The 213480-nt window shown below is 44.4% G+C and overlaps 2 protein-coding genes and 2 long non-coding RNA genes across 6 annotated transcripts; 1 reads left to right on the top strand and 3 right to left on the bottom strand.

Moving 5' to 3' along the window:
* Positions 1-17284: 17284 nt before the first annotated feature.
* LOC141098578 (cytochrome P450 2C5-like) lies at positions 17285-77373 on the bottom strand. Of its 2 annotated transcripts, XM_073586483.1 has the most exons (11): positions 77167-77373; positions 68760-68877; positions 61985-62183; positions 43860-44022; positions 40796-40945; positions 39726-39886; positions 36499-36675; positions 24552-24693; positions 21788-21972; positions 20737-20878; positions 17285-19773 (listed from the first exon to the last, which is right to left on the bottom strand). In XM_073586483.1, the coding sequence occupies exons 3-11, from the start codon at positions 62162-62164 to the stop codon at positions 19595-19597; spliced, it is 1479 nt and encodes a 492-aa protein (XP_073442584.1). In that variant the 5' UTR covers positions 62165-62183; positions 68760-68877; positions 77167-77373; the 3' UTR covers positions 17285-19594. The 2 variants fall into 2 exon arrangements, with proteins under 2 accessions (XP_073442584.1, XP_073442583.1); XM_073586482.1 differs by lacking the exon at positions 68760-68877 and having other exon boundaries at positions 77167-77371.
* Positions 77374-88863: 11490 nt separating this feature from the next.
* On the bottom strand, positions 88864-196492 carry LOC141098577 (cytochrome P450 2K1-like). The gene is made up of 10 exons (XM_073586481.1): positions 196434-196492; positions 175196-175392; positions 174695-174857; positions 173939-174088; positions 168389-168549; positions 102771-102947; positions 93815-93956; positions 93501-93685; positions 90185-90326; positions 88864-89316 (listed from the first exon to the last, which is right to left on the bottom strand). The coding sequence occupies exons 2-10, from the start codon at positions 175376-175378 to the stop codon at positions 89132-89134; spliced, it is 1488 nt and encodes a 495-aa protein (XP_073442582.1). The 5' UTR covers positions 175379-175392; positions 196434-196492; the 3' UTR covers positions 88864-89131.
* On the bottom strand, positions 115347-116176 carry LOC141098659 (uncharacterized). The gene is made up of 3 exons (XR_012234305.1): positions 116113-116176; positions 115965-116022; positions 115347-115567 (listed from the first exon to the last, which is right to left on the bottom strand). It is a non-coding gene; the product is annotated as an uncharacterized lncRNA (long non-coding RNA).
* LOC141098576 (uncharacterized) lies at positions 122117-128233 on the top strand. 2 transcript variants are annotated; one of them, XR_012234288.1, is made up of 6 exons: positions 122117-122532; positions 122623-122680; positions 123796-124211; positions 126661-126697; positions 127558-127615; positions 128013-128233. It is a non-coding gene; the product is annotated as an uncharacterized lncRNA (long non-coding RNA). The 2 variants fall into 2 exon arrangements; XR_012234287.1 differs by having other exon boundaries at positions 122117-122680.
* Positions 196493-213480: the final 16988 nt, after the last annotated feature.

Raw genomic sequence — 213480 nt, 5'->3', positions numbered from 1 at the left:
TGTTGTCGGACCAGCTGTTGAGCCACACCCACTATCTGCGGGGGCCGAACCATACTGGGAGCACTATGCTCTGAGCAGCCTACTGCTACTCACCAGCGCGCACGCCACATGACAACGTCTTTCAAATTGGGCTAGGTACACCCATATTCTCTCTATGGCGTGTACCTTCCCCTATTCTCTCCTACTGTCACCTTCCACTATTCGGTACGCCATGATCGAGGTCTCTTACCTTCCAGATCATTACCAGCGCCCGCCTTCCTCCTTCAGGGGTGTCCGTGGTGTTGGGGACCTGACCTAGGACGGCTGTCTTTCTCACGTCTTCCAACTCATTTTCCCTTCTTTCAATTACATGTCATGGTCGGCGTCCCGGTCTCCCAGACCTCCTCAACGCTTAGATCCCTACCGGATCTCACACTTTCCTTTGGTCCCGCAGACCTTCCCTTACCCAGACCTGTTGCATTTTACCTTGGCATATTATACATTAAACAACTTTATAATAGCACAAGTACCCATTTTTATATTTTTTTTTCGTTTTCTTTTGCGCATTTTAAAACCAACATATAACAAAATAACATTGCAGATCCCCTTTCGTCCTCCCCCCTTCCTTGGACCTGGACACTCCTCCATTTCTCCGTATCCCCGTTCTGTCAAGATTCAAATCAGCAAATAACATCCTGTAAGAGGAACATACTAAAAATAAACTCAGCACATCAAACATTTTTTTTTTTAAACTAGAACTGTTTTTCAGAACCTGCACTACAGTGCACCGAACTCTCGACAGTCTACTTCACTACGCAGTGGCTAGTAGTGAGGGAATCCATGCAAAGTGTCCATTAATAGGGTATTCAGCAAATTGAAAAAGTCTGAATAAATTATATAGAATCTGGATGTAGCCGCTTCTAATATGATTGATCAACAAGCTTATTGATACAATTGGGAGATAGTGGTAGAGAGCGTGACCAGATGAGGGATATGCAGCGTCGGGTTGCCGTGGACACTATGGGTCATGTGGGCGGTGTTGTGATGGCGCTGTATCTCCGAGACCGGATGTGATGTAGATGGCCGTAAGCCGAGCCCAGGAAGTGGGGCATGTAGACGGAGATGGGCCATTACATATGGTGGGACCGGAAATGAGGTACCCGGCATCCGGAAATGGATAGGATACAATGTGGTGCTCAGTTATATAAAAGAAAGGCGTTATTTGCGCGCCATGTGTCTAATTGAACTCCATAAACTCCCCTGATGAGTCCTGATTAGATGAAACGCGTTGGAAGAACGGTGTTGGACTAAGGCCGTCCAGATGAATGCAGACATGAAGTTCTGTTAAGACTGGGGGCCTTTCTCACAAGAGCGCATATACAGGCATCAGTGTATAGGACTAATACACATGAGATGAGTATAAGGACATATTAATAACGCATCATGAGAGTATTTATTATGCAGTATTTTTGTGGAATATAGGCACTGCACTATACTGGACTCCATAGGTGCTATATATTGTTCATTTTAGCCTGTAAAGTATGCCAATGTAATGGATATCTGATTTTGGAGAAATAGATATTTCTTTTTTTTTTGATTCGCTTTCTAATGATAATTGTTCACAATGATGGAAATGAGAACAGGAATTATAATAATGGTTTAGTTACCTAAGAAAGCCTCTAAAAAAAGTGTGTCGCTGCATATACTGAGATGTTCTATGGCTATTTTTTGGTAACATTAATACCTGGCCATATTTAGACACTAAAGAGGATAATAATCCGCTCATATTTGGACAATAGGAGGCGTCTCATTATAAATTGTTTTTATGGGCACGTTTGCACAGGCACTATCACTTTATGTTTTTTGGCACCTTAATTTGCAATATATAGTTTTTAATTCAAGATTAAAAGTTAATTTTTAATACAATTATACATTTATATCCATATCAATTTGCTATATACACTAGTGAGGGACCCCACAGCCGTGGAGCCCATGGGGATACTGAGGGTGTCCATTCAAGTCCTCTTCTTTTCCATGCCGGCCTCTCCTTGAGTGTGGAGCAGGTTCCACACTTCCTGCTCCCGGGCCTTCTCCTTCCTGATCACCTCCGCTACCCACACGGAGGGAACAGCACGGGCCCTGGAGTCCGGTGGGCGGGACTCCGCTGAAAAAGACCACAAGACAGAAACGGCCAAAGATTTCTGCGGCCCAGCAGCCGCTGGGGTCAGGTGGCAAATGGGGACAACCGGGTCCTCGGGGGCTGGAATTACAGGGCCCGCTAAGTCGGCCGCAGCCGACTCCAGCAGCGGCATAACCGCGGCCTCAGGACAGGCCGCATCCACTACTTCCAACAGAGCCGGAGTAACAGCCGATTTCAACGATGCAGCTGCTATTAGCAGGGGAAGCGCAGAAGCGTCTTCTTTGGGTGAGCTCTGCACTGGTGACTCCGGGCGGGGTAGTTCGGGGACATGAGCGGGGTCCTCGCTCAGCTCCGCATACACCACGGGGCCCGTGGTAACTAGGCCTTCCGGTGCGCAGGGGGCTGCGTGCTGCAGCAGAATGGTGGGGGCTGCTTGCGGAGGCACTGGTAGGGCCGGGGGTACTCTCACCTTCCCCGGCGCTGCGGCCTCCGTCCCATCATCACGCGGTTTCCCCCGCAGCCTCTGTTCCTTGCTCCACTGTCCTGCGGGCCTTCCCTCCGGACTCGGGGGCTCCGCTGAGAAGTCCTCTGCTAGTATTGGTGGCGGCCGTTCTCGCTGACTCTGCTCAGGCTCCGCTCCCCGGCTCAGCATCCCGCTGCCTGCCCGTGGTTCTGAAGATGACTTCTGGTGCAGCTCCATCTCTCGCCGCCATTGCCACTCTAGGCGGGCGATGCCCCAACACCCGCAGCGTCTCATACCGTCCGTTGGGCAGCACTCGAATGGTGTGAGACAGCCGCAGCCAAGTTTTTCTTCTGTGCCACTCCTCCTGCTGGGTGGGGCGTTGGCAGTCCTTTCCACCCATCTGCCAGGGTCCAGTACATGGGAGCGTCGGCCTCCGGGCACATACTGCTGTCCACGGGGGTACGTTGGAGGGGGCCCCAGTCCATTCAACACGACTGCAAACACTCGGACCTCTCCCCTGCGCTGTAGTAATGCCGCCATCTTGCGCAGCACCTGATGCCGCCCCGGATCTTCTGTCAGCACCACTGAGTCACCACAGCGCTCCCAATTTGTAATCCACAGGTAAGCCAATTGTATTCCACAGGTATTTATAATCCAAGCAGCACAGTCCAAGTCCTTCTCCATCCTTTAAGGCAGGCCTGCCGCAGAAGATAATGTATTAGCGGCGGCGATCCTGCCGACTACGCCAAATGTAGAGGTGGTGGGTCGAGCTAGGGGGTGGTCCCTCTTCTTACCGCGCAGAGACGAAACAGAGACAAGATGGAGGCAGATTCTGGGTGCAACAGGTCCAAGTTTATTTCACTTGCCGTCCGTCTGACGGCCTCACAGCACACCGCACTTTCTTTACCTCACGGCCCTCCGTTTCCAGGGCCACTTCTTACACACCGCACGTTACACTGGGGGACGTGTATGCACACACTGTCCCCTCTTCACTCGTCGACGCTCCTGACAGGTCCGTCACTGTGGCCGCCTTAGGCCCGTAAACCAACAGCGCTTCCACTGATCAGTCGTCGTGTCAAATATGGTGTCTCACACCCAGTGCCTCGTCCCTTCTGCTGTCCTTCCTGTCAGGACCACCCCCCTGACATTCTCTCTCCTCAGTCCCCCTGGTTTAGATTCTCCTCACAGCGCACAGACTGTCGCAGTCCTCCTGTCACTGGAGCTCCCCCTGGGGACTGGAACCTTCTGGAACCCTCCCTCAGTATTTATAGCACTCCCGGTCCCCTGTCACTGTAACCCCGCCCCCCATGACCAATGGTTTCTAAAGCCCTAAGCTGTTGTCAAGTCCTTTGCTCACACTCCTCCCTGCCATCTAATGGTCAACCCAAGGTACTGCACGTCCACTACACTTTCCTAGCTGTTTCCCCACTGTAATAACTGACACCTACCTACACTGTGCAAACCTTTCCTTCTTCACTCTGACTAGTCCGTCCGTCCGTCAGGTCACCTTCCCTACAATATCATTTGTTAATATGGTAAATAGACAGCCAGCCCTTTTAACTACAGGCATAGTTTCTGCAGACTGCGAAATACAGTTGTGTGAATCTGGCATAACAGCAGCAAACAGAACCAAGCCTACTGAAGGTGATGCCACCCTAAGAATACAGCAAGGAAGGACATGAGGCCAACAACATGGAGCAGACAGAAGACAGAACTCACAGCATGGCCCATAGTGGCGAGTAAGATGGGAGATGGGAAGCCATACAGTCATACCGGCATGGATGTTACAGTTGGTGAGCTTACTTTACCACTGGACACTACCAAAATGACATCAGCAGCAAGATCAACTGATCTGATCACTTGACTTGATTACGCTGACGTTGCCCTGATCCAGAAGTGCCATCAGTCAGGGCTTCAGTTGTACTTGTAAGATATGAGTACAATAGATTGCAGGGAAATAGCATTTTACAGGTTTCTCTGAAGGGCTGTCAGTTTGACAACAGCTCGTAGAATGTCCGAATCTGCTACCTGGGAGACATCTCTGACCATTGCATTAGATTCCCCCCCGGTAGCTGCGCCTGCAGCACATGCCTTTCCTGACCCCCCACCTTGATACAACATTGATGTCCACAGAAATATAAAAATTATGACGACTGGAAGAAGGGCAGCAAAAATGAAATCATAAAATGGATAATGGCTGCAAAGGGAAGGTGTTACATGAACTATTTTGAATTACTTTCCTTTTATCCTCTTATGGTGTATACAAATATTATTTTAAATTGCTTGCGTTTTACATCAGCTTACAAGATGACATTTCCTTTCCTGGTTCTAGTATTTGTTTCTGTAAGATCAGCTCACATGAATAATTTGCTGTATTACAGTACTTGTCTCACTACCTTCCCTTTACATGTAGTACATAATGTATCCTCCTGCACAAACACATGTACCTGCTTTTTTGTTACATACTGTAGTTAGAGGCTAAAACATGACAGTTATTCATGATTCATGATCACTAGATTAATTATATCTTTTGATTGCATTCGTTATTAGCTAATTATCCATCACCATTAAAGGCTGACGTAGTATATGTAGTTAGACTACAGACTTGGATAATCTCTCTTCTAGTTATCTCTGAGGGTATGGATGAGGCACTTCTGGGGTTACCCTGTCTGCATCTTCACTCCCCAAAAATTGATTGGGCGACAGGGAGCATGCAAAAATGGGGTAGCTTCTGTGTCTAAAAGCCACTTTACCCCAGGGCAAGTTCTCCGTACCATCTAGAACTTCAGCCAATCTGCAAAAACACTTCCATGCTTCCCAGCATATTGCACCTTCTGAGTGTGGCAAACTTCACTGAGGAGGGGGTGTTAGAGAGGGGGTAATGTTAGGCGCTAGAATTCTCCCACTGCACATGATGGATTGCAAGCCTTGTCTGGTGCTGTGGTCTCCCATTCAGGCCCAGCTGCTGGGATGACTGCTCAGCACAGACTTCAGTCACAGTGCCTTTCCCAGGCTCCAACTGCAGGGGTAGTTACTGCTGGCCTCCAGCTAAACCTATGGTGACTAGTAGTTTACACATGCAGCACTGTGCTTTGGAGCCTAAGTCCAGATTTCATCCTACTGAGCATGTCCATGATATGATGCCTTCTCATTGGTGCTTGGACGTCAGGTGCTTTGGTCATGTGACAGCTTCAGATTGGACCACAGGCAAGGTCCTGTCTGTCTTGACTTGACCAAGTTATAAAAATCTCTCAATGGCGTACGCCTGTGCACTAGTATCTTGTCTGTTTAGTGTGTTGGTGGCTACCTTACCACCCTGTGTGCTAATAGCACTGCGAGTGTTGGTCTAGACAGGTAGTGTAGGATGGGAGCTCCCGCTTAAACTTAGCATCTGCACCGGTCTTCCTCAGGCGCGCGTGCTAAAGCACACCATGTGCTTGAGCAGGCTCAACCACCAGCTAGTCTTCCCTGGGCGGTTACGGTATAGGGACCCCAATTAGTATTGGGTATTGTCCTCTGTTTGTTGCTTCGTAATACCGCTCTGTGGTGTAACATAGCTTGATACTTTGCTCTCTGTGTACACTGAGTTACATTTAACGCTACTTTCACATATCAGTTTTTTGCCGTCAGGCAGGATCCGGCTATTTTTAGAAAAAACGAATCCGGCATAAATTTTGGAGAACTGTAGGAACGGATCCGTTTTTTTGCTGGATCCGTCTAGCAGGTTATATCTGTTTCCTGGGGGCTGGCCAATTGGATCTGAGCATGCGCAGACTTAAAAAAACGGATCCGGTGGCTGGATCCGTCTTTTTCTGGGTCCGGCGCATTCCGGCGCCCATAGACTTTCATTGTAGCAAAAAGCTGGAAGCGCCGGATCCGGCGCTTCCGGGTTTTTCGCCGGAGACAAAAAACGTTACAGTAGCCGTTTTTTCCAGACGCCGGAATGAGATAAGTTGCCGGATCCGGCAAAAAACGGATGAAACGCAATGCCATCTGGCGCAATCCGGCGCTAATGCAAGTCAATGGGGAAAAACTGGATCCGGCATTGCATTTTGCCGGATCCGGTTTTACAAAAAAAATCCGGATCGCGCCTGACGGCAAAAAACTGATGTGTGAAAGAGGCCTAACTCAGTGTGCTTTAAGGGTTTTCTCTCAGCCTCTCTCCGCCATTGTGCTAGCTGCGGTTTCTCCCTCACCGCATGTGGACCCCAGGTTTCGAATGCACCTTATTATAATTTCTTATTTGATGCATTCCACCAACCCTAACAGCAAGCTTTTATCTTTCTCTAGTTATCCTGTCATGCATCCACCATAATCCAAACCTTGCTGCTCCGTATCCAAGACGTCACTTGTGCTGCACCACTTTACTGGAATGCACAACTCTGCCCTAAACATAGTAACATAGTAACATAATTTTGAAGGCTGAAGGAAGACCTTATGTCCATCTAGTTCAGCCTATTTTTAGTGCAGCTGTTCTGCATTGCTGATCCTGGGGAAGGCAAAAAACCCACAGAGTAGAAGCCAATTTTCTCCTTAGGGAAAAAAATTCCTTCCCCTAAGCTGGGTTAACCATCTACCTATAATATTCTGTTATTCATAACCTTCTACACTGTTACTCACAAGAAAAGCATCCATTCCTTTCTTAAATTCATTTAGTGAGTTGGCCATCACCAATACCTCAGGAAGAGAATTCCAGAGCCTGACTGCTCTTACCATGAAGAACCCTCTTCTATGCCGGTGCCGAAATTGTCTTTCCTCCAAACGAAGAGAATGCCCCCTTGTTCTTGTCACAGTCCTTGGTACAAACAGTTCATTGGAGAGATCTCTGTATTGCCCTTATATACTTGTACATATATATTATGTCTCCCCTAAGTCTTCTCTTTTCTAGAGTAAATAAACCTAATTTTGATAACCTTTCTGGGTATTGTAGTAAACCTGGGTCGCACTCGCACACCCAGGGCCGCGGGGTACTCCGCACCGGGCCGGTGTCAAGGCGGGAATGTGTCACAGCAGCGGTGACCCGGTCCATGGCCCTGGGCTCCCAATATCAATGGCGGTGTTGTTAATGGTGTTAAAGTTTATATGAATAGTTCGTGACACCACCCGTGGTGTCTGGCAAGTAAGATGGTAAGCCAACTAGCCAACGCTGCATACAGATCCGCTGGGACTGATGTTGTAGTGCAGCAGAGATGTTATAGCTCCCCACAGGTGGAGCTGTAGTCCCAGGGCAGTGTAGATGCAATGGGTGAGGAGAGGCGCAGAATGGCACAGATGTTGTTACCCAGATGTAGCGGTGCTGGAATAACTGGAGGACACCAGAGTATGCGGTTCCAAAGCTTTACTCAATGTTTGCAGTTCACACAACTGCCTGCCTCCGTACTGTTTTCTCCAGGTCAGGGCTCCAGCCAACCTCCAGGCAGGATAGAATTCTCCCTTCCACACTCCGCCAACATGTACCTTACTGAACGACTCCTCCAATACGCCTTTAGGTGTGAAGCACTCCAGTACTTAGTTACCCTGGAATGCCTCTCTCTAGGTGTTCCTAGTCTTTACTTGTATGACAGACAGCTGTAGCCTGCTTCGGGGACTCCTCACTGCGTCCCGGCTCTCTATTCAGTTGCTGTTATGTCCCAAGTCTATGATGGGAGCAAGGCGTTAGCGGCTCACTACTCCTCCGGTGTCTGTTGCCGGACATAAAGATCCAATCAACCTCGGGGACCGGGCCCCGGCCTTTGCGCTCTCTGGACTGGAAGGGTTCTCTATCTTTCTTCAACCAGCTTCCCACCGTCCTTCTATTCTCCTTCGTTCCGATCTGTTCTCTCTCTCTTATGGAAGGTTAGCTTATCAATCTTATCAGTCTCTTTCTCTGGTCTTTCTCTTGCCAGCAGCCCAGATCACTGGGACCTGCTGCAGCACGTCCCTCAGACACCCATCTTCTCTCTTCCCTCTCCTCTAACCAACTAACCTTTAACTCTCACTCTTCCCACTCTTTTATATCTAACTCCACCTGCCTCCCCAGCATCTCTCGTTTTACGAAGCCAGGGACCACAAAAGGCACCCTATGACCTTTCCAGCATAAAGCATGGATGGGTCCCTGCTGAACTATCCTGTGTGTGGGGTGCAGGTGTTGGAATGCGGAAAGGAGTTCCCAGCCTACCTGGATGGTGGGGCACTACACCTTAGGAGAAGGTGCAGTACCTCTGTGGCGACTGAAGCCTCAGGGGTGCCACATACCTCCCCCCGTTAAACACAGCACTTCCGCGGGCTGTAAGACAACAAAAGGTACAATACAGGAACACACAAAAATTTTTAAATGCTATTCAACAATACTTATCTAATCTTCCTAATGTAGGAGGCACATTTCTTAAACGTTACAAACAGGTTAACTTCCTATCTTAGTATCAAAAATTGACTTAAGTGCAATTCTTAATTCAAAGTGCTATACTCAACACATTTTCTTTAGTACATTTTCTATCAATTATTCTCTTTTTCTTTCTTTCTTCTACTGGTCGCAAGACACTGACCATCTACTCTTGGCCTGGCTGTCACCTGTCATTTTCAATTCTTCAGTCTTTATTCAATTCTCACATTCTATCTAAAAACTTTTCTAATTCTCTGTATCAAATATTCTATAAAAGACAATTACTTTTCACAAGACTCAACATTATCAAATACGTTATCATAAAACATTCAAAGATTCTTGCAAAGTGCTGAACACTGCTCCCAGCTGGGCTTTCTTGCAGTGTCCCTTGAGGTAGACATCATTCTTTGAAAAGTGTCCATGCAAAAACATTATCTTCGCAAAGTGTCTTTATATGTAAAACCAAGAAAGGGCACCTAAAGAGGTGCAACTATTTACAATAAAAGTTTTTGGATCAATCAACGTCTATGATCTCCACAGTTCCCTTTCAAAAAAAACAACGCTGCCAATCAAAAACTGGGCAACATGATGAATAAAAAGGCAAAGGCACAACTGGTGCAACAAACCCTCCTGGGTAACGAGATTTAGAAAATTATAATTCTTCTACTGGTGATCCCCTCCTGGGGTTCTGGAAGCTGAACTGGAACTGTTCTCAGAGGTGGTGTCTTCGTCCCGTTGACTACTTGCTAGCCGCATATACTCAGTCTCCCATAGAGAGGGATAGGGAATGGTGGGGCCCAGGGAAAGGGACATGGAGACTTCTACTGTCTGCGGGGATATGGGTCCCTCCAGTTCCATAGGAAGTTCAGGAGATGGTGCCGCAGCCCGAGGCCGCCAGCCGGGAACAACTTGATCATCCCCCTCCATAGGCACTGCAGCCGGGGATCGTCGGCGAAGGTCAGTGGGCCCGTTCCTATCTGTGGGTTCCGCTCCCACAACCAGGGTCAGACCGGGGGTAGCGATTGTACCTGGCGTTTCCAGCCGCGGTTCCGGCTCCGGTTCCTGGTGGTAGATGGCAGCAGCCGCAACTCCCGGAGTGACTGGTGGAGTAGGCTGCAGTTGGATCTGTGCCGGGACCAGGCTGGTCTCAGTAGGGGTTGATGGCAGAGGCCAGTGCCACCGCACCCTGTCCAGGCGGAGACGCGGTCCCGGTCCTCCATTCTGTTCCAGAGCCCTCATGTATCTCCTCCGGATGGGGCCACCCAATGACAGTATCGGTTGTGAGGCGGTGGCGGACACAGCTGAGGATGAATCAGCGGTCGCAGCCTCCGCAGGGGCATCCTAGAGGTGGGTGGCTTCTCCCCCCTTTGTTCTTCTGTCTTCTCATCTGCTTTCATCATGGCATTCTGGCGTTCTTCCTCTTGCTCTGCCCTTCTGCTCGCCACTGGCTTTCTCTGCCCCTCCTTCTGGGGGCCGCGTCCTCTTCCAGCGCCTCCACACCAAGCCAGCACACGAACCCCTCGGGGGCGGGCCATGCATCGGTCACATAGTAATTCAGGCAGGGACGGCCCAAGACTCTTCGTGGTCTTTTCCTAGGACCTCCCATCTCTCCACGCCCTTCTTCTCCACACCAGCGACCATTTCTAATGTCCATTTTACAGTCTATTACATTTGGTCTTCTGCATATTTTCAAAAGTTGTAAATCCAAGGCACACAGAACCCGATGGCATCGGGTCTCGTCATCCTGTTCGTGACGCCAAAATTGGGTTGCCCTCCCACACGCAAGGCAGTGGGGTACTCGGTACCGGGCCGGTGTCAAGGCGGGAGTATGTCACAGCAGCGGTGACCCGGTCCGCGGCCCTGGGCTCCCAATATCAATGGCGGTGTTGTTAATGGTGTTAAAGTTTATATGAATAGTTCGTGACGCCACCCGTGGTGTTTGCCAAGTAAGATGGTAAGCCAACGCTACATACAGATCCGCTGGGACTGATGGTGTGGTGCAGCAGAGATGTTATAGCTCCCCACAGGTGGAGCTGTAGTCCCAGGACAGTGTAGGTGCAATAGGTGAGGAGAGGTGCAGAATGGCACAGATGTTGTTACCCAGATGTAGCGGTGCTGGAATAAGTGGAGGACACCAGAGTATGTGGTTCCAAAGCTTTACTCACTGTTTGCAGTTCACGCAACTGCCTGCCTCCGTACTGTGTTCTCCAGGTCAGGGCTCCAGCCAACCTCCAGGCAGGATAGGATTCTTCCTTCCACACTCCACCAACATGTAACTTACTGAATGACTCCTCCAATACGCCTTTAGGTGTGAAGCACTCCAGTACTTAGTTACCCTGGAATGCCTCTCTCTAGGTGTTCCTAGTCTTTACTTGTATGACAGAAAGCTGTAGCCTGCTTCGGGGACTCCTCACTGCATCCCGGCTCTCTATTCAGTTGCTGTTGTGTCCCAAGTCTATGATGGGAGCAAGGCGTTAGCGGCTCACTACTCCTCCGGTGTCTGTGGCCGGACATAAAGATCCAATCAACCTTGGGGACCGGGCCCCGGCCTTTGCGCTCTCTGGACTGGAAGGGTTCTCTATCTTTCTTCAACCAGCTTCCCACCGTCCTTCTATTCTCCTTCGTTCCGATCTGTTCTCTCTCTCTTATGGAAGGTTAGCTTATCAATCTTATCAGTCTCTTTCTGTGGTCTTTCTCGTGCCAGCAGCCCAGATCACTGGGACCTGCTGCAGCACGTCCCTCAGACACCCATGTTCTCTCTTCTCTCTCCTCTAACCAACTAACCTCTAACTCTCACTCTTCCCACTATTTTATATCTAACTACACCCGCCTCCCCAGCACCTCTCATGTTACGAAGCCAGGGACCACAAAAGGCACCCTATGACCTTTCCAGCATAAAGCATGGATGGGTCCCTGCTGAACTATCCTGTGTGTGGGGTGCAGGTGTTGGAATGTGGAAAGGAGTTCCCAGCCTACCTTGATGGTGGGGCACTACACCTTAGGAGAAGGTGCAGTACCTCTGTGGCGCCTGAAGCCTCAGGGGCGCCACAAACCAACTCCTTTTATCATTTTCGTAGCCCGCCTTTGAACCCTTTCAAGTTCAGTAATGTCTTTCTTGAGCACCGGCGTCCAAAATTGCACACAATACTCCAAGTGTGGTCTGACGAGTGATTTGTACAGAGAGAAAATTATGTTTTCATCTCGTTTCCCCAGACCTCTTCTAATGCATCCCATGACCCTATTTGCTTTGGTGGCAGCTGCCTGACACTGGGCACTCCAATTTACCTTCTTATTGACTAAGATGCCTAAGTTTTTTTCCATGTCTGATTTCCCCAGACATGGAAAAAGACTTAAGCCCCCATTACACACTGCGATATTGCTAGCAATATCGCTGTAAAGTCACTGATTTTGTGACGTAGCAGCGATATTGCTAGCGATATCGCTACATGTGATACTTACCTCTGACCGGCTCCCCCGCTGGTTATCGCTGGTCGCGCGAGAAGGTCCTGGATCATTTTTCGTCGTCAGCTTCCTGCGGCGCTTCCTGCTGTGACGACGAGCGACGCATGGACGCGGGCGGGAGGACGTCAGGATCGCCGCGTCTGACAGGTAAGTAGCGACCCCCGACCCCTGCGATGTCGCTGGTGAGAGCTGCCTGTGTGGCAGCTCACTAGCGACCACATAGCGATGCACCAGCGATCCATATCGTTGTCGGGATCGCTGGTGCATCGCTATGTGTAACGGTACCCTTAGGCATCTTAGTCAATAAGAAGCTAAATTGGAGTGCCCAGTGTCAGGCAACGATCTTACTGATAAATAGCACCCATGTTTTTAAAATACAAGTCCTATTCCCTAAGTGGCTGAGAAAAAGCATTTTATCTCACATGCAAATGATGGTGCTTTGGTGCACCTTTGGCTTGCCCCCTCAATTTGCATTCTTAGAAAGTAGGTATCCAGGTGACAAGTGCTTCCAAGCAGAAAAGCAGCCCCCCCCCAAAAAAAAAAAGTTATTGAAAAAAGTTATAGGCATTTCAGTGAAACCTGAGGAAGGTTGGGGAGAGCCGAAACGCATTGTGGTTTTATCAATAAAATATTCTTGGTTTTTTTTCATATTTATTTTGTGCTATTTTTATTATTATTTTTCCTAGGGAGTGTCGGTCAACTAGATACCTACTTTCTAATCTCACTCTGTCAGAACTCTCCCTGGAGGATTTTCCTACAACAAAAAGGTCGACTGTGCCCATTTGCTTCTCACACCATGTCTACGTGGAGTTGGGCTTCACATGCACAACCCTAGCAGGTAACAGGTTTTTCTTTTAATGGTCAACCCATACCTATTTTCTACACTCAGAAAATCACTACTCTCTCTTTTTTCCAAAGGGGAAATCCAGGTATTATCAATTTCTACTCTGAACACTTCCCCTTATCCCTATTGATAGAGCTCGCCTTTCCACAGCAAGTGGTGCCTAAACTTAAATGACAACACAATGAAACAAAAGGAGCCCAGAAACACTCACACAGTGTCAGCGTGAGGAAGTTCTCATGCCTGGCTCATGTCTAAATCTATGCCAGTATGAGTGACAACAGCATATGTTTACAACAACGTTGTTGCACTTTGTGAGTGCCCTAGAAAGGAATGGTGTCCACATTTTAACCCTAGAAAGTAACAATATCCCTATTTGTCCACTTGACAGCATTAATACCCTGAGTTCCACTGTAATGTAATATTACTTCTTACAGAGGACTCTTTCATGTTGAGCTGGAAACATGATGTAATAATGACTGAAGAATAAAACTATCTTATTATTATTTCACTTTTTCATTGTGGATAGATTAGCATTCAATGCATTTGGCACCTAAAGAGTTAATTTTCAGTAAGTCCAAGTAAGTGGGTATTATGATATAGTTTTCACTGGGGGCATGTACATCTGCCTCCTGTATGACATTGCCCAATCATAAAGAGGTAGCGATAAGAGAAAGAAGAACATGCATCCAACAAAAACATTGAGCAGATTTCTCAGAATGTAAGGTCTATGACGGACAGCCACGATCTTCTGATCTAACCTCCTATATGATTAAAAAGTGCTAGGTATAGAACACAGATGACTAACACTTTTCAATTAAAGTCCAAGCTGTCATTTTGGGGGGAGGGGTTGAACAGCTGAGCTTAGCTGTGTCACATTACAAACCCTTCTGTCAGCTCTCCTATCATAGCAATGCCATCTGTCCTTTACTGCACCCCTCCCACATTGTTTATCCAGAGCTGAGACTTAAAGGTGTCTGTAAGCACACTGCATGTTGTGGTCAAGGCAACTGTCACTATCCATTTTTCGATTTGTGGCAGATCTGGATTCTCACATTAAAACTTTTTCCTTTCAGGCCATCGAGGGTTAATGTCTGTTTTTTTCCCCCTGGTGGCAGCTGGTGTAATTACATTGCTGCAGACTTTGCTATTGCAGGTGGTGACCACTCCCACCTTCCTTCAAAATGTCACCTCATGCAGCAGCTTCTGCTGGCAGAAGGAGCTTGCTGGGAGCAGTGGTGCCTCAGCTGTTTATGGTGAATCTGGTGTCGTTATCCTGCTGTGCGGTGTTTTATAGCAGAAAGCTAAGTGTTGTATTTTTGTTACCCTTTTCCTTATGCTGTCTGTCTATCCTTACCTTGTGTTGTCTTAGTGCAGTGGTGGGACCAGTGTCCTCACTTGCCAATTCCCTACTTAGGGATAGGTGCAGGGCAAGTGAGGGCTTAGTTATCCTACTCGGCAAAAGGTTGAAAGAACCTGTATAGGGACGTTAGTAAGATCAGGGCACTTCCTCAGGTGAGTGCAGTAGGTGTCCATTTCCCCATTCTCTACCAACGGGGCCCACCGATATTAAAGTTTCCTCTTTTGTCGCCTGGTGTGTTTTTTGTTTTGCTGTTTGGTGACCAACCAATCTTTGGTTAGTGTCGCACTGGTCAGTCACTTCGTGACAGCAACATATAATTGCTACAATCCTTCCATAAATGAGAAACTAGGTCTGAGCTGAAAAAGTAAATTAATGTGTATGCAAAATGTATATGCATATAAACACATGACCTTTACACAGAGAAAACCAAAATCAAAAAACAAATATCCTGAAATAAAAAAGTAAAAAATAAATTGCAAAAATTGCATGCAGGTAGTAATAATAATAAGGGTATTTAGGAAACATAATTTTGATCAAAAGATTGTACAAGCCATCCCGCCACGTCCTTGTTCACATTTACATCACTTGACAAATGGAAAGGTTATAACAACAAGAGTTAGGACTGTCCCACAAGGGTTGCCGTGACGTGGCGGGATGGCTTGTACATTCTTTTGATCAAAATTATGTTTACCCTTATTATTATTACTACCTTCATGCAATTTTTTGCAATTTATTTATTACTTTTTTATTCCAGGATATTTGTTTTTTGTTTTTGGAATCCTTCCAGAAAGACAACTTTTGGACAGAATTCACTGAACGAGAGATGTATGTAGCCGAGTCCAGCTGGTTGATGTCAGTTCTGAAATGAAGACACTGCTTGTCATCTACCAATTTCAAAGAGAAGTAAACATGGCATCATGGCATATGTGGAGACTTAGCATTGTATCATAATTAACCAGATGTCTACTTTTAGAAAACAAGGAATAATAGACTGTTATCTATATTTTACTTTTGAATTTATGTGTTTCTTTCTGGTTGTCAAGAAAACAGACTTTTGCTTGTGTAAACCTGTAATATTGACTTGTAAGTTGACATTTGATATAACTTATTGTGCTTTTATCCTTGATAACTAGTGATGTTTACTGATATGTTAATTATACATTGCCTATGCCTGCCAGTTTGTTGGCATTCAAAGCAGAGGATAAAAATCTATGCAAATAGATTACATAATCAAACAATGCAAATTGGTCTTATTAGCATTACCAGAATATACTGAATGAAGGATACTTGTTAAATATAAAAAGAGGTGATACATATCTGTAAGAGTAGTCAGAGACACAGACTGAGATTCAGCCAAGACATCCAGACATCCAGAGAGTCTCTACAGGACTACAGACAAGACATCATGGCTGCATCAGATTTATTATTCTACCGGATGCTAGCTTGGGGGATATTGGACGTATCTGGAAGGATACAGATCTGCTCCATTGACCATCGGTGAACTATGGATACATTTATGAAACCCATGTTGGGACATTCCGAGTCATCTGGAACCTATGGATACATTTGGAGAAACCAGGTTGGGACCAATCTGTCACCTGGCACTTATGGATACATTTTGAAAAAGCCAAGATTGAGACTCGTCTGTCGCCTGGCACCATGGAGATGTTTGGAGAAGCCAGGTTGTGACTCTTGTGTCAACTGGCCTTGTACTTGAGTGGACTGTCATCTTCATAAGCTTGTCACTACCTTCTCTCTGGGTTAATGAGTCCTTGAAGATGAAGCCATGTTGTGACCCTCCAGTCAGCTGGCCCTTGTACCTGAGTGGACTATCAGCTTCCTACGCTTGAATTACCTCCTATCTGTGTGCTTGCCACAGGTGGGGTAATCGACCCTGGATGACCTGAAGTAACAGCTGCTATTATCCCGGTGATTCAGCAAGAGGGTTAGACTCTGCAATGTACACCATCTTCGGTACTGTGCTGGGACTGTTCTGCATGTCATCTGCCTGTTTTGCGGTTCAATAAAGAGGTGCCACAATGTTTTACCCTCACCTTGTGTTGTCTGAGTAGCATTCTGCCAGTGGAGAAAGGAGGGTGGGCATTCGATGGGATGATCTCTTGTCAAAGCGGTTTCGGATAGCAGACTGGGGTGCCAGCCAACCCACCCGTGTCTCCACAATATGTGTCTGTACTGGAGTCCCTGAACATATCACATGAATCATAAAATCAGAGAATTTTCAAGAGATTTTGTAGCAAAATGCGCTACCCAGTAGAAGAAAACTTGGTGTAAGTCGAAGACAATGGTTCCTCCAACAAGACAATGACCCAAAGCACACATCCAAAAGTACACAGGAATGGTTGAAAAATTAAAAATGGACTGTATTGAAATGGCCAGCAATGAGTCCTGACCCCAATCTCATTGAAAATCTTTGGGGTGAGCTAAATTCTGCCTATGAGAAAAAGAACCCTGAAAACATTCAAAGCTTGAATAAACTGCAAAGGAAGAGTGGGAGAAAATACCAGCTGAGAAGAGCAAGAAGCTGATAGCTGATGGCTACAAGAAACTTTTGGAGGCTGTCGTCAATGCTAAAGGGTGTGCAACAAAATATTAATTACGGTTGACTATTGCCTGCACATGCTGTTTTTTCTGTTTCTTTTTTAAATTGCAACAAGTAAGTTAAAAAACAATGTTTTATTGTTGTATTGCTTTGGTCCACTGCTTAAAAAATCCTGAGGATATAACTTTGGTACACATACATTTATTTCTAGAAATATTGTACAGTTTATGGAGTACACTGACTTAGAAGACATTGGGTTAGAGACAATCAACTTCGTCAACATTGGAATGGAGATTATTGCCTTAAAAATTTGGTCTTAGAATACATTTGATTGTGATAGAAGAAAATTACTTGAAAGACATTGGTGTTGAGACTGGTAATGTGGTTGATGTTGATAAGTAGAATATTGAGTTGGTAAATTCTTGATTTAAAAAAATTTCTCTCTATGAAATATTTTAATATTGGATTCAGGTAAAATCACCTCAAACATTACTTAGAAATAATTTAGTCCAACAGACCAATCAGAAGTAGCATTTTTTCCAGTGTTCTGGGAACTATGCATGTAGCCCATCTCATGAGGTTGTAAATATTAAGACAAAAAATACACTTGACAATGTGGTGGCATCTTATTCAATGAAACAATCCTTAACACTTTTAAATTAAACAGGTCTGCCAAAAATACATTTCAAGAGCTTTGGATATTCCACAAAATCTTTATGTTTTTCTGGTGCGCTGAATCTGAAAATAACCTCCGTTTTTTCACTGGACATCACGTTTCCTGACAATTTAGGTAACTATGTTAAATAAGTCCAAACAGCAAAATAAAAGAAAATAGACTTATAAAATTAGTTTTTTTATCACAAAAATTTTAATGAGCTCGTTAACACTAAAATTGATTTTTTTTTTCCCTGTGAGGCTCCACTTGGTGCATTTACGCTTGTGAGCTGCATCTGAAATGTCTCTCTGAAGCATCCAACAATAGTCTGCCATTATTGTAATGCTTTATTTTCCCTGGTTTCTTCTTTGATTCTCTTTAATGTCCTGGTGGAATCGATTTTACAAATTGCTCCATCAAGCCCAATTTTATGTGAAGAGGTGGTAGAAGAACTTTATAGGGACTGTGAGAACCCTTGGCTGCCAATTTTTCTTGGTCCAGTGATTTTGTTGGTCTCGATTGTCCCACAGACACAAAAAACAAGGGTATTTGGTATACCCGGATTTTTGCCTGAGCAGCATGCACAAGACCTTCAAACCCCCACACACATGACAACCGTGGTTTTCATATTTAAGTTTACGCAAAACCAATTCCAAGATCTCAAGGGTTTCTTTCAAGTGTATGAAATGACCTGCAGGGATGGAAGCATAAAAACCACTTTTGTGGAGTAAATCTGCTTTTAGACTTCTTTTTGAAGAATCCATAAAAAGACGTCATTGCGCTGAATCATATTGGATTTTGAACTGACCCATGAAATCTTCAACATCGATGCAATAAACCATCTTATCTTCCTATAACTCAGCCGCATCTTTGGGAAGATTCACGTGTCTTACTAAATCCTTCATCTCCTCCTGGGAAAAAAATTTGGTCTTGTATCATCTTTAAATTCAGAACTTGATTCGTCATCTGGTTCAAGTATGATTCCACATTCATCGGAGCTATGTAGCAGGGGCCCTGGGTACTGGTATGTGTGTGCCATGGGTGATGGGACAAATTACTGAGTGAAGATTGGGGCATGAAATGGAATGCTTCCATTTGGAATTATACCCTTTCACATTGCGTGAATAAAAGTAACAGTCGTCACTATGGCTCTTTCGCTCTCGCCATACCACAGGAATCTCATAACGGAAAGCTTTTTTCTTACCCTTGAACCAATGTTAGAGGTCCTCAAACACACCGTTTGCAGATTTCATGAGGTGCCCAAACTGTATCTTGAACTCTAAGTTTTTTTCACAAAGTCTGTTATATTCAGCTGTTGATTCAACATTGTATATTCACCACAAATGAAAACGAAACGGTCAGGTGAATTAATACACTTCCGCAAAGCCATAAGGCTAATTTGGGGGAACACGATTGATGAAATTCCAATGCAAGTTTCTTGAAAGCATAAGAACCTTTCATTATGACACTAACCACCTGACTGCCACCAGCCAATAATGCAGTTCCCATTGATGGTAATGGGGAAAGGAAATAAGCTGCCTGCCGATGATTCACACCAGAGTTTGCAAAAGAACCTATAGGTTTGTGGCAAGTCCTGACATTTATGTTTATTTTCAATATTTTTTTTTTGTCATCAAAACACCAAATGCATGGAAATTATATGAAAATAATCAAACAGCTTTTTAGTCACAGATCTGTGCTATGTTTTACCAAAACTCTATCTATAGAATTACTACAGTTTTTTTTTTCAATATAATAGACACTCATAGGTTACACACGAGGTATTGCACATATCTTGTGAGTCAATGGGCCAGCTGTAAACCCAACTGCAGGAGTCAGGTCTAGTGTAGCCACAGGAGGAGCCTTGATGGTGAAGTTCTGCAGCAGTCTCGTGAAGAACATAAACAGCTCCATTTTGGCCAAGTTTTCTCCAGCACAGCTTCTCTTACCTATAGCAATAAAATATGTGTAAAGGATAAAAATCAAATATTTTATTGGAAAATTTTCATAGTCTCAACGTTTAATAGCTCATCACATACATGCTTCAAAAGGTACTTGAGACAGATTTACTCATCTTATTCCCATACTTATTAGGGTGTCTGCATTAGGCTAGTTTCACACTAGCATTTCCTGGAGCTGCGACAGGCTGCGCACAGCAGCCACTAAGCTCTGCCCATGGCCGCGCCTCCTCCAGTCAGCTCCGCCTATGGGCGCATGACGCTGCATGCAACCTGCGTACCCTATCTTTAGCATTGGGTATGCAGGCCATGCACAGGTGTACATTTGCCGGTGCATGCGTCCTTTTGACGGTGCGCCGACCTGCGCCAAACGCACCGTGTTGAGGCATGGGCCGGCAAACACATACCTGCGCACGGCCTGCGTACCCAATGCTAAAGATAGGGTACACAGGTCGCATGCAGTATCATGCGCCCATAGGCGGAGCTGACAGGAGGAGGCGCGGCCGTGGCAGAGCTTAGCGGTGGCCGTGCGCAGACCGACGCAGCTCCAGGAAACGCTAGTGTGAAACTAGCCTTAGATGCTTTTAGCTTGGACTCGCAGCCCTGCCACAAAATGTACATGTATCTAGGGATTAACTAATGTCAGCCACAGTGTAACCATAGCGGGTGGAGATGTTGCAGTTGTACCAAGGCCCTAGAACTTTGACCAAAATGCTCTCTTTGGCCCATGGGAGAAGATGAATAATATTTAAGACACATGATAGTTGGGGGCCCTCTTAGAGATTTTGTATTGGGTCCCAGTAGTTTCAAGTTATGTTATTGAACTAGTTGCTATCAAAGCTATTACCATTGTAATTTTCAAGTTCATATAGTATTTTACTGATCTCTGATGGCATAAAAGTTATCCCTTCTATAATATTACTTTAAGAGAAGACACCTGAGAGAATAACTCACCAGCTGAAAAAGGCATAAACGCTTCTTTCCGAACAAAATTTCCTCTGACATCCAGAAAGTGTTCTGGGTAGAACTCATCGGCTTTTATGAAATGATCCTTATCATAAAGTACGGAGGTCAGCAGAGGCATCACATGTGTCCCCTGAAAGTTTCAACATTTGCATAAGTCATATTTGCAGTGGATCATAATTCATTAGATTCATCATTAAGCTGATGTTTACAATGAAACTTCACGCCTCCATCAGCACTACATTCAGTATTGTTCTTCCTGTCAAAGAGACAGAATCAATGATGGAACACCATTGCTGGGGACATGACTGCTGGGGTTCTTTCCAGCCACTAAAATAAGGGTCCACAGTCTTTTCTTTGCTGTGTCTGTCAAATCCATAAATTTTGGAAAGAACAGTAGTGTGCATGTCTGACTATTGCCAATCTCCAGATAGGTGATATACAATCTTTGGGTAAAGTATGGGTGTGTGACCATATGGCTCAATCCTATCATATTATGCCTCCATGACTCATCATATAGTGATATCGGATCATAAATTATCTGACTGTCCACTTGACCAATGCTTTTGTGTTGCATACCCAACTTTGTCACATCACCACTATCTTCTTGAATTATCTGACCACCAGAACTGAAAAAACTATGATGTACCACCAGTGCTGCTCTTTTACAATTTTTACTACCAACTGGAGTAAGATTAGTGGAGAAGCGCACAATGAGGTGCACATTAATTCTCCAATGGTCCTGATTCATAAAAAATTATATATATCTTCATGATTTAGGATCATCTGAATCCAGTACACCTAATGATTAACATCGGCATGAACAACGCAGATCTTCATGAATTGGGGCCTACAATTTTAACGTTCCCAATCACCAGACTGATAGCAGTTAAGTCCCAGGTAAAGCCAAGGACTAGCGTAACCAAAAATCATTACACAAGGGTATGATATAGGTGATATTGATTCATTTAATATTTTTAGTTTGTGAAGCAAACCATTACAACTAATAAGTGATGCATATTGATAAATACTTCGTACTTACTTTAGGCAAGAAAAATCCCCTGAAGTTAACATCTTGAGTGGTAGCATGGGGCAGGTTGTTTGGAACAATGTTTCCAAAACGTTGAATCTCATGGATGACAGCATCGGTATACGGCATGTCTTTGCGATGACTGACTTGGGGTTTGGACAACCCAATAACTTTCTCAATTTCACTTTGGACCTTCTCTATTTACAGCACAAACACATAATCCCATATGATAGAAAGACAATTGGAAAAAGTTGTGTCATTAGTTTTGAATTTGGCTTCTGGGCCTTTGTTTACTTTGCTAGAATCATTGCTTTCTACAATTGAACTATCAAGAAACTTTTATGTCTCATGATGGTTGGAAATCTTGCCCTTGTTACAAATGACTCCCATATTTTTCTCCCAGCTTGTAGGAGAGTAACCTATGATTTTAACTACAATGGTCTTCAAGGAATAAGTGCTCTTTGGGCACATACTAATTCTATTTTTCAAATTTTCCCTCTTCAAATTGGACCTTTAAGCTAATATTGGTTAATAGACATAAGAATACCCTCTTTCTTCGAGAATGATGAAAGTTTACTTAAATAAGCGTTTCGGTACCCCTGAACCCGTAACCTATTATGACATAAGGATATTATAAATATATATTAAGAGACTCGGCACTCAACTTAAGTGCAATAACCACAATGTCCAAAACCTAATGAGAAGGGCACTTCACACAATTATATAACACAAATCCCATGAAAAAATAACATGGAACAAAGAAGAGATCCCAATAATAAAAAATCATTTTATTCAAAAATTATATTAAAATGACAAAAGCATAATGCCATATAGGGGACGCCAGGAACACTCAAAAAATCATCAGGAGGAGGAAATAATACATAACCCAGACTAGAACATGTGTGAACCAATCACATGACAATACATGTCAATTATCCAGATTTCATTCTATAAAAAACCATAAGTAATGTCCAAAATAGATAATATTCAAAAAATTATTATTATCCCTCCCCAATAAGTGCGAAAAGTCTCTCTGTGAACTCAAGGCATGAATACTGTAAGACCGTGTGTGAATGACACAGTCACCATGTGAGGCAATACCTAATCAAGAAAGCGCCACAGTGCACGGAGAAAATGATGTATAATTACCTCTGTAGAAGAGTGTAAACCAGCATCCCCTCACCCTGACGCGCGTTTCGCCGCCTGCTTCTTCCGGGGGCGTGACAATTAGGTATTGCCTCACATGGTGACTGTGTCATTCACACACGGTCTTACAGTATTCATGCCTTGAGTTCACAGAGATACTTTTCTCACTTATTGGGGAGGGATAATAATAATTTTTTGAATATTATCTATTTTGGACATTACTTATGGTTTTTTATAGAATGAAATCTGGATAATTGACATGTATTGTCATGTGATTGGTTCACACATGTTCTAGTCTGGATTATGTATTATTTCCTCCTCCTGATGATTTTTTGAGTGTTCATGGCGTCCCCTATATGGCATTATGCTTTTGTAATTTTAATATAATTTTTGAATAAGATGATTTTTTTATTATTGGGATCTCTTCTTTGTTCCATGTTATTTTTTCATGGGATTTGTGTTACTCAACTTAAGTGATCAGATAATTTAATGTTGTCCACAGGAGTAGTAAGCAAAACGCTTCAGTCTTACATCAGACCTTCATCAGTTGCAGAATAAAGTAAGGTTATTAGGTCAGGTGGACCAATAATCTTAGATCATTAAACATTCCGTGTCATGAAAAAGTAGGGCAAGGGTTGTTAGACCTGTGCACATATAGGGTTAAGTGTGCGGTGCCTCAGTGGCATGTGCAGACACAGTGTCCTCTGCTGGTCCGCCACCTGACCTAATAACCTTACTTTATTCTGCAACTGATGAAGGTCTGATGTAAGACCGAAACGTTTTGCTTACTACTAGTGTGGACAACATTAAATTATCTGATCACTTTAGTTGAGTGCCTAGTCTCGTAATATATTTTAATGGTGTGGGAACCTACTCTGGCACCTACTAATGCTGTGCACACACTTATCTATTCATAAGGATATGATAAAATGTTTTCACTTTCATGAGTCAGAATTTGGAGCTACTAAGATTAACAGCAAGATGGTCACACTCAAGATTACTGACAACTTTTGCATAAGCTTCTACCCCCTACCTTAGCTTGCTTCGCCTAGGTGTTCTGGTGGTTTTACACCAGCCTACTGTACAATATGTTAATGTCCTGTTTCCTACAGGGAAAATGAGAGACCTTTCTTTTTTCTGGAATCCCTCGTAACCAGCCACAGCTGCATACACACCGTCAATGCTTGTATTTCTATTGAGAGTGGCTCCTGATAACACAGTTTGAGACCAAGTAAGGTACAACTTGGAAAAGGAGGGATACTATGGATTCTAGCTTGGTTGCAATCACCCTTCTGCTGACACTTCTTTGTGAATGATGTTTCTGATATCATCAACTAATACAGAAATGGTGATATCATTGAGGCAAAAGTCCTACTATATACGCTGGGTGGTTTATGAAATATATGGGATTCAAGTCATAAAACAGTGCAATATAATAGTGAACGGTTCAATTGCCGTAAGAGCTAACAGGGCAACATTAGGACACTTACAGTTCACCATCCATACAAGCGTTAATTTAGAAAGGATAAGGCTTCTGGAAGACTGCTGCTCTAATATAGAAGACAAAACTCTGTGTAATGTAGCATATATACAGTTTACAATGGTAGAATACAACAAAAAGGTCTCTTACTTTGGACGTCTGGATATTTCATCATCAATAGGAGGCCCCATCTCAGGGTAGTTGATGTCGTCTCCATACCGGCAGCAAAGAGATCCGTAACCAGCACAGTTAGGTTTTCATCAGTAAAGTATAAATCAGGATTCGGTTTTTCCTAAAAAATAAAGAAAATCACATACATATTAAAGGGAACATATTAAGTACAAAATGTTATTTACCATCAGATATACTGTTAAAAACATTTTAAAGTTGCCTGACCGGCCATCAGAAAGCATATCTACTGGGAGAAAATTAACTTATGTGCTTAGGAGCTGGCTCAATTTCAGTCACTGGAGCATGCACTTATTTTACTACTAGATTATGGCCCGATGCTATCTCATCTGGAGGATGCGATAGCATCACACCTCTTGCCATGTTAACCCTCAACACACACACTCCTCAACACACACTCCTCTCACCTTTCACCATCTCCACTCACTCTTTCACTCCACATACGACCCCTTCTCTCACTCCGTCTCTCATACTCACGCCGTCATCGCCGCTGCTCCACGATCCCCGACATCTTCTTCCGCCGGCGCCATCCTGGATCCAGACGTTGTCCACGCCGGCGACATGTTCTTGCGGCGACGCCATCTTGAGTATCGTGAAATCCCACGATAGTCAAGATAGCGTCGCCGGAAGAACATGTCGCCGGCGTGGACGACGTCGGGATCCAAAATGGCGTCGGCGAAATCTCGCGAGTTTTCGCCGACGCCATTTTGGATCCCGACGTCGTCCTCGCCGGCGACATGTTCTTGCGGTGACGCCATCTTGACTATCGCGGGATTTCGCCGATCCAAAATGGCGTCGCCGCAAGAACATGTCGCCGGCGTGGATGACATCGGGATCCAAAATGGCGTCGGCGTAATCTCGCGAGATTTCGCCGACGCCATCTTTTTGGATCCCGAGTCGTCCACGCCAGCGACATGTTCTTGCGGCGACGCCATCTTGAATCTCGCGGGATTTCACGAAATCCAAGATGGCGTCGCCGCAAGAACATGTCGGCGGCCTGGAGAACGTCTGGATCCAGGATCGCGGCGGCGGAGGAAGATGTCGGGGCAGCGACGATGACGGTGTGAGTATGAGAAACTGAGTGAGAGAAAGGAACGTATGTGGAGTGAAAGAGTGAGTGGACGTGAGTGGAGGTGAAAGGTGAGAGGAGTGTGTGTTGAGGCGGTGTGGTGTGTTGAGGGTTAACGTGCGTGTGTGTGTGGTGACGTCACCGGTTACAACTGGACGGAAGTTGTTACAACCGGAAGCTGGTTAGGGCATTTATTATTATAGATGATGAGGAAGAAGCCGTCTGTTGTTGGCGGTGATGGCGTGTAGAGGCTTCTTCAGCCAATGTAATAGATTTAGAGTTAGGGGATTCGTGTGTGAGACGACGGCGTTTATAAGCCTTAATCTTGTCAAGTCGATGCTGTTTTTCCTCAGGAGTCTCATTAGCACGGCGTTGTTTTTGTTGTAGTGCTAAAGCTGCTTTCCTTTCACTGGCATTGGCATACTGTGCATCGGTATTGAATGGTGGTATTGATAGGGCAGAAACAGATTGCTGATTAGTTATGTCAGTGAATGGCATATGGGATGAAGTGTAGCAGTAAATTGTTCCACATGCTGATGTGGAAGCATCCTGTTGTGAGTCTAATAATAATGATGAGGAAGAGGCCGTCTGTTGTCGGCGGTGACGGCGTGCAGAGGCTTCTTCAGCCAATCTTATGGATTTAGAGTTAGGGGATTCATGTGTGAGGTGACGGCGTTTATAAACCTTAATCTTCTCAAGGCGGTGGTGTTTTTCCTCAGGAGTCTCATTAGCACGGCGTTGTTTTTGTCGTAGTGCTAAAGCTGCTTTCCTTTCACTGGCATTGGCATACTTTTTGTTATGACTCATGTTGGCACAGGTAAAGGAGTCTATTTGGCAGTTATCTGGCAGTGAAGAAGGCGTCCTGGAGTATTGTAGAGTAAACAGATACTAATTGACCCTGTAATTGCCCAGCAGTAGTTATGAAGTGGTAGTGGCAAATTGGCCCTGTAGTTAGACACCGGCAGAGGAGCAAGGCAGCAGTAGTTATGGCGGTAGAGGCAAATTGGCCCTGTAATTAGGCACCGGCAGAGGAGCAAGGCAGCAGTAGTTATGGCGGTAGAGGCAAATTGGCCCTGTAATTAGACACCGGCAGAGGAGCAAGGCAGCAGTAGTTATGGCGGTAGAGGCAAATTGGCCCTGTAATTAGACACAGGCAGTGAACAGTCAGAGGAGCAAGGCAGCAGTACTTATGGCGGTAGAGGCAAATTGGCCCTGTAATTAGACACTGGCAGAGGAGCAAGGCAGCAGTAGTTATGGCGGTATTGGCAAATTGGCCCTGTAATTAGACACCAGCAGAGGAGCAATGCAGCAGTAGTTATGGCGGTAGAGGCAAATTGGCCCTGTAATTAGACACCGGCAGAGGAGCAATGCAGCAGTAGTTATGGCGGTAGAGGCAAATTGATCCTGTAATTAGACACCGGCAGAGGAGCAAGGCAGCAGTAGTTATGGCGGTAGAGGCAAATTAGCCCTGTAATTAGACACCGGCAGAGGAGCAAGGCAGCAGTAGTTATGGCGGTAGAGGCAAATTAGCCCTGTAATTAGACACCGGCAGAGGAGCAAGGCAGCAGTAGTTATGGCGGTATTGGCAAATTGGCCCTGTAATTAGACACCAGCAGAGGAGCAATGCAGCAGTAGTTATGGTGGTAGAGGCAAATTGGCCCTGTAATTAGACACCGGCAGAGGAGCAATGCAGCAGTAGTTATGGCGGTAGAGGCAAATTGATCCTGTAATTAGACACCGGCAGAGGAGCAAGGCAGCAGTAGTTATGGCGGTAGAGGCAAATTAGCCCTGTAATTAGACACCGGCAGAGGAGCAAGGCAGCAGTAGTTATGGCAGTAGAGGCAAATTAGCCCTGTAATTAGACACCGGCAGAGGAGCAAGGCAGCAGTAGTTATGGCGGTAGAGGCAAATTGGCCCTGTAATTAGACACTGGCAGAGGACAAAGGCAGCAGTAGTTATGGCGGTAGAGGCAAATTGGTCCTGTAATTAGACACCGGCAGAGGAGCAAGGCAGCAGTAGTTATGGCGGTATAGGCAAATTGGTCCAGTAATTAGACACCGGCAGTAAACAGGCATAGGACCAAGGCAGCAGTAGTTATGGTGGTACAGGCAATGCCAAGTGTCCGCACAGCAAGTAGGCGTGAGGTAAATGACGCAATTTCACGAATGCAAGATGGCGTCGGCGATCGTCGTTAACACCTCTTGCCATGTTAACCCTCAACACACCACACCGCCTCAACACACACTCCTCTCACCTTTCACCTCCACTCTCTTTCACTCCACATAAGTTCCTTTCTCTCACTCCGTTTCTCATACTCACACCGTCATCGTCGCTGCCCCGACATCTTCCTCCGCCGCCGCGATCCAGGATCCAGACGTTCTCCAGGCCGTCGACATGTTCTTGCGGGACGCCATCTTGGATTTCGTGAAATCCCGCGATATTCAAGATAGCGTCGCCGCAACAACATGTTGCTGGCGTGGACGACATCGGGATCCAAAAAGATGGCGTCGGTGAAATCTCGCGAGATTACGCCGATGCCATTTTGGATCCCGATGTCGCCCACGCCAGCGACATATTCTTGCGGGACGCCATCTTGGATGTCGTGAAGTCCCGCGATATTCAAGATGGCGTCGCCGCAACAACATGTCGCTGGCATGGGCGACATCGGGATCCAAAATGGCGTCGGCGTAATCTCGCGAGATTTTGCCGACGCCATCTTTTTGGATCCCGATGTCGTCCACGCCAGCGACATATTGTTGCGGCGACACCATCTTGAATCTCGCGGGATTTCACGACATCCAAGATGGCGTCCCGCAAGAACATGTCGGCGGCCTGGAGAATGTCTGGATCGCGGCGGCGGAGGAAGATGTCGGGGCAGCGACGATGACGGTGTGAGTATGAGAAACGGAGTGAGAGAAAGGAACGTATGTGGAGTGAAAGAGTGAGTGGACATGAGTGGAGGTGAAAGGTGAGAGGAGTGTGTGTTGAGGCGGTGTGGTGTGTTGAGGGTTAATATGTGCGTGTGTGTGTGGTGACGTCACCGGTTACAACTGGACGGAAGTTGTTACAACCGGAAGCTGGTTAGGGCATTTATTATTATAGATGAGTAGTAACATTCTTTGACACTTTGATTGACAGTTCATCCTGCGGCATGTGTGTGATCATCATGTATGTTCAGAGCGAGCTGTCAATCAAACTTCCCGAGAGTGATTACACCTACCACTCACAGTTTAGTGATCAATGACCGTGGTTTACAGACAGTGAAATAATAATATAAGGTGTTTGCTAATTTTATAACCAGAACCTCACAACTAGAGATGGGTAGACACGAACGGTAAAGTTCAGAATCCGTACCGAACACCTATTGTTCGTGCACAGGCTCTGAACACAGACTTCTCCAGGAAGTGGATGCTACTGTTTGAAATCGGCACCCTGAATGCCAGGTGTTTCTCGTGATGTCATATGCTAAAAACACCGGCGGCTCTGATCGGCAGTATGATTATTCCCACTGCAGATCATCTGACAGCCAGCAGCTCTGGCTAAAGGTGAAAAGTTTACCTCCAGTCACAGGCATCGGCTGATGGGAGTACTACTCCCATCAGCCTATGCCTGCTATCACTGATAACAGCAAGAGCAGGTGCTGCTGATGGTTCCCTTGTATTTTTGACAACCAGCCAAGCAAAACTGACTGCTGCGAGTTGCAAACCTTAACACAAATACACAGCATTAATACCAAACAATGCAAAGTGCAAATCAAGAAAAATATAACAATTACAGGCAGAATAATAGCTGCAGTCAAGTACTTCTGCTGATTCCATTATTGTATTCACAAAGTTGCCCAAATAATTAGCAACATCCCTAATTTGGGAAATGTGCCTCAAATTAACTATAAACACCTTTTGTGGTAACCTATATTCCTTAAATCAAAGAAGGTTCCACACCATGGCACATAAAAAAGTTATCTTTATTTATAACAATACATTCCAATAATTAAAAAGAAGGTGCTAGACCATGAAGAGAGACAAAACAGTCATAGACGCATCATTGAACAGTACATTTCACTATGCTAATGCATTCCCATATATTGAACTTCAGCATAATTAACATGATTAGGGATTAGCACGATTTTGCTTACTTTAACACTTGTGAGCTGGATATCCACAGACATATCACGCTATATGGGGGTATCATACCCTCCTAAATTCCCTCAGTCAGAAATCCATGCTAAACCCAGCATAACCCAATATCATGCAATAAACGTGAGGCCTCCTTGATAAAGCACAGCGAAACGCGCGTCGGGGCATGAGGGACGTTCCAGGAAGCATTTTGAGTACATGGTATGCTATTATACTCACGTTTATTGCATGATATTGGGTTATGCTGGGTTTAGCATGGATTTCTGACTGAGGGAATTTAGGAGGGTATGATACCCCCATATAGCGTGATATGTCTGTGGATATCCAGCTCACAAGTGTTAAAGTAAGCAAAATCGTGCTAATCCCTAATCATGTTAATTATGCTGAAGCTCAATATATGGGAATGCATTAGCATAGTGAAATGTACTGTTCAATGATGCGTCTATGACTGTTTTGTCTCTCTTCCTGGTCTAGCACCTTCTTTTTAATTATTGGAATGTATTGTTATAAATAAAGATAACTTTTTTATGTGCCATGGTGTGGAACCTTCTTTGATTTAAGGACTATAGGTTACCACAAAAGGTGTTTATGATTCCATTATTGGAAAGATAAAGAATATGGGAACTTACTATAAACCGAAATAAGAACACCTATAATAAAAAAAAAATACAAGAAAGGGGTGTGGAATAGGAAGAAAAAAAAGAGGTGAAATGGGTTATGGAGAGGGGAGGGAAAGGGATGGGGGGGTGGAAATGTAAGCTGCTCATTAAGATCTTTAGATTGAATGGAACCAAAACGGAAGGTACAGATAATCACTTTTGTTAATATGGTGCCATTGCAATCTCTACCACTAGGAGAAGGGGTAACTACTTCAATAACATTAAAGGATGATCGGTGACGGTAACAGCTCTCTGCATGCTCCAGCACCTAAAAGCAGGCAGCTTTCTCTTGGATTTAAGCTAATTTTCTCTCATTTAGAGCAATATTTTAAATGGGTGGTCCATAGGCAAAGTCATTTTGTTCATAGCTCCCTATCTATTTGATGCTATAATCTGAGCCATTTTCTAATATACTTGCTTTACAAACTACTAGTGATGAGCGAGTACGCTCGTTGCTCGGGTTTTCCCGAGCATGCTTGGGTGATCTCGGAGTATTTGGATGTGCTCGGAGATTTAGTTTTTGTCAATACAGCTGCATGATTTGCGGCTGCTAGACAGCCTCAATACATGTGGGGATTCCCTGACAGGCAGTCCCCACATGTATTCAGGCTGTCAAGTAGCTGCAAATCATGCAGCTGCGAGGACAGAAACTAAATCTCCGAGCACTTCCAGGACTCTCAAGCATGCTCGGGGAAATCTGAGCAATGAGCTTACTTGCTCATCACTACAAACTACCTACCGCTCCCTAACTGCACAGTCTAACAGCTATTGCATTTTTTTCTCTACTTCCTGTCTGATGAAGATTCACTTGAGTATCCTCAGTGCAAAGTGGGATACTCCACCAAAGCATCATCAGAGCAGGAGGCAGAGGCTACAGTCACTGCCACAGTCTCTGCCCCTCCCTGAAACGATGGATCATCAGTCAGACTCTTTGCAGGGGTGGTGCTGTCCCCGCTGAGTCTCCTGTATGCCGACTCCTTGTAATTAACCCCTTACCTACAATGGACGTAATATTCCATCCATGTGACCTTGGACCTAATTTCCATGGACGGAATATTACGTCACAGCGATCAGCAGCGCCCACGTGGTGAGCGCCGCTGATCACTGCCGGGTGTCAGCTGATTATCACAGCTGACACCCGGCACAATGTGTCAGGGGCGGTCACGGACCGCCCCCGACACGTTAACCCCTTGCACACCACGATCAGACACGATCTCAGTGTACCGGGGGTTAAAGGGAAGCATCGGCAGGGAGGGGGCTCCCTCCATGCTTCCCTGAGCCCCCCACGGCAGCGCAATGTGCAGCGCTGCTGCGGGGGGCTCCTTTCGGCAATCTGTCACAGGACAGTTATGTCCCCCCTGGGACATTGTAATAAAGTAAAGTAAAAAAAAAAGTGTAAAAATAATTTTTAAAAAAATCGCTAAATAAATTAAAAAAAAATATATATATTCCCCAATAAATACAATTTTTGGAAATAAAAAAAAAAACAATAAAAGTACACATATTTGGTATCGCCGCGTCCGTAATGACCCGCCCTATAAAACTGTCCCAATAGTTAACCCCTTAAGCAAACCCCTTAAAAAATAAAAATAAAAAACGAAGAAAAAAATAATGATTTATTATCATACCACCGAACATAAAGTGCAATAACGCGCGATCAGAAAGACGCATATAAATATCCATGGTACCGCTGAAAACGTCATCTTGTCCCGCAAAAAACGAGCTGCCACACAGCATCATCAGCAAAAAAATAAAAAAGTTATAGCTCGCAGAATAAAGTGATGCAAAAATAATTATTTTTTATATAAAATTGTTTTCATAGCATAAAACCGACAAAACATAAAAAACGACCTAAATGAGGTATCGCTGTAACCGTACTGACCCGAAGAATTAAACCGCCATATAAATTTTACTGCACCCGGAACGGCGTAAACGCACCACCCAAAAGAAATTCATGAAACGCTGGTTTTTGTAAATTCTGCGTCACAAAAAACAAAATAAAAAGCGATCAAAAAATGTCACGTGCCCGAAAATGGTACCAATAAAAACATCAACTTGTCCCGCAAAAAATAAGACCTGACATGACTCGGTGGGTCAAAATATGGAAAAATTATAGCTCTCAATATGTGGTGATGCAAAAACTATTTTTACAATAAAAAGTGTCTTTTAGCGTGTGACAGCTGCCAAGAATAAAAACCGCCATAAATAGTAAATCAAACCCCCCGTTATCACCCCCTTAGTTAGGGAAAAATAATAAAATTAAAAGAAAATGTATTTATTTCCATTTTCCCATTAGGGCTAGGGTTAGGGCTAGGGTTAGGGTTAGGGTTAGGGCTAGGGTTAGGGCTAGGGTTAGGGCTATGGTAAGGATTAGGGCTAGGATTAGGGTTAGGGGTGTGTTGGGGTTAGGGTTGGAGTTAGAATTAGGGGTTTCCACTGTTTGGGCACATCAGGTGCTCTGCAAATGCAACATGGCGTCTGATCTCAATTCCGGCCAATTCTGCGTTGAAAAAGTCAAATGGTGCTCCTTCCAAACTCTGCCATGCGCCCAAACAGTGTTTTACCCCCACATATGGGGTATCAGCCTACTCAGGACAAATTGCAAAACAACTTTTGGGGTCCAATTTCTCCTGTTACCCTAAGGAAAATAAAAAATTGGGGGCAGAAATATCATTTTTGTGGAAAAAAATGATTTTTTTATTTTCACGCCCGGACGTTATAAACTTCTGTGAAGCACTTGGGGGATCAAAGTGCTCACCATACATCTAAATAAGTTCCTTAGGGGATCTAGTTTCCAAAATGTGGTCACTTGAGGGGGGTTTCCACTGTTTAGGTACACCAGGGGCTCTCCAAAAGCATCATGACACCCGAAGACCATTCCATGAAAGTCTGCATTCCAAGACGTCACTACTTCCCTTCTGAGCCCTGACGTGTGCCCATACAGTAGTTTTCTCCCACATTTGAGGTATCAGAGTACTCAGGACAAATTGGACAACAACTTTTGGGGTCCAATTTCTCCTGGTACCCTTGGGAAAATAAAAAAATTGGGGACTAATTGATCATGTTTGTGGAAAAAATACGATTTTTTTATTTTCATGCCCGGGCATTATAAACTTCTGTGAAGCCCTTGGGGGTTCAAAGTGGTCACCACACATCTAGATAAGTTCCTTACGGGGTCTACTTTCCAAAATGGGGTCACTTGTGGGGAGTTTCCACAGTTTAGGTACATCAGGGGCTCTCCAAAAGCAACATGACACCCGCAGATCATTCCATCAAAGTCTGCATTCCAAAATGTCACTACTTCCCTTCCGAGCCCCGACATGTGCCCATACAGTAGTTTTCTCCCACATATGGGGTGTCAGCGTACTCAGGACAAATTGGGCAACAACTTTTGGAGTTCAATTTCTCCTGTTACCCTTGGGAAAATAAAAAAGTTGGTGACTAAAAGATCATGTTTGTGGAAAAAATACGATTTTTTTATTTTCACGCCCAGGCATTATAAACTTCTGTGAAGCAATAGGGGGTTCAAAGTTCTCACCACACATCTAGATAAATTCCTTGGGGGGTCTCCAAAATGGTGTCATTTGTGGGGGGTTTCCACTGTTTTGGTACATCGGGGGCTTTCCAAATGCGACATGGTGTCCGATCTCAATTCCAGCCAAAAACGTCAAATGGCGCTGCTTCCCTTCCGAGCTCTGCCATGCGCCCAAATAGTGGTTTACCCCCCAAATGTGGGGTATCAGTCTACTCAGGACAAATTGCACAATAACTTTTAGGGTCCTGTTACCCTTGGTAAAATGAAAATTGGGGGTGAAAAGAACATTTTTGTGGAAAAAATATGATTTTTTAATTGTACCGCTGTACGTTATAAACTTCTGTGAAGCCCTTGTGGGTTCAAAGTTCTCACCACACATCTAGATAAGTTCCTTGGGGGGTCTAGTTTCCAAAATGGTGTCATTTGTGGGGGGTTTCCACTGTTTTGGTACATCAGGGGTTTTCCAATCGCGACATGGTGTCCGATCTCAATTCCAGGCAAAAACGTGAAATGGCGCTCCTTCCCTTCCGAGCTCTGTCATGCGCCCAAATAGTGGTTTACCCCCAAATGTGGGGTATCAGTGTACTCAGAACAAATTGCACAATAACTTTTAGGGTCCTGTTACCCTTGGGAAAATGAAAATTGGGGGTGAAAAGATCATTTTTGTGAAAAAAATATGATTTTTTAATTGTACCGCTGTACGTTATAAACTTCTGTGAAGCCCTTGGGGGTTCAAAGTTCTCACCACATATCTAGATAAGTTCCTTGGGGGGGTCTAGTTTCCAAAATGGGGTCACTTGTGGGGGGTTTCCACTGTTTAGGCACATCAGGGACTCTTCAAACGCGACATGGCGTCCGATCTGAATTCCAGCCACTTTTGCATTGAAAAAGTCAAACGGCGCTCCTTCCCTTCTGAGCTCTGCCATGCACCGAAACAGTGATTCCCCCCACATATCAGGTATCAGCGTACTCAAGACAAATTGCACAATAACTTTTGCAGTCCAATTTCTCCTGTTACCCTGGGTAAAATAAAAAAAATTGAACCTGAAGTATTTTTTTTGTGAAAAAAAGTTAAATGTTAATTTTTTTTAAATATTCAAAAAATTCATGTGACGCACCTAAAGGGTTAATAAACTTCTTGTATGTGGTTTTGAGCTCCTTAAGGGGTGCAGTTTTTACAATGGTGTCACTTTTGGGTATTTTCTATCATATACACCCCGCAAAGTGGCTTCAAATGTGATGTGGTCCGTAAAAATAAAATGGTGTTGCAAAAGTGAGAAATCGCTGGTCAATTTTTAACCCTTATAACTTCCTAACAAAAAAAAATTTTGGTTCCAAAATTGTGCTGATGTAAAGTAAACATGTGAGAAATGTTACTTATCAAGTTTTCTGTGTGCCGTATCTCTGTGATTTAAGGGCATAAAAAATCAAATTTGGAATATTGCAAAATTTTAAAAATTTTCGCCAAATTTCCATTTTTTTCACAAATAAACGCAAGTTATTTGAATTAAATTTTACCACTAACATTAAAGTACAATATGTCTCGAGAAAACAATGTCAGAATCACCGGGATCCATGGAAGCGTTTCAGAGTTATTACCTCATAAATGGACAGTGGTCAGAATTGTAAAAATTGGCCCGGGAGTTAACGTGCAAACCACCCTTGGTAGTGAAGGGGTTAAAGGATTATTCCCATTTTCTTAAATGAGAATGGTTGGATAATGCTTGTAAAAACAAACAGTTTTGTAATTTACTGCTTATTAACATTTTCATCCGTTTTTGAGATATTAACACTGTTTACAGCTCGTTACCTAGGAGACCGACCACTGCTGTACTCTAATTTGCAACCACCATGCTGAAGCTGGCAGGGATTAATAGGTGACAGTGCGCTCCAGCAATCATGAACAGCTTCAAAACAGTGCTTACAAGCTCAATAAAAAAAAAGCTTGCATTTGTTCTACTGTCTAGCTATGAAGGTCAGTCTCTAAGGCAACACACTATAATTATAAGAAAGAAGAAAGCATTACTTCGACAGTAACTGATGAAATATTTAATAAGCATTTAATTGTAAAATTGCATGCCTTTCAATCACCATATCCTAAGTCACGTGACAAGGCTCGTTAAAAGGTCGACATTGACTTTTAGAATTGCTACTTCCAATAGGTGGCACTAGAGTTCTAGTCCTCTTCCTATCTGAAGAGACAATTTGCATATTTCCCAGAGGAGCATTGCAGCTTTAAGTCTCCTCATGTCAGCAGGCTTAGCATGTCAATCTCTGCAAAGAGAAACAATACTTCTTGGATATCAAACACCATCTGAAAATACACATTTATGAATATAGGAATATCCCTTTAAGGAAATGATATTGGGGAATAGACATGAAAAAATGAGTAATTTTATTTCCAGTCACACCGTAAAATGAATAAGAATAAAAAGAACACTGTCAAAATGGCAACCGCCACCGTGAGATATGCTAAATTAGAAACCCAAGTCGTCTCACATTTCTTTACCTCCTTTTGTTTCACTAGGAACGAGTCGATAAGATTCCTTTGGTCATTGACATCCAGTTCTTTCTTCTGGTTGGTGAAGGTCTCTCGAATAAAAGCGTGCAATTCATCCACATTCCGCATCACTGTTTTGTGGACTGTGGAACACCAGGTCATCACTGTTGGAAATGCATTATATAGCTGCAGAGAGAAAAATTGATGAATTGATGAAAAATAATATAAAAGCTTAACAGAAATAGACACCTTTGCAGTTAATATATCTAGTGTTCAATTGTTTCTTAAACACAACATTCCGCAACTCTCAAAGGCTAGGTTCACAAGACCGATTTTCTCTCCAATTATGCTATTATGATATTCAAATTTCTCGGATGTAGAGAAAAAAAAGTTTCTCTAACTTCTACATGCAGCATGACCGTGAAAATCGGACCAAACTCTGATGTCATGTGCGACCTGATGTCTACAACAGACCCACAGGCCTGGCTGGTCGAGTGCCATCCAATTATCAGAGTCAACTCATTCATGCTGCAATTTTTTCCCTAAGAATGATTCAGTCTGATGAAAATAATCGGATGTGCACTGCCTCATTGAATATTATAGGCACAAGTGCTATCTGTCAAAACAATGGATAGTAAGCGTCTGATTATTATGGTCATCTACACGAGCCCTAGTGCTAGGGTCCCATGACCGATTTTTTCTCATCTGAGAAAATCTGTCCGATTATGCTAAGTTATGTTATGTTAATTTGAATAGAGTGTGCTCCAATTTTTTTTGAATGTGGAGAGAAAAAAATGTTTATCCATCTTCTACATGCACGTGAAGATCGGACCATGCTTTGATGTCATTCGAATGCTGTCTGATGTTTTAGATATGAATGGATGAGTGCCATCCGATTATTGGAGGAAACTTGTGCATTATCGGAGAAAACTTGTGCATACTACAACTTTTTTCCTCTGATCAATACAGAAAAACAGAGCAGGCATGTGCGCTGCCTCATTGAATAACATGAAGATGAGCTCTAGCCATCAAAGCGACAAATAGCACTCATCCGATTATTACGCTCATGTGCACGAGTCCTAAACCTGATTCTTTAAAATGTCCTACAACCTTGCTGATGTTCACCCTGTGCATTTCTTTTACATAGCTTTTTGCTCGGCTTTCTCTCTTTTCTCTTAGTGTTAGAGATAGCAGAAGGGAGGGAAAGAGACTGCAGACGGTATATCAAAGCATAAAGAGATTGCATCCAAGTCTTGAGGGAATACTGTTCCATAGGCTATAGATAATGAGGAAAATTCAGATAACACTATTTAGAGGTAGAAAAACAGAGGCTATATATTGTGTATGAGTATAAATAAATACAATAATCTTTAATAGTATGTAAGGGAAAGAGGGAGAAATCACAAAGGCTTTCTTTGTATATAAAGAAAAGATTGAACTTATGGCAGACCATGCAAGGATGAAGAATTAAATCGCAGCATCAGTGTGTTAGCACACATGAAAAAGATTCCATATTGACTGTAGATCAAAATCAGAGTAGAAATACATGTATGCTGATACATGAGAGACCTAGTGGAGGCAGTAGTATTCTGATCACACAACCACTTCTCCACTGTGTATGACATGCACATGAGAAAAATGTTAAATCAGGAGCAGACTGCACAGCAGAATATCATAACATTGTAAGGAGGTGGACCGGATGGTGGGCGCCTGCATGCCTGGTCAGGCAACTGAAGAGGCTGCGTCCTCTGTTTCCGCGGGGAAACCTGAGGGAGGCGGACCTTCCCCTGCTGCAGGAGGGAAGGAGAAAAGAGACAGAGTTTCCTGCTGAGAGGAGGTGGCGTGAAGAGCTGAGGAGAGCACGCTGACACAGGGGGAGAGGAAGCAAAAGCACACGCTGCAGGAGAGATTGGCGTCAAGTAAGTGGAACGTGTAGAGCAGAGGGCGCTCTATTTCTCCGACCCTAGTGTGCTGGTCCTGTGACAGGTTGTGCTGCTGCTGTCCAGAATAGAAGCTGTGGTGCTGGAGAGATTAGCCATGCCAGCAGTAGAGAGCGGAGAGTGCGGAGCCATCTCAGCAGAGTGGATCGTGTGGAGCTATCTCAGCAGAGCGGAGCCGTGTCAGCAGAATGGAGTGAGTGAAGTAAAGCCAGGTGCCGTACACTAAAGACAGTGAGTGCCGCACCTGCTCTGCTGAAGAGTGATTGCATACTCGAAAGAGCCCTCCGGCTGAGGACTGAGAAAGGCAGACAGTTCGCGATGAGCACCCTTTCTGTGAACGTGGACCCGCTAGCCTCCGTGACCGGAGGAGACTCCCCTGACAAGTCGGAGACAGACGCTAGTGCCTGCATTCCTGACGTGCACAGTGACAGACCTGAGCCCCTGAGAGTAGTAGCTGGACTGACCGTGGAGCGCGGCATCGTTCCTGTGCTGACACGCTCTGAGTGTGGACTTGTGACTAAGAGTGGTGAGAGCAGGATGCCCTTTCACTGCCCAGCATCCCCCGGAAGCCGTTTCTTTATCGTGGACAGAGACTTGAGAGATTGTATGTGCCGCTGTTGCCTGTGCCACCATTGGAACCCTGAACTTCCTCGCAACAGAAGACTACAGTCTGATAAGTTTAACTCTTTATTACTGAACTCTTGTTCATCCCTCACCTACCCTGCCATCCTTCCAGTTCTGCCCTATTCCTTACCGTCACCCTACAATCCCTCACTCCCTGCGTGGTGTACGTCCCCCTGTAAATAAACCTGTTTGATCCTTGCTCTGCCTTCCCGTGCGTGACTGCATCCCGCGTGCCTGCAGGTTATTACAACATCATGGGAGTGGACCAACGAAAACAGCACTCCAAAGGATCAAATACAGCAGTGGTTTATTTCACCCAAGCATTTGAAAAATTAGTTATGCTTCAGCCTTTCAATAAACCCATTATCAAGCTTGAGGTCAGAGTCATGTCCCAATTTCAACTGTATTTGAGTATACAGTAATCAGATAACGTTGAACTTCGCTAATAAATAGTGTTGAGCGGCAGTACCAGAAATTGAGCAGCATTGAGAGCACTTAATAAGGTTAATGCAATGCTTGACCCCTTCTTTCTGCTGATTGTTAGGTAGCCTGAAACTCAGACTTCGGCCAATCACATCTTAAAGTCCTATTAAAAAAAATAGTAATACAATGTCATTGTTCTATCCTTTGAAAGCCTATCCTTTGAAAGCAGTATGGAATTGAGCTGCTTACCATTGCCATCGGGGTTCCTATTAATTGCAAACTTTCATTAACAATCTTTAATAATTTTAGAAGTGTGGGATCTTCATAATCAAACCGATTACTCAGTAAGATGGAGACGATTATGTTGGCTACAGCAGCATTTATAATCTTGGTGTTATCGAAAGGTTCGCCTGGAAATACAATGAGAAGACAAAGGTCTTAATATTTTAGCTACATCATGTAAAGTATGGGATCTAGGAATGCTTCATGTTCTATTGCATGGCATAAGTGCCCACCAAATTCATAGGTCAACCCTGCAGCCTCTGAAAAATGTTTGTCGGGCTCCCAATTGTTAAAAGGATATCACTTTCTTTAGAGTGCGGATGTGTCTAAAAGGTATACAGAAGTACAGAAGCAGATTCATTCAAGCCCCTCTTTCTGAGAGCATGAAGACATCAACTATTATGACTAGCATCTGGTAGTTTGTGAAACTTGTTGGAGATGTTTACTTGGTGCCAAGGATCTCTTAATCTGATGCCTCTGAGCATTTGTCACAGTGATTGGACCTCTACTGACCAAAAATTGATGTTATAGTCTAGCTGTACCAACATCAGCTATGCCAATCTTCAGTGTGAATACTAAAGAATAAGGGTAAATCCAAGTTGGAGTATGTCAGAGATGACCAAATTGATTAAATGCATTTGAGATTAGGTTCAAATTTGAGTCGAATTTTATAAAATTCGCAGGTCCCGGTGAACTCAAGCAATTTGCAATACTTTTCTTAAACGGTATAGAAGCCAAAGTAAGCAATACAGTCAACAGATATTTTAAGGTGACTTGACTCTTACTTAAAGAGGTGGACAATGAGTAGAAAAAATATATTTTTTTTAGAACCGGTTCCCAACTAGGACAACATTTATCAGTAAGTCTACTCTGATATTTCGCAAACAGTAGATAAACTCAAAGACTTCAAGCAAGTTTTGTCTGGTAGACACAGAGCTATGAAGGTACATGAGTTGTATATGACAATATTTTTTTTCTTCAACTGAAATTTCAGATATTGAAACAAAACACAAAATAGGATGGAACCTCTCACCAACCTTTATAAGATCTGATCTTCTCTACCAAACAATCAGTTTCTTCAGAAATCTTGTGTTCGATGGCTCCTTTCCCCATTCCAAAATCACGAAGTGTTGACAGAGTAAACCGTCTCATCACTTTCCAGTTTTCATAGTGAGCGAAAATTACTCCTAAGGACATGTTACACAATAAACAAGGCAAAAATAACAGATACAGTCGATAAACAATACAGCAACTAACATTTCCTATTCAGAAATTTGAGATTCAAAAATACTTGTGAATGGAAAAATGATTTCATGTTTATATAATGTCTTCTCAGGTGGCCATTTATGAACCAATTGCTCAATTTCTGCTGCCACCTATTACAGAATTATCAATTTCTAATCAAAATAATATATTTTCTTTTTACCGATTTCAGGTGAAAGATGTAGTAGGTGTTGGTGAAATGGAGTAGAATGAAGATATCACAGTATCTTATTTAAAGCATGAAAAAACATATTTTTTGAACTACAAGACGCACTTTTTTCCTTTAGGAAAGTGGGAGTGAGTCTTATATTCCGAATGTACTTACCAGGAGTGTGGCGGCAGCAGGAGTCGGACGATTTTTCTGGCCCTGGGCTGGGAAGAGCTGCAGGGTGACGCTGCAGGGCGATGATCTGACCCACATCCCAGGCCGGTGCGGCAGGTTTGGGAGAAGAGATCTCAGTGCCAATATCTCAAACTGTGCATGTGCCACCTCTGGCGGTCATTTTCCCTGAGGCCAATGCATTGCAGCAATGGATGTGCGGGGGCACCAGACTTTCACAAAATGTTGGCAGAGCCTCCACACCACTGAGCTGCACCAGCCTGGGATGAGTGTCAAATCATCGCCATACCACTGAACATTGCCTGTGACTCCACTCCATCAGCACTGCCAATCCCCCCAGTAAACTGAATTCGGACTGTAAGACGGACCCTCATTTGACGCATTAATTTTTTTCCCTATTTTTTTCCCTATTCTCCTTCCCTATTCTCCTTCTCCTCCTCTTTGGTCAGACCTCATCTGGAATATTGTGTCCAGTTTTGGGCACCACATTTTAAAAAAGACATCAACAAACTGGAGCAAGTTCAGAAAAGAGCGACCAGAATGGTGACCGGTCTGCAAACCCTGTCTTATGAGGAAAGGTTGCAGGATTTGGGAATGTTTAGTTTGCAAAAGAGAAGACTGAGAGGAGACTTAATAGCTGTCTACAAATATCTAAAGGGCTGTCACATTGTAGAAGGATCAACTTTATTCTCATTTGCACAAGGAAAGACTAGAAGCAATGGGATGAAACTGAATGGGAGGAGACACAGATTAGATATTAGAAAAAACTTTTTGACAGTTAGAGTGATCAATGAGTGGAACAGGCTGCCACGAGAAGTGGTGAGTTCTCCTTCAATGGAAGTCTTCAAACAGAGGCTGGACAGACATCTGACTGGGATGATTTAGCGAATCCTGCTTTGAGCATGGGGTTGGACCAGATGGCCCAGGAGGTCCCTTCCAACTCTACGATTCTATGATTCTATGATTCTATGAAAATTTTGGCGTGCGTCTTATGGTCCGCTGCGTCTTCTAGTCCAAAAAATATGGTAAGTCCCTGTAACTTTACCCAATTATTTTACAAATCAATAATACACTGGAAAATACGCAACTTTATAATCTATTTTTTCCGAGAAATCTGCTCTTGGACTGATCATTTTCAATTCATGGGTAAAATCTGTAATCAGTGAAGACAGATGTTCATATAAGTAGGCCCCGTCTCACATAGCGAGATCGCTCGCGAAATCGCTGAAATATCACCGATTTTGTGACGCAACAGTGACCTTGCAAGCGATCTCGCTACATGTGACACATAGCGGCGACCGGCGATGTCGCTGATCGTGATCGAATGTCCCAAGTCATTTTTTGGTCATTGGTGTCCCGTTGGCCAGCATGCAGCGCTGTGTTTGACACCATTACAATGACGAGCGATCTCGTTAGCGACTCAGAACTCACGCTATCGAGGGCTGACTCGTCAGAATAGCTGCTGTGTGACAAGGTCCCAACGACACCGAGGTCGTTATATGGATCGCGGTATCATTGCTGCATCGCTGAGTAGATCTGCCTGTTGAGCAGCTTACTAGCGATCATGTAGCGACGCACCAGCGATCCTTAATAGGTAGTACCGTTGTCGGGATCGCTGGTGCGTCGCAATGTGTAACGGTACCCTGATATAAGTATATCAATTACAAATCACCAACTATGATCTCCTGCTGAGAGGGAAGACATTCTGCTGCAAGTTCTCCTTGGACAGTTACAATTCTCCACAAAACTCTATGATCACCAACTGTCATCTCCTACGTCAGTAATGGGGAAAGTCTGAAATCATTAAACATAGATTTTATCCATGAATTTAGAATTTTGAGAATGAAAGATTAGTTCTGGGGGAGAAAGAATCGAATTTATCTGATATATTACAAACCCTTCTTATCTTATTTTCACATGTACTATTGATTTATATTAAAAAAAAAAAAAAAAAAAAACCCGAAATGGTTATTCTTTAACCCTTTCCTGACATGGCCAATTTCCATTTTTTTATTTTTTCGTTTTTTGCTCCCCCTTCTTACAAGAGCCATAACTTTTTTAATTTTTCTGTCCACGTTGACGTATAAGGGCATGGTTATTTTGCAAAGCATATTGCAATTTTGAATGGTACCATTTATTTTTATCCCATACTGTACTGGAACACGAGAAAAAAAAAATACAAGTGTGATGATATTCTGAAAAAAAATGCAATTCTGACATTGTTTTTATGACATATATTGTGTGATAAAAATAAAAATCGCAATATGATTCTCCTCATCAGTACGGTTACAGAGATACCAAACTTGGCAAGCTATTTTTTTTTCCTTTTTGATTGAGAAAACAGATACGGGGTCCCTAGGTGAGGACCCAGACAAGCTTATTGGTTGGGGATTCACAATCAGAACGGAGATTTTTTAAAACAGACGTTTCTGAATTGAACTGAACAAGGCAAAGAAAAACTTCCTTCCACCCATCTGTATTTATCTTATGTCCATTACCGTGTCCTTTTGATATTTCGAGAAACATTGGCACATTTGGTCTTCCCAAAAATTCATCTGCATGATTGACCAGGGCGTCTTTTACAGCCTCATATCCGCACAGGACAACAACTTTCTCTACTCCTAATTGTATGGTATATATGGGCCCATACTTCTTAGAGAGCTGTAAATTTAAGAAGAGATAGCGTTATCTAAATTTCCAGAAATTCTAATAATCCGACATTTATTTTTGGAGCCAATAATCTGATTACCTAAAGATCTTTGTACCATCCCATCCTTTACTTATGCCCCAGCAATAGAGTCTACTCATGAAGTAAGACAATGCGAAAAAGCAGCTCCCACCTTGAAAACTGCTGTTGCCCTTAAGAGTACTTCAACATTTGTGTTGGTTAATTAGGACACGGAAGTCTTGCCCCCCAGGTCTACCTAAAAATTGGCAGAATTAAGATTGTGCTAATTCCTTAATAGGGTACTCTGATTTGGAAAATGCATGGTTACTTACAGTAACATTTACATTTTTGTCACAAAAATTTACTTTAGACTCAATTTTTTTTATTGTTTTTCCAAGGGCAACAGGAAAAAAGATCACAAAATTACCCCATATGTGAAGAAAAACCACTGCTTGGGCGCATGAGGGCTTGGAAGGGAAGGAGCACCAATTGACTTTTTAATACATGGCTTGCAGAAATAATTAGCGAACGCCATGTTGCGTTTGGAGAGCCCCTGATGTGCCTATACAGTAGAAACCCACCACAAGTTGTACCATCTTGGAAACTAGACCCCTCAGAAAACTTATCTAGATGTGTGATGAGCACCTTAAACCCCCAGGTGATTCACAGAAGTTTATAACATAAGACTTGTAAAAAAAAATCACATTTTTCCTACTAAAATTTTATTTAAGGCTACTTTCACACTAGAGTTTTTTTGCACTGAAGCGTTTCGTATGCATTTGCTTATTTTATGCGCATGCGTTTTATCCAGTTTGACTCTTAAAACGCATGCGTTTTTAAGCGCTGACGTGCGCATGTCCATGTGCATGCCAGCATTCTCATAGGCTGTAATGTGATTTTTTTTTGCACATTCCGTGCATTTGTTCGCACGTGTTTTTTTGACACAGGTTGGGCGTGCAAAAAATGCAACAGGTGCGTCCAGCGCGCATAGGCGCACACTGCAAAAAAACCGCATGCGCACAAACATGCATACAAACGCTAGACAATGCGCACCCATGTTAAACATAGGGGCGCATTGCGCATGTGCATGGTTGTGCACGCAGCGCAAAAAAACGCTAGTGTGAAACCAGCCTAAGCCTCAAATTTTGCATTTTCACAAGGATAGCAGGAAAAAATGGACCCCCAAATTTGTTGTGCAATTCTTCCTAAGTACAAAGATCTGCCGTATATGGGGGCTATTGTTTGGGCTCACGGAAGGGTGCAGAAAAGAAGGAATGACGTTTTAGAACGCAGTATTTGATGTAATGGTCTGCTGGTGTCATTTCTCATTTCAAGAGCCCTTGATATACCCAAAAAGTGGAAAACCCCCACAAGTGACACTATTTTGGAAGCTAGACCCCTCAAGGGATATATCTAAATTTGTGGTGAGCACCATAAATCCCCAGCTGCTTCACAGAAGTTTATAAAGTAGAGCCATGAAAAAAATTCACTCAAAAATGTTATTTTAATCCCAAATTTTTTTATTTTATATTTCTCCTGAGTACGCTGATTCCCAATATGTGGTCAAAAACTACTTTTGAGGAACAGTGCAAAGCTCAGAAGGGAAGAAGCGCCATAGTGGAGTGCACACTTTGCTGGACTAGTTTGAGGGTTCCATGTCATATTGGTAGAGCCCCTGAGGTGCCAGAACAGCAGAACGCCCAATTAGAGACCCCATTTTTCAAACTACACCTCTCAATGAAGTTATCTAGGGGTGAAGTGATCATGTTGACACTACATGTGGGTCACAAAATTACATTTTTACCACCAAAATTTAGTTTTAGTCCCAGATTTTAAGTCTTCACACAGGGAAATGGGTGAAAATAGCATAGAAATGTGCCCCATAATTTCTTCTGAATGTATATATACCCCATATGTGGCTGTACAGTACTGCTTAGCCACTCGGCAAAACTCAGGAGGGACTTCTCCTTCCAAACACGGCGAGTGGAGTTTATACCAAAAAATTCTATTTTGGTCTCATCTGACCACATGACCTTTTCCCATGCCACCTCTGGATTATCCAGATTGTCATTGGTGAATTTCAAATGGGCCTGGACATGTGCTTGTGTGAGCAGACAGGCCTTGCGTGCCCTGCAGGATTTTAATCCATGAAGGCGTAGTATGTTACTAATGGTAATATTTGAGACTGTGGTCTCAGCTCTTGTACCAGTCTGGTTCGTGACCTTTCTCAAAATAATCCTTACTTCACGAGGCGAGATCTTGCATAGAACCTCAGACTGAGGAAGATTGACAGTCATTTTGTGCTTATTCCACTTTCTAGTAATTGTGACAACAGTTGTTGCCTTCTTACCAAGCTACTTTCCTATTGTTCTGTAGCTCATCCCAGTCTTGTGCAGGCCTACAATTTTGTCACTGGTGTCTTAGACATCTCTTAAGTCTTGGCCAAGGTGAAACAGATTGGAGTGCGATTGATTGATTGATTGTGTGGATAAGTGACTTTTATACAGGCAATGAGTTCAAATAGATGCAATTAATACAGGTAACGATTACAGAATAGGAGAGCTTCACAAAGAAAAACTAACATGTTTGAGAGGCAGGATTCTTGCTGGTTTGTAGGTAATCAAATACTTATTTCATGAAATAAAATGCAATTTAATTATTGACAGCGGGTTAGGAAAGTATTCAGACCCCTTTAAATTTTTCAGTCTTTGTTTCATTGCAGCCATTTGGTAAATTCAAAAAGGTTCACTTTTTTCTCATTAATGTACACTCTGCACCCCATCTTGACTGAAAAAAACAAGAAATGTAGAAATGTTTGCAAATTTATTAAAAAAGAAAAACTGAAATATCACACGGTCATAAGTATTCAGACCCTTTGCTCAGACACACTTATTTAAGTCACATGCTCTCCATTTCCATGTGATCCTCCTTGAGATGGTTCTACTCCTTCATTGGAGTCCAGCTGTGTTTAATTAAACTGATAGGACTTGATTTGTAAAGGCGCACACCTGTCTATATAAAACCTCACAGCTCACAGTGCATGTCAGACCAAATGAGAATCATGAGGTCAAAGGAACTGGCCAAGGAGCTCAGAGACAGAATTGTGGCACGGCACACATCGGGCCAAGGTTACAAAAGAATTTCTGCAGTATTCAAGGTTCCTAAGAGCACAGTGACCCCCATAATCCTTAAATGGAAGATGATTGGGACCACCAGAAGTCTTCCCAGATCTGGCTGTCCTGCCAAACTGAGCAATCGTGGGAGAAGAGTCCTGGAGAGAGAGATAAAGAAGAACCACAAGATCACTGTGGCTGAGATCTACAGATGCAGTAGGGAGATGGGAGAAAGTTCCACAAAGTCAACTATCACTGCAGCCCTCCACCAGTCAGGCCTTTATGGCAGAGTGGCCCAAAGGAAGCCTCTCCTCAGTAGAAGACATATGAAAGCCTCCATAGAGTTTGCCAAAAAAACACATGAAGGACTTTCAGACTATGAGAAATAAGATTTTCTGGTCTGATGAGATGAAGATAGAACTTATTGGTGATAATTCTAAGCAGTATGTGTGGAGAAAACAAGACACTGCTCATCACCTGCCCAACACAATCCCAACAGTGAAACATGGTGGTGGCAGCATCATGCTATGGGGATATTTTTCAGCTGCAGGGACAGGACGCCTGGTTGTAATTGAAGGAAACATGAATGCGGCCAAGTGCAGAGATATCCTGGATGAAAACCTCTTCCTTCCAGAGTGCTCTGGATCTCAGACTTGCCGAAGGTTCAACTTTCAACAAGACAATAAACCAAAGCACACAGCTAAAATAACAAAGTAGTGGCTTCAGAACAACTCTGTGAACATTCTTGAATGGCCTAGCCAGAGCCCTGATCTAAACCCAATGGAGCATCTCTGGAAAGTCCTGAAAATGGTTGTCGACCAACATTCGCCATCCAACCTGACGGAATTGTGCCCAAAGAAGAATGCCAGGGGTCCCATAATCCAGGTGTGAAAGACTTGTTGCATCATTCCCAAGAAGACTCATGTCTGTACTAGCGCAAAAGGTGCTTCTACTCAATACTGAGCAAAGGGTCTGAATACTTATGACCATGTGATATTTCAGTTTTTCTTTTTTAATAAATTTGCAAAAATTGCTACATTTTTTTTCAGTCAAGATGGGGGGTGCAGAGTGTACATTAATGAGAAAAAAATGAATTTATACATTACGTACCCACTGTATGAAAAAATATTTTCTGTTTTTTATTTTTAGATTCTGTCTCTCACAGTTGAAGTGTTCCTGCGATAAAAATTAGAGACCTCTCCGTTCTTTGTAGGTGGGAAAACTTGCAAAATCGGCAGTGTATCAAATACTTATTTTTCCCACTGTAGGCGGCTTACTTTAAATAGCTGCTATATATACAGTATTAAGAACACATGGGACATGCACAAAAATGAACAGGTCAGTAGGACAATGTTCACACCACCCAAAGACTGAGACACAGAAAAAACACACAGTATGACAAACGTGCATGAATACTCTGTTGTAAAATATATGTCACAGTAAGCAGCAAGTGCTAGTAAAAGATGATAACAAAACAAGGTATTTAGTTGATACGTTTTTTGCAAAAAATGTATATGAAGCCACTCCTCCGTGTCATGGTATACCCTTCTTGGAGCAGTCCTATCTAATGTATTTAAACCTGATTATGTGAACAATACCTTCATGAGCAGGATTCAGAAAGGCACTGCCCGGTATGGGCACACTGTGCAAAATGGCTCTTTATGTGCATGTACCACAAGAGAGAGGCGGGAATCTCCCAAAAGCTTGCATGAGCAAGAAATTAATAAATTAAAAACACATGGGACATGCACAAAAATGAACAGGTCAGTAAGACAATGTTCACACCACCCAAAGACTGAGGCACAGAAAAAACACACAGTATGACAAACGTGCATGGACAGCCCATGGAAGAAGCCCACGTGAAGCACTCATAGGGGCGCATTGTGTGGTGGTCCTGACAGCAAATGGGTGAGCAATGACTTTGAGGTTATGACATGAGGAGGATTAGCAGGCGATTATTTTGCAATTCACACCCCACTGGGGGATTATTTCACCTATGCTGATTAGTATCCTGGGGCCTCTGGAGCATAATGGCACTGGCTTTAGATATGATAATTCTGTTTGCTGTTAGCAGCCCTGCACATAGTTGCACCTTAGTCTCTCTGTAACGCATTTGTCATATTCATGGTTGTTATGTCTACATATTTTATACAGTCTTTTGTGAATAACAATAAAATAATGAAGCAATTTTATGGGTGGATTTAGACTCCTTTTTTTTGGTTGTCTATATATGTATTGGAGTTTTCCATGGGCTAATGCCCGCGTGTGGTGTAGATTATCAAGCATTCACCACTATTTGTGATGATTTCTGCTGCTGGGATTTTGTATTTGAGGCTGAGTCAGAGACTAGCATCCGTGTCCACCGGTGGCTCTGCACGCCACGGTGTACGTGCTCAACACCCCTCCATGGTCAGTGTCTATAGTGGTGTCCGCAGGTGCGACACCACGTGCTCAGAAGGTCTAGAGGGACTCCGACCCCGTATCCTTGGGGCCGAGTTCCGTGACCACATTCTGAGCGCCCCCTTGACGAGCTCTGTGAGTGATAACAGACTCCGGCATTTAAGTTTCGCAGTACTGCGGCTCTGTGACGTAACAGAGTCCGCTCCTGATCACACCGGATGACATTATCCCGCGTGTGACCTTTTGTATACCGCCATATACATCCGCCATTACTAAGCAGCAATTTACCACTTCTGCACGGTGGACTCCGGGCTGTGAACGCACCTTACTATCATTATATTATTTGGTGCGTTCCGCCAGCCCGTAAAATTATACTAGCGCCAGGGTCTGTCTAGTAATGGCGGACGAACAGCGACTGCTGCAGTACATCCTACAGCTGCAGGGCAGGTTGGCGGCTCTCGAGCGTTCAGCCTCAGCTGCGGAAGTTACTGCAGTCGCTGTTCTGGCGGCCACGGAGGCTTTCTCCCGTGTGACCACTGCCATCCCTGCCCCGACTTTGTCCCGCCTCCCGAGAAGTTCTCAGGTGATAGTGCTTCTTGTAGGGGTTTAATGAGCCAGTGCTCTATACAGCTGGAGCTGCTGGCAGCATGATTCCCCTCCTAGCGGGCTAAAGTGGGATTTATAATTTCCCTCTTGTCGGGCAGGGCTTTGGAGTGGGCCACACCGCTGTGGGAGCGTGGTGATCATGTGGTACAGAGTGCCTCGCAGTTCTGGGGCACTCTGAAGCATTTCTTCCTGGGACCACGAGTCACCCATGACACCGCGCTCCGGCTGCTGGCATTGTCACAGGGCTCGTCCATGGTCAGCCACTTTGCCATCCAGTTCTGGATGCTGGTCTTGGAGCTAGAGTGGCCAGATAAAGTCCTCATACCGGTATTCTGGAGAGGTTTGGCTGACCATGTGAAGGACACTCTCGCCACCAGGGAGATTCCCGCTACAGTGGAGGAACTTATCACTGTCTCCACTGGTATAGACCTTCGCTTTGCAGAGCGAAGGTTGGAGCGGTCCAAGTGTAGGCAGAGGTTTAGGTTGGCACCCAGTTTTGCTAAACCTCTGCAATCTCCTGATCAGGCGTCCGAGCATCAGGGGGCTTCCCATGAGGGATCCAGGCCCCGGTCCACTCGAGCTCCTGTCATCTGTCATGGTTGCCGGCAGTCCGGTCACTTTGCCAACTGGTGCCCACAGCGGCTGGGAAAACGCTCGTCCCTAGTGGCCGTAGGAGGAGGCTCACTAGAATCCGCGGCATTTTCCTCCAAGTTGTCCTTTAAGGGGACTCTTCAGTTTGGTTCTTTCACTCTGGCGGTGGAGGTTTGTGTGGATTCCGGAGCCGAGGGCAATTTTATGTCATCTGCCTTCTCTCAACGGCACGCAATACCACTGGTTATGATGTACAAGCCAGTCACCGTCAGAGTAGTGAACGGGGCGACTCTGCCCTCACAGATTACCCACCAAACCACTCCACTGATACTCTCGGTGACTCCATCTCATCAGGAGACATAGACCAGGTCCTTCTCTGGGTTCCCTGGTTGTGGTATCACTCTCCCCATATAGAGTGGTCCTCTTGGTTGGAGTAAGTCATGTGAGGGTAGATGTCTGAGGGAGTGCGTCCAGGTTGCCTCTACCGAAGTCCCTGCAGATCTATCCACGCTCCCCATACACTATCGACAGTATGCAGATGTGTTCTCCAAAAAGGCGGCGGAGACACTTCCACCACACCGCCCCTAAGCCTGTCCAATTGACCTTTTGCCTGGTGCAGAGCCTCCCTGGGGTCGAGTCTATCCCCTATCTCTCCCGGAGACAGAGGCCATGTCTCAATACATCAGGGAGAATCTGGCAAGAGGGTTCATTAGAAAGTCAGTGTCACCAGCGGGGGCGGGATTCTTCTTGCCCAGAAGAAGAGTGGGGAACTACGTCCTTGCATCGATTACAGGGGTCTTAACGCCATCGCTGTAAAGAATAACTATCCTCTGCCCTTGATATCAGAGCTGTTTGGTAGGCTACGGGGAGCGAGAGTGTTTACCAAACTTGATCTGTGGGGGTCTTACAACCTAATTCGCATCCGTGATAGGGACGAATGGAAGATGGCATTTAACACCAGGGATGGGCACTATGAATACCTGGTGATGCCCTTCGGGTTCTGTAATGCCCTCGCCGTCTTCCAGGACTTTGTGAATGATATCTTCCGGGATATGCTTGCCACTTCAGTGGTAGTCTATCTGGATGATATCCTCATCTACTCTCCAGATATTGACTCCGACCAGAGAGATGTTTGCAAAGTTTTTGACCTCGTGCTGGCAAACTGCCTCTATGCCAAGTTGGAGAAGTGTGTGTTTGAGCAGGAGTCCTTGCCTTTCCTGGGGTGTATCATCTCCGCCTAGAGTTTGGCCATGGATCCTGCCAAGCTACAGGCAGTGATGGATTGGCAGGAACCCCATTCTCTCAAAGCAGTGCAGCCCTTTATGGGGTTCATAAATTACTATCGCCAATTCATGCCCCACTTCTCGACTTTGATAGCGCCCTTGGTAGTCCTCACCAAGAAGGGTGCAAACCCTAAGTTGTGGTCGGAACCTGTCTCCAAGGCCTTCTCCTCTATTAAATCCCATTTCGCTAGAGTTCCCATCCTACATCACCCTGATGTGGATAAACCCTTCATTCTGGAGGTAGATGCCTCTTCCGTCGGTGCTGGAGCAGTCCTGTTCCAGAAGGACTCGCAAGGTCGGAAGCACCCATGCTTCTTCTTCTCCAAGACCTTCACATCGGTGGAGAGGAATTATTCCATCGGGGACAGGGAGTTGCTGGCAATGAAGTTGGCCTTTTCAGAATGGAGACACCTCCTGGAGTGTGCTCGCCACCCTTTCCAGGTGTTCACCGATGACAAGAACTTGGTCTATTTACAAATAGCCCAGCAGCTGAATTCTCACCAGGCCAGATGGTCCTTGTTCTTCTCCCGATTCCACTTCACCCTGCATTTTCTCTTCGGGGAGAAGAACGTCCGGGCCGATGCTCTCTCCCGCTCCATGGACTCATCGGAGGAGGAGCCTCGGCTGATAGTCCCATCTGAGAGCCTGAGGACCGTGGCTCCGGTCGCTCTTGAGTCTGTACCCCCGGACAATACTTTTGTCCCTGCCCGTCTGCGACCGGAGGTCCTCTCTTGGGCTCATTCGTCCAGGGTGAGTGAACATTTTGGGACCAAACGGACCTCAGAGCTTCTGGCGAGGACGTACTGGTGGCCACATATGGCCCGTGATGTCAGGGACTATATTCTGGTGTGCGTCTCTTGCGCCCAGAATCGGTCCTCTCGGCAGCGGCCCGCTGGGCTACTCTACCCCATGCTGGTAGCGGACATGCCCTGGGAAATGTTCAGTATGGACTTTGTGGTGGGACTGTCCAAGTCGAGTGGCAGCAACATCATTTGGGTTGTCACCGATCATTTCTCCAAGATGGTGCATCTGGTACCACTCTCTCGGCTACCTTCTGCACGGGGCCTGGCAGCGTTGTTTATTAAGCACGATTTCCACCTGCATGGCATGCCAGACAAGATTGTCAGCAACCGGGGTCCTCAGCTTGCGTCTCGGTTCTGGAGAGAGTTATGTTCCCAGCTCAGCATTGAGCTAAATCTCTCCTTAGCCTATCATCCCGAGACAAACGGGTTGGTAGAGAGAGCCAACCAGTCCCTGGTCACATATCTACGACGTTTTGTCTCGGCCAGGCAGGATGACTGGGCATCCTTGCTGCCATGGGCAGAGTTCACTTTGAACAACGCTTTAGCCGACTCCACTGGTCAGACCCCATTCCTCCTAAATTATGGCCAGCATCTGCGCATCCCTGTGCCCATGCCTGTGTCATCCACTGACTCTAGGGTGGCAGACTGGGCGGTGGAGGCACGTGACATTTGGGATCGCAGTCAGGTTGCTATCCGGGCCTCCAAGGAGAGAATGAGGACCTCCGCTGACGCACACCGGCGCCCTGCTCCAACCCTTGCCCCTGATGATTTAGGGTGTGTGCACATGCTGCGGATTCTGCTGCGATTCCGCAGTGGATTTGGCCACGGCGGGTCTGCAGCAGTTTTTGCTGCGGTGTACAGTATCATTATTCCCTATGGGAATAAAAAACCGCAGTGTAGATGGTGCATTTTTTCCGCACGGTTTTTCTGCAGTTTTGAAACCGCAGAAAGAATTGACATGTCAATTCTTTCCGTGGAATCCGCAGCGGTTTGCCAACTCCAGGTAAAACCGCAGGTCTTTTGACCTGCAGATTTTACAAAATCCATGCGGCCAAATCTGCACCCCATTCCACAGCGTGTGCACATAGCCTATGTGTGGCTCTCTGCCCGAAACATCAGGTTGTGGGTTGAGTCCGCTAAGTACGCACCTCGCTACATTGGTCCCTTCAAGGTCCTTGAGCAGATCAACCCTGTGGTCTACAGTCTGGCCCTTCCACCACACTTGGCTACTCTGACACGTTCCACGTGTCCCTCCTTAAGCCTGTTCACATGTCCCGGTTCTCCGAGTCATCTGCCGGGACATCAGACCTGTCTTTGGACGAGTTTGAGGTCAATGCTATCGTGGGATGCAAGGTGATGTGGTGTAAAAAGTTTTATTTGGTGGATTGGAAGGGTCATGGTCCAGAGGCTCAGACCAGGGAGCCAGTGGGGAACATCCATGCTCTGCTCCTTACTGTGGCATTTGAGCATGGCGAGGCTCAGAGACGGGGAGGGGCCCTAGGGGGGGTGACGCTAGGCATCGTGTTCCGTTCGCTGCACAGCAGGAATCCCGAGACTTGCATTCGGCGGTCTCCCATTCCTCTCTGGCCGCACAGGAGGTTGCTCAGCAGACTTGTCGATCCAGGCGCTCTGCTCAGACCAGCTCTGTAGGGTTGGTTGCTGCTGCCACCTCTGGTCCAGCTATAGCAACACATGCTGGTCAGCAGCAAGCTACTCCAGGGACTAAGTCCTCCTTTCGGTCCACTGAGCATGCCCGTGGGACGATCTCTCATTGGAGATCGGAGGTCACATGCTCAGGTCCTTTTCCAGCTCGGATTGGACCATTAGAAAGGTCAGGAAGGTCCCAAAAGGACGCAGCTATAAAAGGTTCGCATGGCCGCTCGGCCATGCGCTAGTAAGTATAGACAAAGTTTAGACCATGTGGAGTAAGTGTTGTATGCAAGTATGAATGTCTCTGGTGAGCGACTCATTGGAAACCCCTACCCTTGGTACGCATGTGTTGTGCAGCCTAGCCTGTCAAGTGCCCAGGTCTAGGTGTAGGTAGAGGCTGAGTCAGAGACTAGCATCCGTGTCCACTGGTGGCTCTGCACGCCACGGTGCACGTGCTCGACACCCCTCCATGGACAGTGACGATAGTGGTGTCCTCAGGTCCGACGCCACATGCTCAGAAGATCTAGAGGGACTCTGACCCCGTGTCCTTGGGGCAGAGTTCCGTGACCACATTCTGAGCGCCCCCATGCCGAGCTCTGTGAGTGATAACAGACTCCGGCATTTAAGTTTCGTGGTACTGCGGCTCTGTGACAGGGCCGCAGCTATAATGAGGCAAGTTGAGCGAGGTGCTGAAGTGGAAGGCAGCAGGGGGCGGCATTATGTGTGCCTCTACCCACATTACCTACAATTTAGCCTCTGCGCGCTGGTGCTGCGGTCGTGCAAGAGGCTGTAATTGATGAGATCACAGGAGGGAAGGAGTAAGGGCCCCCTGATCATGTGACCCATGACTCCTCCCCTCCTGTGACCTCATCACAGGTCCTGTAGTCACTCCTCTCCTCATCTGTAGCGTCTTCAATCCGGATATCATGTGACCCTGACTCCTCCCCTCCTATGACCTCATCACAGGTCCTGTGCGCATCAGCCCTTGTTTTATGCAGGACTCTGCTGTCTGTGCTGGCTGTCATCGTCCTGGATGAGGGAAGATTATTTGTGGGGTCAGGGGGGTTTACAGGGTGTACGGAGCAGAGCTGCAAGTGTACGAGGTGTACGGAGCAGAGATGTGTACGAAGTGGAGCTGTGTGTGTGTACGAGGTGTACGGAGCAGAGATGTGTACAGAGTGGAGCTGTGTGTGTACGAGGTGTGCGGAGCAGAGCCACGAATGTGTGAGGTGTACCGAGCAGAGCTGAAAGTGTACGAGGTGTATGGAGCGGTGTGTGTACATGGAGTGGAGCTGTGTGTGTACGAGGTGTTCGGAGCAGAGCTGCAAGTGTGTGAGGTATACGGAGCGGAGCTGTGTGTGTACGAGGTGTAAGGAGCAGAGCCGCGTGTGTACGAGGTGTAAGGAGCAGAGCCGCATGTGTACGAGGTGTAAGAAGCAGAGCCACGTGTGTACGAGGTGTAAGGAGCAGAGCCGCGTGTGTACGAGGTGTAAGGAGCAGAGCCGCATGTGTACGAGGTGTAAGAAGCAGAGCCACGTGTGTACGAGGTGTAAGGAGCAGAGCCGCGTGTGTACGAGGTGTAAGGAGCAGAGCCGCATGTGTACGAGGTGTAAGAAGCAGAGCCACGTGTGTACGAGGTGTAAGGAGCAGAGCCATGTGTGTACGAGGTGTAAGGAGCAGAGCCGTGTGTGTATGAGGTGTAAGGACTAGAGCAGAGTGTGTACGATGGGTAAGGAGCAGAGCTGCGTGTGTACGAGGTGTAAGGAGCAGAGCCCCATGTGTACGAGGTGTAAGGAGCAGAGCTGCGTGTGTACGAGGTGTAAGGAGCAGAGCTGCGTGTGTACGAGGTGTAAGGAGCAGAGCCACGTGTGTATGAGGTGTAAGGAGCAGAGCCGCGTGTGTACGAGGTGTAAGGAGCAGAGCCCCATGTGTACGAGGTGTAAGGAGCAGAGCTGCGTGTGTACGAGGTGTAAGGAGCAGAGCCACGTGTGTATGAGGTGTAAGGAGCAGAGCCGCGTGTGTACGAGGTGTAAGGAGCAGAGCCGCGTGTGTACGAGGTGTAAGGAGCAGAGTCGCGTGTGTACAAGGTGTAAGGAGCAGAGCCGTGTGTGTACGAGGTGTAAGGAGCAGAGCCGCGTGTGTACGAGGTGAACAGAGCGAAGCCATGTGTGTACAAGGTGTAAGGAGCAGAGCCGCATGTGTACGTGGACCGAGGTGCACGGAGCAGAGCTGCACATGTATGAGGTGTACGGAGCAGAGCCGCACGTGTGTGAGGTGTACGCAGTGGAGCCGTGTGTGTGTACGAGGTGTAAGGAGCAGAATCTTGAGTGTGTGAAGTGTACCGAGCGGTGCCTCGAGTATATGAGTTGTACGGAGCGGAGCAGCGTGTGTACGAGGTGTAAGGAGCGGAGCCGCGTGTGTACGAGGTGTAAGGAGCAGAGCCGCGTGTGTACGAGGTGTAAGGACCGGAGCCGCGTGTGTACGAGGTGTAAGGAGCGGAGCCGCGTGTGTACGAGGTTTAAGGAGCGGAGCCGCGTGTGTACGAGGTGTACGGAGTGGAGACGTGTGTGTGTACGGAGCGGAGCCGTGTGTATGTACAAGGTGTAGAGCAGTGTGTGTACGAGGTTTAAGGAGCAGAGCCGCGTGTGTACGAGGTGTAAGGAGCGGAGCCGCATGTGTACAAGGTGTAAGGAGCGGAGCCGCGTGTGTACGAGGTGTAAGGAGTGGAGCCGCGTGTGTACGAGGTGTAAGGAGCGGAGCCGCGTGTGTACGAGGTGTACGGAGTGGAGCCGTGTGTGTGTACGAAGCGGAGCCGTGTGTATGTACAAGGTGTACGGAGCGGAGCCGCACGTGTGGAAGGTGCACAGAACAGAGCTGCACGTGTACGAGGTGTACGTTGTAGAGATGTGTACGGAGTGGAGCTGTGTGTGTGTACAGAGCTGTGTGTGTACACGGAGCGGAGCCGTGTGTGTGTATGAGGTGTACGGAGCAAAGCCGCGAGTGTGTGGGTTGTGCGGGGCTGTGTGTGTGCGAGGTGTACAGGAGGTGGGGAGCATTCATACCTCCCAGCGGGACAGTCCCGATTTTGATAGAGATTCTGCCCCACTGTCCCAGCTGGGAGCTTACTTTTCCCACGGATGCCTGAGTTCACGGCGGAGCCCCAAGGAGCACTTTTAAAGTTGCAAGTGACGTTCCACCCGAAGGGACGTGCTAGAAGCTGACTGGAAATGAGGTAATTTCCGGAGGAAATTGTAACGGAACCATGGAGGCCCTTCAGGGAATGCTTCAGATCCATCACTGTATCCTCCCCCAACAGCGCGGACATCAAGATTTCTGTGGACTCGGGATGCCGGCCATGTGAGCAGATCATGATATGTCCTGCATCAGGAGGCTCAGGTGGGCACTTCAGTGACATAATATTTGGGGCCCATTATACTGTATGAAGCAATATATGGTGCCCATTATACTGTATGCAGTAATATATGGTGCTCATAATACTGTATGAAGTAATATATGGTGCTCATTACACTGTATGAAGTAATATATGGGGCCCATTATACTGTATGAAGTAATATATGGGGCCCATTATACTGTAAGAAGTAATATATGGGGCCCATTATGCTGTGTGACATAATATTTGGGGCCCATTATACTGTATACAGTAATATATGGGGCTCATTATACTGTATGAAGTAATATATGGTGCCCATTATGCTGTATGAAGTAATATACAGTTGTGGCCAAAAGTATTAACACCCCTGCAATTCTCTCAGATAATACTCAGTTTCTTCCTGAAAATGATTGCAAACACAAATTCTTTGGTATTATTATCTTCATTTAATTTGTCTTAAATGAAAAAACACAAAAGAGAATGAAGCAAAAAGCAAAACATTGATCATTTCACACAAAACTCCAAAAATGGGCCAGACAAAAGTGTTGGCACCCTTAGCCTAATACTTGGTTGCACAACCATTAGCCAAAATAACTGTGACCAACCGCTTCCGGTAACCATCAATGAGTTTCTTACAATGCTCTGCTGGAATATTAGACCATTCTTCTTTGGCAAACTGCTCCAGGTCCCTGATATTTGAAGGGTGCCTTCTCCAAACTGCCATTTTTAGATCTCTCCACAGGTGTTCTATGGGATTCAGGTCTGAACTCATCATTGCTGGCCACCTTAGAAGTCTCCAGTGCTTTCTCTCAAACCATTTTCTAGTGCTTTTTGGAGTGTGTTTTGGGTCATTGTCCTGCTGGAAGACCCATGACCACTGAGAGAGACCCAACTTTCTCACACTGGGCCCTACATTATGCTGCAAAATTTGTTGGTAGTATTCAGACTTCATAAGCCATGCACACGGCCAAGCAGTCCAGTGCCAGAGGCAGCAAGGCAACCCCAAAACATAAGGGAACCTCCGCCATGTTTGACTGTAGGGACCGTGTTCTTTTCTTTGAATGCCTCTTTTTTTCTCCTGTAAACTCTAAGTTGATGCCTTTGCCCAAAAAGCTCTACTTTTGTCTCATCTGACCAGAGAACATTCTTCCAAAACGTTTAAGGCTTTTTCAGGTAAGTTTTGGCAAACTCCAGCCTGGCTTTTTTATGTCTCGGGGTAAGAAGTGGGGTCTTCCTGGGTCTCCTACCATACAGTCCCTGTTCATTCAGACGCCGACGGATAGTACGGGTTGACACTGTTGTACCCTCGGACTGCAGGGCAGCTTGAACTTGTTTGGATGTTAGTCGAGGTTCTTTATCCAACATCCGCACAATCTTGCGTTGAAATCTCTTGTCAATTTTTCTTTTCCGTCCACATCTAGGGAGGTTAGCCACAGTGCCATGGGCTTTACACTTCTTGATGACACTGCGCACGGTAGACACAGGAACATTCAGGTCTTTGGAGATGGACTTGTAGCCTTGAGATTGCTCATGCTTCCTCACAATTTGGTTTCTCAAATCCTCAGACAGTTCTTTGGTCTTCTTTCTTTTCTCCATGCTCAATGTGGTACACACAAGGACACAGGACAGAGGTTGCGTCAACTTTAATCCATGTCCACTGGCTGCAAGTGTGATTTAGTTATTGCCAACACCTGTTAGGTGCCACAGGTAAGTTACAGGTGCTGTTAGTTACACAAATTAGAGAAGCATCACATGATTTTACGAACAGTGCCAATACTTTTGTCCACTCTCTTTTTTATGTTTGGTGTGGAATTATATCCAATTTGGCATTAGGACAATTCTTTTTGTGTTTTTTCATTTAAGACAAATTAAATGAAGATAATAATACCAAAGAATTTGTGTTTGCAATCATTTTCAGGAAGAAACTGAGTATTATCTGACAGAATTGCAGGGGTGTCAATACTTTTGGCCACAACTGTATGGTGCCCATTGTACTGTATGCAGTAATATACGGTGCCCATTATGCTGTACAAAGTAATATATGGTGCCCATTATGCTGTATGAAGTAATATATAGTGTCCATTATACTGTATGAAGTAATATATGGTGCCCATTATACTGTATGAAGTAATATATGGTGCCCATTATGCTGTATGAAGTAATATATGGGGCCCATTATACTGTATGAAGTAATATGGGGCCCATTACACTGTATGAAGTAATATATGGTGCCCATTATACTGTATGAAGTAATATATGGTGCCCATTATACTGTATGAAGTAATATATGGGGCCCATTATACTGTATGAAGTTATATATGGGGCCCATTATGCTGTATGAAGTAATATATGGGGCCCATTATTCTGTAAGAAGTAATATATGGGGCCCATTATGCTGTATGAAGTAATATATGGTGCCCATTATACTGTATGAAGTAATATATGGGGTCCATTATACCGTATGAAGTAATATATGGTGCACATTATGCTGTATGAAGTCATATATGGGGCCCATTATGCTGTATGCAGTAATATATGGGGCCCATTATGCTGTATGCAGTAGTATATGGGGCCCGTTATACTGTATTAAGTCATATATGGGGCCCATTATACTGTATGAAGTAATATATGGGGCCCATTATACTAGATGAAGTAATATATGGGGCCCATTATACTGTATGAAGTCATATATGGGGCCTATTATGCTGTATGAAGTAATATATGGGGCCCATTATACTGTATCAAGTAATATATGGTGCCTATTATGCTGTATGAAGTAATATATGGGGCCCATTATACTGGATGAAGTAATATATTGGGCCTATTATACTATATGAAGTCATATATGGGGCCCATTATACTGTATGAAGTAATATATGGTTCCTGTTATGCTGTATGAAGTAATATATAGGGCCCATTATACTGGATGAAGTAATATATTGGGCCTATTATACTGTATGAAGTCATATTTGGGGCCCAATATACTGTATGCAGTAATATATGGGGCCCATAATACTGTATGGAGCATTATGTGGGGATAGGGGATGACTTTCTGTTTGTTGTGGATCTGACCGCTGGGACCCCCATGATCCTGAGAAACACAGCTTTGAAGAGCAACATGTAAATGGAGCTGTGGTCAGTCATACGCACTGTGGTGCCATTCACATGTGACTCTTCAAATAACTCCTTAAAGAGAGTGATGAGGGGACAACAAAGTATAGCAAAAATTCACTGATCGGGGTGAGGAGTGCTATAGTTTGTGGGCTGGTGGGGTTTGTGTGGCAGGGCTTCATTTCTGTCCCAGTCTGGCCCTGTATGATAAAATGAAAACCTGGCACTCAACTTAATGCTTGGTGAGGCAGTTTATTGTAGTACCAGAAAACGTTTCGGTCAATATAGACCTTCATCAGTTACGTGCTAGTATGTTTGAAAGTAGCTTGAAGGAGGGCGCTTTTTATGTTATTCACTGATAACGCCAGTAATCAAATGGTCAGAATGCTGCTGTAATGCAGGATAATCTTAATAGTTGAAAATATCAGAGCAGCCTGGTCCTCCTGGACGTGGGTAAACACCATTTGTCCAGGAGGACCAGGCTGCGCTGATATTACTTCATACAGCATAATAGGAACCATATATTACAGCAGCATTCTGACCATTTGATTCACCCATGCTCTGTGACGTAACAGAGTCCGCTCCTGTTCACACAGGATGGCGTTAACCCACGTGTGACCTTTTGTGTACCGCCATATACATCCGCCATTACTAAGCAACACTTTACCACCTCTGCACGGTGGACCCCGGGCTGCGAGCGCACCTTACTATCATTATATTATTTGGTGCGTTCTGCCAGCCCGTAACACCGTGACGTGGTGGAGTGGCTTCGTATACATTTTTTGCAAAAAACGCATCAACTAAATACTCTGTTTTTGTTATGATCTTTTACTAGCACTTGCTGCTTACTGTTACATATGTTTTACAACAGAGTATTCATGCATGTTTGTCATACTGTGTGTTTTTCTGTGTCTCTATATACAGTATGTAGCTTGTTCCTTGAGCCATCTTGTAGGCAGAGCAGAATAATTCAAGATGATAATAATGTCATAAAATCAGAATGTTACCTGATGCAATGTCTGATATGGTCTATTCCGGTCTAGAATATGCAAGTTGCCAATGATTGGTAGCGGTCGCGGTCCGGGTGGAAAATTATAAGGATTTCTTTGCCACCCATAGAAAATAAGGGCAATGAAAAGAGTCAGAATGACAGACCAAACCAATGTGATGGAATCCGAGACATCCATGGCACCAGGAAAAGTTTATCTGAAAAGACAAATATAAACATGATCGAGTACGTAGCCAACAGTATTTGCTGAATGTATTATATACAGCTCTGGCAAAAATTAAGAGACCACCACATCAAAACCCTGTCATGGGCAGCCCATTCTCCAGACCTGAACCCCATTTTAAACCTCTGGAATGTAATCAAGAGGATGAAGGATAGTCACAAGCCATCAAACAAAGAACTGCTCACATTTTTGTGCCAGAAGCAGTGTGAAAGACTGGTGACAAGCATGCCAAGACACATGAAAGCTGTGATTAAAAATCATGGTTATTCCACAAAATATTGATTTCTGAACTCTTCCTGAGTTAAAACATTAGTATTGTTGTTTCTAAATAATTATGAACTTGTTTTCTTTGTATTATTTGAGGTCTGAAAGCACTAGATTCTTTTTTTTTTAATTTTGGCCATTTTTCTTTGTCAGAAAAAAATGCAAAATTTATTGCTTGGAAATTCGGAGCCATGTTGTCAGAAGTTTATAGACTAAAAGAACAATTTACATTTTATTCAAAAATATACCTATAAAGAGAAAAATCAGACAAACTTAACATTTAACCTGACGAAACCGTGTGTTGTGGCGGTGAAACGTGCGTCGAGGTGCTTTTTCGCAGGTGGCTACCCCATTTAGCATCATGACTGCAGGTAAATACCATTGATACATTGTCTCAGCAGTTATGGGTGTAGGATTATTCAAGGGATATTGAGGATATTGTTTATTGATGGCACTTTATACTATTATGCTTAACGCCACAGTCATCTGTTTATTTAGATAGGTGGCGTTTTACTAGTACTATCTTTCCCTTTGTATGCTTACCAGGCAGCTTAGGTATTTATGCATTTGACTTTCTGGCACATACCTTTGCATATATTAATCCATTTTTGGGTTACACCCCCTGTGTGCTTATTTGATAATTGGTCCCTACTAATTGGTATTCTATTGTAATGTGTTATGTGCAGCTTTTAATGTGATATAATAAAATTTGTATTTTTTATACTTTTTTCAAATTTTGATCTTTGTCCTTCATTCACTCTTTTTAGTAATTGAATCTTGTGAAGGGATCCTAGTTGTCTTTGAGGATTTTTCTATGCTTTAAACTTAACATTTGAAAGTGGTCTCTTAATTTTTGCCAGCGCTGTATAATCGACAACAACAGCATAATTTTGGATGCTCATAGAACTGTATTCTGTACAGATGACACTTTGCAAAGGTCTTAACGCTAATGGCGACAGATGCTGAAATTTACTAAGCTGGAGCCAGGTAAAAAGGGTTATCAGTGAGCAAATAGATTTGAAGCAAATTAAATTAGGTGCAAATTTAACTTAGAATTCAGGTTCCACATTTTTATTTTTTACATGTTGTTCACCAGCAATCAGGGCACATTCAATTTGCATTGATTACATTTGATGCAAATTAAATTTACAGGTTGAATTCAAATTAGTCTTCTGAGTTTGTATTTTGCCAGTTTGCTGATCTCTAACAAGGACAGGCGCGCCGCACAATCTGAAACTGGAGACACTTCAATTCTCAGTGTTCTCAATGGCGCTTCATCAGCCACTTAGCGGAAGCTTTTGGCAGAGCCCAAGCAAGGGGTAGGTATCACTTAGTGGGGGGCTGCACTTTTCTTACGGCAATGAATAACTTTAGGGAGGCTGTGATTGAGTGGGTTTGCTCACAAAAGAGTGGAGTACAAGACAGGAGATCACTGGCCGATGAATGCTTTCCCTGTCAGACTAATGGTTTGGATCAGTATGGTCTGCACTTCTGTTGTCCTTCATGGCCCTCCTGTGAGGAGGACGTGAAGATAGAGCCAGGCTGACACCGGCCAAACTAAGCTGCAAAACAAGCTGTACTCTAAATAGCTGCATACGCTCTTTTGGTTGATAATATAGTGGGAGTGGATCCCGTCCAAGCTGCAACAGCTTTTTCCTGCTCTTTTTGGCAGTCCGGGAAGAGAAGGAAGCAACAAGTGAAGAGGTTTGCTGGAACGGTACCACTGAGGAAGCTGCTGCTGAATTTTATGAAAAAAAATAACAATAATCTTGTTTGGCACTAAAAATTTTCCAAGTAACAAAAAGAGCTCTGTTGATCCATTACAAAGATATGAAAAACACAAGATTTAAAAAAAAGGACATCCTGCAAAAATCCTACTCGTTTTGAATCTAGAAGTATGTACAGTTCTTATTCATGGCATGACCACAGTTCCTCAAACATTGTGGATTTCATATAAGAGGGTGATTTACAACTGATTAAGACATACAGGCAGCACAAAGGAGAAGGATGTTCTGCAGGAAACAGTCTGCACCATAGTTAGCTAGCACGTGAAGGTGAGCAAGGACATGCTCTTTTAGTGCATGGGACAGTAATGTTTTTTGAACCAGTCCACCTGCTTAAAACGCCAATATAGGAGGGCTGAGATAATTGTCAGAAAATAAAGTAACAATTAAGATGGCTGTACGAAATTAGTCTAAAGGTACTGTCACATTAAGCGATGCACCAGCGATCCCGACCAGCGATATGACGCGGTCAGGATCGCTGGTGCATCGCTAAGTGGTCGCTAGTGAGCTGCCACACAGGCAGATCTCACCAGCGACATCGCAGGGGTCGGGGGTCGCTACTTACCTGTCAGACGAGGCGATCCTGACGTCCTCCCGCCCTCATCCATGCGTCGCTTGTCTCCACAGCAGGAAGCCCCAGCAGGAAGCTGACGACGAGAAACGGTCCAGGACATTCTCGCGCAATCAGCGATAACCAGCGGGGGAGCAGTCGGAGGTAAGTATCAGACATAGCGATATCGCTAGCAATATCGCTGCTACGTCACAAAAACCAGTGACGTTATAGCGATATTGCTAGCGATATCTCTTAGTGTGACAGGCCCTTAACTGGTGTAAATAAAACCTCTCAGATCACCAGCTTTAATATCAATATTTAATTCTTACTTTTACACCTTGTCCCACAATGGAACAATCATTTTTTGCAGGCTGATCGCTTCTATAGCATGCAGATCTGCATGCTATAGAAGCTGTCAGCACTGCAGCTTCTGTACACTGACCTGTGAGCCTTCCTGACATGCACTGCGCATGACAGGAAGTCTCTCAGCTCTGGAGACCCGGATGTCATCATGACGACATCGGGTCTCCATGGCAGGCAGCGATTGGGACCCAGCGTCATGACGCAGGGTTCTCCAATCCAAAGGCAGAGGGGCTGTCAGAGCTGACAGTCCCTCTTCCTGCTCCCTGAACGCTGCGATCATAGGATGGTTGTCAAATCCATATAATCCATTTTTAGATGGCTAAACTTTACCTTCAGGGTCCTGACTGACCCAGAATTTCACACTTTGGGTTTTGAGGCATATGAGTGCAGCTCAGCTTTTTTCTATTTAATTAACCCATGCCTCTGACTAACCTTGTTATTGGACAGTACTTCATTTGTAGAGGTTTCAGTAAGGCCTCTTTCACACATCAGTTTTTTGCCTTCAGGCGCGATCCGGCTTTTTTTTGTAAAACAGGATCCGGCAAAATGCAATGCCGGATCCAGTTTTTCCCCATTGACTTGCATTAGCGCCGGATCGTGCCGGATGGCATTGCGTTTCATCCGTTTTTTGCCGGATCCGGCAACTTGTCTCATTCCGGCGTCTGGAAAAAACGGCTACTGTAATGTTTTTTGTCTCCGGCGAAAAAGCCGGAAGCGCCGGATCCGGCGCTTCCAGCTTTTTGCTACAATGAAAATCTATGGGCGCCGGAATGCGCCGGATCCAGAAAAAGACGGATCCAGCCACCGGATCCGGTTTTTTTAAGTCTGCGCATGCTCAGATCCAATTGGCCAGCCCCCAGGAACAGAGACGGATCCAGCAAAAAAACGGATCCGTTTCTACAGTTCTCCAAAATTTATGCCGGATCCGTTTTTTCTAAAAATAGCCGGATCCTGCCTGACGGCAAAAAACTGATGTGTGAAAGTAGCCTAAGTATCCTTTTTTTAAAAAAAAAGTAATATGCACTTTATTTCTTTTCCACTTTATTTTTTTTCTCATAACCTCTTCAAGGAATAAGAAGCTTCAAAAACAAAAACTCCTCATATAAAGAGAGAGATTATGTGCTCGCGACCTTTTTACCTCCAGTCACAGCTGCTGACTCCCCTGCAGCTATATATGACAACATGAGAGCCGCAGTGCTCTCACCAGCAGTAGATAACTTACCGCAGATCAGAACCGGCATTTCTTGTACTGTCACACAGATGACAGCATAGGAAATGCTGAATTTTTGGGCCCCTCATTCATTTGAATGGGTCTGGGTTCTGTGTGCCATTCTGGTACCTGAACCAAACTTTTTTTTAATGTTTGGCCAAGTTCGACAGATCCAAACATCGATGGTTCTGCCCAATCCATTTTTTAGAATATACACTTTTCATGCTATTTTATCTGTTTTTTTTCCCTTTATACATTGAAGTGTAATATTTCTATGTCTACCTTTTCTTACCTTAAGGCTAAGTGCACACGTAGCAGAAAATTTCTGCTCAAAAACCTGACTCTCTTCCCAGAAACCACGCCTTTTTTGTCTTCGCGTTTTCCGCGCGTTTTCGTCGCGGTTTTGATGCTTTTTTTCTGGCGCATTTTCAAAACGCATTGAACTAGCCGGAAACGCGGAAAAAAACGCGAAATTAATGAGCACGCTGCGTTTTTTTTACCGTGATGCGGTTTTTTCACGGTAAAAAACGCATCAATGTGCACAAAAAGTGCTAAATGCATAGAAATGAACGGGAAGCTTCTTTTTCGCATTTTTCCCGCTGATTTTTTGGCAAATCCGGGGGAAAAAACGCAAAAAAAACACTGTGTGTGAACACAGCCTAAGTGGTTAAGGAGAATTTAGCCCTTTTCAATGTTTAACATGTACATGAAACGCCCTAGACTGGATCCAGCTCTTTATTGCGATTTGGCAGTTCTGAGTCACATTACATAACCACAACATTGTAATCTGAAGTTTGTTAGCTGCCGAGATAGTAAACACATGAAGTCAGCAGCACAAGTACAAGCAGATACAGTAAATGATCATTGGTTGAAGAATATTGATATGCAATCTCTGGATTCAAAAGAAAAAGATAGGGTGTGCTGTGGAAGTTTTCTTCTCTCTCATATATATACAGCTCTGGCAAAAATTAAGAGACCACTTTCAAATGTTCAGTTTGTCTGATTTTTCTCTTTATAGGTATATTTTTGAGTAAAATGTAAATTGTTCTTTTAGTCTACAAACTTCTGTCAACATGTCTCCGAATTTCCAAGCAATAAATTATCAAAATTAAAAAGAAAGAGTGCTTTCAGATCTCAAATAATGCCAAGAAAACAAGTTCATAATCCTTTAGAAACAACAATACTAATGTTTTAACTCAGGAAGAGTTCAGAAATCAATATTTTTTATAACCATGATTGTTAATCACAGCTTTCATGCGTCTTGGCATGCTTTCCACCAGTCTTTCACACTGCTTCCGGCGCAAAAATTTAAGCAGTTCTTTGTTTGATGACTTGTGACTATCCATCATCCTCTTGATTACATTCCAGAGGTTTTCAATGAGGTTCAGGTCTGGAGAATGGGCTGCTCATGACAGGGTTTTGATGTGGTGGTCTCATAATTTTTGACAGCGCTGTATGTTTTTTGTTTGTATTTTTCAGTTTTTTACTTTAAAAAAAATTCTAGAAATATTTAAATCGAATTTTACAGATATACATTTTTTACACCTGTGTTGCCATTGCAGAGGAATTGTACACATGTGGCCCTGCTCCTTCACAATTTACTGTAAAGCTGTGATCGTCATAAGACGTGAATGATTACTCAGTACAATATGAGATTGGTTCACATTGACAAAAAACATATACAGGATTTGTGCATTTATAGTAGTAAAGGGATTGTCTTCTGTTGAATGGATAAAATGTAGTGATGAGCGAGCGTGCTCTTGCGCTGATGGAGTATCTTCAGCGTGCTCGAATACTTTTTTTGAGCCACCATGGCTGCATGTCTCGCGACAGTTTGACAGCTGCAACACATGTAGGAATTGCCTGTTTGTTAGGCAATCCCGGCATGTGTGGCAGCTTTTGAACAGCCACAAGACATGCATCCACGGGGACTCGAACATAGTATTCGAGCACGCTGAAGATACTCTGATAGCGTACCAGCGGGCACTGGTAATACCTTATCCGAGTACGATCATTCATCGCTAATAAAATTGCAAAGTGCTTTTAGAACAAGTGACTTTGCAGTTTAGATAGTATTAAAAGTCACGTCCATTATGAAAAATTGGAAGGATTTTTAATTTTACAGCTGACTTCTCATTTTTGGACCTCCTCTCTAGCCAATAAAGTAAAGAGTGCAGTACTTGTTAGTAGAGATGAATTAATCTATTTGAGTGGAACTGAATTCTACTTGAATATTGTAAATATCTGCATTTATCAAACTGTAGATTTCCTTAATTTGCTTCCATGCGGATTCAGTAAAATGGTGGCTGGCTAAGCAGAACCATAAAGAACCATCATAAAGTTAAGGAATAATATATATATATATATTCACTTTACCTGCCCCTCAACTGCGCGTTCCTTGTTGCATCTTCTTATGACTACTGTGATCGGTTAATCCCAGCTCCATTTACCTGCTAGGCTCGTACTTCCAAGTCTGAAAAAATCTGGGAAAGTTCTGCACATGCATGTGCAAGGTCAAGATTTGAATTTTGGCTGATCATCTCGATTTAAAAGCTTTTGCTGTAAAGAATATAAGCGCTGTTCGGATGCTGCATTGCAGGATCCAGTTGATTTAATTCCTCTGCACTGCACCCATGCTGCAGGAGTAAATTTGCCACGAAAAGAAGCACTGGACAGTTTCCAGTTCAGGAGCGTGGCTCAACCACTCCGTTGTCCAAACTGTCAATGAATCAGGAGCATGCCACCCTCCTTACCAACAGGAAACCAAGAGGCTGGGGAGCTAATAGTAAAACATGGTGGATTTCAAGACTTTGACATAAATAGCCACATGTTGAAGATGGTACTGAAGCATCTATGGAACGATAAAGTCTAGTTTGCAGAAGAAAGCAATACTGTTCTAAGCAAGAACAGACCACAATGCACGGACTGACCACGAGTATCCTCACCCAAACTCTAAAGCTTAATAAATGCCTAAGAAGCAGTTGGGTTTGGGTCTGGAAATCCTCGTCCTGTCTATGCTTCATGGATTGCATTCAAAATTGTGAGGGCTCACTTATACAAGCGATGATTCTCTCTTCCAAGAGAATCGGATCAATTATGGTAATGATGCTCAGCTCAAACTCTGATCATAGTTGGAGCCGAGTGTCAGTTCACTGTGATGCGATTCTCCTGCATGATGCGGAGAAGACAGAGAACTTCATTTCTTCTTCGTCTCCATTGTCTCTGTGCGCGCATCCGAGTGCAATGAGATGTTTGACATGCAACCATAGATTTGTTTGTGTGCTCATAATCTGAACTCAAGAGCCACTCTCACTTTGCTTTGATTTTTTTCCTAATGCTGAATCAGCATGAGAAAAAAAAAATTGCATGTCTTCACTGCCCCATAGTATAACATTGGGCCAAGTGTTTTCATACAAAACATATGAAGCACTCTGCCTAGTTATACACTTGTGTGAACGAGCCCTGAAACATGGATGTGTGAGATCAGCCCAATACCTTGGCTGTCAGAATGTCATCATCAAGCTTCCCTTCTTTAGGCCCCCTTCACACCTTACTTATGTACGTGAGACATCCATTTTTACCATCTGTGTGATTTATTGCTGTCCATCTGTGTGTACGTGTGTACCATCCATGTGCAGTCCATTTGAAACGTTTTGGAATACAATGCAGAATAGAAATTACAGATTTTTAAGACATTCAAAGATATAGATAAATATCCGTAAGATATATAATTAGTGCCTTATGTATGTAGCTTACTGTGCATGTATTGACCAAATAAATAAATGGAAAAAAAAATGATGTGGGGTTGGCAACATTTTTAGTAACCAGCAAAGGTAAAGCAGACATTTGTGGGCTTACATTATCAGGCTTGGAAGATTTATGGTTATTGGGCCTTTACGAACCTAAAAATGTAAGCTGCAGCTGCCCAAGAAGTGGTGTATCACATTAGATGCACCAATTCTGGCACTTAGCCTGGCTCTTCCTGACTGTCCTGGTGTATTGGCAATTTGGGTAATGGTTTTTGGGGTTGATGTCAGCTATAAAGTTTCCAAACTCACAGCTGACATCAAGCCCTGGGGTTTGTAACACAGAGCTGTCTATCAGATACCCCCATTACTAACCCAGTAATAAAAAAAATCACACACATTACTTTATTTAACCCCTTCATGACCCAGCCTATTTTGACCTTAATGACCTGGCCATTTTTTGCAATTCTGACCAGTGTCCCTTTATGAGGTAATAACTCTGGAACGCGTCAACGTATCCTAGCGATTCTGAGATTGTTTTTTCGTGACATATTGGGCTTCATGGTAGTGGTAAATTTAGTTCGATAATTTTTATGTTTATTTGTGAAAAAATCAGAAATTTGGCAAAAATTTTGAAAATTTCGCAATTTTCAAATTTTGAATTTTTATTCTGTTAAACCAGAGAGTTATGTGACACAAAATAGTTACTAAATAACATTTTTCACATGTCTACTTTACATTAGCACAATTTTGGAAACAGTTTTTTTTGTTAGGAAGTTATAAGGGTTAAAAGTTGACCAGCGATTTCTCATTTTTACAACAAAATTTACAAAACCATTAACAAAGATATCGGTGAATAAAAGTTATCTCTTCTACTACACTGATTACATAATGCATAGCCACCAACATTTCTTGGGATATTTCTCTCCCACCCCCAATCTCAATCTAGCCCCTTCTTGAAAGGAACCAACCATGCCGCAAACACTGCCGGTCCTTTTGCAACAAAATTTACAAAACCATTTTTTTAGGGATCACCTCACATTTGAAGTCACTTTGAGGGGTCTATATGGCAGAAAATACCCAAAAGTGACACCATTCTAAAAACTGCACCCTTCAAACTACTCAAAACTACATTCAAGAAGATTATTAACCCTTCAAGTGCTTCACAGGAACTAAAGCAACGTGGAAGGAAAAAATGGACATTTTAATTTTTCCAACACAAATTTTTTTTTAGCATAATTTTTTTCATTTTCACATGGGCAACAGGATAAAATGGATCCTAAAATTTGTTGGGCAAATTCTCCTGAGTACACCGATACCTCATATGTGGTCATAAACCACTGTTTGGGTGCACGGCAGGGCTCAGAAGGGAAGGAGCACCATTTGACTTTTGAATGGAAAATATGCTGAAATATTTAGCGCTTGCCATGTCGCATTTGGAGAGTCGCTATGTGCCTAAACACTGGAGCTCCCCCACAAATGACCCCATTTTGGAAACTAGACCCCCCAAGGAACTTATCTAGATGCATAGTGATCACTTTGAACCCCCAGGTGCTTTACAAATTGATCCATAAAAAAAAAGTACCCTACTTTTTTTTCACAAAAATTATATTTTAGCCTCAGGTTTTTCATTTTCACATGAGCAACAGGATAAAATGGATCCTAAAATTTGTTGGGCAATTTCTCCTGAGTACACTGATGCCTCATATGTGGTCTTAAACCACTGTTTGGGTGCACGGCACGAAGGGAAGGAGCGCCATTTAACTTTTTGAATGAAAAATTAGCTCCAATCGTTATCGGACACCATGTTGCGTTTGGAGAGCCCCTGTGTGCCTAAACAGTGAAAACCCCCTACAAGTGACACCATTTTGGAAACTAGACCCCTTAATGAACTTATCTAGATGTGTACTGAGCACTTTGAACCCCCAAGTGCTTCACAAAAGTTTATAACGTAGAGCAGTGAAAATAAAAAATCATTTTTTTTCCTCAAAAATGATTTTTTAGCACACTATTTTTTATTTTCACATGGCTAACAGGAGAAATTGGACCACAAAAGTTGTTGAACAGTTTGTCCTGAGTACGCTGGTACCCCATATGTGGGAGGGAACCACTGTTTGGGCACACGGCAGGGCTCAGAAGGGAAGGAGCGCCATTTGACTTTTTGAAATAAAAATTAGCTCCAATCGTTAGCGGAAACCATGTCGTGTTTGGAGAGCCCTTGTGTGCCTAAACTTTGGAGCTCCCCACAAATGACCCCATTGTGGAAACTAGACCCCCTAAGGAACTTATCTAGATACATAGTGAGCACTTTGAACCCTCAGGTGCTTCACAGAAGTTTACAACGCAGAGTCGTGAAAATAATAAAAAAAAATTTTCCTAAAAAAATATTTTTTAGTCCGAAATTTTTTTCCACAAGGGTAACAGGAGAAATTGGACCCCAAAAGTTGTTGTACAGTTTGTCCTGAGTACGCTGGTACCCCATATGTGGGGGGAACCACTGTTTGGGCACACGTTGGGGCTCAGAAGGAAAGTAGTGACATTTTGAAATGTTGACTTTGATGGCATGGTCTGCGGGCATCATGTTACATTTGCAGAGCCCCTGTGTCCCTAAACAGTAGAAACTCCCCATATATGACCTCATTTTGGAAATTAGACCCCCCAAAAAACTTATCTAGATGTGTGGTGAGCACCTTGAACCCCCAAGTGCTTCACAGATGTTTATAACGCAGAGCCGTGAAAATAAAAAATCATTTTTTTCCTCAAAAAAGCATGATTTTTAGCCCGCAATTTTTTTTTTCACAAGGGTAACAGGATAAATTGGACCCCAAAAGTTGTTGTCCAGTTTGTCCTAGTATGCTGGTACCCCATATGTGGGGAGGAACCACTGTTTGGACACACGTTGGGGCTCGGAAGGGAAGTAGTGACATTTTGAAATGCTGACTTTGATAGCATGGTCTGCGGGCGTCATGTTACATTTCCAGAGCCCCTGTGTGCCTAAACAGTAGAAACCCCCCACATGTGACCTCATTTTGAAAATTAAACTCCCCAAGGAACTTATATAGATGTGTGGTGAGCACCTTGAACCCCCAAGTGCTTCACAGAAGTTTATAACGCAGAGCCGTGAAAATAAAAAATCATTTTTTTCCTCAAAAAATATTATTTTTAGCCCGCAATTTTTTTTTCACAAGGGTATAAGGATAAATTGGACCCCGAAAGTTGTTTTCCAGTTTGTCCTGAGTACGCTGATACCCCATATGTGGGGGATGACCACTGTATGGGCACACGTCAGGGCTCGGAAGGGAAGTAGTGACATTTTGAAATGCTGACTTTGATGGAATGGTCTGCGGGCATCATGTTACATTTGCAGAGCCCTTGATGTACCTAAACTGTGGAAACCCCCCACAAGTGACTCCATTTGGGAAACTAGACCCCATAAGGAACTTGCCTATATGTATGGTGAGCACCTTGAACCCCCAAGTGCTTCACAGAAGATTATAACGCAGAGCCATGAAAATAAAAAATCATTTATTTTCCTCAAAAAAATATTTTTTAGCTCGCAATTTTTTATTTTCACAAGGGTAACAGGAGAAATTGGACCCCAAAAGTTGTTGTCCAGTTTGTCCTGAGTATGCTGGTACCCCATATGTGGGGGGGAACCATTGTTTGGGCACACGTCAGGGCTTGGAATGGAAGTAGTGACGTTTTGAAATGCAGACTTTGAAGGAATAGTCTGCAGTCGTCGTTGCGTTTGCAGAGCCCCTGATGTGCCTAAACAGTGGAAACCCCCCACAAGTGACCCCATTTTGGAAACTAGACCTTCCAAGGAACTTATCTAGATGTGTTGTGAGCACTTTGAACCCCCAAGTGCTTCACAGAAGTTTATAATGCAGAGACGTGAAAATGAAAAAATCATTTTTTTTCCACAAAAATAATTTTTAGCCCACAATTTTTTTATTTTCCCCAGGCTAGCAGGAGAAATATTAGTCCCCAAAAGTTGTTGTTCAATTTTTCCTGAGTACGCTGATACCTGATATGTTGGGGTAAACCACTGTTTGGGCACATGTCGGGGCTTGGAAGGGAGGGAGCACCGTTTGACTTTTTGAATGCAAAATTGGCTGGAATCAATGGTAGCACCATGTCGCGTTTGGAGACCCCCTGATGTGCCTAAACAGTGGAAACCCCTCAATTCTATCTCCAACCCTAACCCCAACACACCCCTAACCACAACCCTAACCCCAACACATCTCTAATCCTAATCCCAACCCTAGCCATAACCCTAACCCCAACACACCCCTAACCCTGCTTCCAACCCTAACCAAAAGCCTAACCCTAAGCCCAACCCTAACCCTAACACACCCCTAACCCTAATCTTAACCCTAATTCCAACCCTAACCCTAATTCTAACCCTAATTCCACCCTAACCCTAATTGCAACCCTAACCCTAATTCCACCCTAACCCTAATTGCAACCCTAACCCTAATTCCACTCTAACCTTAATTGCAACCCTAACTCTAATTCCAACCCTAACCCTAATTCTAACCCTAACCCTAACCCTAATAGAAAAATAATAATAAAAATATTTTCTTTATTTTGTCAGTTGTGCCTACCTATGGGGGTGATAATCGGGGGGTTTATTTACTTTTTATTTCATTTTGATCACTGTGAGAGTGATCAAGATGAAAGAATGGAATCTGCAGCCGGCAGATTTGGGCGGGCGCTCTGCACATGCGCCCGCCATTTTCCAAGATGGAGGCACCCATGATCCGGACCTGCGGGACACTGGGAGCGACAGGGGGACTCAGAAGGTACCGGGGGTGAGGGAGGGATCAGAAGCTGGCGGGGAGCGGAGGGAAGGGGAGGGGGGCAGATGATGACAGCGGTGGCAGATCGCCGCTGTCATTCAGTGGTGGGGGGCGATCGCTGGTGGGGGGGTCGGATCAATGTCACCAGCCATGTCCGATGCTACTGCAGCATCGGCCATAGCTGGATTGTAATATTTCATCAATTTTCATTGATGAAATATTACTATCGCTCTGATTGGCTGTTTCACTTTTAACAGCCAATCAGAGCGATCGTAGCCAAGTGGGGGCGAAGCCACGCCCCCTGTGGTGAATTGCAAAGCCTCCTGTATCTGCGGGTCAGGTGACCTCTCATTGACCCCGGTCACCCAACTCGCAGGGGGGCTTTGAATTCATAACACAGGGTGTGCATCATGGGTCGGATTGGCACCGACTTTCATGACGCATGCGCTGTGTCACAGGTCGGGAAGGGGTTAAATAAATACACCAGACACTTTCCCTGGTTCACTACTTTATTGAAAAAAAATTCCCTAAACAGGTCCGATATAGTCCACAGAATCCATCAAAGTATAATGAATCCTCCATACAAAGCCTATGCAGCCTTGCTCCGAGGATCCATAGTCTTTGTAAACAGCCACACCCAGGTCACGCTGGGCTATATGAGACCTGGCAGCTCTGAAGAGCGGAAACGCTACTGATGTTACCACTTTTCAGAGGCTCCATAAGCTTTGAAAGGAGGATTCCATTGACTTCACTGTATTTGCTTGGACTTTGTCAGACCTGCGTGGAAACTTTTTTTATTAATACAGTGGTGGTTGTTTTATTTCTCTGTGTTTTGTGTTTATGTCCATTTATGTCAGTTTCAGGTTTCCATTTACTGGACTATGTCGTATATGCATGTTGTTTAGTTTTTTTAATAAAAGTGGTGAACAAGGGAAAATTTTTGGTAATGTTTATTTAAATAAAGTATTATTATTGTCAAAGCACCAGGATAACTGTAAAAGCCTAAGTAAAGCACTAGAATTCTAGCATCTAATGTGATCTGCCACTTCTGGGGTGGCTGAGAGCTTGTATTTTTAGGCTGTGAGGGATACAATAACCATGGACCTTCTCAGCTTGATTGTATCAGTCCACAACTGTCTGCTTTACCTTTGCTGGTTTAAAAAAAATAGAGGTGACCCAACAACATTTTTTTCAATTTAACTATTTATTTGGCTTAGCAAAAGGCTCTACAAACTATCAACTTTCAATCACTATCTTTGCACATCTTTGATACTTAAAAACCAGTAATTTCTTGAATATATTATGTTGCGCTACGCTTCACACGGATGTCAGCTGTGTGTGATATGTGTTTTACACAGAAAAGTGTTTTACACTTTTATAGGTCCATTAGATCCGTGCTCCTGGCAAAAAAATGGCCTTTCTCCGTGTGGTTCACACAGACTACCGGTCTCTGTGAAAACATGGACATGTTGAAAGCATCATATATTATAATGTGTGTGTACGTGTCTCCTGTACATGTGCAAAAGTACACGTACCAGATACACGGATGTGTGAAGGTACAAAGAAATCTGCCATTAATCAGGGACCAAAACTATTTTTCATAGAAAATTTTATTTTCCTATGTGAATTATCTTGCTAATCAAATATTAAATTTATAGAAATATATGTAACATATTAGAAAAAATGCATGTAAAAAACAATAAAAAATAAATTCACTAAATTCTAAATCTAAAAGTGTTTCCATTTCCATAAGTGCAATGGGACAACAAAAAGCTAATGGGTTAGTTTTGTATCTCTAAATGAAGCAGAAACAGATTTAAAAAATAAAAATTAATAAATACAAAAGTTTCAGTCATCCGTCAAATTTTATGTAGGATTCTACTTGTATATACTCCACATCAAAAGGTAACGAATATTTGTTCAGCATTTTAATTTTATGCTGTTCTTCATAATTAATAATTTTCAGAGTTACATTATATAACCATTAATTAAAATGATATTCTTACGGTGGCATTGGAACATCAACTATTGAGCTCAGACTTCTTTACAAAAATGGACCCCAAAGTTTCAGTATAATATAACCACCATGAGAAAATGACTTTGGAGCAAGTCCCTTGCCGGTGTGGTCCATTTTTAATTTGAGATAATCACAAGTAATCAATTATTTGTTGTTGATCATATGTGCGATATGAGAAATGCAAAAAACGATTGCGAAACAGACCCATTCCAACTCACTATGCTTAGTTCTGCTCCATAAGTTTAGGGCACGACTTCCTGGAGAATGAGGTGAGGGTCCAGATCTTGGTTTACCACGGTCAGAGAAAAGATTTTTCAGTTATCCAGTCTCTCAGCTTGAAATCATTTATAGCAGATGATATTTTCATGTCGTAGAAAATTTACAGCAGAAAGGACTTAAGACTGGACTTGAAACCACACCCTGAACTAACATCCCATAAAAGGAGTATTTGGACCAACACCAAGACAAAGCATTGAAGGGAGTCACAAGCTTAAAGTGGCAGGATACCTTTAGCACACAGCCTTGTATTTTAATAAAGATTCTCTTTTCAGTAATTAAGTAACAAAAAAAGGATTAGATTTTTTACAGAATAAGTATGGTAAACAGAGATTTGCATCTAGACCTGTAGAATTTAACATGTTTTGTCAAGTCACTACAATTAATATCCAAGAAGTATCATTTCTCTTTGCGGAGAATGACATGCTAAGCATGTCGAGATGAGGAGACTTAAAGCCGCAATGCTGCTCTGGGAAATTATGCAAATTGTCTCTTCAGAGAGGAAGAGGACTAGAACTCTAGTGCCACCTATTGGAAGTACCAATCCTAAAAGTCAATGTCGACCCTTTAACAAGCTTTGTTACATGACTTAGGATAAAAGCCAAAACCAGAATCCCAATTTGCAGACACTGTGTTTCGGGGTACTGCCCCTCGTCAGTGCAAAGTGTGAGATCTGGTTTGGCTGTGAGAGAGGCGTCTGACTGATATCCATGAAGTATAATTTCTCCTTGCGGAGAATGACATGCTACAATTAATGAAACAATTAACAAATTTCCAGCATAAAATCTTCTAAATAGATTCCGAAATATGATAAATCCACCAATGAATACCAATAAGCAGTGAATCAGTGAAATAAAAACACAAAAAATCCCTCCCTATAAACCAGAAGCCTAAATTTTTGCTTCATACGGAAAATTGTTATTTGACATAAATTAAGATGCCCCTTCTAATGGAAGAGTAAATGGTTGCAAAAAGGTTACTATGCAGATGGAGAACATAGCTGTTTCTAATGGATTTATTTGTTAAAAGGAGGACAAAGCTGCATGGTAGCGTTTAATCTGAAACTTGCCGATGTTTTATTTGTAATTAAAACGCAATCTAAAGATGGACTTCAAATCGGAAGCTGCTTAAAGAATGAGCATGCTACTTCTTTTAGCTGCTTATTGGCTTTCAAAGTCTAAAGAAGTTAAAAGAAGTGACAGAATTCTAAATATATGCACAACAAGTTGCCTTTACATTGCTGTGCATTATTGTTCACTACTTGTAGATTTTTTTTTACAAGTTTTAGGCAGGTTCTATGTGGGATCCTCTAGAAAGGACGTCATGTGTACCTACCCTAATTACACTGTGTGTAAGGGGGCTAGATGGTGTTGGTGGTGAGCCCCTTTTAATGCACTGCTCAAAAATATAAAGGGAACACTTGAGCAACACTTTGTAACTCCAAGTCAATCCCACTTCTGTGAATTCAACCTGTCCAGTTATGAAGCAACATCGATTGTGAATCAATTTCTCCTGCTGTTCTGCAAATGGAACAGACAGCAAGTAGAAATCATAGTCAATTAGCACGACAACCCCTATAGTGGAGTGATCAAATTTAAAATACATCGGTTAGGGACCGCTCTAATAGGGTTACCTTGATATTTGGTAGAGCGGCTTAGTTTACTATTACTTTTTTACAGCAGAGTATTTTTATACGTTTGTTATACTATGTTTTTTCTGTTTCAGTCTTCTGGTGGTGTGAACACTGTCCTACTGACTTGTTCACTGTGTGCATGGCCCATGTGTTTGTATTCAATTGGTGTCTTGTTTTTGCACAATTAGGGAGGTTTCCACCCCTCCCTTGTGGGCCATGTACATATAATCTGTCTTCTACAGCGTGTCCACATCGGACATTACCTGTCTGAAACCTGCTCATATAGGTACTATACACATGATCAGGTTTTTAAATACATCGGTTAGGGACTGCTCTGATGCGGTGTTAGGGACAGCGGAATGCACTAAATATAAAATAATAGAAAGTGCGTTTGCCGGCCGGGGTCCACTGTGCAGAGGTGTTAAACAGCGCTATATAATGGCGGATGCACAATATGGCGGTATATCGCACACGGGTTGAACGTCACCCGGTGTGCACTGGGCATACTCTGTTAGCTTCACAGAGTCACTTAAGACATAAACATAAGTGCTGAGCCTCTTGGACTCACAGGGCTCAGAGAAATACATGCACGGTATATGGTCACAGGAGCTGGGCCCAAGGCAGAGGGTCACAATCCGTCTAGACCTACCATGCGTGTGGCGTCGCTACCGCGGACGCCCACAAGTGCTGCAGACTGCAGCACAGCGACTGACACAGCCGCTATACGACAGTGTCCAGGAGGGGCGCACTGTCAGATGCTAGTTAGGTGATGATATGCAGTGTTGCCTGTAGCGTGCCACTGACTGGCGCTGACTCTATGACTAAGTCCCTATACACACATCACATAATATCAGAGGGAGGGAAGTCTTAATGAGTCATTCGCAGGTTCATGCATCCATCATCATTCACACATGTAGCAAGTAGAGTTTATACTAGTGCATGGCCGAGTGGCCATGCAATCCTTTTATAGCCGGTACCTTCCGAAAGCTTCCAGATCTCTGAGATGGACCAATCAGATCTGGAGAAGGACCTGACTCCTGATCTCCAATGGGAGATCGTCTCGTGAGCATGCTCAGTGGAGCGACAGAGGGACTCTGGAATGGCTTGCTGCAGAGTAGCCTGAGTTGCTATTGCTGGCCCAGAGGTGGCAGCAACAGCCAGACCCACAGAACTGGTCTGAGCAGGGCGTCTGGCATGCCGGGGTTGCTGTGCAGGCTCCTGAGTGGTTGGCGGAGAATGGGAGACCGCTGAATGTAAGGCTCTGGATTCCCGCTGTGCAGCCGCAGGAACGCGACGCCTAACATGGGGTTACCTTGATGTTCGGTAGAGCAGCTTGGTATACATTTTTTTGCAAAAAATGTATCAGCCAAATACCCTGTTTTGTTATCTTTTTATTAGCCCTTGCTGTTTACTATTACTTTTTTACAGCAGAGTATTTTTATACGTTTGTTTTACTGAGTTTTTCTGTGTTTCAGTCTTCTGGTGATGTGAACACTGTCGTGCATACTTGATCACTGTGTGCATGGCCCATGTGTTTGTATTCAATTGGTTTCTCATTTTTGCATGATTAGGGAGGTTTTCACCCCTTCCTTGTGGGCCATGTACATATAATCCGTTTTCTACAGCGTGTCCACTTCAGACATTACCTGTCTGAATCCTGCTCATATAGGTACTATACACATGATCAGGTTTTGAAATACATCAGTTAGGAACTGCTCTGATGGGGTTACCTTGACGTTTGGTGGAGCGACTTAGTATACATTTTTTGCAAAAAACTTATCAACCTAATACACTGTTTTGTTATCTTTTTACTAACACTTGCTGTTTACTGCTACTTTTTTACAGCAGAGTATTTTTATATGTTTGCTTTACTGTGTTTTTCTGTGTTTTAGTCTTCTGGTGGTATGAACACTGTCCTACAGACTTGTTCCCTGTGTGCATGGCCCATATGTTTGTATTCAACATCCTCCAGCATGACTGGCTTGTCAGTGGGTCAGTATTGTGGAGAGGCATTTCTTTGGAGGGCTGCACACCCCTCTGTTTTCTAGTCAGAGGTATCCAGACTACCATTAGGGACCAGAATGAGATCCTTAGATCCATTGTGAGACCATATGCAAGTGCAGTGAGCCCTGGGTTCCTTCTGATGCATGACAATGCTAGGACTCATGTAGCGTGTCAGCAGTTCCTACATGATGAAGGCATTGATGATATGGACTTGCCTATCCCTTCCTCAGACCTAAATCCAATTGAGCACATCGGGGACATCATGTATCGTTCCATCCACAAACAGAACATTGCACCACAGACTATCCAGGAGTTGTCTGATGGTTTAATCCAGATTGGGAGGAAATCACTCAGGAGTACATATGCCGCCTCATCAGGTGCATGTCCACGCATTATAGGGAGGCATACAGGCACATGGAGGCCACACACTGCTGAGCATAATTTCCCTGTCTTGAGGCATTTCCACTGAAGTTGGATTAGCCTGTAATTTGATTTTGAGTGTGATTCCAAATCCAGACCTCCATGAGATATTAATTTTGATTCACATTGATCGTTTTTATGTTTTATTGTTCTGAATGCATGCCACTATGCAATGAATAAAGATTTGCAACTGGAATATTTCATTCAGTGTTATCTAGGATGTGGTATTTTAGTGTTCCCTTTATTTTTTTAGCAGTGTATATTGTATGACATAAGCTGGTTTCACATTAGCGCTTTTTTTGCGCAGCGCATCGTGCGCATCCGTGCGCATGCGTCATGCGTACCTATGTTTAACATGGCGTACGCATGGTCTTGCGTTTGCATGCGTTCGTCTGCGTTTTCGTGCGCATGCGTTTTTCAAGGTGTGCATCTAGATGCGCCGGACACAACCTATTGCATTTTTGGGTCCGCCCAAAGGCGTAAAAAAAAGTATGCGTTTGCTTGTGCACGGAATGCGTCATAACAACGCATTACAGTCTATGAGAACTCAGGTGTGCGCATGGACATGCATACGCCTGCATTTGCGTACGCATGCGTTTTACAAGTAAACATGTGTAGAAACAGGTTTAACACCTAGAGAACGAATGCGCACTAAAAAACGCAAACGCTTGATGCGTTTTTGTTCTACTTCCGCACGATGCGCTGTGCACAAAGATGCAAATGTGAAACTAGCCATAGAGGTTAGGAGTAATTTCTGTACTCTGTGATGGGGTCTAGATTGCAGATGTACATAGGACATAGGAGATCACTAGGCATATCATTTTTCACAATGAGGCAACCTGCTTGATGGTTACAAAGTCTCGTAAAGGACAAAACTCCTAGTGGCTGCAAAAGCTGTCACATTAGGCTACAAACAGGCTGTTTGCTTATATATGTCACTACTGGAGACCAACACCTTTTTAAGCGGGAGTCACACATAGCAATCTCGCTAGCGAGATCGCTGCTGAGTCACAACAGCAATCTCACTAGCGAGATCGCTGTGTGTGACAGCGATTGGCGACCGGCCCCCCTGCCGGTATCGCTGATCGCTGCAAGAAACCTCTGGACATATTTTTCGGCGTTGGTCTCCCGCTGGCCAGCACGCATCGCTGCGTGTGACAGGCGGGAGACCAGCGATCAGCTGTAAAAAATAATTAAAAAAATAAAAAATATTGTTATACTCACCTTCCGACGTCCCTCGCAGCCATCCTGCCTCTCTCCACGCTCCCGGTCCCAGAGATCCTTTGCGCGAATCACCGCGAGACGTCGTGCTCCCGCGAGATCGTGACATTCTCGCGGTCATTCTCGCAAAGGATTACTGGGACCGGTGCGTGGAGAGAGGCAGGATGACTGCGCGGGACACCGGAAGGTGAGAATAACTATATTTTTTATTTTAATTCTATTTTTTTACAGGGATATGGCATCAGCGCTAACGAACACAGCGATGCCGGGCGCTCTGCATTGCTGTGCTGATCGCTGGTGAAGCTGTCTGTTTGACAGCTCACCAGCGATCACATAGCGACTGACCAGCGATGCTGACACGTTGATATCGTTGTCGGGATCGCTGGTGAGTCGCTATGTGTGACTCCAGCTTTATACCACACCACCTAAGGCATGGGGGTGCATTGTTAATGCCTACCCCATGCTGGTCTGTCACACAGTATGCAATGAATGAGTGACACTACAGACTTCAAAGCTGCCAGTGGTGTCCTGTCTGATGTAACCTGATAATAACCTATATCATTTCAGTGCTGTGAAGTATTTCTTTTTAGGAGATATATACATACACACATCACATGTAGTATGTATACAAATACAGTATATTACATTTTGTTGATATTTCTTGTTCTATTTTATTGTAAACATTTGCAGTTAGTCATTTTTATTTTACATTTTCATTTTTTAGGAATACTTTAGCAACTCTGTATTATTTGGTCTTAAACAATTTGAAAGTAGAATATTTATAAAAGTTCCCCAACACCCAGCCTGGTGCACCACATGTACAGTATCATCCTTATGTAAAATGTCCTTTATTCACATACAGTCTTCAGATATCAGGAGGGATGTTAGTGAGCTTATATTTTCTGACACCATATTAGCATTTGCAAGTTCAAAGTTTTTTTTATATCCAAAATCAAGACCTTTTGACTGTTTGTATCGCTAGAAGTCATCACAATTTACCAATATTAGGATCTCTTCCAGTGTTATATTGACTTAGTAGAGTTAGAGGGGACCCTGGCAGGTCCAGGCTATAGCATAATAACGGATCCCAAAAAACCCAGCAGAAGACATCCCCATAAGGAACTCAATTGTTGCCAGCAGTGATGAGCGAGTATACTCATTGCTCGGGTGGTTTCCGAGTATTTTGGCGTGCTCGGAGATTTAGAATTCATCGTCTTATATGCATGATTTTCGACTTGTAGACAGCCTGAATACATGTGGGAATTCCCTAACAAACAGGCATTCCACACATGTATTCAAGCTGTTTAGCAGTCGCAAATCATGAGACGATGAAAACTAAATCTCAGCGCACGCCAAAATACTCGGAAACCACCTGAGCATGCTCGGGAAAACCCAAGCAGCGAGTATACTCGCTCATCACTAGTTGCCAGTGGTGTCAATTGGGTTAGTTTCCTTAGGGTTTATTCACATTAGACCTTATGAGCTAATGATTTGTCCTTTGTGTGAAATAATAGCAAGTTCTGTTTAGATGGACCTTGTGATACCAATGGTGGACTTCAGACTCATCGCTTCTGGTGGACCCAACTAGCCTTATCAATAATGGTATTATGTTTACAAGTCTCTTAATGACTCTACAGTCTTTACATGATGAAACCAGAGACCAGATAATGGAAGCAATTGTCTTTGATCATCCATATATCATAGAATCATCGAGTTGGAAGGGACCTCCTGGGCCATCTGGTCCAACCCCCTGCTCAAAGCAGGATTCGCTAAATCATCCCAGTCAGATGTCTGTCCAGCCTCTGTTTGAAGACTTCCATTGAAGGAGAACTCACCACTTCTCGTGGCAGCCTGTTCCACTCATTGATCACTCTAACTGTCAAAAAGTTTTTTCTAATATCTAATCTGTGTCTCTTCCCATTCAGTTTCATCCCATTGCTTCTAGTCTTTCCTTGTGCAAATGAGAATAAAGTTGATCCTTCTACAATGTGACAGCCCTTTAGATATTTGTAGACAGCTATTAAGTCTCCTCTCAGTCTTCTCTTTTGCAAACTAAACATTCCCAAATCCTGCAACCTTTCCTCATAAGACAGGGTTTGCAGACCGGTCACCATTCTGGTCGCTCTTTTCTGAACTTGCTCCAGTTTGTTGATGTCTTTTTTAAAATGTGGTGCCCAAAACTGGACACAATATTCCAGATGAGGTCTGACCAAAGAGGAGTAGAGGGAAATAATGACTTCACGTGATCTAGACTGTATGCTTCTGTTAATACATCCTAGAATTGCATTTGCCTTTTTTGCTGCTGCATCACACTGTTGACTCATATTCAGTCTGTGATCTATTAGTATACCCAAGTCTTTTTCACATGTGCTGTCACTTAGCCCTATTCCTCCCATTCTATATATGCTTTTTTCATTTTTATTGCCCAGATGTAGTACTTTGCATTTCTCCCTGTTAAAAACCATTCTGTTAGTTGCTGCCCACTTCTCCAGTTTATTTAAATCTTTTTGAATCCTCTCTCTCTCTTCTCTAGTATTAGCTATCCCTCCTAGCTTTGTGTCATCAGCAAATTTAATCAGTTTACCCTCAATTCCTTCATCTAAATCGTTGATAAAGATGTTGAACAATACAGGGCCCAGGACAGAGCCCTGTGGTACCCCACTTGAGACATTCTTCCAACTGGATGTGCAGCCATTTACGACCACTCTTTGGGTCCGATCACTAAGCCAGTTATGAATCCACCTAACAGTTGCCTTGTCCATTCCATACTTAGTCATTTTTTCAATAAGGATTGTATGAGAGACTTTGTCAAATGCTTTGCTGAAGTCAAGATATACTATATCTACAGCATTTCCTTGATCCACCCAATCAGTGATACCGTCATAGAAGGAAATTAAGTTAGTCTGACATGACTTATTAGTTAGAAACCCATGCTGACTCTGTTTAATCACTTCATTCTTATCCAGGTATTGACATACATGTTGTTTAATAATTTGTTCAAAGATCTTTCCTGGTATAGAAGTCAGACTCACCGGCCTATAGTTGCCTGGGTCCACCTTCTTCCCCTTTTTGAAGATAGGAACAACATTTGCTCTTCTCCAGTCTTCTGGCACTTCTCCTGTTCTCCAAGAATTTTCAAAGATTATGGAGAGGGGTTCAAAAATTTCTTCTGCTATCTCCTTCAGTACTCTGGGGTGTAATTCATCTGGACCTGGAGACTTGAATTCATTTAGGTTAGCTAAGTGTTTCCTCACTATCTTTCTGTTTATAGATATCCTGGATTCTTCTATTCCCTTAATAGGACAGTGAATAACAGTTGATGTTGCATTTCCTTTCTGAGAGAAAACAGATGCAAAATAGGAATTTAAAAGTTCAGCCTTCTCAACATCCTGTCTTACCATTTCATCATTTTCATCCTGTAAAAATCCTATAGCATCTTTGACTTTTCTTTTACTTTTGACATATCCCCAAAATCCTTTATTATTGCTTTTGACATCTCTTGCAAGCCTCAGTTCATTTTCAGCTTTAGATAATCTGATTTGTGCCCTGCAGGTTCTGCAGACAGCATTATATTCTTCTTTAGATATGCCTCCCTCTTTCCATTTTATAAACATTTTTTTCTTCCTTTTTAGCATGTGCTTAAGTTCTGTGTTCATCCATCCTGGTTTCCTTAAATGCTTCCTATTCTTCCCTCTTTTCGGAATTGTTAACAACTGTGCTTTGAGAATTTCATTTTTCAAGATTTCCCATCCTTCCTGGACATTTTTGTCTTTAAGGATATCCAGCCATTGGATCCCTCCAATTCTCTTTCTGAATCCCTTAAAATCTGCCTTTCTGAAATCTAACCTTGACGTCTGAGTCTTCACAGGTCTTCCACCTCTAGTAATCCAAAATTCTAAAATAGCATGGTCGCTACCTCCTAGGGTCCCAGCCACTTTTACCTCCTCAACCATTTCCTCCCTGTTTATAAGGATTAGATCCAAGGTAGCAGTTCCCCTTGTTTTCTCCCTTACCTTTTGGAAGATAAAGTTGTCAGCAAGAGAGGATAAGAATTTCCTTGACCTGTTAGTTTTGCCTGAGAGAGATTCCCAACAAATGTCTGGATAGTTGAAATCTCCCATGACAACTATGTCATATTTTTTGGAGAACTTGGCCATCTGATGCATAAAGAGTTCATCTATATCTTCGGCTTGCACAGGCGGCCTGTAGTAAATGCCTACAATGGTGTCCTTTCCATTGTTCTGTCCTTGTATTCTTACCCAAACAGTTTCCACAGAACTCCCAGTCTCTGAAGCTTCAATCTCTGTGCAGATATACGCGTTTCGAACATACAATGCGACACCCCCTCCTCGTTTATCAAGTCTGTTTCTTGCAAATAAGTTGTATCCTTCTAGTCTTGTATTCCAATCATGTGTATTGTCCCACCAAGTTTCAGTGATTCCAATTACATCATATTTCTGTTCCTGTGTTAGTAGTTCCAATTCTCCTTGTTTGTTGCCCATGCTTTGTGCATTAGTATAGAAACATTTTAGTTTGTGATTGGTTTCTCTTTCTCCAATATTTTTATTAATTAGATTCTTTCGTCTTTGTTCTTCCTTTCCACTTCTAATGGCAGAGTTCTCAATAGCATTTGTCAGGTGTATGGCTTTTTCTGGTCTTTTGCTTCCCTTCCCATGTTGTTCTAGTTTAAAGCTCTCCTTACAAGTGTAGCAAGGCGACTTCCAAATACATGCTTTCCAGTCTTCGTAAGGTGCACCCCATCTCTAGCAAGTAGTCCATCGTATAAGTAGTTCACTCCGTGATCCAGAAATCCAAATCGTTGCTGACGGCACCATCGACGTAGCCAGTTGTTCACCTGCAGAATCTTATTCCACCTCCTTGTTCCATGGCCATCCACTGGGAGGATGGAAGAGAAGACCACCTGCGCTCCCAGTTCTTTCACTTTCTTGCCTAAGTCTTCAAAGTCTCTGCAGATGATTTCCAGGTCGTTTCTTGCGGTGTCATTTGTCCCCACATGTAGTAGCAGGAATGGGTAGTCATCTGTAGGTCTGAAGAGTCCTGATATCCTGTCAGACACATCTTTAATTTTTGCACCTGGAAGACAGCACATTTCTCTTGTAGTTATATCCGGTCTGCAGATAGCGGCCTCTGTTCCTCTCAGCAGGGAATCCCCCATGACCACCACTCTCCGTTTCTTCTTCACAACATTTTTCTTTCTCCATCCAGGAGGACTCTGAGGGCGTACAAGGTTGCTGTTTGTTGGCAAAGTCTTATCCTGATGTATTTCTTCATCGTTTTCCTGCGTGAGAGCCTGGTACTGGTTTCTGAGCAGTATGGGTGCTGACTGCCTCCTGATCCTCCTGCTTCTCTGGGTCACATGTCTCCATTCCTCTGTTTCTTCAGGTGCACTTCGAATTTCTTCTCTTTCTGTAACATGAAGAGATAATTCTGCTCTGTCCAAGAACTCTTCACCTTCCTTAATGATCTTCAACGTAGCTAACCTCTCTTCGAGATTTTGCAACTTTTCCTCCAACAGGGACACAAGCTTGCATTTGTGGCATGTGAAGTTTGGCTTTTCCACTGGTAAATCTGTGAACATGTAGCAAGAAATGCAGCTCACCAAATGGCTCCTGGCCTCTTCCATCTTGAGATTTCGGCGCGCGGTTTTTCCGATTTCCTCTTTTCAGCTGCAACTGCCAAAACCCAGTGATCGTTGAGCTCGCGGAGACTCTTCACTTATCCCAGAAGGCACTGGGAATATGCAAATGATCTCCTCAAGACTCTTCCCCTGGTTTTCCGATTTCCTCTTTTCAGCTGCAACTGCCAAAACCCAGTGATCGTTGAGCTCGCGGAGACTCTTCACTTATCCCAGAAGGCACTGGGAATATGCAAATGATCTCCTCAAGACTCTTCCCCTGGTTTTCCGATTTCCTCTTTTCAGCTGCAACTGCCAAAACCCAGTGATCGTTGAGCTCGCGGAGACTCTTCACTTATCCCAGAAGGCACTGGGAATATGCAAATGATCTCCTCAAGACTCTTCCCCTGGTTTTCCGATTTCCTCTTTTCAGCTGCAACTGCCAAAACCCAGTGATCGTTGAGCTCGCGGAGACTCTTCACTTATCCCAGAAGGCACTGGGAATATGCAAATGATCTCCTCAAGACTCTTCCCCTGGTATAGATTACTCATATCGATCATGATGTGTAATTTGTTTTGTCGCTCCATGTAGATTAGACTTCTTATAATAGTCATCAAGGCTGGATGTTAGGGTAGGTAAAAGGAGCCACCACTCGTGGCCTCTACCAATTGATATTCTTTGTTACTTGGCTTAATGTAGGTTTTTAGGATATGATTATGCGGCCCTCCAATAGTGTAATTTATTAATGCCCCATCTGTTAACATTAATAGCTGAATATGGTGGGAACACAATCACAAAAGATGCCATAAAGGTCTCAAAAGTGGAGATTGTGGCAGGTGATATGGACAAGACATCTTCAAGCACTACTTTGCTGTAAACAAAGAATCATGATGGAAGGAAGATCACAGTCACATGGTCACACATTTTCCGAGAAAGGGTACTCCATCAATTTTTCTCATCAATTAGCCTCTACCAATTTTGAGTTGACCTTTTTTAGTCATTATGACAAAGCACCGCACATATTTTATGGCTCATGGGAGTGTTGGTGAAGCCAAATACGGGGTCAATGTTCACCTCAGTGTCAGGAGGAGCCTGAAAAGTAAAGGTCTGCAAAAGTCCAGTAAAGAAGAGGAACAGCTCGGCTTTAGCCAGGATCTCACCGGTGCACCGTCTTTTACCTAAGAGAAAAAAAATATTAAAAGAAAATGTTAGGTGTGATATCTCTGGTCTCACATTGTGTATGAGTGAAGCAGTCTAGATTTATTGTCAACGAGTTTTCAACTAATTAGATAACAGACTATCAACATTTGGAGATTAGTGTGTAAAATAAAATAAATGATGCAAAAGTTGCACATACTAATTAATAAACTACTTGTTTTATTGTTGCAAAGTTAATAAAATATACACCTACCGTATATAAATTGTTAAAAATCAGGGAAATATTAAACACCTTAGCGGACATGTAGCGTTGAAAATTCACATAAGAATAACGCAATAAATAGTAGATCAATCCATGAAGACAATATACCATTATAATACAGTCAGTGTTTATGCCCATGAGCAAATATGAATCTCAGACATTATTGAATATTTGCTATAAGATATGAAACAATCATCAATGCAATGACCTAATCCATCACTTACAATGTCTACACTCAGACGCATGTTTCGCAGACTGCTTTCTCAAGTGGACCCTTTACATGTCTGCTTAGGTATCAATTGGAGAAAAAAAAATGTGAATATTACCCGCGCTGCTGTAGCAATGACGATCCAGGCATAAGGTGATGTGTAGATGGTATCTTTATTCTCATTTCTCAACGCGTTTCGAAGTCAGTGTGACTTCTTCTTCAGGAGTTGCATAGTAATTTTGTCTGATTTTAGTTTTTACGTGCATGACTTTGCTACATCTGTACATCATATTTTTTTTACATTACGTTCCAACCACTAACTGGGGAAACAGCTTGTTACCTCCTTATCCAAGAATAACATTCCCAAAAACCTGGAAACAGCAATGACCAGGCAATGTTGGCCCACATATTACAGTACCTGCAGAAAATGGCAAAAATGCTTCATTTTTCACAAAGTGTCCTTGAGAATTGAGAAAATGTTCCGGATAAAATTCATCTGGTTTTTCAAAGTAATTTTTATCCTTCAGTACAGAGCCCAATAATGGAATAACATGGGTGCCCTGAAAATACAGAGAAGTGGTAAGAAAGGGTATAGGTTTGAGAATTATATAATAGTCATGGCCACTCACTCTGAAAGGGAGCAACCATACACAGTCAGTAGATAAGTGTGGAATTTAATTACACTCTAATATTACAAACAGCGGCATTCGCCAAATATGCAAATTTTTGGTAAATTTACTTATGCTCAAATTCAGCAAAATAGCCATCAAAAGGTGGATATTTTTGTTTTGAAAAAAAAACCAAAACTTTATTTTCACAGTGCAATTCAACTCTCCCTCTGCTCTACCAGTCAAGCGTCCGGTCCTCATTGCATCTTCTTGTCCCCATCACAAGCACTAAAATTCCTGGGCCTCTTATGCTGGGCCAGGATAGTTCTGCGTAAGGTCATGGCACATGTTATGACCTTATGCGCACTTACACAGAACCCTCCCGGGCCTAATTGGAGGTGAAGTCACAGATTAGTGCGAGGAGGCCTCGGGATTCAGCGCTTGTGATGGCGGCAAGACCGGATGGTTGACAAGGAGAAGCCAAATAGGTGACATAAGTAGTTTGTTTGTTACATTCAACTCTTATGCCATGACATTTGGAGATACTCTAGAGGCATTAAATTCATGGAAAATATCTTCTCTGCAAATCGAATTTCCCAATAAATGACAAGTGAATGGGAGTTTTGCTTGATCTGACTATCTTTACTAGGTAGATATTACTAGTGGTAATTTCTAAACCAAAAGAGTGCGCAAAGGGTTTTCTTAAATATGATCTTTAGGAGGGATCCACTCCCAAGGTTCCCCTCCTTCCTCTTGGGACCGTGAGATCCTGATATCTGCCAGTTCGGGCAGTCAGTTTGGCCTCTGCAGCATCGGAGAAGCACGCTAGCTCTGAAGCTGGCCAGATCCGGTGATGCATTAAAATTCAGAAAAAAGCTTGAGAGCTGTATAGAAAAGACTTTACAAGTGCTTGCTTGTTAAAAGAAGAACAAGGCCACTTCTCACAGCCTAGCTAGTCACCTCTGCTGTCTAAGCACCTATAATGAGTTTCTGGAGTATTTTTGATTACGTAGACTTTCTGCTACATTTTACACCAATTCTAATAATTAGGCTGTTGCATCTTTTGTTTTGTCTTTTTTGAGTGCATTTTTATTGTATACTAGCTGAAGAGCCCGGCGCTGCCCGGGCATAGTAACTAACTGTGGTTAGTTATAGCAAATTATAATTATCCTCCATCTCATAGTCCCGTGCCCATATACCCATCATACTTATCCACGATCCCATAGGCCTGTGCCCATATACCCATCATACATCCTTCATCTCATAGTCCCATGCCCATATACCCATCACACATCCTTCATCTCATAGTCCCATGCCCATATACCCATCATACATATCCTCCATACCATAGTCCCGTGCCCATATAGCCATCATACATATCCACGATCCCATAGTCCCATGCCCATATACCCATCATACATATTTGCCATCCCATAGTCCCGTGCCCATATACCCATCATACATATCTGCCATCTCATAGTCCCATGCCCGTATACATATCCGCCATCCCATAGTCCCGTGCCCATATACCCGTCAAACATATCCTCCATCCCATAATCCAGTGCCCATATACCCATCACACATCCTCCATCCCATAGTCCTGTGCCCATATACATATCTGCCATCCCATAGTCCCGTGCCCATATACCCATCATACATATCCTCCATCCCATAGTCCAGTGCCCATATACCCATCACACATCCTCCATCCCATAGTCAACCATTATGACATCATAATGAGCGGCGGCGGGGCTTGCAACCTATGATGACATCAGCTTCGCCATGGCAACCATTGTGACATCATAATGAGGGGTGGGGCTTGATACGCACACACTGTTTCCCCAGTATGCAAATAGGGGCATTATGACATCATAATGAGGGGCGGGGCTTGACACGCACACACTTTTTCCCCAGTATGTAGATGGGGCAAAATTGTTTGGTGAATTGGAACGCGCGGGGTTAAATTTCACCTCAGAACATAGCTTAGGACACTCTCGGGGTCCAGACGTGTGACTGTGCCAAATTTTGTGGCTGTAGCTGCGGCGGTGCGGATGCCTATCCTGGACATACACACACATACACACATACACACATACATACATACACACTTTGAGCTTTATATATTAGATTTTCTAGTGTTGGTTTTAGTCTATTTTTTGTGCACCAGGCTTCAAATAAAACTACTTTGTTAAGGAAACTTCTCATTTTCTGCATTTGATGTTTGCGTGGGGGTACTCCAGGTTCCTCCCACCCTTCAAAGACATTCTAGTAGGGAAGTTAAATTGTGAACCCCAATGGGCACAGTGATGGTAATATCCATAAAGCGTTGTGGAATGAATGGCATTATATGAGTGAATAAAATAAACAAATAAATCTCATTTATGTTTCTGGAACTGTAAGACGATGCTGTTTTTGCACACGAAAATATGAAGCAGATATAAAGGCACTAAATACACGTCATGGAAACATAGCCTAACCTATTCAACAAGAAGGAAACTATAGATTAAAAATGTCTCAATTCTTCAGAACGGAGATTTTTAATTAGAGGAATGTTGGAAGTTGCGAGTTTTTACAAGCACTTCATAACTTTGCTTACTTAAGATGAGACAACCTCCAAAGCAGTGGACCTTCATAGCATTTCTTTTTTTTTCATCCATTAGAGCTATAAATCTATCCACCATTACTTTTTCTTAAATTTTGTTTAGGGGGTTTTCCCCTTTCAAAAAATATGGCCCCAGACTATAAAAACACAAACACACCAAGCACTTACCTTCCCGGTGCCAGCTCTCTGCTGTTGTTTCAGGGGAAGCTCTCCATTGCCTAATCAGACTCTGTGTATTGGCTGCAGTGATATCGTCACAACGACAGTGCACATCACCTATACAGCCAACCACTGAGCGCAGCAGCTCGTGCCATCTCCATGTAATCCACAGAGAAACCTGGCAACAGTTTATTTTTATTCAGCACCCCCACAGTTCAAATTAAGTATTTCATTGCTCGTATTGGATTTTTTTCAATGGGTCCTCTGGAGTGAGAACCATTTATAGTCGATGCTTCTTCATTGGGGTATCTTTCTGAAACAGATAATTCCTTCAATAATTTTTGAAATGATAAAATATCTCTTACCTTTGGAAGGAAGTAGCCTCTGAACTTAATGCCTTGAGTAGTAGCAAGTGGTAAAATTGCAGGTATAACATTCCCAAACCTCTGAATTTCATGTATGACGGCGTCCGTGTAGGGCATTTGCTTACGATCTTCAATCTGGGGTTGGCGTCGTCCAATTACTTGCTCAATTTCCCTTTGGACTTTATCTTAAAAAAAAAAAATAGTAATGAGAAATCAATGAGATCTGAAATATTTCTTTGACCTATAACTTGATCATAAATTTGCAAAATCAAGGACCCTTATAGTGCCTTGGTGAGTGTCTAAATTTTCCTTACTTTGGATGCCTGGATATTTCATCATCAGCAAGAGGCCCCATCTTAAAACTGTAGACGTCGTCTCCAGCCCAGCCACAATCAGATTGGACACAAGTGTGATTAAATTTTCATTGTGAAAGTACCGGCGTGATTCAGGATTCTTCTGGAATATTAACAAAGATATCAGTGAATGAAAGTTATCTCTTCTACTACACTGATTATATAATGCATAGCCACCAACATTTCTTGGGATATTTCTCTCCCACCCCCAATCTCAATGTAGCCCCTTTTGGAAAGGAACCAACCATGCCGGTCCTCCCTAGAACACAAACTTTTGGGGAAGTATAGATAAAACCTGTACCTTTTTGACCCAGGAGTCCTCCCAAAATCTGACAGTTGGCAACTATGATAGTATTACATATAGCATCATTTTAATGGAATACCCTCCTAATATGGCATCTGATAAATTTCAACAGAAAACAATTTGTGCCTCATTCTAATAGCAAATACATACCTACGAAATTACAGGCACATGGAGAAACCATGCAATAGAGCAGCAGTGCTCAACCTCTTTCATTAACCCCTACAAGACCCAGCCTATTTTGACCTTATTGACCAGGCCATCTTTTGCAATTTTGACCAGTGTCCCTTTATGAGGTAATAACTTCAACGCATCCTAGCGATTCTGACATATTGGGCTTCATGTTAGTGGTAAATTTAGGTCTATAATTTTTGTGTTTATTTGTGAAAAAATGAAAATTTGACAAATTTTGAAAATTATGCAAGTTTTAAATTTTGAATTTTCATTCTGTTAAACCAGAGAGTTATGTGACACAAATTAGTTAATGAATTACATTTCCCACATGTCTACTTTACATCAGCACAATTTTGGAAACAATTTTTTTTTTGTTAGGAAGTTATAAGGGTTAAAACTTGACCAGCAATTTCTTACTTTTACAACAAAATTTACAAAACCATTTTTTTAGGCACCACCTCACATTTGAAGTCACTTTGAGGGGTCTATATGGCAGAAAATACCTAAAAGTGACACCATTTTAAAAACTGCACCCTTCAAACTACTCAAAACTACACTCAAGAAGATTATTAACCCTTCAAGTGCTTCACAGGAACTAAAGCAACGTGGAAGGAAAAAATGGACATTTTAATTTTTCCAACAAAAATTTTCTTTTAGCATCAATTTTTTCATTTTCACATGGGTAACAGGATAAAATGGATCCTAAAATTTGTTGGACACCGATACCTCATATGTGGTCATAAACCACTGTTTGGGCGCACGGCAGGGCCCAGAAGGGAAGGAGCGCCATTTGACTTTTTGAATGGAAAATATGCTGGAATATTTAGCAGTTGCCATGTCGCGTTTGGAGAGTCCCTGTGTGCCTAAACATTGGATCTCCCCCACAAATGACCCCATTTTGGAAACTAGACCCTCCAAGGAACTTATCTAGATGCATAGTGAGCACTTTGAACCCCTAGGTGCTTCACAAATTGATCCGTAAAAAAAAGTACTTTTTTTAACAAAAAATTTTTTTAGCCTCAGTGTTTTCATTTTCACATGGGCAACAGGATAAAATGGATCCTAAAATTTGTTGGGCAATTTCTCCTGAGTACACCGACACCTCATATGTGGTCATAAACCACTGTTTGAGCGCACGGCAGGGCCCGGAAGGGAAGGAGCGCCATTTGACTTTTTGAATGGAAAATGAGCTCCAATCGTTAGAGGACACGATGTTGCGTTTGGAGAGCTCCTGTGTGCCCAAACATTGGAGCTCCCCCACAAGTGACCCCATTTTGGAAACTAGACCCCCCAAGGAACTTATCTAGATGTGTGATGAGCACTTTGAAGCCCCAAGTGCTTCACAGAAGTTTATAATGCAGAGCAGTGAAAATAAAAAATTATTTTTTTCTTCAAAAATGATTTTTTAGCCTGCTATTTTTAATTTTCACAAGGCTAACAGGAGAAATTGGACCATAAAAGTTATTGGGCAATTTGTCCTGAGTACACTGATATCTGATATGTGCAGAGGAACCACTGTCTGGGCGCATGGGAGAGCTCAGAAGGGAAAGAGTGCCATTTTAGAATGCAGACTTTGATGGAATGTTCTGCGGGCATCATGTTGCGTTTGCAGAGCCCCTGATGTGCCTAAACAGTAGAAACCCCTCACAAGTGACCCCAATTTGGAAACTAGACCCCCAAGGAACTTATCCTGATGTGTAGTGAGCACTTTGAACACCAAGTGCTTCACAGAAGTTTATAAACGTAGAGCCATGAAAACAAAAAATCATTTTTTTATCAAAAATGATATTTTAGCCAGCTATTTTTTATTTTTCCATGGGTAACAGGATAAATTGGACCCCAATAGTTGTTGTCCAGTTTTTCCTGAATACGCTGGTACCCCATATATGGGGGGAACCACTGTTTGGGCTCACAGCAGGGCTCATAAGGGAAGGAGCGCCATTTGACGTTTTGAATGGAAAATTAGCTCCAATCGTTAGCAGACACCATGTCATGTTTTGAGAGCCCCTGTGTGCCTAAATGTTGGATTTCCCCCATAGATGACCCCATTTTGGAAACTAGACCCCCCTAAGGAACTTATCTAGATGCATAGTGAGCACTTTAAACCCCCAGGTGCTTCACAGAAGTTTATAACTCAGAGCCGTGAAAATAAAAATATTTTTTCCTCAAAAAATTGATTTTTTAGCATGCTATTTTTTATTTTCACAATGGTAACAGGAGAAAATGGACCCCCAAAGTTGTTGTCCAGTTTGTCCTGAGTATGCTGGTACCCCGTATGTGGGGGCAACCACTGTTCAGGCACACGTCGGGGCTCGGAAGGGAAGTAGTGACGTATTGAAATGCCGACTTGATGAAATGGTCTGTGGGCGTCTTGTACGTTTGCAGAGCCCCTGATGTGCTTAAACAGTAGAAACTCCCCAGAAGTGACCCCAGTTTGGCAACTAGACGCCCTAAGGAACTTATCTAGAAGTGTGGTGAACATTTGAACCGCCAAGTGCTTCACAGAAGTTTATAATGCAGAGCTGTGAAAATAAAAAACTATTTTTTTCCTCAAAAAATGATTTTTAGCCCCCAATTTTTTATTTTCCCAAGGGTAACAGGAGAAATTAGACCCCAAAAGTTGTTGTGCAATTTTTACTGAGTACGCTGATACCCCATATGTGGGGGTAAACCACTGTTTGGGCACACGTCGGGGCTCAGAATAGAGGGAGCACTGTTTGACTTTTAGAACGCAAAATTGGCTGTAATAAATGGTGGCGCCATGTCGTGTTTGGAGACCCCGTGATGTGCCTAAACAGTGGAAACCCCTCAATTTTAACTCCAACCCTAACCCCAACACACCCCTAACCCTAATCCCAACCCTAATCTTAACCCTAACCCCAACACACCCCTAACCCTAATACCAACTCTAACCCTAACAAAAAACCTAACCCTAATCCAAACCCCAACCCACCCCTAACCCTAATATTAACCCTAATTCCAACCCTAAACTTAATCCCAACCCTAATTCCAACCCTAACCCTAATTCTAACCCTAACCCTAATTCCAACCCTAACCCTAATTCCAACCCTAATCCCAATTCCTACCCTCACCCTAATTCTAACCCTAATGGAAAAATAAAAATATTTTCTTTATTTTATTATTTGTGACTACCTATGGGGGTGATAAAGGGGGTTTTATTTACTTTTTTATTTTGATCACTGTGAGAGTTTATCACAGTGATCAAAATGAATGAATAAATCTGCAGCGCCAGACATTTTCCAAGATGGCGGCGCCCATGATCCGAAACGGCAGGACACCGGGATGGCCAGAGGGACATAGGAGGTACCGGGGGAGAGAGGGGATCGGAAGGTGGGGGGGAGCAGATGTTAATGGTTGCGGCAGATCGGGGGGTCAGATGTCGGTCTCCAGCCATGTCCAATGCTATTGCAGCATCGACAATGGCTGGATTGTAATATTTCAACAAATTTCATTGATGAAATATTACTATCTCTCTGATTGGCTGTTTCACTTTTAACAGCCAACCAGAGCGATTGTAGCCACATGGGGGCGAAGCCACTCCCCCTGTGGTGAATTACAAAGCCCCCTGTGTCTGCGGGTCAGGTGACCTTTCATTGACCCCCGGTCACCCGACCCTCAGGGGGGCTATTAATTCCTGACGCCACATAGGCATCATGGGTCGGATTGGCACCGACTTTCGTGATGCCTACGTGGCGTCAAAGGTCGGGAAGGGGTTAAGAGAAACATTCAGAGAGGGTCGCAAGTCACATAAAGAGTCCTCTGCCTAATAATTACATCTATCTATGCCTAGACTTGTCTTCCCCTTAAAATAGTGACATCTAGTGCACCTATTGGTAAAATAACAGCCAAAGCTTCCCAACAGAGTTCAGACCGCTAAACAAGAGTGATCGACAATATTGAATTTGTTTTTTTCGATGCTTGTTTCCCGGCCTTTTTAGACCGGCTGAGGAAGAATGATTTTCACAGAATGATAACTTGTAAATCATACAATCAGCAGCATATCTACAGTTTTCACTGGAGCGATGTGCTGCTGAGAACAATTGTTAGGGTTTACAGATCACACCAAATGTAAATTAAGAGAAGGCGCGATCGCAACCCGGTGTCCACAGTGCGGTGATGGAAAAACCACAGCTAGGAAACAATGGCGGAGAGTAGCTGTGAGCAAGCACCGTAATCACACCGAGTTAACCGTCACTCGGTGTGAACAGAGTGCTAAGTGCCTGCCTCTGTTACTCCACACAGCAGCACACAAGGAGCGAGCACTCTATGTTTTGCTCTGTTAGACTTCATAGGAGCATAAAAGGATTGACACTAGTTGGGGTCCCTATGACTTAACGCCTCAAGGAAAACTAAGCGGGTGGTTTGAGCCTACCCTGACACATGGTTTGTGCAAGTCAGCACATGCGGCGCCACTGCCTGGTGCAGGTGCTAAGCTCATGTGCACACAGGGTGGTACCGCTTCCACCAACACACCAAACACATGTAATCTTAGTGTGCCGACGTGCACACTAGAGGACCTTTTATACATTTCTGTTCAAGTCAAGTCTGACAGGACCTTGTTAGTGGACCAATCAGGAACTGCCACGTCACCCGAGCAGCTGACGACCGACCACCAATGAGACGTCGCCTCACGAGCATGCTCAGTGGAGTGATTTCTGGGCTTAGATAGAGGAATGCCTGTTCTATGCCACCTATTGCTAGTTACTATAGCTGTAACTGAAGAGCCAGCAGGAACTAGACAAACAGCACGAGTCTGAACAAGATGCTGAGACTGAGTCGAAAGTGGTCGAAAAAGAATGGGAGACCACAGAGGAAAACAAGGCCTGGGATCCACCTTGTGCAGTAGGAGAATCCCGGCGCCTAACAACAATGATTTTGGTTCCAATCACCCGATAAATATGTAACATTTTCTCATTTAGTATGTTGCACTTCATAGTCCTCTATATAGTACAATGCAGACCCCATAGTCCTCCATATGGAGTGCAGCCCGAACAGGAGTATAATGTAACTTTTTCAGGAGTATAATGCAGCCCCACACTCCCACCAATAGGAGTGTAATGCAGGCCCCCACACCCACCTATAGGATTATAATGCTGCCCCATAGATTATAATGCTGCACCATAGGCTATAATGCAGCCGTGTAGGAGTACAATACAGCCCCATAGGAGGATAATGAGCACGATGCATCACCATAGAAGTACAATGCAGCCCAATAGGAGTGTAATACAGCCCCATAAGAGTACAATGCAGTGGTGTAGGGGTATAATGCAGCCCCACCATAGGAGTATAATTTAGCATCCCCAGAGCAGTATAATGCAGCCCTATAGTATTATGGCCACCACATACTCAGTGATTTAAAAAATAAATACAACACTCACCTCTCATGGTTCCTTCGCTGCAGCACGTCTCCTCACCTCAGCAGCTCCACTGTCTGACACAGCGTGATGCACATTAAAGTAACATCATAGCACTCGCTGTTTCAGAAGCAGAGAGGGGATGATGGGAGAGGTAGTGTTGCGTGACGCTCCCTCCTTCATAATTGCCTTCAACTGTATCTATGATTCTGATACAGCTTAATGCGCGATTCGGGGGGAGCTATCATCGGGTCCTCCTGATTCACGGACCCTATAGCAGTCATGTGGTTTGCCGCTATTAGCGGCACGTCTCTGGCTGGGGGCCCCTGGGGTATTGGGGGCCATAGGCAGATGCCTAGTCTTCCTGCCCCTAACGCCGGCCCTGCTGCTATCACAGATTTTAGAGGCGAGTGAATCTGTCAAATTTTGGCTTCAACAGATTATCTCAGATTTGGCAGAGAAATTTGATTTAAATCAAATGTATTTGATGAGAATTAAATTTACCAATGAAAGATTGCTATTGTGCTTTGAGGTCTCTTTTGACTCCAGAGGATAATAAATGAAGAGTTAAATAAAAATAAATACATATACTCATCTCTCCCAAATCCTCATCTTTCCTGCTGCACATCTTCCTCTGGCTCCAGTCACTCTTCAGGGGTCTTTGGTAACATGATTATGCTGCATGGTAATGCACATCCGGACATTGCAGAAGTCTTAGTCAAAGAGTCACAAGTCCCAATCAGAGCGGGAGGTGCCAAAGGACTACTGGAGCCAGAGGGACCGATGAGATCCGGTTAAAAATATATGCGCACGCAAAAAATTTTTTTATTTATTTATTTTTTACTCTGGGTTAGGCGCATCTCTGGCACTTCCGAGTTCAGGCGCAGTGCGCCTGACAGGCACAGGTTAGAAAGCCATTTATAAGTTTCTAATTATCTAATTTTCTGCGTTCTAAAAGTAATCAACATTCAATGATCATAAACATAATAAAGCAAACAACCAAAAGTAACTAAATTTCCCAACTACCACCAAATAGCCTCCAGTTTGAAGGAGATAACTATTGCTAATAAAGTTAGGGAAAAAAACGTAGTCATAAGACACTTAGATGCTACTGGAGTCATATTCACTCACACACATTGGCAGAGAGAAAACCAAGATTGTCAGGTCACATGAGAGATTATTAATACATGTTCGGGTGCAATGTGCCAGAGAGGCCATTTATAATAATAAACCTCTTATTTGTAAGAAAACCCCATTTATTTTTAAGAAATATCCACATACTTTGCATTGTTCATTCATAAAATGAGCAAAATAAACAATTGTGATGAAAAAAACCCAAAAAGCACAAAAGGAAAACGGTAAAACTGAATAGGGGGGGTTTCAACCTAACCCTAAGGGCTCATACCCACTTGAGAGAGACTGGCACAATTCTCATGCGAGTCTCTCTCGTGAAAACCTGGCCCTGCCGCCGGCACTGGGACCGGAGCGTGCGAGTACATGTATTTCTATGCCACCGCACGCTCCGGTCCGAGTGCCAGCGGCAGGGCCAGGTTTTCACGAGAGAGACTCGCATGAGAATTGTGCGAGTCTCTCGCAAGTGAGTATGAGTAGTAAAGATGAGAAGGCACTGGGAGGGGCGGGATCCTCGGCAGCCTTGGAGAGTAGGGGGAAACAAAAATTTGTGAGCTGTGCCTCTTAGGCCTATTGCGCCTGACGCAGGGTTAACAGGTTGTGTGGTCAGTCACTGCAAGATGGGCTTGTAAAATTTGATCAAACAGCGCGATATGCAACTCCTATATTTCTCATATATCTCCCTTTTAAATATTCTCTCATCTTTTCTATATACCAATCTCACATCTTTTTCAAACTCTTCTCTCTCCTCCTTATATTACTTGTCCTTAGGTCTTTCTATTTTATATCTCTCCAATATCTTATTTTCTTATGTGATTCTATGTTATATCTCTCATCTCTGTCGCATCTCTTTCTCAATTCACTCCCATCTCTCTTGTTCTGTGCCTCTCTTCCTCACTCTCTATCCACGTTTACAGAACTAACAAATGCTTATAGATCATTTGAACTTACGATGCATCTCATTAAGTTTCCATTCAGTTTAAATGTTTAAATAATATTAACAATACTCCTATAAAAAAAATAAACAAAAACCTTTGATGGGGACTCTCATGCCTCTGTTGTTGGGTGTCTCAGGACTAGGGGCTCCTTTCCAGTGCCTAATGCTAGAGGTGCCCTAGCTCGCCCTGCTCCCCGGATTACTTCTCATGGTGAAGACACCAGGGCCATGTACCTTTCCTTAGCTCCTGAATCCTCCATCAGTCTGTACTCTTTCCCCACCCAGGGAAGAGGGGAGTAGTAGTGTAAAACATACAAATATGCTCACATATATAACAGAGGAATGCATCGGAGAGAAGAGACCATTATCAGCAGGAAATTTCAGCAGGGGAATGTCTATAAAGCCACACAGGAAAGGTGATAGGCAGACAAATGAGTAAATGAAACACATGTTACCCTAAAAAGACTGCAGCAAGAATAACAGAAACTAAGCCCCCAGAGAAAAGGTATATCTGCTGTGGCTCAGCAGACAGAGAAGTTGACCACAAAGCACAGACTCCAGGGTGATGCTGGTAAAGAAAAATCAGTCATGGATGTTTAAGGGTGGTGGACAATTGCTGTCACGTTCCTGCCCCTGAAGACACCAACTGTGTTTTGTATTAGTATATATTATGATGTGAATAAAGTCCTACGGCTTTTGCAAATATTGTTTTGTGTGAATTGTAATGTATAGTGTTATAAGATTATGTTTTGTAAGGAAGTTATGCTCAGTGACAGACAATAGGGTCAGAAGTAGTTAATGTTTCAGGCTAGCCCACAGTGGGAGAGGTTAGTGTTATGGAGAGTGAATGATTCCTGCTGGGAAGTCAGTTAGAGTTTGGAGCTTGAAGTGAGCAGAGCTGCCGTAAAGATTGGTCCCGAGTGCAATAAATAGAGTTTCTCATCTCTGATTAGAACAAACAAGGGAAGGCTTACATCTCATGGGTGAATTATAGGTTACCTCCAGTTGCTTTATCAGGAATGCATCGATGAAGTTCTCTTGGTGATTAACATCAATTAGACTTTTCTGTCTGGTGAAAGCTTCCATTATAAAATCATTTACCTCTGAATTGTTTTTAAAAATTGTCCTATGAGCTCCCGGTAACCAACCAATTAACTTTGGATACATATTGTACAACTGGAAGAAAAGAACAAACAGAGGATTAATCACCAATAGCAAAAACAACTAAAATGAATGGCATTGATTAGAGATAAGCAACTCTCCTGAATTTGATTTGTGCATAATTACTCAAACATGGCATTCAGATTAAAATCGGTCCCAAGGTATTTGGTCCAAAAATCAAATTTGTTACTATTGCCTCTAGGAAGGAATGAAAAGAGAATGAAAAAAAACACACCACATAAACATGCTAGCTTTTATCACCTGTATCTAAGCCTCCTCCACCGTTCCCCTTCTATTCGCACCAGACCAATCAAAGGTTTTAAATTAGCCTTAAAGGGAACCTGTCACCCCCCCAGGGTGTTTTTCAGTTAAAGAGCCACCTTCAGCAGCACTAAGGCTGCATTCTGTGAAGGTGGCTCTTCTTTTTCTGACCCCCAGTAATGCCAAAATATTGACTTTTATAATTAGCTCCTCATACCTGTAATCTGTCCCACAGGTATGTTGTGTCCCCCTCTATCAGCCACCTACCATCCGTCAATCATGCCTGTCCGAGGCCTTGGCACCACCCACGATCTATCCATCATGATGCACCGTGCGTCGCTGCCTCCTCTTGATTTGAATCCCAGCGCCTGCGCTGTAACAAGTGTTCTCGGGCATGCGCAGTGCACGCTGCCCGAGAACTGACATCAGGCTATTGCGCCTGCGTGTTGCGGAGGCCCCAGCCCCGCAGTGTAAAAAATAATAACATACTGTGGGGCGGGATCTGGGGCCTCCACAATGCGCAGGCGCAATAGCCTGAAGTCGGTTCTCGGGCAGCGCGCACTGCACATGCCCGAGAACACTTGTTACAGTGCAGGCGCAGGGATTCAAATCAAGAGGAGGCAGTGATGCATGGGGCATCATGATGGGCAAATCGTGGGCAGCGCCGAGGCCTCGGACAGGCATGATTGACGGATGGTAGGCGGCTGATACTGGGGGACACAACATACCTGTGGGACACATTACAGGTATGAGGAGCTAATTATAAAAGTCAATATTTTGGCATTACTGGGGTCAGAAAAAGAAGAGCCACCTTCACAGAAGTCCCTTTTGCAGCCCACTGAGCATGCCCCTGGGATGACCTCACATTGGAGGTCGGAGGTCACGTGCTCAGGTCCTCAAGCAGCTTGGATTGGACCATAAGGAAAGTCCCGGAAGGACGCTGCTATAAAAGGGTCACATGGCCGCTCCGCCATGTGTTAGTATAGACTGCATTATCAGACAATGTGGAGTGAGTGTTGTATGCATGTGTTGTGCAGCCTAGCCTGTTAAGCACCCAGGCTTAGGTGTAGGTAGAGGCACAGTCAGAGACTGGCATCAGTGTTCAGCAGTGGCTCTACATGCCACGATGTACATGCTCGACACTCCACCATGGTCAACGTCTATAGTGGCATCTTCAGGTGCGACGCGGCGCGATTAGAAGGTCTAGAAGGACTCTGACCCCGTATCCTTGGGACAGAGTTCTGTGACTGCATTCTGTGTGCTTTTCTGCCGAGCTCTGTGAGCTTAAACAAGCTCCGGCATTTATGTTCTGCGGTAGTGCGGCTCTGTGAGGTAACAAAGTTTGCCCTGTACTCACCGGGTGACGTTAACCCACGTGTGTTCTTCCTTTATAACTCCATATAGTGTCCATCTCTGCGCGGTGGACCCCAGGCTGCGAACGCACCTTATTACCATCTTTTTATTATTTGGTGTGTTCCACCAGCCCTAACATTATACTAGCTATTCTGTCCTCACTAATTGAAGCAGACTTCATGTAGCTTATACAGGCAGCTAAACCGCTATACCGGGGTCCAATCCAATAACGAGACTGTAGGTTGAATCTATATTTTATTGAACGTGGCATTATATTGATGCGGCAAAACTACAAACAAAATCATAAATATATATATATATATATATATATACAGTTATGGCCAAAAGTATTGACACCCCTGCAATTCTGTCAGATAATACTCAGTTTCTTCCTGAAAATGATTGCAAACACAAATTCTTTGGTATTATTATCTTCATTTAATTTGCCTTAAAAGAAAAAACACAAAAAGAATTGTCCTAAAGCCAAATTGGATATAATTCCACACCAAACATAACAAAGAGGGTGGACAAATGTATTGGCACTGTTCGAAAGATCATGTGATGCTTCTCTAATTTGTGTAATTAACAGCACCTGTAACTTACCTGTGGCACCTAACAGGTGTTGGCAATAACTAAATCACACTTGCAGCCAGTTAACATGGATTAAAGTTGACTCAACCTCTGTCCTGTGTCCTTGTGTGTGCCACATTGAGCATGGAGAAAAGAAAGAAGACCAAAGAACTGTCTGAGGACTTGAGAAACCAAATTGTGAGGAAGAATGAGCAATCTCAAGGCTACAAGTCCATCTCCAAAGACCTGAATGTTCCTGTGTCTACCGTGCGCAGTGTCATCAAGAAATTTAAAGCCCATGGCACTGTGGCTAACCTCCCTAGATGTGGCCGGAAAAGAAAAATTGACAAGAGATTTCAACGCAAAATTGTGCGGATGTTGGATAAAGAACCTCCACTAACATCCAAACAAGTTCAAGCTGCCCTGCAGTCCGAGGGTACAACGGTGTCAACCCGTACTATCCGTCGGCATCTGAATGAAAGGGGACTGTATGGTAGGAGACCCAGGAAGACTCCACTTCTTACCCCGAGACATAAAAAAGCCAGGCTGGAGTTTGCCAAAACTTACCTGAAAAAGCCTAAAACATTTTGGAAGAATATTCTCTGGTCAGATGAGGCAAAAGTAGAGCTTTTAGGGCAAAAGCATCAACATAGAGTTTACAGGAGAAAAAAGAGGCATTCAAAGAAAAGTACACGGTCCCTACAGTCAAACATGGCGGAGGTTCCCTGATGTTTTGGGGTTGCTTTGCTGCCTCTGGCACTGGACTGCTTGACCGTGTGCATGGCATTATGAAGTCAGAAGACTACCAACAAATTTTGCAGCATAATTTAGAGCCCAGTGTGAGAAAGCTGGGTTTTCCTCAGAGGTCATGGGCCTTCCAGCAGGACAATAACCCAAAACACACTTCAAAAAGCACTAGAAAATGGTTTGAGAGAAAGCACTGGAGACTTCTAAGGTGGCCAGCAATGAGTCCAGACCTGAATCCCATAGAACACCTGTGGAGAGATCTAAAAATGGCAGTTTGGAGAAGGCACCCTTCAAATATCAGGGACCTGGAGTAGTTTGCCAAAGAAGAATGGTCTAAAATTCCAGCAGAGCATTGTAAGAAACTCATTGATGATTACCGAAAGCGGTTGGTCGCAGTTATTTTGGCTAAAGGTTGTGCAATCAAGTATTAGGCTGAGGGTGCCAATACTTTTGTCCGGCCCTTTTTTGGAGTTTTGTGTGAAATGATCAATGTTTTGCTTTTTGCTTCATTCTCTTTTGTGTTTTTTCATTTAAGACAAATTAAATGAAGATAATAATACCAAAGAATTTGTGTTTGCAATCATTTTCAGGAAGAAACTGAATATTATCTGACAGAATTGCAGGGGTGTCAATACTTTTGGCCATGACTGTATATATATATATATATACATACACTGAGTCAATACAGGGTACATCAGGGATACAAACCATACATAATACATTAAGAATCAATATCTGCACTACTAGCTGAGGAGGGGAAACTAACTGAGCAGGCTGATATGAGACAGAAATTAGTTGCAGGAAGCATGATTACATACCAGCGATGCTGTCGCAAAGGGGGAAGAGAAATGAGATGCTTCCAGGATGCAGGCTGAGAGAAAATGGAGAACTGGATGGAAAATGGAGGCTGGACTAACCATAATCCTTTGCAAACTTACCAGGGTGCCTCGCAACTTTCTCTAAGGTTCTCAGTCTCTTTGGACATGTTTTTGAAACTTAAGTTTTTCTGTCTGTCTTTTTGCTTTCTGTCCTGCTGCAGCTATCTTGCCCTCAGTTAGTTTGGAGTTTCCAGCTTTTATGTTCCCGCCCTGATTCTCTCCCTCTTGCCTTTTAAGCAGCCTTAGCTGATTAACCTGTGCTTAAGAATCAAGTCTGCTGTTAGCCTGTGACCTGGCTCCTGGAAGCCTTGGACTTGGTACTCCAGCCACTGCCTGCTGATGAACTTGGGAACACTTGTGGACACTGGAAACTTGCTGCCTGCTAAATCCATGGTTACAAGAGAAGTAACAGAGAGAGACCCAGAACCTGTTGTGGAACTTCTGCTGTGCTAAAAGTTTACTCTGGCCTGCTGTGTCTCCTTCCTTGTATCTGCAAACTGTGTGAAACCTTTTGATTACTTGTATGAAGTAGAGTTGAGCGAAACGGGTCGGTCATTTTCAAAAGTCGCCGACTTTTGCAAAAGTCAGGTTTCATGAAAAGAAACCCGACCATAGCGTGAGGTCGGCCACGAGGTCGGCGACCATTGCGCCAAAGTCGCGTTTGAAATGACTCTTCAGCCAATGATGGAAGACGCACACTGTGGGCAACGCGATGACATAGGCAGCGGTCACCACCATCTTTGAGAAGGGCATGCAAGTGATTGACTTGCTTTGTGTGGCGTCACAGGGGCTATAAAAGGGCGTGCACGCCAACCGCCATCTTACTTTTGCTGATCTCAGAATAGGGAGAGCTGCTGCTGCTGATTCTGTAGGGAGAGCGTTAGGCAGGGATGAAGATACAAAAAAACTGCTTCTGCTGCTAGCGATTTTGCCTGTACAACACACCAGTTAGTGTGCAGTGACAGGGGAGGCTATATTTTGGTGCATCAGCTCTGTTGGTTATTAGGCTGCCTTATAAGGCTCCCTGATAGATGCATTGCTGTTTTCACACTGCTGTGCAAACTGCTTTTTTAAAAGCAAAAATACTTTTCATCCTCTCTTTTGCCCAGTTACCAAACGTTCATTTTTCCACACTTTTGTGTGCAGCAGTCCTGCTTATTAGGCTGCCTGCTGCCATACTTGGGACTGAGAGCATCATTGTCAGCTTGCTAAAATCTCTAGGGAGATTCAAATTCTCCCCAGTCCCATATAGACATTTTATACACCATCCAATTTCAGCCTGTTATATTGAGGTGTAATCTACATTGGGCCTGAGATAATAGTTCAGTGTCCTCAAGTCTGTAGGGAGTTTCAAATTCTCCCCAGTCCTATATAGACATTTTATACACCATCCAATTTCAGCCTGTTATATTGAGGTGTAATCTACACTGGGCCTGAGATATTAGTTCAGTGTCCTCAAGTCTGTAGGGAGATTCAAATTCTCCCCAATCCTATATACACCTTGTACCTTGTTTTACAGTACCATATTGCTGGTGGTATTTTGGGTACATCTTCCCAAAAATGAGGAAGTGTGTTGGAAGAGGCCGTGGAAGTGGGCGTGGTTTGCCAGCTGATAATGATGGTGTTGGTGGTGGATCTGCTGGTAGTGGCAAAAGCACAATAGCACCTAATGCAGCAGGTGTTGAGCCTGCGTCATAGTCTGGCTCCACAAGGCCTCAAAGGCTCCCTTTTCTGGGAGTAGGTAAACCGCTTTTAAAGCCGGAGCTTCAGGAGCAAGTTTTGGCTTACATTGCTGACAAAGCCTCCAGCTCTATCACCTCCTCTTCTGAACTTTCAAAAAATAAAAGCACCGAGTCGTCATTGGAGGCTCATGGTCAGGAACCACACCTTTCCTTGTGTTCTTCACCCCTACCAAAAGTAAAGGATGCTGCAGGCCACACAACAGATTACTCCCTGGAGCTCTTTTCACATACCATGCCTGGGTTATCAAGTCAAATCATGAATTACCCAGTCCCAGAAGAATCTGACATGGAGTGCACTGATGCACAACCACTGCTAGATTTATCTGCTGGCACATTCACTCAGAGCACTACATTGTCCTCGCAGTGTGCTGAGCCAGAATCTGACCCTGATGAAACTCAGGTGCCCCTTCCCGCATACTATACCACCTTACATGGTGACACAGAGGAAGGTGCACATGACATTGAAGAGGAGGTGATGGATGACCCAGTTGTTGACCCAGATTGGCATCCATTGGGGGAAGAGGGTGCCGCTGCCAATAGCTCAGAAGAGGAGGTGGAGCATCTGCAGCAGGCATCGACATCGCAACAGCTGTTATCTGGCAGGCCCGAAGCAGTCCAAAAATGGGTTACAAAAACCAAAAGAGTTGCAGGACAGCTTGGCCAGATGGTCAAATTAGCACAGCATGTAAGGTCTCAAAATGTCTTCCATTGTAGGAAGAGTGCAGTGTGGCACTTTTTTGAACAAAATCCTAATGATCAGGCAAAGGTTATCTGTAAGAAGTGCGCAAAGACCTTTAGCCGAGGGAAAAATCAGAGAAATTTGAATACCAGTTGCATGCTTAGCAGTGTTGAGCATTCCGATACCGCAAATATCGGGTATTGGCCGATATTCGCGGTATCGGAATTCCGATACTGAGTTCCGATACTTTTTGCATATCAAATACCGGAATCGGAAGTTCCCATAATGCTATGAGCCAGTTTGATTTGAATCAACGAATGAGGAATCCTAAGAAGTGTGGGCACATCCTGTTAGGCATGTAGGCATGTTAACTAATGGCATGGCTGTGATTGGCTGCTGAAATTATGTCATGATGCACTATAAAAGCCGTCGCCGCCATTTTGGGTTCACTCTGCTGTGAATTCAGTTAGGGACAGGACGCTGCTCTTGTGACTCTGAGGGACAGTTAGAAATATCGATTTGCTAGATTGTGCTTTACCCAGGCTAGTTTAGCAACCCCTGTGAGAAGCTTTATTTTGCCTTGCAACACTGTTCACAGATGTCTGCAAGGTCTGTGTGAGTGCAGCTCATGCTGCAGTGTGTCATGCAGGCACCTCTGGTTATAGGCAGCTCAGCGTGCGTCACTGCCTCATACATATTTATTTTTGTTTTATTGCTGCTCATTTTTCATTAATTCTCCTATTAGTGTGCATCCATCCGTATCCATCTACATTGGTTGCAAACACTATATAGGAGTAGACAGCGGAGACTTTCTGCAGCCTTTCAGTGCTAGCTCACAGTTCTCTGCACTGTTCACGTCTGTCTGTGAGGTCTCTGTGTGTGAGTGCAGCTCACGCTGTAGTGTGTTCTGCACCCACCTCTGGTTGAAGTCCGCTCAGCGTGTGTCACTGCCTCATACATTGTTCTTTTTTGCTGTAGTGCTGCTTATTTTTCCTGAATTTCTCCTATTAGTGTGCTTCCATCTGTATCCAGCTAGATTGGGTGCAAACACTATATAGGGGTAGACAGAGGAGCCTTTTTTCTGGCTTGTGCCCTGCAGCCCCAGCCAGATTAGTAGTAGCCTATTTTTTGGAGCCTCATCTATTGCATTGTAGGTTACCTTCCTGCATTGTAATAGCTCCAAAAAGTTTGTGATACTATCGCTTTCACATCTTTGGTCACATCCTTTCTGGTTTTTTTTTTTAAAAAAACACGTAAATAAAGTTCACCAAACACTCCACTTTACAGTTGTGTAGGGCACATTAGCTCATATTAAAGTGTAGTCCACACACTTTATAAAATTAATGTTTCTTATACCTGTTAGCAGCTGTTCAGGAATAAGCACACTAAGCCCCCCTTACTACTTTTCTGCCAATCTTTATCAGTCTACCAAGATGAAGAAGGCAGGGAGTAAGGCACGTGGTCGTGGGCGTGGAGTTTCAGCAGGGAGAGGACGTGGGGATTCTGTGCTTGCTGCGGGCACCAGTGACTCAGCATCCCACAGTTTTACCAGGGAACAGTCCTTTATGTGCAGCTTTGTAGGACCTTGCCGTACCCCACTGCTGCGTGACGAACAAATTGAAGCCATTGTCGGATGGATGGCAGCTAACGCATTGACTTCAATTACTTCCACATCCTCTCAGGGCCAGAGCACTGAAGAGCAACCATCTGTCTCTTCACCACCTGCCAGATTGCCCAGGCAGTCGGAGAGCCCTGGACAGGAGCCATCTCTACTTCTGTTCTCTGAATCTCTTGGCTTGGAAACAGGGGGCCAGCCAAGCAGCACTCTAGAATGTGAAGAAGAGGGAGTATGCAGTGATGCGCAACTGCTTTGTCCCTCTGAATCTGAAGAGGCGGGTGGGCCAGTGCCTATGGTCAGCACACCTCAGTATGCATCAGATGATGAGACTCAGGTGCCACTTTCTGGTGCATACTGTGCTGGCGAGACTACCCAGGAGAAGCAGGTGTTTGAAGAGGGGAGTGTAGATGATGAGGTCCTTGACCCATCATGGCGTGAGGAACAGGAAGGTGGTGGGAGTAGCTCTGAGGAAGAGATTCCCCGAACAGCCAAAACAGGAGGGAGAGGGAGGGGGCAGACTTGGTTGCCTGTAGCCTCCACTTCGGCACCCATTAGGAGCATTCCTCTTCCAAAACCGAAAACGGGCGCTGCAAGGACTTGCAGTGCGTGGTCCTTTTTTGACACAGTTGCAGATGACATTTGCTTTGCCAAATGCAAGCTGTGTAATCAGAAAGTCAAAAGAGGGAAAAGTGTCTGCAAACTCAATACCACAAATATGTGGAAACGTGCGGATCAAGCATGTGGTGGAGTTACAAAGACGCACTGAAGACGTAGGCCAACCTACAGCACCACCTACCACCTCTTCAGCTTGTGTTGTAGCCTCTTCCTCCAGCTCACACACAGCTGGTTCGGCTTCCTCACAGGATCGCCATGGAAGAACCTCTGGCATTGTTGTACAGAGACACAGTGTAATTCCATCCACAGCACCACGTTCCCTGTCATCCTCACACTCCCAGGCCACTCTACAGCCATCGGTAGCACAGGCATGGGAGAAAAGGCGGCCATACTCGGCAAACCATCCCCGAGCACAGGCTCTGAATTCTGGCATTGCAAAACTACTGGCCCTTGAAATGCTCTCATTCAGGCTGGTGGAGACTGACACCTTCCGTAACTTCATGGCATTAGCAGTCCCACAATACACTGTGCCCAGCCGCTTTTATTTCAGCAGGCAAGCCGTCCCTGCCCTGCAAAAGCATGTGGAGGGAAAAATTAAACATGCACTAATAAAACGCCGTCAGTAGCAAGGTCTAACTGACCACCTGTGATAAAACACTCCAGGATCGCCTTTGCTGGGGTCAAAGGTCACGTGCATTCCGCATGAAACTCAGGCGCAGAGCTGGGATTTGGGTGTAACTGACCCTGGGTCAGGTTTATTAACGGTGAAAGCAATGCAAAAGGAAATAAAACATAAAACAAATCCTTGCCTGTCCGGCACTAACTAAACAATGGACAACCTAACTACCAACTGGCGGGCTTCTCCCGTCCAGCCAAACCACAGTTGCAGTGGGCACTGCTTCCACTCACGTGTGTCTCTCACACAGACAGGCTCTCTGTGTTCCCAGGCTGAGACACTCACACAACCACCTTGCATCCTTTTATATCCACCTCCCATTATTCATTAGCAAGCAGGTGCGATACTGACCAGACTAGGCCACATAGGAAAGGAATCTGGGCGAGATATACCTGCCCTCATCCACTATTCCCACATGATTCTCACATATCCCCCCCTCTGCTCAGACCACTCCGGTCGAGCAATGACACCCGCCAAACAGTGCACTAGGGACAGGGCATCTGCATTTCCCATCTGTACCCCTGGGCGGTGCTCCACCGTAAAAGTGTAGGCCTGCAGGGCAAGGAACCACCGGGTCACCCGGCTATTCCGTTCCTTGTTCAAGTGCATCCACTTGAGAGGGGCATGGTCAGTGATCAGCCTGAACTTTCGGCCCACCAGGTAATATTTGAGGGCCTCTAGAGCCCACTTAATGGCGAGGCACTCTTTTTCTACGACTGCATACCTTTGCTCGTGTTTATTCAGCTTCCTGCTGAGATAGAGGACTGGGTGTTCCACTCCGTCCCTCACTTGTGAGAGTACGGCCCCGATACCGGTATCAGAGGCATCCGTTTGTACCACAAACTCACTGCGGAAGTCCGGAGTCACCAGTACGGGCTGAGAGCAAAGTGCCCGTTTTAGGCTATGGAAGGCTTCTTCAGCCGCTAAACTCCATTTAATCATGACGGAGTCTTTCCCTTTTGTAAGATCCGTCAAGGGGGTAGCGATGGCTGCAAAATTGGGTATGAACCGGCGATAATAACCGGCGATCCCCAGGAAGGCTTGCACCTGCTTCTTGTTGACAGGTTGCGGCCAGTCCTGAACTGCCTGAATCTTATCAACCTGGGGTTTAACAACACCCCTCCCAATTACATACCCCAAATACCGGGCTTCTTCTAGCCCGATGTGACATTTCTTGGGGTTCGCGGTTAGACCTGCCTCCCACAGGTCGTCAATCACAGCTTGTACTTTCTGGAGATGAGTCTCCCAGTCCAAGCTGTAAATGACAATGTCATCCAAATAGGCCGAAGCGTACCACCTATGTGGCCTCAAGACTCGATCCATCAGTCTCTGGAAGGTCGCCGGTGCTCCGTGCAGTCCAAACAGCATATACACATACTGAAATAAACCTTCCGGCGTAGCAAATGCCGTCTTTTCTCTGGCCGCCTCAGCCAGAGGGATCTGCCAATACTCCTTTGTTAGATCTAGGGTCGTAATATACCGGGCTTTTCCTAACCGATCTATTAACTCGTCGACCCGGGGCATAGGATAGGCATCAAATTTTGAGACCGCATTCAGTTTCCTGAAGTCATTGCAGAACCGGATGGTGCCGTCCGGTTTAGGAATTAGCACAATCGGGCTGGACCACGCACTGTGCGATTCCTCAATGACTCCTAACTCTAACATTGCCTTCACTTCTCGGGAAACGGCTTCACGGCGCGCTTCTGGGATTTGGTAGGGCTTTACGTGAACTGTGACACCAGGTTCCGTTACGATGTCATGTTTCATTAGCATAGTCTGCCCGGGTTTTTCTGAGAAAAACTTTTGGTTGTGAAGTAGAAGCTGCCTGACCTCAGTCTTTTGCCGCTCCGAGAGAGTCTCTGCAACCCGTACCTCCGGCACGGTATGCGGGCAGACAGGACGGGCCAGCTCCGCTGATAAGGCAGACCGATCCTTCCAGGGCTTTATCAGATTTACATGATAAATCTGTTCAGGTTTCCATTTACCTGCCTGGTATACTTTGTAGTTTACTTCACCAACTCTTTCCTTGATCTCAAAGGGGCCCTGCCACTTTGCCAGGAACTTACTGTCCACCGTGGGGACCAGGATCAACACCCTATCTCCGGGTGCAAACGTACGGATCTTGGCGCCCCTATCATAGATTCTTTTTTGGGCTCCTTGAGCCTGTACCATGTGTTCTTTGACGATAGGCATAACAGCCGCAATACGGTCCTGCATTTGTGTGACGTGATCTATCACTGTTTTAAACGGAGTGACCTGACCCTCCCAGGTTTCTTTTGCAACGTCTAACAGTCCACGAGGACGTTGGGCGTACAATAACTCGAAAGGCGAGAATCCCGTGGAAGACTGGGGTACTTCCCTGATGGAAAAAAGCAAATACGGAAGTAAATAGTCCCAGTACTTCCCATCCTTGTCTATCACCTTTCTGCCATCAACAGTTAAATCACACAAGTGTTTTTCCACATCCTTTTGACCGGCATTCACACTCACTACCCGTGCAACCATAGACATGCGGTTTTTAGATTCTGTGACGTCGCACTGCATGGGTTCAGTAGTGACCGGACAGTTCACAGCAATATGTCCCAACTCTTGGCAGCGGAAACACCTAACGGGCCCCTTGCTTAGACCATAGTTCGTTACTCTCAGCCTCGCAGTGCGGGCAGTCCCGTTTTCCTCCCCCACTGTCTTAGGGATTTTTCCATCTCCCCTACTCCCTGGAACAGTCTTACCGGTTCCACGTGGAGATGATGAAGAACGAGGTGGGGTAGCGTCATCTCGGAGTCCTTCCGCCACGGAGTAACGTTCAACCAGATCCACCAGTTGATCTGCCGTCGTAGGATTTCCATGGCTTACCCACTTCCTCAGGGCTGGCGGTAGAGCTCTCAGGTACTTGTCCATGATGACTCTCTGGATTATCTCTGGCGCTGTCAGCACCTCGGGTTGTAGCCACTTCTTCGTCACGTGGATCAGGTCGAACATCTGTGACCGCGGTGGTTTATCCGGCTGATAAGTCCATTGATGCACTCTCTGTGCACGGACAGCGGTCGTTACTCCCAGCCGGGCCAAGATCTCGGCTTTCAATTTGTCAAAGTCCTGCGCGGCTTCAGGCTCTAAGTCATAATAAGCCTTTTGGGCCTCACCGGAAAGAAACGGGGCAATCAGGCCGGCCCATCGTGCCTTCGGCCATTTTTCTCGCACCGCCGTCCGTTCAAACGTGGTCAGTAGATAAACAGTCGCACTCAAGTGTGGATTAATCTTGCAAAAAATCTTGAAGATTTTGTGAAATTTTTGGATTTTTATTTTATTTCAAATGCATCAAATAGTGTAACACCGCAGACAAAAGAAGTATCCAAAATGTGAGTATAATATCGTAATCCAGGATATGAGTATACTATGGTTACGTTTCGACCTACTAAGAGGCCTTTCTCAAACCATACTGAAAAATAAAATAAAAAGCAATTACAACAATGAATATGGACGACAAACTCGCGGAAAGCTGGAAAAGAAAAAATAAACATGAGAAAAATGTGAAAAAAATTTTTAAAAAATATTTTTTTTAAAAAATACTAACAAAAAAAACACAACAGAAAAGTAGTGCAAAAAAAACCCTAAAGGCGAAACATATATCTATACAAATTTAAGCACAACAACATAAAGGTCCCTAGGGCAATTAGGAAAATGTCATATAGAGAGTAAAAAAATTAAATTAAGCAAGTGCTAGAGAGACTATTGACCACAAGTCAATTTTAACATTCTAGGCATCAGGAGTAACAATGGGGATAAGCAGCAGACCTAGATGAGACATATTATAGTATTGTCTCTGTACATGATGAAATAACAGGGGTGGTGGAAACACAAGGCAGGCAAATAAGGCAGATATACTGAGTACTAACCTCAAGTAGTGTCAAGGAAAAGATTAATTAGAGCATTTTCAGAAGTCCCAAACAGGGGCTGTAGGAGAAAACATGAGAAATGAATGTGGAGAAGAAAAAAATGGATCAGAAGGAGATGTTATGCACCAGGTGGTGCTGCAGAGCTGACCTGATGGCATGGGAGCAGCCTGGACCTGCGGTGTTATAAGTGTGTGCTCAAGAAAGCACGGTATATATATGTGTATTAAGAAGGTGCAGGATGATGACGTCATAAAGCCAACGTGGCTAGAGCGTCCTGGCGTCTGTATGGGGTTTGCAGCATAGGGAGGGAGGGAGAGCAGAGGGAGGTCAGGCTGAGGGCAGTGTGTGTTTGGAAGAAGTCATGTGGTCGCTCAGAGCAGTACCTGCACTGTTGAAGGAGAGACTCAGTAGTAGAGAGAGGGGTGAGAAGGGGAGAGAACAGTTTATGATAAATGAGAGAGAGGAAGGAATGAAGTTGGAAATGTGTAAATAAATAAAAAAGAAGTAGAGGGGAAGAAAAAGAAAGATAAGAAAAGCGGGTTAATAAATAAGATGAAGGGATATAGGTAAAAAAGAGGGGGGGGGAGGAAAAAGGGGAAAAAATAAAACATGGAAAAAAATAAATGAAATGGGAAAAATAAATTGAAAAAATAAAAAGTAGAAAAATTTAAAAAAATAAAAAATAAATAGTAAGATGAAAATAAAGAACAAAAAATAAAAAATTGAAAAAATAAATTAATGATAGAATTTGAGAGAAAATGTGAAAAAAAGGGGGAAAAAGGGAATAAAATAAAAATAATAATAATAATAATAATAATAATAAAAAAGGGGAAAGAAGAAAAAGAAAAAGAACGAAAAACGGATGAAAAATAAAAAATGAAAATAGAAAAAAGAAATTTATATACGGGAATACTCACCCATGCGGGGGAGGGGGAAAAAAAAAAAAAAAAAAAAAATTAGTGGATATGTAAGATAAAGAAATAAAAAGAATTGAGATACAATGAGATGGAAAGCCGCCATTCCACCACCCTAAGGGATAAAAAGACAACATAATATTAGGTTAATAATATATGTGAATACATGCTTAAACCAAAGATGCATAAAATAGGTAGAAATCCAAGGAACTAATGCGGGCTAAGGTCCAACTCACGGTTAAGGCCTTTAGAGGCCAAAGTCTGTAACCTATATATCCAGAAGGATTCCTTTGATTTTAGGAGCTTGATGTGGTCACCTCACCTGCGCGGTCTTTCAACTTTTTCTATAACCTGGAACCTGAGTTGAGATACTGAGTGGTTGGCGTTGATGAAGTGATATGGGATTGGAAGCCAAGTCTTCTTGCACCGGATAGTTGATTTATGGCTCGAAATTCTGTCGCGTACGTGCTGAGTAGTTTCGCCAACGTATAAAAGGCCACAGGGGCACTTAATTAGGTAAACCACATAGTTCGTGTCACATGTAAAAAAGCCCCTGATGCTATAGCGTTTGCCAGTACGTGGATGTGTTATGTCGCTCCCCTTGATCACATTGGAGCAACAAGCGCACCCAAGACAGGGAAATGTGCCCTTTCGTTCAGTTCCAAGAAAGGTCTGTCTAGGAGTTCTAGTTAGACTACCAATATCGGCTCTGACCAGCTCATCTTGGATATTTCTAGGACGGCGTTTGCACATAAGTGCTGGTGTTTTAGATGCCTCAATGTGGGGATAGGATCTAGGTAGAATTGAGCAATGTTTGTGGATAATGTGATAAATTTTGGGCATAACAGGATGGTGGGTGTGTACGAAGGTGACACGTTCGCCTTTGGGTTGAGATGGTTGCAGAGGGCAAGGTTCCAGGGCACGGCGTGTTTCACTTTCAAGAAGTTTGGTGGGATAATGCCTTACTTTGAATTTGTCTGACATTTCATTGAGGCGAATGGGAGCCAGAGTAGGGTCTGTGACAATTCTAGTAACGCGTGTGAACTGAGAACAGGGGAGACTATCCTTGGTAGAGGCAGGGTGACAGCTTGTGTAATGAAGAAGGTTGTTGGAGTCGGTGGGTTTAACATATAGATCAGTAGAGAGTGTACCAGTGCAGGACTTGATTACTAGTGTATCCAGGAAAGAGATCTGTGAAGAATTGCAATTAAGGGTGAACTGTAATTCAGGTCTGATAGAATTAAGATGTTCCGTGAAGGAAAGTAAGTCCTCGAGGGTACCCAGCCATAGACAAAAAATATCGTCGATATATCGTAGCCAACATTGGCTGTATGTTTTCAAAAGGGTATTATTGTAGACATAGGAACATTCGAAATCATTCATGTAGGCATTAGCGTAAGCAGGTGCTACGTTAGCGCCCATTGCGGTCCCGCGGCACTGTAGATAAAATTGGTCCCCAAAGAGAAAGAAATTTTCTTTCAAGATGATGGACAGGAGATCAATACAAAGCTGAATGGAGTTGTGGGAAAGGTCAGAGGACTCAAGGAGGGTTTTGGTAGCACTAATCCCTAGGTCGTGATCTATAGAAGTATATAAGCTTTTGACATCCAGGGTGACTAGGAGACATTCCGGAGGGATATTGTCAATTTGTCGAATAAAGGAGAGAAAGTGACCTGTATCTAGGACAAAGGACTTGGTAGTTTTGGTAAGAGGGGTCAAGATTTTTTCTAAAAAGGTGGAGATTGGGGAGAAGATTGAATCAGTAGAGGCAACGATAGGGCGGCCAGGAGGTTTAAGTAGAGACTTGTGAATTTTGGGTAATGTGTAGAATACAGGGATGACTGGGTTAGAAGTTTTGAGAAATGTGACGGTTTTGGAATCAATGGTTTTTAGGGTCAGATACCTGTCAAGGACTTCGTCAATTAGGAGCTTAATGCGTGGTGTAGGATCACGGGAAATTTTCTGGTATGTGGAGGAATCAGAAAGTTGACGTGAAATTTCATCCATATAGTCGGAGAAATTTTGGATGACAATGGCTGCTCCCTTGTCAGCCGGTTTGATGATTATTGATTTATTATTCTTTAGGGAATCAATGGCTTGTCTCTCTATAGGGGTAATGTTACTATGTGTAGGTAATAAACCTTTTTCGTGTTCAGCTAAAATGTATTCTATGTCTTTCTGGACTACATCAATAAAAGCCTCAACAGCATGAAAGGTGTGTGGTGGAGAGAAGTTACTGGGGTTGCGTAGACCGAGGGAAGAGATGGATAAATCGGGAATGGGGTTCCCCCCAATTGGAGGGGCCCTGTTCCCTGGGGTGACTGGTTCCAGTCCAAAATGCGTTTTAAGGCGAATCTTCCGAAAAAAGTTCTGTAGATCTTGTGATAGCTGGAATTTATCCCAAGGAGGGGTGGGACAGAATGATAAGCCTTTTTGAAGAACAGACAGCTCTAACGGGCTAAGGGTGTAGGATGAGATGTTGAAGACCGAGTTGGTGGGCTTACCTGAGATCTGGTCGTCATACGTTCTGCGTAGTTTGCGGCTTGCCCTCCGGGTCGGTCTCCTCCTGCCGTCTGTTGATGGTTGTTTCTTGAAGGTTGACGCCTGGCTAAAAAACGATTGTGAGATGAGCTTCCAGTGGAGCTGTTGCTGTCGGTGTGGTAAGCGCCTGTGCGTCTTTGATTGTAGTTCCTTCGCCCAGAGCCCGTAGAGGAGGAGTCGTGCCATCTGTAGACCCTGTCGTAGGTATAGTCGTCTGCGTCCCTTTGGAATTTGGCTCGTTTTCTGTCTTGTAGGGTTTTACGGTTTTCGTCAAGGGACTTGTCCGTTTTGGTTTTAAGGTTTTGCCAATCGCTGTTAGAAAGAGTGGAGCTAAGTTGTTCCTCTATAGAAGCAATTTTCGTGGATGTCTCGGTAATTGCTGTGTAGAGAAAATCAATTGTTAACAGAATAATATCAAGTGAACATTTGTTAAGTATTTGCTGGAATCTTTCACAGAACTCAGGTTTGTCTGAGAATAAGGTAGGTCGGAGATGGCTCCGCAGGCCCCGTGGAATTCTATCTAATTTATGATACTCCGCCAGAGTGGTAGCATGTAGATCATAGGCCAGTAGTCGTCGTCGTTCCCTTTCGTAGTCTCTAGTGCGGGTTTCTTGAGCAGGGGTTTTCAAGAAGTCCCCTGAAGAGGTAACCTGGGACAGGATCCGAGTAGTTGTTGTGTCGTCAAAGGCAAAGGTATTCCGAGACATTTAGGGTGCAGGTGCAAGCGTCAACAAAAAGCCGAGCAAAAGAAGAAAGACGCGCACTCTTGCTGTGGAGGAGATAGGTGCTGACTGTACGTGGAGGGTCCACAAACAGTAGTCAGTAGATAAACAGTCGCACTCAAGTGTGGATTAATCTTGCAAAAAATCTTGAAGATTTTGTGAAATTTTTGGATTTTTATTTTATTTCAAATGCATCAAATAGTGTAACACCGCAGACAAAAGAAGTATCCAAAATGTGAGTATAATATCGTAATCCAGGATATGAGTATACTATGGTTATGTTTCGACCTACTAAGAGGCCTTTCTCAAACCATACTGAAAAATAAAATAAAAAGCAATTACAACAATGAATATGGACGACAAACTCGCGGAAAGCTGGAAAAGAAAAAATAAACATGAGAAAAATGTGAAAAAATTTTTTAAAAAATATTTTTTTTTTAAAAATACTAACAAAAAAACACAACAGAAAAGTAGTGCAAAAAAAACCCTAAAGGCGAAACATATATCTATACAAATTTAAGCACAACAACATAAAGGTCCCTAGGGCAATTAGGAAAATGTCATATAGAGAGTAAAAAAATTAAATTAAGCAAGTGCTAGAGAGACTATTGGCCACAAGTCAATTTTAACATTCTAGGCATCAGGAGTAACAATGGGGATAAGCAGCAGACCTAGATGAGACATATTATAGTATTGTCTCTGTACATGATGAAATAACAGGGGTGGTGGAAACACAAGGCAGGCAAATAAGGCAGATATACTGAGTACTAACCTCAAGTAGTGTCAAGGAAAAGATTAATTAGAGCATTTTCAGAAGTCCCAAACAGGGGCTGTAGGAGAAAACATGAGAAATGAATGTGGAGAAGAAAAAAATGGATCAGAAGGAGATGTTATGCACCAGGTGGTGCTGCAGAGCTGACCTGATGGCATGGGAGCAGCCTGGACCTGCGGTGTTATAAGTGTGTGCTCAAGAAAGCACGGTATATATATGTGTATTAAGAAGGTGCAGGATGATGACGTCATAAAGCCAACTAGAGCGTCCTGGCGTCTGTATGGGGTTTGCAGCATAGGGAGGGAGGGAGAGCAGAGGGAGGTCAGGCTGAGGGCAGTGTGTGTTTGGAAGAAGTCATGTGGTCCCTCAGAGCAGTACCTGCACTGTTGAAGGAGAGACTCAGTAGTAGAGGGAGGGGTGAGAAGGGGAGAGAACAGTTTATGATAAATGAGAGAGAGGAAGGAATGAAGTTGGAAATGTGTAAATAAATAAAAAAGAAGTAGAGGGGAAGAAAAAGAAAGATAAGAAAAGCGGGTTAATAAATAAGAAGAAGGGATATAGGTAAAAAATAGGGGGGGAAGGAAAAAGGGGAAAAAATAAAACATGGAAAAAAATAAATGAAATGGGAAAAATAAATTGAAAAAATAAAAAGTAGAAAAATTTAAAAAAATAAAAAATAAATAGTAAGATGAAAATAAAGAACAAAAAATAAAAAATTGAAAAAATAAATTAATGATAGAATTTGAGAGAAAATGTGAAAAAAAGATGGAAAAAGGGAATAAAATAAAAATAATAATAATAATAATAATAATGATAATAATAATAATAATAAAAAAGGGGAAAGAAGAAAAAGAAAAAGAACGAAAAACGGATGAAAAATAAAAAATATTTTTCATCCGTTTTTCGTTCTTTTTCTTTTTCTTCTTTCCCTTTTTTATTATTATTATCATTATTATTATTATTATTATTATTATTTTTATTTTATTCCCTTTTTCCCCCTTTTTTTCACATTTTCTCTCAAATTCTATCATTAATTTATTTTTTCAATTTTTTATTTTTTGTTCTTTATTTTCATCTTACTATTTATTTTTTATTTTTTTAAATTTTTCTACTTTTTATTTTTTCAATTTATTTTTCCCATTTCATTTATTTTTTTCCATGTTTTATTTTTTCCCCTTTTTCCTCCCCCCCTCTTTTTTACCTATATCCCTTCTTCTTATTTATTAACCCGCTTTTCTTATCTTTCTTTTTCTTCCCCTCTACTTCTTTTTTATTTATTTACACATTTCCAACTTCATTCCTTCCTCTCTCTCATTTATCATAAACTGTTCTCTCCCCTTCTCACCCCTCCCTCTACTACTGAGTCTCTCCTTCAACAGTGCAGGTACTGCTCTGAGCGACCACATGACTTCTTCCAAACACACACTGCCCTCAGCCTGACCTCCCTCTGCTCTCCCTCCCTCCCTATGCTGCAAACCCCATACAGACGCCAGGACGCTCTAGCCACGTTGGCTTTATGACGTCATCATCCTGCACCTTCTTAATACACATATATATACCGTGCTTTCTTGAGCACACACTTACAACACCGCAGGTCCAGGCTGCTCCCATGCCATCAGGTCAGCTCTGCAGCACCACCTGGTGCATAACATCTCCTTCTGATCCATTTTTTTCTTCTCCACATTCATTTCTCATGTTTTCTCCTACAGCCCCTGTTTGGGACTTCTGAAAATGCTCTAATTAATCTTTTCCTTGACACTACTTGAGGTTAGTACTCAGTATATCTGCCTTATTTGCCTGCCTTGTGTTTCCACCACCCCTGTTATTTCATCATGTACAGAGACAATACTATAATATGTCTCATCTAGGTCTGCTGCTTATCCCCATTGTTACTCCTGATGCCTAGAATGTTAAAATTGACTTGTGGCCAATAGTCTCTCTAGCACTTGCTTAATTTAATTTTTTTACTCTCTATATGACATTTTCCTAATTGCCCTAGGGACCTTTATGTTGTTGTGCTTAAATTTGTATAGATATATGTTTCGCCTTTAGGGTTTTTTTTGCACTACTTTTCTGTTGTGTTTTTTTTGTTAGTATTTTTAAAAAAAAATATTTTTTTAAAAAATTTTTCACATTTTTCTCATGTTTATTTTTTCTTTTCCAGCTTTCCGCGAGTTTGTCGTCCATATTCATTGTTGCAATTGCTTTTTATTTTATTTTTCAGTATGGTTTGAGAAAGGCCTCTTAGTAGGTCGAAACGTAACCATAGTATACTCATATCCTGGATTACGATATTATACTCACATTTTGGATACTTCTTTTGTCTGTGGTGTTACACTATTTGATGCATTTGAAATAAAATAAAAATCCAAAAATTTCACAAAATCTTCAAGATTTTTTGCAAGATTAATCCACACTTGAGTGCGACTGTTTATCTACTGACTACTGTTTGTGGACCCTCCACGTACAGTCAGCACCTATCTCCTCCACAGCAAGAGTGCGCGTCTTTCTTCTTTTGCTCGGCATTTTGTTGACGCTTGCACCTGCACCCTAAATGTCTCGGAATACCTTTGCCTTTGACGACACAACAACTACTCGGATCCTGTCCCAGGTTACCTCTTCAGGGGACTTCTTGAAAACCCCTGCTCAAGAAACCCGCACTAGAGACTACGAAAGGGAACAACGACGACTACTGGCCTATGATCTACATGCTACCACTCTGGCGGAGTATCATAAATTAGATAGAATTCCACGGGGCCTGCGGAGCCATCTCCGACCTACCTTATTCTCAGACAAACCTGAGTTCTGTGAAAGATTCCAGCAAATACTTAACAAATGTTCACTTGATATTATTCTGTTAACAATTGATTTTCTCTACACAGCAATTACCGAGACATCCACGAAAATTGCTTCTATAGAGGAACAACTTAGCTCCACTCTTTCTAACAGCGATTGGCAAAACCTTAAAACCAAAACGGACAAGTCCCTTGACGAAAACCGTAAAACCCTACAAGACAGAAAACGAGCCAAATTCCAAAGGGACGCAGACGACTATACCTACGACAGGGTCTACACATGGCACGACTCCTCCTCTACGGGCTCTGGGCGAAGGAACTACAATCAAAGACACACAGGCGCTTACCACACCGACAGCGACAGCTCCACTGGAAGCTCATCTCACAATCGTTTTTTAGCCAGGCGTCAACCTTCAAGAAACAACCATCAACAGACGGCAGGAGGAGACCGACCCGGAGGGCAAGCCGCAAACTAAGCAGAACGTATGACGACCAGATCTCAGGTAAGCCCACCAACTCGGTCTTCAACATCTCATCCTACACCCTTAGCCCGTTAGAGTTGTCTGTTCTTCAAAAAGGCTTATCATTCTGTCCCACCCCTCCTTGGGATAAATTCCAGCTATCACAAGATCTACAGAACTTTTTTCGGAAGATTCGCCTTAAAACGCATTTTGGACTGGAACCAGTCACCCCAGGGAACAGGGCCCCTCCAATTGGGGGGAACCCCATTCCCGATTTATCCATCTCTTCCCTCGGTCTACGCAACCCCAGTAACTTCTCTCCACCACACACCTTTCATGCTGTTGAGGCTTTTATTGATGTAGTCCAGAAAGACATAGAATACATTTTAGCTGAACACGAAAAAGGTTTATTACCTACACATAGTAACATTACCCCTATAGAGAGACAAGCCATTGATTCCCTAAAGAATAATAAATCAATAATCATCAAACCGGCTGACAAGGGAGGAGCCATTGTCATCCAAAATTTCTCCGACTATATGGATGAAATTTCACGTCAACTTTCTGATTCCTCCACATACCAGAAAATTTCCCGTGATCCTACACCACGCATTAAGCTCCTAATTGACGAAGTCCTTGACAGGTATCTGACCCTAAAAACCATTGATTCCAAAACCGTCACATTTCTCAAAAATTCTAACCCAGTCATCCCTGTATTCTACACATTACCCAAAATTCACAAGTCTCTACTTAAACCTCCTGGCCGCCCTATCGTTGCCTCTACTGATTCAATCTTCTCCCCAATCTCCACCTTTTTAGAAAAAATCTTGACCCCTCTTACCAAAACTACCAAGTCCTTTGTCCTAGATACAGGTCACTTTCTCTCCTTTATTCGACAAATTGACAATATCCCTCCGGAATGTCTCCTAGTCACCCTGGATGTCAAAAGCTTATATACTTCTATAGATCACGACCTAGGGATTAGTGCTACCAAAACCCTCCTTGAGTCCTCTGACCTTTCCCACAACTCCATTCAGCTTTGTATTGATCTCCTGTCCATCATCTTGAAAGAAAATTCTTTCTCTTTGGGGACCAATTTTATCTACAGTGCCGCGGGACCGCAATGGGCGCTAACGTAGCACCTGCTTACGCTAATGCCTACATGAATGATTTTGAACGTTCCTATGTCTACAATAATACCCTTTTCAAAACATACAGCCAATGTTGGCTACGATATATCGACGATATTTTTTGTCTATGGCTGGGTACCCTCGAGGACTTACTTTCCTTCACGGAACATCTTAATTCTATCAGACCTGAATTACAGTTCACCCTTAATTGCAATTCTTCACAGATCTCTTTCCTGGATACACTAGTAATCAAGTCCTGCACTGGTACACTCTCTACTGATCTATATGTTAAACCCACCGACTCCAAGAACCTTCTTCATTACACAAGCTGTCACCCTGCCTCTACCAAGGATAGTCTCCCCCGTTCTCAGTTCACACGCGTTACTAGAATTGTCACAGACCCTACTCTGGCTCCCATTCGCCTCAATGAAATGTCAGACAAATTCAAAGTAAGGCATTATCCCACCAAACTTCTTGAAAGTGAAACACGCCATGCCCTGGAACCTTGCCCTCTGCAACCATCTCAACCCAAAGGCGAACGTGTCACCTTCGTACACACCCACCATCCTGTTATGCCCAAAATTTATCACATTATCCACAAACATTGGTCAATTCTACCTAGATCCTATCCCCACATTGAGGCATTTAAAACACCAGCACTTATGTGCAAACGCCGTCCTAGAAATATCCAAGATGAGCTGGTCAGAGCCGATATTGGTAGTCTAACTAGAACTCCTAGACAGACCTTTCTTGGAACTGAACGAAAGGGCACATTTCCCTGTCTTGGGTGCGCTTGTTGCTCCAATGTGATCAAGGGGAGCGACATAACACATCCACGTACTGGCAAACGCTATAGCATCAGGGGCTTTTTTACATGTGACACGAACTATGCGGTTTACCTAATTAAGTGCCCCTGTGGCCTTTTATACGTTGGCGAAACTACTCAGCACGTAAGCGACAGAATTTCGAGCCATAAATCAACTATCCGGTGCAAGAAGACTTGGCTTCCAATCCCATATCACTTCATCAACGCCAACCACTCAGTATCTCAACTCAGGTTCCAGGTTATAGAAAAAGTTGAAAGACCGCGCAGAGGTGACCACATCAAGCTCCTAAAATCAAAGGAATCCTTCTGGATATATAGGTTACAGACTTTGGCCCCTAAAGGCCTTAACCGTGAGTTGGACCTTAGCCCGCATTAGTTCCTTGGATTTCTACCTATTTTATGCATCTTTGGTTTAAGCATGTATTCACATATATTATTAACCTAATATTATGTTGTCTTTTTATCCCTTAGGGTGGTGGAATGGCGGCTTTCCATCTCATTGTATCTCAATTCTTTTTATTTCTTTATCTTACAGATCCACTAATTTTTTTTTTTCCCCCTCCCCCGCATGGGTGAGTATTCCCATATATAAATTTATTTTTTCTATTTTCATTTTTTATTTTTCATCCGTTTTTCGTTCTTTTTCTTTTTCTTCTTTCCCCTTTTTTTTTATTATTATTATTATTATTATTATTATTATTTTTATTCCCTTTTTCCCCCTTTTTTTCACATTTTCTCTCAAATTCTATCATTAATTTATTTTTTCAATTTTTTATTTTTTGTTCTTTATTTTCATCTTACTATTTATTTTTTTTTTTTTTAAATTTTTCTACTTTTTATTTTTTCAATTTATTTTTCCCATTTCATTTATTTTTTTCCATGTTTTATTTTTTCCCCTTTTTCCTTCCCCCCCCTCTTTTTTACCTATATCCCTTCTTCTTATTTATTAACCCGCTTTTCTTATCTTTCTTTTTCTTCCCCTCTACTTCTTTTTTATTTATTTACACATTTCCAACTTCATTCCTTCCTCTCTCTCATTTATCATAAACTGTTCTCTCCCCTTCTCACCCCTCTCTCTACTACTGAGTCTCTCCTTCAACAGTGCAGGTACTGCTCTGAGCGACCACATGACTTCTTCCAAACACACACTGCCCTCAGCCTGACCTCCCTCTGCTCTCCCTCCCTCCCTGTGCTGCAAACCCCATACAGACGCCAGGACGCTCTAGCCACGTTGGCTTTATGACGTCATCATCCTGCACCTTCTTAATACACATATATATACCGTGCTTTCTTGAGCACACACTTACAACACCGCAGGTCCAGGCTGCTCCCATGCCATCAGGTCAGCTCTGCAGCACCACCTGGTGCATAACATCTCCTTCTGATCCATTTTTTTCTTCTCCACATTCATTTCTCATGTTTTCTCCTACAGCCCCTGTTTGGGACTTCTGAAAATGCTCTAATTAATCTTTTCCTTGACACTACTTGAGGTTAGTACTCAGTATATCTGCCTTATTTGCCTGCCTTGTGTTTCCACCACCCCTGTTATTTCATCATGTACAGAGACAATACTATAATATGTCTCATCTAGGTCTGCTGCTTATCCCCATTGTTACTCCTGATGCCTAGAATGTTAAAATTGACTTGTGGCCAATAGTCTCTCTAGCACTTGCTTAATTTAATTTTTTTACTCTCTATATGACATTTTCCTAATTGCCCTAGGGACCTTTATGTTGTTGTGCTTAAATTTGTATAGATATATGTTTCGCCTTTAGGGTTTTTTTTGCACTACTTTTCTGTTGTGTTTTTTTTGTTAGTATTTTTTAAAAAAAATATTTTTTAAAAATTTTTTTCACATTTTTCTCATGTTTATTTTTTCTTTTCCAGCTTTCCGCGAGTTTGTCGTCCATATTCATTGTTGTAATTGCTTTTTATTTTATTTTTCAGTATGGTTTGAGAAAGGCCTCTTAGTAGGTCGAAACATAACCATAGTATACTCATATCCTGGATTACGATATTATACTCACATTTTGGATACTTCTTTTGTCTGCGGTGTTACACTATTTGATGCATTTGAAATAAAATAAAAATCCAAAAATTTCACAAAATCTTCAAGATTTTTTGCAAGATTAATCCACACTTGAGTGCGACTGTTTATCTACTGACTACTGTTTGTGGACCCTCCACGTACAGTCAGCACCTATCTCCTCCACAGCAAGAGTGCGCGTCTTTCTTCTTTTGTCCGTTCAAACGTGGTCAGGTATGCCTCGACGTCATCTTCGGTCGTCATCTTCTGCCAGTACCGACTCACGTGAATCATTCTCGACTCGGCTTACAGGTTAAGCTCAGGTAAGCTTGCCAAGCTCTGCGCCACCTGCTGGAGAAGCGAACGATCGGTAACTGTCATGTCCACCAACTCCTTCAGCTGGGCCATCATCACCCGATTAGCTTCTTGCTGGATGGCGGTGGACTGTACCAGCGCTTTCACCATGTCCTCCATGCTCATGCTTGCAATGTGATGCCCGCATTCTCCACCACAATGTGATAAAACACTCCAGGATCGCCTTTGCTGGGGTCAAAGGTCACGTGCATTCCGCATGAAACTCAGGCGCAGAGCTGGGATTTGGGTGTAACTGACCCTGGGTCAGGTTTATTAACGGTGAAAGCAATGCAAAAGGAAATAAAACATAAAACAAATCCTTGCCTGTCCAGCACTAACTAAACAAAGGACAACCTAACTACCAACTGGCGGGCTTCTCCCGTCCAGCCAAACCACAGTTGCAGTGGGCACTGCTTCCACTCACGTGTGTCTCTCACACAGACAGACTCTCTGTGTTCCCAGGCTGAGACATTCACACAACCACCTTGCATCCTTTTATATCCACCTCCCATTATTCATTAGCAAGCAGGTGCGATACTGACCAGACTAGGCCACATAGGAAAGGAATCTGGGCGAGATATACCTGCCCTCATCCACTATTCCCACATGATTCTCACACACCGATGCATGGACCAGTAACCATGGACAGGGATGATACCTTTCCCTCACTGCCCATTGGGTCAATGTTGTGGAGCTGGGTACAGATCTTGAGAGTGGCGCTGTACGTGTTCTGCCAACTCCAAAGATTGCAGGAATCCAGTCTGTACACATTGACTCCTCCTCATACTCCAGTTCCTCAGAATCAGTGCTGCAGGAGCCGTCACGGTCTACCTCCATATGGACCCGTGAACGCTTACCTGTTATGAGTCCGACCGATATGAGCACAGCCGTGGCCAAACGTCAACAGGCCGTACTGAAATTAATTTCTTTGGGGAATCGAAGCTACGCAGCGCAGGAGCTCTGGAATGCCATCAAGCAGGAGAGCGATGTGTGGTTTGTGCCAGTGAATCTCCAGCCAGGCTTGATAGTGTGTGACAATAGCCGACATCTAGTGGCAGCTCTGGGCCTAGGCAACCTCACTCACATCCCGTGTCTGGCACATGTGCTCAACTTGGTCATGCAGAGCTTTCTGAGGGAATATCCAGATCTTGAAGCACTGCTGCACAAGGTCCGCATAGAGTGCGCTCACTTGCTGCGTTCCAGCATGGCTAGATCGTGCATTGCAGCTCTGCAGCACCGATTCCGCCTTCCGGAACATCACATCATATGTGACCTACCCACCAGGTGGAATTCTACGTTACATATGTTGGAGAGGTTGTTTGAGCAGCAGGCAGCAGTCATGGAGTACCAGCTGCATCAGGCGCAAACAAGTCGCACTTGACCACCACTGAGTGGGCCTCTATGAAGGACATCTGCCACGTTTTGCATGCCTTCGATGATTCCACACCGATGGCGAGTGCAGATGATGCACTAGACAGCATGACTGTCCCCCTTATCTGCCTGCTTCAAAAATCACTGCAAGCACTAAGGGAGGAGGTTTTGGAAGAGGTGGAGGACGAGGAGTCACAAATGCCATCTGCTTCTGGACAGTTTGTGCAATGTGGTTCCTCACACAGGCCTAGGCAGGGGACACTTTGTGAGGAGGATGACGAGGAGTCAATGGAGGAGGAAGACATGCTCTAGTAGTCAGTATGAAGAGCGAGGGTGGGGTGATGCAGAGCAGGCAGAGATGACGCCTCAAGCAGTGGACAGCTTTTCTTGGCCAGTTGGTAGTCTGCAGCACATGGTTGATTTCATGCTGCAGTGCCTGAGAAATGACCGCCGCATCGCCCACATTCTCAACACGGCTGATTATTGGGTGTACACCCTCCTAGATCCTCGCTACCGGGACAACTTACAAAGCCTCATAACACCATTGAACCGGGAGCGTAAAATGCGGGAGTACCAAGACATTCCATCATGTTCTCCATTCCACCCGAGAGCAGTGGTGCTAGTGCTTTACAAAGCAGCTCTGTGCGTCGAGGCAGTGGAGGAAGCTCGGCACAAAGAGGGAGCAGAGGCAGCGCCTCAGCACAAGGCAAGACCAATATGGCCAAAATGTGGCAAAGTTTTGTGTGCCCGCCTCAAATGTCTACATCATCACAGACGGCTCCAGTCAGCAGGAGGCAACGTTTCCGTCAGATGGTGACAGACTACATGTTTTGCCCTCTCAATGCGTCTTTAGTGCCGCAGGTGGTGTACTAACAGATCGTCGTATGCGACTATCCTCCGATAACATTGACCGGCTTACTTTTCTGAAAATGAACAGGGCCTGGATCTTACCTGAATTTGCCAGTCCTCTTCAAGATTAAATAATTGGTTGGCAACAGTATCCAGGTCTCCTGTTGTGTTCATGTTTCTACCACCTGAACTGTAATCCCTTGGCTCCAACACGACCAGTTGATGCTCAGAAGTGCCGTCTGCACAGAAAAAAACACTAGCTTCTGTGTTAGTGGGGTTCAGTAATGCCAGCTGCTCCCCTGCTGTGTGTACGGCAATGTCTCCTGCTCCCTCCACATTCAAACTACATCAGATATTAAACTTGCTCCAATTAAGCCTCAGCCTACTCAATGATTGACCCTGGGCTCCAACACCACCTGTTGCTGCTCGAAAGTGCCTTCTGCACAGAGAAAAACACTATCTCCTGTGTTAGTGGGGTTCAGTAATGTCAGCTGCTCCCCTGCTGTGTACGGCAATATCTCCTGCTCCCTCCACATTCACCCCGCATCAGATATTAAACTTGCTCCAATTATGCCTACTCCTTGATTAACCCTTGGCTCCAACACCGCCAGTTGTTGCTCCGGAGTGCTGTCTGCACAGAGAAAAACACTAGCTCCTGTGTAAGTAGTGTTCAGTAACGCCAGCTGCTCCCCTGCTGTGTGTCCGGCAATGTCTCCTGCTCCCTCCACATTCACCCAGCATCATATATTAAACTTGCTCCAATTAGGCCTCAACCTACACCATGATTAATCCTGGGCTCCAACACTGCCAGTTGTTGCTGAGAAGTGCTGTCTGCACAGAGAAAAACACTAGTTGCTGTGTAAGTGGGGTTCAGTGACGCCAGCTGCTCCCCTGCTGTATGTCCGGCAATATCTCCTGCTCCCTCCACATTCAAACTACATCAGATTTTAAACTTGCTCCAAGTAGGCCTCAGCCTACTCCTTTATTGACCCTGGGCTCCAGCACCGCCAGTTGCTGCTCGTAAATGCCGTCTGCACAGAGAAAAACACTAGTTCCTGTGTAAGTGCGGTTCAGTAATGCCAGCTGCTCCCCTGCTGTGTGTCCGGCAATATCTCCTGCTCCCTCCACATTCAAACTACATCAGATTTTAAACTTGCTCCAAGTAGGCCTCAGCCTACACCATGATTGATCCTGGGCTCCAACACCACCAGTTGCTGCTCAGAAGTGCCGTCTGCACAGTCAACATATGCTCCAGTGTTATTGGGGTGCAGTAATGTCAGCTGATCCCCAGCTGTGTGTACAGCAATGTCTCCTTCTCTGTCCACACTCACACAACTAAAGATTTTAAACTTGCTGCAATTAGGACTCTTCCTCCACTCTGTTTGAACTGTAATCCCTGGGCTCCAACACCACCAGTTGCTGCTCAGAAGTGTCTTTGGCACAGGTAGTCCTTCTTGGCCAGCCTGGTTCCAGCACGCCAGATGTTTCCGGGAGGTGTCAACGTCACTTTGTCACCAATACGTTTTCCTGTCGTGTTGCGGTTGGGTTAGTCGACTCTATGGTGCCTGCAGTTTAGGTGCTTCCTATGTGGGCTGCAGGTTCTGTCAATAAAGGCTGGTTCCGTTTTGCCAATAGGAAAGGCACCCCCTGTAGGAATGTGGGTTTCGGTAACTGCGGCCGGCTCACGGCCTTGCAACTTTGTTTTTCATGGGTACCTTCTGCTACCCATCCGGGTTCCAGCACCATCAGCTGGTTCTCGGCAGTGCCTTTGGCTTAGGTGCCTCCATCTCGGTATCTGAGTTCCAGCAATGTTTGCTGGTCCTTGGTAGTGCTTTCTAGCACAGGTACCTCCTGCTTAGTAACCAGGTTCCAGTACCATCAGCTGGTCCTCGGTAGTTCCATTGGCTCTTGTTCCTTCTGCTACCCATCTGGGTTCCAGTACCGTCAGCTGGTTCTCGGCAGTTCCTCAGCCTTCTTGTACCTTGTGCTACATTTCCAAGTTCAAACTTTTTGAAATGGTTTTTGGTAATCACTCTGGATCTCCCTGATGACAACCCTGAAGACCACCCCAAAGAAGACCAAAAAGATGACCCTGAAGAAGATGACCAAGAGGACAAAGAACATGAAGACAACCATGAAGATACAGAACAACAAGAGACAGAAGACCAAGAAGCAGAAGAACAAGAAGCAGAAGAACATTAAGCATAAGACTAAAAATCAGAGCAAAAGATATTATCTAAATTATAAGCAGAAGAAGACTAAGCAGTGTATGGGGGTGAGTCTGTTCCTCCTCGTGGTGCCCCTGGAAAATGCCTGCTGCTGCAGGCCAAACTGAACATGGACAAATCCTGTTGTAAATCTTTTGTGACAGGCAGAACGGAAGGTGTAATCTTCAAACTTTTATAGATAACAACTACAGGAATGCCTGTCACAAATAAGAATATGATGAAGAAGAAGAATAGGAAGAAGATGAAGAAGTAGAATATGAAGAAGAATAATAGTTGAATAAGAAGAATATGAAGAAAGTAAAAAAAAAGAATAATAAGAAGAAGGTGAAGAAGAAGAAGATGAATAAGGTGAAGATGAAGTTGATGAAAAAGATGCTGCTGCTGCTGAGGATCATGAAGGAGAAAGTGTGGGAGAGTAAAAAAGAAGGTGAAGAGCATGGAAGTAGTGAAACAGACAAAATATAACAAAGGTTAACATAGTCAATATCTTTGTAACTCTGAACGTCTTAAAAAAAAAATATATATTCCTGCTATTCCATTTGATTGGGCTAAACCTCTATGCCTTTAATGTCTCCTCCACCTCCCCCAATACATTTTACATTATTATTAGTTGTTTTTCTTCATGTAGAATTAACCTATAAGGAAAGAAAAGGTTTATTTTAATTCTGATATTTCTGTCCCATTGACTTGCATTGGTTTCCGGTATCGGAATCGGCGATATCCGATATTTTTTGGGTATCGGTCCGATCCAATCCGATCCGATATTTCACAATATCGGAAGGTATCTCTCAACACTAATGCTTAGACATTTAACCACCATGCACTTGCAAGCGTGGACGGACTACCAAACCTCACGTACCACATGTGCAACTGCTCCCAATGAAGGTAGTCAGCAATGCTACATTGTTTCCCCCACTGTAAGTCCACCGGTTAGCACACCACCAGCAGCAAATGTTGAGGTGTCATTGCAAGGCTAAAGCAGTCAGGGAATCACAATGTTATTGCTGCGAAAGACTGAATCTAGGCCATCAGAAACAACACCAACTCCATCACCATCATCAACCCTCTCTCAGTCCGCCATGTCCACCGCTAGTTCCACCATATGCAGCTCTCAAGTCCAGCTCACCCTAACAGAGACTATGGGTTTGAACGCCCACATTGCCAAGCTAATCTTGTTAGAGATGATGCCCTACCGGTTGGTTGAAAGTGAAGCTTTCCAGAACTCATGGCCTACGCAGTACCACGCTATGACCTACCCAGTCGGCACCTCTTTTCTCGCAAAGCCATCCCAGCCCTCCACCTTCATGTGAAAGACCGCATTGTCCATGCACTCAAGCAATCAGTGAGTGGAAAGGTGCACCTCACAACAGATGCATGGACAATAGGCATGGCCAGGGCCGTTATGTGTCCATCACTGCGCACTGGGTTAATGTGGTGGATGCAGGGTCCACAGGAGACAGCGGCAGTGGGACAGTGCTGCCTAGCCCACGGTATAAGAGACAGTTGGGTGTAGGCGTTCGTCCCGCCTCCTCCTCCTCCTCCTCCAGAAGCAAAGCTCGTCCACAGATCGCAGTCGCACAAGCACTCCATCCGCACCTGCCAGTGTTGCACACTCGGTGTCCCACTATCGAACAGCTAGCGGTAAGCGTCAGCAGGCTGTGTTGAAGATGATGTGTTTGGGCAACAACAGACACACCGTGGAGGTACTGGCCGACTACTTGCAGCGACAAACTGAGTCATGGCTGGGCAGTAGTGTTGAGCATTCCGATACTGCAAATATCGGGTACTGGCCGATATTCACTGTATCGGAATTCCGATACCGAGTACCGATATTTTTACAATATCGAATACCGGAATCGGAAGTTCCCATAATGCAATGAGCCAGTGTTGTGGCTGTGATTGGCTGCTGAAATGATGTCATCATGATGCGCGGTCTGTGTGCATCATGATGCGCGGTCTGTGCGGGCCTGCCGGGGGTCTGTGCGGGCCTGCCGGGGGTTTGTGCGGGCCTTTCGGGGGTCTGTACGGGCCTGCCGGGGGTCTGTGCGGGCTGCCGGGGGTCTGTGCGGGCCTGCCGGGGGTCTGTGTGGGCCTGTCGGGGGTCTGTGCAGGCTGCCGGGGGTCTGTACAGGCCTGCCTGGGGTTGTGTGTGTGTGCAGGCATCGTCCGATGGGACTACAAGTCCCATCGGGCTATGCCTGCTACAATGACAGTGATTGACACATTAGCCAATGATGGGACAGTAGTTGTCCCATCATCCGGCTAATGTGTTGAATGTAAAAAAAAAAAAAACATACATACTACATACATACTACATACATACTACATATATACAACATTCATACAACATACATACATACTACATACATACTTCATATACACTACATTCATACAACATACATATATACTACATACATACTACATATATACTACATTCATGCAACATACATACCTACATACTGCATACATACTACATATATACTACATTCATACAACATACATACATACTACATACATACTACATATATACTACATTCATGCAACATACATAGATACATACTACATAATACTACATATATACTACATTCACACTACATACATACATATATACTACATAATACATACATTCTACATATATAATACATTCATACAACATGCATACATACATACTACATATATACTACATTCATACAACATACATACATACATATTACGTACATACTACATATATACTACATTCATACCACATACATACATACTACATACATACTACATATATAATACATTCATACAACATACATACATACTACATACATACTACATATATACTACATTCATACAACATACATACCTACATACTGCATACATACTACATATATACTACATTCATACAACATACATACATACTACATACTGCATACATACTACATTCATACAACATACATACTACATACATACTACATACAATACATTCATACAATACATACATATAGACATACAGTACATATAACATAGAGTACATACTCACCATCACTTGCCACTTTGATCCCCGAAGCCAGTGTCATCTCACTGTAAAAAATATTAAAATAACAAACAACCTATATACTTCCTGATCCGCAGAAATCCACGAGTGTCCCACGATGATCTCCTGCAGTGCATCACTGAGAGGTTACTATAGTTCACTGGTCTGACTTTATGGCAAAAGCTGCGTGGGAACTTTCTCACACAGCAATGCCAAAAGTGAGACTAGGGACTATTTTTTTACAGTGGCGGAGGAATACAGTGCGGAAGGATACCTACCTCCCGTCATTGTATTCCTGGGGCCCCTAGAGAGTGGTGGCATCAGCTGATGCTGCTGTTCTCCATGGGAAATCGTCATGGGAGTATGTACTCTATGTTATATGTACTGAATGAACTGTACGCTATGCATCACACTTTCCCAGAATACATTGCGAGCGGAGGGAAAAATTACGAGCATCAAAAGTGAAAGTAAAATAACACAATAACACTGCGGTTATGACTCTAGTCACTAGATGGAGACAAAAACAATGAAAACATTAAATCTATGGAAGAAACTGATATTCACTAGTAATATTATCAGATAATCGAAGATTATGAATTAAGTGTAGGAGATAGAACACAAGCGCCAGGGTCTGGCTAGTAATGGCGGACAAACAGCGACTGCAGCAGTACATCCAGCAGCTGGAGGGCAGGTTGGTGGCTCTCGAGCACTCAGCCTCAGCTGTGGATGTTACCGCGGTCGCTGTTCAGGCAGCCATGGAGGCTGTCTCCCGTGTGTCCACTGCCATCCCTGCCCCTACTTTGTCCCACCTCTCATTGCCGGAGCTGCTGACTGCACGATTCCCCTCTGAGCGGGCTAAAGTGGGATTTGTTATTTCTTGTCGGTCAGGGCTCTGGAGTGGGCCACACCGATGTGGGAGCGTAGTGATCATGTGGTGCAGAGTGCCTCGCAGTTCTTGGGCACTCTGAAGCAGGTCTTTCTGGGACCGTGAGTCACCCATGACACCGCGCTCCAGCTGCTGGCTTTATCGCAGGGCTCGTCTCTGGTCAGCCATTATGCCATCCAGTTCCGGACACTGGCTTCTGAACTAGAGTGGTCCGATAAGAGGTCTGGCTGACCACATGAAGGATGCCCTGGCCACCAGGGAGATTCCCGCCACACTGGAGGAGCTTATCACCATCTCCACCTGCATAGACCTTCGCTTTTCGGAGCGAAGGTTGGAGCGGTCCCAGTGTAGGCAGAGATTTAGGTTGGCACCCAGCTTTGCTAAACCTCCGGAACCTCCTGGGTGTCTGAGCTCCAAGAGGCCATGGGGGATTCTCGTGCAGGATCCAGGTCCCAGTCCGCACGAGCACCCGTGGTCTGTCACAGTTGCCGGCAGTCTGGTCACCATGCCAACAGGTGCCCACAGTGGCCAGGAAAACATTCACGCCTAGTGGCCATTGGAGGAGGCCTACTAGATACTGCAACATTTACCTCCAAGCTGTCCTTTGAGGGGATGCTTGAGTTTGGCTCTTCCACTCTGGCGGTGGAGGTTTGCATGGACTCCGGGGCGGAGGGCAATTTCATGTCGTCTGCCTTCGCCCAACGGCATGCAATTCCTCTGGTTTTACTACCTCCGCCAGTCACCATCAGAGTGGTGAATGAAGCGACACTACCCTCTCAGATTACCTGTAATGATTCCCAAGGGTGAACCCACTGGACCGCGGCAAGCGAACCTCCCCTGGGCGAGCGGACAAGGTGGACCACCCCCTATACAGGGAGCATTTTGGACAGGCCCAGGGGAAACTACTCACCACTGCAGCTGGTACCCGAGGACGGAGGAGCACAATAGGAGATGCAGCGGGCAGGTAGAAGAAGGAGCTGGACCGGAACCGACAGGACTGGAAGCCAGGAATGGAGGCTGAAGGATACAGGCAGGCAAGGCTGGAACGGCAAGACACGGGTCAGACGCAGGCACAGGCCGAACATGGACACGGGATGGCGGGCACTGGGAGGAACACAAAGACCAGGTTACACAGGGTGCATGAGGAAAGGGTAAGAGCAGCAGGAAAAGGCAGGCAGGCTGGGGCCAGAGTCACAGTGAGAGACAAGTGACGATCAGGCGGTGAGCTGGAGGAAGAGGCTGCCTCTTATAGAGACAGTAGTTACGGGTCAGGTCAGCAGGGTCAGGAAGGCGGGGAGAAGGCCTGGCTTGGCCTGTACTGGGACCTGGAACGCAAGGCGCGCATGCGCCCCGGGCAGAACGCCGGGACAGAGCGCGGGGCTGAGGACGGGAGTGCAGGCGAGCGCGCGCCCGCCACGGGAGCACGCTGGAGGCGGCGGGCGCACTCAGTGTGGGGAGAGGCCGCAGCAGGAGCCGAGGACGAGGCGGGGGCGGCGAGCGTGGAGCCGGCGGTAAGCGTGACATTACCCACCAGACCGCCCTGCTGATACTCTCACTGTCTCCTTCCCATCAGGAGACGCTATCTCTCCTTGTTATGCTCGAGGGTAATCGACCAGGTCCTCTTAGGGGTCCCCTGGTTGCGTCATCACTCTCCCCATATAGAGTGGTCCTTGGGGAGAATTCTTGGGTGGAGCAAATCCTGTGAGGGTAGATGTCAGAGGGAGTGCATTCTGGTTGTCCCCGCAGATCTCTCGTCTCTCCCTAAATACTATCGACAGTATGCAGACGTGTTCTCCAAGAAGGCAGCGGAGACCCTTCCGCCTCACCACCCCTACGACTGTCCTATTGACCTCTTGCCTAGTGCTGAGCCTCCCCGGGGTCGAGTCTATCCCCTATCTCTCCCAGAGACAGAGGCCATGTCTCAGTATATCAAGGAGAATCTGGCAAGGGGATTCATTAGGAAGTAGGTGTCACCAGCGGGGGCGGGATTCTTCCTCATCCAGAAGAAGAATGGAGAACTACGTCCCTGCATCGATTACAGGGGTCTTAACGCTATCACCGTTATGAACAAGTATCCTCTGCCCCTGATATTGAAACTGTTCGATAGGCTACAGGGAGCAAGAGTGTTTACTAAACTTGATCTGCAGGGGGGCTTACAACCTGATTCACATCCATGAGGGGGACGAATGAAAGACGGCTTTTAACACCAGGGACGGGCACTATGAATACCTGGTGATGCCCTTCGGACTCTGTAATGCCCCAGCCATCTTACAAGACTTTGTGAATTACATCTTCCGGGGTATGCTTACCACCTCAGTTATTGTCTATCTGGGTGATATCCTCATCTACTCTCCAGATATTGACTCTCACAGGAGAGATGTTTGCAAAGTTTTCGACCTCCTATGAGCAAACTCCCTCTACGCCAAGTTGGAGAAGTGTGTGTTTGAGCAGGAGTCCCTTGCCTTTCCTGGGCTATATCATCTCGGCCCAGGGATTGGCAATGGATCCTGCCCAACTACAGGTGGTGATGGATTGGCAGGAGCCCCATTCTCTTAAAGCGGTGCAGCGCTTTATGGGGTTCATAAATTACTATTGACTAGAGTTGAGCGACTTTTGGTTTTTTAGGGTCGCGTTTCGTTTCGTGAAACCCGACTTTTCCAAAAGTCGGGTCGAGCAAGATCGTCCGATTATAAGGAAAAGTCGGGGTCGTCCCGAAACACGAAACCCAAAGTAAGTCAATGGGGAATAAAAGTCGGCAGTGAGAGGAGGACAGGAAACACACCTACAGTGCCCATTTAAATGCCAAAAGCATCAATTCTTCTTACTTAAGCTTGTCAACCTTAATTAACTTCATAATACAAGTTACGCACTGAAAAATGGGGGTTATTTGGCTAAAGTTGTGGGGGGGAGGGCTGGCTGCAGGTTTTCATGTGCCCTGGGCGAAAGAGCGCCCCTTTAACACATACCACAACTCATCATGCTCCGATACGGCAGATAAATAGCGGTATAGTACAATGAAAAATACCTCACTTTTTACATCTCATGACGAGGCCCATCTATTTCTCCATACAGAATCATTGGTCCCATATAATGTTTGAAACAGTATATGATGAGCTCCACATAATGCTACAGTATATGTTGGTCCCCATGGATGAAGCTCCACTGTCTTATGGGCCCAAATAATGCTCCAAACATAATGGGCCCCATTTCTAATGCTCTAGTGTATAATGGGCCCTGTAAATGCTGCTCCAGTGTCTGATGTCCACCTTTGGAATGTTCCAGTGTATGGTGGGCCCCATCTATCATTCTCCAGAATATAGTGCTCCCCAAAAAATGCTGTCCCAACATTGAAAACAATCAAATAAGTCTCCTCGCTAGGGAATCCCTGTACTTGTCTGGACAGGTGCTGTAGCTTGCTTAACAGCTCGCCAGCCGTTCTCACGCCCAGTATGGATTGCACGTGATTGCACAAAGGTTAGAAAGGGTACCGTATCCCTGGATAACATGTATGGATAGCGTACACATTCAAAATATACACTCACTGGCCACTTTATTAGGTACACCATGCTAGTAAGGGGTTGGACCCCTTTTGCCTTCAGAACTGCCTCAATTCTTCGTGGCAGAGATTCAACAAGGTGCTGGAAGCCTTCCTCAGAGATTTTGGACCATATTGACATGATGGCATCACACAGTTGGCGCAGATTTGTCGGCTGCACATCCCTGATGCGAATCTCCCGTTCCACCACATCCCAAAGATGCTCTATTGGATTGAGATCTGGTGACTGAGGAGGCCATTTGAGTACAGTAAACTCATTGTCATGTTCAAGAAACCAATCTGAGATGATTTGAGCTTTATGACATGGCGCATTATCCTGCTGAAAGTAGCCATCAGATGTTGGGTACATTGTGGTCATAAAGGGATGGACATGGTCAGCAACAATACTCAGGTAGGCTGTGGCGTTGCAACGATGCTCAATTGGTACCAAGGGGCCCAAAGAGTGCCCAGAAAAAATTCCCCACACCATGACACCACCACCACCAGCCTGAACCGTTGATACAAGGCAGGATGGATCCATGCTTTCATGTTGTTTACGCCAAATTCTGACCCTACCATCCGAATGTCGCAGCAGAAATCGAGACTCATCAGACCAGGCAACGTTTTTCCAATCTTCTACTGTCCAATTTCGATGAGCTTGTGCAAATTGTAGCCTCAGTTTCCTGTTCTTAGCTGAGAGGAGTGGTACCCGGTGTGGTCTTCTGCTGCTGTAGCCCATCTGCCTCAAAGTTCGACGCACTGTGCGTTCAGAGATGCTCTTCTGCCTACCTTGGTTGTAACGGGTGGCAATTTGAGTCACTGTTGCCTTTCTATCAGCTCGAACCAGTATGCCCATTCTCCTCTGACCTCTGGCATCAACATGGCATTTCCGGCCACAGAACTGCCGCTCACTGGATTTTTTTTCTTTTTCGGACCATTCTCTGTAAACCCTAGAGATGGTTGTGCGTGAAAATCCCAGTAGATCAGCAGTTTCTGAAATTCTCAGACCAGCCCTTCTGGCACCAACAATCATGCCACGTTCAAAGGCACTCAAATCACCTTTCTTCCCCATACTGATGCTCGGTTTGAACTGCAGGAGATTGTCTTGACCATGTCTACATGCCTAAATGCACTGAGTTGCCGCCATGTGATTGGCTGATTAGAAATTAAGTCTTAACACACAGTTGGACAGGTGTACCTAATAAAGTGGCCAGTGAGTGTATGTCTCAGGAGGCAGGCTCAGACGGTGTCAGGCACAGTATGGATTGCACGTGATTGCACAAAGGTTAGAAAGGGTACCGTATCCCCGGATAACATGTATGGATAGCGTACACATTCAAAATATATGTCTCAGGAGGCAGGCTCAGACGGTGTTAGGCCCAGTATGGATTGCACGTGATTGCACAAAGGTTAGAAAGGGTACCGTATCCCCGGATAACATGTATGGATAGCGTACACATTAAAAATATATGTATCAGGAGGCAGGCTCAGACGGTGTTAGGCCCAGTATGGATTGCACGTGATTGCACAAAGGTTAGAAAGGGTACCGTATCCCCGGATAACATGTATGGATAGCGTACACATTCAAAATATATGTCTCAGGAGGTAGGCTCAGACGGTGTTAGGCCCAGTATGGATTGCACGTGATTGCACAAAGGTTAGAAAGGGTACCGTATCCCCGGATAACATGTATGGATAGCGTACACATTCAAAATATATGTCTCAGGAGGCAGGCTCAGACGGTGTTAGGCCCAGTATGGATTGCACGTGATTGCACAAAGGTTAGAAAGGGTACCGTATCCCTGGATAACATGTATGGATAGCGTACACATTCAAAATATATGTCTCAGGAGGCAGGCTCAGACGGTGTCAGGCACAGTATGGATTGCACGTGATTGCACAAAGGTTAGAAAGGGTACTGTATCCCCGGATAACATGTATGGATAGCGTACACATTCAAAATATATGTCTCAGGAGGCAGGCTCAGACGGTGTTAGGCCCAGTATGGATTGCACGTGATTGCACAAAGGTTAGAAAGGGTACCGTATCCCTGGATAACATGTATGGATAGCGTACACATTCAAAATATATGTCTCAGGAGGCAGGCTCAGGCGGTGTCAGGCCCAGTATGGATTGCACGTGATTGCACAAAGGTTAGAAAGGGTACCGTATCCCTGGATAACATGTATGGATAGCGTACACATTCAAAATATATGTCTCAGGAGGCAGGCTCAGACGGTGTCAGGCACAGTATGGATTGCACGTGATTGCACAAAAGTTAGAAAGGGTACCGTATCCCCGGATAACATGTATGGATAGCGTACACATTCAAAATATATGTCTCAGGAGGCAGGCTCAGATGGTGTCAGGCACAGTATGGATTTGACGGCCCAGATTACACAGCGGAGGAGCAGGGAGAGGTAAAGATTGCAAATGCTGGGGCCCTGACCAAGCAAGGGGGGCCCACTCGTGGGCCTCGGTACTGGCACTGGGCCCCTCATAGTACAGCGGTGTGTCTGACGGCGGGTGTGCACCACCACCATCAGAGACACTTGATTGCACTATGAGGGACCCTGTGCCAGTGCCCGCGCCCAAGAGTCGGCCTACCCACCTGTCCAGGGCAACGGCACTCGCACAGTGTCGTGCGGTAGGTGGTGACCCCGGCCATGGGGGGGAGGCAGCACAGTTAGGGAGTTTTAGAAAGTGGCATATGTTGATGTTGGACATTCAGCTGATGCAAAAGGCGAAATAGGTGAAGTATCAGGAAGAGGTGGACCAAAGCAAGCCATTTTTCTGTCACCCTATGTGTCATCAGGGGAAGGTGGGACAAAATCCTTGGAAACCCATGCGTGGTTCATTTTAATGAAGGTTAGATCATCCACATTTTGGGTTGACAGACGGGTCCTTTTTTCTGTCAGGATTGATCCAGCTGCACTGAAGACTCTTTCCGATAGCACACTTGCAGCTGGGCAAGCGAGCTCCTGTAAGGCATATTGGGCCAATTCAGGCCAGGTGTCCAGTTTAGCGGCCCAATAGTCAAAGGGGAATGACCTGTGTGGTAGAACATCGATATGGGAGGAAAAGTAGTTTGTAACCATAGTTGACAACTGCTGTCTCCTGTCACTTTCCATCGATGCAGTATTACCAGTTGTGTGAGCGGTATTTGAAAAATCAGTCCACAACATTGTCATGAAACCCCTGTCTCCAACGCCACTTCTGCTGTGTGCACCACGAACACCTCTGCCAAGCTGCCACCGGCCCGTACGGCTCGTGTGAGAACCATCACCGCTGCTGTGTGCTGGGAATGCCTCAAGCAACCGATTTACCAGAGTTGCTTGTTTATTAGCCAATATTAGGTCAAGGTTCTCCTGTGGCATGATGTTTTGTAATTTGCCTTTATAGCGTGGATCCAGGATGATGGCCAACCAGTAGTCGTCATCGTTCATCATTTTGGCAATGCGGGGGTCCCTTTTTAGGATCCGCAAGGCATAATCTGACATGTGGGCCAATGTTCCCGGTGTCAATGATGCACTGTGAGTGCTGGGTGGAGGAGCACTTTCTGGCAAATCCACATCCCTCCAGTCACGCACAAACCCTATACCAGACCTTGCCACGCCAACATTTTCACTTGCCCCACGAGATGCATCCTCCTCCCCTAAGTAATCATCCCCATCATCCTCCTCCTCCTCCTCTTCTTCCTCCAACTCGTCCAGGAGAGGTCCCTGAGCAGACAATGGCTGAATGTCATCAAGGATTCCCTCCTCCTCTTCCTCCTCATCAACATTGGCTGCAGACGACTGCTCCTTAAGGTGCGTCAAAGTTTGCATGAGCAGACGCATAAGTGGGATGCTCATGCTTAGGATGGCGTCGTCTGCTCTTACCAGCCGTGTGCATTCCTCAAAACACTGAAGGACTTTACAAAGGTCTTTCAGCTTCGACCACTGCACGCCTGTCAACTCCATGTCTGCTCTCAAAGTGCCTGGCCGTGTATCCTCCCACAAATGCATTATGGCCTGCCTCTGCTCGCACAGCCGCTCCACCATGTGCAGGGTGGAGTTCCACCTTGTTGCAATGTCGATAATGAGGCGGTGGTTGGGAAGGTGGAGCAATTGCTGCAGCTTCTGCATACGAACGGAGTGTACAGGCGACCGGCGGATGTGCGCGCACAGTCTTCGCACCTTCTGGAGCAGGGCTGTTAACTCCGGATAATTTTTGAGGAAGCACTGCACCACCAGGTTCAAGGTGTGAGCCAAGCAAGGTATGTGGCTGAGTTTTGAAAGGGCTATGGCTGCCACAAAATTACGGCCGTTATCACTAACTACCTTGCCTGCCTCAAGATGTACACTGCCCAGCCATGACTCAGTTTGTCGCTTCAAGTACTCGGCCAGCACCTCGGTGGTGTGTCTGTCGCCCAAACACATCATCTGCAACACAGCCTGCTGACGCTTTCCACTAGTTGCTCGATAGGGGGACACATCGTGTGCAACAGTGGCAGCTGCAGATGGAGTGCTCGTACGACTGCGCTCTGTGGACGAGCTTTCGCTTCTGGAGGAGGAGGAGGAGGGTCGAACGCCTACAGCCAACTGGTTCCTATACCGTGGGCTAGGCAGCACTGTCCCACCACCGCTGTCCCCTGTGGACCCTGCATCCACCACATTAACCCAGTGCGCAGTGATGGACACGTAACGGCCCTGGCCATGCAGACTGGACCATGCATCAGTTGTGAGGTGCACCTTTCCACTCACTGACTGCTTGAGTGCATGGACAATGCGGTCTTTCACATGATGGTGGAGGGCTGGGATGGCTTTGCGAGAGAAGAAGTGGCGACTGGGTAGGTCATAGCGTGGTACTGCATAGGCCATGAGTTCGCGGAAAGCTGTGCTTTCCACCAACCGAAAGGGCATCATCTCAAACGAGATTAGTTTGGCAATGTGGGCGTTCAAACCCAGTGTACGCGGATGAGAGACTGAGTACTTTCTTGACCTACTCATAGTGTCTGGGAGGGTGAGCTGGACATGAGAGCTGCATATGGTGGAAGTAGCGGTGGACAGGGCGGACTGAGAGAGGGTTGATGATGGTGATGGAGTTGGTGTTCTTTCTGATGGCCTAGAATCAGTCTTTCGTTGATATAACAGTGGGATTCCCTGACTGCTGTGGTCTTGCAACGACACCTCAACATTTGCTGCTGTGCTAACCGGTGGGCTTACAGTGGGGGAAACAATGTAGCGTTGCTGACTACCTTTGTTGTGATTAGTTGCACATGTGGCACTTGAGGTTTGGTGTTGTGTCCACGCTTGCAAGTGCATGCTGGTTAAATGTCTAAGCATGCAACTGGTATTCAAATTTTTCAGATTTTTCCCTCGGCTAAAGGTCTTTGCGCACTTCTTACAGATAACCTTGGCCTGATCATGAGGATTTTGTTCAAAAACGTGCCACACTGCACTCTTCCTACTTTGGCAGACATTTTGCGGCCTAGCACGCTGTGATCTTTTGACCCTCTGGACAAGCTGTCCAGCAACTCTTTTGATGTTTGGAACCTGTCTTTGGAGTGCTCCGGGCCTGCCAGATAACAGCTGTTGCGATGTCGATGTCTGCTGTGGATGCTCCTCATCTGAGCTATTGGAAGCAGCACCCTCTTCCCCCAATGGATGCCAATCTGGGTCAACAACTGGGTCATCCATCACCTCCTCTTCTATGTCATGTGCACCTTTCTCTGTGTCACCGTGTATGGTGGTATAGTGTGCGGGAAGGGGCACCTGAGTCTCATCAGGGTCAAAATCTGGCTCTGTACACTGCGAGGACAATGTAGTGCTCTGAGTGAATGTACCAGCAGAATCATCCATCAGCGGCTGTGCATCAGTGCACTCCATGTCAGATTCATCTTGGCCTGGGTAATTCACCATTTCACTTGATAATCCAGGCATGGTATGTGAAAACAGCTCCATGGAGTAATCAGTAGTATGGCCTGCGTCATCCTTCAATCTTGGTTGGGGTGAAGGACACAAGGAAAGGTGTGGTTCATGAACATGAGCCTCCAATGATGACTCAGTGCTTTTACTTTTTACAACTGAAGAAGAGGAGGCGATAGAGCTGGAGGCTGAGTCAGCAATGTAAGACAAAACTTTTTCCTGATGCTCTGCCTTTAAAAGCGGTTTGCCAACTCCTAGAAAACTAAGCGTTCGAGGCCTTATGTAGCCAGACGATGACGCAGGGTCAGCACCTCCTGCATTCGATCCTATTTTGCTCTTGCCACTACCATCAGATCCACCACCAACACCATCATTACCAGCTGCCAACCCCCGCCCAATTCCACGGCCTCTTCCACCAGCCTTCCTCATTTTTGGTAGAAATGTAGACAAAATCCAACAAACTATATAGTAATGTAAAACAAGGTACAAGGTGTCTATAGGACAGGGGAGATTTAGAATTTCTGCACACACTTGTGGACAGTGGACACTTTTGGATTGTGTGAGGCCCACTGATATCTGAGCGCCATGTGACAGGCTCGATGGCACAGCTGCCTGTGACCAAAGTGACGAGAGGATAATGGAGATTTTGAATCTCTGCGCACACTTTTGGACACTGGACACTTGTGGATTGTGTGAGGCCCACTGATATCTGAGCGCTATGTGACACGCTCGATGGCACAGCTGCCTGTGACCAAAGTGACGAGAGGATAATGTAGATTTTGAATCTCTGCGCACACTTTTGGACACTGGACACTTGTGGATTGTGTGAGGCCCACTGATATCTGAGCGCTATGTGACACGCTCGATGGCACAGCTGCCTGTGACCAAAGTGACGAGAGGATAATGTAGATTTTGAATCTCTGCGCACACTTTTGGACACTGGACACTTGTGGATTGTGTGAGGCCCACTGATATCTGAGCGCTATGTGACACGCTCGATGGCACAGCTGCCTGTGACCAAAGTGACGAGAGGATAATGGAGATTTTGAATCTCTGCGCACACTTTTGGACACTGGACACTTGTGGATTGTGTGAGGCCCACTGATATCTGAGCGCTATGTGACACGCTCGATGGCACAGCTGCCTGTGACCAAATTGACGAGAGGATAATGGAGATTTTGAATCTCTGCGCACACTTTTGGACACTGGACACTTGTGGATTGTGTGAGGCCCACTGATATCTGAGCGCTATGTGACACGCTCGATGGCACAGCTGCCTGTGACCAAAGTGACGAGAGGATAATGTAGATTTTGAATCTCTGCGCACACTTTTGGACACTGGACACTTGTGGATTGTGTGAGGCCCACTGATATCTGAGCGCTATGTGACACGCTCGATGGCACAGCTGCCTGTGACCAAAGTGACGAGAGGATAATGGAGATTTTGAATCTCTGCGCACACTTTTGGACACTGGACACTTGTGGATTGTGTGAGGCCCACTGATATCTGAGCGCTATGTGACACGCTCGATGGCACAGCTGCCTGTGACCAAAGTGACGAGAGGATAATGGAGATTTTGAATCTCTGCGCACACTTTTGGACACTGGACACTTGTGGATTGTGTGAGGCCCACTGATATCTGAGCGCTATGTGACACGCTCGATGGCACAGCTGCCTGTGACCAAAGTGACGAGAGGATAATGTAGATTTTGTATCTCTGCGCACACTTTTGGACACTGGACACTTGTGGATTGTGTGAGGCCCACTGATATCTGAGCGCTATGTGACACGCTCGATGGCACAGCTGCCTGTGACCAAAGTGACGAGAGGATAATGTAGATTTTGAATCTCTGCGCACACTTTTGGACACTGGACACTTGTGGGTTGTGTGAGGCCCACTGATATCTGAGCGCTATGTGACACGCTCGATGGCACAGCTGCCTGTGACCAAAGTGACGAGAGGATAATGTAGATTTTGAATCTCTGCGCACACTTTTGGACACTGGACACTTGTGGATTGTGTGAGGCCCACTGATATCTGAGCGCTATGTGAAAACGCTCGATGGCACAGCTGCCTGTGACCAAAGTGACGAGAGGATAATGGAGATTTTGAATCTCTGCGCACACTTTTGGACACTGGACACTTGTGGATTGTGTGAGGCCCACTGATATCTGAGCGCTATGTGACACGCTCGATGGCACAGCTGCCTGTGACCAAAGTGACGAGAGGATAATGGAGATTTTGAATCTCTGCGCACACTTTTGGACACTGGACACTTGTGGATTGTGTGAGGCCCACTGATATCTGAGCGCTATGTGACACGCTCGATGGCACAGCTGCCTGTGACCAAAGTGACGAGAGGATAATGTAGATTTTGAATCTCTGCGCACACTTTTGGACACTGGACACTTGTGGATTGTGTGAGGCCCACTGATATCTGAGCGCTATGTGACAGGCTCGATGGCACAGCTGTGACAAAAGTGACTAGAGGATAAGGGAGATTGGATTGCTTTTAAAAAAGCAGTTTGCGGAGCAGTGGGTAAACAGCAATGCCAGCATGTCAGGAAGCCTTAAAAGGCAGCCCAACCACCAACACCACTGATACACCACAATATAGCCTCCCCTTGCACTGCACACACAGTGACTTGTGTGTTATGCAGGCCAAATCGCTAGCAGCAGAAGCAGTTTTTTTGTCTTCTTCCCTGCCTAACGCTCTCCCTACAGAATCAGCAGCAACCTCTCCCTATACTAAGATCGGCAGAAGTAAGATGGCGGTCGGCGTGCACGCCCTTTTATACCCCCTGTGACGCCCACCAAAGCAAGCCAATCACTTGCATGCCCTTCTGAAAGATGGTGGTGACCCGTGCCTAGGTCATCACGTTGCCCACAGTGTCCGTGGATCCTGATTGGCTGAAAAAGAGCGCAAAACAAACTTTTGAAACGCGACTTTGGCGCGTAAGTCGCCGACCTCATGGCCGACCTCATCCTAGGGTCGGGTTTCGTTTCATGAAACCTGACTTTGCCAAAAGTCGGCGACTTTTGAATTTTTTCGACCCGTTTCGCTCAACTCTACTATTGACAATTTATTCACCACTTCTCAACTTTGGTAGCTCCCTTGGTGGCCCTCACCAAGAAGGGAGTGAATCCCAAGTTATGGTCAGAACCTGTCTCTAAGGCCTTCCCCTACATTAAGTCCCATTTCGCTTGCGCTCCCATTCTACATCGCCCCGATGTAGATAAACCCTTCATTCTAGAGGTGGATGCCTCTTTCATTGATGCTGAAGCAGTCATTTCCTAGAAGGACATGCAAGGTTGGAAGCACCCATGCTTCTTTTTCTCCAAGACCTTCACACCGGCAGAGAGGAATTATTCCATGGGGGACAGGGAGTTGCTAGCAATGAAGTTGGCCTTTTCGGAGTGGAGGCACCTGCTGATGGGGGCTCGCCACCCTTTCCAGGTGTTCACTGACCATAAAAACTTGGTATATATGCAGACGGCCCAGAGGCTGAACTCTCGCCAGGGCAGATGGTCCCTGTTCTTCTCCCGGTTCCACTTTACTCTACATTTTCTCTCCGGGGAGAAGAATGTTCGAGCCGATGCTCTTTCTCGCTCCGTGGTGTCATCGGAGGAGGACAAGCCTCGGCTGATTGTCCCTTCCGAGAGCCTGAGGACTGTGGCTACGGTCGCTCTTGAGTCTGTAACTCCGTTCAAGACATTTGTCCCTGCCCGTGTTTGACCTGAGGTCCTCTCTTGGGCTCACTCATCCAGGGTGGGTCAACATTTTGAGACAAAACGGACCTCTGAGCTTCTGGCGAGGACGTTCTGGTGGACGCATATGGCCCGTGACATCAGGGACTATATTCGGGCATGTGTCTCCTGCGCCCAGAATACGTCCCCTTGGCAACGGCCTGCTGGACTACTTTACCCCCTGCCGGTAGCGGACAGGCCCTGGGAGATGGTCGGTATGAATTTTGTCTTGGGATTGCCCAAGTCCAGTGGCAGCGACCATTTCTCTAAGATAGTGCACCTGGTGCCTCTTTCCCGGTTACCTTCTGCACTGGGCCGGGCGGCGTTGTTCATTAATATGTCTTCTGCCTGCACGGTATGCCATACAAGATTGTCAGTGACCGGGGTCCCCAGTTCGCATCTCGGTTTGGGAGAGAGCTATGTCACTTGCTCAGTATTGAGCTGAATATCTCCTCGGCCTATCACCCCGAGACGAAAGGATTGGTAAAGAGGGCCAGCCAGACCCTGGTCACATATTTCAACATTTTGTCTCGGCCAAGCAGGATGACTGGGCATCCTTGTTGCCATGGGTGGAGTTCGTTTTGAACAATACTGTGGCCAATTCCACCGGCCAGACCCCATTCCTCCTTAATTATGGCCAGCATCCGCTCGTTCCTGTGCCCATGCCCGTGTCGTCCACAGACTCTAGGGTGGCAGATTGGGTGGTGGAGGCACGAGACATTTGGGACCGCACTCAGGATGCCATATGGGCCTCCAAGGAGAGAATTAGATCTTCCGCAGACGCACACCAGCGCCCCGCTCCCACCGACGTGGTGTTGCTCTCCGCTCATAACATCAGGCTGCGGGTTGAGTCCACTAAGTTTGCGCCTCGCTTTATAGGTCCCTTTAAAGTCCTTGAGCAAGTTAAGCCTGTGGTCTACCGTCTAGCCCTTCCTCCACATCTGGGTATCACGGACACCTTCCACGTGTCTCTCATTAGCCCGTTCACTTGTCCCGGTTTTCTGAGTCATCTACCGGGACATCAGGCTTGTCCTCAGACGAGTATGAGGTGAATGCCATCGTGGGGTGTAAGGTGGTACATGGCAAAAGGTATTACCTGGTGGACTGGATGGGTCATGGCCCAGAGGATAGGACCTGGGAGCCGGTCATGGCCCAGAGGATAGGACCTGGGAGCCTGTGGAGAATATTTGTGCTCCCCTGCTCATTGCAGCCTTTGTGCATAGCAAGGCGCAGGAGAGAGGGGGCCCTAGGAGGGTGTCAGGTTCCTCCCTTTGCACAGGAGGAATCTTGAGCCATGCCTTCTGCGGTCTCCCATTCAGTCCCAGCCGCAGTGGAGCCTGATCAGCAAAGGTGTCGATCCCGGTGTCTTGCTCAAGTTAGTGCTGTCGAGTTGGTTGCTGCTGCCTTTCCTGGTTCAGCTATAGCAGTAGTCAGTGGCGAGCAGTACCAGAGTCGTAGTCCCTTTTGCAGCCCACTGAGCATGCCCTTGGGACGACCTCTCGTTGGAGGTCGGAGGTCACATGCTCAGGTCCTCAAGCAGCTCGGATTGGACCATCAGGAAGGTTCCGGAATGACGCTGCTATAAAAGGGTTGCATGGCCACTCGGCCATGCGCTAGTATAGACTGTATTATCAGACTATGTGGAGTGAGTGTTGTATGCATGTATGAATGTTTCTGGTGAATTACTCATTAAGAAACCCCTACCCTTGGTACGCATGTGTTGTGCAGCCTAGCCTGTTAAGCGCCCTGGCTTAGGTGTAGGTAGAGGCAGAGTCAGAGACTGGCATCAGTGTTCACCGGTGGCTCTGAACGCCACGGTGCACTTGCTCGACACTCCACCATAGTCAACGTCTATAGTGGCGTCTGCAGGTGCGACGTAGCATGCTCAGAAGGTCTATAGGGACTCTAACCCTGTGTCCTTGGGGCAGAGTTCTGTGACCGCATTCTGTGCACTTTTTTGCCGAGCTCTTTGAGCTTAAACAGGCTTCGGCATTTATGTTCTGCGGTAGTGTGGCTCTGTGAGGTAACAGAGTTCGCCCTGTACATACCGGGTGACGTTAACCCGCGAGTGTTCTTCCTTTTTACCGCCATATAGTGTCCTGCATTACCGGGCAGCAGTTTACCATCTCTGCGCGGTGGACCTGGGCTGCGAACGCACCTTATTACCATCTTTTTATTTGATGTGTTCCACCAGCCCTAACAATATTTATATTTTGTATTCAAGTTCCTGAAGTAGCTGATGGAGGAAAAAATACCTTCTGAAAAAACACACATTTCGGCTCCTCCACTACACATAAAACATTTTTTTTATTTGTGTCAGTAAATTATGCCATAAAATACAATGGAGAAAATAAGTATTTAATATACTGCCGATTTTGCAAGTTTTCTCACCTACAAAGAATTTAGAGGTCTGTAATGTTATCATAGGTATACTTCAACTGTGAGAGACAGAATCGAAAAATAAAAACCAGAAAATCACATTGTATGATTTTTACATAATTAGTTTATATTTAATTGTATGAAAAAAGCATACAATAGAAAAACAGAATTTAACATTTGATATAGAAACCTTTGTTTGCGATTATAGAGGTCAGACGTTTCCTATACTTTTCGACCAAGTTTTCACTTGGTTGCTGGGCAAAAATGATTTTCAGCTCCCTCCAAAGGTTTTCTATTGGGTTTAAGTCTGGAGACCGGCTAGGACCCTCCTGCACCTTTAAGTGCTTCTGACGGAGCCACTCCTTAGTTGCCCTGTCTGGATGTTTCGGGTTAATGTCATGCTGGAAGGCCCAGCCATGACCCATCTTCAATGCTATTACCTAGAGAAGGAGGTTGTTGACCAACTATTGCGATACATGACCGCATCCATCCTCCCTTCAATGCATTCGTCCTTTCCCCCTTGTAGAAAAGCACCCCTAAAGAATTATATTTCCCTCACCTTGCTAGACCGGATTCTTGGGGTTGTGCTCATGATTCCTCTCTTTCCAAACATGGCGAGTGGAGTTGGTACCAAAAAGTTCTATATTGGTTTCATTTGACCACATGACCTTTTCCTATGCCATCTGTTAGGCGTTGGGTTCTTGCCACTGCACAGCAGGAATCCAGAGCCTTGCACCCAGCGGTCTCCCATTCTTCTTCAGCTGCAGTGGAGCCTGCTCAGCAGATTCGTCGGTCCCAGCGCTCTGCCCAGGCCAACTCCGTGGGTTTGCTTGCTGCTGCCACCTCTGGCACAGCTATGACAATGCATGCTGCTGAGCAGAGAGATTCTCCAGGGACTAAGTCCTCATGTCGGGCCACTGAGCATGCCCGTGGAGTGATCTCCCAGTGGAGATCGAGAGTCACGTGCTCAGGTCCTGCTCGTGTTCGGACTGGCCCATCCAAGAAGCCAGGAAGGTCCCGGACGCCCGTGGCTATAAAAGGTTTGCATGGCCGCTCGCCCATGCGCTAGGTTAGACTGTATTTACAGACTATGTGGAGTGAGTGATGTATGCACATATGAATGTCTCTGGTGAATGACTCATTAAGAAACCCCTACCCTTGGTACGCATGTTTTGCGCAGCCTAGCCTGCTAGTGCCCAGGCTTAGGCATAGGTAGGTCTGAGGTTGAGTCAGGCATCAGGGCTCACCAGGGACTCGGCACGCCTCAGTGCACGTGCTCCATAGCCAGCGTCTATAGCGGTGCTCGCGGCAGCGACGCCGCGCGTTCAGTGCGCCTAGAAGGACTCTAACCCTGTTTCCTTGGGTAGAGTTCTGTGGCCGTACACTGTGCGCTCTTTTAGCCGAGCTCTGTGAGCTCAAACAGGCTCCGGCGTTTATGCTCAGCGGTAGTGCGGCTCTGTGAAGCAACAGAGTCCGCCCCTGCACACACCGGGTGACGATAACCCGCGTGTGTTCTTATAGTATACCGCCATATAGCATCCGCCATTACTGAGCAGCAGGTTACCACCCCTGCACGATGGACGCCGGGCTGCGAACGTACCTTATTACCATCTCTATTATTTGGTGCGGTCCGCCGCCCTAACACCATCTCTGGATCATCCAGATAGTCTTTAGCGAACTTCAAATGGTTCTGAACATGTGCAGATATGACCAGGGGGAACTTTGTGCCCTGCAGGATTTTAATCCATGACAGCATAGTGTGTTACTAATAGTAAATTTTGAGACTGTGGTCTCAGCTCTCTTTAAGTCATTTACCAGATCCTCCATGTAGTTCTTGGCTGATTTCTGACCTTTCTCAGAATCATCCTTACATGAACCCCCAGACTGTTTGTAGACTTCCTTTGAAAGAAAACTCACCACTTCTCATGTCAGCCTGTTCCAGCAGTTGATCACCCTTACCATTAAAAAATGTTTTAATATCTAATCTGTGTCTCCTCCCATTCAAATTCATTCAATTGCTTCTAATCTTTCCTTGTGCAAATGAGAATAAAGATGATCTTTCTACAATGTGACAGCCCTTTAAATATTTGTAGACAGCTATTAAGTCACTTCCTCATCTTCTCTTTTGCAAGCTAAACATTCCCAAATCCTGCATCCTTTCTTAATAGGACATAGTTTACTGACCGGTCACCATTCTGGTCGCTCTTCTTTGAACTTGCTCCAGTTTGTTGATGTCTTTTTTTAAAATGTGTTGCACAGAACTGGACATAGTATTCCAGATGAGGTCTGACCAAAGAGGAGTAGAGGGTAATAATGACTTTACGTGTATGCTTCTGTTAATACATCCCAGAATTGTATTTGACTTTTTTGCTGCTGCATCACACTGCTGACTGTGATCTATTAGTATACCCAAGTTATTTTCACATGTGCTGTTGCTTAGCCCTGTTCCTCCCACTCTGTATATGTTTTTTCATTTTTGTTGCCCAGATGTAGGACTTTGCATTTCTCTCTGTTAAAAACCATTCTGCTAGCTGCTGCCCACAGTTCCAGTTTGTTTAGATCTTATTTTATCTCTTAGAGAGAGAGCATTCTCTTAGACACTTCTTTGGTCTTGGCCATAGTGGTGAGTATAGAATGTGATTGATTGAATGTGTTGACTAGTGTCTTTTATACATGTAACAAGTTCAAACAGGTGCAATTAATACAGGTAATGAGTACAGAGTAGGACGGTTTCTTAAAGAAAACTAGCAAGTCTGTGAAAAGTCTTGCTGGTTGGCAGGTGATCAAATAAATATTTCATGCAATAAAATACAATTAAATTAATTAAAAATCATACAATGTGATTTTCTGTTTTTTATTTTTAGATTCTGCCTCTCACAGTTCAAGTGTACCTACGATAATAATTCCAGACTTCTCCATTCTTTTAAAGGTAAGAAAACTTGCAAAATCGCAGTAAATCAAACATTTATTTTCCGCACTGTATGTTGTAGTCTCAACATAGTCAAGAGGTTAACACAGCTTAGTAACTTTATATGTCATGTATGTTATATGTTTATATGTCAGTAAATAAAAAAAAACCTCAACTCTGCTTGGACAATGCTGTTACTTCTAGAGTTGAGCGAAACGGGTCGAAAAATTTCAAAAGTCGCCGACTTTTGGCAAAGTCGGGTTTCATGAAACGAAACCTGACCCTAGGATGAGGTCGGCCACGAGGTCGGCGACTTACGCGCCAAAGTCGCGTTTCAAAAGGTTTTTTTGCGCTCTTTTTCAGCCAATCAGGATCCACCGACACTGTGGGCAACGTGATGACATAGGCACGGGTCACCACCATCTTTCAGAAGGGCATGCAAGTGATTGGCTTGCTTTGGTGGGCGTCACAGGGGGTATAAAAGGGCGTGCACGCCGACCGCCATCTTACTTCTGCCGATCTTAGCATAGGGAGAGGTTGCTGCTGCTGATTCTGTAGGGAGAGCGTTAGGCAGGGAAGAAGAAAAAAAAACTGCTTCTGCTGCTAGCGATTGTGCCTGTACAACACACCAGTCACTGTGTGTGCAGTGCAAGGGGAGGCTATATTGTGGTGTATCAGTGGTTTTGGTTGTTGGGCTGCCTTCTAAGGCTTCCTGACCGCTGCATTGCTATTTACCCACTGCTCTGCAAACTGCTTTTTTAAAAGCAATCCAATCTCCCTTATCCTCTCGTCACTTTTGTCACAGCTGTGCCATCGAGCCTGTGACATAGCGCTCAGATATCAGTGGGCCTCACACAATCCAAAAGTGTCCAGTGTCCACAAGTGTCTGTAGAAATTCAAAATCTCCCTTATCCTCTAGTCACATTTGTCACAGCTGTGCCATCGAGCCTGTGACATAGCGCTCAGATATCAGTGGGCCTCACACAATCCAAAAGTGTCCAGTGTCCACAAGTGTCTGCAGAAATTCAAAATCTCCCTTATCCTCTAGTCACTTTTGTCACAGCTGTGCCATCGAGCCTGTGACATAGAGCTCAGATATCAGTGGGCCTCACACAATCCAAAAGTGTCCAGTGTCCACAAGTGTCTGCAGAAATTCAAAATCTCCCTTATCCTCTAGTCACTTTTGTCACAGCTGTGCCATCGAGCCTGTGACATAGCGCTCAGATATCAGTGGGCCTCACACAATCCAAAAGTGTCCAGTGTCCACAAGTGTCTGCAAAAATTCAAAATCTCCCTGATCCTCTAGTCACTTTTGTCACAGCTGTGCCATCGAGCCTGTGACATAGCGCTCAGATATCAGTGGGCCTCACACAATCCAAAAGTGTCCACAAGTGTCTGCAGAAATTCAAAATCTCACTTATCCTCTCGTCACTTTTGTCACAGCTGTGCAATCGAGCCTGTGACATAGCGCTCAGATATCAGTGGGCCTCACACAATCCAAAAGTGTCCAGTGTCCACAAGTGTCTGCAGAAATTCAAAATCTCCCTTATCCTCTAGTCACTTTTGTCACAGCTGTGCCATCGAGCCTGTGACATAGCGCTCAGATATCAGTGGGCCTCACACAATCCAAAAGTGTCCAGTGCCCACAAGTGTCTGCAGAAATTCAAAATCTCCCTTATCCTCTAGTCACTTTTGTCACAGCTGTGCCATCGAGCCTGTGACATAGCGCTCAGATATCAGTGGGCCTCACACAATCCAAAAGTGTCCATTGTCCACAAGTGTCTGCAGAAATTCAATATCTCCCTTATCCTCTAGTCACTTTTGTCACAGCTGTGCCATCGAGCCTGTGACATAGCGCTCAGATATCAGTGGGCCTCACACAATCCAAAAGTGTCCAGTGTCCACAAGTGTGTGCAGAAATTCAAAATCTCCCTTATCCTCTAGTCACTTTTGTCACAGCTGTGCCATCGAGCCTGTGACATAGCGCTCAGATATCAGTGGGCCTCACACAATCCAAAAGTGTCCATTGTCCACAAGTGTCTGCAGAAATTCAAAATCTCCCTTATCCTCTAGTCACTTTTGTCACAGCTGTGCCATCGAGCCTGTGACATAGCGCTCAGATATCAGTGGGCCTCACACAATCCAAAAGTGTCCAGTGTCCACTAGTGTGTGCAGAAATTCAAAATCTCCCCTGTCCTATAGACAACTTGTACCTTGTTTTACATTACTATATAGTTTGTTGGATTTTGTCTACATTTCTACAAAAAATGAGGAAGTCTGGTGGAAGAGGCCGTGGAATTGGGCGGGGGTTGGCAGCTGGTAATGATGGTGTTGGTGGATCTGATGGTATTGGCAAGAGCAAAATAGGAACGAATGCAGGAGGTGTTGAGCCTGCGTCATCGTTTGGCTCCATAAGGCTTCGAAGGCTTAGTTTTCTAGGAGTTGGCAAACCGCTTTTAAAGCCAGAGCATCAGGAAAAAGTTTTGTCTTACATTGCTGACTCAGCCTCCAGCTCTATCGCCTCCTCTTCTTCAGTTGTAAAAAGTAAAAGCACTGAGTCGTCATTGGAGGCTCATGTTCATGAACCACACCTTTCCTTGTGTCCTTCACCCCAACCAAGATTGAAGGATGACGCAGGCCATGCTACTGATTACTCCATGGAGCTGTTTTCACATACCATGCCTGGATTATCAAGTGAAATGGTGAATTACCCAGGCCAAGATGAATCTGACATGGAGTGCACTGATGCACAGCCGCTGATGGATGATTCTGCTGGTACATTCACTCAGAGCACTACATTGTCCTCACAGTGTACAGAGCCAGATTCTGACCCTGATGAGACTCAGGTGCCCCTTCCCGCACACTATACCACCATACACGGTGACACAGAGGAAGGTGCACATGACATTGAAGAGGAGGTGATGGATGACCCAGTTGTTGACCCAGATTGGCATCCATTGGGGGAAGAGGGTGCTGCTTACAATAGCTCAGATGAGGAGCATCCACAGCAGACATCGACATCGCATCAGCTGTTATCTGGCAGGCCTGGAGCACTCCAAAGACAGGTTCCAAAAATCAAAAGAGTTGCTGGACAGCTTGTCCAGAGTGTCAAAAGATCACAGCGTGCTAGGCCGCAAAATGTCTGCCAAAGTAGGAAGAGTGCAGTGTGGCACTTTTTTGAACAAAATCCTCATGATCAGGCCAAGGTTATCTGTAAGAAGTGCGCAAAGACCTTTAGCCGAGGGAAAAATCTGAAAAATTTGAATACCAGTTGCATGCTTAGACATTTAACCACCATGCACTTGCAAGCGTGGACACAACACCAAACCTCATGTGCAACTGATCACAACGAAGGTAGTCAGCAACGCTACATTGTTTCCCCCACTGTAAGCCCACCGGTTAGCACAGCAGCAAATGTTGAGGTGTCGTTGCAAGGCCACAGCAGTCAGGGAATCCCACTGTTATATCAGCGAAAGACTGATTCTAGGCCATCAGAAAGAACACCAACTCCATCACCATCATCAACCCTCTCTCAGTCCGCCCTGTCCACCGCTACTTCCACCATATGCAGCTCTCAAGTCCAGCTCACCCTCCCAGACACTATGAGTAGATCAAGAAAGTAGTCAGTCTCTCATCCGCGTACACTGGGTTTGAACGCCCACATTGCCAAACTAATCTCGTTAGAGATGATGCCCTTTCGGTTGGTGGAAAGCACAGCTTTCCGCGAACTCATGGCCTATGCAGTACCACGCTATGACCTACCCAGTCGCCACTTCTTCTCTCGCAAAGCCATCCCAGCCCTCCACCATCATGTGAAAGACCGCATTGTCCATGCACTCAAGCAGTCAGTGAGCGGAAAGGTGCACCTCACAACTGATGCATGGTCCAGTCGGCATGGCCAGGGCCGTTACGTGTCCATCACTGCGCACTGGGTTAATGTGGTGGATGCAGGGTCCACAGGGGACAGCGGTGGTGGGACAGTGCTGCCTAGCCCACGGTATAGGAAACAGTTGGCTGTAGGCGTTCGACCCTCCTCCTCCTCCAGAAGCGAAAGCTCGTCCACAGAGCGCAGTTGTACGAGCACTCCATCTGCAGCTGCCACTGTTGCACACGAGGTGTCCCCCTATCGAGCAGCTAGTGGAAAGCGTCAGCAGGCTGTGTTGCAGATGATGTGTTTGGGCGACAGACACACCGCCGCTGGCCGAGTACTTGAAGCGACAAACTGAGTCATGGCTGGGCAGTGTACATCTTGAGGCAGGCAAGGTAGTTGGTGATAACGGCCGTAATTTTGTGGCAGCCATAGCCCTTTCAAAACTCAGCCACATACCTTGCTTGGCTCACACCTTGAACCTGGTGGTGCAGTGCTTCCTCAAAAATTACCCGGAGTTAACAGCCCTGCTCCAGCAAGTGCGAAGACTGTGCGCGCACATCCGCCGGTCACCTGTACACTCTGTTCGTATGCAGAAGCTGCAGCGATTGCTCCACCTTCCCAACCACCGCCTCATTATCGACATTGCAACAAGGTGGAACTCCACCCTGCACATGGTGGAGCGGCTGTGCGAACAGAGGCAGGCCATAATGCATTTGTGGGAGGATACATGGCCAGGCACTTTGAGAGCAGACATGGAGTTGACAGGTGTGCAGTGGTCGAAGCTGAAAGACCTCTGTAAAGTCCTTCAGTGTTTTGAGGAATGCACACGGCTGGTAAGCGCAGACGACGCCATCCTAAGCAAGAGCATCCCACTTATGCGTCTGCTCATGCAAACTTTGACGCAAGTTAAGGAGCAGGCTTCTGGAGCCAATGTTAATGAGGAGGAAGAGGAGGAAGGAATCCTTGATGACATTCAGCCATTGTCTGCTCAGGGACCTCTCCTGGACTAGGTGGAGGAAGAAGAGGAGGAGGAGGAGGAGGATGATGGGGATGATTACTTAGGGGAGGAGGATGCATCTCGTGGGGCAAGTGAAAATGTTGGCATGCCAAGGTCTGGTACAGGGTTTGTGCGTGACTGGAGGGATGTGGATTTTCCAGAAAGTGCTCCTCCACCCAGCACTCGCAGTGCATCATTGACACCGGGAACATTGGCCCACATGTCAGATTATGCCTTGCAGATCCTAAAAAGGGACCCCCGCATTGCCAAAATGATGAACGATGACGACTACTGGTTGGCCAGCATCCTGGATCCACGCTATAAAGGCAAATTACAAAACATCATGCCACAGGACAACCTTGACCTAATATTGGCTAATAAACAAGCAACTCTGGTAAATCGGTTGCTTGAGGCATTCCCAGCACACTGCAGCGGTGTTGGTTCTCACATGAGCCATACGGGCCGGGGGCAGCTTGGCAGAGGTGTTCGTGGTGCACACAGAAGAAGTGGCGTTGGAGACAGGGGTTTCATGACAATGTTGTGGACTGATTTTTCAAGTACCGCTCACACAACTGGTAATACTGCATCGAAGGAAAGTGACAGGAGACAGCAGTTGTCAACTATGGTTACAAACTACTTTTCCTCCCATATCGATGTTCTACCACACAGGTCATTCCCCTTTGACTATTGGGCCGCTAAACTGGACACCTGGCCTGAATTGGCACAATATGCCTTACTGTGCTCGCATGCCCAGCTGCAAGTGTGCTATCGGAAAGAGTCTTCAGTGCAGCTGGATCAATCCTGACAGAAAAAAGGACCCGTCTGTCAACCCAAAATGTGGATGATCTAACCTTCATTAAAATGAACCACGCATGGGTTTCCAAGGATTTTGTCCCACCTTCCCCTGATGACACATAGGGTGACAGAAAAATGGCTTGCTTTGGTCCACCTCTTCCTGGGACTTGACCTATTTCACCTTTTGCATCAGCTGAATGTCCAACATCAACATATGCCACTTTTTAAAACTCCCTAACTGTGCTGCCTCCCCTCCCATGGCCGGGGTCACCACCTAGCGCACGACACAGTGCGAATGCCGTTGCCCTGGACAGGTGGGTAGACCGACTCTTGGGCGCGGGCACTGGCACAGGGTCCCACATAGTGCAATCAAGTGTCTCTGACGGTGGTGGTGTACACCCGCCGTCAGACACACCGCCGTACTATGAGGAGCCCAGTGCCAGTACCGACGCCCACGAGTGGGCCCCCCTTGCTTGGGCAGGGCCCCAGCATTTGCAATCTTTACCTCTCCCTGCTCCTCCACTGTGTAGTCTGGGCCGTCAAATCCATACTGTGCCTGACACCGTCTGAGCCTGCCTCCTGATGTATAGACATATATTTTGAATGTGTACGCTATCCATACATGTTATCCGGGGATACGGTACCCTTTCTAACCTTTGTGCAATCACGTGCAATCCATACTGGGCCTAGCACCGTCTGTGCCTGCCTCCTGATGTATAGACATATATTTTGAATGTGTACGCTATCCATACATGTTATCCTGGGATACGGTACCCTTTCTAACCTTTGTGCAATCACGTGCAATCCATACTGGGCCTAACACCGTCTGAGCCTGCCTCCTGATGTATAGACATATATTTTGAATGTGTACGCTATCCATACATGTTATCCGGGGTTACGGTACCCTTTCTAACCTTTGTGCAATCACGTGCAATCCATACTGGGCCTAGCACCGTCTGTGCCTGCCTCCTGATGTATAGACATATATTTTGAATGTGTACGCTATCCATACATGTTATCCGGGGATACGGTACCCTTTCTAACCTTTGTGCAATCACGTGCAATCCATACTGGGCCTAGCACCGTCTGTGCCTGCCTCCTGATGTATAGACATATATTTTGAATGTGTACGCTATCCATACATGTTATCCGGGGATACGGTACCCTTTCTAACCTTTGTGCAATCACGTGCAATCCATACTGGGCCTAACACCGTCTGAGCCTGCCTCCTGATATATAGACATATATTTTGAATGTGTACGCTATCCATACATGTTATCCGGGGATACGGTACCCTTTCTAACCTTTGTGCAATCACGTGCAATCCATACTGGGCCTAGCACCGTCTGTGCCTGCCTCCTGATGTATAGACATATATTTTGAATGTGTACGCTATCCATACATGTTATCTGGGGATACGGTACCCTTTCTCACCTTTGTGCAATCACGTGTAATCCATACTGGGCGTGAGAACGGCTGGCGAGCTGTTAAGCAAGCTACAGCACCTGTGGTTTGCATACGTAAGTTTTTCATTTTTTCAGGAATGACGGTTAGGCCTAATTCCGGAACTGCGGTTGACCTGCACTTACTGGGAAATCATCGTTCGCCGGTAATAATTGTAATCACAGATCCCCATCACTAACGGTGTTCAGCGGGTTATCTGCACCTGTAAGCGACAAACACTGGCCTTTTCAGTGTAGCGCACATGCAGCCACGGACATGTAAGGGCATGACACACCAGTTATTGGCCAATCTCATGTGCCAGAGCCTCACGTGTCCCTCTAGTAAGCTGGACTCGGACCGCGGGGCATGACGGAGTCTCGTTCGTTAACGGAATTAAGCTTGCAATGTGTGCATCTTTTCTGTAGCTGGCATGGTTGAGGTTTCCCAGGTGGAGTCGAATTTAACCGTAGGCTCCACTCCTGGTGGTGCCCTTCTGGACATTCCTTTAAGGTTCAGCTTTGCAACCATACTGCCCACGTAAAACAAACACTTTGCCTTCATGAACGCTGTTTGGAGGGTCATGACTTGTGGGAATAACGCCGCCCAATCAGTTAACCTGCTAGAGAGATCCTTCGTTGCTCCCAAGCATGACATCACACTCCCTAGGAGGAAGGTAATGCCACTGTGGCGACCCTACTCCTGGGGGCGACACAAGTGCACTGATGCCCAGCCACTGCTCTATGAATCTGCTGGTACATTGACCCAGACCACTACATTCCCCTCGCACACTACCTGGCCTGAATCTGACCCTGATGAAACTCAGGTTACCCTTCCCATATACAGTTCCATCTTACACGGTGACAAAGAGGAAGCTGCAGATGAAAGTGCAGGTTCGGCCCACCCGCCATCAGACACACCACCGTACTATCAGGGGCCCTGTGCCAGTGCCGTCACCAACGAGTGGGCCCCCCCTGCTTGCTCAGGATCACAGCACTTGCAAGGTTGAAATACTGTGCAGTGAGATGGAAGATGGGGACGACGAGGAGTCCAGACTAGTACAGGGATTCCCTAGCGAGGAGACTTATTTGATTGTTTTCAATGTTGGGACAGCAATTTTTGGGGAGCACTATACTCTGGAGAATGATAGATGGGGCCCACCATACACTGGAACATTCCAAAGGTGGACATCAGACACTGGAGCAGCATTTACAGGGCCCATTATACACTAGAGCATTACAAATGGGGCCCATTATGTTTGGAGCATTATTTGGGCGCATAAGACAGTGGAGCTTCATCCATGGGGACCAACATATACTGTAGCATTATGTGGAGCGCATCATATACTGTTTCAAACATTATATGGGACCAATGATTCTGTATGGAGAAATAGATGGGCCTCGTCATGAGATGTAAAAAGTGAAGTATTTGTCATTGTACTATACCGCTATTTCTCTGCCGTATCGGAGCATCATGAGTTGTGGTATGTGTTAAAGGGGCGCTCTTTCGCCCAGGGCACATGAAAATCTGGAGCCAGCCCTACCCCCCCACAACTTTAGCCAAATAACCCCCATTTTTCAGTGCGTAACTAGTATTATGAAGTAAATTAAGGTTGACAAGCTTAAGTAATAAGAATTGATGCTTTTGGCATTCAAATGGGCACTGTAGGTGTGTTTCCTGTCCTCCTCTCACTGCCGACTTTTATTCCCCATTGACTTACATTGGGTTTCGTGACGACCCCGACTTTTCCCTATAATCGGACGATCTTGCTCGACCCGACTTTTGGAAAAGTCGGGTTTCACGAAACGAAACTCGACCCTAAAAAACCAAATGTCGCTCAACTCTAGTTACTTCCCATGTGACTATTAGAGCCCTTGACTGGCTTCAGTGGTCAAATGGGACAAAATAACACCATAGGAGGTCGGCTTATACAGAAATCAAAAAGAGGATAAGCTAAAATCTATGGGAAATATCAGAGGTGGCACAGTATTTTTTTTTTTTATTTGAACTTTGGAATACTTTTTCTTCAAAAATGTGTACGTTTTCCTGTTGATCTATAGGTAGTCTGAGTCAAAATACTCCACAAATGCAATAATGTGATATATACCCTGCATGAACACATCAATAGTCCTCCCCCCCAAAAAAAAATGTTAAAAAATAAAAAATACAAAAAAGCTGTGTTTGTCTCTGACATGGTTAAAATACTTTGGTTATAGTGCATCAGTATTAAAATACTAAGTTGTATTAACTAGAGACGAGCAAATCTCCTGAATTCCAGGATATTTGCTCAAATTTTGCTACGAAATTTGTTTTGCATCTAAAGTTTTTAGCTACAAATTGAATCTGCTATTTAAAGAAGTTTATTATGCTCTGAAGTACCGTATTTTGCGGGTTATTAGACGCACCGGATTATAAGACACACCCAAAATTTTGAAGAGAAAAATAGGAAAAAATCCTTTTTTTTAATAAAATGGTGGTGCTTCTTACAATCCATGCGTCTTTTTGTTTTCCGGGGGTGGTGGCTTCGATGAAGTGGGGTCCCAAGGTCGCTGCTAGCAGAGGCAGGAGTGGGGCGATGCTGCCAACCCTGGGCTGGGAGAAAGGGATGTTCGGATGTGCGACGCTTCAGGTGTTCGCTGGTGCGGGGGCTCTTCCAACATTTTGTGAAAGCCCGCAGCCCCCGCACTTCCATGGTTTACATTGTGGTGGACTCCGGAAAAATGGCTGCCGGGGGTGGCGCATGTGCAGATGGAGATCTTCATGAGGAGAACTCATCTCCAGAGATCTTGGTGCCAAGATCTCCATCTGTGCATACGCTGCCTCGGCAGCCATTTTCCCGGAGTCCACCACAATGTAAACCATGGAAGTGCGTGAGTCCCATGCTTTCACAAAGTGTTGACTTAGCCCCCGCACCACCGAACACCCGCAGTGTCACACATGCAAACAACCCCTTATCCCAGCCTGCAGCAATGCACGACTCACCACCTCCAGCAGCGACCCTGGGACCCTACTCCACCATGGCCAGTAAGGTATATTTGAATTATAAGACGCACCTCCATTTTCCCCCAAAATCTTGGGGAAAAAAAGTGCATCTTATAATCCAAAAAATAAGGGTATCTCCATAATCTGAAAAGCAATAAATGTTGTTCTTTTTCAGGTGAGTTTCTTAGCAAAATTCATCTGAAAAAGACATCATGAGCACTTAGAATATGGGTCCCCAATCTGGAATTGCTACGGGTTTGACCCTGAGTATTTACGCAGTGTCAAACCCGCAGCGGCCAGATGTTACAGCATAGTGGATGGGATTTCTAAAAATCCCATGTCCAATATGCGTGCATGTGCGCCTGTGGATCACTCGTGGACGCTGAGATGCGGCACATCTTTCAAGACTGCAGCATGTCAATTTCTCTTGTTAGAGTCTCCGCAACAGAAATTTAGTCACTAGAATACAGTTGAAACCAGAAGTTTACATAAGCTTTATAAAAAAAAGACATATGCATGTTTTTTTTCAATATCTGACATGACCGTTTTAGGTCAATTAGGATTATTATAATTATTAATATTAGCAAAATGCCAGAATAATGAGAGCGAGAAAATGTTTAAGGCATTTTTATAACTTACTGTAAAGTCAAAAGTTTACTTATACTAAGATTAATATTAGTTTATCTGAAATATGTCCATACATATCAACAGGAATGGCACTTCAGACAATATATTGCCACCAGCGGACTTGCAAAACAAGTAGTCCAAAGAAGTGAATCGTATACAGGTTAAAACACACAACTTTATTTTAAATATATTTTAAAAACACGTATTAAATTAATTAAAGAAACAAAGATAAGGAAAACAAAAGTGTCCAGTAGGGGGAGCCCTCACCTTGGTATACACAAGATCACATGAAAAGAGTGGGAAATATACAGCGCTAAGATTCAGGTGCAATATAGAATAATATTACCGTAATTTGAAATAAATAATACTTTCTATAAAATATGAAACATAATCGATAAACTCCAAATGAAAATACCTAGAGCTAGAATCACCCAAGTACTGTCCCAATGAATGAAAAAAATCACGATATATGTGACTTTTGTATCAGATTCTTAAAAAGGGATTTAATTATATTACATAAAGTCTGAAGGAGGGATCCCCGCCCACCCCAACGCACGTTTCGCCCCAGCTTTTTCCGGCACTCCCGGACACTAAACTATGTAGGATACTAAAATCTGACCTTAACATTACAATTTTGTATAATGATCTGGATGAGATGTCTGAATGGGCAAACACTTGGTAATTGAGGTTTAATGCAGATAAATGTAAAAGAATGCACCTAGGACAGAGTAATTCTATTGCTGCATATGAATTACATGGGACCATACTTCAGCAATAACATGCGGATTTACCTGCGTTCAATAGAAACCAGCGCTTTGGACGCAGTGAACATACGATGCGTACAAAGCGCTGCTACTTCAGGATCATGGGCACATAGGCTAAAAAAAAAAAAAATAAGGCTGCAGAATGGAAATAAGGCAAGGAGAGAGAAAAAAATATATTCTGTTACTTAACTTTTTTGCAGAAAAAAAAAAATTGGATGATAATCCAAATGTGCTCCTAATCTATTTGCTCATCTTTAATTTTAACACCTTGATTTTAATGAGACTACTACATCTATAATCATTGTGGTTTGGTCCTGTTGAAGAGGTTTGAAAACCTTGAAACACTTGATAAAATAAACCACATTCATGCCTCACCTTCATGTGTAATAGTATCTTAGAATTTGGGCAGTGCAGACTCTGAACCACCATATTCCTCATTTATGGCAATGTATCTCCTTGGTGGCCCCGCTGAAGCCTTAACATGCTTCTATATGAGTTTTCACTGTCACAACCCCATAAGGTGAGCGTACCTATAATATTTTATACCACTTGGTTATCAGATAAGACTCTATCTATGTTTTTCTTACTCCAGTTTTACCATTTGTTTTACTGCATCTACAGAACTCATCACCTCAGCTACAAGCAATACAATTTAGAAAAAGGAGAAACTGGGTCTGAGCAGAAAAAGTAACTTAATGTGTATGCAAAATTTAATTGCATATGAACACATGACCTTTACACAGAGAAAACCAAAAACAAAACACAAAACAAATATCCGTGACGTGGCGGGATGGCTTCTACATTATTTTGATCAAAATTATGTTAACTAAATACCCTTATTATTACTATTATTACTACTTTCATGCAATTTTTGCAATATATTTTTTTACTTTTTTATTCCAGGATATTTGTTTTGTGTTTTGCTTTTGGTTTTCTCTGTGTAAAGGTCATGTGTTCATATGCAATTACATTTTGCATGCACATTAAGTTACTTTTTCTGCTCAGACCCAGTTTCTCGTTTGTTTCATTGTGCATTCTGTGCATATAAGGGTGTGACCGCCCTGTCTGAGTTGGAAAATCCATCCTGTCTGGCCTATAGTATTACTGGTGGTTCAGTCCCTCTGTCCTTGTTCACATTTACGTCACTTGACAAGTGGAAAGGTTTTAAATACAAGAGTTAGGACTGTCCCACAAGGGTTGCCGTGACGTGGCGGGATGGCTTCTACATTATTTTGATCAAAATTATGTTAACTAAATACCCTTATTATTACTATTATTACTACTTTCATGCAATTTTTGCAATTTTTTTTTTACTTTTTTATTCCAGGATATTTGTTTTGTGTTTTGTTTTTGGTTTTCTCCAAGCAATACAATTTGCAGTGAAAACAACAAAGATTCAAAATTAGTTCAATTATCAAAACTCTCTACGAAAAATAGACACTAGGTGCTAAAGCCCTTGTGAATATGACCCTGATGCTGGGGCCTACCATCATCATTGGTGGTCTGACTTCATTTTCTATTACTGTCATGGCAACTTAGTGTAAATTTCATCTCACTAATGTACAACTTACCATAGTCATTGGACTTCCCAGGAGTTTGAAGATTTCCTTGTTTAAACTCATAAGTTTAAGGATGGTAGGATCTCCATAATTGTATTGGTGGCCAAGTAATATAGAGAGCATAACATTGGCCACGGCCGTGTTAACAATGGTGGTATTCTCAAATGGTTTCCCTAGAAGAAGAACTTGAGTGTAAGATCATACGTTGCCCTCAACAGAAAATGGCTGATTTCATGACAACAAGTGGATCACTTCTTACCTAAAACCTTTTATTTTGAACAACAGTATGGGCTAAAAATGGCATTGTGTCCCTATTTCTGTGTCAAGATGAAGGCACATCTATGATAGCCTAGTGGTCTTCTGAAAAAAGCATTGCAGTGACCAGCTTCAATTGGTAAGTATTGCTTGAGGGTAATCCTGGATCATTAGCAATATATAAAACATGGGGTCATATATCATGTTATTCAAAATCTTACAAAATTATGTGCAGGTTTATGGTGTTTCTTTGAGCAATACTAACACTTTTGGCCTTGTGCACACTGTATGTACTGTAGGTATGTACAGTATATTTGTATGGAGGTTTAAGAGGCTTGTGTTGCAGCACCACATACTTGTATACTCTTAGTCAATGGTACTTCATGTATGGATATATGGCCAGATTCTCTTCTAGATTAAGCTAATTTTTATAGAGAATAGCTCCATAAAAAGGGATGTCTACCATGGCGGAAAAGTGGACAAATGCTATAGGGCTTGTTGAGGAAGAGAAGTTCAGGACCTGAGTAATGCCTTAATTTCAGGGACAAAGGAGATACTGTAGAACAAGCACAGTCATGCTTACAACATTTATAATGTAAAACTAGGGACAACAGGGGAAAGCCCATAAAATACCCACTTTTGGCTTTGATTTTGCTAAAAACCTCTCTTTTTTGGACCAATTTCCAAAAAATCAGGGCTGACTGTTTGCTCGATTTATAAGCATCTACTAATATGTTTTTTTTTTGCTGAACAAAACTTTAATTGTTGGAAAGTCTGTTGGTCCAAGTGAGTTGCATCAAGGAATAGAACAAACAAGGGATCTCTACTGCACAGGTGGGTGTAATAATATCCATTGGATGAAGGGGAGGAGGAAACAGAACCCTAAACTCCACCTGCAAGGAACAAGAACAGTGCAGACATTTCTGAGCTCATTAGTGGCTGGGGTAGATTCACTTGTTGCAATGGAGAGGAGTGGGGTAAGAGACATTATCTTGTAGGGGTAGAGGAACATGTATTATTCTGATGGAGCTGGGTGCAAACATCATGTATCTGTGACGATTGGGCTGATTGTCAGAGTTTGAGCTAAGTTTGACATTAGTGTGGTCCGATTCTCTTGCGTGAGTGAATTGCATTACAGGTGTGAAGAAGACAGAGAACTTAATTACCCAATTTTCTGCCTTCAAGGATGTGCAGTCAGGTGCAGTAAAATTCTTCACACACATCCATAAACTTGTATGGATGTACGTGTTCCTGATTATCGAAGGCATCCACAATATTCTACAATTGATTTCTCATGCAAAGATCGCATGAGGAAAAAAATTGCAGATCTCCACTGCCCCACAGTATAACACTGAGAAAGGAACCAAGGAGAATCATCACACTGCAATCTGATGCACCTTGTCAGCAGGGATCCACAGCTCAGTGCCACCCAAGTCCAGTCAGACAAAGCAATGCAAAAAGAAAGAGAAGATCTCCAGTGATGGTGAAAGAAAACTAACATACAGGCTTGCAAGAGATGTCAAAAGTAATAAAAAGCTATCAGATTTTTACAGGATGAAAATGGTGAAATGGTAAGAAAGGATGTTGAGAAGGCCAAACTTTTAAATTCCTATTTTGCATCTGTTTTCTCTCAGAAAGGAAATGTAACATCAACTGTTCTTCACTGTCCTTTAAAGGGAATAGAAGAATCCAGGATATCTATAAACAGAAAGATAGTGAGGAAACACTTAGCTAACATAAATGAATTCAAGTCTCCAGGTCCAGATGAATTACACCCCAGAGTACTGAAGGAGATAGCAAAAGAAATTTTTGAACCACTCTCTATAATCTCTGAAAATTCTTGGAGAACAGGAGAAGTCCCAGAAGACTGGAGAAGAGCAAATGTTGTTCATATCTTCAAAAACTTCTATACCAGGAAAGATCTTTGAAAAATTGTTAAAAAAATAATGTCAGGTTTGTGGCAAAAAATCCCCCTTGTTAGGCACTATTCCATCTCCCAGGTTTCTTCAAGACAACGCACAACAGAACATATCTACTTGGCTTTCTTTCTAAAGATTCTCCAGATGTGGGCATACGAAGTGTATATCCTGCAAACATGCACGCAAATGTAAAAATTATCAGTCAGCAACTGCAACACAACAGTTGTTCATTTGATAGATTGTGCAGCATGTAAAATGCAATATCTAGGATGCACAACTAGGCAATTAAAGAAGCGAGTCAAAAGACACTTGTCCAATGCGATTAATTCCGCAGCGTAAATGTTTCCTCAGCTTCCAGTCATTTTTTATCAATATATAAAGGGGATACGTCATCTTTTAGATTTGCAGGTATTGAAAACGTACTGAAACCCATCAGAAGAGGGTATTTTAAAAGGAAAATATTAAATAGAAAGTCGTACTGGATGTATAAACTTTGTACTAGGACCTCTATGGGTATGAACATCAGCCAGGCCTTAGTTCTACAGTATTAGTTTGTTTCATGTAACAAAATATGTTGATTTTAAACTCCTGTGTTTTTATATTGAACTAGCTGAAGAGCCGGCGTTGCCTGGGCATAGTAACCAACTGTGGTTAGTTATAACAAATTATAATGATTATATTGCACATAAAAACATTTCACATCATATATTCAACACTACAGATTTGCAACACAAATTACCTAAACGATTACCCAAGTATCCTCTCCTGTGTGATACTTTCTGCTGAGCCGTGTATCTAATCCTATCGTGTGTTACTGACTGCTCAGCCATGTATCTAATCCTATCCTGTGTGATACTGACTGCTGAGCCGTGTATCTAATCCTATCCTGTGTGATACTGACTGCTGAGCCATGTATCTAATCCTATCCTGTTTGATACTGACTTCTGAGCTGAGTATCTAATCCTATCCTGTGTGATACTGACAGCTGAGCCATGTATCTAATCCTATCATGTGTGATACTGACTGCTGAGCTGTGTATCTAATCCTATCCTGTGTGATACTGTCTGGTGAGCCGTGTATCTAATCCTATCCTGTGTGATACTGACTGCTGATCCGTGTATCTAATCCTATCCTGTGTGATACTGACTGCTGAGCAGTGTACCTAATCCTATCATGTGTGTTACTGACTGCTGAGCTGTGTATCTATTCCTATCCTGTGTGATACTGACTGCTGAGCCATGTATCTAATCCTTTCCTGTGTGATACTGACTGCTAAGCTGTGTACCTAATCCTATTATGTGTGTTACTGACTGCTCAGCCGTGTATCTAATCCTATCCTGTGTGATACCAACTGCTGAGCCGTGTATCTAATCCTATCCTGTGTGATACTGGGCTCCCCCTGCAGTCTGTGTCAGAGGGTGGTCTGTGTTGGCACGGTAATAAATTGTGTTATTTCCAGCTTTACAGAAGGACGATAACACCATAGAAATGATAAGAATAATAGGCCTCAGTTAACACAACTGTCTACAAAGAAAACTGTTGCTGATAGCGACCAATCACAGCTCATTTTTCATCTTTTAAACAGCTCTGGGACAGCGTGGCGAGTTTTGAGTGGCAACTTTTGTGTTTCGACTTTTATGTGGCGAGGTTGGTGTATGTGTGGTGAAATGTGTGCTGAGGGTGGTATATGTGTTAGTGTGTTGCGCATTTTGTGTGTGTGTTCATATCCCCGTGTGTGGTGAGTATCCCATGTCAGGGCCCCACCTTAGCAACTGTACAATATATACTCTTTGGTTCCATCGCTCTCATTCTTTCAGTCCCCCTTGTTCACATCTGGCAGCTGTTAATTTACCTCCAACACTTTTCCTTTCACTTTTTCCCCATTATGTAGATAGGGTTAAAATTGTTTGGTGAATTTGAACACGCGGGGTTAAAATTTCACCTCATAACATAGCCTATGACTCTCTTGGGGTCCTGACATGTGACTGTGCCAAATTTTGTGGCTGTGGCTGCGACGGTGCGGATGCCAATCCCGGACATACACACACACACTGAGCTTTATATACTAGATTAGTTAGAATAGAGTTTAAAAAATGGAATCCAGGTATTGATCAATTAGCAGGCTGAGGTTTATAAGCTCAGCCATGTATATGTTCACATAGACCATGACTAAGGCGCGCTAGCCGAAATGCGTTGGTTGTACAATTGAAAAAGATATAAGTGAAAGTGACATTTTACATTTGCTTTACTTCACCATCGCTGGGGATCTACTCGATTTTTATGCATAGTATAACATTGGGCCGAGTGCTATCCTGTAAACTATCGGATAGCACTTGATCTTGTTATATGGACATCGGACTGCGCCCTTACAATGAGTGTCTTCTACTTAAGGGCCATATTAACTACTTAGGGGACAATTTTATTGGCCACAACTTTTATCAGTTGTAGAAATTGTTATAAGTGATTCCGGCATACTTTCCCAGGACCTCTTGGAGGAGCAATCAAGTGTCCTAGACACCACATCCAAGCCTTTCACTATGGTAAAAGGGTTATCAAGGGTTGGAACAAATTTTTCAAGTCACTCTGTGTCCTGCAGACTGTGAAATGCATACCTGCAGTCACGTGCTAACTAGATTCAGCCAACTTTTTTCAATTCACTTCTATTGAGTGCTGGCGAAAGCATCTAGTGACAACAGGAATGCAAATTCCTCCTTGAAACAGGAATACATGCAAACTTTCATCAACAAATTTTGCAACGAATACACAACATGTGAGCATTATTGTATACAATAATCCCGTACCGATGATGCACGTACTTATATGTCCAATGTCGGCTCCCTCTCTGTGATTTTGTCAAGGACCTGAGGCAGGTGGGAAAAAATAGGAAAGCACTACAGAGCTTCTGGTGCTTTTTTCAATTTTCATTTCTAAAGGCAAGCAAGATTAAATCCATGGCTTTTTGTGGTTACAATCATTACTCATAAAAACGAGTTGCGTACAATCCTACATATATTGGCTGCCAGTGTATATAGTGCAGTAGTCAGAAGGTAATGTAGCTGTAGCACCAAAATCTGCAGCATGGCAATCAAAAGGAGAGGTGATAACCAATAGATTGGTGGAGGTGTCCAACTGCTGGGATCACCACTGGTCCTGAGAATGGGGCTCTGAAGTGACCTTTTGGAATAGAGCGTTGGCGACAAATGGTTGGTAGTCTCCATTCTTGTCTGATTGTTTTCCCTCATGGAGCCTGTATGATAGATCAATAGTGTCCAGGAGGTGAACATATAGTCTAGGAATCTGGTTCAGAGGATTACACAGGCACTGGATCATTCCAGTCATCCAATCACAGTATAAAACAAAGTTGCTCCTTGTCCATGGAATTTCTTACCTCCATATGATTTAAATTTCTGTATTAGGGAGTCACACTCTTCATTTATCCGAACTTCCATAGATTTCTTCCCCATCCCAAAGTCTCTCAATGCCGAAATGGTAAATCGTCTCATTGCTTTCCAGTTTTCACCATTAGAGAAGACGATGCCTTGATGAATATTTTAGAGATAGTGTTATTCTGGATTATAGGAAAGTGGTTTTGTAGGAATTAGACAGGGAATAATATAGTATTATTTTATTGTAATTCATATATCACATATATGTCATCCACCCTGTAATGAGAAGGACTGTTTTCACTATAAAATTGTATCAGTTGGGAAATTGGAATCTATTTCTGATAAAAGCCCCAAATACCCTGCTTAGACATTATCTAGGGTGGCGTTTACTTAGGCTGGCATTTTATAAAAACCGGTCTTAGCCCCTTGGCTTAGGTCTCTTAAAGATCACATTAGAAAAACAAACCTATGAGTGATGTGAACAGGCATGTATGTAAGTTATGACAGATTCTATCATAAATTATATTAAATCTGATTGGCAATGAGTGGTTCCATCCACCAACGATAAACCCAACAAGCTTCATTGAAAGGTATCGGGAGTGGGGCAAAAATAAAATCAGTGGCTTAAGCTTGCACCAACATTTTTATCCTTTGCAGAGCATCTGTTAGAAATATCTGCCATTCTGTAGGTGATCATACGGTCGGTAGTGTAAGCGTGTGTATTTTAACAGGTTGCAGGGTTATTTGCCTATTTTTACCGTATCCCTTTGTTGCTTCTGTAAATATCGGTATGTCAGCTCTTTCGGACAATTCCTCAGCATGGTTCATGAAAGCTTCTTTCACCGCATCATATCCATACAATACCACCATCTTCTGTTTCCCCAAATGGAGACTGAACACTGGGCCAAACCTTTTATTCAGCTGTAGAATAAAATGATGGATGACACAGTGCCACGTCATGTAATATTATTCTATAATCATTCATAATTCTTACTGATTTCCATCATAGACAGTACCCAAGATAAAAACAAAATGTGCAAATCCCCTGCAGTAAGTATATCATATTAGTACATGTAAATAACAGAGGGTATGTAGTTCATACTGTTTTGATCAAAGAGTCATGCCTACCAACAAGGCTACCAACATGAAAAAAATGTTTGCTTTTTTACCTGTCCTTCCAGGCCACATAAGTGGATTTTCTTGGCTCCATATGTGCCAAGGGAATGGCAAAATGTCAAATTATCAGGTGATGTCCTTACCTGAGTGAATGTTTTGGAAGGGTTCTTTACATCAAATATGTGCATATTCCCAATAATAGGTAAACAGTTTGGTCCTGGAGGGAAATTCTTGTTCTTGTTTTTCTTCTGATTATAAAATACTTTGCTCAAAAGAAAGAAAATAACGAGGAAGAGAACAAGTGTGATAATGTCAAGACCGGACATGATATTGGTCGAATCTACAGGGAGAAGAGAAGAATTATCCATGAAAAATGTAGCAAAGAAAATGATAGTTTTTCATACTTAGAACTTGATTAGCATTGTTCTGTGTTTGGCATAATATGACCACAAGGGCATACAGGTATACATTCAAACTGCATACACACATCATTTACTGGCCTTGTTCATCAATCTCTCAACCTATCAGCTGCTAATACACATCCATCTTTGGCAAGATGCCTTGAGAACAAACACTTGTAGCTTGGTCATTATTAGAATGATGTTTCTTGGGCACATGTAAGGAAGGTGACCTGACGGACGGACTGACTGGTCAGGTTTCAAAGGGGTTTGCACTTGTCAGGCAGGATGTCAGTTATGACAGAAGGGAAAACAGCTAGGAAAGTGTAGGTGACGTGCAGTACCTGGAATTGACATTAGAGGGCAGGGAGGAGTGTGAGCATAGGACTTGACATCAGCTTAGGGCTAAGAAACCGTTTGTCATGGGGGTGGAGTTACAGGGAACGGGGAAAGCTATAAATTTGACAGGAGGGTTCCAGAAGATTCCAGTCCCCAGGGGGAGCTCAAGTGACGAGGAGACTGTGACAGTTGCTGCACTGTGAGGCAAAACCTAACCAGGGGACTGAGGAGAGAGGAAGTCAGGGGGGTGGTCCTGACATGAAGTACCGCAGTACAGACGAGGCCCCGGAGAAACACATACCGAGTTAAAGACGATACCTGACCAGAAAAATTACTGTTGGTGTACGGGCCTAAGGCGGCCACAGTGATCGAGCTGACAGGAACGTCGTTAAGCGAAAAGGGACGGTATGTGTATTTACGTCCCTGGTGATAAGTACGGTGTGTGTAATGGGGCCTGGACACGGAGGGCCTTGAAGAGAATTTGTGGTGTATCGTGAGGGCTGTCAGTCGGACGGCGGGAAATAAACTTGGACCTGTTGCACCCGAAATCTGCCTCCATCTTTTGTCTGTGCGTCACTGCGTGGTATACAGAGGGACCACCCCCCCCCCAGCCCGGCCTACCGACCCTACACACACCCAATAGTTTACAGTCAGCCCTAAGACTGAATCTGTTCTATTTTTGACATGTGCCTAGGCCAGGTCTCAGAGGTCACATCTATGATGTCAAAACGTGTGACATGCACTGACATTTAAGTACCGTTGTGGCTCAAAGTCCCAGCTTACAGTGAAAAGCCAAAGAAATGTGACCTGCTATGGAGGAAACAAGGAGCAGCTCTGAGGAACAGACCGTGAGCAATGAGCAGCAGAGGGGTTCGACAGGGTGTCGGTGAAGATGAATATAATTTTTTTTGCCCCTCCTTTTGAGCATGTTGGGAGGACATCATAGGCCTCATACTGGACTCAGCATCGGAATGAAGGGAGCCAATTAACAGAAAAATGGGAGTATGGGGAGAAGCAAAGGCAGTGGTGGTAGTATTAAAACAAGGGAGTATAAATATATAATTTGTTAATTTTAGTCTCTTTCTGGTTCTCAAGAGAATCTGCAAAAAGACAGTCGACCAGATTATGTGAGGCAAAGGTTGACATTTTTCAGTATGACAAATAACAAATGTAATTGAAATCTTGACAGGAGATTTGTTATGACTAGGTCAATGGCAATTTCATATATACAACATGACAACCACATTCACTTACATGGTGCGATATACAGTGGGGAAAAAAAGCATTTAGTCTGCCACCAACTGTGCAATTTCTCCCACTTAAAAATATGAGAAAGGCCTGTAATTGACTTCATAGGCAGACCACAACTATGAAAGACAAAATAAGAAAACAAATCCAAAAAAATCAACTTGTTGGATTTGGCAAGATTTATTTTGCAAATTATGGTGGAAAATAAGTATTTGGTCACCTAAAAACATGCAAGATTTCTGGCTATCACAGACCTGTAACTTCTTTAAGAGGCTCCTCTGTCCTCCACTCATTACCTGTAGTAATGGCACCTGTTTGAACTTGCTATCAGTATAAAGACAACTGTTCACAACCTCAAACAGTCACACTCCAAACTTCACTATTGTGAAGACCAAAGAGCTGTCGAAGGACACCAGAAACAAAATTGTAGCCCTGTAGCAGGCTGCAAAGACTTAATCTGCAATAGGCAAGCAGCTTGGTGTGAAGAAATCAACTGTGGAAGCAATAATAGGAAAATGGAAGACATACAAGACCACTGATAATCTCCCTTGATCTGGTGCTCCACGCAAAATCTCACCTCGTGGGGTCAAAGTGATCACAAGAACGGTGAGCAAAAATCCCAGAAGCACACGGTGGGACCTAGTGAATGACCTGCATAGAGCTGGGACCACCGTAACAAAGCATACCATCAATAACACACTATGGAGTGATTTGAAAGTCCATGTTGCCCAGCGACAGGCCCAAAATATCATTGCTCAAGAGGAGATCTGCATGCAAGAATGGGCCAACATACCACCAACAATGTGTGCCAACCTTGTGAAGACTTACAGAAAACGTTTGACCTCTGTCATTGCCAACAAAGGATATATAACAAAATATTGAGATAAACTTTTGTTAATGACCAAATACTTAATTTCCACCATAATTTGCTAAATAAATCTTGCCAAATCGGACAAGGTGATTTTCTGGATTTGTTTTCTCATTTTGACTCTCATAGTTGTGGTCTACCTATGATGTCACTTACAGGCCTCTCTCATCTTTTTAAGTGGCTTTTTTGGCTGTGGGCATAATTTTTGCATTTCATGTAAACATGTTAAGAAATGCAAATCATTCACTTCTATGTTTACTGGTTTAACTTACAACATTAGGGATTTTATTAATTGTAATACCCCTAATGTTGTTTCTCTTATTGAATGTACTTCTTGCTCAATTCAATATGTAGGTTGTACGACTTGTCCTCTTAAACAGCGGATACGCAGACATATGTCTGATACACTAAATCCTTCCGCAGTGAATGTTTCTGCAGTCTCGAGGCACTTCATTACTATTCGTAATAGGTGCCTGGATTCCCTTACATTCATTGGCATTGAAAAGGTGTACAAACCAACTAGGGGAGGGGACCACCGCAGAAAGATTCTCAATCGAGAGTCTTTCTGGATCTACAAATTGGGTACTAGAGTGCCGCATGGTATGGATAAGAGGAAAGATCTAATCATGCAGAATTCTTAGGCATCCCTTTCTCTTCCATGTTACCCTATTTTCCCCATAACAAAAGAAAAGGGAATATAAGTAGGAAGAGGGAAACAAAAGCAGGAAGAAGTAACAGGGAGAAAGAAAAGGAAGGGAAAAAAAAAATGGTAATTTTTTTTTTTTCCCTTTTTGACAATAAATTGTACATAAATTGTTTGTGAATCGCAAGACTCTTGTTATAACACCATCAAAATATACTATGGCTTCTTTATAACATTAATGTGTGTTTTTTAACTGTTTACATTATACACTAATATTTTTTCCTTTTTTTTTCTCTTTCTTTTTTCCTCTCATCTTTTTTGTCATTACAAATTTTTTTGTGTGTTGGTCTCCATCCTTTGCACAGTTGATTTAAATTTGTTTTGTTTCTTGTTTTTTTTCATGCTAAACGAATGGGTGTGTTTTTCATCTAATTGGTTCACCTGTTTTCTTGATGTGTTTAAATATTTGCTTGGAGACCTTTCTTACGCATTCCATGATTAAGCCCTTTCAGGGTGAAACGCGTAGGAAATTGCTCCCCTCCATACGCCTCTTTATGTCGTTTTTACCTGATGGTATGAAGATTTTATATTCTCAATAAAGCAATTATTATTTTATCTCCTGGAGACGCTGGAAAAATCCTTCTCTAGTAATGATAATCTGATGATGATCAAAATCAGTTTTAAATCGGATTGTGGAGTGTAAATAAAAGTGTATCTTGACATTTCAGGAGAACTTGCAGCATAATTTTCATGTCTACTTCCAGCTCCTCTCCCTTCATCAGCTCTCCACTGGATCTAAAAACATTAACTGTAGAGAAGAGCCAATCTTGTGAACTTAGCCTGTTAATCCCCAGGCGATTTTCCTTTTTTTGCATTTTTGCATTTTCATTTTTTACTCCCCTTTTTCCCAGAGTCATAACTTTTTCAATTTTGGGTCAAAATGGCTATGTGAGGGCGGGCTTTTTTTTTGCGGGACGAGTTTTACTTTCGAACGACACAATTGGTTTTAACATATTGTGTACTGGAAAACAGGAAAAAAAAATCAAAGTGCGATGAAATTGGAAAAAAGTCCATTCCCACAGTTGTTTTATAGGTTTTTTGTTACCATATTCACTAAATGCTAAAACTGACCTTATTCTCCAGGTCAATATGAGTTCACAGACACCGAACATAAGGGTTTTTTTGTGGAGAAAAATAATTCCAAAGTTTGTAAAAAAAAAAAATAATTGCGTCATTTTCCGATACCTGTAGCATCTCAGTGCCAGAGCCTGCACCAAAAAGGGAGAGTCCGACATCTGTTAAAATTTGCCGTATTCTGCAAGATTTCCTCCAAAATTCAATTCACACCGAATGACTTCATGCAGCTCTCAGGGACAGAAAGAATTTCCATAGGATGTGTATATTCCATTTACTCAGTAGAATCTGGAGATGGAATCTAACTCCACCTCACCAACCATCAGTCCTGTTCTCCACTGGGAATGGGTAATCTCTGATGACCCAGGTACGGAAAACCACTGTACAAGGTATGTTAAAATGGTAGCAGGTATGTCACAGCTGTAGGGATTTATAGGGAGTCCAGTGCAGGTGCAAAAAAATACTTTACCCTTCATGCTTCATCAATGTGCAAAATGGTCCCTAAGGGTTCAAATTTGCTTCGAACTACAAATTTTATAAATAATGTCTCAAACTCAGCCCTCTGAAAACTAATTTGCTCATCTCGTAATTAACTGTCTTTTCCCTGGAGGAGAAGGAAAACAATCTCTTTGATAAGATATATCAAGGGTATGTGCACACCTTGTGGGTTGCTGTGTGGAATTTTCCACGCAGAATCTGCTTTTCTTGGCAGAATCCGCAGGTCAAAATCCGTGCGTTTTTTATGCGGATTTCCTGCAGACTTATTGCAGATTTATTGCGCATTTTATGCGAATTTGGCATGCACCAGCAGATTCCTATAATGGAATGGGTGTAAAAACGTTGCGGAATCCGCACAAAGAATTGACATGCTGTGGAAAAAAAACCACAGTGTTTCCGCGCAAATTTGTCCGTAGCATGTGCACAGTGTTTTTTTTTCCATAGAATAGCATTGTACTGTAAATCATTTGCGGATCTGCAGTGGATCCACGGGGGAAAATCCTCTGCGGATCCGCATCAAATCTGCAACGTGTGCACAAACCCTAAAAGGTCTCTTATTTTTAACTCTGGTATTGATTCATGAAATAAAAATTAAAACCACAGTTGCACGTTGCACGCTACGATCACAGTTGGTTCACAGAGTGATCTAGTTGTGTCTGCTGAACAATGGATTTGCCGTGAGTATTTCATTACTATTCCAGAGAAATTATTATATAGTATTCTAACATCAACAGCAATGAATGTCTGCATGGGAAACTCAAGTACAGTGACCTGATTGGCTGATTGACTGGCACTATTATATGGAGGTATTATAGGGATTGGCATGATATGGGCAATGCTTTAATGTGCAGCTTATAGCACACAGAGAAAGTCCAGCACTTCCTATCTTCCACTACCCTCTCATACTACCTTGTAAATATCTGTTTAGGATAAACCCTACATTAAAGGACACCCCCATCCCATAGCTATTGTTGCTTTGGGGTCATACTTGATTCAGATCTTTCATTCACCCACACATCCAGTCATTGGCTCGCTCTTGCGATCTACATCTTAAAAACATTTCGAGAATTCGACTTTTTCTTACTTTTGACTCGACAAAAACTCTTACTGTTTCTCTTATTCATTCTCGTTTGGACTATTGTAACTCTCTACTAATCGGCCTCCCTCTTACCAAACTTTCTCCCCTCCAATCTGTCTTGAATGCTGCAGCCTGGATCATATTCCTTGCCAATCGTTACACCGATGCCTCTACCTTGTGCCAGTCATTACACTGGCTACCCATCCACTCCAGAATTCAGTATAAACTTATTAGCCTCACCCACAAAGCACTCCATGGCTCGGCACCACCCTACATCTCCTCCCTCATTTCAGTCTACCACCCTACCTGTGCCCTCCTGTTGTGAGTTCATTCTCCCCTTCACCTTTCATGTCTGATGAACTCCCTCTGCTGGTGAAGAGAGGTAGTGAAATTGATTGGGATGGGAAGAACCTGTCATCTGAACAGGCAGAGTGTGATTGGACATCTGGAATTTCTGAGTGGATATAAGGCAGCCGACGCCCTGCAGGGCTGCTGGTGATCCTTTCTGCTCTGAGCTCTTGTATCCAGTTTAGTTCCTGTCTACTAAAAGCTAAGTTTTTTGCCCTGCTATTATTCCATGAGATTTTGTCTGGTTTCCTTAGTGTTTGTATTCAGCCAGTCCTGGTTGGGACTGGCTGAATTCCATTTTTGTCTCTGATCAGTTGATCTCTTTTGCTCTGTTTTCAGAATATACCTGAGTACTGATATAGTGATTTTGAAGTCTAGCGACTTCAGGGCCTTTTTCCCTATCAGACGGTTGGGACATTTTTGGTAGGGTTTTTTGCGGATTGCAGCCAGCATCTTTTCTGTCCTGTCCTATCTAGTTAGTTGGGCCCCATTGTTTGCTCAGCCTGTCTTTCTGTCTGTGTTTATGTTTTCATCTGTTTTTCACTGACAATACAGGTTGGGGGCTGTCTATTGCTTTGGGGTCTGCTCTGGGGCAGTTTAGATTTCCCCTTTCCTTCTTTAGGCTTATGTAGTTCTCCGGCTGTGACGAGGGGTCTAGGGCACCGTAGTAACCCCCCACGGCTACTGTTAGTTGTGGTGTATAGGATCAGGGGTCTGCAATCCGATAGCTACCAACCTCTCCAGTTTTCTGGACTTAGCTTGTATTTTTGTTTTTTCCTCCTCCTCCGGTGACTCATTCATAACAGAATCACCAGCCATACCGCAGATTCTATGGTACTAAATAGCAGGAAAGAATTGTAAAAAAAAAAAGTGTCAGAATTTTTTTTTTGTGTATATTTTTTCCTCTATTTCTCTGAGGCGTTAGGGGGAATTTTTTCTCAATGGAGATTAAGCAATTGTCTGATCGTGTGGAGCAGCTTACTGCTGAAGTGTGGGGAATTTCAGCCTATCTTGCGCATTCACATGCTGCTGAACCAAAGATCCCTACTCCTGATGTGTTTTTTGGGGTTCGGTCTAAATTTCTGAATTTTAAGAATAATTGTAAATTATTTTTTGCCTTGAAGCCTAACTCATCGGGAAGCTCCGCGCAGCTGGTTAAAATTGTCATCTCTTTGCTGCGCGGCGATCCCCAGGATTGAGCGTTTTCTTTGAAACCTGATGATCCTATTCTAACTAATGTAGACGCATTTTTTCAGGCCTTGGGGTTGTTGTATGATGAACCTAATGCTATTGATCAGGCTGAAAAGGCCATGTTGGCATTGAGCCAGGGTCAGGATTATGCAGCGTTGTACTGTCAAAATTTCCGAAAGTGGGCGGTCCTTACTACCTGGCATGATGGTGCCTTGGCAGCTCTCTTTCGGAAGGGTTTGTCAGAAACCGTAAAAGATACTATGGTGGGATTTCCTGTTCCCTCTGGTCTTGACAATTCTATGTCAGACAATCAGGTTGATCGGCGTTTGCGTGAACGCAAAGCTGCATGAGAGGTGTTGCCACCTGTTGAACAAATGTCTGAACCTATGAAATGTGATAGAGTTTTGTCTAGGGCGCAACGTCAGGAGTTCAGAAGGCGTAATAAGCTGTGTTTTTTCTGTGGAGATGCCTCTCATATTATTTCTGTCTGCCCTAAACGAGAGAAACGTTTTGTACACACATTTGCTGTGGGTGGATTTCAACCTAAGTTTCTTCTGGCAATTTCTCTGATCTGCTCCCTGTCCACATTTTCCGCTAAGGCTTTTGTGGACTCGGGAGCAGCTCTGAACCTGATGGACTTGGATTTTGCTAAATGTTGTGGGTTTCCTATGACACCTCTGTGGACGCCTATCCCTTTGAGGGGTATTGATGCTACTACTTTGGTGAAGAATAAACCTCAGTTTTGGACCCAGGTGGTAATGCGGGTCGCCCCAGACCATCAAGAAAATTGCAGATTTTTGGTGTTGCATAATTTGCATGATACCATCGTTCTGGGGTTTTCCTGGTTGCAAATCCATAATCCAGTTTTGGATTGGAAATCTGTGTCTGTGGTGAGTTGGGGTTGTCGGTGTGCCCTTAGTGATGCTCCTATTTTCTCCACCTCTCCCCAGTCGCATGATGTTCCTGACTATTTGGCTGATTTTTATGATGTATTTAGTGAGAATGAGTCTGCGTCTTTGCCTCCTCATAGGAGTTATGACTGTGCAATTGAGCTGAGCCCTGGGTGTAAATTTCCCAAGGGTCGACTTTTCAATTTATCTGTACCCGAGCACGAGGCTATGCGATCCTATACTAAGGAGTCGTTGGAGAAGGGTCATATTAGACCATCCTCTTCACCCTTAGGTGCTGGGTTTTTTTTTGTGGCCAAGAAAGATGGTTCATTAAGGCCTTGTATTGACTATCGTTCCCTCCCCTCAACAAAATTACTGTTAAATATCATTATCCGTTACCCCTGATTTCTGATTTATTCTCCAGAGTTAAAGGTGCTTGCTGGTTTACCAAGCTTAACCTCAGGGGGGCGTATAATCTTATTCGCATTAAGCAGGGGGATGAATGGAAGACGGCATTTAATACTCCGGAGGGACATTTTGAGTACCTGGTGATGCCTTTTGGGCTCACTAATGCCCCTTCTGTCTTCCAGTGCTTCATGAATGATATTTTCCGAGACTTTGTGGATACATTTTTGATCATCTATCTGGATGATATTTTGATCTTTTCCAAGGATTGGGACTCTCATGTGGAACATGTTTGGACTGTGTTCCGGATTTTGAGGGAGAATTCCCTGTACGTCAAGGGATCGAAATGCCTTTTTGGTGTACAGAGGATTTCATTTTTGGGATTTATTTTGTCTCCGTCAACTATTGAAATGGACCCGGCCAAGGTACAGGCCATTTATGATTGGGTTCAGCCCACTTCTTTGAAGGCCCTCCAGAAGTTTTTGGGTTTTGCTAATTTTTATCGTAAATTTATAGCTAATTTTTCTGGTATTGCCAAACCATTGACTGATTTGACTAAGAAGGGGGCTGATGTGCTGAATTGGTCTCCAGAGGCTGTTTCTTCCTTTCAGGAGCTGAAGTGAAGGTTCACTTCTGCTCCGGTTTTGCGGCTACCTGATGTCTCACTCCCGTTTCAGGTAGAGGTGGACACTTCTGAGATTGGTGCAGGAACCATTTTGTCCCAAAAAGATCTTGTAACATCTAAAATGAATCCCTGTGCTTTCTTTTCCCGAAAGTTCTCCCCATCCGAACATAACTATGATGTGGGGAATCGGGAACTGTTAGCCATGAAATGGGCATTTGAGTAGTGGAGACATTGGTTGGAGGGAGCTAAACATCAAGTTGTGGTCCTTACTGACCACAAGAATTTGATTTACCTGGAGTCGGCCAAACGCTTGAATCCTAGACAGGCTAGGTGGGCCTTGTTTTTCACACATTTTGATTTTGTGGTCTCTTTTCTTCCGGGCACTAAGAATGTCAAGGCAGACGCCCTCTCTAGGAGTTTCTTTGCTGATTCTCCTATTGTGACCAAGCCTGCTACCATCTTAGGTGAGGGGATAGTTCTTTCTGCCATCTCGCCCGAATTGAGATGTGTTCTGGAAGAGTTTCATAAGGACAAACCTGAGCATTGTCCCATTGGAAAATTGTATGTTCCTGACCAGTGGAGGAAGAGAGTGATGTCTGAGGTTCATTGCTCCGCATTGGCTGGTCATCCAGGTATTTTTGGTACTAGAGATTTGGTGAATCGGTCTTTTTGGTGGCCCGCCTTGTCTCGTGATGTCAGGAATTTTGTGCAGTCCTGTGGGACTTGCTCCCAGTCTAAACCTTGCTCTCGCTCTAGTGGGTTGTTGATGCCTTTGCCAGTGCCTAGGAGGCCATGGACCCATATTTCAATGGATTTTATCTCTGATATGCCTGTCTCTCAGAGAATGACTGTTGTTTGGGTGATTTGTGATAGATTCTCTAAGATGGTCCATCTTGTACCACTCCCTAAGTTGCCATCTTCCTCAGAGTTGGTGCCATTGTTTTTGCAACAGGTGGTTCGCTTGCACGGGATTCCTGAGAACATTGTATCTGACAGAGGAGTTCAGTTTGTTTCTAGATTTTGGAGGACCTTCTGTTCCAAGCTGGGAATTCAGTTGTCCTTCTCCTCTGCATTTCACCCTCAGACCAATGGGCAGACGGAGAGAACAAACCAGACTTTGGAGTCGTATTTGAGATGTTTTATTTCTGCTGATCAGGATGATTGGGTTTCATTTTTGCCCTTGGCCGAAATTGCTTTAAATTATAGAGCTAGTTCTGCCACTTTGATGTCACCTTTTTTTTTGTAACTTTTGGTTTCATCCTCGATTCTCTTCAGGGCAGATGGAGTCTTCTGCCTGCCCAGGTGTTGAACACACTGTGGTGGAGAGAATGCACCAGATCTGGGACCAAGTGGTGGGTAAGTTGTCTTTCTCCCAGGAAAAGGCCCAGTGGTTTTCCAACCGGCATAGGACCGTTGGCCCCAGTTTAAGGTGGGTGATATGGTTTGGTTGTCATCAAAGAATATCTCTATGAAGGTGGCTTCTCCAAAGTTTAAACCTAGATTTATTGGACCTTACAAGATTTTGGAGATTCTTAATCCGGTCTCTTTTCGATTTGCTCTTCCTGTTACATTCAAGATCCATAACGTGTTTCATAAGTCTCTGTTAAAGAGGTTTGTTGAGCCAGTAATTCATGTGATGGCACCTCCTGACCCTGTATTGGTTGAAGGTAATGTGGAATATGAGGTTGAGAAGATACTGGATTCTCGTCTGGCTAGACGGAGACTCCAGTATTCAGTTAAAAGGAAGGGTTATGGCCAAGAGGATAATTCTTGGGTCCCTGCATCCGATATTCATGCTGAAAGATTGGTTCGTGCTTTTCATCGGGCCCATCCTGATCGCCCTGGTGGCGTGGATGAGGGTTCGGTGACCCCTCCTCAAGGGGGAGGTACTGTTGTGAGTTAATTCTCCCCTTCACCTTTGATGTCTGATGAACTCTCTCTGCTGGTGAAGAGAGGTAATGAAATTGATTGGGATGGGAAGAACCTGTCATCTGAACAGGCAGAGAGTGATTGGACATCTGGAATTTCTGAGTGGATATAAGGCAGCCAACGCCCTGCAGGGCTGCTGGTGATCCTTTCTGCTCTGACCTCTTGCATCCAGTTTAGTTCCTGTCTACTAAAAGCTAAGTTTTTTGCTCAGCTATTATTCCATGAGATTTTGTCTGGTTTCCTTAGTGTTTTTATTCAGCCAGTCCTGGTTGGGACTGGCTGAATTCCATTTTTGTCTCTGATCAGTTGATCTCTTTTGCTCTGTTTTCAGAATATACCTGAGTGCTGATATACAGTTGTGGCCAAAAGTATTGACACCCCTGCAATTCTGTCAGATAATACTCAGTTTCTTCCTGAAAATGATTGCAAACACAAATTCTTTGGTATTATTATCTTCATTTAATTTGTCTTAAATGAAAAAAACACAAAAAGAATTGTCCTAAAGCCAAATTGGATATAATTCCACACCAAACATAAAAAAGTGGGTGGACAAAAGTATTGGCACTGTTTGAAAAATCAGACGGTTGGGACATTTTTTGGTAGGGTTTTTTGCGGATTGCAGCCAGCATCTTTTCTGTCCTGTCCTATCTAGTTAGTTGGGCCACATCGCTTGCTCAGCCTGTCTTTCTGTCTGTGTTTGTGTTTTCATCTGTTTTTCACCGACAATACATGTTGGGGGCTGTCTATTGCTTTGGGGTCTGCTCTGGGGCAATTTAGATTTCCCCTTTCCTTCTTTAGGCTTATGTAGTTCTTCGGCTGTGACGAGGGGTCTAGAGCACCGTAGTAACCCCCCACGGCTACTGTTAGTTGTGATGTATAGGATCAGGGGTCTGCAATCCGATAGCTACCAACCGCTCCGGTTTTCTGGACTTAGCTTGTATTTTTGTTTTCTCCTCCTCCGTTGACTCATTCATAACACCCTCCCTTCTGCTGATGACCTGAGGTTAGCATCCTCAATAATCAGAACCTCCCAATCCCATCTCTGAGACTATACAAGTGCTGCGACAATTCTTTGGAATGCACTTCCCAGGTCAATACGATTAGTCCCCAATACCTACAATTTTAAGCGTGCCCTGAAAATGCATTTATTCAGACTGGCCTATCGCCTCAACACATTAACCTAATCTATCCCTGTGTGGCACAGCCAAAAGTTTTACCATAACCAGGTTCCTTGCATCATGTTCCCATATGCTTTATGCATCCAGTAGCCCTCTGTGTCTGTACTGTTACACACTTAACATTATGGCTGGCCCATACAATCAGGGCAACTGTTACCACCCACCTTTTGTGACTACCTCTTTCCTCATAGACTGTAAGCTTGCGAGCAGGGCCCTCATTCCTCTTGGTATCTGTTATAATCTATGTGATTATTGTTATGCTGTAATGTCTATTGTCTGTACAAGTCCCCTCTGAAATGTAAAGTGCTGCGGAATATGTCGGCGCTATAGAAATAACGTTTATTATTATTAGTTATTATTATTTTTACCTGGCACTCTAAAAACTCAGTATATTCTACAATTACACGTATGAACTTTTGAGCTTGTGTTTCTGCAGCATATGCTCAGTGAGCTGACCTTTAGGCTCACAGCTTAACCCCAATGCCTAGTTTCACCTTCCTGACCAGGCCAATTTTTTTTTAATTCTGACCAGTGTCATTTCATGTGATAATAATAACTCTGGAATGCTTTAACGGATCCCACAGACTCTGAGACTGTTTTCTTGAGACATATTGTACTTCATGATAATGGTCGAGATATCACTATGTCTTGCATTTATTTGAGAAAATATTGAAATATTGGTGAAAATTTGTAAAATTTCACAATTTTCAAACTTTTCGTTTTGATGCCCTTAAACCAAAGAGAATGACAAAAATCTTGGCACTCAATATGTGAAATATTCAGACACTTTTATTTTGTGCATCCAGACAGAAAGGTTTAAACGTTTTCGGTCCAGCATAGGACCTTCATCAGAAAAATCTTGTTTACTGAAATAAATAAATCCTTGCAATGGTAGCCAAAAGAAGGACAAAGTAGAGAGACTGGATGGCCCTGCGTCTTCCACACAGGGCAGCCAGACCACAGACCAGGGCTTCACCAGCGCAATTCAATTCTAGAGGTTGTGTACCCAATGCTATCAGCGCTGTCTTCACTCCTTATTTTAGTGACCCTGGAGGTCCCTTTTCTGAAGCCCTACGCTGTACAGCTGCCTGTTCTAATTTTGGACGGCTCAGTCCACATACGCTTTCCAGACGCCAGCCATTTAACATTTCCACTGGCCATCCAGACTCTCCGACTTGAGCACCAACAACCATACTATTCCTGAGTGCTGTGCTCTCTTAACCCCTTACCTACAATTGACGTAATATTCCGTCCATGTGACCATGGACCTAATTACCATGGACGGAATATTACGTCATCGCAATCAGCGGCGCCCACGTGGTGAGCGCCGCTGATCGCGGCCGAGTGTCAGCTAATTATCATAGCTGACACCAGGCACAACGTGTCAGGGGCGGTCACAGACTGCCCCCGACAAGTTAACCCCTTGCACACCGCGATCAAACATGATAGCGGTGTACCGGGGGTTAAAGGGAAGCATCGGCAGGGAGGGGGCTCCCTCCTTTCTTCCCTGAGCCCCCCACAGCAGCACAATGTGCAGCGCTGCTGCGGGGGGCTCCTTTCCTGCAGGTCCCCAGATCCAATATGGCGACGGGGACCTCCGGGGGCCTGCAGGAAGCTGGCTTCCTCAGTGCCTGCAAAGCGCAGGCATGAGGAAGCCTGTGCAGTGCCTGTGACAGATCGCTGATCTGTCACAGTGATCTGTGATTTGACAGATCAGCGATCTGTCACAGGACAGTTATGTCCCACCTGGGACATTGTAATAAAGTAAAAAAGAAAATAAAAAAAAGTGTAAAAATAATTTTAAAAAAATCGCCAAATAAATTAAAAAAAAAAAAAAATATTCCCCAATAAATTCATTTTTTGGAAATAAAAAAAAAACAATAAAAGTACACATATTTGGTATCACCGCGTCCGTAATGACCCACCCTATAAAACTGTCCCAATAGTTAACCCCTTAAGCGAACCCCTTAAAAAATAAAAATAAAAAACGAAGCAAAAAATAATGATTTATTATCATACCGCCGAACAAAAAGTGCAATAACGCGCGATCAAAAAGACGCATATAAATATCCATGGTACCGCTGAAAACGTCATCTTGTCCCGCAAAAAACAAGCTGCCATACAGCATCATCAGCGAAAAAATAAAAAAGTTATAGCTCGCAGAATAAAGCGATGCAAAAATAATTATTTTTTATATGAAATTGTTTTCATTGCATAAAAGCGCCAAAACATAAAAGAAGACCTAAATGAGGTATCGCTGTAACCGCACTGACCCGAAGAATAAAACCGCCTTATAAATTTTACCGCACCCGGAACGGCGTAAACGCACCACCCAAAAGAAATTCATGAAACGCTGGTTTTTGTAAATTCTGCGTCCCAAAAAACGAAATAAAAAGCGATCAAAAAATGTCACATGCCCGAACATGATACCAATAAAAGCGTCAACTCGTCCCGCAAAAAAAAAAAACCTCACATGACTCGGTGGGTCAAAATATGGAAAAATTATAGCTCTCAATATGTGGTGATGCAAAAACTATTTTTACAATAAAAAGCGTCTTTTAGCGTGCGACAGCTGCCAAACATAAAAACCACCATAAATAGTAAATCAAACCCCCCGTTATCACCCCCTTAGTTAGGGAAAAATAATAAAATTAAAAAAATGTATTTATTTCCATTTTCCCATTAGGGTTAGGGCTAGGGTTAGGGCTAGGGTTAGGGTTAGGGTTAGGGCTAGGGTTAGGGTTAGGGCTAGGGTTAGGGCTTGGGTTAGAATTGGGGGTTTCCACTCTTTGCGCACATCAGGGGCTCTCCAAACGCAACATGGCATCTGATCTCAATTCCAGCCAATTCTGCGTTGAAAAAGTCAAATGTTGCTTCTTCCCTTCCAAGCTCTGCCATGCACCCAAACAGTGTTTTACCCCCTCATATGGGGTATCAGCCTACTCAGGACAATTTGCAAAACAACTTTTGAGGTCCAATTTCTCCTGTTGCCTTTAGGAAAATAAAAATTTGGGGGCAAAAATTATCATTTTTGTGGAAAAAAATTTTTTTGTTATTTTCACGCCTGGGCGTTATAAACTTCTGTAAAGCACTTGGGGGTTCAAAGTTCTCACCACACATCTAGATAAGTTCCTTGGGGGGTCTAGTTTCCAAAATGAGGTCATTTGTGGGGGGTTTCCACTGTTTTGGTACATCAGGGGCTTTCCAAACGCGACATGGTGTCCGATCTCAATTCCAGCCAAAAAAGTCAAATGGCGCTGCTTCCCTTCTGAGCTCTGCCATGCGCCCAAATAGTCATTTACACCCACATATGGGGTATCAGCGTACTCAGGACAAATTGCACAATAACTTTTAGGGTCCTGTTACCCTTGGGAAAATAAAAATTGGGGGTGAAAAGATCATTTTGTGGAAAAAATATGATTTTTTAATTGTACCGCTGTACATTATAAACTTCTGTGAAGCCCTTGTGGATTCAAAGTTCTCACCACATATCTAGATAAGTTCCTTAGGGGGTTTAGTTTCAAAAATGGGTCACTTGTGGGGGGTTTCCACTGTTTAGGTACATCAGGGGCTCTCCAAACGCGACATGGCGTCCGATCAGAATTCCAGCCAATTTTGCATTGAAAAAGTCAAACGGCGCTCCTTCCCTTCTGAGCTCTGCCATGCGCCGAAACAGTGGTTCCCTCCCACATATCAGGTATCAGCTTGCTCAGGACAAATTGCACAATAATTTTTGCAGTCCAATTTCTCCTGTTACACTTGGTAAAATAAAAAAATTGAACCTGAAGTAATTTTGTTTGTGAAAAAAAGTTAAATGTTAATTTTTTTTAAATATTCAAAAAATTCCTGTGATGCACCTGAAGGGTTAATAAACTCCTTGAATGTAGTTTTAAGCACCTTAAGGGGTGCAGTTTTTAGAATGGTGTCACTTTTGGGTATTTTCTATCATATAGACCCCTCAAAGTGGCTTCAAATGTGATGTGGTCCGTAAAAATAAAATGGTGTTGCAAAAATGAGAGATCGCTGGTCAACTTTTAACCCTTATATCTCACTAACAAATAAAAATGTTGGTTCCAAAATTGTGCTGCTGTAAAGTAAACATGTGGCAAATGTTACTTATTAACTTTTTTGTGTGCCATATCTCTGTGATTTAAGGGCATAAAAACTCAAATTTGGAAAATTGCGGAATTTCCAAAATTTTCGCCAAATTTCCATTTTTCTCACAAATAAACACAAGATATATGAATGAAATTTTACCACTAACATGAAGTACAATATGTCACGAGAAAACAATGTCAGAATCACCGGGATCCATGGAAGCGTTTCAGAGTTATTACCTCATAAAGGGACAGTGGTCAGAATTGTAAAAATTGGCCCGGTAGTTAACGTGCAAACCACCCTTGGTAGTGAAGGGGTTAATAGGCTTAAACCAAAGAGATACTGTAGGTCTCACAAAATAGTTACTAAATAACATTTCTCACATGTCTACTTTATATCAGCACAATTTTTAAAACATATTTTTTGTGAGGAAGGGTGAAAAGCTGACCAGCAAATACTCATTTTTATGACACAGGGAAGATGTATATCTTTGTACCGTGTTAGCCAGTAGATAGAAAAATATTCAGGATTGAGAGTCCTCAGTGGTTGATACCTTTTAATGGCTAACTGAAAAGATGGTAACACATTGCAAGCTTTCGAGACTACTCAGGTCTCTTCATCAGGCTAGACTAATACAAAATCTGAAGAGTCACATATTTATGCACAATACAGCCTAGAAAAAATGCAATAGATAAGACAAGTGACGTGAACCTTTCCTTGCAACCAGAAATAATGTAAAACCTGTCCATTTATAATGACCACGGACAAGATAAAGATCCCCAACTCACATCAGGACTACAAGATCGCAGGTACTTTCAGCTGCATTACATCTAATGTGGTGTACTTAATTATTTGTACTAAATGTCCAACTGGGGGTCTGTATGTGGGGGAGACAGGGCAAAAGCTTAGAACAAGGATGAATGCTCATCGTCACACAATAAGAGAAAAAAGAATGGATCTACCTGTGGCAAAACATTTCTGTATCCCTGATCACAGCAGCGTGGATATAAAATTACTGGTATTGAAAGGTAACTTCAATTCTCAGAGAGAGAGACGAGTTTGGGAGTACAAATTTATGACGAACTTTGACACTCTCAGTGCTGGAATGAATGTGTCGCATGGATTTATGTCTTTTTACATCAATTAAGGAATTTCCTTTTAAAACCGTGTGGGGGCATCACAACACAGAACTAGACCCCAATCAGAGGACCATAAAACATCCGGACTCCTTATCTATGAACTGGTCCAATGTTTATATTTATGTTTCTCCCTCTCCCATATTGATAGTTCTGCTTCACGTCACTTGTCTTATCTATTGCATTTTTTCTAGGCTGTATTGTGCATAAATATGTGACTCTTCAGATTTTGTATTAGTCTAGCCTGATGAAGAGACCTGAGTAGTCTCGAAAGCTTGCAATGTGTTACCATCTTTTCAGTTAGCCATTAAAAGGTATCAACTACTGAGGACTCTCTATTCTGAATATTCATTTTTATGACAAAATTTACAAAACCATTTTTTTAGAGACCACCTCACGTTTGAAGTGAGCTTGACGGGCCTATATGACTGAAAATACCCAAAAGTGACACCATTCCAAAAACTGCACCCCTCAAGGTATTCAAAACCACCTTCAAGAAGTTTATTAACCCTTCAGATGCTTCACAGGAATTAATGGAATGTGGAAGGAAAATGTTACAAAGGTAGCAGAAAAAAATTAATTTCAAAATTTGTTGTGAACTTTCTCCAGAATATTCTGATACCCCATACCCGGAAAACCACTGTTTGAGTACACGGCAGCGCTTGAAAGTGAAGGAGCTCAATTTGATTTTTTTAAATGTAAAATTTGAAAGCCCCTTATGTTCCTAAACAGTGGAAACACACCTATTTTGGAAACTAGACACCTCAGTTCACTTATCTAGATGCGTGAGATCTTTTTATGTTTGGCTGCTGTCACAAACTAAAATTCACTTTTTATTGAAAAACTCGTTTTCCATTGCCATATTTTGATAGCTATAATTTTTCCATATTTCAGGTGACAGAGTCATGTAAGGATTTGCTTTTTGCATGACGAGCTGACGCTTTTATTGGTACCATTTTTGGCAACATGACATTTTTTGATCACTTTTTATTCTGATTTTGGGAGGCAGAATGAACAGAAACCATAAATTCTGGAATTAATTTTCTGTTTTTTTTTATTCTTTTATGCTGTTTTATGAGTGGTAAAATTGATAAGACCGCTGTACTCTTCTGGTCAGTATGATTACAGCGATACCACACTTATTTTTTTTTATGTTTTGGCGCTTTTATACAATAAAAACTAATTTAAAGAGAAAATTATTACTTTTACATCACTTTATTCTGAGAGCCATAACTTTTTTTTTATTTACCGCTCACAGATCTGTATGGTGGCTTGATTTCGTGGTACCAGATGATATTTTCAGAGGTACCATTTTAATTCAGATTGTTTTTTTTATTATTTTTTATTCTACTTTTTGTTTTTTTATCATTGTTCACTGAAGTGGTTAACTAGTGATACAGTTTCATAGGTTGGATTGTGCTGGACGCGACTATGCCAAATATGCGTAGTTTTTTTGCATAAATAAATTTATTGCATTATTTTTTTTATTTTTTTTGTTTTTTTAATGTTTTTTTTTACATTCTTTTTAAGTTAACTTTTTTCTTTACTTTTTTTTACATTGCCCTAGGATGGGACATCAAGTCTATAGTGACAGATCTTATCTAACACTCTGCAATGCTTCTGCACTGCAGGGCATCAGAGCAGCTTCTGACAGGCAGAGGAGGTGGCCTGTCAGCTCATGCGCTGAGCAAGAACTGACAGGCCAACGTCCATGGGTGACCCTGTGGTCATCTTCCGGCCCGGGGTCACCATGGAGACCATGGACACAATGGGATAGCATCGCATTGTGCCGATGGGAGCATAGAGGGAGCTCCCTCCCTCTGCGCTGCCCTGCAAGGTTGCTGTCACTATTCACAGCAGCATCACAGTCGTTAAACGCTGCAATCATTGCTAGCACTGATCTTCAGTGCAGCTGCAGGGTGTCAGCTCTCACATAGAGCTGACACCCGCACCTGATCGGGCATGAGCCAGCACGATCACAACAACATATCTATATGGCGGTTTGCAGGAAAGTAGCTCCCATGTACATACGGCGCACGTTTGGATGGAGTTAAAGGCAATGTCTCAGGTCAGATTACACTAAGCCAAAAAAAAATGGTTTGATTATGCTGATCAGCAATTGATCAGAGTGGCATCAGTTTTTCTCAGAGGTGGAGGAAAAAAATCAAAACGTTTTTCTACCTTTTCGATTATGTCAGTCCATGAAAATTGGACAGCACATGGTTATCATTATAGTGTGGTCCAATGTTTTTCACAGACCCATAGACTTGTAATGCAGATTTTGATCTGACACTCTGATCACCAATTATTTCCTCCGACCACTCGGCATATGCATAGTCCCATATGATAAAATGGTTGTAAGTGCCACATAGCACTCATTATTATTATCTATTTGTAGAGCATCGTTGATTCGAAAGACTCATCCAAGATAATCGGTCTTGTGCACGAGCCCTCAATCTATAGATGTAGAGTTAATCTGCGGTTAATAATGTTGTGAAGGTGTCCTGCCTCAGTACTGAAAGTTCAGCACAGGGGGAAAAAATGAACTTTATTCCTCCCTGGAGCCGCCGGCTTCGGTCACTTTCCTAAGTTCAATCTTTTTTATCAGTATTTGTAAGCCAAAATCAGGAGTGGAACAATCAGAGGAAAAGGAGAATAGAAACACGTCACCACTTCTGCGTTTTTAACACACTACTGGTTTTAGCTTACAAATACTGATGTAACATACTGAACAAATGCCGAATGTGTGAACGTGACCTCATTAAAGTAAAAAAAAAAGCATATACACTGACAACAGTGCATCAGTAGAGAGCTGGCTGTCAGTCAGTGCCGAGGAGCAGTTACAGCTGCGCCAGCCGCTCTTTTATGACTGAGCTTGAAAATGTATTTAAAGGCTTCCCCTGACTGGTGTCCACTGGTTGGGACCCGGTCCTTGTCTGCCCTTATTCACTCAGACGTCAACTTTGACACATGATAAGGTTATTAATACTAGACAGTGTAGGACCGCCCCAACCACAGAGTCACCTTGTCGATGGTGGGATGGCTTTTATGCTATGTTTGATCAAATACAGTATTACTAAGAACTCTGTATGATTTAGATGCACTTTTGCTTTTTATTTATTTAATTACATCAGGGTTTCTTTCATTTTGTCTTTTGTAGGTTTTGTATGCTTTTTGGCCATGTGAACATGCATTTATTTGCTGCATGTGTACCAACTCAAACCAAGCTCAATTTTTGTGGCTTCAGAATGCTGTTAACCTTCAGATTAGTCCCATATGTACAGGTTAATAACATTTTTTGACAAGACGGATTCCCTTTAAAGATCACTGACAATTGCCTTGCAATGTAATACAGTATAGGTGGAATAAACTCACCGGCTCAGGCTGAAGGCATCTATTCTCCTCGGATTTTGCGGCTTGTGCTGTGATGATGGGTGTTAAAAGCTTGTTTTCACTCCCTCCTTTAACCCTGAATGCACTCCACATCCCATTTTTCTGGCATAACTGGTTTCTCCTGTTTGTGTAAATCATAATTGGAGTTTGTTTTCCTGTGTCCTCCTGAGCAGATGCTAATCTTTCTCATCTGATGACTGCTAGCATTTCGATGCATCTCATCACAATCCAAAAACAACAGAAATTTGACATTCTAAACTGTTTTTGCTCCTCTTCATGTGAGTCTGTTACCAATATTGGCCTCATCGTAGAGGTATATCAGAGGATGTGAATGCATAAAAGGTCAAGGAGATGGCAAATAGATGACATAACAAATGAGGAATCGTCGTTTATTAATGGAGGATAAATTGACGAATATGCATACACTCCTCTGAACATGGGCTCACGATATTGTCCTGGCGGAGATTCTTCTATCAACTCTTGGGATATGCAGAAGCACTGACATAACAGTTTCTGTTAGGCTGGGGTCACACTTGCAACTGCAATGCGAGAAACTCGCGCGAGTCTCTCACCTCAATATTTGGCACTGCCGCCGGTACTTGGGACCGTAGTGTTCAGCTGCATAGAAATACATGGAGCCGCACACTCCAGTCCCGAGTGCTGGCGACAGTGCCAGGTATTGAGGTGTGAGTTTCTCGCATTGCAGTTGCAAGTGTGACACCGGCCTAAGCCCTTCATCCAGCAAACCTGTTTTCTCCTTCATGACTGGTCCAAATTTTACAACTCTGCCCAGTGTCACTTTATGAGGTAATATCTCTGGAACGCTTCAATGGATCTCACTAAGTCCGGGGTCACAGTAGAACATCGGATGCAATATGCTAATGATCCTCGGCTCCTGCTCTGCTGCATGTGGGAGCCGAGTGTCATGCTACTGTGCTCCGAGTCTCTTGCACAGAGCAGATGGGAGCACAGCTGTGGAGGAGGTGGAGAAACTAATTTCTCTGTCTCCTCCAATGCCGGCATCGGCGTATATCACACAGCACCCGGATGATATCTGAGTGATGCGCGTTTTGTCGCTCGCACCCATAGACTGCGACAATTGCAGCATGCTGCGATTTCACTCACACGTAGAATACAGCCGAGAAAAAAAATGGTGATGGGAGCTGCCCCATATACAAATACTGGTCCGAGTGCTATGCGATATTATATCACATATCACTCGTCCGTATTCATTGCTAGTGTGACTCCAGCCTTACTATGAGAATTTTTTTTCGTGACGTATTCAACTTCATGATTTGCTGTTGACATCGATGTCAACATGTTTATTTGCAAAAATTTTGAACGTAGAGCCGTGAAAATAAAAAAAATCAAATTTTTCACACAAAAATGTTATTTTTGCCCCAATTTTTTTATTTTCATGAGGGTAACAAAAAAAAGACTTAAAAACTTGCTCTGAGCAAACTACTTTTGAGGAACAGTGCAAAGCTCAGAAAACAATAAACGCTATATTGGAGTTCAGATTTTGCTGGACTTGTTAAGAGCGCCATGTCACATTGGGAGACCTCCTGAGTAGTGTTGAGCATTCCGATACTGCAAGTATCGGGTATCGGCCGATATTCGTGGTATCGAAGTTCCGATACTGAGTTCCGATACTTTTAGAATATCGAATACCGGAATCGGAAGTTCCCATAATGCAATGAGCCAGTTTGATTTTATTCAGCCAATGAGGAATCCTAAGAAGTGTGGGCACATCCTGTTAGGCATGTAGGCATGTTAACTAATGGCATGGATGTGATTGGCTGCTGAAATGATGTCATGATGCACTATAAAAGCCGCCACAGCCATTTTGGGTTCACTCTGCTGTGAATTTACTTAGGGACAAGACGCTGCTGTTCTGACTCTGAGGGACAGTTTGAGCTAGCGATTTGCTTTATTGTGCTTTACCCAGGCTACTTTAGCAACCGCTGTGTGAGAAGCTTTCTTTTGCCTTGCAGCGCTGTTCACGGCTGTCTGCGAGGTCTCTGTGTGTGAGTGCAGCTCACGCTGTAGTGTGATCTGCAGCCACCTCCGGTTGTAGTCCACTCAGCGTGCATCACTGCCTCATACATTGTCCTTTTTTGCATTAGTGCTGCTCACTTTTCCAGATTTCTCCTATTAGTGTGGTTCCATCCGTATCCAGCTAGATTGCTTGAAAACACTATATAGGAGTAGATAGAGGAGCTTTTCTGCAGCCTTGCAGCGCTGTTCACGGCTGTCTGCGAGGTCTCTGTGTGTGAGTGCAGCTCACGCTGTAGTGTGTTCTGCAGCCACCTCCGGTTGTAGTCCGCTCAGCGTGCATCACTGCCTCATACATTGTCCTTTTTTGCATTAGTGCTGCTCATTTTTCCAGATTTCTCCTATTAGTGTGGTTCCATCCTTATCCAGCTAGAATATTTACAAACACTACATAGGAGTAGATAGAGGAGCCTTTCTGCTGGCTTGTGCCCTGCAGCCCCAGCCAGATTAGTATTAGCCTATTTTTTGGAGCCTCATCTATTGCATTGTAGGTTACCTTCCTGCATTGTAATAGCTACAAAAAGTTTGTGATACTATCGCTTTCACTTCTTTGGGCACATCCAGTGTCTTTTTGTGAAAAAAAAAGTTAATAAAGTTCACCAAAAACTCCACTTTACAGTTGTGTAGGCCACATTAGCTCATAGTCCACACTTTATAAAATTAGTGTTTCTTATACCTGTTAGCAGCTGTTCAGGAATAAGCACACTAAGCCCCCCCTTAGTACTTTTCTGCCTATCTTTATCAGTCTACCAAGATGAAGAAGGCAGGGAGTAAGGCACGTGGTCGTGGGCGTGGAGTTTCAGCAGGGAGAGGACATGGGGATTCTGTGCCTGCTGCGGGCACCAGTGACTCAGCATCCCCCAGTTTTACCAGGGAACAGTCCTTTATGCGCAGCTTTGTAGGAGCTCGCTATACCCCACTGCTACGGGACGAACAAATTTAAGCCGTTGTCGGATGGATGGCAGCTAACGCATCGACTTCAATTAGTTCCAGATCCTCTCAGGTCCAGAGCACTGAAGAGCAACCATCTGTCTCTTCACCACCTGCCAAATTGCCTAGGCAGTCAGAGAGCCCTGGACAGGAGCCATCTCTACTTCTGTTCTCTAAATCTGTTGGCTTGGAAAGAGGGGGCCAGCCAAGCAGCATTCGAGAATTTGAAGAAGAGGTAGTATGCAGTGATGCACAACAGCTTTGTCTCTCTGAATCTGAAGAGGCGGGTGGGCCAGTGCCTATGGTCAACACACCACAGTATGCATCTGATGATGTGACTCAGGTGCCACTTTCTGGTGCGTACTGTGCTGTCGAGACTACCCTGGAGAAGCAGTCGTTTGAAGAGGGTAGTGTAGATGATGAGATCCTTGACCCATCATGGCGTGAGGTACAGGAAGGTGGTGGGAGCAGCTCTGAGGAAGAGATTCCCCAAACGGCCAAAAAAGGAGGGAGAGGGAGGGGGCAGACTCGGTTGCCTGTAGCCTCCACTTCGGCAACCATTAGGAGCATGCCTCTTCCAAATCCCAAAACGGGCGCTCCCAAGACTTGCAGTGCCTGGTCCTTTTTTGACACAGTTGCAGATGACATTTGCTTTGTCAAATGCAAGCTGTGTAATCAGAAAGTGAAAAGAGGGAAAAGTGTCAGCAACCTCAATACCACAAATATGTGGAAACATGTGCGGACCAAGCATGTGGTGGAGTTACAAAGACACACTGAAGACCTAGGCCAACCTACAGCGCCACCTACCACCTCTTCAGCTCGTGTTGTAGCCTCTTCCTCCAGCTCACACACAGCTGGTTCAGCTTCCTCACAGGATCGCCATGGAAGAACCTCTGGCACTGTTGTACAGAGATACAATGTCATTCCACCCACAGCACCACGTTCCCTGTCATCCTCATGGGTCGCCCTCCCAGGGCTGTGGGGGGTAGTCGGTACCGGGCCCGATAAGCTTCAATGGGAGATGTCACGGTAGCTGGGATCTGGCCCGCGGCCCTGGGCGCCCATTGTAAAAGGGGAAAGTTTATGAATGATTCGTGACGCCACCTGTGGTGTTCGGCAATGAAAATGTTAAGCCGACTCTGCAGACAGATCCTCTGGGACAGATGGTGTGGTGCAGCAATGATGTTATAGCCCTCCACAGGCAGGGCTGTAGTCCCAGGCCAGAGTAGGTGAAGTGATACTTAGATGGTGTAGTGTCGGGCGCAAGGGATGTAGCAGTGCTGATTGTGTTGGCGCAGGAATAAGTGGAGGACACCAGGGCATGTAGTTCCAAAGTTTTACTCACAGTCTGTTGCAGGTACAGGTGCCCACATCCGTGCCGTGTCTTCCGGGTCAGGAGCTCAGCCAACTTCCAAGCAAGATGAAGTACTCCGCCAACATATGTGCTTTTCTGAACGTCTCCCTCTTTGCGCCTTTAGTGAAGTACTCACAGTACTGAGTTACACTGGAGTTCCTCCTATCAGATGTTCCTATGAACTTTACTTGTACGGCAGACAGCTGCAGCCTGCTTCGGGGACTCCTTACTACTTAGTCCCGGCTCTCTCTTATGTTACTGTTGTGCCCCCAAGTCTTGTGTGGGAATAAAGTGGTGACAACTTCTATTCCTCCGGTGTCTGTTGCAGGACCATTAGTATCCATACAACCTCGGGGACCGTACCCCAGCCTTGCGCTGTGAACTTGGGAAGGGTTATCTCTTCCAACCCTGATCCTTAGTCCTCCTATTCTCCTTACGTTCCGTGCTAATCCTTCTTCCCAATGGAGAATCAGGCTTCCTTTCTCTGTATCTCTCCTGTGCTAGCAGACCCAGATCACTGTGGCCTGCTGCAGCACTTCCTTCTTCCATCCCTCTACCAGGGATCTTCTCTGTCTCACCCTCTGTCCTTCTACATCCTCAACCACTCACCGAATGAATCATGACTGACTGAAAGACTGACTCAACTCTTCCCGCTCTTTTATGTAAACTCAGCTCCACCCACCTCCCAGCACGTTTCGTGTTCAAAGCAGGGAGCCTCCAAGGGGTGCTATGCTACACTCCAAGCAGGGAGCCGCCAAAGGTGCTTTGCTACACTACTTTGTGGTGTGGGGTGCAGGTGTTGGAGTGTGGTCAGGTGTCTCCACCTTACCTGGATGGTGGGGTACCACACCTCAGGAGGAGGTGCAGTACCTCTGTGGTGACTGAACCCTCAGGGGCGCCAGATACACACTCTCAGGCCAGTCTACAGCCATCGGTAGCACAGGCATGGGAGAAAAGGCGACCATACTCAGCATACCACCCCCGAGCACAGGCTCTGAATGCTGGCCTTGCAAAACTACTGTCCCTTGAAATGCTCTCATTCAGGCTGGTGGAGAATGACACCTTCCGTAACTTCATGGCATTGGCAGTCCCACAATACAACGTGCCCAGCCGCTTTTATTTCAGCAGGCAAGCGGTCCCTGCCCTGCAAAACCATGTGGAGAGAAAAATTAAACATGCGCTACTAAACGCCATCAGTAGCAAGGTCCACCTGACCACCGATGCATGGACCAGTAACCATGGACAGGGACGATATCTTTCCCTCGCTGCCCATTGGGTAAATGTTGTGGAGCCAGGTACAGATCTTGAGAGTGGCTCTGTATGTGTTTTGCCAACTCCAAGAATTGCAGGAATCCAGTCTGTGCACATTGACTCCTCCTCATACTCCAATTCCTCTGAATCAGCACTGCAGGAGCTATCATAGTCTACCTCCACATGGACCCGTGAACGCTTACCTGTTACGACCGATATGAGCACAGCCATGGCCAAACGTCAACAGGCCGTATTGAAATTAATTTCTTTGGGGAATCGAAGCCACACAGCGCAGGAGTTCTGGAATGCCATCAAGCATGAGAGCGACGTGTGGTTTCTGCCAGCAAATCTCCAGCCAGGCATGGTAATGTGTGACAATGGCCGAAATCTGGTGGCAGCTCTGGGCCTGGCACATGTGCTCAACTTGGTCATGCAGAGCTTTCTGAGGGACTATCCGGATCTTGATGCACTGCTGCACAAGGTCCGCATAGAGTGCGCTCACTTGCGGCGTTCAAGCATGGCAAGATCGCGCATTGCAGCTCTGCAGTGCCGATTCTGCCTTCCGGAACATCGCATCATATGTGACCTACCCACCAGATGGAATTTAATCGTTACATATGTTGGATAGGTTGTGTGAGCAGCAGGCAGCAATAATGGAGTACCAGATGCATCAGGCGCAAACAAGTCTCACTGGCGCCGTTCACACTTCACCACCACTGAGTGGGCCTCTATGAAGGACATCTGCCACGTTTTGCGTGCCTTTGATGATTCCACGCAGATGGCGAGTGCAGATGATGCATTAGTCAGCATGACTATCCCCCTTATCTGCCTGCTTGAAAAAATACTGCAAGCACTAAGGGAGGAGGTTGTGGAAGAGGTGGAGGATGAGGAGTCACAAATGCCATCTGCTTCTGGACAGTCTGTGCAACGTGGTTCCACGCAAAAGCCTAGGCAGGGGACACTTTGTGAGGAGGAATGAGGAGGAGTCAATGGAAGAGGAAGACATCTGTCCAGAGGAGGGAGGTACACAATGCTCTAGTAGTCAGTATGTAGAGCGAGGGTGGAGTGATGCAGAGCAGGCAGAGATGACGCTTCAAGCAGGGGACAGTGTTTCTTGGCCAGTTGACAGTCTGCAGCACATGGTTGATTTCATGCTGCAGTGCCTGAGAAACAACCGCCACATCGCCCACATTCTCAACAAGGCTGATTATTGGGTGTACACCCTCCTAGATCCTCGCTACCGGGACAACTTGCAAAGCCTCATAACACCGTTGAACCGGGTGCGTAAAATGCGGGAGTACCAAGACACACTCGTGCATTCCATCATGTTCTCCATTCCACCCGAGAGCAGTGCTGCTAGTGCTTTACAAAGCAGCTCAGTCCGTCGAGGCAGTGGAGGAAGTTCTTAACAAAGAGGGAGCAGAAGAAGCGCCTCAGCACAAGGCAAGACCAGTATGGCCCAAATATGGCAAAGTTTTGTGTCCCCGCCACAAATGTCTGCACCATCACAGACGACTCCGGTCAGCAGGAGGCAACGTTCCCCTCAGTTGGTGCCAGACTACATGTCTTGCCCTCTCAGTGTTCTCCCACACGGCTCTTCCCCCATCAAATTTTGGGTCTCTAAGCTGGATACATGGCCAGAGCTTAGCCAGTATGCATTGGAGGTGCTGGCTTGCCCTGCTGCTAGTGCATTATCGGAACGCGTCTTTAGTGCCGCAGGTGGTGTACTAACAGACCGTCGCATGCGACTATCCTCCGATAACGTTGACCGGCTTACTTTTTTGAAAACGAACAAGGCCTGCATCTCGCAGGAGTTTGCCAGTCCTCTTCCAGATTAAATAATTGGTTGGCAACAGTATCCAGGTCTCCTGTTGTGTTCATGTTTCTACCACCTGAACTGTAATCTCTGGGCTCCAACACCGCCAGTTGCTGCTCAGAAGTGCCATCTGCACAGTCAACACTTGCTCCTGTGTTATTGGGGTTCAGTAACGTCAGCTGATCCCCTGCTGTGTGTCCGGCAATTTCTCCTGCTCCGACCACACTCACACTACTACAGATATTAAACTTGCTCCAATTAGGCCTCTGGCTACACTCCTTGTTTCTCCTGTTATCCCTGGGCTCCAACATCGCCAGTTGCTGCTCAGAAGTGCCGTCTGCAAGTCAACACATGCTCCAGTGTTATTGGGGTTCAGTAACGTCAGCTGATCCACTGCTGTGTCCGGCAATTTCGCCTGCTCTGTCCACATTCACACTACTACAGATATTAAACTTGCTCCAATTAGGCCTCTGGCTACACTCTGTTTCTACTGTAATCCCTGGCCTTCAACACTGCCAGTTGCTGCTCAGAAGTGTCTTTGGCACGGGTACTCCCTCCTGCCCAGCCTGGTTCCAGCACGCCAGCTGTTTCCGGGTAGTGTCAACGTCACTTTGCCTCCAATACGTTGTCCTGTCGTGTTGCGGTCGGGTTAGCCGACTCTATGGTGCCTGCAGTTTAGGTGCTTCCTATGTGGGCTGCGGGATATGGCAATGAAGGCTGGTTCCGTAGTGCCAATAGGACAAGCTCCCCCTGTAGGACTGTGGGTTTCGGTAAGTCCGGCCGGCTCGTGGCCTTGCAACTTTTTTTTTCATGTGTACCTTCTGCTGCCTATCTGAGTTCCAGTACCATTAGCTGGTTCTTTGGAAGTCAATCTTGAATATGTCCCCCTGGGTTCCAGTAACGTCAGCTGGTTCCAGGCAGAGCCTTTAGCTTAGGTGCCTCCTTCTCGGTATCCAAGTTCCACCAACGTCTGCTGGTCCTTGGTAGTGCTTTCTTGCACAGGTACCTCCTGCTTAGTAACCGGGTTCCAGTACCATCAGCTGGTCCTCGGTAGTGCCATTGGCTCTTGTTCCTTCTGCTGCCCCTCCGGGTTCCAGCACCGTCACCTGGTCCTCGGTAGTTCCATTGGCTCTTGTACCTTCGGCTACCCATCCAGGTTCCAGTACCGTCAGCTGGTTCTCAGCAGTTCCTCAGCCTTCTTGTACAGTACCTTCTGCTACATTTCCAAGTTCAAGCTTTTTGAAATGGTTTTTGGTAATCACTCTGGATCTCCCTGACAACGACCCTAAAGACGACGACCCTGAAGACCACCCCGAAGAAGACGACGAAACGTCTTTAAAAAAAAAAATAATTCCTGCTATTCCATTTGATTGGGCTAAACCTGTATGCCTTTAATGTCTCCTCCACCTCCCCCAATACATTCTACATTATTCTTAGTTGTTTTCCTTCATTTAGTATTAACCTACAAGGAAAGAAAGGGTTTATTTTCATTCCAATATTTGTGTCCCATTGACATGCATTGGTTTCTGGTATCGGGATCGGCGATATCCGATATTTTTGGGGTATCGGTCCGATCCGATATTTCCCGATATCGGAAGGTATCGCTCAACACTACTCCTGAGTTAAGCTGAGCGAACGTGTTTGGAAAACATTCACCAATCTCAAATTCAGCACGAACGTAGCACATCCGGATTCTGGTTCGCTTTCACGAGTATTTTTACTTAAAGTCGTCAAAATTCGGTCACACTTCATTAAATCATTGTGTTTCGACTAATGCTTTTGTTATTACTTTGACTAGGATAGTTGTACTGTATGATGAGCGGAGGAGATGGGGTAACATGTTTAATGAGCAGGAGGGTGTGTGGAGAGGTTACAGGAGCAGCGCCCCCTCTTTTTTAATTCCCTTGACTTTTTGCATGTTGATTTTGGCAACCAATTCGGGGCACAGAAACCATCCATATTGTCATGACACAAGGTCTTCTATGTTTGGCTGTCAAAGTCACTTGTCCCTTGCCATATAAAAAGTGTACATCTTGTTTTGCTGCTGCCATTGTCAGTGTCACAGTGCAGAGAGGTCGCTCTTGCGCTAGTGCTGGTGCTGCTGAAAGTGAACTTGTCAGTTAAATAGATAGGATCATGTCCTGTGTGAAATTGATCTTCTAACATGAAAGTATATTGTGCAGAAACTGTGTGGCAGCCTCCAGAAGCCCCATTGGTACTCCAAATCATCTGTCCTAAAACTGTGTTTCAGTGGCAAATCAGAAGGCCAGATTTCCACTTAAAAATTATTAGACCTAATATAGTGGTGCAGTCACGAGGCCCAATTATCACTTCAAATAGTATATGCTGAAACTGTGTTTTAGTGGCAAATCAGAGGACTAGATTTCCACGTAAAAATCATTAGCTATGACAGTATTGTTCACAAACTATCTAAGAAAATAAATAATGATTGTTCATTTAGTGACAGGTGACTGACATCTGTGGGCCTAAATTTGTAAAACATCAGGTTACAAGAAGGAAACGCTTCTTACAACATGAATGGGAAAAAGCAAGGTCGTGGTAGAAGGGGGATTATAGGCTTGCTGTTTGACGTGTATTAGGTATTAATGTGAATGAAAGCGCAACTGAGCAAACACAGTCTAGTCTTATCCAAATACCACAGACAACATCTGTTACTGGCTGGGCTACTCAATTCACTGTCTTTGGCAGCTGTACAGCGTTACACCTTGTAGATGAAGCTATGAAAGATCATGTGCTATAGTGGATGGCAAGCCCTGCATCAAGTAGCCTCACCTTATTTTCGTCCACCTTAACAACACAAACTGTACAATCCTCACAGGTGGCACCCCAATCACCCTTGTTTCCCCCCACATAAAAATTTGGAAATGCTGTAATGATTAGTGTGGAACCTCAGACTGACCATTTTGCACAGCTGTTCACAGATTCTATTCCATGGACATCAGAGATCTGCTCCGAAGAAGCACAGAATCCAGAAGAGAAATTTTTTTTTTTAATTTGTATCTAGGGATGTACGAAGTAGGGTCTGAGCAGAATCCAGACCCTCATCACCAGACATTAATCCCCAAGGGTGGAGGTGATCCTGATGAGACTTAAGGTACTGTCACACTAAGAGATATCGCTAGCAATATCGCTATAACTTGTGACGTTATAGTGATATTGCTAGCGATATCGCTTTGTCTGATACTTACCTACGACCGGCTCCCCCCGCTGGTTATCACTGATCGCACGAGAACTTCTTGGACCGTTTCTCGTCGTCAGCTTCCTGCGGCGCTTCCTGCTGTGACGACGAGCGACGCGTGGAGCCAGGTGGGAGGACGCAGGATCGCCTGGTGTGACAGGTAAGTAGCGACCCCCGTCCCCAGCGATGTCGCTGGTGAGATCTGCCTGTGTGGCAGCTTACTAGTGACCACTTAGCGATGTACCAGCGATCCTGACCGCGTCATATCGCTGGTCGGGATCGCTGGTACATCGCTAAGTGTGACAGTACCTTTAGATACCGGAGCCACACATGGACTGTACTATGATGTCAAGGCAGGAAGAGGAGGAGAGTGACTCTCCTCAGGGTGAGGAGTGTGTGAACAGAGAGGATGAAGATGAGGTTGTAGATCCCACTTGGTGTTAACCCAGAGTTTTGCAGCTGAGTAGCTTAGCAGAAGTGGTGGAGGAGGAGTAAGATGAGGAGGCTACGTTGGAGCTTCCCACACTGACAGTAATGCAGCCATGACAAGCAGTGCATCCTCAGCCCCTTCTCTGCCTGTGACTAGTACTGGTTGCATTTGTGCAGTTTCCCGGAGTGGCAAGCGTTGCCTAGCCTGGGCATTTTTTAAGACTTCAAAGGATGACCCAAAACACGTTATCTGACAATTTTGCAAAAAATCAGTAGAGGCAAAAAATGCAATAATTTGACAACTACATGCATGAACCGGCACACATGCGATCAACATGCCTTAGTGTGAGAATCTTATTGTGCTAAAATGCAGACTAGCGTGCCTCACCACCACCGGCTGTCCCATCAACCCCATCTGCTGATTTTTCCTCCCCATCACCATTTCAAGTCTTCTCACGCAGGTCTCCAGTTGCAGAAACTACAATTGTTGACCCACCACAGTCGGGGTGAGTGAGAGCAGGTCAGCTGTTATGGAAGTAGACATGACTGCTGTTATTGTGTCACCTAACACAACACATCTTTCTCAATTCATCATAACATCTCCGACTGCACCTCACTCACAGTCGAGCAGTTTGTCCTGTTCTCCGCCCTCTTTCAGCATCACAGCCAGCCCAGGGTTCGTCAATTTTGGTCACATAAAAGAATGTTTCATACTACACATGGCAAAGCTAAGAGATTGAATACCCCAATATCGCCGAATTTGTTGGCCACAGAAATGCTGCCTTTTTGCATGGTGGATGCAGACGATTTCAGAAAGTTGATGGCCATTGCAGTCCACCAGTACTAGTTGCTCAGTCGCCATTATGTCTCCAAGAAAGCTGTACCTGTGCTACACCAGCATGTCACTGACAATATCATACGTTCCCTGAAAAACTCTATTTCTGCCAGGATACATTTCACCACGGCCACATGGGCGAGCAAGTATGGGCATGGGTGTTACACCTCACTGATTGGGTTTTGAGAAAGAACAAGCTATTGTTCGAAACGCGTAATCTACTACTTGTTACTCATGTGATCACACCATTTTTTGCTCTGTTTTGGACTTGTTTTTAACAATAAATTGGACTTGAATTTGCAAAGCTGGACCTTTCTTCTTTTTCCTTGGTTACTGCGTGAAGACTGCACGTGGTCCGGGCTATCCACTACACATGCCTTCAGGTGAGCTGGCTTTTTTTTCTCTTTTTGATTGTACCTGTGCTACACCAGCATGTCACTGACAATATCATACGTTCCCTGAAAAACTCTATTTCTGCCAGGATACATTTCACCACGGCCACATGGGCGAGCAAGTATGGGCATGGGTGTTACACCTCACTGATTGGGCACTGGGTGACTCTGGTAGCTGTGGGGGCAACCAGTCAAGGGGCTGCTCCTCAAGTCTTTGAATCTCCAAGGCTTGCGAGACGAACCTCTGTAACAGTTACTCTACTATTTTGCCTCCTCCTCCTCCTCTATGGCCTCCACCTGCGCCCTCAACTTTTTCATTTATCAGACATGCGTTTTAACAGTGCAGATAGAATCTCCCCCAACTCCATACTGTGCAGCTATGGCTCACCGCAATCAGGCAGTGTTTAAATTAATCTGCCTTGGAGATTACAGTCACAAAGCTCAGAAATGTTGGACAGCTATCCAGGCCAAGTTAGAGAAATGGTTGTCTCTACTAAACCTGGAGTAAGAGAAGGTGTGTACGATAACGATGGAAACCCGGGGGTGGCCCTATGCTGTGACAACCTCACACATGTGCCTTGCATGGCTTACGTCCTCAACATTTTGGTACAGCAATATCTCCTCCACTATCCCAGCCTACATGTGCTGCTGCAGAAAGCATGGTCGCTATGAGCTCACTTCAGACAATCGCACCCCGCAGGTCATCAACTTGCATCGCTAAAGAGGTCTATCAGCTTACCGGTTAACCATTTGATTAGTAATGTTACCACATGTAGGAATTTCACTCTGTACATGTTGCAGTGACAAGCCTTGCTGCAGTATGTCCTTTTGCATAGCCTAATGCAGTCCAGACATGGTGCAAATGATGCTTGTGGAGTGGGCACAGGTGAAGGACCTCTACACCCTTCTGCACAGTTTTGAAATGGCTACTAAAATGGTTAGCGCTGATGATGCCATCATCAGCATCAATAGTCCGGTCATCTACATGCTGAAGTACACTTTGAATAGCCTGCATGAGGAGGTGCTGGTCCCAGAGGAAGAGGTGGAATCAGAAGAGGATGCGGATGGGATAACAATATCTCAAATTTGCTGAATGTCGTCACACAGGTGGATGCCGTGAGGAGCTGGCCATGGACTAATTACTGTAGGACAAATGGACATAGAGCGAAGTCCACGGCTCTAAGAGATAGACTTTTTCAAGCACGGAGCATCGGTTTCGTCGATATTGTCATGTTTTATTAGATATTTTCTTGCTGTGTTTTATTAGTTATTTGCTTGCTCATCAGTTCATCCTCAGGAATCAATGTTTACATTCAATGACAGTAAGCAGAAGAAGACGAGCAGGCTAGTTCTAATGTAAACCTAAGGCCAGACAGTAAATTGCAAAAGGTAAATGTAAAGCAATCATTCTATCATCATTCCCCTCTGTATCTCAAGGTCTCATTCCACTGTTTTTCCAGCCTAGGCCAATAGTGTGGATAGGGATTGCAGACCAAGGGCAGCCATCACCACAGATGGTCTCACAGGGTCTCACATGCAGTCCCAGCATCATGGAATATGCTTCATTCTGTGAGCAAAAGGAAAATTGTTTAAGGAGGAATGAGAAAAAGACACAAGGGTTGAATTAGGAGTTGTTGAAGTGATTTCAAAGAGTGAGGATCCAAGTGGGGATGGAAGAATGGTCTACGGTGTTTTGGAGAATGATTGCCAGCTGGGCTGGATCCTACTGCTACCTTTGGATTTAGCAAATTTTCTTAAGGATTGTTGATCCTGGATACATGGATATCGGTTGTGATAGTTGTTTTGTGGAGGAGCTTGGACTGTGACTACAGACTGTATTGGAGGGAGATACAAAAATCTCTGGGCAAACCAAAAGTTGGGAGACAGTGAATATCGCCTGATACCAGGGCAGTAGGACTATCGACCCCAGGGAAGGGATCTTGTGTATTGAGGACATTGTATTTTGGCCATCTACCTGGATGTATGGAATAAAAATAGTTGCATCGTTAAACTGCCTAGGTGATTTTTATAACCCACAACCTCAGATCCTCACCATGGGAGGATGGCTTGCAAAAATCAATAGGGGTTCATGGTACTGTAAGTGAAGGTGGAGGAGCCAAGAAACTAATGGAGGAGGACGAGGTGATGGATATGCAGCAGTCTGGAGATGAAGAGGATAATGATCCGCTCTCTGTTTTCCATGGTTGGCTGGTTGGGAGGGAGGAGGCATCCTTGAGTGTTACGCTGACACAAACACAGCATGAGCTTGGACCTCATGGAAGCGCCTGACACATGAGCGCCTTCCTCCTGCACTATCTTTAACATGATGCCTGTACTCTTAGGGTTAGATATAGTGCTGACTACTGGGCTGCCACTCTGTTAGATCCACAATACAAGAGTAAGCTTATCCCTGAAAAGGGATGCCCACTGTTAGGGTCGGCGGAACGCACCAAATATAAATAATAGTAGGTGCGTTCGCCACCCGGGGTCCACCGTGCGGTAGGTGACAAGACCGCTGCTGAACAATGGCAGATGCACCTAGTAGGTGCGGTACTGCGCTCAGGTTAACGTCACCCGAACGCTAAGGGCGGCTCCGTACAAATACAAAGTCGCTTGGCGAACACTAAAGCAAAAGCGCAGGCCCTGTTAGCATCACAGAGGCCTGCGTGTGGCGTCGCAGCCGCGAACACTAATAGCTGCTGTTACTACAGCGTAGCGGCAGAGAAAGCCGCAAGCGTCGGCGACGAGGACCGGGCGCCGACGGACGCTAGTGTAGGCGTGAAGCAAGTGGCGTGTAGCTTGCCACAACCCTGGAGCTGACTATACACACTCGGTCACCACTCGTAATATCAGAGAGTAGGGGTTTCATAATGAGTCAGACACCAGTCCATACATCCATCACCATACACACACAGAATAATATGCTACACTAGCGCATGGCCGAGCCGCCATGCAGGGCTTTTATAGCCATGCACTTCCGGGACCTTCCAATACTTTGGGAAGGACCAATCAGATCCGACACAGGACCTGCACATGTGACCCCTGCTCTCCACTGAGAGGGCACATTGCGGGCATGCCCAGTAGCACGGCACGAGGACTTAGCCTCTGGAGCGGTTCCTTGCAAAGCAGGTTGCGCTACCATTGCTGCACCGGAGGTGGCAGCAACATCCAGGCTCACAGAACGAGTCTGAGAAGAATGCCTGGCTCGCTGTGATTGCTGAGCAGGAGTCCGAGCGGTAAGAGGAGAATGGGAGACCGCAGGATGTCTGGCTCTGGATTCCCGCTGTGCAGTGCCAGGAATCCGACGCCTAACATGGCCCCCGCCTCTGAGCCTCACTGCGCTCAAAGGCCGCGATCAGGAGCGGTGCATGAATGTTTTCCACCGGCTCCCAGGTCTGAGCCTCGGGACCATGACCCTTCCAGTCCACCAAATAAAATTTTTTTGCCACGGACAAACCTGCGCCCCACGATGGCATTAACCTCAAACTCGTCAGACGATAAGTCTGATGACCCGGCAGATGACTCAGAAAACCGGATCATGTGAACTGGTTTGAGGAGGGACACATGGAACGCGTCCGAAATGGCCAAATGTGGAGGAAGAGCCAGGCGGTAGACCACCGAGCTAAGTCGCTCTAGGACCTTGAATGGTCCAATGTATCGCGGTGCGAACTTGGGAGACTCGACCCGCAGTTTAATATTTCGGGTAGAGAGCCATACCATGTCGCCAGGGGAGAAGCTTGGCGCGGGCCGCCGATGCGCGTCGGCGGACGCCCTCATTCTTTCTTTAGATGCCCGGATAGCATCCTGAGTGCGATCCCAAATGTCCCCAGCCTCCACTGCCCAGTCTGCCACCCTGGAGTCAGTGGAGGACACTGGCATCGGGACAGCGACGCGTGGATGTTGACCATAGTTTAGGAGAAAGGGCGTCTGACCAGTGGAATCAGCCACCGCATTGTTTAGGGCAAATTCAGCCCAAGGTAGCAAGGATGCCCAGTCATCCTGCCTGGCAGAGACAAAATGCCGTAAATAGGTGACCAAGGTCTGATTGGCTCTCTCGACCAAGCCATTCGTCTCGGGATGATAGGCGGAAGATAGATTTAGCTCGATGCTAAGTAAACTGCAGAGCTCCCTCCAAAACCGAGATGCAAACTGAGGACCTCGGTCACTCACGATTTTGTCTGGCATGCCATGTAAACGGAATACGTGCTTAATGAACAAGGTAGCCAGACCTCGAGCGGAAGGCAGGCGTGCGAATGGCACCAGATGCACCATTTTGGTAAAATGGCCGGTGACCACCCAGATGACCTTACTGCCACCAGACTTGGGCAGGCCAACTATGAAATCCATGCCAACCATCTCCCATGGTCTATCCGCCACTGGCAGGGGAAACAACAACCCCGCCGGCCTCTGTCTAGAGGGTCTGTTCCGCGCACACGAGATGCATGCTTGCACGTATTCCTTGACATCTCGAGCCAGATGTAGCCTCCAATATGACCTTGCCAGGAGTTCGGTGGTCCGTTTATTGCCAAAATGGCCACCCACCCTGGAGGCATGTGCCCAGGCGAGGACCTCCGGCCGTAGCTGAGAAGGGACCAAGGTCTTGCCCGGTGGTACTGACTCGAGAGCGACTGGGGCCACGGTCGTAAAACTCTCCGGCGGGAGAATTAACTGAGGCTCGGCTTCTCCTTCTTTCGCTGAGACCACCGAGCGTGAGAGAGCATCCGCACGGACGTTCTTCTCTCCACAGAGGTAGTGCAGGGTGAAGCGG

This window comes from Dendrobates tinctorius, unplaced genomic scaffold (assembly GCF_039654945.1).
Source record: "Dendrobates tinctorius isolate UK_male_01 unplaced genomic scaffold, ASM3965494v1 ptg000093l, whole genome shotgun sequence".
Classification (NCBI taxonomy): Eukaryota; Metazoa; Chordata; class Amphibia; order Anura; family Dendrobatidae; genus Dendrobates; species Dendrobates tinctorius.
This window is presented reverse-complemented; position numbering and strand designations above follow the sequence as displayed.

What these genes read in the sequence shown, in the direction of transcription:
- LOC141098578 (XM_073586483.1), bottom strand. Translation starts at nt 62,164, where the DNA reads ATGGATGTCTCGGATTCCATCACATTGGTTTGGTCTGTCATTCTGACT. An exon ending in GAAGATCAGATCTTATAAAG is followed by an intron (nt 39,887 to 40,795) that starts GTTGGTGAGAGG and finishes TTGTATTTCCAG; the next exon opens with GCGAACCTTTCGATAACACC. An exon ending in TAGGAACCCCGATGGCAATG is followed by an intron (nt 36,676 to 39,725) that starts GTAAGCAGCTCA and finishes TTCTCTCTGCAG; the next exon opens with CTATATAATGCATTTCCAAC.
- LOC141098577 (XM_073586481.1), bottom strand. Translation starts at nt 175,378, where the DNA reads ATGTCCGGTCTTGACATTATCACACTTGTTCTCTTCCTCGTTATTTTC. An exon ending in TGGGAAGTCCAATGACTATG is followed by an intron (nt 102,948 to 168,388) that starts GTAAGTTGTACA and finishes CTTTTCTTCCAG; the next exon opens with TTGTACAATATGTATCCAAA. An exon ending in ATTTTTGCCATTTTCTGCAG is followed by an intron (nt 89,317 to 90,184) that starts GTACTGTAATAT and finishes TTTTTCTCTTAG; the next exon opens with GTAAAAGACGGTGCACCGGT.